Source organism: Opisthocomus hoazin, chromosome 3 (assembly GCF_030867145.1).
Source record: "Opisthocomus hoazin isolate bOpiHoa1 chromosome 3, bOpiHoa1.hap1, whole genome shotgun sequence".
NCBI lineage: Eukaryota > Metazoa > Chordata > Aves > Opisthocomiformes > Opisthocomidae > Opisthocomus > Opisthocomus hoazin.
The window spans coordinates 102,088,205-102,376,562 of record NC_134416.1 but is presented as its reverse complement, the minus strand read 5'-3'; the positions used below and the strand labels follow the sequence as shown (position 1 = coordinate 102,376,562).

The 288,358-nt window shown below is 38.7% G+C and overlaps 1 protein-coding gene across 1 annotated transcript; it reads right to left on the bottom strand.

Moving 5' to 3' along the window:
• Window positions 1-68,009: 68,009 nt before the first annotated feature.
• On the bottom strand, window positions 68,010-256,826 carry LOC142360940 (uncharacterized). Its single transcript, XM_075417263.1, has 6 exons — window positions 256,550-256,826; window positions 255,635-255,896; window positions 254,992-255,243; window positions 84,178-85,220; window positions 82,262-84,066; window positions 68,010-68,072 (listed from the first exon to the last, which is right to left on the bottom strand). The coding sequence occupies exons 1-6, from the start codon at window positions 256,824-256,826 to the stop codon at window positions 68,010-68,012; spliced, it is 3,702 nt and encodes a 1,233-aa protein (XP_075273378.1).
• Between the last annotated feature and the right edge of the window lie 31,532 nt (window positions 256,827-288,358).

Genomic DNA, 288,358 nt, shown 5'->3' with positions numbered 1-288,358 from the left:
ATTGACACTGTCAAGAGCTGATCACCCTGACAGCTGTCTACAGTGAGATGACTGACGTGGTGGATGAGTGGAGAGCACTGGATGTTGTTTCTCTTGACTTTCATAAGGCTTTTGACATTGTCTCCCATAAAGTCCTAACACACAAAGTAATGAAATAAGGTCTAGATAAGTGAAGAGAGAGGTGGACTGAAAACAGGCTGAACTGCTGGGCTCAGAGGACTGTGATCAGCAGCAAAAAGTCCAGCTGAAGGCTAGTCTCTGGTGCAGCACCTGTCATGGTTTAGGCTGTCTGGATGCCAGGTGCCCACAAAAGTCACTCACCCTCCTCAACTGGACAGCAGAGAAAAAAATACGATGAAAGGCTTGTAGGTTAAGATAGGGACAGGGAGAGATCAAACACCAACTACCACCACAGGCAAAACAAACCTGACTCCAGGAAAATAGTTTAATTTATCACTAATCAAATCACAGCAGGATAATGAGAAAGGAAACCAAATCTCACCACCCCTTCCTTCTTCCTGGGCGCAGCTTCACTCCCATATTCTCCACCTCCTCCCCCGTAAGCAGCGTATGGGGACAGGGAATGGGAGTTGTTGTCAATTCACCACACGTTGTCTCTGTGACTCCTTCCTCCTCACTTTCCCTGCCCCAGTCTGAGGTCCCACCCGTGGGACACAGTTGTCCATGAACTTCTCCAATGCGAGTCCTTCACACTGGCTGCAGTTCTTCATGAACTGCTCCAGCATGATTCCTTCCCATGGGGTGCAGTCCCTCAGGTACAGACTGCTCCAGCATGGGTCACAAGTCTGCCAGCAAAGCTGCTCCAGCGTGGGTTCCTCTCTCTTCACCAGTCCACAGGTACTGCCAGGAGCCTGCTCCAGCACAGGCTTCCTTTGGGGTCTCAGTGTCCTTCAGGTACATCCACCTGCTTCAGTGTGCGGTCCTCCAGAGGCTGCAGGTGGATGTCTGCTCCATCCCGGAACTCCATGGGCTGCAGGGGGACAGCCTGCCTCACCAAGGTCTTCCCGCAAGCTGCAGGAGAATCTCTGCTCCAGCACGTCGGTCACCTCCTCCCCTTCCCTCTTCGCTGACCTGGGTGTCTGCAGAGTTATTTCTCTCACATATTCTCACTCCTCTCTCCTGGATGCTGTTCCACAATAGGGTTTTTTCCCCTGCTTCTTAAATATGTTAACACAGTGCTACCATGATTGCTGACTAGCTCAGCCTTGGCCAGTGGTGGGCCTGTCTAGGAGCCAGCTGGCATTGGCTCTGTCGGACACAGGGGAAGCTTCTAGCAGCTTGTCACAGAAGTCACCCATCTAGCGTTCCCCTCTACAAAAACCTTGCCATGCAAACCCAATACAGTACCACAGAGGGCAACACTGACGCCCATACTGTTTAACATCTTCATTAACAACCTGAACAATGGGACAGAGCACACCCACAGCAGTAGTGTAAATAATGCAAAACTGGGAAGGGTGGATGATAGACCAGATGGATTTGATACCATTCAAAGGGACCTTGACAAGCTGTAGAAATGGGCTGAAAGGAATCTCATCTTGTTCAGCAAAGGGGAATGTCAAGTCCTGCACCTGGGGAGGAATAACCCAGGCACTGGTAAACGCTGGGGAATGACCAGCTGGAAATCACCTTGGCAGAGAGAGACCTGGGGTCCTAGTAGACAACAAACCGACTATGAGCTAGCAATGCACCCTTCTGGCAAAGAAAGCCAACAGCATCCTGGGCTGCATTGGGAAGAGTGTTGTCAGCCGATGAGGGGAGATGAATCTTCCCCCCTCCTTAGCCCTGATGAGACACATCTAGAGTACCGGATCTGGGCTCCCCAGTACAAGAGAGACATGGACTTACTGGAACAAGTCCAGCAAAGGACCACCAATAAGATTAAGCAAATCTGTCATATGAGAAGAGGCTGAGAAAGCTAGGACTGGACTAACTAGCCTGCAGAAAAGAAAGCTCAGGAGCATATTGTCAATGTGTGTAAACATATGAAGGGAGGACCAAAGAAAATGGAGACAGGTCATTTTCACTGGTGCCCAATGACAGGAGAAGAGGCAATGTGCACTGACTGAAAGACAGGAAATTGCATTTACACATATGATTTTTTTTTTTTTTAACATGAGCGTGATCAAACGCTAGAATAGGTTGCCTAGAGAGTGTGTAGTGTCTCTGTCTTTGGAGATATTAAAATCTGAACTAGACACAGTTCTTGGTAGCTTGCTTTATCTGGCCCTGCTTTGATCAGGGGGCAGTTGGACCTGATGACCACCAGAGGTGCTTTCCAGCCTCAGCAATTCTGGGATTCTGAGATAGGTGAAATAGATGTTTATTCAGAAAAGCAAATAATTATTATTCAACAGCAAGTATTTAAATTGATAAACATCAAATAATCCTCAAAATATATTCCTGATAAATGGGAAAGCTGAAATAGAGGAAGAATATTACATTATTTAAGATTCAGGTAAGTAGTTGATGGACACGTAGAATCTATAAGGCATCTTTTTTTGCGTGCTTTTCCAAAGAATGTCCATATTCCTGCACTGGAGATAGATACTGGCTTTCTATTCAACTGTTCAGACAGAAGAATAGAATTGCTAAAATTGTTGTATCTAAAAAAGTTTATTTATTCCACTATATTTAGAAGTTTGCTGCGTACCACTGACCTGACTAGTTTATTTCTGCCTTACTTGTCATTTTCTGCCTGAAGGTTTCACATCTAGGTTATGCCAAACACGAATTGAAAACTTTATGTGCCCAGGCTCTAACTGAAGAGGCATAAATCTCTAGAAAGAGATAAAAGAAGTGATGGCAGGCACCCAGTTGTAGGATCTCATTAAATAATAATAAAAGGAAAATAATTTTCATTTATCTAAGTGACAGTTGATAAACTAGTTGCTGTTTATCAGTCCTCTGAAATACTTTTCTTGATTATTTTATTTGTTTTATCATGTTTAGACTTTCATCAGGTAATAAGAGAGATGCCTGAATTCTGGTAACATCAATTAACAATCTTCCAGAATTTCTCTTTAAAAACAAACTCAATACTATTTCTTGTAGAAAATAATTTACCACTTAGTTTTACACCTAACATTAGTATAAGTAAAAGTTCTCGTCTCTTAAGCAGAACCGAAATGCAAGTAGTGTCAAGAGAGAGACTGGCATTATGCAAACTTCTCTCACACATAGGTACTGTCTGTATTGACTAAACATGTTTATGAATGAGGAAAAGCATGCAATACCTTTGCAGTGTGAGCAGAGCAATTACTATTGTCCTTGCTTTTCAGGAGTAGCTGCAGCTTCCTGAGATGCAGAGACCAAAACTGTATGTAGAACTCAAGATGTGGGCATGCTAAGTTTTTATGTAATGGCAAAATGATGCCATCTGTTCTCAATGCCTGCTACAGTGAGGACTGACATCTTGTTGCCAGGACTGTTAGAAACACTGAGTGAAAGACTATGTCTCTTCTAAAGCTGTAAGCATCAACAATAACCTGAACATCTGCATCAGGGGATTTAATGAGACTGGGCACCTACACCAGCTTTCTTATGTTCTCCCTAAGAGTGCTACCCGCTGGGGATCTGGAAAGTGAAAGAAACATCTAAAACTTGAAGGCCATCAGCTTACTTGTTTTACTGCCCCTTTTGTTGCACCTTATATCACCTTCAGTTAGAATAGGATTTCACCTGGATCACAGCCCTTCTTGTTCTCAAGGTTTCAGGAACTCTTTCAAGTAAGAAAATCTTCAGTATAAACAACATCTGCACCCTTACTGACATTAATGTCATCTTAAGTTCCATAGCCTTGCCTTGAAATCATTGGTGATGGGATGTGTAGTCTGGCAACTAAAAAAAAAAAAAAAGGCAAAAAAAAAAAGCTCTATTCTTAATGAAGCTTTTCTGTAGTAATTAGATAGCTAAAGCTCATAGACTGATATAGCCAAAACTGGAATAACAGCAAATTCTTGATTCCAAATATAAGATGTATTCCACTTTTGACCTTAAAAAAAGTTGAGTTCAACAGGGAGCCAAGTTTCTTGAATTGCTCTTCCTGAAAACCAGATTCAGTATCTGCTCTGCCAGTCTAATTTTGTACATATGCAACACTGCAACACAAAGAGTGAGACCTGAAAATCTTTGCTAACTTACAATCTGGTGAGGCTTTCCATTTTAATTTTCTGCCTGTTGCTCATGTATTATACATAATAAAATTCCAAGTGCTAATTAACTCATCCCAACACCTATTTTTTTCCAAGAAATTTGTATACCTTTATAAAGTCCATGTTCTTAACTACCTGTGGATAATTCCTGTAACTTGTAACACTTTCTTCTTCGCAACAGCTCTGAACATTTCTTTTGAAATTTATTCCACATATCCAGCCCGAGTGCCCGTGGTGTCCTGCTCCCTGCTGAGAGCTGTTGTCTCTCCACCTCAGTTTCTAAGATCAAAGTCCCAAAGTTCTATAGCTTATTGGGAAGCTTGACTTGTATATACATATGTTTCTCTGTGAAACTTCAACTTCTTCCTCTCCTAAAAGAATTTCCAGTGTCACTTCCCCACCTGTTACTTCCATTCAGGAGCTAAGAGATTATTTCATTTTGTCAGTCCTCTGTTCTGCAGCCAACAGGGATTCAATGAAATAGTGAGTCCATTGGGACAACTTTCCTATCTATGTCATGGCCTATTCTGGCATAGTCTGTTGCCTAATTCTTGTTATAGAAGTAGTTTCTGTTTAGATTAAGGTCTTCAATATTAAAATAAAAACTGTTCTCTAGTAACACAAATGAAGATTAAATGCTGTAGTTTGCAAGCCAAATCACAGAGTTGTTCAGTGGGAGGAAGGTGAGTGGGAAGAGGGTGAGTCAAAAAGGTTTCAAGTGAGAATCACCTGATTCACTCTGCAAGTATCAGCTTCAGAGGGAAGATTTTCAGCCTCCCATTTGTTAATTGCTGTAATCACTTTGTCCCTGCAGTCTCATGCACTTCCACCTCTCCTGTTGACTTCAGGTTTCTTATGTTAGTATACTATAAATACTCTGCCATATACAATTTGAAATATTTAGAAATACTTACTAAGGTACGATTTTCTCAGTGGGACAATGATTGGTAGTGGCCACAGCTCATTCCCATTGGATCTGCTATGTATTAACACCCACATGTAAAGACCATTAATCATTAGTAAGTGACAGTTATCTTCTACTAACCATGCAACAGTGAGCAAGCTTTATAATTGCATCAGCTTCACATAGTGAAGGTATTGCTGCTGCCACTGAAGTGGCTGCTAAACCGAAGAGCATCACTCTCTTACTCATTACACCATTCCCTGAACACAGTAGATGTCAAAACTTTGTCCCTGTCAGATCTTTGCTTTGGATTCTGCTGCCCATGCCAGTGCAGCTGCTACCTTGACTCATGTGTATCTTTTCATGGCACTTGCAGCAAATGACCCCATGCCTTACAGCTACATGGAGCAGGGTATTGTGATCACCACTCAAAATACCACTGCCAGTATGCATCATGATTTCCCTGGTCTTCACATGGCCATCTGGGAATTTTGGCTTTCACGGCTGTGGCAGCCATTCCCAGCAGAGACATCTGCTCCTGGGATCCCTGATGTGTTCCCATATAAAGACATGGATGCCAGTATGCTCTGCCTCACTGTCCCTGCCAGGAAAGCAGCTCTAGGTTCCCTGCAGTACTTAGACTGAACTTGCAGCCCACTTCTGCCAGTATAGCAACTAGGGAAATCTTGGCAATCACTGTCAACAGTCTTTGTTCATAAGTCTTCCTGTTTTCTCAATCCGTTCTCACTTGGGCCCTCAATTAGGAAAAGAATGGGTTTGGACAGCCCTACCCACATCTTGTGCATAGACCCGTCAAATATTCCTCCTAGACCACCAGATGATTAGCTCTATATCACTTCTGGAAACATGTTGCTAAGGCTTATTTAATCCTCAGAAGATCAGCTCAAGGTGCTTTGAAATTGCAATAGTTGAAATAAACATAAAATATGACTGATATCAGCAAATAAAAATGGACTGATAAAAAACCTCTATAAAAACACTGGCAATTAACCCTGCATATCTCTGCTTTCATTTAAGGTATGTTTTCAAGGATTCACACCTCTAACACTGTCAGTCTTTTCTGCTAAATGCTTTGGAAACAATCCAAAGGAGGGTTGTGAATAGTGGATTTACTGACATTTATCTTAAACAGTAACTACTTGGCCATTTCAAATTGCATTCTACAAGAAAGATCTTAAGCTTATTGCTGGAATACTAATTTTTTTTCCATTATTTTGCATATAGCAAAAAAACAGAAGGTGGGATAGCTGGTGTGTCAGTGTCTGTGAGCTGAACAACATAAAAGGTGAGTAATGCAGCATACTGTAGATCTTTTCCACAGAAGAAATTTTGAGATATGTTACACACTTCACTTACTGAAATGGACTTAAGACACTGCATACCAAACACCATCTCATCCTTTCTGTCCTTCTGTAAGAGAATATTTTTATGCTTCAGCATGTGCATAATTTCTTCTGGTGCTAATCACTGAGTTGATGAGATTTACAGACCAATTTCTTCCTCTGCTTCTCCTTTATTGTATTCATACTTGCACACATAGATATTTTGTCACTATAAAAGAACAGGTGAGAAGAAGGTGGTTGGTTTATGAAAGGCTGGAAAATATTGTAGATTATTGTCAATGTCTTTATTTAATGTTTAAACATCTGAATCCCTAATGCCATTGGACTAAAAAAAAAAAAAAAAGTCAAATTTTCAGAAGTCCTTGGCACAGCTGATTTCTATGGAAATTAATTGGATTGTAATCACTGAGTACTTTGGAAGTGAATTCATTTTTATTTAGAAGCTTCCCTGTACAATTAAAGCCCACATTTGCACTTCAAAGTTTTTGACCACCTTATGTATTTAGCTAGGCAATGTCACAGCAGATGACCTCAGCACCTAATCAAATAAGATAATTTTACTAATACACTTGATAATTAAAAGCATAAACACTATTAACACCTACAATATAGATGCTATTTTCACCACCATAGATGTATTTTTGTCCAAGGAAACCTAGGAGATACGTTGATTCACATCTGTAACATTGTCAAGGCTAAGGTGAGTAGTGCTTCCAAAAAGGGAGGATATTGTCTTAGAAATCTGTGTATAGTCAATCCACATAAAATGATTTCATTAAACTAAAAATATTTAGTTATTGCAGCAATAAATACTCATTTTTTAAAATATCAAATAGACACAAAAGAAAACATGTTCCAATAGAGTATTAACTGTGTGTGTGGGGGGGAGGTGTTTTTAATGTTTCTTTTATTCTGTCGGAAAACTTTTTGCAAACTAGAGCACTTCTTTAAAACCCAGATGGGATTTTGGTATTTTGGGTAAATCTGGTGCACTTTGGTGCATACCATGTTGAAAGTGGTCAATATTTGTTCTGATATTAAGTGTATTAGTTTTATTTACTAAAGGCATAGAAGAAAAAATGGCAGCCCCTGTGTGGGAGATCTATTTGCAGCTTGTAGATTACCCCAGCAGCACTGTCAGTTCAGTCAATGCACAAAAGAGATAGAGGAGACAGCTAGTGATTCTCTCAGAAGCATCAGCTCCCATGTTTTGTTTTGTTTGGTTTGGTTTGGTTTTTTTCCAGTGGAAAATACTCGTGTATATAATGAACCTGCCATATAAACAGCAACTTATTTTCTCCTTCTGCAGATTCTTTTTTCTATAATTAGATTTGGTACTGGAAAACATAAGGGAACTGAGAGTCCTGTATATTAGAATAAGTATTAAGCTAAAAAACATGTTAAGAAGCTCAAATTCAGGGCTTAAGATGGAAGCAGAAAAAAGCACAAATGGACTCAGGATGATGAATTTGTATTTCTTAGGAGAAGCACTGCTAATCCTTCAGCTATTCTTTAAACCCATGCATTAAGACCTGAGCAAGTATCTTAAAAAATATCCGAAAGCATACTTTACTTCTGTCTGCAGAGAAATCCTACGTAGAATCAGCATCCATCAAAAATGCCTAAAAATATTCTTCTTTTTGCTGTGACTTTAGAAGTATATGACAAGATATATTGAGCTATGAGAGGAATTCTCGTATTTGCCATTCCTAGAATCATAGCATTATAGAATCATAGGTTGGAAAAGACCTCTAAGATCATCAAGTCCAACCATCTGCCCAACAACACCATTCCCAATAAACCATATCCTGAAGTGTCACATCTACACGATTTTTAAACACCTCCAGGGATGGGGACTCCACCACCTCCCTGGGCAGACTATTCCAATGCCTGACCACTCCTTCAGTAAAGAAATTTTTCCTAATATCTAATCTCAGCCTCCCCTGATGCAACTTGAGGCCATTTCCTCTCATCCTATCACTAGTTACATGGGAGAAGAGACCAACACCTGCCTCACTACAACCTCCTTTTAGGTAGTTGTAGAGAGCAATAAGGTTCCCCCTCAGCCTCCTCTTCTCCAGACTGAACAGCCCCAGTTCCTTCAGTCGCTCCTTATAAGATTTGTTCTCTAGACCCCTCACCAGCCTCGTTGCCCTTCTCTGGACATGCTCCAGCACCTCAATGTCCTTCTTGTAGTGAGGGGCCCAAAACTGAACACAGTGCTCCAGGTGTGGCCTCACCAGTGCCAAGCACAGGGGCACGATCACCTCCCTACTCCTGCTGGCCACACTGTTCCTGATACAAGCCAAGATGCCGTTGGCCTTCTTGGCCACCTGGGCACACTGCTGGCTCATGTTCAGCCAGCTGTCGAGCAACACCACAAGGTCCTTTTCCTCTGGGCAGCTTTCCAGCCGCTCCTCCCCAAACCTGTAGCATTGCATGGGATTGTTGTGACCCAAGTGCAGGACCTGGTATGTGGCCTTGTTGAACCTCATACAGTTGGTCTCGGCCCATCAATCCAGTCTGTCTAGATCCCTCTGCAGAGCCCTCCTACCCTCAAGCAGATCGACACTCCCATGCAGCTTGGTGTCATCTGCAAACTTACTGAGGGAGCACTCAATGCTCTCATCCAGATCACCTGTCTCTCTGCTGCTTTGTTAATGTTATGTTCAAGCACTTGATTTTTAAAGATATTTTAAAACCAATAATCAAATTTTCTGTTGGCATTTGGCATAGTATTTTGCTAAGACTACATAAATCTCTTCTGCATCGTTATCTAAAACCGGAGAACTATATACTGAAATCTGTATTTGAAATAAGTGGGTTTGCTTCTTGTTTTTAATTTGTGTATGATGTACTTTGGCTTTGATAATCTTTCAGTGCTTTTATGTCAGCTAATACTAAGTGAATTTATAGGATAAGATCAGTCATATGATCATACAAGAAATGCAAATATTTTTATTAGGAACTGCTAACTCCTCAGTGCTGTACAAATGTACACACAGATACAGCTACATTTCAAGCACTGATAGCTGCTAATGGCTTAATTTAGTTGTAAGCTGAAAATCAAGTACCAGATGACTACAGTAAGTAGCGTGCAGAGAGTTACCTGCCATGTTTGCCATATATTGCCGAGGAACAGGATCACAAAAGGATATTTTTATTGCAGCTCCTTCTAAATTTATGTACTCAGTGTAAATCATTAACACATTAACGCATTTGTTATACTTGGAGAATACTACGAGTACAGGCTGTTGTTAACTTCTGCAAGTGAATGCATCTCTATAGTACTACATTCTGTATACATATTTATGTTCACTATCTGGACTTACCTTCCCACTGAAAAGATCTGTATTTACTGAAATGAATGGAGGGATCCTTTGTGGCGTCACTTGGCATTAGATTAGACTCTAAAATAGGCAGACAAATATCCCGTAATATTTTTTATTCTTTATGCCTTTTTCTATGCTAGTAAGACTATAGGAATCGTATAAGATCTTTGTTTCAAAGAAGACACCTGGTATGTTTGTGAACCTAGAAGCCTTGTGGGGGTAGTTTTTAGTTCATTTGTGCTTTCTTGACAGCATTTAAGATCATCTAGCTGGGGTTACACTAAAGGTCTGTCGAGTCCAGTTTTCTGTCTCCAACAGTAGCCAAAAGCAGATGCCTGAAGAGTATAAGACAGGAAAAGAGTATTATTAATATTCTTTCAACAGTCACCTTCTCTCAGTTCAGGAACCTCCTGAGTCAGGTATGCTGTCTATAATAATCCATGATGGATTTTCTTTCAGGCAATTGCCGTGTTTGGGCCCATATAAAATCTTAGCATCCATGATATCCTTTGCTAATAAGTTCTACAGAATGTTTACCCCATCAATGAAGTACCATTCAGTTTTGGTTTGAACAGGTTTATTTCATGCCTCCTAATTCTTGTAGAGAAAAGAGTGAAGGTGACATTTATACACCTTACCCATGCCTCTCATAAGATTATACACCTCCATTATGTCTTCTTCAGTCTTTACAAGCTGAAGAGGCTGGGTTACAGAATCATTTTTCATACAGAAGTAATTTCAAACTTCTCATTATGCTTATTGCCCATATTGGAATGCTTTGTTTTGTCTAGAACAGCACACATTAGCCAATATGAGTGACATATGAATTTATACACAAGCAGAACATTTTTCTCTACTCCTTTTATACTGATTTTTAATATTTAGCCTATTACTCTGTTACTGAACACTGAGATAGCATTGTTCATAGAATCACAGAATCATAGAATGGTTTAGGTTGGAAAGGACCTTATAGTTCATCTAGTTCCGACCACCCTGCCATGCGCAGGGACACCTTCCACTAAACCAGGTTACTCAAAGCCCCATTCAACCTGGCCTTGAACGCTTACGGGGATGGGGCATCCACAGCTTCTCTGGTCAACCTCTCCCAGTGCCTCACCATCCTCATAGCAAAGCATTCCTTACAGCTAATCTAAATTTACCCCCTTTTAGTCTAAAACCATTACCCTTTGTTCTATCACTACATGCCCTTGTGCAAAGTCACTCTCTTGCTTTCAGCACTAGTAGTTGAAGTATTTATGAAAGATTCAACCTTCTGCTCGCAAATGTCAGGTAAGAACCAATCATTCCATACAGGAAATTTCCGATGTTTTCTCCCGTATTTCCTTAGTTTTATATTAATTTACATAGGATTTCATCTGCTGTTCTGTTACCCTGTCAATAATTTCAAAAATGCCTTCAGTAATTCTTTAAAATTCTCCCTGAACAACTCAATATAATCAGGAAAATGTGTCATCTCATTATTCACTCCCATTCCAGATGACTTCTGGGGTCATTCAGTCACTGAACTGTACAAATTCCAACATAAGTCACTGAAGAGTTTAACAGGTAAAAGCTCTTCTTTGTGAAAAAATAATAATTTCCTCTAACCTTCTGTTTCCATTATTTAAAACCACAACTCATTCACAAAGATCTCCCCTCTTACACCACTACCACTTTTATTTAAACATTTGTTAGCAGAATTTAGAAAATCTTTTGGAAATAGAAATAAAGTTTACTCACATTTTGGATGGCCCAAATAATTCCAAGGAAAGATTTTTATTTTAAGAACAGTAACACTTCTCTAATACATCATATGGATTCAGGTGACCATCAATTTTAAGTTTTATTATAGTTCCTATTACCTTTCTGGCTATGGATATCAGGTTTACAGACCTGTATCAGGCTTACAGACCATATCTCTTTTGGAACACTTTCAAAAAATCAACATCACATTTCTTGACACACTATCCTCAGGTTCCAATGCAATTTTAAGTTAATCAGTGCTACTAATTCACTTCTTTCGTTTCTGAGTTCTGAGATTCCTGGGAGAACACTGTTTGGTTCTACCAGCCTATTACAGTTCATCTTGCATAGCTTCAGAACATTTTCAAACTCAAAGTATCTCCTCTAACGAGTCTCTTACAAAAAAAATAATAACGTTGAAATCTTACTTTCTCCTGCAATGTGTAAAAAATCTGTTCAAACAGAACTGATGTCACTCCTATGTTGTGGTCTCTTTTGCTGTGAGTGGTGGGGTTTGTTGTTTGTTTTACTGTTATGCCTTGATCCCCCTAGAAGACTTCTTGCTCCTACTTGTGCAGGAATACAGTGGGCTGACCTCAGTCAGATGCCAAACCACCACCCATCCATTCTCCAATTCTTCCTCCTCAGCAGGACAGAGGATAAAATTAGATTAAAACACTCGTGGGTTGAGACATGGCAGGGAGATGACATACCAATAACCATCCTGGGCAAAATGGACTCGACTTGGCTTGGGGAAAATTAGTTTAATTTATTGCAAATTAAAATAGAGTTGTGTAGTGAGAAACAAGACAAAATTAAAATAGCAACATCCCATGCCTCCTCCTTTTATTTAAACCAGGCTTAACTTCATTCCTTCACTCCCAGCTCCACGACCTTCTTCCCTGAACAGCACAGGGGAATGGGGAATGGGGGGGCTGTAGTCAGTCCACAACAGCTCCTTTATGCCACTCGTGCCTCCTCACATTTTTCTGTGCTCCAGCATGGGGCCTTCCCATGGTCTGCATGGAAGTACCTGCTCCACCGTGATCCCTCCAGGGGCTGCAGAGAAATGCTTGCTCCTCCACGGAGCTCAGGGAAGAATTCTTGGAGAAATTGGTGTTTCAAATAAATTAAAACTAAAATTTTCCTCTTAATTTGGAAAAGATTTTATTTAAATAAATCAAGTATATTTTTGAAATTTCCTTAGTAAATGCTTTCTTCATTCCACTGTCAAGATTTAAAGCAGGGTGTCAATAAACTGTGACAGATGCTCTCTGTTAACCCCCAGCCTCCCACCAGAGGAAGGGAAAAAGGAGAAAAAGGGAGCAAGTTACAAACTGAATATTAAAACAGCTTTACTAATAACACTAATAATATTAATAATACGAGAAATAATGCAATATATAAAAAACCTATACGGGGTTTTTCAGAGTTGGGTGCCGGGCACTGATGTCCCACCAGCAGCTGCCAGGCAGCACCAGGACATCCCAGACTGGCCTCGGTAGCAGACAGGAACTGGACTCAGGAATGCACGTAGTGAAATCTGGATTAGGATCACAGAGAGGACAACGAGCAGGGTCCTCTTCAGAAGGCAGCCATGGATGAAGAGAGTGAGACTCTCATGATCCCTCAGCTTTCAGCTGAGTATGATGTGCATGGCATGGAATACCTTGTAGGTCAATACCAGGTCACCTGTCCTGTCTGCCCCTCCCTGCAAGTATGACCCCTTCCAACTACTCACTTGCAGGACCTAAGAGATCTGTCGATGACCTTGGCTGCTATAGTAATGAACAGAGGCTGTTTTCTGCGTTCCTTTCCTACCATTAGCTCAGTGTAACTATAAACTTACTGAGGTAGCACTCAATCCCCCCATCCAGATCATTGATAAAGATGTTAAACAAGACCGGACCCAAAACGGAGCCCTGGGAACACCACTTGTGACCGGCCGTCAGTTGGATTCAGCTCCATTCACCACCACTCTCTGCGTTCAGCCGTTCAGCCAGTTCTTTATCCAGCAGAGAGTACACTCATCCAAAGCATGGGCAGCTAGTTTCTCCAGGAGGGTGTTGTGGGGAACAGTGTCAAAGGCCTTTCTACAGTCCAGACAGACAACTTCCGCAGCCTTTCCCTCATCGACTAGGTGGGCCACCTGGTCATAGCAGGAGATAAGGTTTCTCAAGCAGGACCTACCTTTCATGAACCCATGCTGGCTGGGCCTGATCCCCTGGTTGTCCTTCACATGCCCGGTGAGCACACTCAAGATGAACTGCTCCATAACCTTCCCTGGCACTGAGGTCAGGCTGGCAGGCCTGTAGTTCCCAGGATCCTCCTTCCAGCCCTTCTTGTAGATGGGTATTACACTGGTGATCCTCCAGTCATCTGGGATCTCCCCTGTTTGCCAGGACTGCTGACAGATAATGGAGAGTGGATTGGTCAGCTGCTCCACCAGTTCCCTCAGCACTCTTGGGTGGATCCCATCAGGCCCTATAGACTTATAGGTGTCCAGGTAGAATAGCAGATTGCTAACTGCTGCTTCCTGGATTATGAGAGTTTTATTCTGCTCTCCTTCCCTATCTTCCAGCACTGGCAGCTGACTACCCTGAGAATAACCAGTCTGACTATTAAAGAGTCAGGCGAAGAAGGCATTAAGCACCTCAGCCTGTTCCTCATCCTTGTTGGCAATGTCCCCCCCCACGTGCAATAAGACATGGAGATTCTCCTTGGCCCTCTTTTTGTTGTTAAGGTATTTATAAAAACATTTTTTGTTGTCCCTTACAACAGTGGCCAGCCTGAGATCTAGCTGGGCTTTTGCCGTTCTAATTTCCTCTCTGCATGATCTAATGAGACCTCTGTACTCCTCTTGAGTCGCCTGCCCTTTCTTCCATAGGGGGTAGACCCTTCCTTTTTTCCTGAGTCCTAGCAAGAGCTCCTCCTAGCAAGAGCTCCCTGTTTAGCCATGTTTGTTGTCTTCCCCATTGGTTCGTCTTGCGCATATGGGAGTAGCCTGCTCGTGTGCCTTTAAGACTACCTCCTTGAAGAATGTCCAGCCTGCCTGGACCCCTTTGCCCTTCAAGAATCCTTCCCAAGGGATCCTCTCAACTAACGTCCTGAACAGGCCAAAGTCTGCCCTCCGAAAGTCAATGGTGGTGGTTTTGCTGGCCCCCCTCTTTATCTCACCAAGAACTGAGAATTCTATCATTTCATGGTTACTAAGCCCAAGACGGCCTCCAACCACCACATCTCCCACTAGTCCTTCTCTGTTAGTTAACAGCAGGTCTAGTGAGGCACCTCCCCTAGCAGACTCACTTACCAGGTGTGTCAGAAAGTTATCTTCCACACACTCCAGGAACCTCCTAGACTGTGTATGCCTTGCTTTGTATATTCCTTTTGTCAATATTATTGTTATTATCCTCTTTCTTTGCGGTTTTGTTAAACTGTCTATACCCCAATCCATGAGTTTGGCCCTTTTCTTCTGATTTTCCTCCCCATCCCACTGGGAAGGAAGAGTGAGTGAGCGGTGGTGTATTTCTTTGTTGCTGGCTGGGGCTAAACCATGACAAGATAGCAGACTTCATGCTTCTCAGGTGTCAGACAAACTGCCCCCAACTCTGGCACGTTAGGTGATTCTTCTTGGTCTGCAAAGGACGTGTAACAACATAGAACTATTTCAGGCCACCATATAAGTTTGGAAATGTTGAGCAACATTGTTAAATGACTTCACATTGTTGCCATAAAAAGCTTAATGTCTCCCAGTTTCTTATCTAACCTGGTGATAGTGATTTAACTCAACCTTCAAGGAAATCTATTAACTAATATTCAGACTAAGTGGTTAGACTCTGTCTCACTAACCACTTGGCTGAATACCTTCAGTACAGCATCCATAATAAGCATTTGGACTACGTGGATCACCCTGATTTAATTTAGTGACTACTTGCTTGAAACATTAATAGAATAGCCACTGTTTTCACTTTGGCCCACTAAGGCAAATTTCTGCTTTTCTCAAGTGAATAGAATGAGTTCTATGTTAGATATGTAAGGCTGAGGTGTAATCTTGACCCATGTCTGTTGGATACCTAACATATGACTTTTCATACTATATCATATACTTGACTTACTTAACCACAGCTAATGTCTAGTGACTAGTTCCCTTCAGACTTCAATCATCACTGGACCCAGGTGCTTACTGTGACTAAGACAGAACCATATTAAAAAATAATTTTTGTTTTTAATGGTGAGTCCATAAAAATTTTTATTTTGTTTTTCCTCTGATTTTATTTCCTCTACTGTTTGTAGAGGAAAATAACCCGCTCCCTTCATCTATACATTTCTGTATGTGCATATCTTCAAATATGATTACTCTAGCAAAATGGACTTAAAGATGCTATTTCCATACTTTGGACCCTACTGCTATAGAACAATTTTTCACTCATATCACTCTGCAGGTATCAATTATTCTTATAAATTCTTTTCAAATCTAGACCATTCTCTCATCTTATCTCTTTAGAGTAAAACAGTGAATGTAACTAACTAGCATAATATCTTGTTACAAACATAATACTGTCATTGAACGAAGACAAATCACAATTGGAATTGGTGATATATTTCAGTTGTGGCCTATTTTTGTGACTACAAAGTGGTAAATTTAAACCTTCCACTCAAAAGTTCAAGTGTTTCAAAGAGCTGTGTAAAGTTCACACAGCATCAAATGCAGTGGAAAAGGAAAGACTTTGTGTTTCTGAAAAAGTACTAAATTTTTTAACTCTGTGATTCCATTTTCTCAGATATAACGATCTCCTATTTCCAAACACAAGAATTCTTCAGAATGGAAGACACTAATATTTAAATTCTAATTATTATGCAGGGGTTTATTCCTCTTTCAAAACCAAATCATTTCTGCTTTCACGTTTCTGGACAGCATCTGTTAGGTTTTCTTTTTTTTCCAAAACCAGATGAAAACTAAATTCATCTAAACTTTTGAGATAGTAGTCTCAGCAGGAAAAATTACAAAAGAAATAATAAAATAATTAGAAGATGGTGACTGAAAATCTCAAGTATATTTCCAAGTTTATGTCCTTTCAAAAGCAACACATTCCTCCAGCTACAGAGCAGACAAAGAACCTCTGACTTGTGATCATTTACAGAGGTACTGGCATAATTTTCATTTAGCACAATGTGCACTGAACACTTGCAGAATAGTGTGACTTACATGCAAGACAGACTTGGACAAATATTTGTGCAAGATATTCGTACACACATTCAAAGAATTTATAGTCTTTTCATACACATATCACGAGGAGGAAAAAAGAACCTCTACATTTTTTTTTTACTAATTGACTGAGTATTAATTACTTGCTAAATCCCAGTGTTTTTCCACTCTGTATCTTAAAACGCAAGACAACTTTAATGACTGATAATACTTCACTTCAGCGTAGCAATTTAAGAGTGTAAAACTCTTCAGAGTCAGCCAAGGCAAGAGGAAATAATTCGATGTGCCATAATGCTAGCTACCACGTATCATCAGCTGTTCCGCTGGTAGCAAACCACTAGACACGAACATCAAGGGCAGTCTGTGTTTAAAAAGAGCCAGCTGGAGGCAACTTCACTGTTTTACCATTGTTAACTTTCATTGAAATTGGGACATTCTGTTCTCACTGTTTCTAAAAGATGTCAAAATGAACAGCATAGAAGTAACTGAATAAACCATAAGAGCTGAAGTAGTTCCTTCATTTACTAGCTTTATACCTAAAAATAACTTGATAAGAAAAACACTGGTCACAGACTGTATTTGTATGAAAAATGTAGACTATTATTGCTGAACAGAGTTTAAAGTTGTTAGAATCGGTTCATAAATTAAATCCTGAACACTATGTCGCACTTGTGCCACTGATGATGTGCAATTCTTTCTCTTTTGTGAGTCACACATGTTTCTATCTTCAGATTTTTGTGTGTTTACTATGTTGGAGAATTAAATGGGAAAGGATTTGCAAAAGGTGTTCTTAGCACTGATGTTGATGTTTTTTTGGTTACAGTATGTTCTACATTTCTGCAATTTGTCCCTGTCACAACTGTGCTGGGACTGTTCTTTTTTAAAGGAAAGCAAGCTTTAATCTGCATGATTTCCACGACTGCCATTAAATAGATACTGTGAGTTATGTACTTTGTCCTTCGCATGGCACAGGAGTTGCAAGCTGGTAACAGGAAGTCTGTCTTTGCTTTCATTGGCAAAGATAGTGTAGATCAGTGTTCATGCTGTAATCTGGCAGAACTTGTATTTCTGTTTATTGATACAGTTAGGTGGTGAACGGGCTCAGTTAAGCCTACAGCACCACAATGGTTACAACTTGTTTTGCTTGGCTGGAAACAATTTTTATCATTTTATGTATTTGTTATAAAGAGCCCTACAGCAATGGGAATGTAGTGGGAGAACTGCTTGCTAGTACACCTTGCCTTTGGCCAATGTTGATCTTACACAGTCAGAGAGCTACTGGGCACAAGGTAGAAGTGTAAGGCTTGCTGGCCACTCAGAACTGTGGACTTTGGGAAGCGTGGAAAGCTGCAGAGGATGATTGTCTCTATTTTTTCCCAGAAGAAGGAAAGCATTGGCTTCATAATAGTAAAGAATTTGTCTGAAGAAAATCTTCCAGATTTTGCTCTCATATCTAGAGTATTAAAATTACTTTCTTATGTGTGAATATTTAATCTTCAGACAAGTGAAGAAGGAAATATGTCAAAGTTCTTGAACACTATTTTAAAATATCTATTGTTAGTTTTACTGTTAGTTACTGTAAAATTAAAAGTGTGACCTAAGGTTTTGTCTTAGGTTAGTAGTTTACTTCTACTATAACAGTCTGCCATAAAACAAACCTTTTATTAAGTTTACAGAGAAAGGTAAAAAAGTTGTTATATCACTTGAAGCTTGATTAATTAAGACTTTCAATGCATGTTTTCTTGTATCTCCTATTTTTTTAGTCTCGTAGACACTTTTACAGGAGGAAATATATTTCCAATCTTAGACAATAGAAAAAAAAAGTGGTTTTTTTGGAGAAAGTCAAATAGATTTCTTCTGTTCTTGTTGGTGATGGAGTTTAATCTTGTTGCCTTCAAGAAAAATAAAACATTTTTGCACAAAGGAGAATAAAATACAAGAATGAAATTAAAGAAATTACAGCTTCTGTTTCTGATATTTTCTTACTTGCAGCTAGCTTCTGGAAAACTACAGGCATGTCAGTTGCTCACTAATTTTTATAAAGCTCCATCTGTTTAAGGCTCTTGCTTTTATCTCCTCTTTCTGCTCACAGACTCATGCCTATATTGCATGAGTGGAATTGTCCTTGCTAGTTAATTAGTGCTTATGTTTCACAGGACACAAATAAGTAATTGCATTTTTTTAAAGTAGAAAAAAGTAAGTAAGATGGAGGAAGGAAAACAGCAATATGTTTTAAGAGCTACTGGTTTAGTCATAGTGTAAATGCTGTGATGATCTTGATACAGGAGTTGATGTTATGGTAAAGGAGTTACCTTTCCATATGCAGTTTGCCTTGTTTCAGAATCAGGAAAACAAACAGTATGATACAGGACTGGTAAGCTTCATATCCCAGGGTCTGCAAGGAAGAGGGAGACCAACATGATGGAGGCTCGCTCCACCTGCCTGATCTACTTAGCTCCCTGTCACCAAGAGATGCAGAAAGTTGTAACAATCACTCTCTTTAACATGAATCAAAATCTACTCTCCATAAGTCTTAGGAGACGTTTTCTCATATCTCTGGGGTTCTTTGATTTTCACAGTTGCTTTGTTAACATCATCAATCTGTAACAAATTTTTACCTTTAATTATCCCTTATTCTGCATCATAGGTAAAACAGTACCTGAAAAAGTGAGAATTTATGCTTTTGCCTTACAATTTCCATGTAAGCATATGCTTATCACCTATGGGAATAATCAAGTCATATATCAAAATGTGATAGCTATTTGGACGGTAAAGTTCCATTAATACATTGATTTACATATGTGCACATAAATACATTGATCTACTCTTCAGCAGTCTAATAGAGTTCCTATACTGAACACCAGATAAGCTTTGGACATATTAATTTTTTGTTAGCTACACAAGAAAACAGAGGTCCATTCTCTTCATGAGTTGTATCATCAGTCACGATCTGCTAACCTGTAAGAATAAGTCAATCCCTTACATTCATTTCTCAAGTAATGTATTTGACTAGTAGCAGAATACATGTATTAGCTGCTGCTAAAGGTCTTCTCAACCAAAATCTGAAGTATGTAGGTCAAAGGGAGATCTGCACACCTGAAATTCCTCTGCTGAAATGTCCTTTGTGGAAAGTAATGCATTATAAAACATTATTTATTCTGTGAGAAAGAAAACAAATTGCCTGTGTGTTAGATGACCATTAAGAAATAAAAATTTGTATATTTCAGCTAGTAATAAATATTCAGCTTTGAGTTATTTTTTTTAATTAATTTGATCTTTTCTTACTTGTTCTGGTATTTCTTATGTAAGTAGAATTGTTCAGAAGTTGATTTTTCCTCTTTGGTCTTACAAAATCACTCAAATTTTTTTCAGTTTAACAACAGTCATTTAGATTGCAAGACATTTGTTCAGCTCACTTAAATGTTCCTGGATTTCCAGTGATCGATCCTCTTCTTTTATGACTTTTGCTATGTACAAAATATTATATGTATTTAAAGATACATTAATGTGCTTTTCAGAAACAAATTTTAAATCATCCTGCTCGTAGTTCAGGCTTTCAGAACTTTGCTGTAGGAGTTCTGTATCTAAATCCATCGGTATGCCCTAAAAGCTAGTCTGCATATGACAAGGGAGACAAAGCTAAAAAAACCCAAAAGATGCAGCTCTTTCCTGCTGGGAAACTATGGGCAAAGTTTTATTGGCTAGAATCTAACCATATGTCTCCGAATAATGATTAGTGCGCTGATACTTTGTCTATGCTGAAAAGAAGAAATAAAGAACTAAATAAAAGGGACCTGTTCCACTCTTCTAGCTACAGCATAAGATGTCATGGTTAGTTATGGTTTATAATGAGGTCACAGATAGCAGAAGAAATGACAGACTACAGTGAATGACAGCAAATGAAAACCTCTCCTAGCTGTAGAATACTAATACCATTAATCCTTAACAAAGCAAATATATATGCAGGATCCAGTTGGTGGGCGGGGGAGGGGGGGGGGAGGCTACAGGAAAACAATAAGAGCAAAAGAAACACTGAATTTAGACACACGTAAACTTCATATAACTATTTTGCGTATTCCAATAGGTTTCTATGATATATGTAAAACATACATTTTGAAATATTCTTCTCCTGATTGTGTGCCTAACTCATGAAGTCTTTCACTTTCTTCTTTCCAGTACACTGATATGTGCATTATTCATCATCCAGCTTTCTCAAACATACATTCTCCGGTAAAGGTAAGGATTCAGAAGGAAACTGGAAATAGCCCAGTACTTCTGGAGGACATTGGGTCATTCCAAAACACTAAACTTACATTGTGACTGCCCATGTTATTCTCCACCGGGTACTGCTTTGAAAAGAAATAACAATTTTAAATTCTGCTACCAGCAGTTTTTTATAGATGATTAAACAATGGGTGAAACATGTTCTTGTTTGAATAACCCCATAATCCTTTAAAAGTGATGTCTGGCTTTAAAGATTTGAATGAGTAAATCACTCTTGAATAGGCATGACTGGGGGAACATTTTTTTCTGTTCTCTGTTCCAAGTCTAATTTCTAGGAAAAATAAATGGGTCCACAAAGAACATCATATATATAGAGATATATCTAATTAAAATGGAAGAGGCTGTGCAATAAGAAAAAAAACAGTATTAAACTGTCAGTGATGGATTAAGGAATAATTCATCAGAATTTTTAAAAAGTCTTTGAAAACAACACTTGTTCCTCTTTCCTGTAACTATCAAAAGCAATCTATTCATATGAAAGAGTTTTCTAACAATACGTGCAATTAAGAGCCAGAATGCAGAAATTGTTTGGTTTCTGATCAAGGAAACCTCATGGTGACTATTTGAAACCTTATTAATGAAAACTAGATTCAAGGAAGATGAGATTTTTCCTACATAAAAGCCATACTTAAAAAGCCTTGGCCCTAAACTCAGTTAAACATGGTTAGGGAAGAAGATGGCAAAGCAAACAGCAATAGATCTGTGGAAAGATCGATTCAATGGGGAGAAGTACTAAAAGAGGTAGCAACTCTAAGTAAAGTGGAAATGCACCTACATATTTGAAAAGTCTTTTGGAACGTTTCATATCAGCAGTACCATATGCACTGAAAACAGTGTTCTAAAATGTAATAGACATGTCAGCTGCTACAAAGTATTCAGGTAAATGTAAATTTAAAACATGACTAAGGATCTAAAATACAAATATATGAAATTCTTCATCATGTGGAAGTGAACTCAATTTATCATCAGAACTTCCTCAAGAACGTACCCTCGGGGCACAAAAATGTTCAGTGCTTGTGAACTTTCATGGGTCTTGGTAGGTGTGCATTGTATTTAAATTTAGCAACTTGCTGAAACAAAAGGCAGTGTTTATTCATTCTGGATTTTTTTTAGAAAACAAATGGAATAAAGTACTTTGTTCATTTTTTCTTCATTCAACTTCAAAGGCAGAATACAGAGCTGATACAAACTGAAAGGACTAATAGAAAGCTATTAGTGTTAGCAGCACTTTGTATTAACATACGAAAGTTCACAACTGATACTTTACTTCATGATAACATGTTCCATAAATTGTTCTTCTTAAGATCATTCACGTTAGAATTACAATTCTGTGCAGAAAACAAATATGTAACAAAAATGCATGGAAAACAATGGCTGTTGGCATAGGTAAAGTGGATATAAGAACAGTGTCCATGACCCCAGTACATGATTTATCTGTGCCAGAGTTCTGGAAAGTGGGCAGGCGGCGGTGGAGGCTGCTGGTGTGAGAGCAGTTGTTGCTCACATCCTCCCATCTGCCAGACAGCAGGAGCAAGAGCAAGCAGTTGAGCTCATTGCAGCTCCCCTGTGGCTTTGTGCTCCTGCTCCAGCCCTTCTCAGCTTCTCACCTATGGAGCTGCACAATTTAATTTTTTCTGTGTTGCCAAGAGGTCTTGAGCCAGCTCTGGGAATCTTTCTCAGTAACTTGAAAGAAAAAAATATTGAAGCAGCAAAGCTGCTGATCACTGTAAAAGCTCCTGCTTTCTGTTCGTCTTGGTTATATTAAACTGTACGGTTTCTGTATGAGGTTTCCACATTTATATTTTCTGCACAGGAGCACACAAGCACATCCTTTCCTAACTTATGTTGCAGAAGTTGTATGAAAGGTAGACAGAAGAAATATTGAACGTTTCTGGGATTCTCCAGACGCAAAGAAGTGTTGCTATTTCATGTTGCAAACTTTGCCATCAAATCTGGGGTCCTTACAGCTTTAGTAATGCAGACCTTCGGATGATCACTGAGAGGCCTCTTTGGCTGATGTTGGTAAATAACAGATGATCTAAATCACATCAGATCTATCTCTTGACCCTCTGTCCATCACTGTTTAAATAAATAAATGTTTCTTATTGCTTACTAATAAGCTTCTCACTCTCATTCAGAAGTCAGATTATCTCAGCAGCCACAAGGGGAGCGTGTGAGTCCTCGTAGATGGCTTGCTTAAAATCAAAAAGGTCATGCAATACAGCTTTATCAGCAGCTATTCAGTTTGTCTAGTTAACAAATTAAGAAGTTTTGGATATTTCTGAGCTTTTCTAGCCAAGTTACCCAAACTGTCACACGTAACATAGCTACTACAGGAAAAACATTAGTACACTCTAGACCCCTCTCCTCTTTCTTCCTCTATGCTGCCATCTGCAGGAGTAAAACCAATCTAAACAAATAAATAAATACTACAAAATTAAATTTGGATTTACTTGATGTAGAAGTAGAGACGAGGGAATGGACAAATATTTTCAACTATTTTCACTTATGAAATAGTTGGATATTCTGATGTCCACCATAGATATCTGTGCCAAAGTAAGGCTAGGCAGAGGACCAGCTCCCTCAAAGGAGTTAACAGTCTTATCTGCCAGGACAACCTGGGAAACAGATGAAGAGCTGAGATGAGAATGGAGGACAAGCAAAATCATACACATGGGAACCTGATAGACAGGTGTTGCAGTTTGGCCGTGACCAGCAACAAAGGGCCACACGATCCTTCTATCGCCCCTCACCCTACTGGGGTGGGAAGAAGAGTGGAGAAAGAAACGCAAAAACTCATGGGTCTAGAAAAGGGCAGTTTAACAGAAACAGCAAATGAAGTGAACAGTAACAACAGTAATACTGATAAGAAGAATATACAAAACAAACAGCGAAATGGACAGAGCAACCCTCACCGCCCAATGCCCCATGCGCTCCCGAGCTGCTATTGACTTCCCCCCAGCCAGCTCCCCACCCCCCCCAGAACCCAGCATGATGGCACATGGTACCGAATACCCTGTTCTGTTTGGCCAGTTTGTGTTAGCCAGCCCAGCTGTGTCCCCTCCTGGCTTCTTGTGAAAGTTCACCCTGTCCTGGCTGAACCCAGGACAACAGGTAAGACACCAGTGAGGTTTATGACAATAATAAGGGATTAACATGGAACTAGTGGTCCACTGGAGGCCAGCTTGGGCTCCATCATCGTCCTGGCAACAAGGAAGAACCAATTAATACTCCTGAAATTCTTTCTTCCCAGCCTTCCTTTAGCCACTTTATGCAGTACTTTTACTTCCTTATTCTGTGAAGTTTTACAAGAAGCCACCTCCCATCCAGCAGCTTCAACTCACCTTCTGTTGTCTTTTAGTAAGGAGGAGAAGAGGAACTCATTGTGGATATGGAAAAATCCAGAACTGGGAAATGAGAAAAATAAGGGAAAACAAGAGCTACGGAGGTATAAACTAATCTGCTTAGTTTATACAACTGGAGAATTTACAATTATGTTTTTTCTTGCAGTAAAAGCACATTTCCACAATGAAAATCATGTTTGCATGCATTTCCTGCACTCATGAGGCTGTGGTAAAAGGTCAGCCAATAAATATTTGAAATATGTAGGTGAATTGTAAGAAGTCCGGAGGAAAACAATGGGATTGATCAGACATTTAGAAAATGTAAGGAATATGAAAACTAATGTAGACTATTTAGAGGAGAAGATGGAAGGGAAATGTTAAATCTCCAAATACATAAAAGATAGCTGTAAAGCAAAAAAGTATCTTCTCTTCTCAACACTCACTGTGATAGAATAATGGATTTGAAATGGAACAATGCAGAATTAGTCTAGGCAGCAGGAAAAAAAGTCTAATGCTAAAGGTAATGACACACTTTGATGGAATACCTAGAAAGCCTATAGTATCTCTGTCACGTGAAAATTTTAAAACAAGTGAGAAAAACCTGTTATGAAGGTTGATAGCGTAATTGGATCTGCACTGGAACAGACTACATAGACCACAGCCTCTCATGATCACTTCCTGTTCTGCATTTCTACGACTTACAAGTGAATTAAAAATAGGGTTAATTTTCTCTGTGTATGTATCAAGATTTGGATATACAGCTACCCAGATTCTCTAAAGAATATAATCCCATGTATTTTATTTGGTAGGTTTCTTTTTGGCTGGTTGGTTCCTGATTTGGTTTCATTTTTTGTTTTCCTCTGATACATTTTATAACAACTGGGTGGAAACTTCTACAAATTTAAAAAAGATAGAGAATGAGGACAGTAAAAAATTTACACCTTGTAACTTTCCTTCTCTAATTTCTAAATTTCATAATCTATAGAAAAATTACACAAGAGCAGATTTACAGAGTTTTAAAAGAGAAATATCAATAAAAATCATAGATAGTCTGTCTAAAATGCACTATTCAGTTTTATCTTATTCAAAAGTCACAACAAAAAAAATAATATGTTTTTTGTGTAGGGAAGAAATGTGTATTTCTACAAAGTCTATTTTTTTCCAACAGTTTCTCCATCTCACTTTCTTTTTCCTAGACTGAAATGAAAGTGACTATGAAATATCTCTGTTAATGGGGTACTAAATTTACAAATTTTAGTCTACAACTTATTCAATTCATTAACACATACTTTATTCTTAGTTGGAGTCCTAGTGTTTTGAGTAAAACTTTGTAACATTCAGAAATATCAATCCCATTTCAGAACTATTTATCAGATATGTGGATCAATCACAGAAGGTTTCCAGTAGGCCTGTTTACCCTTAAGAACATATTTCCTTCCTCGTGCCACTTGGTTAAGCATAACATTTTTCTAATTTCATGTAAAACGTACGAGAATAGACGTTCTTGGTTGTAGGCTATTGCTGTAGTGGGTGATTGACTCATCCCAGTATGATAATTCTTATCTTCTCTCATATGTTATTTCCTGGAACAAAACATTAACATTGTTAGAGTCCTGGTACATTTTTAAAGAGTTCTCAACTCAGTTTTGTCAACACAGGAAATTAGCTGCAGACCTTATGTCATTTGCTAAAATCTGACAGCCTGGACCTTGGCCTTGGCGGAGCACCAAATAAAATACAATGTGTTGGTATCAATATTTCAGATGACAATGAATAGAAAAAAATAGTGTGATTGCTGTAATTTCACATCTGCACAAAGAAATGCTTTTCAGTGACAGATCATTTTCAAACAATAGCTCATTTGGATATGCTGGTTGTAAGACAGAAAAGATAAATGAACTTACAGAAGCAAAACAATAGAGTCAGTTGCTCTGTGACATGTCTCAATGGGGGTATTCATCAGCAGCTCTTCAGCTCGATTTGTATGGTAGCTTTAAATCAAGTCTAAATGTAGACAGGTCTTAGCAGTACTCCTCAACCAAATATTCCCGAGCTTTGGGCAATTTCAAAACACCAAATTATGTGTTACAACTCAAGTCCTTGTCTCATCAGCTTTAAACTACTTTTAGATAATTTTCCAGCCTTCTTTACTCCCATGCAGCTACAGCTCAGAATTATATTAAAATCGTCTTGGAATTTCATTTGAGATTTTTTTTTTTTATTTCAGAGACAGGTTCCTACTCTTGAAGCAACTTTAAAAGGTGCATACAACGTAAATTGCCATGGGAGGGTTTCTTCTGTCCCAGCCTGCAGATTGACTGGCATCATGAGGAACAGACAGACAAATAGCAAGGTGCTGATTATCAGGTGTTCACTTTTCAAGTGATTGAACAAGACTGGATTGGTGAAAAATTTAGTCTGATGTTGAGTTTGAGGCATGTCTTTTTGAATTAATGAATAAATGAGACATTGCACTTTTCCTTAGAATAAGGAAAGGTTTTCACATTTACCTCAACAATTTTTTTACTTCATAAATAAGAAAATAAATTCTTAATTCTTCCCTTAAAGATTTCTTTTATAGGGTACTGACATTGTCTAATACGCAATACAATAATTAGGTGCACACAGTACTTAAAAAGGTATTTATCTCCTTAGGTCAGTCCTAATTCCACTGAACTTTACATCCTTTTTATTTCTGTATTGGATCCAGCCAAATATCACAGAATTATTTGCACTACCAAGAGACATAGACTACAGTCATATCTGAAGCAGATTTAGTAAACACTTTGATTGGTAAATAATAAAAGCACTAAACCATGTCAGGAATAAAACAAAACAAAAAATAAAAAATAGATAAAATGTGTATCACAGAAGAAAGGATTTAAAGAAAGATAAGCTGTTGAAAAAGAACCCTGCAGGTTTTTTGGGTTTTGTGTTTGTTTGGTTGTTTTTTTTAAATAAAGCTATCTAAAAGTGACTTATTCTGAGGATACAGGAAGAAGTGTTTGAAAAGACAAAGGAATGTTCTGCATTACAGAGCAGACAGCTTATTTAGTTAGGTTCTCAGAGCAGGAAAATGTATAGGTATTCCTTAAAACTACTTTATGAAATGCTTGAGCCAGTTTATTGATTTGATAAGTCAGGAGGGAAGGGAACTAACAGTAGGAAAAAAAAGTTTAAGGGAGTCAGTAATTAAGACTGTGGGCAAAAGGTCTACAGCCACAGCCACTTCTGGCCTGAGTTTTGTTTCTGTTAGGACTTTAAGTCCTACAAGTGACAGACTCTTGCTCTATAGCTGATTACTTTGGTAATCTGGCTGTGTTAGGAACTGATAGACAAACATTTGAGAACAAAAGAAAGCAAATCAGTGGCAGAACTGAAACTAGTGGGAATTTTTCAAAAAGTCTCAAACACCTCCATCAGTGCCTTGTGTTGCACATTTTGTCATGCTGATGTTCTTATCTTCAGTTCACAGCAGGAGGAGTCAGCTTTGTAACTTGCTGAGGTTTCTGTTGCTTCTATTGCTATTGGCTACTGTGTTCTGTACATTGGGCTTTTAAAATTGTTGAAGGCTAAGCTGGTTCATACAGCTGCCCTTTGTTACAAAATAGATTATTTGTTCATAGAGATAGTCTTTGAATTAAACTTCATCATACTGCCTTCTTATATTTTATATCCGATGGTAAAAGGAAATTTTTTATGTGCCGTGCTACTATACTGTCCTTGACCCTATGTATACTGTAACTATGCTATGTCATGACCTAGAAGATTGATGAAAACAAAAGTTTTTAGAGTTTTCTCTGAGGAATAGAGCAACATAATTTAAACCAAAATGAAATATGATTTGAACACAATGTGTTCTTCACTGGTTACAGGAGTTCACCTACAGAATGTTTTTCAAAGTAGGTAAGTCAAATGTGACCAGGTGATGGGACAGTGGAACTAATGAAGTCTTATTCCAGATGCTTTCTTTTTCCCTGAAGCCTTACCTACTATATTCCAGTAGAAAGGGTATATAACCAAGTTCTCCTTATGAAACACTGCAGGCAAGAAAGAAACTGTGACTAGTCACTTCCTAGCAAAGTACTGAATGTCTGAGTTCCTCCTGCCTTTTCCTCACTGGCAGCATCTTCATCCTCTATCCAGTGTCTCATTTTGAAGAAATATGAGACTTCTTACCAACTCCTGTGAAACTGGCCAGTGTGCTTAACAGTTTAGAATGTTATGAAGACTAGACTGTTGGCAATAAGATAAATGGACAGCACAATCATCCCAACAATCAAGTCTTTGAAATGTGTGCATAGCAGTAGCACAAGATACTTTCCTATTCTCAGCCCCTAGAATAAACACATTATCTCCAAAGGAACTGACTGGATGCCTCATATTTGTATAAGTGTGTGTGTATGTATAAATATATATATACATAACTATACATACACTGGAGGGACAACATGCAAACATTTTGTGGAGATTTTTTTCTTTTCCCTGTGTTCAAGTTGAAAGAAGAGAAAAGCTACACAATTTCTAGAAAAGCACTTTCTCACCCTTCCCATCCCCCGTGAAGAAAGATTACTTTTAAAAGACAGAGACAGAGAAGATGTGTCAAGTGAATGGCTCACATTGCTGTCATTACAGATTTGTACATTTTCTATTGCTTTGTGTCATCTAATAGATGCTTTTTACCTCAACTATAAGTTAATTAACCTTTGATGGTACAATATCAAACACAAGGCAATGGTACACAGAAATTTACTTACTATGTGTGTTTGCCTGCAATACTAACTAATAGAATAATTTTCAGTTCATTCTTTTCATCCTGTTGGTGAAAAATAAGTTCAGACATCCTGGCAGAGATACAGGCATATGATCTATATAACTTAAAGAGGGATGAATGCTCAGTATTACAGTAGCAGAATAAATAATTATTTTATAGGAACCAATGCCAAAGAAATTTGCCAGTTGGCAGGATCTGAGGGTCTGAAGTACCTGCTATTAAATTTACCACACAGGAGTTTTTCATTTTACTTCTCTGAAAGGTACAACTAGACAGCAACTACTTACACAGAAACACACAAAAAAACCAACTAGTTCAATAAAAATAGTAGCTATACTAATAAAGAATAACTTAGAAGAAGTCTGATAATGTTCTGTAGACTTTAAAAATTCTCAACAAATTATTCTAATGTGAACATTGTTAGTGATTGTGGTATACATCACCAGAATTTCTTCCCATCGCTTTCATATTTTAAGACATAGAATTCATTTTTTTTAATTGACTTTTGTTTTTGCTAAGAAGACTGCAGCTGAAAAGGAAATAGGTTAAAAGTCTTAAATATAAAAAAGGTTCATTGATAATATAGATAAAATTATTGTATTTATATTTCCTGTTATTTTGTAATGTTGTTGATCCCACAGTTTCTTCTAAGCCATCTTTCATTATGGTTTTTTTCTCCCCAATTTCATAAAATACCAGCTCAGTTTACCTTCAACTGGCTTGATAGAGCTAGATTAATTTTGTCACCTAACTAATGTAGCAGAAGTTGGCTTGGATTGCTGCCCAGTGTAGGGTCTCTCCCTGATCCATCAAAAATGGGAATCGGATTAAAGGAGGGAGTCTGTTTTACCGAGTGAAAACTATGGAGTACAGAGCTTTTAGTTTATCATCTTCTGAATTCAGATGAAAGTCTCTAATTAGCTGAAATCACAATTAACCCAATCTAAGTAAGTGAATAAACAATTATGCAGTTTTATGATGGTGGATCTGTATGGAGGAACAGTAGTGTAGATATCAATGCGGAGAGTTTAAATCAGCTTTTATCTTGCCATCATAATGTTAGCTAAGCTGTTAAAGTCATTTCCTCATGTTAGATGAGAAGGTACTTTGGATCATGCCAGGCTACACTGGGTGCCGTTTGACTTTCTGACGCTTACTGCAGTTACAGCAAACAGTGCTTCTCGGTAAGGTTGAGCATAATGAGCAAACAAAAGATTTTCCAGAACAATATATTAAATATAGGACAATACAGCTTGATTATGTAAAAGAATATTATATCTTTATCTCAAAACACTGTATTTGATTAAAAAAAAAACTATTTGATAAGGTTAGAGGGAAGTATCATATCGTCATTTTTTAAATGTAGTGTGTAGTTTGACTTTTACATTGGACAATAGGCATGAAGTGATTCATCTCATTATAACTTTCTGAGGCTGGTCCAAGTATAAACGTCCCTGAGAAGGCGGCAAAAAATATAGCCTATAATCTCTTGTGTCCTCTCATAATACCACCTGAATTTGGGAGCTGAACCAACATTCTCAAAAGTACCAAAAATGTATAATAATCCTAGCCCAGCTGACTTTCATAAAAATTCAATAGAAAATTCAATCCTTAAATATTTCAGAATCTTCTGATTTAAAGAATCACATTTTAATAAGAGATAATGCAAGTAATGAACAGGAAATAGTACCAATGTTTATGAAGAGTCTGGAGGGTGCTTTAAAGCTCAGCTGAAATATGTTCTTTTTTTCGATTTTGTTGTTAATCTAGTTTGCCAAGAAATGCCAGGGAACATTTTTCTCTTAGAGTGTTTCAACTCTGTTGTCACTTAAAACAATGCTGTAACGATTAATAAGTGCATTTGAATTCACTGTTTGTATATTTCTAGTAATATTTTAATAGGCTATTTTTCACTCTTCGTGAGAGAATGTCAGTTTTTAAAGTGTTTGGATTTTATGCAAGGCTTTTGCTTAAAGAAGTGCTTAGTGGAGTTACATCTCTTACAATGAATTTTTCATACTGGTAGCATTTTGCTTCATTTGTAAATGAATCTGATGAAGCAAAGCTAGCTGCAAAAGCGTAATCTTAATGTGTCATAAAGGAAAGCAGAACTATTACTTTATGTCTACCCTATCCTTCTGATAGAGAGGATTGTAAGAAATGTGAAACTACAACAAAAAGGCCTTAATATTCTCTAGTTTTTAGTAGTCTTTAGTACTGTAACTTGTATTTCTGCATGCATAGTGATCTAACAATATAACTGTTACACTAATCCCTGTTTTCTCATTAAGGAATGTAGTGAAAGGACATGGGCACAAGCTATCACTTAGTCGTTAGACAAAATAATTAAGTGAAACAAAAGTGGTCTTGATTTTCAGCAAATAATTGGGATAATTGTGGGATAAAAGAGACTCCTAAATAACTCTACTCCAGACAGCTCAGCCTTGGGAGGGCAAATGCGCTAAGCTACAGAGATAAGGAGGCACCAAGAGAGCAACAAGACTGGAGCAAAACAACCTGAAGGACATGATATACGTAATGCTAGAACTGAGTTTGCGCAGAAAAAAAATGTCAATCAGTGAACAGCGTGATGAAGAGGATGGGCCTTCATCTTGGGACCCCCGAAGACCACCCAAAGATACTAGCAGACATGCGTGAAAGATATTTACATATGCTAATTAGTTCCTAGAAATATAATGAATAATTACCTGTGTGATTGTATTTAACCTGAAGCAACAGGGTGTCTGGCGCGCACGTTTGGAGGAGAAATCCCCCGTGTGCCCGGCACCGCAATAAAGAATACCTGCTTAACAGTATACATTGTACTGTTAGGTTTTTCTTACCGGATCTGCGAATCACTTCTTCCATTCCCCAAATTGCAAAAGTTAGACTAATAGGGCCTATTTATTAAATCTGAAAGCATCATTATGTAAATATGTTGGATATCTATTACAAAAGCATTTACCACACAATATTACGGAGACAGGAATGGTTTTTGTAATGCTATTACTTCTACATACTGAAAGCCAGCAAGGGTTCAGCCGGTTAGACACTATTTTGACTAAAAAAATTATGTGATATTAAGAAATTGATGGTAGATGTACAACTGTTGCAGGCTTTTAACAATACTACTAGTCTAGGAGAAAAATTCAGATTACAGCTTTCAGAAGTTCCTTTTTAATCCAAATCTGGGCAGATAAGAGGTATAAAAAGAAATATGCAGACACTGGCTCAGTTGTTCAAACACTTAAGAAATAATGATATTACTGGAAAACGCTATAGTAAAGACTGTTGTAAATGTTTGTATTGTCAAAGTCAAAAGCCAGAGGAAAGAGGAGGTGGCTTGCATAAACGAGGTACAGATGACAGGTACAGTTTTGTTATGTCAAAAAAATTAAGATCATGTGAAAAGGCAAGATTACACAGCTACTTCATAACGGCCCACCTTTTATCTGTAGACAAAAAATATCAAGTTTATGGGAAACTAAATTAACTGGACAATAGTTTGCTACTGCAGGTCAGCAGTTTAAATTTTCTTACATCAATAATAGAGGACATTTACAGATTTTGCTTTATTTTGTGTCTGAAACTGTTCAAATTGAAAGACAAACTCCAAAACTGTTGCAATATTATCTGTAAGAACTGATTTTAAAGGATGCAGCAAATTATGTTGCATTACTCTAAGCACCTGTCTAGAAACAGTGAACAAACTTCAACAAAATGAGCATTTTGTTTGTGTTTGTACAGGTAGATATACAGATAGTGACACAAATATCGGTTCAGAAAAGAGCAAATTGAGATGTGGCCAAGCAAATAAGAACACTTCTGGATTGCCTTTATCCACATTTCTAACACACATATACTTCTGAACACCCAATGAGAGGAATACCAGCTGTTTTGCCATATTATAATTTTAGGTTACCCACTTACAAGTAAATAATAAAGCAGGAACTATATGCATAAGCGTATTTTTCTTAATAATATTAACCTTTTTTTTTAATTTTAGTTAAGGCTATTTGGTTTGTGCATTGTTAGAAAACCTGTATCTTTGACAAGATCATTCTCAGGACAATGCGAAGGATAACTTAGTTAGAAGTTCTGATTTTTCACATTTCTTCAGATCTTCTCATTGCAGACTTAAAGGACTGTTCATTACTTGAACTAGGTGATGGTTTCCGTTAAAATACTGCCAATATTCACCGGGATGGTCCAGCTGTGTAATTAACATTTTACTGAAGAGTTCCTCAGTACAGAATTCCTTTCTGTGATATTCAGTAAACATTAAAATCCAACAGAAACATCACACGTTTGAGACATACTATACATTAAATAATCAGCTCACTTGGGCATGTAAGTTCAGACACTCTTGAAGCTCAAGAGTATTTCTGTAGTTAATTGCCATGATCTCTGCAGGGAGGATATTTTTGAAAAGCAGGACTAAATGACACACAGTTGTTCTTGAAACCAAGGAAAAATATTATTACATACTACAAGAAAAGTTTATCGGACAGTCATGTAATTTTTGGAATTTATTAGAAGGCACATATCAGACATTCTATTCAATATCCATTCTATTTAGAAAATTAGTCTGCTTTTTGTCAAAGGAAGGATTTGAGTGCATGAAACAGTATTCACAAAGGACAAACATGGAGATAATACTGTTCTGATATTTTTGATCTTTAAAAGCAAGAGACACATTCATTTTTATAGTGTGTAATAACTCTAAGCCATATTCTGCTAGAATCTCTCCAGGGTCACCAGCTCCGCTACAGACATCTACTTTAGGGCCAACATAAGTCCAAGCAAGTTTCTGAATTTTTCTTACCTTAACAGTTTAAATGACAGAGTGTTAGACACCACAACTGCTCCCTGTAGAGAAGGACATAGGGCTTTGTGCATCCTAGCTCTCCCAGCTGGCAAGTACAGCCTCTTTGTTCAAGAGAAAGCAGACTTTTACCTATTCCCTGCAGATATGGGGATCTCTGCAAGCTCCCAGCAAGTGCTCTACACCACATTTTTTCTTGTGGCTGAGTCCAATTTACAAAATAATAATCACTGTGTTTTTATAGATGTATACATCCATGTTGCCTGTTTTCTAGTTTTTAGTCTTGTTTGGCTGCAAGTGAAGCATAAATCTTGTGTCAAGATTTCTTGGATTGAAAATTTGTCTTTTTTTAAGATGAAATGACTCAGAAAGTTGTTAGACATTTTAAACAAAATAGCAGAAAGGGGTTGTTTTAAAATAGGTATAACTTAATAGCCTGATCATTGGCCTTCAAAGCATTTACAAATTTTTCATTGTTACTTCGTGGCAATTTAAAAATATTTATGCTGTAAAGAATAAAGAAAGAACAAACATTTTATCATGTAGCAGGAGTCTGCTTGTAACCTTCACTATGCAGCTGCTTTTCATCAAAGTATTTTTGATGACCTGTAACTCCAAAAACAGCTTGACAGATTTAAATTCATAATTTGCAGGAAATACACACATGTACGTGCCACTCTGCAACAAATCCATTACTACTGAACAGACTATAATCTACATAAACCATACAAACCTTCATGCTAGGATTAGCTCTTGATAATCCCTTCTTTACTTCTCTCCACTGTCTTTCCCTTCCCTGCTGTACCAAGCATAAATGACTTGCTTTCATATTCTAATTCCTTAAGACCTATCTCTGACCAACCTTTCATCTCTTATATGATATCAAGATATTAACCCCCACCTACAGTTTTGCTAGCAGTTCCTGTACGTGTATTTGGTGACACATAACTATTTTTCAACAAACACGTTCCTCCCATTTCCCAAACCACTTTGTGGGAATGGACAATACATTATTTTCATTCTGACCCTCCATAGCTGCAAAATTACTAAATTATCTTTCTTCAAATCCCTTAAATCCATTCTATGCTTTACAACCCATAATGGGTAGGTGAAACAGGTGTTGTGACTCAGGTGTACCCCTCACATAATTTCACCCATCTTGGATATTTCTAATTCTACTTCATCTATTACTATAGTACATAGCTATATCATTTTTCCTGACAGATCTCATTCTCCGTACTTGATTGTTGAAGGGCTAGTTCTCATTAGAACTGGTCAGGATAATTTATCCCTTTAATGTTTTCAGAGTGCTAAGATTCTAATATGGCACATTTGGGAAAATTCCAAGTATCCTGAGTTTCATCATAGTGTCTAATGCCAGAATGAGTACTTGGAGTCTTATGCTGGATTCTTAAACAGTGACATGTCATTCCAGAGGCTCTGACAGACATCTTTGACAAAAGTATTTTACTGACATGGAGAAATTCCATCTTCGAATATGAGTTACATATTGAATTCATTTATTTTCTTCCTGAAAGTCTAAAGCTACACTTTTAGTTTGCAGCTGGCAGCCGAAAGAAATTAGGGATGTTGGTTTATTCTGACCACAGACTCTGAAGCGTGATAACTACCCACATCTGTGTTTGTATTTAGCAACAGGCCTTTTCATTTACACCTCCTTACCTGATACCCCATCTTTATTGAAATCCTAGTGTTATGCCTCTAAACATAAACAAGATAGTTTAATCCATTTTCCTGAAATTAGGTATAAAATTATATGTAATAGAAAATAAATGTATCTAATCCAAGTGGAACCGGTGCTGTCTTCTATTTTGACTCCTACTAGCATTTTTGAAATCAAATGTAATCTTTATGTTGTCATTCTCCCCTTCTTTCTATGGAGAAAACTATTTTCTGAATCCTAACCAATCACTGTGGTGGATGTTTGCCTGTTTTCACTAGACAAAAGACATGCAGACGTATATCAGTCAGGCATGATACAGACTTTACATCAAGCTGACATGTCATGCCAGTTTAGCCCTTTACAACATTAAAAAAGTGACAACTTCTGTCTCTCCAGTAGAAGGCAATCATGTAATTTCTCAGTAACATGTGTCATTGAAGTATAAATTAGCTATGCTTTTCCTAGCTGAAAATAAGTGAAAATCTGTTCAGTCTTCCTGTGATATGGGTGCTGTCTATTATGGGGCTAGTAGAAAAGGTTAGAAACACAGTCTTCCATTTTTTCAGACTCATGCCTTTTGTCAACTTCAATTTCCATGAACGAGCAAGAAGATGAAATGGTAAAATGGTGCTTCACAGCAAAAGTTTGAAGCAATAAAAAGTTATGTTCAACTGGGAATCTTGCCATCAATCCATACTTTTCAGTGTGGAGAAAAATAATTATGCTGAGCTGGCTTTTATCTGAGGCACAAAATTAAAGTCATAAGCGTGTTTTATATTTATAGTGTTTATCATTTAGATGGATTTTAAAAGTAGAATGATAATGGTGAATAAAAGGTGTAATTAGCCTTTCCCTGGGAGTTACATACGAGTGACAACACATATAAATCCCCTGTGATTTTGTTTGTGCAATCTGATAACATATAAGATGGACAGCGATAAATAGCTGATAAGGGATAGACTGCTAATTTCTTCAATCACTCTATCTGTTTCCTGGGTCTGACTGTTGGTCTACACACTTAGACCAGTATGGAGCATTACATATATATTTGAATGGAGGAGGTATTTTTCAATCACGTAATACAGGAGGGGGAATAAATGTACTAGTACCTGCATGTATATAAACAAAGCAGATTTTCCTTTGCATATCATGGTGCTTCCCAAGAGAGTGTTCTTCTGCGAAAACTGGACTGATTTGGGGAGCAGCTATGAAGAGATGGCTGGACACAAATTAATATCGTGAGGCAGTCCAGTACCATTCCGGAAGTAAATAATATTTTTCTTTATTTTTCTGAAATGCTGCCAGAAAGATTACTAAATTTTTAGGCTTTTCCTCACTGGACCACCAGTAATATCGAAATGCTTAATTCTAAACTAATTCTCAAGCTTGTCAATTTTACTGGAGTCTTGCATTGTCCTTGATTAGCATTGCAATTATGTTACCACGTCCCAAAGCCATATTTTCCATCTCATTAACATTTCATTACCAAGTGTTCATCTACCCTGCAAATCATAGAATCATAGACAGTTTTGGGTTGGAAGGGATCCCTAGAGGTCATCTAGTCCAACCCCTCCCACAGTGATCAAGGACACCACTAACTAGATCAGGTTGCTCAGAGCCCTGTCCAACATGGTCTTGAATGTTTCCAGGGATGGGGCCTCCACTACGTCTCTGGGCAACCCGTTCCAGTGTTTCACAACACTCACTGTAAAGAATTTCTTCCTTATATCTAGCCTAAACCTACCCTGTCTTAGTTTAAAACCATTACCCCTCGTCCTGTCACTGTTGTCTCTACTAAAAAGATTGTCCCCCATCTTTCCTATAGGCTCCCTTTAAGTACTGAAAGGCTCCAATCAGGTCTCCCCGCAGCCTTCTCTTCTCCCGGCTGAACAAGCCCAGCTCTCTCAGCCTCTCCTCATAGGAGAGGTGCTCCAGCCCTCAGATCATTTCTGTAGCCCTCCTTTGGACCCACTCCAACAGTTCCATGTCCTTCTTGTCCTGAGGGCTCCAGAGCTGAATGCAGTACTCCAGGTGAGGTCTCACCAGAGCAGAGTAGAGGGGCAGAATGACCTCTCTCGACCTGCTGGCCACACTTCTCCTGATGCAGCCCAGGACACGGTTGGCCCTCTGGGCTGCCAGCGCACATTGCTGGCTCATGTCCAGCCTTTCGTCTATCAGTACCCCCAAGTCCCTCTCAGCAGGGCTGCTCTCGATCCTTTCCTCCCTCAGCCTGTATTGATAGAGGGGATTACCCCGACCCGGGTGTAGGACCTTGCACTTGGCCATGTTGAACCTCTCCAGCTTGTCCAGGTCCCTCTAGATGGCATCCCGTCCTTCTGGTGTCTCGACCGTACCACTCAGCTTGGTGTCATCTGCAAACTTGCTGAGGGCACACTCGATGTTGCTGTCCATGTCATTGATAAATATATTGAACAGCACTGGTCCCAGTATGGACCCCTGAGGGACTCCACTCGTCGCTGGTCTCCATCTGGACATTGAGCCGTTGACCACTACACTTTGACTGCGACCATCCAACCAATTCCTTATCCACCGAACGGTCCACCCATCAAATCCATGGCTCTCCAATTTAGAGAGAAGGATGTTGTGGGGGACCGTGTCAAAGGCTTCACAAATATTCAGATAGATGACATCCATAGGTTTTCCCTTGTCCACCCTTGTTGTTACACCATCATAGAAAGCCACTAGGTTGGTGAGGCAGGACTTGCCCTTGGTGAAGCCATGCTGGCTGTCTCAAATCACCTCCCTAGCCTCCATGTGCCTTAACATATCTTCTAGGAGGATCTGTTCCATGATCTTCCCAGGCACAGAGGTGAGGCTGACAGGTCGGTAGTTCCCAGGGTCTTCCTTTCTACCCTTTTTGAAAAGGGGCACAATGTTTCCCTTTTTCTAGTCACTGGGAATTTCCCCTGACTGCCATGACTTTTCAAATATCATGGAGAGTGGCTTGGCAACTACGTCAGCCAGTTCCCTCAGGACTCTGGTATGCATCTCATCAGGTCCCATGGACTTCTGTACATTTGGGTTCTGCAGGAGGTCCCGAACCTGGTCTTCACTTACAGCTGGAGGGATTTTACCCTCCTGGTCTCCTTTATGCCATTCATCAACTCAGGAGGGGTGAGGAGAGAGGTTGCCAGTGAAGACTGAGGCAAAAAAGTTGTTGAGTACCTCAGCTTTCTCCTTATCTGCTGTTGCCAGTTCGCCGGTCTCGCTCATGAGCAGGGGTACGCTTTCTTTGACTATCTTTTTCCGGCTGACATACCTGTCGAAGCCCTTCTTGTTATTTTTCACATCCCTTACCAAGTTCAGCTCCAGCTGTGCCTTGGCCTTCCTGACCCCATCCCTACACAACCGGGCAGCTTCCCTATACTCTTCCCAGGAAGCCAGTCCCTGCTTCCACTGCCTGTGCAGTTCCCTCTTCTTCCTTAATTTGACCAGCATCTCTTGCCTCAGCCATGCCGGTCTCTTCCCTTCTCTGCCCGACTTCTTACACTTGGGGATCGAGAGCTCTTGCGCTCTGTGGAATATATCCTTAAAGACCTGCCAGCTCTGTTCTGTTCCCCTGTCCCTGAGGACCGTTTCCCAGGGAGTTCTTCTGACTATCTCCTTGAAGAGCTGGAATTTTGCCCTCCTAAAATTTAGGGTCCTGACTATGCTCTTCGTTATTCCCATTTCCCTCTGTAGCGTTAGTTCCACCAGCGCGTGGTCACTGCAGCCCAGGCTACCTCCGATCTTGACATCCCCAACGAGCTCACTCGCATTGGTGACCACCAGGTCTAGTATCGCATCCCCTCGGTAGGGGTGCTTATTACCTGGCTTAAGAAGTTGTCTTCAATGCATTCTAGGAACCTGATGGATTGCCTACAGCTTGCCGTGTTGCTTTTCCAGCAGATGTCGGGGTGGTTGAAGTCCCCCAGTAGGACGAGAGCCTGCGAGCGCGAAGCCTCCCGGAGTTGGAGGAAGAACGCTTCGTCTATCAGCTCCTCTTGATCTGGCGGCCTGTAGTAGACACCAGCCACTAGGTTCCCTTTGTTGCCTCTCTCTCCGATTCTTACCCATAAGCTTTCGACCTGCTCGTGGCTATTCTTCAGTGACAGCTCTTCACTCTGTAGTGTTTTCTTGATGTAAAGGGCAACGCTCCCACCCCTCCTTCCTCGCCTGTCCCTTCTGAATAGCCTGTAGCCATCAAGAGCCACATTCCAGTCGTGGGATTCATCCCACCAAGTTTCTGTGATGGCAATCAGGTCATAGCTTTCCAGCAGCACGACTGCTTCCAACTCCTCCTGTTTGTTTCCCATGCTGCGTGCGTTTGTATAGAGGGATTTCATCTGAGCTGTCGGCCTTGTTACCTTCATAGCAGAGCACTCCTTTTTTCCCTTGAGGTGCTTCATGGGTATTTTCTTGTTGGCTCCTGATACCTCAGGCGCCTCCAACTCCCCTCAGCAAGACTTCCACATTGCTGCAGTGTCCCTCACCTGCTGCTGGGCAACGGGTTGAGGGCTCCTACTAGCCCCCCATCCCTCTAACCATTGTATATCCTCCCCTAGCCTGTCGCTGGCAAGCCTGATAGGTTCCCCTTCCCCCTTCACCTCTAGTTTAAAGCCCTGTCAATGAGCCCCGCAAACTTTTGGGCAAAGATCCTCTTCCCTCTTTGAGAAAGCTGGTCCCCATTTGATGCAAGCAAGCTTGGTGCTGTGTATGTCGTTCCGTGGTCAAATAACCCAAAGTTGTGGCGGTGACACCAGTCACGGAGCCATGTGTTGATAGACTGAGTCTGCCTATGTCGCTCAACGTCTCTGCCCAACACTGGAAGGAGCGATGAAAAGATAACCTGTGCTCCAGATTCCTGTACTGATCGTCCTAGGGCTTTGAATTCTTTTTTAATTGCCTTCGGGCTACTTACTGCAACTTCGTCCGCACCCACATGGAAGAGCAGTAGAGGATAATAGTCTGAGGGTCGGACCAGTCTAGGAAGTTTCCTAGCAATGTCCTTGACCCGTGTTCCCGGGAGGCAACAGACTTCCCTGAGAGGAGGGTCTGCCCGGCATATCGGACCCTCTGTTCCCCTCAGCTGGGAGTCTCCTACAACTATGACTCTTCTCTTCTTCCTTGTGGAGCTGATAGTAATACGAGAGGGATGTCCTTCTGATCTTTGTGCCTCCTCCGATGTGGATGGGTCAACCCCTGCACCATCCATCACCTTCATCCATCCATTGCATATTTCCTTAAACATCTACACTGACTCTCATACACCATCTAGTTTTTTACACATGCATGCTACATATACAGAACTGGAACTTAAGTGAATTAAGTTTCAGTGATCCAAGTTCACACTTAGTAACATGCATAAATCCAGAATATTTAAGATCTTTTAGTTTGCACAATTTTTTAATCTCTTCTGCTATGAAAACTTGGTTTAAAATTTCTCCTCATAACAACCCACACATTATGGTTATTTTAATTGTGTAAACTTGTACCAGATGTAAGCTTGATTTCTGACCATACAACACTAATTTATGTTGTTCATAGTAGTTCTAAACTACATGTTATTCTTACCTATTTAATTTTCTTGGTTAAAAGACTTTAGTCACCGATCTGTAATGTCTGCATGTAGAAAGCATAAAAATGTGTTGATGTCTTTCTTATTTAATCATGTAAATATAAATGTTCTGGCCAGGTATTCTTTTAATTGTAGGCTCTCTTTTAATGTGTTATCTTGACATGCTTACTTCATGCAATACATAAGACTGCACAGAGTGTGACTGAACTAACTTTAAAATTTCTATGCCACACCACTTGAGAGATATAGATCCTCATTTGTCAAGATTAACGAGTTTACCAAACGAGATTCACAGCTTTATTTTTTAGTTACAGTACTTCAAAAATAGTTCCTTCTATTTAGCTGAAAATTATCTCAAAGCTTTCTAAAAGGAAAGTGTTTCATGAATATTCATTGAGAAGCATGAAAATTTGAAGTTGGGAGCAGTGTATAGACAAAGTTTTTTAAAACATTCAGTGGCAGAACTGTCCACATTGCACTTGAGTAGGCAATTGCTTATTGATGAAAATTAATCTGAAAAAATATTAATTTGACAAGGTTCAGAACTGAAAATTCTCAGTGAATGAAAAGATGGGTCTAAAATGCACATTGAAAAGGCTTATCACCACTCATGAAAACTCATGAGAATCCTTGAAAACAACAGGGTGAGGAAAAGTGGCATAGAAAGCCTCTGAAGGATAACCTGAATGTCAGCTTTGATCAAAGTCAACAAACTTGTTCGTTCACCCCTTTTCTGCTATGACTCAAAAATATTGAAAGGGCCTTGGGACAATATATTTTGTGGAAGAAGGAGTAAAATGGTAATACAAAGTGTGGACATTTATCACCTAACATTGCTTGAAAATTAACTATATTATAGATAGTTTATGAGTAGAAAATGTCAGCTTGCATACTGTTATGAAGTTTTTGCTAGACTTTTGATATTTTATCAAAATCTGAGTTTTGATGTGTTTACAGAAAAAAATGGAAAAAAAAAAAAATTGGAAGCTGACATGACCTTAGGCCTTCGCACACGAAGCATACCTGTGCTGACCGCTTGAGATGACTTTTCTATTGGAAATAAAGAAAGTAAACCTTACAGTGCTGACCTGTAAAGTGAAAATCCACTGAGAGAGTTAGGAGGGTTTGTTTATATGTTTTTAAAGATGGAAATAATAGTTTTGCTTTCAGAAGAAGAAGACAACAATCCTGTTTCCTAAAGAAGATGATATTTCTATCAGTAAAGTAGATCTCTTTTATTTGCATTGATACAAATTGATGCAATGAAATCTGTTTTCCACTGGGTGATTGTTCCTACAAGCTCATAAAGCTAAATAATTATAAAAAGGAGTCTAATACATTTTAAAATGACCTTATGTCTGTAGCAAGCTGTTGATAAAGGGAGAGAAGACTCAGTGATCCTGTAGGTTTCTTTCTGTCACGTCTTGACAAAAGCCATGACGCAGATTGGGTCAGATCTGGAAACTGATTCTGTATCTCCTGAGACTTACCCCAGGACTTTTCTGCTCGATCACTTGTAGTAGCTGGGAACCAAATCCTAAATTCTTTGAGTTCCTGCATGACTGGATTTAGAGGAATGCTGAAATATACTCATTGTTTCTGACATTAGCTCCATGCTTTCAATGGGATTACAGACCACTGCACAGCAAAAAGTGGTCGAAAGTTTTGCTTTAGGCTTACTGGCAAAATATTATCACAGATTTCTCAAGGAAAAAAAATAAAGAAGAATTAAAATGTCATGAACTCCAGTCCCTTCTGTGTTAAAAATAATGACTTTTATTAGTAACTTGTAAGCAATATGTTGATGATAAAGGCCAAGCTCACAATAACTGTGCATTTCAGCAGCTCTTTATGCAATTATTACAAAGAGTTATCTGCATAACTCATATCCCGACATGATTTTCAGGGCAAGGTAGACAACTTTGCTGGCTGTGTTGTAGGTCAGTATGAGAGCAGTGTGTCTTAACACTCTTTGCACTGCTCCTGGTTTATGAGAGAATGAAAGATGCAGTGTGTAGAACAGCAGGCTCAGAGTCTTCCTTTATCATTAAATCCAAAGTCAATGCTTGGGTTAAATTTCTTCTGAGATTCTCACCCTTGCTATCTGCCTAAATTGTGTTGCAGCTGTGACCATGCCTGACCATGGGCCATGTCACCCCCCCCCATTCACGGCCTCAGCCACCCGGTAACCACATCACCTGGCCATTGTCCACCATGTCCCCACCAGGACCAGCCCTGACCTTGACCCTGTTCAACTCACTGAGACACAGGGGGACTACGCCCCTCTGAGGATGGGATCATTGTACTCAGAATACTAGAATTGCCCATATGTATAAATATTTGTTTATTTATTTATTTTGAAGCATCATTAATATGTCTGTACTCTGGCCAGATAGGAGCACTACAATCAGTGTTCTATCACGTAGGTCTAATGTATCAGATACCCTGCATGAAATCCTCTTAAAAAAAGTTATTTTAAGTAGTTTTCTCACTCCTATGCTGCCATGATAAATGGGAAAGCAGAAGAAGGATGTTATTCTGCAGTGTTTTATGTAAATTCATGACTTTTTCTGGCTTCTACATCCTGTCATCCTTGCACTGCACTTGGGTTCACAGGCCTGCATCTGTCCTGGCATTATTTATGAAGTCAATTGTCAGAGAAATTAGTAAAAAAGTTGGTTAGAATATGTTCAAGCACTGTAGAAAGCTATTACTCTGGGGATGGCATCATGCAATGTCAATGAATTTGATATGAAATGAGTATGTTCTTTCACAGTGGCAACTTCAATAATTCAACAAAATAAGCATTTTCTTACTGTACATGGTACAGTTGCATTAAACCAAGTAATCAATCGTTGGCTATTTAAAGTGACTGATGTATTAAATCACTTCTGTGGGAGCATTCAGCATGAACGGATTTTTAAAGATACTAAATAGTTGTTGCTCCTCAAGTTTTCTCCTGGTCCTTTTTCCCTGCATTTCTCATCCTCAACCTGACTTTCAGCCTCAAAAATAGCCAAGGACAGACATGCTTACCTTCCCCAGATCTTTTGGAGAGCCCAGAAGGAAGGAGTTTCATCATTGTGTGTACCTATGTGCACACACACACATGGACAGGCTCCATGAATTCTCATCTGACAGCCTGATTTTCAGAAACTGCCACTCACCCAGCCGCTCTCATCAACTGTAGGACAGGTGGCCCACTCTGCCCCCCGACCATGGTAAGGGAAAAAAGAGGAAAAGGGAGAGAGCTACAAAATGAATATTAAAACAGCTTTACTCATAACACTAATAATAATGATGATAATAATAATAATAGAAATAAAATATACAAAGCCGATACTGAGTTTCCCAGAGTTGGGTGCCGGGCACTGGCGTCCCACTAGCAGCTGCCAGGCAGCACCAGGCAGTCCCAGACTGGCCTCGGCAGCAGGCAGGAACTGGACTCAGGGATGCACGGATTGGAATCTGGATCGGGATCACAGGTAGAACAATGAGCAGGGTCCTCTTCAGAAGGTGGCCATGGAAAAAGAGAGCGAGACCCTTGTGATCCCTCAGCTTTAAACTGAGTATGACATGCATGACATGGAATACCTTGTTGGCCAGTATTGGGTCACCTGTCCTGTCCACTGCTCCCCGCAAGTACAACCCCTTCTGAGTCCTCACTTGGGGGACTGAAGAGATCTGTTGGTTATCTTGGCTGCTATGGTGATAATTAGAAACAGGGGCCTTTTTCTGCATTCCTTACCGTTAGCTCAGTGTAACTACAAACATTAGGTGTTACCACTTTGGAGTGGACAGTGTCTGTAAAATATGCAACCAGCTTCAGAAAAATGGAGTTACTGAGAAGAACTTTGCTGTAAGGAAGATTCACTAAAAGAGAATTGGTTCTGTTTTAACCAAAAGTAGGACAGTCAGACTCTCAACTAAAGAATTATGCATGCTTTTACATTGCTGTCCAAGACATTGACAATACGCTAGGGTTTTCTTATGACCCTGTTTGGTCACTTCATAACCCTACATTGTAGCTTTGAAATCTTGTATCAAAGGATACAAAATTTCATACAAAGCTTCAATTAAAAGCAGACTGCATATGGCCAGAACTACTGTAACTACACTCAGAGATAAAAGAGAAAGAAATCAAACACCAGGTCTCCCACAGTCTTGTGCTCCAGAGGGATTTTATATGTGGAACCCAGAGCTTTATTTTTACATACCATGAGCTTACATTTGATTGCAATAGTTTGAATGTCAAAGACATTCATAAAGAAGGGAGCATGGCATTTGGTTTGATTTGTTTCAGTTTCATGCTGAACACTGAATGGATGAGGTCTGTGTATGTGAAAAATAGTGTAGGCTTCCCCATCCTCCAGTCCAAAGCAAAAGGGGATGATAAAACACAACAAAGCAAAATGAGCAAACATGGAATGTCAGTATCAATTCCACATGAATAATGAACTAAGAGAAAGTTACTTAGGAGAAAAAAAACTTCCTGAGTCCAGTAGTTTTGGACATACAACTTTCCTCATGTGTTCTGCTTATGTTGTAAAATGCGTTTTTTACATGTTCATATATTATTTCTCATGGTCAAGAAACTTAAGGAAAGTAATAATGTTCAAAGAAGTAAAATAAAGCAAATTTCTATCCTTATCTTTAAGATTTTATATCCTTGAAATTCTTCTCCTCTTGGTAAATTTGTACATAGATTAATGATTCTAATGAAAAACTTTTACTTTCCTTTTTGTTAACTTTTCATTTTACTTTTTTTACAACATTTTTATATAAACATGGGAGAAATTTAATACTCTAGTTTTTAAAAATTGTCATCAGCAATCTAAAAATTGCTTCCCTTAACAATTTTACAAAAGAAATATATTTGCTATACATTATGTGGTGTAACACCAAAGAGATGCTTGTATTCACTGTCTTGTCATGTGAATACTTTCACTTCATGATACTTGCAGTGTTGAGGTGTCACAATTGTACTTGGGTTTGCAGAAAAGACCATATAATATCATGCTACATGAAGCTAAACTGTTTTTTTCAGGGATTTGTCAACCATATTTACTTGGTACTCTATGTTTATTTAGACTGAAACTAGATTTTGATGATCACAGCCCATAATTTATCTGGATTTTCTGGCATAAAAAGCCACAGACTTGAGATAAAAAATGAAAGAAGTAAGGCCTATGCTTATATCCCAATACTGAGGCAGTCAATTTATAGAGCATCTTTAGGTTTAACAGTGTGGATGGGGACCATATATAATAATTATGCTTGTCGTAACATGCTTGCTTGCTGATCTGTTCCTGGTTCTGACAAGCCTGCCATTCTAGCTCATAAACATTGTTTGTCTCCTTGTTTTTTCCATAATTGTTTTAAAGTTTTTATTTGTGATTTGGCAAGCAAGAACTAAATATCTGGTATGATAAATTGTCCTGGGATCAGCTGGGATAGGGTTAATTTTCACAAGTAGCTGATTGGGCTAACCCAAACCAGCCAATCAAATGGAATATTCTGTAACATGTGATGTCATGCTCGTTATTTAAGTAGGGAGCTGGCTGAATCATGAGGGAGAATTTACGTCACAATTTGCATTACACCTTCGTCTTTATTAAATTCTACTGTGCCCAGATACTGCAGAAACTATGAACAGTGGCTGACAACTCTATGTGTCTCCCATTCTACAACATTTGGAAGTTTTGTGTGAGATTTCAGGACAAAATCAAAGGTTTAAGCAAGTTTCTTTGCCACTAGCTGATTTAATGCAGATGGAGCCTCAACAGAAAACTTGGGCTGGAAATTAAAAATACAAGTAATGTTTTAAAGGAGAAATAAAAAGCAAACTCAGGGTGTTAAAACTTCCACTGGATGTGCAGGAACAACACTCTGTTTTAGGTCAGTCTCAACATGTTAAATAAACAAGGAACTTATGTCTACTTGCTGTCTTGACTACTTCTTTATCAGGACTTTAATGAGCAAAAGCTTTAGTGGATCTCTCTCTTTTGCTAGTTCCAAGTCAGGCAATTCTCAAAAGTTATTTCTTTCTAAATGAAATGTTTAACTACACAAAAGAATAAGATTTTTAAAACAAATAGGTCTATACCTAGAGTAGTTATTAGAGGATAAGTGTTTGTACTTATCTAGAAGAAAATGTCAACTTGTCAATTACTAGGTGGAAGACATTATAACAGTTCATTCATCTGTACAAGAACATAATATAGGCAAATGTCAAGATAATCTATATTCCTCCCTAGGAAAAACATTTAGTCCTTCAGCCAGAGACTTAGATTTCTTACAAAAGATAAACAATGTACTTCAGAATCATTTTCTGAAGAGAATGGGCTCCAAAGCAAACCTTGAAGAGGATCTTCACTGATTTTAGGAAAGGAGAAAAAGACAAATGACAGTTTATTCCTCCCACTTTTAAATGCACACAGAGAAAATGTGAATTTTACCAAAATGAAGAAACAGACTCACAACCAAATCTCTTCTACAAACAATCTGTCAATTAAAAACACATTAGCCAGAAACTCCGCCATGTCTGGGAAAAAAAAAGGAACAATTTCTTTGCATTCCTCAATAGTTATACGTTGCTCATTCTATGATTATGTTAGTTTGCTAATTAATGATTTTTCTGCTGGAATGAAGCCTTCCATTGCTTTTCAGCATTCCAATATTATTTCCATGGCCAAGGCAGCTCTAGAGCATGTTATTCTCACTTGAATTAATTGAAGAAGTCATCACAGAACAACATGAATGGTGTTGTGTCAGAAGACATAAGAGATTAATTTTAAATTAGCAGGTAAGGAGCTGATCACATGGGATAATTTCTCACTGTGCGTGGTTTGCTTCTTGTTATTTTTTGCCTTTTCTTCCTGCTATAGCTACTAGTTATAAACCTGCACTAGGACTATAAAATTTTAGCAAGAACTACATTAGACCAGTGAAGTCAGAAATCATTGAAATTGTAAGAACATTATGCTGAGCTATTGTACTAATGTGTTCATACCCTCTAATACTTCTTGACTGGCAAAGAATTGAATATGCCTGAAAATAATAATTGCTTATCCTCACTTTTTACACAATCAAGAAGAATTGGGCCCAATACGTTAAAAATTCCCCCCTCCCCCTATTCTATCTTTTGAACTACTGAAAACACAATTTGTTTGGAAGAGAGATAAGATCTGAAGTTAAATTTCTGTAACTTCTTGTGGAGTCCTGGCTGGACGAGAGGGGACATAGTTTGGTGCGTTGAGCAACCCAGGTTCCGATCTGAAAGTGAGCCTTGGGAGCGGCTGACACGGAACCCTGCTGGGAAGGCAGAGCGATGAGCTCGGGACACTGGAGCAGGGGGAACGTCACCGTTTCCTGCCACACTGTCACTTCCTTCCTGCCACGCTGTTGTTTCCTGCCACGGTACTGTTTTCACATTGAGATGCAGCTCTGCACCAATCACAACGAGTTGCAGTAGTTTTGCCTATATATTGATTGGGGGTTTAACCATTCAGATGCTGTAATAGTTTTGCCATATAAAACCTTGTTTTTGCTGACTAATAAAGGTGAACGATCATACTCATATTGGGGTCACATCGTTACAACGGATCCGTAACCCACGTCAACAACTTCTGATTTAAACTGAAGAAAGAGCGAAATTGTTCACAAGAAGACCACCATTTCAGCATATACTGACCTGTGCAGTATGGTTTATTTGACACAGCATGCTAAAACAAGTTGAATGTGTGTCACACGGTGTTCTTTGCTCACAGAACAAAGGGTGGGGAAAGAAGGCGATAGTTTCTCACAGCTGAAGAAATTGTGGATAAGCCCCTTGCTGACATTCGAGGACCCAGCCCTCCAGATTCAAACCCAGAAAGTTTTGCTGTTGGCATCAGTGCAAATTGTATTGACCTCACATGAAGCAATAATGTAACAGGCCAGAAAAAGATATCCAAATATATTGTGAGATTATAGTGGAGTAAAGACTCTGTTCATATATACAATTTTTTAATCTTAATAGTTTTATTGAATTTATACATTTTATAACTGGCAAAGTAAATGCAGGTCTTCTTTCTATTACTTTCCATCCCGCAAAATAATTCAGTTTATAAACTTATCCATTGGCATTTTACTTTGTTTGCCTACTTAAAGAACTAGAAAGGTCTGCATAAATACTGACAGAATCCAGTTACTGTCTCTACTAAATGTAAGAATTTGCATAAAGTCTTCAGAGACACGAATAGAACAAGACTGAAAACTGTGATAAAAACTTTAAATCTTAAACCCATATTTGGTGAGAACAATTTCAAATAAACATCCCAAGGAGTATTTTATTAATAAAACCCACAATTGCCTTAGAACTCACTCTGGAATATGAGATATAATAAAAAATACACAAATACAAAATAATGAATAGATGTGCCTATGCCATCGCTGTGTTAACTTAGTGTTTCAATTTTATAGAACTTTTTCTTCCAGACTTTCTCTCCTCTGATCAGCAACTCTTTTATACAAAGCTTAAAAATTAGCTAAAGTTCTCCAGATCAGGAACCTTGACTTTTTTCTCTCTGTGAAGCGCCTTACAAAACTATGGCTTCTGAAAAATAAAAAGAGCCTAACACTGACTCTTGCATTCTTGTTTATTGAGTTATATTTTCCTAGATATATTGTTGCTTCACATGAGCATAACAAAAACAATAAAAAGCCGGTATTCTGAGAGTAAACAAATTAGCATCCTATTTTTTTTCCTAATGCTCCAAATATATTCCTGTTTGAGTTTAACTGGTTTCTTAAAAAGAATAATACTAAATTTTACTGTTGTACAGGAAAAAATGTTTCTTTATATAAATTTAGTTTGATGAATGAAAACTTTTTGGGGCTCATATATTTTTAATTGACAGAAAAGCAAAATCCAGATATTCCTAATGTCATTGGCTTGAAAGCTGGCTAATAGCATTTTAACTACTATGTTATAAGCCCGTGAAAATGGTCATGCTGACAAAACATAAGCCAGAGCAGTTTAACTAACGTTGCTTTCTAATATTTTTATCCACTTAATAATTATTGCCATGCGTGTATTTTTCTATTTATTTTTCTATATTTTTTTGTTTATTTGGAGATATGAATTGCTAATTTTGGTGGATAAAAAACTAGTGGAACGTAGAAGGTGATTAAATAATGCAAATATTCAGCATTTTTATTAGGGTGCTAAATACAATAAACAACAGTCCAGCTTTCTTTGATCTGTGTCTGCAGAGGAGACAGTAAAAAAAATTCTGTCAGTATTTTGGTTTTCCTATATGGATCTCTAAGGAATCAAATCATACAATAAAAGTCTGAAACTTCACCTAGTAGAATAATATGCTTCTGCCACCTCTTATTAATAAGACAAAATTTAAACTATAATTTGTGTATACTCTTGAACCTTTTCATGTATAGTCATCCTGTTGTACTCAAGATTTCTTGTTTTCCAAGTGCTTCTCGGTATATTTCCTTTGCCAAATAAAAAAAGACTCTGACTTAATAAACAAAGAATATTGGAGAAGACTGTAACATGCTGTCAAGGAATGGAAATTCCTTTTTATTAATATATTATCTGTAGCTTTCTTTTATGAGTAAATATTGTATTATACATGTACAGTAAGCAAACTTTGTGTTTCATTGTAAACTTCCAAATGCACAGATAAGGGCTTCAGATAATAAAGGTGTTAGATACTCTTGTCATTACATCGCTAATATTATGCAAGATTTAATAGTTATTTAATATTTATATTTGATATAAACTACTAAATTATTATTATTATTATTATATACTATGCAATTGGGAAGTTAGTCTTAAGGGCTTTTTTTTTTCCTTAGAATGAATCATGAATATGTGGAGTAGGAATGCAGCCATAAATTACTTAGTACAATGAGATCCTAACCCTTGACCAGAATTCTTGGGCTTTTGATAACGGAGGTGGCCGATAGAAATTGTTATGAAAAATTTTAAGCATTAACACTGTTACTATTCTTTTTGATATGAACATGCCTTTTTTAAACCTTAGTACATTACTATAAATAGTGTTATCTTAACACTAGTTTCTTAATTTCAGTGTTACACAACACATTTTTACTTGTGAATTTAAATGAATATTGCATTGGTGAATGGAAAAAAAGCTATGAAGCACAATATATTTGGAGTCATATCCTATACTGTAAGTGATTTACTTTCCGATAAGGTCACTTACAACTCCAGTATCTTCAGGGCATGTAGTATCACGCTTACAATATACAGCATCTTGTTGCAGTAGGGGGATGGAAGGCAAAGGAATTTTTCTGGCCTTAAAAGTTATGTTTTTGTCTTGTGAAAATATATCTGCACTGTGGGAGATTTTTTGCTTTGAGTGATAAGGTCAAGTGACTAATATAAGTAAGCAGTGAAACAGAAGATACAAGTTGGATTAAAGAATCATATGTCACTTCACTGGTCTACGTCAATGTCCCTAACCTATCTTGTTGCTGCATAAACACTCCAGCCTGTTCTGTGACCTCTCCAGAATACCTACCCTACAAATAGTGCACAATATGAATAAATGAGAACTCCATGCCTCACATACTACCTGCTTTTTTTCCAACCACTTTTTCGAACAACTCCATACAGTCTGTCAAGAAGGCCCATAAAACAAGCCTGCTCTTCACTTGAGACATCGATTTCAATCAATTGTGTCTAAGGCTCAGAGGTTTTTCTTCCTAAGATCACAAAGGTATGGCCCTCTCAAACTGTTCACATATTTCTCCAAAATATTCTCTCACATTTTGCCACCTTTTTCTTTGTCCATGCCAAATGCAGTCTTTCCTATTTGTAATGTGCTGCAAATAGGATTTTCCAATCCCGTCTCTTTGACCAAGTGAGTCCTGTTCACACGATGCAATTGGATCTGCATTCCCTTTACTTCCTGCTTAAACTGTGTCTTTAATAGTAAAGTCAATCAGAGAAAAAAGTGCCATTCTAATTAATATCAGCCCTTTCTTGCATCTTATGTCTTTCTGTCCATTTTCACCTTTGATCTGCATTTAAGTTGTAAGGCCTTAAATGTAATCATGAACCTAAATTTTTTCTATCTTACTAAGCTTCTAGCAAAACATGGCTTAATATCTGGGCTGAGACCAATCATGCTTTTAGAATTCCACAAAGACTTAAGAGCTTGATTTGTGACAAAACAAACAAGATAAAACAAAAGACATATCATACAGACCTAAGTTGACAGGAAAATGTTTCCATTTACTTCTTTCAGTGGGAAGCCTATGACACAGTGATTAACAGTTTTCTGTTAGCTTAGTAGAAGGGACAGATAATCAAACCACTGGTAAGATATAAATGATTCACACATTTGGAAGTGAAACAGCTTTGTTCTCTTCAGTTTTCTTTTCCATTATTTAGAATCAGCAACAATGTGGCTGAGAGACCCTACAAACTGTTTATTCAGCAATTTAATTGCGTGTGGATACTCCCTAGAAATACACAGAGTAGCAGTTCTTTTTTTAGAAATGCCTTTCATATGCGTTGTTCAGATGTTGAAGGCTGGATCAAAACACCCACGCAATGCAGCCCAGCTACATTTGCAAGAAAACATTCTTTGCCACATTAAGACTACAGTCTGTGGATCAGTCTAGTTTTAGAGAAAAAAGTTGATCTTTATTCAATGCTCTTCATTTAATACAAAATGACTTCTAACTACTGACCGTGTATCAGTTTAATTTTGGAAGTCTTTGATTGTTTTCAAAACTGCATCAGTATAGTTGGAAAAATAAATCATATGAAATGCTGATGACTTTTGTGCTAAAGCAAAGCTGACAGTGCAAAAAGTGACAAAAAAAGATTAATGTTTTGACATTTTTGGACATCATTGTCTGTTAGTTTTGAAGCTACCCAATGAAGTGTTGTAAATAGCATGATCTGTGTCTGTGAGATTCATCTTTGGTGGGGATTTGATCTCCAGTTATGTGAACAGAAGTTTTCCCACTGAAATATCCAGGAAGATTCCCATCTATAAAGAAATTTAGAGCAGCCTTCCTCTCTTGGGCACAAAATTATTATTTTGTTATTGTTACACTTACTGTTCTTCACTTAATGTGACTGTGTTCTGCAACTGTGAGCAAGCTTTAAAAATCATTCCTTTGCAGCCAACTGTACTTTTCTCATCATTCTGTAGTGATTTTACTGAATTCATGTCTGCAAAAAGAATTCACTGCTTGTTCTTGGAGAGCTGATGTTAAATCTCAGTAAAACTTGAAGTATCTTTGTTACCTGAGGTAAGAAATTAGATCAGAGTACAAGTTCGACTGCATTCAAAAACGCAACCATTATAAATGATGTAATTTTCAAAGCCACTTGTGGATTCTGGCCATCTGCACTCCTTTCACATTAATATGTGGAATTTGGTGCTCATGTTCACCTTTCTTTTTAAAGCTGTAAGGCTGCTTAAATAATTCACAATATGATACATATCTGTAGCTAGGGATCAGAAAACTCACTGCAAAGACTTCTTTCCTATGCACAGGGTGTGACATGCTTCTGCTTTTAGGTCTGAAATCTAGAACTGAAAAAGCAGGTAAAGCTTTACTAATTTCCAGTCTGAAAAGCTTCAGTGTACCTAGATTTTGTTTAACTGGGGAAGTCAGGAACCTGGCCAGGGATCTGAGCACTATGGTTAATTTTCAGATTTTGGTGATGTTTTAAACTACTCCTTTGTTTTGAGCTATGCTTATATATGCTGTATATTCTAAACTACAGTCTATGTGAGTAACTTGTTTTCAAACAGGGTATCACATGCTAGACTATCTGCCACAAGCCAAAACTTCTCATTCATATTAGGGAAATCCAACAGATATGGAACTGCATGATATTTAGCTTTTCTTGGGTTAACTACTATGGTTTTTACATGTAACATGGTGGTTATTTTTTCCCATCAGTACAGATATTGATAGAAACTTTCCACAACTTTTGACAGGGTTTGAAATTAAGTCTTCATTCATCCTTTTACAGAAACAGCTTTTTTTTTTTTTTTTTAAACAGTTAGATCATTTAGTTCATTTGGTTATAGTTTCATTTATGTTGGGTTTGGGTTTCTTTTTTACCATAATGTCATCTGTGAAACTATTTTATGCTTATGCCAAAAGGAAATCCATAATGTTGTCTTGCTCTGAAACTCTTTGACTGCATTTAGTTGAATTTTGAGGCAAAAGCTTGAACAGTTTTGCGACTTAAAAAGATGATGCTAACTCACCAGGTATAAATCCTAGTAAGCACTCTTCATCTGAGCATTTCTTCTAGTTAAATTGTAAATCACAGACTGTGAATATCTCCCATTAGATTCTCAGTTGCTCAAAGGCCACCCATTAGCAACAGAGCCAGCATAAAATGCTATATTTCTTGCTACATAAAAGAAATAAACTACCAAGTTATTTTTTAACTAACAGGGGTATTCAGAGTGGTGATCCTGTAAGGCATGTGCTAAGAGAATGTGAAATTCAGGTCTCTAGAACTATGGTTTTGCAGTTTTTTTCACAGTTATCATTAATTTTACTTGCCTTTGATACCGTAGAATCACTGAAGTTGACATCAAAGCCATCTTTCTTGTCCCCTAAGGAGAATATACCAAAGACAGGGTATCATAGTAAAAGGCAATAAGCACAGGATCAGCGACATATTCACTGAGACTGTGGAAATATTCTATATAAATACATGTCTAAAAGAAAATACAGGCAATTAAATGAATTATGCATTTGAACATACACTTCCTTCACGAAAATAAATATGCTATTGATAACTTTCAGCTGTAGTTAGAATATCTATGATATTTTAAATCACCTGTTCACAGACCTTCCTGCTGTAAATATTCTCCCTTTGTATTGATAACTGCAGTTCTATAAGTTCTTCAGTCTTTGATGTTATTTTTCCTTTTAACTGATAGAAAGTTAGAATGGAAGCTCTATTTATCAGGAAGCTTGACATTTGATATCTACTTCTAATTTCTTTTGGAACGAACCTTGAAAATTTCAGAATTTTCCAGAAAATGAAAAAGAAATTTAAAATATCTTGAACAGTTAATGTTTCATTTTAATTTTACATTTATCATAGTATAATATATACCAACTAAAAGTCAAAATGCTGGGTCATTCTGAGACCTAATATCAACTCATTTAATTCCAAAAATCATAATTTTTTTTTTTTTCTGTGAAACAACTCAGTACAATTAGTACAGTTTTCAGTGAGACTGCATTGACTATTTTTCTCCCTAAAAGGTGTACAGAAGTATAGTGTGGATTAGACTCTATATATACTATGTATTGCTCTTATTTCTTAGGTATAAAACATTTCAGTAACAGAAATAAATATTATGTAGTAGCACTTAGCAGTATTTCTGGATCATCAAATACTAGTTGAGTGATACCTAAAAGTACTTGCTTTTCTTATAAAGAACTAACCTCAAAGTAAGTCAAAATGCATTTGCACAGGCTATGTATACGTTGTATCTTTATTGGTCAGGCAGTTGGACTAGATGAACTTTGTATGTCCCTTCCAACTGAAATCTATTCTATTCTATTCTATTCTATTCTATTCTATTCTATTCTATTCTATTCTATTCTATTCTCTCTATTTTATTCTAAACAGCTAAGTTTTTTTTTTTACTGCGTCTTACTCCAGAACAAAAATTAGTCTTATGGGGACACATTTAGATGTAAAGCCAAGTTTACTCATCATTTTGGTTCATTATTGGCTTGTGTATGCAAGGTTTTAGGGTGGCTGAATGTTGAAATATGTACTGATCGTATTGGATTGCATATGTAAGAGACAAAGGGCTGCTCTGTTCTTACACTCTTACAAATATACTAGCAACCACAGTCAAAGATAGGACACTAAGGTAGATTAACTCAGCATTTCTAATTTTTAGCTTTGTTCCAGTTCCATTAGGCTTGCAAAAGATGTCCAAGTGGCACTGAAGCCTGATTGAATTATAGGCTGTAAAAATTTATTTGGCAGTCAACAATGAAATGGAAGACTGATATTAAGGTATTATAAGGTGTGGTTTTCCTTCTGCGGGATAGCAGGGGAGAACTGCAAACATGGAGAACAGCAGCAGAAAGATAATAAATGAAGGCATTTGTGCTTATTACTGCTGTGAAACAAGGGCCAGGGATAGAATTAAACAAGAGCAAAAGCATTTGTCTTCACAGATGATTATTTTTAAGACATCTGGAAAAAGACCATTGTCATTTCTGTTCAATTTTATCAGTGATTTCTGTGGTTAAAAAAAAAAGTTATATAATACATTTGGAACTTTTTCTTAGATAATAAAATAGGAACTTCTATTTTTTTAATATGAAGGCTGATTTCTGCCAGTCATTATTTCTAGCAACACTAGTAGAAGCTGCTTATCTTTCCCCCTTCAAAGTAGTTCTTGATGTGTCCTAAATGAATGTTCTGAATGACCTCTATGAATGACATGAAAATAAATGTATCTAACATTTGATTAGTCTTCCTCTTATGTATTTAGTCTTTATTTGATTAAGTAATTCCTGGATATCTTATAATTTTGTACACACTGGAGAAAAAAACCCTTTCAATATTTTTCCTGTGTTGATGGATTTTGAAATGTACTTCTGAGTAGCAAAATTTTTCTTTATGGTACTTGATGACTCTTCAACGTCCTTGACTTACTGCTCGCTAGCATGTTTAAATTCATCAATGCCATATTACACCTTCAGGAATGCAGTAATATTGCCTTTAGCTTGATTTTTAACCAGGAGAAGTTTTCTATTTCTCATATCTCTTTATAGTTTTTTTATAGGATTAGAGCTATGTTAAATTGTTTAGATGCAGTACTCATCAAAGGGATAAGTGAGATTTTTACATAGTTATTCAGACAACTACCTCTCAAAGAAAATCTGTTGATAGCACTCAGTTTTGATTCACCATCAGCTGAGTGTTACCTTTTAATGTCAAATGTTAGGATAATGAGTCAGGAAAAAAATAAAAAAAAATCTTTCACTAAAAGAATGAAGTATTAAAAAAATGGAAGAAGAAAACTAGATGCATATTGGCATCAATTTCAGTTCACTGATGTTTAACTTGGTTATCCATGTAATTGATTCTTAGGAATCACAAATTGTATTAAAATAACCACGTGCTTACCTCTTCTCTTATTTGCTACCAATAATTAAGACTCACTGAGTGTGGAAAAACATATGTGATAAAATTTGTTGCAACTATTAATTATAATATTGGGAGATCATTGAGATCTATATGCTTTCATTTATGTGCACAACTCATCTTGTTTACAGAATACACTTGTTTCTTTGAGAACTTGGCTATATTACCAGTAGAAATGAAGGCACATACCTTCATGTGCTTTTAAATTCTGCATGTGAAAGTATTTCAAGTGCTGCAATTGGATCATACTGACTTGAAAGTCACTTTCCCCTCCAGAAAATGCCTCTAGAGTTACAACATATTATGTCAGCAAAGTTAATCACCATATTGTAATTAAATTGGTAGGGAGATTTTTAAATCAATTAAACCAAATGCATTATAAATAGATACCAAGCTCATAGCAGTAGTTTATTTTTCACAGCAGCTTTGTTACAAGTTCACAAATGTCCACTTTCTTTTTTCTTGGCACCCTAGTTATGAACAAATCTCCTAGGAAGTTTATGATTTAGAATCTCCAAAACTCTGTCCCCACTGTTCAAAGATGAAGTTACAGACCAAAGAAAAATCATTCCTTCAGCAAGGCTTTCACTGGAGAATACTGTATTACCATCTCGAGAGGCCTAGAGGCAGAGTGGGAAAGAACTTTCTTTCCAGTAGGAAACTTGATGAGACAGACTGCTCTTTTCTGCCTCTCAGCAAAGCTGAATGTAGAGGGTAAGTTTTCTAACCCTTCCTTTTATTTTCTGTCCATTATTCTCTCACAGAAAGTCTGAAATATTGCCAAGGGAATGGAAAGAGGGACCAAGGTGTATTAGTCCTGCAGTGAGTTCTTTGCCCTTTAAGGTACACAGAGGAGTGTCCCTTATGCTTGTTTTGATTTTGTCATAATTAATTTTAAATTCCTCACTGCACACTGGCCCATTCCAGCCAAGGGTATCCAATGCAGGCTCTCACCCAAGGGTAGTGTCCAGACTTCCTTCCATCTCAGTTCGAACGGAAGCAGCAACTCCCCTGTCCTTAATAAACACTCCATGTGCCAGATGCTTACGAAGAAGTGGACCCATGGACTCTCAAAGCATTTTTCAAATAAAATGGTGATGGCATATGCCTTCTCCTTGGTGAAATATTACAAAAGATTTCGTGTAGGTAGAGAAGGCAAATTCTCAGTCCCAGGCTGTGTGGAGAAGTAAAGGCAGAGTTAGTATATGGAAAAAGCAGGCAGCCACAGACAAAAGGTGTGCAATATACCAGTGGGTTGTTCAGGGATCTCATGCACAATGACATCCTACTTGTGAGTACCAAATAGTCTCACACAGGACCAATGCTCAGCCAATTAGGTGGATATTTTGAGTATGAGGACGAGCAATATTTTAGGCAACTAAGGAAATTTTTGGGCAAAAAACGTGACATACATACCAAATAAAATAAACTGATATCACTCAATTGAGTTTCTTTTTCAGGCTATTTTGCATACTGCTATTAATGCCCTGCAGTTGTATAACACTAATCTGCGCTGGTGACAGAAGAGGAAGAAGAAAACACAAACATGGACATCAGGGGGCACTAGTAAAAGTGAAGTAAGATTCTGTTTAGGGTTCATCCAGTAGAAAGAAGCTGAAGCTCTCTTTTTTTTATACTCTCTTTCCTTTTTTCCTTTCTTTCCATTTCTTCAAGGAAGCTATTAGTTTATCTAATACAACTGAGTAAATGTAAGAAGTGCTGTAGGTCGTTTCAAAGAGGAAGAAAAAATAAAATCAATTCTAGGGGAGGAAGAAAGAAAAACACTATAATGGATTGTATTCAATATATTCCACAGGCAAATATTATGACAAATATGTACATTCTGTTACTTTTCATTTACCATATCACTTAAGAAATTTTGCTTTAATCGTGTTACAGCAGGAAGAAAGAACTACCCTTTATTACAAAAAAACCTGCCACATGGACCAAATATAGACCTATAATTTTAATTGTTAAGAAACTGCCGTTTAAAAATACCAAAGAAAGAAAGTAATATCTGAAAGAATGTTTTAAATTCTACAAAAAGTGGATGGACATATAAAATACATTAATACTAGAACTGTACTGGTTTTTGTTCATCTTGCTTCTGGACTATCACTGAAGTACGTTAACAATCAACTGAGAAAATAAGCTTTTTCAATGCACTTCTTTATCTACCTTGATGTTAAGGGTTTTTCTACAAGGCCTTTAAAGCCTTTAGTGTTTTCTTTTGGGAGAACAAACAGCTGTCAGCTGTAGGGAAGATAAGTTCTCCTAGCAGTTATTTTGTCTCTCCCAAGTGGTCTACTGGTTGGAGGTCTTTAAGTTTTTTGTTCTCTAGAGACTTAGCTTTAAAGTGAAAAAAGATGACATTTAGCTGAAATAAAAACTGATATCAACTTTTAGATGAATAAGTAATAATAGAGATGTAATATTAATGGTGTTTATCCATTTTTCTGATTTTGTCTTCCTGATACTTTGCTAAGCAAAAAAAGGAGGGGAAAAAGAAGAAAAAAGTTAAACTTGGAACTGATGTATGTGAGTTTTGCAGTTGCAATAGTTTACAAGCAGGCTGGTTTATTCCAGAAACCCATATTAAATTACCTTATCAGAATAGCTTATTACTTTCATTTGTTCTTTGGTGTGTAAAGTGGGCCTAACAAAACACCTTTACCTGGATTTAACCTGAAGGGAGAAAGACTTTTCAGGATCTGTCAACACTCAGCTATAGGAAACAGATCACAGACAGAGCAGGAAACAATGTTCAGCCTTGACTTACATTCTACAGGAAGGAGATTGTGCTTCTATATGGATTCAGACCAGTAGTCCTTTATATTACATCAGTGCGCCCCAACCCACATTTCATTTAAAGTAAGACAGTGTAATTAGTCTAAATCTATCTTCCCATCCCACTCAGCGGGTAAAGGGGAAGGTGAATGTATTAATTCTCTGCACAGTACTGAGAGTCATAACAATGACCAAGAGGCTTGACCAAAAACAAAGCTTTACTTGGAATGGCAGTGGAATTACAAAAGATGATAGCTTTGTGACTTCATAACGTTACTTTTAGCTCAGTGGGATTGGAAATGGTTATTGACTTGGCAAAAGGTCTCAACAACACAATGTCTGATTTCACAAAACCACAGAATATAGCAGGCTGACAAACTTATACCAACATTACCCTTATGTGCCTAAAAAGTCAGAGCTAGAGAAAGAGAGGAAAGAAAGAGAAGAAATAAGAGAAAAGATATCACCACCCTTGGATCTAGTGGCGGTCTCTGAGCTGGTGGTTGGGGTCCTCCAGTGGCGGGCGCATGCCTGGTGGTCAGGGTCCTCTTCATGGTGGGTGCATGCAGCAAGGGGCTAGGCTCCTCTCCTGTTATACCCTTCATGCGTCTGTCTCATAGCTTCCCAAGAGCTCTAGAAATTGAGTCGGGGGGGGGGGGGGGGGGGGGGGGGCTGTTTCTTGGTGGTCTCACAGTCCCCTCCGCGAAGGCAAGTGCTCAGCTTCCCTGCCTAAGTGACATAGGTGGGTTTTGCAAGCAGACACCCTGCCTCCCCAGGGTTTTGCTCTTCTTCCACACTTGTCAAGATGAGGAAATTCCCAAAGCACAATGCCTGATTTAGCAGCTTGCTTAATTCGAGCATCTTTATCAGTTTCTCAAGACAGGTGTTTGAGACAATTGCCTATCCCGGCCTGGGGATGTTTGTGACAACTGCCCACTCCCGACCTGGGGCTGTACGCTATCAGTTGTTGGAAAACAGCAATTTAACTCTTCATAGTCACTTGCTCCTGCGATATGGTAATCCAAGTGATTTTGATTGTATGATGGGATGTTTTCACCTTTTCAAGTATGAGGATACTTGTCCTAGACTAGGTTCTAATCTTGATCACGCTTGTACAAGCACAGAAGTAGCTTCATAGGAGCTTGTAATTTATAATGTGGTAACTGAGACACAGTCTTCTCTAGTGTCCTTTGTTGTGTGTGTTTATCAACATCCTTGTCAGTGTCAATTACAGTTTCACTGTTGCCTGTCTCATTCTTTTTTTTCAGGTAGTCTAATATTGACTCCTGATCTCTTGGCTCAGATCCCATCTCGATTAAGCCTTGTCCAGTTGAGTGCAACAGGCTTGTACCTCTTTCTGGCAGACATTCAAACACCTCATTAGTTTTCTGAAGATGTATTCTGCTCCTATTAAAATACTTTTATACCTTGTAGTCATGGTATTTTGTGATCTGGGTATGGCTTCCTTCTCATGTATAAATTATATTTTATTTCCTAGACAAACAATTACTTCCAGAAATGGTATTTTATTTCCTTAATAAATTAGTCTATGAACATTTCTTTTGATAATATGAGACTCCTTTGTTGGTCTGCTCTTTATTGGAGCAATGACTTTGCATTTGATTAGCAGCTTGGCAGGAGAGAACAGATATTTTATCTCCTGTATATGGAAAACCACTAAAAATAAATATGGAGGGAGGCAGTGATACTGCTGGTTTGTGGAAGGCACTTTTTTACTTCTGCTTTTAAAGTTTACCATATTTTAAATATTTTTACACTTGCCACTTTGCAGCGTCCTTCTATTTCTCACCTATATGACAGCGTAAAGTGGTTATTCTCATGATTTCTTCTCATTGCCATTGCTTCTCAAAGTCCTTGTATCTTCAGCTTCATTCTCTGCTTTCCTATCGGTGTCTTGACAGGAAATTGGCTAACCAGTTGTTGCATTTTTAACAAACAATTAATTTCCCATGGTCACATGTAATATCAGTGATAGAAAGAAGAAAGAAGACAGGTCTTGCTTTTCTAACATTAGCTGGGGTCAAATACAATTATGTTTCTGGCACATGCTAGGTAACGTCATCATTGAGCCCATCAAGCTTGCATCTAGCAAAATGTCAAAGAAGCTCCACCTCCTCCACTCCACCCTGCAGTTCTGTTCATGGCACGATTATTTTATGCAATGTTGTAGTTCCACTCTCTGATACTGCTTTTTGTTTTGAGGGTAAACAGTATGGAAGACTTTCTGCTTTCTAAGCACCCCTGAAGTACACTAGTTTTCACTTCATTTTTCATAGACATAAGTGTTATAGCTTTGTCTGGTTTTACTAAAACTCCTTCTGTCAGGCCTGGCTTGTCCCGACATGGGCAATACTGATTTTATGCAGTGCTGTTATACTATGGATCCAAGGCTGAACCTGTTGGTTTGTTTTTGGTTTTTTTTTTTTCCTGCAACAGTTTGGGTTTTTTTTTGTATATACATATCATGTGATTTCCACCAAATTAATGAAAGTAAATAATCTTTCAGTAAAGTATAATTGGGTGGGATTCTTTTCCAGATTCAGCATTAAGTATAATTGCAATTTGCTGTGATCATGACATTCAGCATTAAATGAGGGTATCACAAAAGTTTCTGTGCTCAGTTGTTGTGCTAGGTCTGGTTTATCCATTGCATTAATGATATTGATCCTGATGTACAATTCACTCATTGGTGGTTAATAACTTCACTGGTAAATCAATGAACCACTTTGACCATGATTTGGTTTACACTACATGAACTGGGCAGTTTTTCACTGTAGGATTTCACTACAGAAAGCTCCCAGATTTGAGTACGAAGTCTTCATGAGTACCATTTCTTTCTTTTGTTCTACTTTTTACATATTGAATTTTGGCTAGTTCTTCTCTTTAGAATTTCATTCAGTTCTCTATAGCATCTCTCAATATCTTGAACCAAAGAATTCAATTAGACATTATTCAAATACAGAATGTAAACCGTATGTGAGTAAATATAAAATGAACAAACCCTCATGTATTTGTCCTCCTTTTCAAAGAAGCCAAGTTTTCTTATTTAGCAGTCGATCTAATTCTGTGATAATGAAGGGTTTAAATTACTGTCTATTCTACACAAAATAATGTGGTCACCTGGCTAAGTGTAATAACAATTTAGTGTGCATACACATGGTAGAATTTTGTGCACACTTTGAGAACTACATATTAACTAAAATATAAAAAAAAAAAAAACAAACTTGGGGAAAAGCCAGCAAAACACAAGTATGATATCCAGGCAGAATCCATTACTGGAGGTGGCGATAAAAGCTGTGTTCCCACCTTTGGCTGGGACTGGTCAGTGAAGCCGTGAGGCCGATCAGTGTTGCCAGATCTTGATGTTGCAGGAGATGGTGAGACTAGTAGTCACAGTGTTACATGGTTTCTTTCCACTTTGGTTGTCTCCAATATTTGACTTTTACTTTGCATGTCTCATTGATGTTATCAAAAGAGATGAAGGATTTTAATTTTATCATTATTTTATCTCTCATTTAGACCTCCTTCTCTATGGATTTGTTTTGATCTATTGATTTCCAATTCTATTCTCCTTTGCTAGTAACAACGGATCATAATGCAGTTCTTTGTGATGCCAGTGCATTTTTTTCTACAAAAGAATCCAGTCTTTTCATCCTTCATTTCAGAAATGAGTTTATACAAAATAATGAAATTCACCAAAGTCTTAAAAGTACAGGCCATGATTCAAATGGTTCCGAAGCATCTTAGACACATTTCATAACGTTACCCACAGTAACGAAGTTAGAAGGGATCTGCCATATACTAAGCATATTTGTCTGACACTATTTTAATTGGTTAAGATTAATGGACACAATCCTGTATTAAAAAAAGGGAAGAGTAATGGAATAAAGGGCAATATATAAAGAGTATTGCTACCTGGTGGTGAATGGTCTAATGACATTTGTTTTGTATTTACAAAGAAAGATTTTGCTTATGTGTTCTTTTTTTTTTTCCTGTTTTGTGATTAAATCATACTCAGAAAAGATCCAACCTTTAATATTATTCATGACCTAGCTCCCCTATCTGACTGCTAGGTGACGTATGAGTACATTTAATAAAGTAAAGAAAATGATTTCAGAGCGATTGTCCATTAATGTTCCAAACATCTTAAGAATTGGGTAATGCCAGTTGACAACAAGGCCCAGATCTGTAAAGTTAGATCTTCTGTCTGCTAACTTGGTATTTTGTAAAATTTGATGTAATTTCTCCTACTTTTCTCTCCTAGTCACCTAATATGATATTTGCAAATGGCTAAATGACTTTGAAGTAATTAAAATGTAAATTAAGAGAAGCACTATCTCTGACAGGAAGAACTAGAGAGCTACTCCATAAGTGGATTGGTTTTGTCTTCAGAGCTGTAATTTTTTAGAACCTGTACCAGTCAGCTTTTCTGGACAGAATAAGTTTTGCGATAAGCAAAAGCACTAAACATATAAATGTGATAGAAGTCAGTTAGGGAAATAAATTCAGGAAGTTCATTCATTTATAATCCAGATGTATCAACTTCTGTATTAAAATGATAATTTACAGAATTTGCAGTTTGGTAATTTCATGTTTTAAGTGAGTCATATTTCAATTAGTCTGAAGTCAGTCTAACAAACTGTAACAAAATTTCTGCCAAGTTGAAAAGTGATTATAGAATAGCTATAGTGGATTGCTTATCTCTTTAAAAACGATTACATATAAGGACACATACAAATTATTATTAAAATAACTATCAAGATGCCTGCTGCAAACACTAAATGTCCTATAATACTTAGAAGGTTTTAGGTTATGCCTGTATGAGACAGTGGCACAAAAGGAGTGGATCTGTAGGGTGCAATGGTTGTCATTAAAGAGCTCATGCTTGCGATTTATCTGTTTTGGGAGGGTTTACAACAGACCAGATAGTATGGTTCAGTGGGATTCCTCCCATTAGTAAGCTGAGTGCAGGAACCATGATCCTAAGTCGTATCTTCTGGGAAAGTAGAGGGGATCAGGAGATTCACTGCAAAACCACATTGAGATCTGAGCTAGAGCACTCCTGCAGCAGCACCCTGGAGGTCTCCATAACCCCATGAGTACATGAGCATTTTACTAGGCAGTTAATCAAGTTTCTAGGGCCTAGAGACCCTCTATTCAGGATTTCCCTAGCAGATATTTCTCAAGCTATATTGGCAAACCCACAAGTACTGTCAGGAAACACAGAATGATGCTGGAGATCCCTGAAAGGCCTCATGGGCCCTGTCAGACACCACTCAAAAATATAAAAGATCTTATCCAGCATACAAGACTCTACTGTCTTCATATGCTTTTGAAAAATCTTCTTGATTTTGTAGCTATCATTTGGAGTTTTGAGAGTGATGGCATTGAAAATACTGCCAACTTATTAATAGTGTTCATTCTAATGCTCCATCTTCAGCTATGCAAGACTCCCATGAGTCAGCTATTCTTTATAAAAGGTTTGCTGGCATGTTCTTGTTGTTACTGCAAGTGGATGCTAGTAGAATTATCTATATATCTGTTAGACTTGTGTATAAGGATCTTTCTAATTTGGAAATTCAGGGGGTTTAGAATAATTTTAATGGAAATAAAATGTAGTGACACTTAACTGGTTCTATCCACATTTACAAGAGTTTTTCAAAATTAATGCTTTCAAATATGTCATAACTGTGCTAATATAAAAGTTAAACGTTCCTTATGATTAATATGAAATTTTTAGCAATCAAATAACTGCTCTGTTTGTGATTAAACTATAATTTAGATATTTATGTGTCCTTTCTTATCTGACAATTACAGAATTTATGTTTGGATAGATAATCTACACAGCTCAAATTAATGAGTATTATTAAAAAACTAAGAGAAAATGACTGCAACATTGCATATGTTGTTTTTTTCTCATGAAAGCATTACAGGAATTAGTTATATTTCTGTAATCTGAGACCTGAAAGACACTTTTCATCCAATTGTTTCTTGTCTAGTTTAGGACAAATCAATCAACTGTAGCAATGAATATCAGTCTAATAAAATATGTTTGTGCATATGAGTGTGTGTGTAAGTAAACTTTTTCACCCTAGAAATAATAACAAATGTTCAAAATACAGCTATTGCCAGCAGTTATTATTCATTAGCCTAAAGTATGAAGTTCTCAAAAAAATTATGCATGTACTCAGCTCTGCATTGTTTTTCTTACACCAGATCATGACAGAATTTAAAATAACTAAAGGCATTTTTCTGAAATCACTGTCTGGGAGGTGAGGTGAGAGTATGGGCAGTGCACATATAAGAAGTTAGCAGATATTTCCAGGTTTCCTTTCACAACATAATAATAGTAACTTATACCAGGCAGAAGGAGTTTTAATTGATCATCTTTCAAGCTGCAGTACATGGAGTTGTTTGGATTAATGTTAGCAAATGTAGAGAGCTTAATGCACGGTTTCAGCACATGCGATGACTTTCTGTTTTATCAACATGCCAGACTGGAGCTTAAAGCATATTTGGCATATTTACATATTCATATTACACTGTTGCTGTGCAGATTCTGAAATGTCACATTGGGACTACATGGTGCTGAAAAGCAAAAGCAAGTTAGCATTATGGTTGTTCAGAATCTCCAATATTTTTCCAATTGTTTTTGTTTATAGATGACTTCTTAAGCCAATAGTTTGCACAATAACTAATCAAACTAATTTATTGCCTGCTCAGAATGTAGCATTTTAGTTAGAGCGTTTTAGTTTCAGGTCTGTATTTCCAATACATAAAATAGATTGTAGCACAATTTGTAAGTACTTGTTTCTGCACGCAGTTCAAGTTGGCAGAATTACAGATGAATACTCTAAGGAGAAAAGAAAAATGACTTAGTTTCAGTGCTTGGAGTTTGAAGATCTTCCTTCCAGTAGAGATACTGAAACCACAGATATCTGAATGGCATGACGCTTATTGCACAGATCAAGCCTTTATCTAAATCAACCATATTCATTCTAGTTCATTTATAAAAATGGCAGCCTCTCTGTATTGTCGTGGAGTCCCCATTATTTTCCAAGGAAGTTGGCTATTGCAGGATCCGTGTTGTATTTAGAGTTGTTGCTCACTGACTAGGGAATGTTGTGAATTATTTAAATAATGTGTAAATGCCATTCTTTGATTTGTTTTCAGTGAGCGTCTAGTGAAATGTATTATTGCTGTGCCTATGCTTATTTAAAAGCACAGAGAAAAAACACGCACATACGTACATGTACGCCTATTTATGGCTGGAGAGATGTATATATCCACTTCATGGACTGTTTCAAGAAAAAAAATTGAAAAGCCACAAGATTGGTATAGTATCTTACCTTCAATCAAAGAACGACATTAATTTGAATTGCAATAGGCAAGATTCCTTCATCCTGAGAAGTGTAGTGCATGGGAAAGCAACATGGTCTCTTGCCCTGTTAAAGCCAGACTTCTTCTGCTCAGAGGAAGCAATGGCCCTAGACTCTGGATAGTCTCTCTTTCACTCTGTCAAACAGCTTACTAATTCCTTCTTTGTGTAAAGCATGCAAGAAGAATATGTTCCATGGATACCTTCTTACTGCTGAATGAAACACAAAGGTAGGCACAAATGTCATGAGTATTGATTAATCTGCACTGGAGTGGACAAACATAATCCTCTAGCTCTCTCAGTAAGCGCATAATTTTTATAACATTAAACCTACCATTATATATCCTTGGTTTATTATGTAATTTAATGTGAACACTTCTTGGAAGAATGAATATGTAGTTATCATTTTAAAGTATTAATTGCAGAGGTACCGAATGCCTTTATTTAAGTCTACAACTCCTGCTTTTATTTCTTTCAACTATAAAATATTAAGAGCAGAAAATGTTACTGTTAATCCTCTTCTGACTTTATGCCAGAATTTATGTGAGAGTGAATGCAATTAATCAAATTTTTTCATTACTTTTCCTGAAAAAATGTGCACTGGCATGAACAAGTAACAGCTCTGACTTGATAAAATAATACTTTAAACTAAGTTTATAAAACTATAAAATAATGATTCAGAATTTTTAAAAATCTATCAAGTGTCTTTAATTTTCATGATTCTGTAGCTTTCTTCTTAATATAGCATTAGAGTAGCTGTCAGTTTAAGAAAGGTAAATGTAGATGTCTGATTAATTCGTGTTTATATTTTGACCACGTCATGTTACATCAGACCAGAATAACATAACACAAAGTGACAAAAATGCAACTTTGACTGAAACTATGCAATTCACAGTCAGAAGTATGAACTTTCGGAACAAAAATCAAATGACTTGAAAGTTTATCATTCCCTTCCTCTTCCTTCTCTTCTTAAATGTAAATATAAGTGTGCTGGCGCTATTTGGAAAAGCTGTCATGGAAGAACCCAGTGCCCCTGCACAAAGAGGCTGGACAGAAGGAGAACAACAAGGGAAAATATAGGACATTACATTGTCATTTGTCAAAACACACCTTGCTCACTTTGTATACTGAAAATGGCTTCCTAAAGAAGATTATACTAAGACTAGCTAAGCTTGTCTTTTGGTTTGATACTTCTGGTGATTTTCAAACTGTAGAGTTTGATAGCAATGACCATCTGTGGCATTCAAAGCTCATTAGTTTTATTGTGGTTGTAAGGATGTACCAATGACTTACTGAATGTGACTGTAGCCCCTCAGGAAGATTGGGTTTTCAATTGTATTTAGACATCTGAAGTTGTGCCCTGATTAATTCCACATTACAGAGGCAAGTAAGTTTGGAATAGTCAGGTTATTGAATCTATCATCAATGCACAGAACTAGCAGCTCCTAGGTACCAAGTTGTCCCAAGTCGTGATCTGGGTACAGCTCTTTACCTAGCAAGAAGTAGATGGATCCCATAGTGGTGAGACTCCTTATCTGGTGACCTCGGGTAAGCACCTGGAGTTAAGCAAATAGATCCAGATCTGCCTGCACCCTTTGGCATTTAAACACTGCTGAACCAGTTCCAGGACTAGTTTCTGTTGTTCAGAAAAAAAAGGCTGACATGTACATGCCAAAACCAGGATTCTCCCATTTTTCTGGAATGGTTTGTAGCCACCTCCAACTCTTTCCTTCTTGTTGTCGGTTCCTATCCTCATGTATCATTAAATCTGACATATAAGCAGAAGTGTATGTATGTATATGTATGCTTTCCTATCCTCAACTTGCTGCAGTCCAGAAGGTTGACACTAAAATAGACTACGGAGAATTGTTTTGTTTGGAGATGAGAAAGAGCAGAAACCTCATAGTAATGGATGCCTTTTTACCAGCACACAGAGTAAAGCTATATGAGGTGACTGTTCTGTGGTATATGAAATAATGTATACGCCATAGTGTTATTCTGGAGGTCTTTTCTCAATGGCAACAATTATGGTCATCCAAGGTAAGTATTTTATCCTGTGATATCCACAGCCTGTACCCATAACTGAAACAGGCATGTTCGCTCCCTCAATTGCGTTTTATAACAAATGACAATACACAGTATGTGTTTCGCAGATTAAACTATTGATTTAGTAATGGTCTGTTCTTAATTCTGATGTGTAGCACTTGCAAAAAGACACTCAGTAGTTTCTAGGTCATTTATTCTTTAAACTGGGTTTCAGATCTGCAGCCATTTCTTTTGACTATAGTGGGAGTTATAAAGCAATTCTGTTTATTGCTTTGAAAATACAGGGGCAGATGTCATGCAGCAGGGAGCAAACAAAGCTGTCACTGCCCTAAGGAGATTTCGTCAAAGCTGTAGTGATGGTGACAAATTTAAATATCCAAAGAAACTGGCACAGTCCTTTATTTCTGACACCAATTTGACAAATTTGACTGTTTCACCTTTGTTCACCTATACCCTTCCCTAACAAGTTTTTAATCACAGAATCACAGAATGTTAGGGGTTGGAAGGAACCTCTGTGGGTCATCTAGTCCAACCCCCCTGCCGAAGCAGGGTCACCTACAGCAGGCTGCACAGGACCTTGTCCAGGTGGGTCTTGAGTATCTCCAGAGAAGGACAATCCACAACATCCCTGGGCAGCCTGTTCCAGTGCTCCGTCACCCTCAGAGTGAAGAAATTCTTCCTCATGTTCAGATGGAACTTGCTATGTTTCCCTTTCACCTAATCCAGGTTTTGTCTTAAATGTTACATTATTTACTATTGATGTACTTGTAAAAAGCTTTTAACTTTTATAACAAACCCGACTTTACTGCTGAGACTTGCTTTGGTTTTGTTTTTTTTTCAATGAAAAAAGTCAAAAGAAATGTAGAGGTGATACTTGTGGATGACTAGCGGATATGTTATACATTTATAGTGGCTCTGATGACTGGTGATATTAGATGTTAACATTTACCATATTACTATCTAGTAACTGAGCAGAAGACTTAGTAATGTATATATTTGCCAACACAATGAACTGTGTCATTTCATGTAGCAGGTAGACCCAACGGTCTGACGGAGCATGAGGTAAAGAGTAAAACTGCAAATAGTGAGTTTGCAAATCAACCTTAACTACATACTCAGATTATTCTGTCATGGAATATTTGTGAGACTGATGAAGTTGAACATCTATGACTACTTCAGTCATCTCTTATTTTCTTCCTTTTGCAGTATAGATAACATTAGGTTTAATTTTGAAAACAATCAATTCTAAAAAAATATCCATTGTAAGATATATATATGTATATATACATAGTGACAAAATACAATTAATAGTGTCTGTTGTTGAGTAGCCTGTGATATTTTCTGCTAATAGTCTGAGTCTGGGTGAGATGCCTGCCTTGACACTATGCCTTGTTTACTGTCAGGAACATGTTATTACTTCCCGGAGAGCAACTGAGCATAGTCAGCTGAACAAGGCGGTTGCTGGATAAGCAGCATGGGAGAGGCTAAAGAAGATACCCAAAAAAGCAGCAAAAATTGCTATGATCCCTCTGATAACAAGCAAGAAGCAGATGTGTAGGTAGGAGTCAAAGGCGGTAGTGAGAAAAATACTCATCACAGGCACCAGGTCCTAAGTTCTAAACAGAGAGGAGAGAGCCAGTCCTGTACAGACAGAAAGGACCAGGGAGGTTTCTTTAAGAAACTTTTTTTTCTTATATTTTAATTATCCACTTTAACAGGGCTGCTCCACTTAAAAAAACCTACAGTTTTGATTCTTTTACTAAAGCCTGTCTTCAGATTTCGTAAGCTTTTCATGCAGCTGATATTATATTCACTCTAAGCAAAACAGCAATTTTCGACCTACCTACAAGCTCTGGCTGACTCAAGATCTCACCACTGTGGGAAACCATGTAACTTGGGAGAGAACAGCACTGTCTCATGACCCTGAAGGACCAGCGCATCCTGTGCCTCCCTTCTCTGTTCTCAGGAGATAAGCTGTTTTCACACATCCAGCTGCAAATTATCCTGGAAAACAGCAACCGTGAACTGGCATTCGCAAAGCCACGAATCCAAAGCTGATTGGCTTTAGTAACTATTGTATTAGTGTATAAGGTATTCACTTGAGCAACAAAATGATTCTGATCGAGCACAAGATTGGGGTCTGTGAAGTCATTCGCCACACACCACAGGTGCATTTAACACTTTTTCTGATTCAGAAATAGACTTAAAAAATGCACTTCGGCATGCTTTCCTGACTTATAAATATGATATGGTTTTATAAATATAGACTAGCCTCACCAAGTTATGATGACCTGCCTTAGTTTAAATAAAAATTAAAGTGCATTTGGAAGTGTTTCGAATAGTTATTCATGAAAAAATACAACTGATACTCTGACTTTGTGTCAAACTGTCCTGAAGAGATGAAAATTTGAAAATCAAAATATTTAACTCCAAATGAAATAATTTCATTTTCATTTCAAAGAAAGAGTTCAAGACTATATTTACACATATTAAAAAATAACGCAAAACTGATAGTTTGTTTCAGATTGATCAGTTGCTTGATTTCAAATGCTGTGAGATTTTGGGTTTGGGCCACTGAACTTCAAAGTCAGTTTCTCAGCTGTAAGGAGTAGATATCGGTATTTTTATATAAGCATAGATCTACTTGGAAGTAGATCTTATTTAAGTCTGCTGGAAGTTAGATTTGTCTTGAAAAACCATGTCTCAGAAACAATGGCCTCTGGAATGCCTAGTTAAACATTAGATTTTTGCAATTTTCCATTTTGCCAGAATCAAAAATATTTCTGGAATGAGAATTCTTGCTCTTGCTTTTTGTGACACAGTGAAAGATATGCAAGGAAAGAAGTAAAGAAGATTGTGCTGAAATCCTGACTCCAGACATGAAAAACTTAAAATTATGTAGTAATCCAGTAAAGTTTACGCTATGCAATGGTACTATTTTGTCCTTGTGTTGGTTTCGGCTGCCGCCGGCAACAAAAGTGCCACGCGGCCGCCCCTCCCCCCGCCGGCGTGCGGAGGAGAATGAAAAAGAAAACAGGCAGAAACTGGTGGGTCGGGATAAGGGTAGTTTAACAGAACAGCAAACAGAGGGAACAGCAACAATAACGGTACAGATAAGGAGAAAACACAACAACGAACCGCACGACCCAGACAGCCGCTCTCCCGAACAGGACCGGCGCCGCGCCCCCCCCAAGCCGCGAGTCCGTTTCTGCCGCGCCGCCCCCCCCACCGGAACCCAGCGTGACGTCACATGGTATGGAATACTGGGTTCTGTTTGGCCAGGTAGGGTCAGCCCCCATCCCCCCGGCTGTGCCCCTTCCTGGAGTCCGGTGAAAATTAACCCTGTCCTGGCCAAACCCAGGACATTATCTACCCCTTATTCCATATCATCTACGTCATGCACAGGTCCCCCATTGTCCAGTTGATCACCACCACTTCTCCTGTCTCTAGATATCATTCCCTCAGTCTATGGATCATCACTCTAAAGTGTCCATTGAGTTCATTTAATCCATGACTTCGGGCTCCATCTGTCGTAATGGTCTTCCGTGGCAGGAGAGGTGATGTGTGGTGATGGGCGGTCACTTGCTGCATCCGGAGCTCACGGCTGATGTATCTGGTGCGGCCCGTGCCCACAGTCTGCAGGAGATGTTGATCTTGATGAAGCTGCTGGATGCCAGTTGTTGAAAACCAGGTCCAGTTCCATCATCGCTGTGCTCTGCTAGGTTTTCATCGAAAAAGTCCATCCTTCTTTAATCTGGACAATTCTTACTATGCTACTACTGGTACAAAATATAACAATTATAACAGTGATAACAGACAGTGACAGGGTTATTTAACAATTAACTTTATACAATTTATTTATGGACAATTCTCACCCAAAATTAAATCCCCATGAGGTACACATCGGACTTCCCCATCCTTCCGCTTTACACACCAGGTATACCCAGGTCCTTGAGCAAAAGCAATCCCCCGGACGGGCTTGCCTTTGCCCGAGGCAGGACTAACCCAAACTGTCTTCCCTAACATGTTCCGCATGTGCACTACAGGGACTTTATCCCCTTCCACGGGGCGCTGAGGTTTTGACTGGGCAGGACCAGCCCGGTTGGTGCACCCTCTGGTGTTAACCAACCAGGTGGCCTTTGCTAAATGGGTATCCCAATTTTTGAAAATCCCATCCCCCATTGCCCTCAAAGTGGTTTTTAGCAGACCATTGTAACGTTCGATCTTTCCCGAGGCTGGTGCATGGTAGGGGATGTGATACACCCACTCGATACCGTGTTCTTTGGCCCAGGTGTCTACGAGGCTGTTGCGAAAATGAGTCCCGTTGTCTGACTCGATTCTTTCGGGAGTGCCATGTCGCCATAGGACTTGTTTTTCCAGGCCCAGGATGGTATTCCGGGCGGTGGCATGGGGCACAGGGTAGGTTTCCAGCCATCTGGTGGTGGCCTCCACCATTGTGAGTACATAGCACTTGCCTTGGCGGGTTTGTGGCAGTGTGATGTAGTCAATCTGCTAAGCCTCCCCATATTTATATTTTAGCCATCGTCCTCCATACCACTGAGGCTTTACCCGCATGGCTTGCTTGATTGCAGCGCATGTTTCACATTCATGGATAACCTGTGCGATGGTATCCATGGTCAAGTCCACCCCTCGGTCACAAGCCCATCGGTATGTCGCGTCTCTTCCTTGGTGGCCTGAGGTGTCATGGGCCCACCGAGCTATAAAGAGTTCACCCTTATATTGCCAGTCCAGATCCACCTGAGCCACTTCAATCTTAGCAGCCTGATCTACCTGGTGGTTGTTTTGATGTTCTTCAGTGGCCCGACTCTTAGGGACGTGGGCGTCCACATGACGGACTTTTACAGCCAACTGCTCCAGCCGGGCAGCAATATCTTGCCACAATGGGGCAGCCCAGATAGGTTTGCCTCTGCGCTGCCAGTTGTTCTTCTTCCATTGCTGCAGCCACCCCCACAAGGCATTGGCCACCATCCAAGAGTCGGTGTAAAGATAGAGCACTGGCCAATTCTCTCGACTGGCAATGTCTAAAGCCAGCTGGATGGCTTTCACCTCTGCAAACTGGCTGGACTCAACTTCTCCCTCGGCAGTTTCCGTGACTTGTCGTGTAGGGCTCCATACAGCAGCCTTCCACCTCCGCTGCTTCTCCACAATGCAACAGGATCCATCCGTGAACAGGGCATACTGTTTCTTATCTTCTGGCAGCTGGTTATACTGTGGGGCCTCTTCAGCACGTGTCACCTCCTCCTCTGGCGATGCTCCAAAATCTTTGCCTTCTGGCCAGTCCATGATTACCTCCAGAATTCCTGGGCGACTGGGGTTTCCCATTCGGGCGCGCTGGGTGATCAGAGTGACCCACTTACTCCACGTAGCTTCAGTGGCATGATGCGTAGAGGGGACTCTTTCTATGAACATCCAGCCCAGGACCGGCAATCGTGGTGCTAGGAGGAGCTGTGCTTCAGTGCCGACCACTTCTGAGGCAGCTCGAACGCCTTCATATGCTGCCAGAATCTCTTTTTCAGTGGGAGTATAGCGGGCCTCGGATCCTTTGTATCCCCGGCTCCGGAACCCCAGGGGTCGACCTCGAGTCTCCCCTGGTGCTTTCTGCCAGAGACTCCAGGTTGGGCCACTCTCCCCGGCTGCGGTGTAGAGCACGTTTTTACCATCTTGCCCTGACCGGACTGGACCAAGGGCTACGGCATGATCTATCTCCCGTTTAATCTGTTCAAATGCCTGTCGTTGCTCAGGGCCCCATTCAAAATCATTCTTCTTCCGGGTCTTCTACGTGGTACAGAGGACTCACAATTTGGCTGTAATTTGGGATGCGCATCCTCCAAAAACCCACAACACCCAGGAAGGCCTGTGCTTCCTTTTTGCTGGTTGGTGGAGACATAGCTGCTATTTTGTTGATGACATCCATTGGGATTTGACGGCGCCCATCCTGCCATTTTATTCCCAAAAACTGGATCTCTTGCGCAGGTCCCTTGACTTTACTTCGCTTAATGGCGAAACCGGCTTTCAGAAGGATCTGAACTATTTTCTCCCCTTTCTCAAAAACCTCCTCCGCTGTGTCGCCCCATATAATGATGTCGTCGATGTACTGCAGATGTTCTGGAGCTTCACCTTTTTCCAGTGCAGTCTGGATTAGTCCATGGCAAATGGTGGGACTGTGTTTCCACCCCTGGGGCAGTCGATTCCAGGTGTACTGGATGCCCCTCCAGGTGAAAGCAAACTGTGGCCTGCACTCTGCTGCCAAAGGGATGGAGAAGAATGCATTAGCGATGTCAATTGTAGCGTACCACTTGGTTGCCTTTGACTCCAGCTGATATTGAAGTTCTAACATGTCTGGCACGGCAGCACTCAGCGGTGGTGTGACTTCATTCAGGCCACAGTAGTCTATTGTCAGTCTCCACTCTCCAGTAGATTTTCTCACTGGCCATATGGGACTATTAAAGGGTGAGCGAGTTTTGCTGATCACTCCCTGACTCTCCAGCTGACGGATCAGCTGATGAATGGGGAAAAGGGAGTCTCGGTTAGTACGATACTGTCGGCGGTGCACCGTTGTGGTCGCGATTGGCACCTGTTGTTCTTCAACCCTCAGCAACCCCACAACGGAAGGATCCTCCGAGAGACCAGGCAAAATGGACAGCTGTTTAATTTCTTCCGTCTCCACAGCAGCTATGCCAAAAGCCCACCGATACCCCTTTGGGTCCTTGAAATAGCTTCTCCTAAGATAGTCTATCCCAAGGATGCACGGAGCCTCGGGGCCAGTTACAATGGGGTGCTTCTGCCAGTCCTGCCCAGTGAGGCTCACTTCAGCCTCCAGTACACTCAGCTACTGGGACCCCCCTGTCACTCCTGAAATGCAAATGGACTCTGACCCTTTGAACTCTGATGGCATTAAAGTACACTGTGCACCAGTGTCCACTAGAGCTTTATACTCTTGTGGATCTGACGTGCCAGGCCACCGAATCCACACCGTCCAATAAACACGGTTGTCCCTTTCCTCCACCTGGCTGGAGGCAGGGCCCCTCTAATCCTCATCAGAGAATTTGCTGCTCACCTGCTGTAAAAATGACTTGGAGGTCCCCTCCAGAGGATCAGAATCAAGGTCAAACTGTCTACCTGGTCTGGAGAGCTGGCTTCTGGAAACTGGAGCGGCATTTTTCCTAACAGAATCCCCTTTTGTGATTGTTTTACCTCGCAACTCACGTACTCATGCCTCTAGACTTGAGGTGGGTTTTCCATCCCACTTCCTCATGTCCTCTCCGTGGTCACGCAGGTAAAACCACAGGGTGCCCCGGGGTGTATAGCCTCTGTATTCCCTCTCCTGAGCAGAGAAACGCTTGCCCCTAATAGCTGAGACACTGGCCCGTACAGGTGGGGAGTAGGACATGTTCTCTTTGATTTGCCGCACCTCTCGGGCCAGTTTCTCCACAGCTGAGACAAGGGAGGAAGAGAGACTTTCCTCATATTGCCGGAGTCTGAAAGCCACCTCATCCACTGTTGGTGCCTCCTTACCCTTCCAGTTTACAACTGCCAGTGAGTTGGCATATGAGGAGGGTGCGCTCCGCACAAACTTCCTCCACATAGATGCTGTGCACTGGACTTCATCTGGGTCTGTGGGTAACTGGTCATCATCTGGTTCATTATAAACCAGCTCCCGCACAGCTAATTCCCTCAAGTACTGAATACCCTTTTCCATATTGGTCCACTTGCCAGGATAACATACAAAATCGTCACTGAAGGGGTATCTCTCCCTCACCCCTGAGAGAAGTCTCCTCCAGAGGCTGAGGACTTGTTCCTTTTTTCCAATGGCCTTGTCAATGCCCCCATCCCTGGCCAGGGATCCCAGCCGCTTGGCTTCCTTGCCCTCTAATTCCAAGCTGCTGGCCCCATTATCCCAGCACCGCAGCAGCCAGGTGACAATGTGCTCGCCTGGGTGGCGGCTGAAATCTTTCCGCATGTCTCGCAGCTCGCCCAGGGACAGGGACCGGGTGATGATCTCTGTCTCTGTCTCCCGCGATGACCCTGGCTCATCGTCATCCCTCCCGGAGCGATCTGCTCTCTTTGCGTCTTTCTTTAGTTTTACAGGGGCGACTACTACTGGCACAGGTTGGTCATTGGGCTCAGCTGCGCTGCCTGCAGCTGGAGCTGGAGCTGCAGCAGCTGCTGTGCCTGCCAGGGAAACCGAGGCAGACCCTGCAGCTGTGACAGCGGCGGTGCCAGTCTGGGGGGCTGTGACTGCCTGCTGGGCTGGAGGGGCTGCAGGGCCGGCTGGGGGGGCAGCGCCAGTCGCAATGCCTGCCGCTTCACTTCCCCCTCTTTCCCCTTTAAAGCACTGAACAGTGTTGAACAGGGCTCGGTAGGCATGGGCCAGACCCCAGCACATTGTGGTGATCTGTGTCTCTCTGGAGCTCCCAGGGTGGCAGCACACTTTTTTCAGATATTTTACCAGATTGTCCGGATTCTGTATTTGTTCAGGGGTGAGTTTAAAACACACCGCAGGTGCCCACTGCTCTAGACATCTGCCCGTGCTGTACCACACACCCAGCCACTCACAGCTATCCGGCCCCAGGGCAGGTCTCTGCAGGATGTTCTTAACGACTTGCTTAACCCTAAACAAAACCCAGAACCCATTCAGGAGGCATAACAAAAGGAGAGTGCTGCCCTGAGCATCCCACAGGTACTCGAAATTCTCAAAAGGTGTTAGGACCAGCCTGAGGGAGAGAGGGGGGGCGAAAGAGTGGGGAAAGGTATCCCCTTCGGTTTTCCCCACAGACTGGGTTTGATTATTAACAAAATCTAAGACATAGGATCCGAGGTACGGAAATGACCGCAGTGCCACATGCAAATACAAGACTAACTTCATGCACAGTGATGTTATCGTATCATAAGTCGATATCGTACAGTACAGCAAAATCATCATCTTAATCCTTTTTCCAGTGATTGATGCCGTGAAAAGCCGGAATTGAAGACTCAATAGTCGGCAGACTATTAAGCAGGTATTCTTTATTGCGGCGCCGGGCACACGGGGGATCTCTCCTCCAAACGTGTGCACCGAAGAGACACAGTTACTAGGTATTTATGCTATGTTAACATACATATTAATTACATTTCCAAGAAATGTTTATCATAGTAATGCCTTTTCCGAGAATTCATTAATATATGGTAATGTCCGTCACACATGTTTGTTTGGCGTCTCTCAGCAGGGGTCTTCAGATTATCCTGCAGCCTCCTTATCTCTGTAGTTTGCATACCTGTTCTCCCAAGGCCCAGGCGCCTAAAGGGATTATTCAGGAGTCCCTTGTTTTGCAACCATCTGAATTATTCACAAAGATCCAAGACTTGTTTCGACCACCTGAAGTGATAACATCCCCCACATGTTACATTTGTTACATTTACAGTTATCAATCCCTCCTCTTCTTTTTGAGGATTTGTAGCTAGAAAGCTATGAATCCTCACTATTCTATTTTGTAGGTATTATTTTCAAATTCCTTTAGCCTTTCACGCCAAGGTTCTGGGAAAAGTATTTTCCAGTTTCTATTTGGTGCCTAATCTTGTTCCTTTTCCAGTCACTGTATGTCTCAACTGAGCCCTGACAACACCAAAGGAAACATTTGAGAGACATGCAAACAAGTATTCCCAAAACCACCAGTGTGATCATTCCCATGAATAATTGTTTCAACCATTCTAAATTGGGGAGCCAAGAGGTTAATTTATCCCATAAGTCTCGAAATCCCAAGGAAGTATCATCCAAAGATACTTCATGGAATACTCGTGTTTTCTCCCAGAGTGTGTTCAAATCTGCTTCTATCTGTCTGTCTTTATTGATATATGCACAGCAACTGGTATTGATGATCATACACACTCCCCCTTCTTTGGCAGTCAATAAGTCTAATGCCATTCGGTTCTGTAGCACAACTTTACTAAGGGATGATATTTCTGTCTGTAAATTTTCCATAGTATTTATTGTTAGATTTTCCATCTTTTCTAAAACCGTGGAAATGTTTATTATGGCTTTTTCCAGTTCGCTTACTCCTAGCCATGGTAAGAACCATCTGACAAAGCTATGAAACTTTGTTCCCCTACTTACAAGTGGGTTGTCTTCCCGTTTGGCTCGTCTCCATGATGTTCTTAATATGCCTTTAGGTATTTGGGACTGATTATATATTCGGTCCTGGCTGACTAGATGTCCTATGGTACACATTCCCTTCCAACCCGCAGGGAGCTGCTTTCTGCTAATGCCATCACCACATAGCCACCAATACCCGTCGGGTAATTTACAGGGCCCATCAGTGGCTGTGAGATTAGCTCCGTAAAATGTTCCGTGGTTTACCCAGCCAATTGGTACATTCCTAAAATAATCCCAGTTCGAGGAGCTATAGGTTTCTAATTGGGTTCTGTTACAAAAATCTATATATATCGCGCCTGTCCCTTTCAAATCCCAAGTTCCTACTTCTACTGTAGTTTTGTTGATCCAATAATCATTCCACCCATCCCTGCAAGTACAATTTTTGTGTGTATGGAAGGGGGGTCGGCACGAACAAGTGTTGGATCTTGCTTTCCATAGGCAGCTATTATTGCTGACCAGTATCTGGGTGTTGTTATCTAATATCTGTAGGTCAAATCTTGGTCCAGTTATGTAGTTCGAGTTGTCGTGATCGCAGTATCCTCCGTCGTGTCTTCTCCAAAACTCGGGCCAAGTATTATTATCACAATTCCAATGAGTGGATCCTACCCCGTATAAAGGGAGTCTCATGTCACCTTTTGGTAAGGCAGTACAAATCCAACAATCCTGAGCTCCCGTGGCATTCGCTATCATCTGAATTGCATTGTAATATAAGTTCTCTCTCCAAGCGTTTACTAATAAGCCTAGGTTTAACAAAGTTACCGCCGCAATCGTAGTTTCAAACCGCCAGCCTTTTCGACCATCCATCCTGGTTTAGGAGCCTTCTTCACTCGGGAATAATGGATCCAGGCCGGTTGTTCTTTAATCTTGATTGCAGTGAAGGTAGTCAGCAATACCTGGTAAGGTCCATTCCACTTCTCTCTCAGTGGATCACCTGAAAAATTCTTAACATAAACCCAATCTCCAGGGCTAAATGGGTGGATCGAGTGATCTAACCCTTTAGCCCTGGTACCCAAAACATTTTTACTAATCCTTTCTAATTGTTTTCCTAAGGATATAACATAATTCTGTAGATACTGATTTCCCAACTGGTTCAAATCTTCCCCCTGATATTTAGCCAGATATGGTCTCCCATATAGTATCTCAAAAGGGCTCAAATTTTCTTTGGCCCTAGGCTTTACACGTATCCGAAGTAGTGCAATAGGTAATGCTTGGTACCAATATAGATTCGCTTCTTGGCATATTTTTGCTATCTGTTGTTTTATCATGTGGTTCATCTTTTCTACTTGCCCACTGGCTTGTGGTCTGTAGGGCGTATGTAACTGCCAATTGATTCCTAACAGTTTGCTGACCTGTTGCACTACTTCTGCACAAAAATGCGTCCCCCTATCTGAGGAGATAATTGTCGGTACCCCAAATCGAGGTATTATTTCATTTAATAATATCTTAGTTACTTCCCTTGCTTTATTTGTTCTACAAGGGAATGCTTCTGGCCAACCTGAAAAGGTATCCGTAAGTACTAATAAGTACTTGTACCCTCCTTTCCTTGGAAGTTCAGAGAAATCAATTTGCCAATGGTCACCAGGTATACTTCCCTTCCCAATACTTCCTAATTGTACCCGGTTACCTGTATTTGGGTTATTTTTTAAACATGTTTCACACTGTTGGGTTACTTGTCGGACTGTAGTATACAAATTTTTCCCTATTAATTTCTGATTTAAAAATTTGTACAGGGAGTCCGCTCCCCAGTGTGTCCTATTGTGTTCTTCTTTAACCACCCCCCATATCTGTTTAGCAGGGATTATAATTCTGCCATCACTTAAGTAGGCCCACCCCTGGGATGGAACTTGGCCCCCTAATCCCTCTATTAACTCTGCATCAGCTTTAGAATACTCAACATTTTCTTGGTCACTCAGGTTTCTATCTCTATTATCTGGAATTAAGGCCAAAATCCCTTGCATTCTCTCTGCTGCCTGTTTAGCTTCATAGTCAGCCAACCTGTTACCTCTTTCCTGGTCAGTGTTACCCTTCAGGTGTCCTTGGCAGTGCATGATGGCAACTTTTGCTGGTAGATGAACAGCTTCTAATAGTCGAAGAATTTCCTCAGCATATTTAATCTGCTTCCCTTGCGCAGTTAGTAGTCCTCGCTCCTTCCAAATTGCCCCATGAGCATGGACAACTCCAAAAGCATATTTGGAATCTGTCCATATATTTATCTTTTTTCCTTTTGCTAACTCCAGAGCCCTAGTTAGGGCAATAATTTCAGCCTTTTGAGCTGATGTTCCAGCAGGTAATGACTGAGACTCAACTACTTCATCTGTTGTTGTCACTGCATACCCGGCCTTTCGAATACCTTGTCGGACAAAGCTGCTTCCATCTGTGAACCAGGAGTCCTGTGCATCCTCCAGGGGTTCCTCTTTCAGATCTGGTCTGCTGGAGTACACAGTCTCTATGGTTTCTAAACAATCATGTACCAATGGTTCAGAGATTGACCCGCTGAGAAAAGAAGCTGGGTTTGTAATATTAGTTACTACAATATCAATATCATCTGATTCAATCAGAATGGCCTGGTATTGTAGAAATCGGGATGGGGAAAACCAGTGGTTCCCTTTTTGTTCCAGTACAGCTGATACTGTGTGTGAGACCAGCACTGTGATCTTTTGGCCCAAGGTAAATTTTCGGGCTTCCTGAATATTCAAGACCACCGCCGCCACAGCTCGTAGACATCCTGGCCATCCTTTGCTTACTTCATCCAGTTGTTTAGAAAAGTAGGCCACAGATCTTTTGTAGGGTCCCAGCCGTTGAGCTAGGACCCCCAGAGCTATGCCTTGTCTCTCATAAGAAAACAGCCAGTAGGGTTTGGTAACATCAGGCAGGCCCAGAGCTGGGGCCTTCATCAGTTCCTTCTTAAGTGTCTTAAATGCATTTTGAGCTTCTTTGGACCAGATCAGTCGGGTGGGGTTGTTTTTCAAAAGTTCATATAAAGGTCTCACTATTATTCCGTAATTATAAATCCACAATCGGCACCAACCTGTCATTCCCAGAAAGGTCCTGAGCTCTTTTACCGTCTGAGGGAGGGGAGTCCTGCAGATTGCTTCTTTTCGTTCTGTTCCTAGTTCTCTCTGTCCTCCAGACAGCTCGTATCCAAGGTAGGTTACCCGTTGCTGCACCATCTGAGCTTTCTGTTGAGAGACTCGATACCCATTTAGTCCCAAAAAGTTTAACAAACTGACAGTCCACTGTATACAGTCAGGTTTTGTTTCAGTTGCTATTAATAAATCATCTACATACTGTAAAAGGGTTCCATCTCTGGAGGGCGGGTTCCATGCTTCAAGTTCTCGTGCTAGTTGATTTCCAAAGATCGTTGGGCTATTCTTAAAACCTTGGGGTAACACTGTCCAGGTAAGCTGGGTTTTTCTACCCGTGGTAGGGCTTTCCCACTCAAATGCAAATAAATTCTGACTTTCTTTGGCTAAAGGCAGACAGAAGAATGCATCCTTTAAATCTAACACCGTAAACCATACTTTATTATCTTGTAATTTAGTAAGTAAAGTATAGGGATTAGCTACCACAGGGTGTATGTCCTTAACAATCTTATTCACTTCTCTTAAATCCTGTACTACCCGGTAAGTTCCATCTGGTTTTTTCACTGGTAATATAGGAGTACTGTATTCTGACTCACACTCCACTAGTAGTCCATACTGTAAAAAGTTATTAATTGGTCCTTCTATTCCTTTTTGATCCTCTAATTTCAAGGGATATTGCTTTTGTCGTATTGGTTTTGCCCCTTCCTTGAGTTCTACTGTTATGGGAACTACATGCCTTGCTCGGCCTGGGATACCCGTGGCCCATACTTCTGGATATACCTGATTAGTAATTTCTTCATTCTCTGGTGTGGATGTGACAGAAGTTCCAGGGTCCATTAGGGCTAAGCTTAGTATTTCAATTAATTGATTTTCTTTCACCTTTAATTCCATGATTCCTTGTCTAAAAATTATTTCTGCTTCCAATCGTTCCAATAGGTCTCTACCTAACAGTGGCTTTGGGGAATTTGGTAAGTATAAAAATTGATGTATACCAACCTGTTTCCCTAATTTGAAAGTGAGGGGTCTTAGAAAGAAAGCTTTTTCTTGTTGGCCAGTAGCTCCCACTACAGTTACAAAGTCGCTACTTACAGGTATTAATTCTTGATTTAAGACAGAGAAAGAGGCACCTGTGTCTACCAAAAACTCTACTTCTTTCTCCTGTCCCCCTAGCCTGATTTTAACCAGTGGATCCGCTAGGGTGGAGTCCCCAGGTCCCCATCAGTTAACCCCTGCCTCGGCTATCAAAGTTCTAGTAAGTTTTGGGCATTCATTCTTCCAGTGTCCCTCCTTTCGACAATACATACACTGATTCCTTCCCACTACATTCCCCAGTCTCCCTCTATTTCCCAAGGATCTTCCCCTTCCTCGTCCTCTAAATTCCCTTCTGTCTGTCATTCCTTTCTCTTCTAAGGCTGCCACCGTTGCCGTTGCCATTTTTCTGGTTAATTTTCCTCTATCCACATCCTCCCGATTCCTAAAAACTCTCCATGCTTCCTCAAGTAGTTTTTCTAAGTTTCTTATTTCTGGTTCTCTTAGTTTCTGTAACTTCTTTCTTATATCTGTAGATGATTGTCCCAGGAACAGAGAGACAAGCTGTTGCTGTCCCACATCTGAGGAGGGATCTAGGGTAGTGTATTTTCTCATAGCATTTCTCAATTGATCCAAAAATTCGGTAGGTGTTTCCTTTTGCCCTTGCTTGACAGCATATAATGCTGACCAGTTTACAGCTTTTGGAATCGCATTTTCCAACCCCATTTTTATCCAATCTCGATATCTTTTTAACATTCTATAGTCCCTCTCATCATTGGGGTCCCAATGCGGGTTATTCAGGGGAATGTAATTATCTACATTCCCTTGTAAGGCTCCTCCATTAATTTGGGCTTGTACATGAGTTTGCGCAGTTTTTAATACCAGCTGCTTTTCTGTCTCAGTCATCTCCCCCAGAATCAAATCTACATCTGCCCAATCAGGATCCTGGTTTTTTACTATTAATTCAAATCGTTTTGCCACTCGAGAGGGGTCATTTCGGTATCCCTCAGCTATCTCTTTCCAAGCATCTAGATCAGCAGTGGTAAAGGGAACCTTTACTTTAGCTGGGCCACCCGCCCCCATTACCTCCCGCAATGGGGCCAGGAGTTGTGGAGCCTTCTGAGTCTTACTCCGAGTCCGTGTGGTAATCGGAGTAAATTTATTTGTTTCTCCTTCCTCCTCACTACTACTATCTGTTCTGGATAGTAATGATGGAAGTGGAGGAGGCAAGTTTTGTAATGGAGGGGATAGTTCCAAATCTTCAAACTGATCGTCTGCCTCCTCTTTTTCTTTTCTAGCACTTGTCACTTTTAAACACCTTTGTCCGATACTACATGCTGAGCAGCACCTCTTAATTTTCTCCTGTTCCTTCCTTCCATTTCTCTTTTCCTTTTCTAAGCATAAGACTAGAGGGTCCTGTGGTGGGATGTTAATACCACAATTCTTCTGCCACTCCGGATGATTTCGCAAAGTAAAAAACATATCTGCATACATAACCTCATCCCATTTTTCTTCTTTCCGTAGAAACAACATTAACTGTAATATAGTATTATAATTCAAAGATCCATTAAAGGGCCATTTTTCATCATCTTCTAGTTTATACAGGGGCCACCACTGGTTACAGTATTTGATCAGTGTTTTCTTATTCACACTCCCACCTGGTGGTCCCCCTATATCCTTCCAATGTGCTAGGATACATCCTAAGGGGCTTTTCTTTAAAATATCACTGCTTTGCTGTCCCCCCATTTTACTTTACTGATTCTGTACTTCTGTTATCTTTGTCTTAAAATTCTAAACTGTTGTCCCCTTCTGTCCCGCTTTGACCACGTTCCGCACAATTAATATTCTGGTCACATAAAAAAAGAGGTTCGCCGTACAAGGTTCTTAACAAGCCAGTATCCGAGATATCCGATATCCAAGTTCAATACCAACAAATCCGTATCACCAGAAGTACAACTTAAGCAGGTTTCCTAAGTGTACCAATACCAAAAGCACGTTATTACAGAAGTGCAAAACACAACCCGTGCCTGCACCAACGCACCAATACAACAATACCAAAAGCACGTTATCACAGAAGTGCAAAACACAACCCGTGCTTGCACCAACGCACCAATACAACAATACCAAAAGCACGTTATTACAGAAGTGCAAAACACAACCCGTGCTTGCACCAACGCACCAAGACTACAATACCAAAAGCACGTTATTACAGAAGTGCAAAACACAACCCGTGCTTGCACCAACGCACCAAGACGTACACCCTCAGGCACTAGTAGCCTGGTGTACAGCGCTCAGCGTAGGACGTCTCCTACGACTTATGAGAACTCTCCAAATGACCGGTCTCACATACCAAAACAGAGAAAGAAAGAAAAAAAAGAATACCTTTACTCCTTTAGATGGTCCTTGTCTGCTCCCGCAGTGATCCGTGTGAGGCGAGGAGTCCCTCCGGGAAATCCCGGGGGTACCCTAGGGAGTCCTGTTCTCAGCGGGTCCTGCAGCCGAGCAGAGCGGGTCCCATCTGGGGTGCCAGAAATGATGCCGTGAAAAGCCGGAATTGAAGACTCAATAGTCGGCAGACTATTAAGCAGGTATTCTTTATTGCGGCGCCGGGCACACGGGGGATCTCTCCTCCAAACGTGTGCACCGAAGAGACACAGTTACTAGGTATTTATGCTATGTTAACATACATATTAATTACATTTCCAAGAAATGTTTATCATAGTAATGCCTTTTCCGAGAATTCATTAATATATGGTAATGTCCGTCACACATGTTTGTTTGGCGTCTCTCAGCAGGGGTCTTCAGATTATCCTGCAGCCTCCTTATCTCTGTAGTTTGCATACCTGTTCTCCCAAGGCCCAGGCGCCTAAAGGGATTATTCAGGAGTCCCTTGTTTTGCAACCATCTGAATTATTCACAAAGATCCAAGACTTGTTTCGACCACCTGAAGTGATAACATCCCCCACATGTTACATTTGTTACATTTACAGTTATCAGATGATGAACAGCATGGCAGTAAACACATACTGCAAATAAGTGTTCAAAAACCACAGCCATCTGATCAAAGTCAGCAACATTTTTACCGGCGACTATTTAACTAACACAGAAAAGTGCCTATAACAAAATTTAACAAAATCTAAGAAAGCAGTTTTAACACCCGCTGCTCAGCCCTGCCGTTATCCCTGCCCCACGCTTGGGCGCCAAATAATGTCTTGGTTTCGGCTGCCGCCGGCAACAAAAGCGCCACGCGGCCGCCCCTCCCCCCGCCGGCGTGCGGAGGAGAATGAAAAAGAAAACAGGCAGCAATCGGTGGGTCCGGATAAGGGCAGTTTAACAGAACAGCAAACAGAGGGAACAGCAACAACAACGGTACAGAGAAGGAGAAAACACAACAACGAACCGCACGACCCAGACAGCCGCTCTCCCGAACAGGACCGGCGCTGCGCCCCCCCCAAGCCGCGAGTCCGTTTCTGCCGCACCACCCCCCCCACCGGAACCCAGCGTGACGTCACATGGTATGGAATACCGGGTTCTGTTTGGCCAGGTAGGGTCAACCCCCATCCCCCCGGCTGTGCCCCTTCCTGGAGTCCGGTGAAAATGAACCCTGTCCTGGCCAAACCCAGGACAGTCCTGAATATGGTTGGGAGGATTTGACCAGCAGGTTACCGTCCACCTGCCTGTAAAACACAGAAGTGACTGTACTTCTATGAACAAATATATACCATCTCACCAAGATTCTTGCCCACAAAAGATCTTAATGACTTCAAAGTTTCATACAATTAAGATATCTTAATGATAGCGCACAGCCTTGCAACAATTTAGAAAATGGATGCTCTCTATGAATGATACATAAAGAAATTAATGGTGGGTTCTGGATTGCTACAGAAGGTACGAATAAGCGTATTGATGCCAAAACCATTGCTCTCTATTTACACAGTATACCCGAGGACATCTGCCCACAGCAGAAACATGCAAAATTAAAGGGGCTGAGGATGGTTTCAGTCACAGTAAAATAGTTCTAGCTACCAGACAGCATTTTTAATGTGTGACTTGATATGAAAAGCAGCACTCAAATTTTCAACTCACTGCAAGTCAAGTGACATACTGCATGAAATAAATATGAAACTGAGATGAAAAGTATATTTAACTTTATGTAGGCATGTATGGCTCATTTGAATGCTTTCACAATTTTCATGTGATTTCTTTGAAAAAGCTATGAAACAGAGTGTACCAGGGAAAACCTTCTTCGAATAAAGTAACTGATGGATAGAAACTGACAACCAGATACTAAAACAAAACTTTTAAATTTAGTTAATCAGAAAAATAATAAAAAGTCTTTACTTAGGCAAGCAAGTTAGTTTCCCTAGTGCTACTATAAATGATAAATAACATAAGTTTACTAATCTTACGTAGCAAAGATATGACTGAACAAAGCTATTATTGTCTGAAGCTTTTTTCCCCTAACATTTCTGTAACATCAATGTGACTTTATCCAGGAAACTCCAGTAGTACAATTTACCTTCAGCTAACAAATGGACACAGCATCTTGAACACTTTACATATTAAAACCAACTCTGTATGATATTTCTCTTACCTAAATGAACATAAAAGAATATCTTTACACTGAAATCATTTTTTTATGTAATATACTTTAATGCTTCCCTTGAAAATTGCCTTCAGGTTACAGTCAAAGCACTGCTGTGCTTGCAATTTGTTTTGACCATGACATATATATACAACATACAGTGTTCTCACCACCCTATGCTCAGCTTGCTCCTGAGTAGCAAAAGCCTCTCCTTCATACAGCTCTCCACTTAAATACTGAGCCTGACATCACATGGTATGGAATATCCCGTTTGATTGGCTGTTTGGGTCAGCCCAACCAGCTTGTTGTGAAAATTATGTCTATCCCAGCTGAACCCAGGACATTATCCACCCCTTATTCTATACCATCTATATCATGCCCCAGGTCTACACTTTACTAAGACTTCTTTTGATTTTATGCATGTATAGACATATACACACACACAAATATAATTTCCTTAGTTTACAGACCATCCCTCTAAAATGTCTGTACCCCATGAGGTACACGTTGGACTTCCCCGTCATTTTGCATCACCCACCAGGTGCACTCAGGTCCTTGAGCAAAAGCAATCCCACAAACAGGTTTACATTTGACCGAGGCAGGACTAACCCAGACTGTCTCCCCTAACATGTTCCGCATGTGCACTACAGGGACTTTATCCCCTTCTACAGGGCGCTGAGGTTTTGATTGGGCAGGGTCAGCCCGGTTGGTGGATCCTCTGGTGTTAACCATCCAGGTGGCCTTTGTTAAATGAGTATCCCAATTTTTGAAAGTCCGAACCCACTTCGCTCTGAGAGTGGTTTTTAGCAGCCCATTGTACAGTTCGATTTTTCCAGAGGCTGGTGCATGGTAGGGGATGTGATAGATCCACTCCATACCTTGTTCTTTTGCCCAAGTGACTATGGGGCTGTTACGAAAATGAGTCCCGTTGTCTGACTCAATGCTTTCAGGAGTGCCATGTCACCATAGGACTTGCTTTCCAAGGCCCAGGATCATATTCCAGGCAGTGGCATGGGGCAGGTGGCGTCATGGGGCACAGGGTAGGTTTCCAGCCATCCGGTGGTGGCCTCCACTGTTGTGAGCACATAGCACTTGCCTTGGCGGGTTTGTGGCAGTGTGATATAGTCAATATGCCAAGCCTCCCCTTATTTATATTTTTGCTATCGTCCTCCATACCACTGAGGATTTACCCGCTTGGCTTTCTTGATTGCAGCACGTGTTTCACATTCATGGATAACCTGTGCAATGGTGTCCATGGTCAAATCCAGTCCTCGGTCACGAGCCCATCTGTATGTCGCGTCTCTTGCTTGATGGCCTAAGGTGTCCATGGGCCCACCAAGCTATAAATAGTTCACCCTTAATGTTGCCAGTCCAAATCCACCTGAGCTACTTCAGTCTTGCAGCCTGATCCACCTGCTGGTTGTTTTGATGTTCCTCAGTGGCCCAGCCCTTTGGGACGTGGGCGTCCATGTGGCAAACTTTTACAACCAACTGCTTTAGCTGGGCAGCAATATCTTGCCACAATGGGGCAGCCCAGATGGTTTTGCCTCTGAGCTGCCAGTTGTTCTTCCACTGCTGCAGCCACCTCCACAAGGCATTGGCCACCATCCCTGAGTCATTGGAAAGACAGAGCACTGGCCAATTCTCTCGACTGGTAATGTCTAAAGCCATCTGGATGGTTTTCACCTCTGCAAACTGGCTTGACTCACCTTCTCCCTCTGCAGTTTCCGCAACTTGTCGTGTAGGGCTCCATACAGCAGCCTTCCACCTCCGCTGCTTCCCCACAATGTGACAGGACCCATCCGTGAACTGGGCATACTGATTTTCATTTTCTGGCAGCTCACTATACAGTGGGGCCTCTTCAACATGTGTCACCTCCTCCTCTGGCGATACTCCAAAGTCTTTGCCTTGTGGCCAGTCCATGATTACCTCCAGAATTCCTGGGCGACTGGGGTTTCCCATTCAGGCCTGCTGTGTGATCAGTGTGACCCATTTACTCCATGTAGCATCAGTGGCATGATGCAGAGAAAGGATCCTTTCTTTGAACATCCAGCCCAGGACCGTGGTGCTAGGAGGAGCTGAGCTTCAGTGCTGACCACTTCTGAAGCAGCTTGAACGCCTTCATAAGCTGCCAGAATCAGGTTTTCAGTGGGAGTATAGCAGGCCTCGGATCCTTTGTATCCCCGGCTCCAAAACCCCAGGGGTCGACCTCGAGTCTCCCCTGGTGCTTTCTGCCAGAGACTCCAGGTTAGACCATTCTCCCTGGCTGCGGTGTAGAGCATATTTTTAATATGTTGTCCTCACCAGACTGGACCAAGGGCTACAGCATGATCTATCTCCCGTTTAATTTGTTCAAATGCTCAGGGCCCCATTCAAAATCATTCTTCTTCCGGGTCACGTGACAGAGAGAGCTTACAATCTGGGTGTTATTTGGAATGTGCATCCTCCAAAAAAACACAACACCCAAGAAGGCCTGTGCTTCCTTTTTGCTGGTTGGTGGAGACATAGCTGCTATTTTGTTGATGACATCCATTGGGATTTGATAGCACCCATCCTGCCATTTTCTCCCTAAAATCTGGATCTCTTGTGCAGGTCCCTTGACTTCACTTCATTTAATGGTGAAACCAGCTTTCAGAAGGATCTGAACTCTTTTCTTCCGTTTCTCAAAAACGTCCTCTGCTCTGTCACCCCATATAATGATGTCATCGATGTACTGCAGATGTTCTGGAGCTTCACCCTTCTCCAGTACTGTGTGGATTAGTCCATGGCAAATGGTGGGACTGTGTTTCCACCCCTGGGGCAGTCGATTCCAGGTGTACTGGATGCCCCTCCAGATGAAAGCAAACTGTGACCTGCACTCTTCTGCCAAAGGAATAAAAAAAAATGCAGTGGCAATGTCAATTGTAGCATATCACTTGGCTGCCTTGGACTCCAGTTCATACTGCAGCTCTAATATGTCTGGTACAGCAACACTCATTGGTACCGTCACTTATTCAGGCCGCAACAGTCTACTGGTAACCTCCATCCTCCATCAGACTTTTGCACTGGCTACATGGGGCTATTAAAAGGTGAGTGAGTCTTGCTGATTACTCCTTGGCTTTCCAGTTGATGAATCAACTCATGAATGGGGATCAGGGAGTCTCGTTTTGTGTGACATTGCCACGGGTGCACTGTCCTGGTAGCACCTGGCACCTGCTGTTCTTCAGTTCACAGCAATCCCACAACAAAGGGATCTTCTGAGTGGCCAGGCATGGTAGAGAGCTCTTTGACTTTCTCTGTGTTTACAGTGGCCACACCAAACATCCCTCAGTACCCCTTTGGGTCCTTGAAGTACAATCTCCTGAGGTAATCTATGCCAAGAATACAAGGGGCCTCTGGGCCAGTCACAATGGGGTGCTTTTCCATCTTGTCCCTTGTCAAGGTCACCTCAGCCTCCAGTTCAGACAATTCTTGGCATCCCTCTGTCACTCCAGAGATCCAGACGGGTTCTGTGCCCCTATACCTTAATGGTATCAGCTCTGTGCACCAGTATCTACAAAAGCCTTATACTTCTGCGGGTCTGATGTGCCAGGCCATCGAACCCACGCAGTCCAGTACACCCGCTCATCCCTTTCCTCCTCCTGGCCGAAGGAATATTTAGTTTTTCTGAATCAAGCAAAGCTCTGGGAATAGCTTCCTAGATAAAAGTAACAACTGAGAACTTGCCTAAAATTAGGAAGAATTAAATGAAGCTCCACAACAAATTCTTCATCAAGAATTTGTTAGTCCATGTAGATAAAGAGTCATCTCATCTACTCACTGTTAGGAATACTTGAACAAGCAAAATTTTCTGCAATCATTGCAATTTTATGGTTTGAACATGGTATCACTTAGATCAAGAGCTCAGAAATATTCAGAAATTAATTTTACATTGAAGTGGCAATGAGATCTTTCCATTCTACTAGAAATTTTTTTTTTTTTTTTTTAAAAAGTAAAAGACAGAACTCTTTGTGCTTCATGGCACAGGCTCACCCTCAGCTGATGATTAGGAAGTGAGTCAGTTAATGCACAATCAGCTGTAGAGACAATTCTTGCTACTTCCATCAAAGTGAGTAGGCCTAATTTCTGGTGGAAATAAAATGCTGAACTAGAGAGATTCATGGTCTGCTCTTTCATGGCACCCTTGTATTTCATAAAAGCCCTTTTCCGTTCAGTTTTGAGATGGAATTTTAAAGGGTCATTTCTTAACTCTGTCTGCAAATGTATAAGGGCACTTGAACCAGCTGAGCTCCAACTCCATCCAGAAGCAGTAAACCTTAATATAGGCTTTTAAAATAATTAATAGTCTGAGTAAGTTCATTATCATTAAAGATCTATTTTAGCTACACATATTAATATTCTGGTTTTGTTGCAGAGCTATTTAGATACTGTCATTCATTGATAATAAGTCATTTATTCCTCATTAACTGTTAGGATGGATGTAGATATTCATTACAGCAAGACAACAGACTCATTTAACTGCACACAGTACTTGGCTATACACACGAACATTGGAATGCAAATTTCATTCTATATAAGTCTTATCTTGGTTGTTATTCTCACCATGGGATAAGGTATCTTATAACAATCTGCTGTTATTTTTTTTCTTTTTTAGTATCTGTCTTAAACAGTAAGAAAGAACACAATAAAGACTAATGATCATCTCAGTTTGGGTAAATAGCGACAAAAGAAATAAAGGCTTCCTCACGTAAACTGCTGTAGAGTTTTAAAAATGTTCTTTGAATGATGTGTCTGTGCTTTATAGTTGTACCAAAATTAGTAAAATCTTAAAATAGGTGAGATTCAAATTTAAAGAATGTGAGATCTTAACAAATACTCATTACTCTGATCATGGACACAAGCTTTTACTTTCTCATGAAATACAGATATTTTATGTCCCAGATACAGAAATCAAAGGTCAATTTTTCCCTGTCAAATGGAAATATAAGTATATTCTCTGTCATCCTTTGCTCTGTACTGTCTGTGTGTATTTGTGATTTTTTTTTCCTTTTTCTTTTCAGTTTTACCTTTTACATTTGTAGAAAGCCTTTGTGTGTATATGCAGAAATACTGTAATCATCTTTCAATTATTATTAAATACCACACCACTGCAATGCTCAGGGCATTGTACAAGGCTTCTAGTAATGTAAGCACATTACAGCTTTGAGATAAATTGAGGCCTTGTATGATAGCTGGGTCAGGTGTACTGCACTATATCTCACGAAAGGAACTATGACTCAGTAACACAACTACACTTGTTGTCTCAAACAATAGAAGATAACTTTGTGTTGTTTTTCCCTGGCCCTACTCAAGGCTTCCCCACTGAAAATATATATGCAAATATTTTGCAACACACAGGTTCTTTCCCAGAGGGTGTACATAGGATCTTTTCTGCACATTCGGTGATGTTCACCCTCTCTGAAGGCAAATAGCTGTCTTTTTACAAGCTAAACCAGAGGCTCTACATATTCCTTACTGAAGTACAAAGAATAAGTAATGGAGCAGTCCAGAGCAGTTTAAAAACTGGGAGGAAAACAGAGTTAGGGTTTAAAGAAGAAAAATAGCTCCATCAAGTCAGTTATCCCAGTTCTGCTGTTCAGCTGGTAGGAAGACAAATTATCAGTTGCCTAGAGCAATAGTTCTTCCTTCCCACTCTGGATGGAGAAAGTTGCGTTAGTCTTTGTCAGCAATTAACACTTCACACAAAGAAATACAGGCTTTCAGTGTGGGTAAAGTCCTTTTATACTTCTTTCTGCATACTGAGGTGTGCACATTGTATCTGGCATCCTGTTGCATATCCAGATGGTGTGATGTCTGTATGTGATGTAAATATACAGGAAAGTTGCAAAACTCAGAGTTGTTTGGCAATCAAAATTTATCTTTTCTTTGACATATGGGGTTTATCAAGGACGGGCTATCTAGCTTTTAAAGGCAAAATATCCAAAGAAACATTCTGAAAAGCAGGCTTTTTCTTAGAGAGCTGTGTGGTCAAAACACAATTTTACACTGCAGAATAACTCTGTGGGAAAACTTTCAACTAGCCTTACTGAAAACTTTTAAGTATAGAGGACACAAGACATAGAGTACCTTGCATGACAAAACTGTTCAAAGTTCTACAAAAAAAAGCCAGTGCATAATATGGTGTGTACAGGCAGTAAATCTAAAGGCTCCAACGGCTGTTTATTTCTTCCAGCTGAAACCAGTTTTCCTTAGAACATGCTCGAAAAAGTAAATTTTATTAAAAATCCTTTCCATACACATTTGAACTTTATATTGTCTTCCATTTCCTTTCAAGTCCTTAAAAGATCTTGTTTTCTAACAGCAAAACATATTTTAGAAATTCTGTTAGTGCAGAAAAAATGTCAAATTAATGCATCTGTGAAGGTAATAAAAGATTTTGAATATTTTAAAATCAGCAATTAGAGTGCAAGAAGAAGGCATAACCGTAATTTGACATGGAATCGATGATCTGAACATTTTTTATTATATGTCATGCTTCCAGATTTATGAAAATTTATGTTTTATTGGTTGAATTCTCTTGATCATTTAGATCTTAAAAAATCCTCTAAAGTTGCATCTAATTTTTAAAAAAGCTAGTACTACAAAAGTAGTTTAATAAGTGTACTACAAAATTTAATTTCTTGTTATTCCATGAATGTCTCAAAAAATATAGGAAATTCTGTGTTTCATTATCATAGTGAGCCTTACGGAATTTTGCAACAAAGCAAGTGATATTTATATTTTTCTTTAAAGTGTACATTTTAATTGGTAAAAAGTCATGGCTGATTCATAACTGAGGCATAATTGTTGACAACATTCTTCAAATATTCTGATTCACATTAGAAATTGAAGACATATGCTGTGGGAGAAGATGCCTTAAGAATGAAAATATTATTGATTCAGACAGATGGCAATTTTTTTAACAAGGAAAAAGAGAGACAAGAATATGACAACTGAATAGAAGTTAAAAACTATTAAACCTGACAAAGATTGTATGGGGCAAGAAGGGGATGAATTTCTAAATAACTGTTAAAAATAATAATTTATAGAAGAAAAGTTTTCTTTCCATGATGATCTTCATCACCAAAAACATTTACATTTTTTTTTAAATGCATAACTAGTATGAAATAGACACTGTTTAGAAAAAAAGTCCCTGAAATTCATTCAAAGTTTAGCTCTTTTTAGATTGCACATCAGTATTGCCTCATGTTATTGGATTCTTTATTCAGAAATATTCACTCAAGGCCAAACAGCGTAGCCTGGATTCACACAAGTGAATACGTAAACATGAAAGTTCTTCTGTTACAGCCAATAAATTTAATTCCTTATTTATAGTTTGGCAACACCATGTGGGATTCTCTGTTCCTTTCCATTTCCAGAGAGTGACTTTAAATCTTTGGCCATTATTTCACTTCATCCACATTTTTTTCTCAGCTGGTAAGTGTTCTTATTTTATTTCTTTATAAAGATTGTATGTGTGTACTTGATTAGGTAGAGTTAAATCTGATGCTATGAATCAACATCTCTTTTTAAATAATTCCATTTCGAAAGCTTAAAATAAAAATTATCTTGAAACGTGAAATATTAAAAATACAACCATTTAAAGAAGTCTACACCTAAATACCAGATTCTAAGCAGAATTTATAAATGAAACTGCTTAATCAGTGTTAGATAATCTCATATAAAAGATGATGTAGAAGTATGAGATGTAAAACATGAGATGTGTAGAAGTACAGTAAATACTCTGACTTGTGGTGATAAAACAGCATGATTTGTATGAAGACTACTTTGAGCATATCAGTCATTTTATTTTCTTTGAATCATGATAAGATTCTCTCTGCTGACAAGATGTTATGGTTTAGCCTGGATGAATGTCAGGTGCCCAGCAAATCTGCTCTGTCACTCCCCCTCCTCAACTGGACAGGGCAGAAAACCTGTGATGAAAGGCTTATGGGTCACAACAGGCACAGGAAGAGATCACTCACTGATTACTGTCATGGACAAAACATTCAACTTGGAGGGGGGGAAGTTTAATTTATCACCAATCATATCAGAGTAAGATAATGAGAAATAAAACCTCATCTTAAAAACACCTTCCCCCCATCCCTCCCTTTTTCCTGGGCCAAACTTTATTGCGGATTTTCTACCTCCTCCCCCTCGAGTGGTGCAAGGGGATGGTGAATGGGGGTTGCAGTCAGTTCATCACACATTGGCTGTGCCACTCCTTCCTCCTCAGGGGAAGGACTCCTCACACTCTTTCCCTCCTCCAATGTGAGGTCCCTCTCATGGGAGGCAGTTCTCCACAAAATTCTCCAACACAAGTCCTTCCCTTGGACTGCAGTTCTTTACAAACTACTGCAGTGTGGGTCCCTTCCATGGGGTGCAGTCCTTCAGGAACCGGCTGCTCCAGTGTGGGTCCCTCATAGGGTCACAAGTCCCGCCAGCAAACTTGCTCTGGCGTGGGCTCCTCTCTCAATGGGTCCACAGGTCCCAGCAGGAGCCTGCTCCAGCACGGGCTCCCCACAGGGTCACAGCCTCCTTCGGGCATCCACCTGCTCCGGCTTGGGGTCCTCCACAGGCTTCAGGTGTCAATCTGCTCCACCGTGGACTTCCATGGACTGAAGGGGGGCAGCCTGCCTCACCACGGTCCTCATTAAGGGCTGCAGGAGAAAATCTCTGCTCAGGTGCCTGGAGCACCTCCTCCCCCTCCTTCTTTACTGACCTTGGTGTCTGCAGAGCTGTTTCTTTCACGTAGTCTCAATCCTCTCTTGACTACTGTCCCACAGCAAGTTTTCCCCTTCTTAAATGTGAAAGAGGTGATACCTCTGTTGCTGATTGGCTTGGCCTTGGCCATCTTAGAGCCGGCTGGCATTGCCTCTGTCAGACATGAGGGAAGCTTCTAGCAGCTTCTCACAGGAGCCACAACCTTATAGACACCCACTATCAAAACCTTGCCATGCAAATCCACAACACAAGAAAAAATACTCTTGGATCAAGCGTTAAAGAACATAATTTATTCATGTCCATGCAGGTTTGAAATTCTTCATCTTTAATCTACATTGAACCTTCAGAAAGCCTTTAAAAATCAAATTGCATTTAGGAGAGGCTCTTTCAGCCCTCAGGATAAAAAACTCAAATATTCCAGAATAATACAATGTTTTCTTAGAACAGTAATGCCAATCCAGCCTTCTAAACAGGTTGTTCCAATTAGTTCACTGAAGTTTATATCAGGCTTTATTTTTCTAGAGTGAACACTTTCTAGGATATTTACTAAATAGCTATCAATACTTGGTGTTATCTTTATCAGGTGAGTGTCATTAAAACAACAGAGAGAGAGAAAATTGTAAGATATTTATTGTAAGTAATTCTACCTCCTGCCTAGCACCAAGCAAAATTTCATTGAAGGTGTCTGCTGGGTGACACTGCTACTTTACTGTTTATTGACCAAAAACCATTTTTAATAATTCTTATAACAGAAATAAAACATGTGTACCCTGTTGTGGCATACTCTTGGGAATTTAGGATAAATCCATACAACAGTGCTGGCTGTCAGTTCAACTTTTACTTAATGTTTTCCGTATACCATACTTTGGAGAGCTTAAATTTGAAACAGACAATTCTCCTCATGTAGCATTTTGTAAAACAATGTTATAACCCAATCCTTGTGAACAAATTACGCTTCTTACTTTTTACAGGAAGGGCTGAATATGCAGATGGATTATCCAGGCTTACAAGGATACCGGTATCAGAGAAGAGTAAAACTAAGAAAGTCGTGATGTCTGCTTTGTTATTCAGTGCCCTTTTTCATAACAGAGTCTCATTTTAGATGGTGTGGTAACAACACCCGATCTAGCATGCAGAAGTAACCTAAATCCTAGGTCATCTAAAAAATATTATATGTATCACCACTTTTATTGGTGATTACGAAAGATAGCTATATGCATTATCTCTTTGTCAACCATAAATTAGTCAGAATTCAGTGTGAAAAATAGCATCTATAGTCCCTGAAAGAAAAATGAAAACTATGTAAGGAAATCACTAAGAAACAAGGAAACTTCTGAGAAACTTCTCTGTGATCTTCAGAAGTTTTTATGTGAGAGAGAATAAGAGGCATCTATTTATACTACTTTAGTGAAACTTTGCATTTTATGTATTCTTTAGTATGTAACAGCCCTATACCAGAATCATTCTGTAACAGATTCTTATTCCAAAAACAATGATGTTCTTGTTTCACTGAAGTTGTCAAAGGATCCCTGAGTACAATATAGACAGGATTTCAGAACACTTGATAGGACTTTCTCATATTACAGAAAAGTCTTTTTGCAGGAGTAGAACATGTTTTTGTGGTGTGGTCAAAGTTTTCCTTTTCTTTGTTACTAGGATAATGTTAAAACTCCATCCCTCAGGACTGGTACTTTTGTTATTGCAAGCATAATGCCTTCTGATCCAATTGCGAGTTCCAACTGTATGAAGACTGAAGGACGTCAGTCTTCCACATCAATCCCAAATTTTAGTTAGATAAAACTATGTGCTTAGACTTAAGCACAGACTTAAACTCTTTGTTTGATTGGGATCTCTGTCAGTATCTCGGCAGGAGCTCAACAAATACAGCCAAAAGCAATTAAAACCATAAGGGCTTTTTTAAGGTAATAACTATACCTATGATTTCACTGAATGTACAGTCAAGCCCAATAACTAATAGATAAGTTTAATTCGGGAAAAACTGAGAATATAGAAACAAATTTATATGGTCTTTTAGGCAGCAATGGTAGATGAAGCCTTGTCTTACTTGCATTTAAAAAGACTCCTAGACTCCTTCATGTTACTAGAGCAGCTTTAAGTTGGAAAATCTCTTTAAAATATTGCAAATAAATAGGTTTTATATTATTGTAAATAGATCGAAGGAAAAAATCTATGATATTTAAACTGTCACTTTTTAAATTGTGACTTAAAAAATGCTATCTAGAAAAAAGTAAATCACAGAATCACAGAATCACAGAATCACAGAATGGTAGGGGTTGGAAGGGACCTCTGTGGGTCATCTAGTCCAACAAGCCTGCTGAAGCAGGTTTGCCTACAGCAGGCTGCACAGGACCTTGTCCAGGTGGGTCTTGAATATCTCCAGAGAAGGAGACTCCACAACCTCCCTGGGCAGCCTGTTCCAGTGCTCCCTCACCCTCAGAGGGAAGACGTTCTTCCTCAGGTTCAGCTGGAACTTCCTGTGCCTCAGTTTGTGCCCATTGCCCCTTGTCCTGTCGCTGGGCACCACTGAAAAGAGCTTGGCCCCATCCTCCTGACACCCACCCTTCAGATATTTGTAAGTATATATTAGGTCCCCTCTCAGCCTTCTCTTCTTCAGGCTGAACAAGACCAGCTCCCTCAGCCTTTCCTCATAGGAGAGATGCTCCTGTCCCCTCATCATCCTCGTAGACCTCCTCTGGACTCTCTCCAGTAGCTCCTCATCTTTCTTGAAGTGGGGAGCCCAGAACTGGATGCAGTACTCCAGATGGGGCCTCACTAGGGCTGAGTAGAGGGGAAGGAGAACCTCCCTCGACCTGCTGGCCACACTCCTCTTGATGCGTCCCAGGATCTCATTAGCTTTCTTGGCAGCCAGGGCACACTGCTGGCTCATGGTTAACCTGTCGACCACCAGGACACCCAGGTCCCTCTCCGCAGAGCTGCTCTCCAGCAGGTCCACCCCAAACCTGTACTGGTGCATGGGGTTGTTCCTCCCCAGGTGCAGGACCCTGCACTTGCCCTTGTTGATCTTCATCAGGTTCCTCTGCACCCAGCTCTCCAGCCTGTCCAGGTCACGCTGAATGGCAGCACAGCCTTCTGGTGTATCTACCACACCTCCCAGTTTGCTGTCGTCAGCAAACTTGCTGAGGGTACGTTCTAACTCTTCATCCAGGTCGTTGATGAAGAAGTTAAACAAGACTGGGCCCAGTACTGACCCCTGGGGGACACCACTATTTACCGGCCTCCAACTAGACTCAGCACTGCTGATGATAACCCTCTGAGTTCTGCCATTCAGCCAGTTCTCAATCCACCTCACTGACCACTCATTCAGCCCACACTTCCTGAGCTTAAAATAATCGTGTAAGAAATTTATTTTTCTTCCACCCTCCAAAGACACTCGACAGAACACTTTTCTAATTTTGAAATTAATTCACTTAAGTTTTCACTATTTTAATATTGCTATAGATTTGCTATTTCTTTATCAGAGGTAAAATTAAAAATGACACATATGCTGGAGTAATTTAATAGATTACTCAAGGTTCCTGAAACCTGGAATCTCATTCCAGATAGTTTGATTTCATGGACTTGTTCAGTCTGCCTAATGAAACCTGGAATCTCATTCCAGATAGTTTGATTTCATGGACTTGTTCAGTCTGCCTAATTTATGTACTATTTGATTGTTTTTATCCTTGCCATTAGCACTATTTACAGCTATCTTCAAAAACACTGTTTTAAATGCTGGAGTACTTGTACTACAAAAGTTAATGAAAAGAAAAAAAAAAAGATCAAATTTACAATTGATACTTTCATCCCATGAGTAAAAAAGATGTTTGCGAAAGACCTTTGCTTCTTTAGGTAAACACAGTAAAGTTTTTGTAGAAATCAGTCACTTACAGGAATGAAACATGACGGGAGTATTTAAACTGCAAGGAAGAAAAAAACAAGACTAACATCAGGTACCTAACAGGACGAAGAAGTATATAATCTACTTTTGTTTGAATAATGCTAGCTGAGTTACTGTGTGTCATGATTACATATATGACAGGTTTGATCTTAATTTTAAAAAAATCATAAGCAGGAGGCATTACATTTACTGAAATGTAATAATCTTTCTTCCTTTTCTAAAGGTAGTAAATATATACACATGTCAAATGGATAAACCAATACATTCTACATAAAGATTGATAGCTAAATAATTTATGGAAAATAGAAAATAATCCCTTTGTTCTCATTATTTTTTGAGTCTTTCATTACCATTATGGTTTAACTTTCATGAAAGCTTCCAGTTAAAGCAATGAACATGAAAGTCTGCCCCCACTAGAGACAATGACAAAAGCGCAACGGGCTTTGGCAAAACATGGATTTTCCCTTTCTGGGTCCCTAAAAAAGTGACTATTTAAATGTAATCATAGGAAAAAAATCTCAGTTACATTGAATTCCTCCATTGTAACCACTCCTGTCATCTCTTCTTACCTGGGGTCTGAACTATCAAAATATATTGTAACAGTCCCTTTCTTTTCACTACTCTGCCTTCGTTTATCCTTGTAAACACTGTGGAAATTTGTATTTTACAATTTTAAAAGTGAGTTTGAAATGCATTTTATGTTTTAGTAAGCCTTATGTTACTGAGCTTCAGCTCTGCCCTCACAGTTTTATGTCACCAGCAGGATTCCAGTGTAAAGAAGATAAATTAACTGTCCTACACAAAGAAGTGGATTCTCTACTTTGACTGTGTTATGCAGTTACTTGATCGTGCCTTTCAAATGCACTATTTAAATAATAAATTCTTAAATAAGAATGCTTTTTAAATGCTGTATGTCACTTCTATGATAATTACAGTAATATTGTTGGCACTCAGAAGGCTGTAAATATTTTTAACAGTGTGCTAAAGTGTTTTGACATGGTATTTATCAAACCAAGGAAAACAGAAAGAAAAAATCAGATGTGCTACTGTGAACTGAAAGATAAAAAAAATAATACAGTGGCACTCATTCATAACATTTATATACCTGTTCTACACTCAACTATGGCTAGAATTTCACTATAGTACCAAAAATATTTAATCCTTTAGTTTTCAGCCTTCCCTCTTTACCACAGACTATTACAGGTGAAGTAACCACAAGCTCACTGGTTTATTTGAAAGCAGGACTAAGTAAATTCTGTTTGCTGGTACTCATTGCATATTCGTCATTGCACCAGGTATCTGAAAAAGTAGGAGGTAATCATGTGAGTAAAATGTTCAACCCATGAGACAGAAAGCATTTCACCAACAGCATGTTGTTGCAGGTTGCATGTTTAGCACAGGTTTTGAGGGGGATGGAAATCTTTCAGAAAGATATTGGCCTAGTCTACTTCAGTTATTCAACCAGTATAACTGCTGGCTTGGGATGTGTTATTTCAACACATTATCTATTGAAGATATATTTTGCAATTATATAAATAAATATTAACTCAGTAGTTTTCCTTTCTTTTTTGTTTCATTCCAACAGCAATAGTCTATAGGGTTTTTTTACCTGGTTTTACGTATGAGTGTTTCTGGCAGGGAACGAAACTAAAATGTACATAAGCATTTTTGGAGTTGCATGGTAACAGCAAAGATCATCATATCATCTGAATCCATTACCAGAATGTAGCAACAAGTACATAATTTTTTTTCTACCCAAAATGTTATTTATTCACATTTTTTCATTATTTACTTTCTTTTCATCAGTTATTATAGACCTTGAATGCCATTACTTTCATACAGAGACCTGCGTAAAGCTCTTCTAAAATAGTAGTGTCGTATGGTCAAGGGAAACTTCTTACCCTATACCAAAGTTTTATATTTTCTAATAACCTAGATCATAAGAATATACTTCAGAAGGTAACACGCTTTATTTATTTTCTTAGAATATTCATGTAGCCTGTGGTTCCTGCTTTTGAAGGCTGAGCTGGGAATATATGCACTGATTGTGAGGCTAAACCTAAGAATAAATTTGCAGAAATTTCCTTAGATTCAGCGTTTTGACATGGAGAGGTTCTTAGTGAGAGCCAAGCTCAAAATCTGTGATGAAAAATATAGCTATTTTTAAGAAAGTTTTTTAAAAGGCATATTTTATATTCCAGTTGCATAACAAGTAAATAGTTAATGAAAACACATTTGGAAAATAAATTTAATACATTTTTAGACTGACAACTCAGCAATATGCATTAATCAAGCTGAATGACAATATAAGTGCCATGCCAAGAATCCTATAATTAAGGTGATCTTTCATAGAATCTTGGAATTAAAGCGAAAGCTGACAGCCTCTCTCTGAAGGAAATGGTAATGGAGATACATCTGACCAGGCTTTAATTGTGGAGGGATGCAGTACTCTATTTTCTTAATGATTAACAGTTTTTTTGACAAAAATAAAAGAAACCATATAAAAACGCAGTATAATTAGGTAGAGTAAGGGAAACATAAAGCAAACTTCAGCCCAAATTTTTTTCCAGTGATTAGCTCAGGCTAATAGTGTAATGTATTCCCACAAACCACATTATCAATACTCATGCAAACAGAATTTTCAGAAAAATCAGCAGCTCTAAACTTTAAGAATCAAATAAACTTTTAGAATCTCAACAAATTGGTGGAGATTTAGCTTGCTTTGCCCCACTAAATAACCATTTCAGTGCAGTCAGTTGTAATAATGCTTACTGCTTACATACAGACATTTGAAAATTACTGTTACAAAAATATGTTGAACATAAGGCATTAAAAATTGCCTGATGAATAAAGTCTTTCAGACACTGTAAATGTTGTGTTGCCTTCTGTTTGGTCATACTATATTGCAGTACTTGACTGACAACTCAAGTTGTTGCTTTTTATTATATGTATTACCTTAATACTTAGAAGTCTATTAGAGGCCAGGATCCTTATGCACAAATGTGAGCCAAGAAGACAATCCTCATCCAAAGAATTTTCAAACTAAATAAAAGACGAGACGACAGATGGAGTGAGACAGATGGTTAGAGGCTGAGGGTGGTAAAATAAAGCCCAGAGATGATATTAGGCAGTGGTTTATGAGTTTAACGATTGTCAGATGCTTTTGAACACTATCCCACATGAATCAGCTCTGTGGCAATGGATCTTATACTCTTCTGAATGAACAAAGATTATTGAAATAAATTAAACTCCACATACCTCTCAGTGATGGTTCAGAGCTTTGCAGCTAAGGGGAACAACAACAACAAATTTCCTGTGGCCGCTGGTGCACTTTGAGCTCTTGTGAAATATTCTTGCTCACAAATGGAAACTCTGTGTTGTTTGTCTTGTACTGTGTCTTGACATGACCTACTTTTCACAGTGACAAACATTCATGGAGATAATGATTCCCTGATTCCCACGTCTATTGACAAGTATAATTAAGAATCTTCTTCTGGTGCTGAAGAGAAAACAAGTATTAATTCAGATACTGACACATGGAGTTCATACAATGTCAAAAAGCTTAATATGACTGTGTCATTGTTGAAAAGGAGGAAATGGATCTCTTCTACTTTTTCTCTTCCAGACTACTACCATAGGCTTGAGTTGCTTCATTTGAAATCAGTATCTAGAACTGAAGCCCGACAAACCAGAAAGCCTGTGGCAATTCCAGTGGCACATGGTTCTGGGGAAAGTCAGTCAACAACAGGGAAAACCAAGTAAGATATTGTGGTGGGTTGAACCTGGCTAAATGTGAGATGCCCACTAAGCTGCTCTATCACTCCCTTTCCTCAGGAGGACAGGGTGGGAGAAAACAAGATGGAAAGGAACTCATGGGTCATGATAAAGGCAGTTTAATAAAGCAAAAGCAAAGGCCATGTGCTGAAGCAAAGGAAAACAAAAGACCTATTCTCTACTTCATCAGCAGGTGATGTCTTGTTACTTGCTGGGAAGTAGGGCTTCAGTAGGCATAGCGGTTGCTCCAGAAGACAAAAATCATGATAATGAATACCTCGGCACTTCTCCTCTTTTCTCGTAGCTTTTTCTGCTGAATAGACTTTATGTAGTATGGAATATCCTTTTGGTAATTTTGTGTCAGCTGTCCTGGTGATGTCCCCTCCCAACATCTTGCCCACCCCCAGACTACTGGCCTTTGGGGTAAGGGGTGGGAGGAGTGTAGGAGAAACAGGCTTAGTGTTGTGGAAGCATTGATCAGCAGTAGCCACAACAGTGGTGTATTGTCAACACCTTTCTAGCTACCAATAGAGAGTACGACACTATGAGGGTTGCTATGGGGAAAATTATCCCCATCTCAGCAAGACCCAATACAGATAGAAATAACCGCATTTAAGAAAAAGTTTAGGAAAAAATTTTTCACCATCAGGACAGTCAAAACAGCTACGCAGAGTGCAGTTGTGCAACTTGACCCTGTTTTGAGCAGAAGGTTAGACTAGAGATGTCCTTCTGACCTGAATTATCCTACGAAACAAATGCATCTTAATTCGGAGCTGAGAACTCATTGTTAGAGGAAGGAGCGATAAACCATGATCAGTACAGAACAGTAGGTGGGCCAGCATATTTTCCTGCCTCATGATTTTGAGCCCATAATTCAAGAGAAAAGTTTTTGAAAAGTTTCTCTAATATGGACTTTCACTAAGACAATGGAAGTGTCTATCATGGGAGTACTATAGTTGCAATATTGACCTTGCAAACAAAACAAGAACCGTTACTAACTTTGAGACCACCCATGGGAGATATGGTATGGGAAAGACAGTAAACCAAGGCTCTGTCGACACTGAAAGGGTCTATAGCTACAATGTAAGAGAGAAGTCCAATACATTACAGGATGTCTGCTGTGCCCAGAAATGAAACGTAAAATAAGAGACAATTATTTGAAAAATTATAGACTTTAATATGAAGTTTCTGAAATCACTTCTGTTAGATGGGAAAAACTATATCAAACTACAGGTGGAAGACAACAAGGACTACAAGAGGTGAAAGACTACAGAAAATAGTGGGCTTGACCTCAGTAATTAAAAGTAAAAATTAAAACATAATGGGTCCAATGTAAGATTCTTGCATTGAGGAAAACTTTTTAAGCCAGGTCATTGACATCCCTACCCAAGGGGATGCCATAGTGGGCCTGTTGGCCATCAATGCAAGTGAGCTCATTAGTGACATCAAGATTGGAGGCAGCCTGGGCTGCAGTGATCATGCATTGGTGGAGGTCACAGTCCAGATGGATATGGGAAAGGCGAGGAGTATAGTCAGGACCCTAAATTTTAGGAAAGCCAAATTCCAGCACTTCAAGGAGTCAGTCAGTAGGACACCCTGGGAAACAGTCCTCAGGGACAGGGGAACAGAACAGTACTGGCAGAACATTTTTTTTTTTTTATGCTTTCCATAGAGCGCAGGAGCTCTCAGTCCCCGGGTGTAAGAAGTTAGGCAAGGAAGAGAAGAGACCAGCATGGCTGAGTTGAGACCTGCTGGTCAAACTAAAGAGCAAGAGGGAACTGCAGAGGTAGTGGAAGCAGGGACAGGCATCCTGGGAAGAGTACAGGGATTCTGCCCCGTTGTGTAGGGATGAAGTCAGGAGGGTAAAGGCACAGCTGGAGCTGAAATTGGCAAGGGATGCTAAGAAGAACAAGAAGGGCTTCTATAGGTATGTCAGCCAGAAAAAGGAAGGTTAAAGAAGGCATACCCCCTCTGATGAACAGGAATGGCAACCTTGTATCAACAGACAAGGAGAAGGCTGAAGTACTCAACAATATTTTTGCCTCATTCTTGACTGGCAGCCTCTCTCCTCACCCCTCCCAAGTCAATGGACTGCAAGATGGGGACCAGAGGGGCAAAGCCCTTCCCACTGTAAGGGAAGATCAGGTTCGTGACCACCTGAGGAACTTGAACATACATACCTCTATGGGACCTGAGGAGATGCATCCCAGAGTCCTGAGGGAATTGGCTGATGTAGTTGCCAAGCCACTCTCCCACATATTTCAAAAGTCATGGCGGTCAGGCAAAGTCCCTGGTGACTGGAAGAAGGGAAACATTGTGCCCATTTTTAAAAAGGGTAGAAAGGAGGACCTTGAGAACTACCGACCTGTCAGCTTCTCTTCTATGCCTGGGAAGATCAGGCAACAGATCCTCCCAGAAGTGGTGCTAAGGCACATGGAGGACAGGGATGTGATTTGAGACAGCCAGCATGGCTTCACCAAGGGCAAATCCTGCCTGACCAACATAGTAGCTTTCTGTGATGGAGTGACTGCATCAGTGGACAAGGGAAGAGCAATGGATGTGATCTAGATGGACTTCTGTGAAGCCTTTGGCACAGTCCCTCACAACGTCCTTCTCTCTAAATTGGAGAGATTTGGATTTGATGGATGGACTGTTCAATGGATAAGGAATTGGTTGGAAGCTCGCAGCCAGAGGGTCAATGACTCGATGTCCAGATGGATGCCAGTGACAAGCGGTGTCCCTCAGGGGCTCGTACTGGGAGTAGTGCTGTTTAACATTTTCATCAATGACATAGACAGAGAGAATGAGTGCACCCTCAGCAAGTTTTCAGATGACATCAAGTTGAATGGTGCAGTTGACACACCAGAATGACAGGATGCCATCCAGAGGGCCCAGGACAAGCTCAAGAAGCGGGCCTGTGTGAACGTCATGAGGTTCAACAAGGCCAAGTGCAAGATCCTGCACATGGGTCAGGGCAACCCCCGCTATCAATACAGACTGGGGGATGAGGGGAATGAGAGCAGCACTGCCGAGAAGGACTTGGGGGTACTGGTGGATGAAAAGCTGGACATGAGCAACCAACGCGAGCTCGCAGCCCAGAAGGCCAGCCATATCCTGGGCTGCATGAAGAAAAGCATGGCCAGCAGGTTGAGGGAGGTAATTCTGCCCCTCTACTCTGCTCTAGGGAGACCTCACTTGGAGTACTGAATCCAGCTCTGGAGTCCTGAGCTCAAGAAGGACATGGACCAATAATCCAAGGGCTGGAGCACCTCTCCTAGGAGGAAAGGCTGAGAGACTTGGGGCTGTTCAGCCTGGAGAAGAAAAGGCTGCGGGGAGACCTTGTTGCAGCCTTCCAGTACCTGAAGGGGCATATAGTAAAGATGGGGAAAATAATTTTAGCAAGGCCTGTTGTGATAGGACAAGGAGTAATGGCTTTAAACTAAGGGAGGGTAGATTTAGACTGGACATAAGGAAGAAATTATTTACAGTGAGGGTGGTGAAACACAGGAACAGATTGTCCAGAGAGGCAGTGGAGGCCCTGTCCCTGGAAACATTCAAGGCCAGGTTGGACGGGGCTCCGAGCAACCTGGTCTAGTTGAACATATCCCTGCTCACTGCAGGGGGGCTGGGCTAGATGACATCTAAAGGCCCCTTCCAACTCAAAGCATTTTATGATTCTATGATTCTATGATTCTGAGTTTGCATTACATTCTGGTCTGCAGACTTTCTGTTCCTTTCAATACACCGTAGTTGCTTGGAATGATTAGTAAAACAAACTCTGACCAGAAATAAAAGATCTACAGGACTAAAGGCTGCATACTTCTGTAAAAATTAGTTGCTCCCCATAAAAACCTCAAAATGCAAATTGCAGTTTTCACACTTAATATTATTGCCCAAAAGAATCCAAAGCGGAATTAACATCACAAATGTAAATTTGCTTCAGTTTGTTGTTTTTTTTATTGTATTCTCAATTTGTTTCTTGTGTCTACATTTTTCTTGGCTTTCTTTTGGGAATACAGAAAATTTGCTTCATTAGACTGCATTAGATTTTAGCTTTTTTTCCTTCTCTTTTATCTAGTTTCATAACTTTATCAAAAAAGGGCAAAAGAAAAGAAAAAATAAACCAATGGAACTATAATTCAGGTCCTCTCCTTGGTCATTCTGTCGGTGTATGTGCTCAAAGTATGAGCACAAAATAATACAAGATTTTGAAGTTCAAAAAAAGTTTCTTACATAAAATTGAAATAATTTTAAAAATACAAATATTTAAATTTATTTTTTAAATTTGATATTTTAAATCCAGCATTTTCCACCCAGATGAAAAAAAAAAAATTCTTCAGTAATCTTCTTGGATTCCAAACATTCAATCTGTGTTAGAAGAAAATAATTGTCATGTAATCCTTCCTGTATGGTATAATCCTTCTTATATGAATACCGCTTTTTTCTGCCTAAATTAGAGTGTGTTCAAGGAAGCTAAAGACATCTCAACGTGATAAAAAGACTTAAAGTATTGCAAAGCTATATAGACACCCTTTCTTGTTACATACTTAATTATCTTTTTTTGTTTTTAAAAAAAGTTTAATTTATATATATATTCAGGATTTAGTAACTGCATGTTGTAGTCTGGATCAAGTGAATAACATTTGCATAGTATCTTTGCAAAACGAAAGAAGTGGATAATGGTTCATTTTTCCTTAGGCACTAATTGGTGCCTAGAATCAATAACTTAGCATATTTGTAGGGGGTGATAGGTTTTTTTTTCTCCATGTTTTTTTATCCTTCTGGAATTATCGGTATAGTTCATGACAGCTTTCTGAAGAAGCATTTTTCCTATGTCAAAGAAATTTTATAGGTATCAGACCACATATGAAGACTAGTGTTTTCTTGAGTGTGAGGAACATGTGAATGTGTGTAGGTATTTTAGGATTTTTTTCCACATCTTATTTCACTATCTAGTATTTGAAAGGCTTCAGATTAATTGATTTTTTTGATAGCCTGACCAACTCTTAAAATAAGGCTGCTAAGCCAAATGTTTCATTTTTCAACATCTGCATTTAGGCCTTTAGAATCGGGAAAAATAATTTATTTTTCTATTTGGTCTGTTAAACTATATTCTCAGTGATAATGATATAGCACAGGTATTACTTTTCTCTGACGTATAAGAAAGCTATCTATATATGTTTTAATAAATTTTGAGACAAATTATAGGTGAACAAATTGAGCTTCAGGTGTATTTGTAATTCTCAAAGCTCCTGAAATGGCACAAAGTGAGGAAAGCTAACAGTCCTCATTATTAAGTCAGGCTTTGTTACATTAAATTTTCTCAGGTAATTAGCAGCAGTTTTATAAATAACATAAGGGAAAGAGTTTCTACAAAGAGTCCAAAGGGTATACTCCCTGCTGTCTTAAAATTACTCTGGAGAACTTACTACTTGGTGGACTTTCTATTTTTTTAAATCTCATTTGATGTCTGATTTTTTTGTTCAGTTCCCTTATGCTGTTTTAGGTTATTCTCCTCAGAAAGCAAGTTTTGATCAATTTAATTATGAATTCATTTGTAAACATACAGCAAAATAGTTTACTGTTAGATTTTTCAGTTATGCTCTTTGAAAAAGTACCGTTACTGTTCACTTTTTTTCCTTCTTGCCAGGAAGTATGGTGTCTTTAAAATGTATTTATTACAGTCCAATTATGGCAGGCTTCGGAACAATGATACTCCCTCTTCATCATAAAATACCCTCTTTAGTTTATTTTTTCCCACATGAGCACGCTGCTGAACCTGCATTCTCTCTTTACACACTACAATCTCATCATCTCAGAAACAAATGTGTAAATTTGCAATATAAATAAGAAATTAATAGAAGCAGGAAAGGAAAACAAATTACTATGTTCTGAGCAATTTTAGATTATCAAATCCCAGTGAAGATTAGATGAATCTCCTCTCTTCCCACTTGCAAAAATACCTCTCATTCTTTTTAGTAAAGCTGGGAATAACTGCTGTTATTTTTCATTATTCCTATCTCGTAACTAGAATAAAAGTAGCACAATGTCATATAATTGACAAAGTGTCTGAGGCCTATGCAGTTGCTCATAAAGATTATACAGCCCACTGCAAATGTTTCATTACATAAATTTATTTTTTTTCCTATCAAGAAAAAAACTGGCTAGAAAGCTCATGGACAATATTGAAAATACTAGGTTAGGTGAAACAGTAGTAAAAAGAAATAGAGTAGAACAGTGATAAAAATATTTCAAACAATTCACTGAAGGCCTGTATGAAGTTTGAACCTCCTTTATAAATCCAGGGAACAATCCTTTTCTGAATTTATAAGAATCTGAAATGAAGACTTTTTTAGTTTCCTTAATTGGAATGTAGTTGTTTATTTTTAATGAAGATTTCCTTGACCTACATTATTCTGAGGAAGTAGAAGAAATTTTATTTTAATAATTCTTGAAGATGTGGGCTCAGAAATGCCGAAAGAAGATCAGGTATTCATTGAGTGGTTACTTGGGAAGGAATAAAGAGATGAGAACAGAGAATCCAGCTGATGATTGTTGTTTCTTCCTATGCGGTTAAGCAGTCTTACCTCTCAGTGTCTTCAGTCGGTGTCAAGAATATTCTGCGTTTTTTAATGCCCAGTTCATCAACTGGAAAGCATGAAAACATTCTTCCTTTGTCTTTTGCTCTACACACGTGTTAAAAATTAAACTCCATCACTTCTGTATTGTCATTAAAATACATTTTTACCAGTACTTGAGCTTTTGGCAGATAACAAATTATATAATATCAAACCCATATCAAATCTTCAAGCATTTTTTAAGATGTATTAAAGGAAGATGGAGCACAGCTTTCTGAAACAATGATACTGTGTCAGCCATAGAAACATGTGGAAAACATTTATACTGATACAAGCTTAACCTTCACAGAACAAAGTCTCCAGATAACACATTACAATAAATAAGGAAGAAGGCTAAATTGCAATTCGGTCTTCTTGTATAAAAATTGAACTTTTCCTAGTTACAGTATTCAACTTAATTGAAGTATCGTTGAAGAATTCTTTTCAGAAGGGAGCTGTTATCCCTATGAAATGAAAATATTTATGAGGAACAGCTTGACAACTGAATAGTTCCTTCCTTTGTGATGATAATTATTCTTATAAAGAAGCCACAAATAGCAAAGGGCTGTATCCAGTTTCAGGCAGAAAACATGTCAAACATGACTTTCAGATGGGCAAACATTTTTCATCCAATCTGCTAAAACCATATATTTTCATTGTAAAGATCATTACCTCTCTGAGGCCAGACTCACAAAGGTGCTAAAAGATGTTAAAAGTAGCCTCAGCAGCTTTGGAACATAACTTTGCCTGTACAGATTTATAAATTTCAACCACATGGCTATGCAAATCCGCATGTAGGTTTGGTATATTTTAATTAAATGTATCAATGTCAAAAAATATCTTGAATCACAGGATTTTCAAACTTCAGTTATAACAAAAAAACCCTACAAACCTACTGTGCTTGTGTGAACTTCTCTGTGTTTGAATAGTTCTCATTGTGGTTACAGCTCATTTTTGCACAGAGAACTTGCTTAAGCACGTGCTTAGTTATACAATGATTTCAGGCCAAAATTAGCCAGGAGTCTGAAGTTTAGCACATGCTTAAGTGCTTTAATTTCAAGATCATTTTTTTATTTGCAATGGTACTGCTGACATAAGTCCAGAAAAAGGGAAAGAAGACTGGAATTAATTTTATTTTTATGTACATTTCTATAAAATCTGTACAGTCTTCAGAGCTTTTATACAGTAAATATTACTTTATCAGCAGTATTAGAAGTGTTGTAATTCTAGATCTAAAAGCTTCTCTCATAGTCTCATGCTAACTATCTGATTCTATAGATTAATATTAATAGTTTTTAATTTCACTGCTATAACACCCATGGCTGAACTTTATTGACCTTCAAATGGCTCCAAAGGGCTTCCAAATTAAGTACAGGGCAAAAGACAACAAGATGGATATAAGCAAATACACAGAATTAAAGGAAATGAGCTAATATTGTCAGTGTGCTAAGCAGTAGACTTAACACAACAGCATGATAATGACTGTCAAGTGCTTTTTTCATGTTGCTGGGTTTTTTTGGGAGGCATCATGCTCAGAGGCAGCAAAGACTACTAGCTTATATTTGATGTGACAGAAGAAAAGGAATCTGAAAAGTGAGAAAAAATAAAAGCTGATGTCAAAATGGGAACAAGCTACAAGAACAAACTGTGCAGCAGCATTCTGGATACTCTTGAGCAGTACAAAGGACACCAAGTCAAAATTTATGACTAATCCATGTCTTTAATGAAGCAGTGTATATCATCAGTGACAAAGGGAATGGGAATAGAGAACAATCTCCCTATCCTATCTTTATCAAAAAGTAAGCTAAAGAAAACCAACCAAAAAAAAAACCAACCCGAACTCAAAAAATAAAGCAGTTCATGAGATGATGGCCACATGATCTTACACAGGTGTTAAAACAAGAGTGTCCTCCTATTCTTCCATGTAGTGCTGTAGGTCAAATGCCATCACTCAGAGGAGTCAGGGAAACTTCCGTGTCATAGATGCAAAGAATATTTAATAATATGTCTTCAATCAGTTTCTAAAGTTTGGGGCAAACAAGAAATTCATAAATCTTTTGGGAATACCTGGAACAGATCTGAATTCCACAGCACTCTTGGCCAAGCAGGGACCACCATGACACTCTCCTCATGAATAACTGCATCATGCCTGACACTTGCAGTCTTCCAAAGGACCGTTGCTCCTACAGGAATAAATGAGTCAATATTGCATTTATCAAAGCCAAAATGAAGTATGATAAAAAAGGACTGTTGTAATGGGTCAGCTGGATTTGTCTGCATGCTTAAACAGTTAGAGAAAACAGCCATAGAAAAGATTAAAAATAATAGTGAATGAAAAAAAAGCCCTTCTCCCTTTTAGTTTTGATTAAAATTGTTATTTTTACTTTATAACACAAATTTCAGAGCTCTTGAGGTTAAAGGTCTCTTTACTGGCAAGACAAGACACCTACAGTGCCTTGTCTTCACTAGTTTATCTTGACCTGTGAAGATCTTTTGTAGGTTGTGAAGGAAGTAATCACCTTGAATAGCCAAAAAAAGCTTTTGGCTTGTTAGGCTTGTTAAGCAAGTTTAGTTTTTGGTGATGCTTTCTGTGATAAGTGAGGATGAACAGTCATTCACACTGAACTAGCTGTGGTCATCAACATCTTCAACACAGGTTACTGAGACCAGATGTGTGATGAGTACTTACCAATACTCAATTGCAGTAATCTGTAATTTCTCAGCACAGGCAAGGCAAGAAGGAGAGGAGAGGAGAGGAGAGGAGAGGAACTAGAATCAAGCATGCAAAGTAAATATGATAATTTCTCAGAACATATATTTTTTTTCAATAGTAATCATGAAAAGCATTCTAGGTAACTTAACAAGTTGCCCATTTTAGTATTGAAGCATGCAAAATAGCACAACATAGATACATTTTTATATGTCTCAAGGAAATTATAAGTGAGCAACAATTTCTGTACTTATAGCTAATTTTAAGAACAGCTAAAGCAAAAAACAGCAGCCTAAATCTTAAGTGCTTAATACAATTTTTACAAAAAAATAGAAAAACATATTTCCTTATTAAGTTTTTCCTGCTGCTTTGATAAAGTACACATGAGAAAATTGATTTATTTAAAAAAAAACTTTAAAATCTATTTCATTAGTATAGCCATTATTGAAGCTCTCAATTTGGGATTTTGATTTTTTTTTTTCCTATACTTGATAGGAATTCATAAATCATGAATTTAATGTAAAATAAAAGGGATTAACACATCAGAGTGAATTCTGCCCACCTATTTAATATATTTGTTTTTATTCAGAAATATTTAAACTCAAGAGCCTGCATTATTTGTTAGCTGATTTATACTCTGAGGAGTACACAGCTCACCATTTAACAGATGATAGTGCTAGAAAATAATCCCACTTAAACTCTTTTTAATAACACAGACTTGGCTTTCCATTTTGACCTCTTTTGCCTCTGGGATCTTCAGCACACCACTACTGAGTATATGTGACCCACTGAATCTCATCTTTTAATGATCCTTAAAGAGATTATAAAGCCTCTAAAATACAAAGTGTAAAAGTATTCATTAATTTACCCAATTGATTATTCTAGTTAAATTCAGTGAAATTGTTTATAATAGACAGTAAGATAAAAGTACACAGTAGTTGATGTCCATTCCGTGAAGTGTCCAATTTTAATAGCCATGTATTCTATCTTATTTCCCATTGAATAATCAGTAGCAGTCCCTGACTTCTCCACTGAACTACAAAAGGACATGTGTCAGATTGTTCAGCTTCTGTTGGTTCCCCCCTCCTCTTCTGAAGATCTTCCAAAAAGCAGACAAGATCAATTTATTATTTATCCTTTTAGCCTTTTTGAATTTATTTGTCTGTAGTTGTATTTTAGTTCAATATTAAATTGAATTGTTTTTCATCTTGTCTTCATATATATGTATTCAATATAAATTTATCAATTTTCTTTCCATCAGCTCATTTGTCTTCTGTTTTCTAACTCTGATGCCACCCCCTAACAGCAAACAAACACATGAGAAAGCTGAAAGAGGGAATATTCTGAATTAAGGAACCATACTCCCCTTGTAATTATTTCTTTCTAAGGTACTGGAAGTGAGATATCATCCTTCCACCTCTGCAGTGGAGGTTTGTTTGTTCTCTGTTACAGGACTTTGTGTAGTCTTTGGATCCTTCAAGTTATTCACATCTGAAAAAAAGTTGCTGTTATTCCAGGAGAAAATTTTGTAAAACCAATCTCATATTTGTATTACTCATTCAATTCTTTTTTGCAAGTGCATTTTTTTCTCTGTTCCATGGTTAGATTAGCACTTTGCAGTCTTTTACATTTCTTTGATTAAGTTTGGGAAGGAGGTATAGTAACTATGAGTGTAAGCGGATCATTTTTTTCTTTCTTCTAAACTCTTTCAGCTTACTCGTACTACTGGAAAATATTACAAAACCATCTTTGCTTATCACTGTCCCTGATGTATCACTTTCTCTTATGCTATTGTAGAATATTTTTAAAGGTCTTCAGAATTTTTTCCTTTTGGTCACTGGTAAATAAAACTGTATCTACAATGCAATACAGCTGTATCTGCAAATATGCAGACAAAAATAATGAGAAGCAGTCCCTTTGTCAGCACTTCATTACCTCTATTTACTTCAATTAATTTTTGCCTGTCTATACTAGACATCAAACAAACAAATAAACAAAACTCCAGACCTTTCAGATAAACTTGAAAAATTATCTAGCCCAAGCTGAAGGTAAAATTAAATACACTTCAATCATTCCTGAGATAAAGCTGTCTAACCTGCCTTTCAAAAACTCAAAGAAAGGGGATTCCATAAATTCCTGAGCAAAATAATCCAAAGATTCATTGCATATACTACAAGAAAGATTTTCCTAATTTCTAACCAGAATTTATCTCATTTGTGAAGCTTTTCTGAATTGCAGTTCAGTGTGAGGACCAGTTCCTAAAACTTCTACAAAGTTGTCTTTCCTAAATTTGAAAAGACTCAAGGATATTTTCATATTATAGGAGTAATATGAAGGAAAGAAAGGAGGGAAGGAGAGAGGTAAGGCAGAAATTAAGATAATCTCACAGACGTAGTCAAGATTCTTGCTGCTTGATACCTCCTGAAAAGGAACCTTTGCCTCACCATCATTTTAAAAAAATCCCTTCACTTTTATTTCAAAATTATAAAACTGATGTCTTCATACTCTTGCAGGATCAAAAACACTACATAAAAATCTCACAAACATCATTGCATCTATCATTATAATATCCTGGAGCTATATACTCATTCTTACCCTTGTATTCCAGAGGCAAAGAACTCTGGCACACCCAGAGGGAGTATGCGGCACTTAGAAATTGACCGCGGATCTTCTATGACCCAGATGAAAACCTTGCCCACAAGCTTACTATCACTCCCTCTCAGCTTCTTTCATCTTGAGAACCTCCATTAGTAGTAATAAAACGTGCCTGATTAAAGCCTAATGAAGTATCAACTACATCCTTAGGCGGTGGTGTTCTTCAAGCATGACAACGTTGCCAATAGAAAGGTAGTATGCTGGTTTTCTTTTATCTCATAGCTAATAGATAATAGGTCACAGACCAACCTTCTGCTTTCATAGTATCATTGCCCCCTTCCCTTTCAAAAGTATAATTTCAGTTATCTCTTTAAAAATATCATTAGTTATTCTACTTCTTTGGTCTGTTTGTTCTGGGTTTTTGTTTCATTTTTTCAGTTTTGCCTCTGCTCAATTAAATATGTTCAACATTTCTAAACAGTCTAAGCCATGCCTCACTCTTTTCACTGAATGACTGACATCTTTTGTGTGTATTCATCTTCTGTCTCTCCCACTCTGTGTTTTAAACTGTAAATTATTTTCTTGAGGATGACTGTATGTTCCTTTGCTGAGAAACTCCTGTCTGCTTTATCTGGTAGCTCTTATCTTGACCAACTTATGTGCAAATAAAGGATGTCCTGTATTGACAAATGCAAAGAGCTTTGTATCTGCAGGCCACAGGTTTTCCACTGCAAGCAAAGGGATTTTCTTCTTTCCTCTGCATCCCATCTGGAAACCAGAACAAATTAGTTATCAAGGCAGTAAGTTTGCTACATGTTCCATTCAAAACAGGTCTCATCCTCTCTATTATTCACTGCTCTTTCCAAGCGTTTATCAGTTAAATTGCAGTAACTTTTATGGACGCTTTTGACAGACTTCTATAACACAGTTCACTTATTATCCATCTTGTTATTGATCGATACAGGGATAGAAGAGACAGTCTTTTATAATCACATGTGTTCTTTTTCTCTTAAGATTTTTCCCAAGCACAGCAGGAGTGGCTTTTACTGGAAAAGCTTTCAGAAATAAAGCAGAAAAATTGCTATCTTCTCCAGTTCAGCAGTCTGGGGTATTTTTTTCTTCTCAGCGTATTGTTTGCTTTTGTCTTCCCTTATCTAAAAAACTGATAAATAGCAAGCATCTTGAAACACTGCTGGTCTATACAGAAAGAAAGTAAGGAATCATGTGAAATGGATGGCGAATTTCTTCGGCTATAAAGAACTGGGTAAATGATGTGTACAGCAGTATCTTCACCCCCCACTTATAATAATTTACAATCATAATAACTACAAACATGTTAATTAAATATAATTAATTTTAAATGTCTTAATTTACTATAATCATCTTTTTAAATTAAAACATAATTAAAATATTATAATAACATTTTTCTTGAAAAAAAAGTTCATCAGTTTACATAGACCTTTAAGCAACAATCCACAGTGAAACATGCCATGAAAGTTCAGATTGTTGGTTCCAGGTTAATCAGAATAATTTTCATTGCAGACGCTCTCCAGAAATTTTGAGAACATCTTATTTCTTTCATGAATTTCCCTTAGAGTTGATTATACAAAACAATAATACGGTTATTCTTTGTAGACATATGGCAGGATTGTTTTCCCAAAAGTGGGATCATTTACCCAGTGCGCGATACGCCAAAATATAGACAGAGCAGAGATATTGTCTTTATTGCATATTTGCGCAGATATGGCTCCTAGGTGATAATTCCACAAACCTAGCACACCATGTAGCAGAGTCAAAATCAAAAGGACTATATACTCTTACAAAAACAAAGAAATTACTTACTACATTCTGATTGATTCATCGTGTTATACACTCGTCTTAAAGATATATTCTTTATTTAACTATGCATGCTCTCAAGCTGAGAGAGGTGCAGTCTTTCTGGTTCTGAGCTGGGCTGACGGTTGTGATCTCCCCCTGCCACCTTTACCTTTTTCCCAGTTACCCTAGATTTTTGTTAACTTCATGCTTCTTTGGCAATCATCCACCTTTTGGCACCTTCTGGGCAGGGTATTCTACTTTTACCAGTCTGCTAGCCCCCTTTCAAGGGCATGATTGTTAGTAAGGCATGCGTTCTTTATTATAAAGTAGTCAGGCCTAAATTAAACAATGCCACTACGACCTAAGCATTTCTGCCCTATATCACTACAACCTAAGCATTACTACAGACTAAACATTTCCGCCCTATATCAGGATTAGGATGAAGACAATAGAGGGAGAAAAATATTTCATTATCAAAATTTACTGTAAAGCTAAAAATTGCTAGTAACACCAATACATTAACAATGGACAAACATTGGCCTCTTTGGAATCTACTTTGGTCTGACAGAGCTGTGTAATGTTCTCACAGTGTGAAATTTATTTATGATTTTAAGAACATGAAAAGAAGCTCCTGTTAAATACTTCATTTCATGAATTTTTACTTTAAAGGTCATTTGTTACATCAAAAAATGACATGAATAAATGCAACTGCTAAAGTAGTTATTAAAATATTAAGATTTTGCTATTGTTCTGTTATTTTATTATTTTAAATGTCCTTTTATATGAAGAATAAAATCAAAATTATTTTATAATATGCAAAATGTCTTCAATTTTCAAAATAGATTTCTGAATAACTACCGAACTTTATGCAATTCTGCTGAACAGATATAAAGTAACATCTCTAATCTTCCAAGTTGCACTCAAGATTTTGTTAAATCCTTTAAGTCCTTTGGCATTTTATTTCACAATAGCAATTCATTCTAAATCCTGTGCACTTATGTCTAAAAATGGTCACCTACACTTTAACACACCATGATCCAGCATCCAACTTTAAACCCTTAATCCTTTTAGCCTACAAATTCAATAAGGTATTAAAATACTTTCCTACATGAAAACAAACAAGCAGATTATGGACCTTCTTATAAGACTCTTCCTTATAAGAAAGTGCTGTTTGACGTAAGCAAATATTTTTTTGAAACTTAGTACTAATAAATAGAAGAAGATTGAGAGTAATAGAGCTTTCCAGACTTTCTAACTCTGGAGAAGCATTCCTATTGATATGTAAGACTTGGCGACTCCAGGCTTCCAGGCTCTTTGCAAAGAATGGAAAAGTTCTAAGCATTCTGTACTAAGAAAGAACTCTCAAGACACCAAGGTTCCCTTGTTCTACAGGAGGAGATATTCTTGCCTAAATAAGAACGTGTTCACCTGCCTTTAACTGGCGACAGGCTTCTGAAGAATGCAACGATCAGTTGTTACATCTAATTCACCAAAACTAGAAAAAAAAACGCCAAAAAATCTCACCACAAAAAAATACATAGATATGTTATCATTGTTCTGTAATACGCTTTAAAGGTAACTTACTTTTTATTTATCTAGCTTTTGTTATGAATCAAAGTGAAAACTTTCTTGAAATCTCACTGAAAGGAAACATCAGGCTGCTCAGAGTAATTCAGCCCAAGTTTGCTATTATCAGTTTACACGCTTGAAATATATTTGGCTGATAGAAAGACCTGTTTGCAGTATTTATAAGAATAGTACATGCATCTTCCAAAACAATGAGACAAAAATATAGACACTTTTTTTGCTGATACTTTTACGGTGACATACTTTTATAGAATAAAGAAACAGATGAGTAGATTAGCTTTCACTTCGCCAGGCAAATCTAATTCTTGGTGTCTACTGTAAACTACATTAGCAATATTGATTGATAACTAATTACAAAAACAACCTACTAAATAACATGTACTATAAGCATCTAAAATGGCTAAGTAAACTGATTAACTGAACATTAGCTGTTTTATCGCTTGGTCCTCACACTGCAGGAACTGTTTCATCAGTAACTTATCAATGACTTCAGAACATAAAGTACAACCATAAACTGACTATATAATGATATCTTTGAAAATTTTTGGTCATTGCTTTTGACGATTCAAATTCATTTTCCTAACAGAGATGAGATGTAAGGCATTCACCCAAATTGTGTTGAAATAAATGGAAAAATTCCTTTCAACATCAGTAGACTGGATCAGGCCCTTGTAGAATAAGAACAGAAAGAAACGAAACCGGATAACATATATGAGAGGATTAGTTGAGTGCCAATAGAAAAATGTGCAGCATAAAATACATTTTCAGATGTGCCTGAATGCACTGGAAGTATAATATCTGAAACCATGCACAGACCAGCAACACCATTGTGCGAGGTTTGCAGTAAGATATGCAGCTAGACATTTCTGAGACACTTGGTTTGAATATTCACTTTAAAAAATCATGTTAAAAATAACTGTAGTGTTTTTTAAATCTACATCAGCCTATATAATTTTTCTTCGATTTTTTACTATGTAGATTGGGGTATCACCTAATAGCTGGTCTTTGTTTTCTTCCTTTTATTTTCCTTTTTAAAATCTTTTCTCATCTCATTTGCTTTTTATTTGAGTAGGTTACATGTCACTTATTTTGAGTCACTTGACCAAGTCATTAGCTCCCTTAGTGGTCAATAAAGACATTGGTTTCCACAGGAGAATATAAATCTATGATAGAACGTAATGAGTCATTATCCTTCCTCCACCAATTTACAGACACCTTGAGAAACTAGATTAGACTAGACTATTAGGGCCCAAGTTTTCCTTTCCTCCATTTTACCAGTTGGAGGAAGGGGATCAGCTAGAAACAGGTGCATTATGGGTATCAACTCTTGGCTTCTTGACTGGTGCCGTTATGAGGGTTGTGGTTTTTATAACAATGGGACTTTCTTCAATGACTATAACCTGTTACAGAGGGATGGGACCCACCTGTCTAGAAAAGGCAAGTGGATCTTTGGCAGCAGGCTGGCCAACCTGGTGTGGAGGGCTTTAACCTGAAGGACTCGGGGGGTGGGGGACAAAGTCACAATGCTCAAGCCATCCCATCTGGCTGGGGATTAAGTGTGGCCAATCAGAGCAGGGACAAATGTTCCACAGCTGTGTCCCAAGCTGAGAAGCAAAAGACTAACAACTTTAAGGGTGGGCATGGTCACAGCAGATCCTCTTGCACCCCTCCAGGGAAACCAGCATGCTTGAGTTCATCCCTGAAATGTCAGTGCACCAATGCATGCAGCATGGGCAATAAGCGGGAAGAATTAGAGATCTGTGTGCGGTTGCAGGGCCACAATCTCATTATAATTACAGAGACACGGTGGGACAGCTCACATGACTGGAATGCTGTCATAGATGGGTACACACTCTTTAGGAAAGATAGGTCAACAAGGCCAGGTGGTGGAGTTGCTCTCTATGTGAGGGAGCAGCTGGAATGTATTGAGCTCTGCCTGGGAGCGGATGAAAAACAAACTGAGATCTTATGGGTTAGAATTAAGAGACAGCCTCATATGGGTGATGTTACAGTGGGTGTGTACTACAGGCCATCTGACCAGGAGGAGGGAATCAGTGAGGCCTTCTACAGACAGCTGAAAGCAGCCTCAGAGTCACATGCCCTGGTTCTTGTGGGGCACTTGGTGGGAAGACCACATAGCCAGGCACACGCAGTCCTGGAGGCTCCTGTAGAGCATCAATGATAACTTTCTGATGCAAGTGCTGGAGGAGCAGATGAGGAGAGGCATTCTGCTGGACCTTGTACTAATGAACAAAGAGGGACTGGTTGAGGATGTGAAGGCTGGGGGCAGCCTCAGCTGCAGTGACCATGAAATGGTGAACTTCAGTATCCTGGGTGGCGGAAGAAGAGAGATAAGTAGGATCACAGTCTTGGACTTCAGGAGAGCTAACTTTGCCGTCTTCAAGGAGCTACTTGGAGGAATGCTGTGGGTCAGGGCTTTCGAAGGCAGGGGGGTCCAAAGTGCTAGTCGCTGTTTAAACATCACTTCCTCCATGCTCAGGGTAGGTGCATCCGCCTGAGTAAGAAATATAGAAAAGGAGGTAGGAGACCCGCATAGATGAGCAAGGAGCTTCTAGCGGAGCTCAGGTGGAAAAGAAAGTTCCATGGAATGTGGAAGGAGGGACAGGCCACTTGGAGGAGTACAGGAATGTTGTCAAAGCATGCAGCAATGAAACGAGGAAGGTTAAAGTCCACCTGGAATTGAATGTGGCAAGGGATGTCAAGGACAACAAGAAAAGCTTCTTCAAGTACAACAGCAGCAAATGGAAGGCTAGTGAAAATGTGGGGCCACTGCTGAACGAGGTGGGTGTCCTGGTGAAGGAGGATGCAGAGAAGGCAGAGTTACTGAATGCCTTCTTTGCTTCTGTTTTCACTGCTGAGGCCGGCCGTCAGGAATCTTAGCCTCTGGAGGTAAGAGAGGAAGCCTGCAGAAAGGACGACCATACCTTGGTCGAGGAGGACTGTGTGAGATCGCTTAAGCAGTATGGACTCCCACAAATCCATGGGCCCCAATGGAATGCACCCACAAGTACTGAGGGAGCTGGCAGATGTCATTACTGAGACACTCTCCATCATCTTTGAAAGGTCCTGGAGGACAGGAGAGGTGCCCGAGGACTGGAAAAAAGCCAGTGTCACTCCAGTCTTCAAAAAGGGCAAGAAGGAGGATCCAGCAAACTACAGGCTGTTCAGCCTCACCTCCATCCCTGGAAAGGTGATGGAGCAGCTCATTCTGGATCTCATCATCAAGCAAGTGGAGGAAAAGAAGGTTATCAGGAGTAGCAAACATGGATTCACCAAGGGGAAATCATGCTTGACCAATCTGATAGCTTTCTATGATGATATGATTGGCTGGGTAGATGAGGGGAGAGCAGTGGATGTTGTCTACTTTGACTTCAGCAAGGCTTCTGACACTGTCTCCCATAACATTCTCATAGGGAAGCTGAGGAAGTGTGGGCTGGATGAGTGGTCAGTGAGGTGGATTGAGAACTGGCTGAATGGCAGAACTCAGAGGGCTGTCATCAGCAGTGCTGAGTCTAGATGGAGGGATGTAGCTAGTGGTGTCCCCCAGGGGTCAGTGCTGGGCCCAGTCTTATTCAACTTCTTCATCAATGACCTGGATGAAGGGACAGAGTGTACCCTCAGCAAGTTTGCTGATAACACCAAACTGGGAGGAGTGGCTGATACACCAGAAGGCTGTGCTGCCATTCGGCAAGACCTGGACAGGCTGGAGAGTTGGGGAAGGAGGAACCTGATGAAGTTCAACAAGGGCAAGTGCAGGGTCCTGCCCCTGGGGAGGAAGAACCCAATGCACCAGTACAGGTTTGGGGCTGACCTGCTGGAGAGCAACTCTGCAGAGAGGGACCTGGGTGTCCTGGTGGATGACAGGTTGACCATGAGCCAGCAGTGTGCCCTGGTTGCCAAGAAGGCCAATGGGAACCTGGGGTGCATTAAGAGGAGTGTGGCCAGCAGGTCGAGGGAGGTTCTCCTTCCCCTCTACTCAGCCCTAGTGAGGCCGCATCTGGAGTACTCTGTCCAGTTCTGGCTCCCCACTTCAAGAAATATGAGGAACTACTGGAGAGAGTCCAGCGGAGGGCTACGAGGATGATGAGGGGACTGAAGCATCTCTCCTATGAAGAAAAGCTGAGATTTCTGGGCTTATTTAGCCTGAAGAAGAGAAGGCTGCAAGGGGACCTTATAAATTCTTACAAATCCCTGAAGGGTGGGTGTCAGGAGGATGGGGCCAGACTCTTTTCAGTGGTGCCTAGTGACAGGACAAGGGGTAATGGGCACAAAGGGAAGCACAGGAAGTTCCGTCTGAACATGAGGAAGAACTTCTTCACTTTGAGGGTGACGGAGCACTGGAACAGGCTGCCCAGAGAGGCTGTGGATTCTCATTCTCTGGAGATATTCAAGACCCACCTGGACAAGGTCCTGTGCAACCTGCTCTAGGTGACCGTGCTTTGGCAGGGGGGTTGGACTAGATGATCCACAGAGGTCCCTTCCAATGCCTACCATTCTGTGATTCTGTGATTAGTTTTCACATGGTTGAAGTCAGATAACATAAGCCCACTGTAGACACCTTGGTGAACAGGTGTTGTCTTACATAGCTTAATAATATAAGCATCCCTGTTAATTACTGACACAGCTCCTTTACACAAGCATGTGGCTCGTCTGCAGCACAAAATTCTGCCATATATTCCTTCTGTGGATGGTCTTTTTTTATAGATATGTACAATCAGCCTGTTGTCTAGTAACACCTTTAAAACTTCATGTCATTTTGCATTTCATCATAACTCCACACCCACTGTTCTTATTTCACCTGTACACAAAAGCCTATCTAGTTTTGAACCCATCTTTCTGAGTTGTCATTTTTCTTTATTGCTAAGCATAGGAAAAAATATTAACTCTGTGTAATACTCTGACAATTTCATGCATTTTAAACTATATTTAAGAGGACATATTCTTGAAGTTAAGTATATTGTATCAGTTAAATTTCATTGTATGTTATTCTTGAATTGACAAAGTGCATAATCTTATATTATTAATGCACTAAGCTCTTTTAGTGCTTATTCTTTAACAATGATCAGTTTTGATTTGTAGGGTTTTGAGATTTGGTAAAGACAGCATCCACAATTCCATTATGAAAAATCATTTAAGGCATTACAACAGCAAAGGTTTTGTGATGAATTTCAGAACTGAATTGTTATGACTGTTATAATGAGACAGTGGCTGACATTATCAGAGCAGAAAAACAAAAAATCCGAGTGCTGTCTATATCGGATTCTAGAATATAATTTCTTAAAATAGTGGATTTATTTTATTGTACAAGACTATAATCACAAGGTGATTTAAATGGAATCTAACAGGAAACTTGCATGTTAAGAAAACTATTGTCCACTTTTAAATAGAAAAAAATTAAAGTTTTGATTCCAGACAGATTACGGTTTCATAATAAAGAGAGTAAGATAGCTGAGAACCATCTTGTCTCCAGAGGCACAATTTCTGTGCGTGCGAAGAAGTTAGGGTGAAAGGAAAATCCAGCTACTCCATTATATGTCCTGAATCACAATGAAGCACAGTCAATGCTGGCATTCAAACAACTATTCATGTGCCAGCCAGTGTTTTTCTGGTCCCAGTAGCAGGCCACCAGTATGTTGGAGGGGTTGGGGGATGGATAAAACATGGCAACACATGACACCCCGCAAATATTTCAGAAGGTTTTATTTACTTCAATTTATTTTGAATTTGGTTCTGGTGGTTTGTACAAGCTTAAGTACCTTTTTCCTCTCCATTCCATGACAGATTCTCTGGTCCTTTAGTTTGGTATCTCTGAGAGAATGAGGCAAGGCAGAGAGGTTGCTTGAAAAGAACTTTGTTGATATGATGGCAAAGCACAATGTAATCAATCATGATAAAGAAATGTGTACGTGCTATGTAACAAAGCACGGCGGAGGCTTAATGAATGGTAGTCTTGCTTTGCTGTGTTTTGCTGAAGAGAACCATTTGATGAATTCTGTTTCTATTAGTTAGGACTTCTTAAATTGTAGATAGCTCAGCTCAGTACAGTACAATTACCGTCTTTCCTTTCTTTTTGATGTACCCATGAATTCTCAATCCTTGTATGTTAGTTAGTTGTTCAGAGCCAAGGGAACATCTTTTCCCTTTATTAAACCAGTTTAAAAAGAATTTTGACTTGCCTAATTAGCTTCCTTAGAACTGCTAATAACCACACATCCTCCACTGTGAACCATGTAATTATTGTGACATTAATTCTCTCCCTGGGATACTTTATTCTTGATGTGAACATTTCTCTGTTTTGATTGCTGGCTAGTGACTTTACTACTGGAGAGTAATGAGCATCATAAGACATGTTTAACTATTCCTCAGGATCTTCAGTGTCCATCCATATGAAGCAAAGATTGCATCCATAAGTAGTAACAGCATGCTGGTTACTAGTGATAAAGCTTTAAAATAAAATAGAAAAAAAATTCATTAAAGCTTTTGAACTTATTGTAAAGCTGTGCAACTGTTTTCATGTATCTCTGTATCAGCTTATCAATCCATCACATCCATACCTCAGCAAGTTTGCAAAGTGAGAACAAAATAATGAAAGAAAATACTCTGAATTTAACAGCCAGAAATACTACATATTTCTTAAAGAACACAAAGTCCTTATAATTCCCTCTACTTTAAGCCATGTTGTGCCTCCCAGTCTACAAAGACCAGTGTAATTTAGCTTTTGTGGGGTAAGTCAGAATGGCTGCAAACGTCCATAAGCTCTTTCTCCATAGTTGGGCACTAGATAGACCATTCCTCTTTCTCTGTCAGACACACTGCTGCGACACTCGAAGCAGGGTTGAAAGAAACCCTACAATGCTTCTACATTGTTAACTATCCTATAAAGGTATTTACACTGAAAAGAGAGACCTAACTTTTAGACGTACAATACTGAAAAATAGACCTTAATAGATTGAAAAGTCTGAACCAGTTTGTAGATATAGAAGGATTTTTGAGAACATCAATTTGAAAATTCCCTAAATGTAATAGCAAAAGTTAGTAAACAGTAAAATCAGCAGGAACATGGGCATTTCTGCCCTTGGCAACTCTGTGCTATCTAGGTTTGAGGAACAGCTTCTTTCTGGCTGGTGGAAAGAAAGCCTGTTACTTAATTCTCTCACATTTTCTAAACAGTTAAGCTACTTATGTGCCATAATGACTCTGATATCTGTATGACATCTGTGATGCTACCTTTTAGTACTTCATGAGTTTTTGGTTTTCTTCTAAGTTGTGGTTATTGTTGCTTGCTTCATTTATTTCTCAGTCTGTTTTGCATTTCAACAAACAAACAAATTTCAACAAAAAAACAGAGACAAGCTTCAAAAAAAACTTAGAACGAGTAAGATAGTTCTGAAGAGTTTAACCACCACCTGTCATCTCCCTTTATTAATTACTTTACTGATTAATTTAGGTGGTACATAAGGATTCCTAAAATGTTATTGTCATTAGCTGTTTCACGTAAGAAAATGGAGTTACATATTGTCAGGTCTCTGAAGGCACTACCAGCCCTTGCTGGCCCTGTCCAGCCTCCACTGGGATATCCCCCCATCCCTGCACTTGGACCCAGGAGCCCCGTTTTAGCTCAGACAAGGGCCCTCAGTCCCTTGACCCATAAAAGTGCTGGTCTGCAACCCTGTCCCCAGAACAGACCTCAGGCTCACGTTTGTAGCCATGTCTCCAGGCCCATTCCTATCCCCTGCTCCTGCTGCTGGATGGATTCTAACATCGGCTTGTAGCTTGCCTGCCCTGGACTGTCAACAGACCCTGCTACAGCACCTAGCTCTTCCCCCTATGGTCAGATCCTGAGGGATGGTGCCCATTGGTGAGAGCACTGCCAAGCCTGGGATCACCCTTGGCTCGCAGCTCCCAGTCCCTTAGGGAGCAGCTGGCCCTTGCTGCACCCTAACACATATCTGAACAAATGTGAGTGACATCCCTTGTCAGTGGCTCCAGGGCTCAAATTTTATTTGCAAATGGGTTCTGAAAGAGCACCATAGCCGCCTCAGTGTGACAGAGAGCTATTTCTTTTACTGAAGACTTCATATTAGACTGTAACTCTTAATATCCAGAGAGCATTAGTTCAGTAATCATTATTACTCATTATTATTAAGTCATCAAAAATTTGCAAATTTCTGCATACAGTACAAGTGGTGCAGTAGTGTTTTTTCCATAAATGACCACAACAAATCTGAATTTATTTCAGTATTAACTACCACTACTTCCATACACATATGATGAGAATTTTTTTTTTTTTTTACTGATAAGGCATGTTATACAAATTTATATTGCCTGCATCCGGCTTGTTACACAAATTTATACTGCCTGCATCCACCTTGTTAAAATCTAATTTACACTTTCTGCCTCAAGAGAATAAGAAACAGTGTCTGTGTGTTCCATTGTATATCCCTGAGAAACAATTCACTTTTGAACTCTGAATTTTTTCATGGTAAATTGGTTCTGTGATAGAAAAATAAACACATTTGTTTTCATGAATTGCTGTAGGGAAAAAAAAATCATCATTTCTTTCTAGACAAATAAGCTATAATGGAACTAGTATCTGTATTAGAAGTTGCAATTTTGTATTTACATAACAATACATGGATATTTTTTTTAAATTTTAACCACTCATTTGCCATCAAATCCATGTCACGAGCATCCACTTCTGTTAAATAACATCTGAATAATCGGAATCATATAAAATAATAGTTTTGATATAGCAACACAATGGTGTGAGGGGAGGGAGGAAATCCAGCAACACATAAGCAAAATTCCTGCTCCAAATGGAAGTTCAAGGTACCTTCCTTTAATCTTTTCATCCTCTATTCTAAATACATTTTCATTACCCAAACTGCTGTAAAGTTTGTTTTGTTTTGTTTTCTTTCATTTGTAATGACTTACTTCTCCATCTACAGTCACTATTCGTGAATATCCTTCTGTGAAGGTTCAGTTTACACAAACACAAACCACATTGTATCAACTTCCCACTTGCCTTCTGTCATTCAGGAAAAGTTGTCTTGACCCTTCACTGCTGGTGGTTTATCACTAGCTTTTTTAATTTAAAGAAGGGGGCACTTCCATATTTATATTTACATAGATGTAATATCTTCACATCCTTGCCCGTTTGTAAGGCTGTTGTCCCAAAAAATTGGGGTTCGTTTACGCAGTGTGCAGTATGCCAATATACAAACAGAGCAGAGGTATTTTATTACATATTTGCACAAATATGACTGTCTGTTCCAAGAAAGCATACCTCATTCACAGATCAGCATGTAAATTAGTAAGCATGCTGAGCTGTCCTGGTGTTTCCCTGCCTCAGGAGAACCCCCTGTGCGTTGAGATCTGATGCTCCGGTGTATTAAATTCTTACAGCTGTATTAAAGTAATACAGCATTTTAGTTTAAGACAATACTATAAAGAAGATTTCTTTAAGAAGATTGGACCAGATGAATCTGCTTAACTATTCAGTGTGTCATAGCAAGAATTATTTTTACTGAAAATGCTATAGATACAGCAAGTTAGATGTTGCACCTGTGCTGTTTATTGAGGTTTTTCAATTGATGTTTCATCTGTATCTGTTTTTTAAGGCTTTTAAATGAAAGATCTTAATTTAGTCTCACAACTTTTTGGGCTAAATGTATCTAAAAAAGAACAGACTACCTTCCAGACTAAATTAGAGACAGAGCAGAGCCTTTGAAATAATTAAAAGAGATGGAGATGGCCTTCCTGTTTCTTAATAATGAAGAAAATGCATGAAAGTTAAATAAAGTGTGCTTTTGGACGGCTTTAGTATAGGGTAGGATCATGGAGTTTTATTTAGTCGGTTCTCCTATCAGCCTGTATTTGTGTGATGCTTCAATACTCCACATGATACTATCCTTTAAAAATGTTACTCATTTATGCCTTTCCTTCTGGTCCTTTTTTAACAAGCAACAAGAAAGCAATGGAGATGTAACATTATGCTGCAACTATTGTTAAAGTAACATGAATAAACATAACTAAACATTAAAAAAGCAATCAGGCTGCTGGCTCTTGTCAAGAATGGTCCACCTGTTTTATTATATAGACAATAGTTCAATGGCTTGTGGCAGATGAGGGGGTTAAAGGCATCTCTTTCCTCATGTGTCGATCAAAAAAACTCAGTACCCCAGCAGGTGGATGGGGAGCAGGTTAAAAATTAGGGCGAATGAAAACATTCCTCTCTGAGTCTCCCCAAAATTAGCAGTCAGCCTTAGCCGGTTGGTTAAATATGTGTAAAGGAATCATGTTATGGTGGTGCCTCCCTCGGAGGGGAGGAGTAGGATTCCTAATGGAGCCTAGCAACCTCCCGTCACTCCCAGCAGTGCTCACCCTCCCTGCCCCTCCGGCCCAGCCGTACTCCACTGCCACTCTGCTGAGGACCCTCTGCCTTACTCCAGACCCGGCCACCAAGGGCAGCGGCCTCCCGGTGGCCATTGCCAGCGGCCAGTGGCCGTGAGGCGCCTGACGTCATGAGGGCCGACTCGGGCTTGGCCAATGTCATCACCTTTCCTCCTCCTGCAACCAAAAGCCCTTTCTTGGCTGCCGTGGTGAGCAATCTGACACACACCAAACCCACGCCACGGGCTCCCCATTCCCTCTACAAAGGGGAATAAATGCCCACATGGGATGGAACATGCTCGAGGACACACACATTCTTGCATGCCCCACCAACAGAGTTTCTGAAATTGCGGATGTCTGAACACATTGCTATGTCCTCACGGTGTGAGTTTACATAGCTCTACAGCGGGAGTACAGGGCACCTTGGTTAAAGTTGAAATTTTTTTTTCTTTACATCATCTGTGTAATTTATGAGTTACAGAGTCATTGTCTGAAGTCAGAATTAATCATAAACAAATAGCTGGTATATATTTATTATCACAGTGGTGTGTGAATAGTAGGTTTTACTTAAGTATGGTGTGGTTTTCTTCGTTATACAAAAAATAGTTTTGCCAAAATGTTTTTTTTGCATTTATGGATTTTTTTCCATTGATTGTTTTCATTTATATATTGGGGTAATTTAAGACTAAAACCAGTGCTTGAAGTGAAAAGTCAGTGTTTTACCTTTGACAATGACAACAAGAAATATTTCCCTCTTTATATTCTTTCTTTTTTCCAGAGGATTTTGCAATATTTAACCCAAGTTAAGAAGTATTTTTGATGACAGAAACCAATGTTTTATCAAATATACTTTACTTATGGGAAAAAAAAACCCTCAGGTTAGCATATGTAGATGTTTGTCACCACTCCTGCTTAAGCAGAAAGACTATTGAAGGCATCAGTTTAAGTACAGGTGTTTTTATCACTTCAAGACCATAACCCAACCAAGTTTGATCCCACAACACACTGATCCCAAGACTGGATCCAAAAAACATTATCACTCCCACCCTGCAAAATGGAAGAAGCACAAGAAGTCTGAGGGCGGGCATATATTGTTGTGTATTATAACCATGAAAATAATGGTTTTACTGAACTATATAGAAATACACTTCTTATGTATACTGCGTTTATAAGCAAGGACCTAGCTGCTTATAATCAGGCAACAGGCCTGGAAAACAGACATCTAAGGCTCTATTTGACAGATGGTTTAGGGTGACCCTTTCTTTTTCTTACAGATATTGCCGGGGGAGGAGAAGGAAAGAACTACCTAGTTGTTCTGTGTAAGAGTTTGAAAATTGACCACAGAACAAACCACAGGAACTTAACAGTACACATATTTATTATTACTATTCTTTTTCCTTGAAGCTCCTTCAGGATACAAGAAAAAAGCTAATAAAAATAATTACATTTATTTTGCATCTGTTTCTATTTGAAGTTCCTACTCGTAGTCAGGAATGGCTGAAATGGCAGCAAAATATCCACTGTGAACAGCAGTTAAGGTTTGAAGTTGGTATTCAACCAGAATTCATATTCACATTTTGTAATGTCAGACTCTTACCAGTAGTTCTCACAGTGATTACTGATGACAAAGTAGCACCCAGCAACACAGAGTGACATTGGGAACCCATCTCATTAGGATCTGTACAAACATATACAAGAGAGTTCCTGCTCCAAATTATTTGTAGTATAGATAGGCAAGATGGAGTATGTGGAACATGAAGTAAGATAAAACAAAACGTAAAAGAAATTAAGTAATTCCCAAAGGCTACACAGCTATCATGGAGCTGAAAATAGCCCTTGATCCACTGTACACCTAGACCTTTTGTGGCACAAATTTCATTAGATTATTCCCCTATGGAAAGTTGTCTTTCAAAGCCTGGCTGCTTCTGACTGAGAATTGAAACTACGAAGTTAAAGATTTACCTGGTCTATGCTTCCAGAGCGTACAAAGACTCACGCTGGAAAAAAGCTATTATCGCAGCCCCGGGAAGAGGAAGGCTGGTGGCAGGCATCAAAATTTGCATCATAGATAAGAAGCAGCAAAGATTACTTACTTAGAATTATGCTTCATTTGCATGTAATGATGACATGTATCACGTCCCCTGACAATGGAGGTATTTTCCTGTGTTTTTACCATTCATACTGGTACGTCATGTGCAAAAGAAGTAACATTTCAGAGATAAAGGACTGATATCAAACATGGGCACTCATATTTTTTAGGTGGCCCAACCAAATATATCATTATAGTTTGGATTTTATCCTAGTTTATACTTACGACCATACTTAAAACTAAGGATATCTCATCCTTGAAGGCCCATTTTCTTACCATTTAATTTTCTTTTACTTCCCCTTAACTGACTGGGGGTAGGGGGTGTTCTGATTCTCTGTAATTTTCTTATTCTCTTTTAAGCTTTTTGTTCTATTGAATCTTGAAAAACAGACATTTTTCTCTTCCCCCCCCCCCCCCCCCCCGTCCTCCTTAAATGTTTTTTAAGCATCAGAGCTGACATGTCCCCACTTTGCCTCCTGCATAATACTGCAGCTCATTGTATTTTTCTTTGGAAAGGTGGGTCAAATATAGCTCACTCTTCACATGGTTTATTCCAATTACCTTTGCTTTTCATTTCCACACTGTTGCCCATTGTTACAAGGACCTCCTCATACTCTGTTGTTAAAATGCTTTGGGGAGGTCTATCAATATCCCCATTGTGGCTGCAAGACTTTTTAGAAGAAAACCTACTGGTGAGACATCTATTTTTCTGTATGTACTCAAGTGAACTCTTCTTGCTAAATACAGGCATTAAAGCCAGATGAGTCGCACCTCATCCTGAAATGACCACCTGCTCTATTGTTTTTTTCATCAGCCTAGTCAGTAAATGTTTTAGCTGCATATATTCTTTCTTACAGGGCATGTTATATTTTGGAGATGTCTTTTTTCACTGTGTTTGATTTTCTGTACTACCCACTCCAGCCTGAAAGAGATTCATCAATGGCATTGTCTCTACAAGGGTTGCTTAATCATCTCTCAGTTTTAAACTCTAATAGTCTGTTCTCCAGACAGACACACACTCTTGATCTTTCTTTATCTTTTGCAATCCACTTTTCCTGGAGAGCTTCTCTCCCTTGAATTCTACTATGTCATTTATGTCCTGTTTTGATGGTAATTGCTTTGATTACATCTTCTGGGTATCCTCTTCCCATTCACCTTCTCTCATGGTGCTGACTGAAGGGTTTTGTCCCTATTAGAATTTTCTGTGCCAACAAGTCTCTATTATACTTAGTTCTCACCATCTAGTCTGCCCTGTATCCCCTTTCTCCCTGCCTATGATATATCGTCAAGGAAATCCTACTGCTAGTCTGTTCTTTCGTCTTGAATCTTTCTTCCAAAATCTTCTTCTTCAACACTTCTCTATCATCTCATAAAACTAACCAGTCAACATATCATTCACCTAACAATCTTGAGGTTATTTTTGTGCTTTCTGCTTTTCTTTCCCTAAGCCTTCCTGGATCTCATTATTTCATTCTTAGTAAGGTTTTGAAATCCCATTTCTTACATCAATTTCACACTATAAAACCCCTGGAACACGCATTGGTCTTTCTCACATGATCTGACCATTTTCTGTTCTGACTATACCACTCCTCCAGGCCATCTAATGTGTACAAGAGATGAAAATAGTTCTAACCTGTTGCTCAGCCATGTAAGCCTCTAATCCGGTTCTGAAGTCTTTTCACTCACTCCTGCTTTTTAGCATAAAATTCATATTTATTGAGCTCTATATACTTAATTTTTCTAATTTATATAATTAAGCATGTATAACAGGTATGACAGAAATCTGCACATTCCAGTAGAATTAATGGTCTGCTGGGAAGTCCTTAGCAGGAAGTACACAGCAGAGCATTCCTGAAGAGATTGGTACCCATGTCAGGATGGGTGTGAGCTCATGATTATGTTCATAGACACAACAGCTCAGCGTTGTCAGAACTCTGCACAGATTTCCAATGAAATATTAACAGAGTATTTGTTCTTGCTATTTTTTAAGTAATATCTTTATCTGATATTATATTTAATACCTGCTCCATATTCTCAGAATAGAAGTCTCAGTTAGATTTAACTATTCCATATTGAAGATTATAGCCTTGACAAGATTTTAGTTAATTTTAATGTTCTTCAGGATATTATTCTGGAGTATGAGACTGTCTATCTGAAATGTTGCTGCCTTCTTACAGGAGTTTACAGCCTCCTTCATTTCCTATAGATTTGAGGGACATAGACAGATTTGTAGGCAGATGTATATACATATTTTAAATCTCTGTTTGTGGGTAACCTTCTTATACTGGATACGGAGCAGGAAAAAAAGAGGTACTTGTCAGTGGAAAGAATATCTGATGGATTCAGTAGCTAATAAGGAAGACAAAGTATATACATACATAAATTAAGTCTGAGAACAGATGGATAGATCTAAAAGAAACACCTTTTTTATGAAAGAGGGGAAAAACATCCTAGAACAATAAACCCCACGTATTCTACTGGGATGTGGGAAATGTTCTTTTTCAATAATAGATTTGGTATTGTATCAGTAGCAGAATCTATGATAACTTACAGTGAGAGAGACAGGTTTAGAAAAATCTTTGTATATTCATATGCTGAGGTGCTGAATTTCTTGAGCATGGGTTTTATTTTTTTGTTTGGTTGGTTTTGTCTGTGCTTTTTTTTAAACTCTATTTAGTAGCTACCGGTGCTGACCAGAATACATTAAGGTTCAAAACAAAGCATATGGAACACAGGGATCTTGGAAAAGACTAAACTGCAGAGGAAGTTTCTTAAAAAAAAAAAAAATTAAAACACTAAGACTGAATTACTAGTAACGAGATTATAATCAGTGAAAATCACAAAAGGGGATTATGCAAAAAACAAATACATATAGTATAGTTAAGAAACAGCTGTTTGATTTTTTTTTTTTTTAATGTTACATTGTTTATTTCACTGAAATACCCAGATTATGGTGTTTTGTTTTTTTTTTAATCATCGTACATCCATTAAGACTGGGATAAACAATAGCTATCTGGCAACATTTCTCATTCTGAAGGGTTCTGAAAAGTGAAGACCTCAACCATCATGAAGACAGACACAGCTTAAAACAGAAAAAAGATATGGCTTCCAAATGAAATTTCAGAGGCTGTTACTAAGGAGAAAGAAAATAACAAAACTGTTTAGAATTTGTCCAATACACTCAACAGTACTGCTCCTTTCAAGATGGTCAGTGTGTTTTAGTCATGAGCAATGTATCTTATTGGCCCAAAGGGACTAAAGAGATGGTTCATTGCTAGTTGTCAGCATATTCTTACTGTGACAAAATTTTTCTTACCAGATATAATCAACCCAAGCAGCAACGCTCTCTCTGCTTCACAGCTCCAATATCATGGTGCTCCTGTCTCCTTTCCCATCATGTTGCCATGGCTGTCACTGATTCAGTAGAACTCCAGAATCAGAACTGTCACAGAAACACAAATATAAAACCATATTGTCAAACTGCCAAACATTTCACTGCAATGATATTTTCTTGTTAAAGCCAGCCTGATTTTAAGTGTCCTAATCAACAGAACATTTTCTACTTCCCATAGGGAAGATACAGAAAAATTTTAGAAGCGTTCCCCGTACACAGATTTTTTTTCTTTAGTACAGTCCTCATGTAGTGCCTCAGAGGCAGTTATACTGATTGTTGAATCTCCAACTGGTCTTTCATAACTAGCTAATTTTGTAAAGGTGCTGTGGGTTAGCCTGCAGCTAAGCACCACAGAGTCCTCCAGATCCCAGCAGACTGGAGGAGAGAATAGAAAGAGTCAAAGTAAGAAGACTCATGGGTTGAGACAAAGATAGTTTAATAAGCAAAGGAAAGAGGAAAAAGACTGAAAAAAAACCCCAAACCAAAAGGAAGTTATGAAAAGGCAATCATTCACCATCTCCCAGCCAGTCTCTGAGCAATGGCTACCTTTCCCCCCTCAAAAAAAACACCCTGCCTCTTTTCATTTTTAAGCATGATGCTACATAGCATGGGATATCCTTTCAGAGACCTTGAGTCAGCTGTCCTGGTTGTGTCCCCTCCCAAACTCTTGCTCACCTTCAGTGTGCTCACTGGGGAGGCAAAGTTGGAAAAAGAAAGGCCTGCATGCTATGCAAACATCGTTCAGCAATAGCTAAAACATTGTGTTATCAACATTGTTTTAGTCACAAATGCAAAACTAACTCTATTCCAGCCAGACTCAGTACAAGAGATCACCCAAACAAGTAGCCCCTTATCCTACCTTAAGCTAAAGAATAAAGGATAATCAGTAAGTGCAGTCTTATTTAATAAGATTTCAGGTACACTGGTCAAGAAAATGACTCCAGCAAATAATGGAGAAATACGGAACTTGTTGTATATATGTTTATTCTAGGTGTTTATTGCCCTGAGGGATGCCTAGGACAAGCTGGGACCATCAGAGTTCAGGGAAGAGTGTAATCTCTCTACAACAGGGTGACAAAAAATTATTCAGCCTTATCTCACTGGAGAATTCTCTAGCAGCTTTAAGGCTACTTTAAACCACAAGAGTAACACAAACTAGATTTAATGTAGCCACTAGTAATGACTAAAATCTCCAAAGAATTTCATCTTTTCTGCATTTTGGAAAAGGAAAAGCTTTAGACTCCAGGAAGATATTTTAGCAGTACTTGTAAATGACTATAGTCATGCTATGAGGACATTGAGAAGCCTTAGCTGTGACACCACAGGTAAATGTTATAGTATTACAATCAATAGTTCAGTGTGTAGGGCACAACCATTTCAATTTTATAAGCCTGTATCCTACAAGTACCTTTAAATCAGTTCAGCATTTTACAGGAAGCAGTGTTCCAGTTTTAGTACCAAATCAGTGTTTATATAGGTTGCATTTACAGGGTACCACAGCCCTTGAATTCTTTACAAACTGAAGTTTATGTACTGAAGCAAATGTCTGGGAGAACTCCAGGGTATAAGACTTATGGACATATAGCTAGGTTCTACAAACAGATAAAGAGCGAGCTGTGTGTCTGGCTGAGGTTAGGATATCTTGGGAAGAATATGGTGGCTTAATTTTCTTATTTTTAAAAAATCTGGAGTCAAAAGTAGTATCGAGACTCAATGTTTGGCATCAAACAGTAGATCCGTAGAGTTAGGCCAGTTGTGACATACATCATTGCAGTGCCTAACTTTCATACTCCTGAAACAAAACAGAGTCCAGACTGAATGCATAATTTTCCTGTATTGAATGGAAAATGCTAAGGCAGTAACCACCTAATTAAGTCACTAAGTTAGGCTTCTTCTATATTGTCAAGTGCAAGAGACAGGCTTCTCTGAAAAACAGTAAAGAAAACGAGGATACTTCGGAGCTCTGAATCATTCTCTGAAGGAGTTAGCTTTCTGCACTGAGCGTGTATCATTTACACTAAGTCCAATTCCACAGTGAAGTGATGTAAACACTCTCATTTGATCAGTTCAGACAAGGATTCATAACAGGACTACACTAAATTAGCTAATGGGATGTCTATAAAAGGTTTTAGCTTAAATATTGCTGCTCTTGAGGTATGATTCCCAGAACTTTGAATGCATCCCTGTCAGAGAAGGACTCTGTGTTGACTCCCTTGGCTGAAGTTACATGCCTAAATGTTTCTTCTCAAAAACTGAACAACAGTTATTTGAGGCAACAACCTGACTGTTAGAGCACTCACAACACGGAACACTTGAGTTTAAAGCAATTGTCAACATGAAACAAAATTACATGTCTCATGTCAGAGAAGTGCCCTAATGAACTGGCTGTTGGCTGTTCTGGGGTACTTTTCTAGGTGAAGCTATACCACTTTGCAAAAAGATTTAAAAGGATTCACAGGCACCTGTTTTTCCTACTTAAAAACAATTAGTAAGGAAGCAATAGTATCTATGCACTTCACTTAGTTCTCCCCGTAACATCAACATCGTATTGGATCTGGCTTCATACAAATACGATGAATAGTGTCTTGATGCTGTGAAAAGCTGGAATTGGAGACTCAACAGTCAGAAGGCTATTAAGCAGGCATTCTTTATTACAGCTCCAGGCACACGAGGGTTCTCTCCTCCAAACATGTGCACCAAACATGCTTTTCATTCCAGGTTAAATACAACCAGAATATACATATTCATTATATTTCAGAGAAATGCTTAGCATATTCATGTTTTTTTTCCAATAACTAATTAACACATGTTAATGTCTTTCACGCACGTCTGTTAGCGTCCCTGAGTGGTCGTCGGGAGTCTTCAGGTGAAGGCTCGTACTCCCCATCACACTGTCCGCTGGTTGACCTTTGTTTCTGTGCAAACTCAGTTCCAAGATCATGTATACCGTATCCTTGCAGGTTGTTTTGCTCTGGTCTTGTTGCCCTCTTGGTGCCTCTTTATCTCTGTAGCTTGGTGCATCTGCCATCCCAAGGCCAAGCTGTCTAAATAACATTATTTAGGAGTCTCTTTATGTTAGAGCTTTCCTGTCCCCCCCCCCCCCCCCCAAACAACAAGTCAAGTTTGTCTAAGTAGCGTTATTTAGGAGCCTCTTTAGCTCATAGCTTTTCTGTCTTCTGAAAACAGCAAAGATCTACTTTAGTTTGATTACAATCACTCTAGTAAGTGGAAATTTTACATTTACGGGTATCAGTCTTAACGGCTCTTTTTTGCATATCTTTCACTGTAGACAGCCTTTCATGTGAGCATTTTAGAAATGATTCCACATGCATGCTTTGGCATTCCTTTGCCTATGGTCATATCAGCAGAACCAAATCCAACTTCCAGGATTTCTGATATGCGGATTAACTGATTCACTATTGCCCTTTTCTGGGGTGCAAATGAATAGTATTGTCTACTCCTGCCAGTCAAAGCTGAGACACAGTCCATTCAGCTGGTAGTGACAGCCCTCAAACCACAGGCCTGCACCTGCTCTGATTCTTAACTTAAAGGATGCCTCTGTTTCAGCTCATTTTTTTTCACAGTTTTGCCTTAGAGAGCTGCAGCTTCAATGCAGTCATTGTTTCCATCATTAACTGCTTGAATAATTCATTACTTAGCAGAAAACATCCCTTTTTGCTTTCTGTTTATTCCATTGTTTGTCCATTTCAAAATAAAGAAGTCAATGAGTAATACAGTGATTACTTTGAAAAAGACTTTTCTTAGCCAAGAAAAAATATTTGGCACAAGAAGTAAGGAACTAAGAGAGAAGAAATTTTGTCTTTTTGGTATTGCACATACACCCTGAAGTAATGTATTTCAAAGTAACTGCTTTGACTACAAATAAACGTAGTGACCTGTAACTGTGAGCTGATTATTTAGTGCATAACTATAATAATAATTAGTCTGTAATTAATTTGTGAATAACTATGTCATAATTTCTTTATAAAAACAGATACAGACATCTTCTAAGCTTGGGAAGCTGAAGGCACAGGTTACTATCAGGGCTAGAATTGTCACAAAGATAAACTGTGTTCCTAACTTGCACTAGTAAACAGCAGGGAAGTAATAGAGGACATCATAATTCAGTTCAGCATCTGCTTCATCTGCTTCCTATGAGTTATGAATCATACACTATGGGAATCTTTCAGTATCTAATCAAATATGTATGGGGTATTTCCTAAATCTGTCGTTATATTATTCCAAGGTTTCCAAATACTAATCTGGAGCAACCTTTACTGCTTCATGTACTTTGATTTCTTTTCAGTTTAAGCATTTTTGGTAATAGATTTAAATGATAGGAACTCCAATAGCTCAGTAATGCATCTGAAATTATGGATAATAGGATAATTGGCAAGATCAAGCTGCTGTTAAGGCATAAGATAAGACAAGATAATAAATCCTTTTTTATACGGTAGTAAAATACACTGACAGTTTTTAATTATTTTCAGTATGGAGCAGCACTGGAAATTAATCAGCTAGTGTAGCTTCCTAAATCTTTCTAGAAGCTTGTTAGCAACAGTTTGTGTAGGTTAAAAAGATACAAAAGCTTCTTTTACATGCCTCTCCAGAATAGGAAAAATGTTAAGAAGTGAAAAAAATTAAAGTATGGTTTCTGTAAATAATGACAATGAATGAAGAACCTGCAACATAGTTGTATAATGTATGCAACCTAGTAGTAAAAACAAATAGAAATTCAGAGTGAATCATGATGAATGAGTAAAAATAAATTGAGCCAATATGGCCAACTTCTAGTTAGCATGGTGGTATGCAAGGAGAGGACCCGCAGTGCGTAAAGGCTACCTATCAATCTATGAGGCTAATCTGCTGTTCTGAGGATAAAGATACTGAGGCTAAAATACAGGGATCATAGAATAAGATTCTGATTCTTGGTGAAGTTGGTATGGCTTTTACAATTGATTTCAGAGGGCCCAGGATTTCATCCAACGTGTTTGCAAGTAGGCACCTGTATTAATAAATGTAAATATATTCACACAAGAGAACACGTAAGAAGCTTTATGCAAGGTGGTAAAAAGGATATTGTTAATACTAATATATTAGCAGTCCTTGGGCAATGAAAACTAAGATTAACCATGGGAATGAGTTGAGAGAATTGGGGTCCAGCACATTTTTGGAAAATTCATTTTAATAGAGTTCTCATATTACTAATGCAAGTAGAAGTGTCAAACAGAGTTTTTAATAGAATTTCTGCATAAATTATGCTTGTTTGATACTCATAAATATCTCTTTCTCTCCACAGATAAGCGGGAATTTCTTCTTTATAGAACCCTGGAGCATAAAACTACTGAAAGTGGTGGCAAAGTAAGCCAAAAATTGGTGAAAAATACTTTCAAGAAGAGGTTTGGTTTCAAGGCACTGGAAACTTCCATGCCATTAATTGCACATAATGTGGAATTTTTCATTTTATAGTTTACAAATGTGTTTTGAAAGGACATCAAACTGTACAGCCTTTCCTGTGTTTTGAAGTCACATTTTCAAAGTGACCCAAGTAATTCATCCTCAAGGGCATGGGTTATCAAATTTGCTATACCCGCTTGGCACTATCAAACAGACTGTATTAGACCATAATTTCATTTGGAGTTTGGAAAAACTGCATTATTCATGCATAATAGAGGAAATAACAGGTGTATTAAGATAATTTTTTTAAAATTCCTATAGCATTATTGACAAGAAAAAACAATAAAAAAGGAAAAACATTACTTCAATACATATTTGTAGAAGTGCAGGTAAGCGTGTACTTTAATAGATATATATATATGTATAAGAACACAATCCTTTTAAAAACATTATTCTTAGCCTAATGATTTAAAAAATAGTATCTTTTTCTACAACTTTTTAACAGTTTTTTGCCTGTTTGCAGTCTGCTGCAGAACACATATAATTGTTTCCTACAAAGGAACATTTACTGCCATGTCTGAAGTTTTAAATACCTCAGGAAAAAGGCTACTTCATTTTACAACTCTGTCCATGCTTTGTATAAAGGACTGTCATAGCTAGGCCCCTGATACCTATTGCAATTGAAATAAAAGATGAGGCAGAATAATAATGAACTTGCTAACACATTGATGCTAGCAATACTATAAGATCTGTGGTTAAAGTTATAATTCTGATAACCATTATTCAGATGAACTACAAATCCTAAGATCATCCCTACTGACTCCCTTTCTACTAGTGCTCTTAAAAAGCTACTGTAGTGAGACACACTATCACTGCTGCTGCTGTCTGGTTCTGCCCTGGCACACTGTAATTTCATTTTTAACATGCTATTCCTACTTACCTCAGAGCACTTACCAAACCACGGAAGTACTGCATGAAAAATAAAATATTGTGTATGGAACAGGAGAGACACAAGGTACTCAAAGGGGAAAAGAAAGAATTAGAATTTTGTCTACTGGACATTAAGAGACTCTGCATCTTTCTTCTTTTATTATGACTTGCTTGGTAAAGCTGGGGATAATTTCCTATGCCTTTCATAAGCATCCATCTCTCTTCCTGGCTTCCTTTGGCGGATCTACTAAAACACGAATTTCTTTTGTGCGGGGACTGTCTGATACAGTCATTGGACCGTGCCTGGGCACTTTGATGCCACTGCTTAAACAGATTCCCGGGCTCTGCAGTGAAACAAAAACTGAGGGGTAACAGCACTGCCATCAGGACATGTCAACAATGTATTTTTAAGGTCTCATACAAGGAGTAGGTTATGAAAGGTATTTGGTCAAGGAAACACAGCTCATTACCATCTTTCCATTGCCAGCAACTTGTCACTGGTGTGGGGTTTTGGGATATGTCGAGGCGTGGCTCAACCTGGGCTGGTCTTAATTATGGTAAAAATTTCTTTCTAGGGTCTAGGCAAGCATCAGGTAGCCTGCTTTGTCCCTCAGCTCTGACAAAACCAGCCTTGGTCATTGCTGCATAACAAACTGTATCCCTTTCTGTTCCAAACAGTTACTAGGGCCAGTGAGAAGTGTAACTTTAAAAAATAATAGCTAGTGGGTGAGCACTGTCAAACTTCAGATGGGAACTAATGGGGAAAAAAAACGCAAGCCCAAAACAAAACAGGCAGCAGATCTTTAAGATAATATGTAAAGAGAACTCCGTGGGGACCCAAGGCTGAGGAGAAAGATCTCGGCCAGTGCCTGTTGGTGTCAGCTGACAGGAAGCTGGGTCGGGCTTCTGCAGGTGCCACCCTACCCTGCACTCAGGAGCCACCTCTGAGGTCCCCTGCCCCACAACACCAGCCTGGCCCAGACACTGCTCTGGCCTCTGCTGCATCATTGCTTCTCCTGAACATGTGGGTGCTGCTAGGCGGCATTAATAATACACTTGTTTTGTAAGTGGTATTAGTGACCTAAGAGCCACTGATGTAAAAAACAGGTGGCTGCAAATAGCATGAAGGGGCATCCATGAGGCCAACGACAGTGACAGAGCTACAAAATAATTAAAAACAAATCAAGTCTTGGTCCTTGGTGGATAACTGGGATAGCTGTAGGGTAAGAGATGCCTAAATAATTCTACTCCAGACCGCTCGGCCTTAGGAGGGCAGATGCACCAAGCTACAAAGATAAAGAGGCACCAAGAGGGCAACAAGACCAGAGCAAAACAACCTGAAAGGATACGGTATACATGATCTTAGAACTGAGTTTGCACAGAAACAAAGGTCAACCAGCGGACACTGTGATGAGGAGTACGAGCCTTCATCTGAAGACCCCCGACGACCACTCAGGGACGCTAACAGACGTGCATGAAAGACATTAACATGTGTTAATTAGTTATTGGAAAAAAACATGAATATGCTAAGCATTTCTCTGAAATATAATGAATATGTATATTCTGGTTGTATTTAACCTGGAATGAAAAGCATGTTTGGCGCACATGTTTGGAGGAGAGAACCCTCGTGTGCCTGGAGCTGTAATAAAGGATACGTGCTTAACAGTATACATTCTACTGTTAGGTTATTACCGGATCTTTTAATCAATGGGCACCTCAGATGGGACCTACTATGTTCAGCTGTGGGACCCGGTAAGAACAGGACCCTCTTGGGCGCCCTTGAGAGTTTCTTCCCGAAGGGGCTCCTCGCCTTATGTGGATCATCACGGGTATAGACAAGGACCATACAGGTAGGAAAGCTCTGCAAAGGGATATGGACAGACTGGATCGATGGGCCAAGACCAACTGTATGAGGTTCAACAAGGCCAAATGCCGGGTCCTGCACTTCAGTCACAACAACCCCATGCAATGCTACAGACTTGGGGAGGAGTGGCTGGAAAGCTGCCCAGAAGAAAAGGACCTTGGGGTGTTGGTCGACAGCTGGCTGAACATGAGCCAGCAGTGTGCCCAGGTGGCCAAGAAGGCCAATGGCATTCTGGCTTGTCTCAGGAATAGTGTGGCCAGCTGGAGTAGTGAAGTGATCGTGCCCCTGTACTCAGCACTGGTGAGGCCACACCCGCAGTACTGTGTTCAGTTTTGGGCCCCTCACTACAAGAAGGACATTGAGTTGCTGGAGCATGTCCAGAGAAGGGCAATGAGGCTGGTGAGGGGTCTAGAGAACAAGTCTTATGAGGAGTGAATGAAGGAACTGGGGCTGTTTAGTCTGGAGGAGGCTGAGGGGGGACCTTATTGCTCTCTACAACTACCTGAAAGGAGGTTGTAGTGAGGCAGTCGTTGGTCTTTTCTCCCAGGTAACTAGCAGTAGGACAAGAGGAAGTGGCCTCAGGTTGTATCAGGGAAGGTTTAGATTGGGTATTAGGAAAAATTTCTTTACTGAAAGAGTGGTCAGGCATTGGAATAGTCTGCCCAGGGAAGTGGTTGAGTCACCGTTCCTGGAGGTGTTAAAAAAATGTGTAGATGTGGCACTTCAGGATATGGTTTAGTAGGCATGGTGTTGCTGGGCGGATGGTTGGACCTGATGATCTTAGAGGTCTTTTCCAACCTATGATTCTATGATTCTAAAGGTATTCTTTTACTACTAGTGGGATTGACCAAAGATTAGGGACTCCCATAAATCGTAATCCGATTACATGGGGAGAGTATACCAGGCTGCTGCTGCTCTGTCTTGTTCCTTTCGCTTGCTTGCTTTCTTCGCTTCAGAATAAAGGAAACTGTATTGGAGAAAAGAAAAAGTCCAACTGATTTCTTTGCAGCAACCTTCCCCCACCCCTCCCCCGCACTAGAGCGGCGGCAGTGCCCCAGGGAATGGTGCAGCTCTGCTTTCCCCAAGGACCGGGATCCTCCTTCAGTACCCACTGCCCTGCTTACAGTCTTTGGGGCAAATATGCTCCTTTCATCCATGCTAATACGGAGATTTTTTGATGCAGGAAGAGAGAAAGCTCCAATGCAAATGGCATAACAACCCCTTCCATTTCTTACATGATTATGTGTTTGGGACCAAAATGTTTTGCAGGAGGAAAAAGTGTCAAAATTGTAAACAAAAGCTGTTTTCCCACTGACTCTCTGTACAAATTATTATGCTAAAGTTCTTGCTTCTTATTTTCTACTTAATTTCTGCACGAATAAAGGATACTCTGCATGCATTCTCAGGAGTATTTTAGAGAAAGTCAGCTTGATAATATCTAATGCAGTGGATTTCTAGGAGTGCCACATTAGATAGAGCAACAGTAATTTCATATTAAAAATTAATTTACTTCTGTTTGACTTAAAACTCAGGGTAAATATAGTCTCAGATTTTTTTCTTGAGGCACAACAAAGTTAAATCACTACTGAACAAATCTGGTGTGATCCAACTTACCCCCTTCCCCTTATGTTAGCCCAGAATTTGAGTTGTTAGTCAATGCTCAGATGATTTTCAATGATGAGCACCATCTCTCTTTTTTTTTTCTTTCATTACAGCTGAAAGCTCATTTTCAGCTTTATTTTAGGATGCACAAAATGAAAACAGAACAATAAGAAGACTTAGAGGATTATCATAACTGCAGAAAACAGTACGCTTTTTTTGTTGGTTATTAATCAAATAGTGACGAAATGCAAGAGTAACAGGTAGGGGAAGCACTTTTAGCTACAATGTAGTGATCTTCAGTTTCCTGGACATGGAAGTCTGATGTCCTTTCAGCCAAGCTAGCTTATCCCTCTGCACTTGCAGTGCCTGTTCTTGAAAGCCACTGGTCTGCTACAGGTCCAGCACAGACAGATGTGTCAGCTGCCCTCAGGTCTTTGAAAGATCATGAAACACTAGTCACAAGTCAGGAAAATTAACTCCATCTTTGGGTTTCATTCAGCAAAGAAGAACAAGTGAATCAGCATTATTGAATTCCTCTTAAAGTGTGTGGTGTAGCATGAGATCACACATGTGGTAAGATCCTTAAGGAAAGTGATTATAACCAAGACAGAAAAAATTAATCATAATTGTATAAGAAGGTTCTGCCATGTAGTTTACATGGACATCTACATCTCTTTTGTTAGTCAATAATATTTGCCAGTTTCAAAGTTATCTAAGCTTTTAAATACCAACCACTCATTTACATCTCACTTTTACAAAACGAAAACTATGCAACAGTTTATTACACAGTACTAAATCACATTACCCTTCACAAACTGTTTTAACCATTCTATATAGAGCTAGGTGTGTGTCACGGTTTAAAGCAGGGCATCAATAAACTGAGTGACAGACACTCTCTGTTAACCCCCACCCTCCCACCAGAGAAGGGAAAAGGAGAGAAACTTACAAATTGAATATAAAAAGTTTTACTAATTACACTAATAATGTTAATAATATTAATACTAAAACAAATAATACAAAATATACAAAACCGATACTGAGTTTCCTGGAGTTGGGTGCCGGGCGCTGGCATCCCACCAGCAGCTGCCAGGCAGCACCAGGCAGTCCCAGACTGGCCTCGGCAGCAGGCAGGAACTGGACTCAGGGATGCACAGATCGGAATCTGGATCAGGATCGCAGGTAGAATAACAAGCAGGGTCCTGTTCAGCAGGCGGCCATGGACGAAGAGAGCGAGACCCGTGTGAGCCCCCAGTTTTAAAGTGAGTGTGACGTGCATGGCATGGAATACCTCGCTGGTCAGTATCGGGTCACCTGTCCTGTCCACTGCTCCCTGCAAGTGCGACCCTTTCCGACTCCTCACTTGGGGGACCTAAGAGCTCTGTCAGTGACCTTGGCTGCTATAGTAATAATTATAAACAGGGGCCTTTTTCTGCATTCCTTTCCTACCGTTAGCTCAGTGTAAATATAAACGTTAGGCGTTCTCAGTTTTGGAGCGGACAGTGTCTGTAAAATACCCAGCCAGCTTCAGAAAAACGCAGTTACTTAGAAGAATGTAGCTGTAAGGAGGATTCACTAAAAGAGAATCGGTTCTGTTTTAACCAAAACCAGGACAGTGTAGTATAGATTTTGATATTCCTATTGACTTCCGAAGAAGTACTTCATTCTTTGCCACAGTTGCTACCATCTTGTCATTGTTGTAAATGTGTAAAGTTCTGTATTTCCAACGCACACACAGTCATTACCTTTGCAAGTTGCATCACTAAGTCCCTTATGAGGTAATAAGCTGCAACTGCCTCCTGTGAGAGGTTGCATGTGATATATAAATGCAAAAACTAATTACACAGGTATAGCAGTCTGAGCTCACAGCAGGCCTTCGTTCATGCAAACTTTTGTCTTCAGGTTTCATTACCCTACTCTTCCTTTTGTTTCAGTTTTCATGAGTTTTTTTAGGCATTCAGATCACTTATCTTTTCCCTATTGAAGTTCTGACTAAATTCAGAAACTGAAATATCTTGTTACATTCAGGTGGTGTTGGTTAATGTTTAGTAGATTCTGATCTCAAATTCAGAGGTAAAAATGGAATTGTTCTGGATTATCTATTCTTGTCAATCAGCTTTTAAATATCCTGCCTCTTTTCCCAAGAAGGCACTCCATATTTGTTGAAAACACCTGCAAAAGCAACTCCCATGGGGAAACCTATAGCTTTTTATCCTGGTCCCATGATGTGGCACCCAATTTAAGCCCCCCACGGGGCTCTCCCCACTTTGCCTACAGCCCAGACCCCTGTATCATCCCCGAGGGGCTGTGAACCCCTGCTTCAGCTCCCAACATCATCTTGCCTTTGGCTTTACAGAGCCCAGCCCACTCACTGACCCACATCCTGGCTTTTCTTTTCAAAGTCATACCTAGCAAAGTGCAATGCCACCAAACTTGGACTGGAAAGCCTCCCTCCCTCCACACGGACACCGCAGGGCCACCAGACTCCTACCACAAGACCTCCTCTGTACTACTGCAATGTCACCAAACCCCTATCTGGACTGCAGACAGGAGTTTGAGGACAACAAACCCATGATCCTTGAGCTTCCACATGGTAGCCCTTAGGTCAAACACACAACTGCCTCACCACTGCATGAACTGCAACGGTTGTTGCAAAGGTAAAGTAGCATGTACAATCCAATTTGGTTGGCATGAGCTACAGCCAAGCAGGGTAGGAAAGTTGCTACAGGTGTGTCCCTGGGTTCAGCTGGGATAGTGACAATTTTCACAAGAAGCTGGTAGGGGCACAGCCAGGATGGCTGCCCCAAACTAGCCAAACAAATGGGGCATTCAATACTACATGACATCATGCTCCGGACTTCAGTGGGAGAGCTGGCCAGGGAAGGATAATTGCTGCTTGGGAGCACAGTGGGTATCAGGCAGTGAGAAAGATCACACTGTGTATTCCCTTGCTATGTACTTTTTTTTAATCAGTATTATTGTAGTTATTATTAACTTCCTTTGCTGTTCTATTAAACTGTCTTTACCCCAACCCATGAATTTGATCTTTTTCTTCTGATTCTCCTCCCCACCCCACTGGGGGCAAGGAGCAATACAGCAACCATGTGGTTCTTTGTTGCGGGCTGGGGCTAAACCATGACCATGTGGAACACAGCCTGAAAATGCATTTTATTATATATTTTATTATATATTATATACCCCTCAGTAACTCTTTAGGCTCACTCTTGTCTTGCAGTTCCACACAATGCCTCTTTCTTCCCCACCGGCTGCTGCCAAGGAAGGAGGACACAGAATGGGCAAACGTCAACTCCTCCATCTGAAGGACAGAGGCACAAGGACAACCCCTGAAAGGGAGCTCCCCACACCACTGCTGGCCACTGGCTGAACCCCTACCCAATGTCCCCCTGCCCCCAACAAAAGCCTCCTTAGCACAGCTGTGCTCACCAATGTGATGGGCAGCGGAGCTCCAACTCGTGCTGAAGAGGAGCTCAGAGGCAGACACCCTGGGCAAATACAGCCAGGCATGCAAAGCAGCAGCCACAGAGGCTGCACCCTGGATGATGGAGGGCTCAAGCCACTGCCTGGACTGAAAAGCGCCTGGGACTCCAGGGTACTGGGCGGGCCCCAAGTTACAGGGCAGCCCCAGTGGCAAAGGCCTAGGGAGGCTCCTTCTTCCTCTCCCGTGTGGGGACACCCTGACCTGCACCCCTCTAATGAGGTAGTCACCTCACACAAACTGCCAGCTGAGCACAAACGCTCTGAGATGCACAGCGTGATTACAGGCAGGTCCACATCCAGGGAGCCAAAGAGCTCAACCTTCCCACAGCAGCAGGGACAACTCTCAGCAGTCACGCAGTGGGGAGCAGCACGGCCAGAGGCACCCCAGCCCCGATGACAGGGAGGGCATGCCCAGCCTGACCCCACACCTCTGAAAGGGGGGGGCCAGAGATACTTGCCTGATTACAGGGGATGCCTCCAAGCACCTCTTGCAGAGCAAGACAGTCCAGGCCAGGGACATGCAGGGCCCTGCCTACAGGCTGCTCCCCTGCCTCTTGCTCTGCACTCCCAGCGAACACCACAGGAGCAGGAGGCTCTGGCCTACACCCCAGCTACAGGCTGGCCCTCATGGGTGAAGCACAGCACCACACCACCAGCTCCCTTCAGGAGCCCTCGGAGTCACCTCGACCCCAGCTGCGGAGAGGTCACACCAGCCAAAACCAGTGCCAAAGGTGGGACTGTGCCCTCCCTCCAGCACAGCACTTCCTCAGCCTGACATCACCTCTCTCCCCTCTAAATTAGTTCAGCTTTCCCCTCCTCTCAAATTCTGAGGACTGGGTGGTTTAGGACTCATTTGGTGTATTTATGTTTTACAAAAATCTGAAAAATTAATTATTTGTTTTTGGGATACAAAAGCTGACACAATTTTCTGTCTTGCTGCATTTTCATGTTTGCATAAAAGAAAGCAGCTAGGGCTGCAAATTCCAAACGAAATTTTTGATATATTTACATAGAAAAAGAAAAAAGATAAATTTCAGAAGAAGATAGGATCAATATCTTTGAAGTTGGGGAACTTTTCAGTTCATGCCATATGCATTAGCTCTTGCCTATGTTTTTGCTGCAGCCTGGAGATAAACAGTTTCATGTGTAAGTGCTTTACCTTTTTATTGCCTTTGATGGCTGAGACTTTCTAAGCTAAGTCTGTTCATTTAAGGCTCTTTGTTGAGATAATTTTAATGAAGTGTATCTTAACTGTTGAACATTTATGGTTTTAAAGATACGTAAAGATAAGAAAAGCTGAATGCCCTTCTGATATAGAACTCTAAACATTACTTTTTTTTCAGATGGATTCCCAAGCTTCGATATACATTTTTGGTACGCCAAGATGAAAAACTGCTTATGACAGTGCAGATTCCTCAGTACAGAAAATTTAAAGAATCAAGTAATAACATTCAGCTGTGAATTTTCTTTAATCAGTTACCTCTTCTGTTAAGGAGAAGTAGAAACTTCTATCTAGTCCTAGTGCCTGAGGTAAGGAATTTAAATGCATTTTGTAGATATCTAGTGTTGTGGTTTATCTGTTGTATTGCCATGATTGATTAGTCTTGACTGTATAGTTCAGTGATTGCTGGTTAATTACATATCATTAGTAAATCAATAAACGACATTGATTCTCATTTGGTTTAAACCACATGAACAGAGCGGTGTTTTCGCTATGGCACCCTAAGATCCACAATCGTTGAATTAGGGTAGCTGCCTATTCTGTTTAGCACTTTTTAATGGACCTGTTGTGCGTCAATTTGTCTTTTAGTTTTTAAACCTGATAGTACTACCTGCTTCTACTGTTTCCTGTGGCAACCAGTTGCTAATCCAAAGCTACTCACTACTTTAAGAAAAACTTGCTGTTATCTATTTTAAACCAATTGCTTAGTACTTTTATTGAGATTTGGTAATAGTTCTGCACTCTCTTTTTCCATTGCACTTATAATTTCGTCAGCCTCAGTCTCCCCTCAGGCTTCTCATTCACAGATTGAAGAGTCTGAACCTTTTCAATGTCTCTCCATAAGGCAACTGCTCTGTCCCTTTCTTTGTTTTAATTGCCCTTCTGTACCTTCTCCTTCCCCACTCACTGTTTCATTAAACACACACCCAAAATACAGGTGAGTATAAAATAAAAGTTTCAGTTGAAAAGTATATTTCATGCTGCAATTTATGCAATGAATCAACAGACATGGAAAGAATCTTTCACTTGTGTATGAGAAAAGCGCTCGTTCTCCTCTTGTTTGAGTTAATAAACACTAAGTGAGTACTGGCAAGAGAACGAGAGGATTCAAGGGAAAAAAAGGCTGGAACAGCTAGTTATGAATGGAAACTGAGAGGTATGCAGGATGATAAAACTCCCTAATCACAGTTTTTGAGTTAACGTCCATAGCTGATTGTGTAACAACAGAGGCAGGAAGAAAGAGGTATACGTTTTGTATGTAGTCATTGTGGAAAATATTCTCACCTTATCTCTTACAAGTTTCAAAACTTTGTTGTTTGTGTTAGAAGTTGTAAATAGATATGTTTATTTGTTTTGCAATAACCTAATTTGAATGACATATTATTTCATGAAGACTAGCTAACAAAAGGTATCTTTGGGGATCTTGATCCTTAAAAATCAGGATTGTAGCATGTGTCGTCAGATACAACCTATTTTTCCAGCATCTTGAAGGTGTGAGTCTGTGTATCAGTGAGCAGGCCTATTTAAAAACTTCAAGCAAAGAACAGGCATGGAATGATGAATAGCAGCTAGGAAAGTTCTCTGGTATGATACAAAGTAGTAAGGAAGATATTTCAGCTTCAAGAATCATGCCAGAAAGTGTAAAAAAGCTCTTTTAACTGAATTAAAAGCACCATTTTTGCTCAATGCAAAATTTATCCAGTCTGAGAGGAATAATCCAAATCACTGGAAGGTGTTTCTTCTCATCATTGTAGTTTCCTGTAGATGAGGTAGTACTGGATGAGCAACAGTATCAACATCAGGGATCAAAATGGATGTTTTTCCTTCATCAGTGAACAACAAACAGAACAAAAAATAAAAATCAGCCCTACTTCCATGCTTTGGACTGGAGCCTGACTGAGAGAATTTTGATATGCTTACCACTAAGAGTTGTTTCTGGAGATTGCCTCTGTAAGTAGATACTGAAATTTCTTGATTACTGGATGGTAATTCCAAACACAGTTCTCTGCCCATCATTTATTTTATTTGGGTAGCCTATGGCATGTTGTAACATGAGTAACAGTCTTTTGTTTTAAGATGAAGAACAGGATTCCTAGGTGGTTCTGCTCTCTTTTAATATATGAAGCCAATATTCATAGGCATTCCAGACCCATGTGTGGTTTGAAAAAGCTGTGTTTTTTTCTTGGCTTTTCCTTGGCTTGTTTGTTTATTTATTTATTCATGGAAACAATCAAGGCTATCTCAGCTGTTTAGGAAAACTTAAAAGAAGAGCGGTATGTTCTGCATACTGAAAGTTTCTGTGGCATTGAACTGAGGAGATGAAGGATAAGTTCTATAGCGATTTATTATAAGACCTTGCCAACTCCATTTTGGCAGGTTGTCAGAAGTAGTTAGATAACATTACAAGCCCAAACGCAATTACAGAAGGAAAGATGTAAAAAAGCAATTCTCTTTCCTTTGCCAGTGCTGTTGACTTTCAGCCAAACATTCTTCCTTTCACCTTTATCACAGAAGTATCACAGCCCCACTCCTGATCACGGTCTTAAGATTGCTTTTCTCCAGCAGAAGTCGCTTCTCTTTTGTATTTGTCTGAGGATGTGTCACTAACTCTGCAACAAGTTTGTCATTTGGAAAATCTTTGAAGATATAATTCTGCTGTATCTGAGACAGCAGGCACAGACTCTTAGGGCTTCTGAATAAAAGATAAAGAGCCTGAAATATTATTTAGGCTTGAGTTAAAGACTATGTTAAACAAAAAAGAAATTCTAATGAATCAAATAGTTTTAAGGCCACAGTGGTCAAATTATTGATTTTTTTTAATGTATATGTAGTGGATTTGCCTAATTAAATCCTGGCTTAATTAAATAGTGGGATATATTTTTCTGTTTGGGACACTACTGAACTAAGTTTTAGAAAGGATTTGAGCTCAGTTAAGTATAGAATGTCTGACATCTGATAATGCCCTTAAAATTCCCGAGCTTATTTAGATTTTACTGCTGGCAACCAGACTTGTGATGACTGCCAAAAGAAAATCTTAGGATCTTCAGAAATTGAGTAGCTGGTTTCAGAAAGTTCAGTGTATTTTATCCTTAGAAAAGCTAACAAGGTTAAAAGTAATAAAAAGAATAGTATTGAATTATCTGGCCTCCTTTCATTAAACTAACTGATTTTATGCTAATGACTATAAAGTCATCTTTCCTTACATAATTTGCTCCAGCTATACTTTTAATTTCAGTTTTAGTTAATATGATTGCAAAGTATGTGAGTAGATTAAAATGAATGTACTGAAAAGTACTTAATCAGTTCTGTCTTTTTTTCCCCCAAAAGAGAACTGTCATTTTACTAAGGTACATATTCTATCTTGTTGATTATTTGTTGATTTTAAACTTGGCTGGATATTTTCTGCACAGTGATAGACTGACAACTTCAAAGATTTCACTTTTCTAGTACATTTTTGTCACTAAGTATTCATATACACTTCCTGATTTATTGAACGTCAAAGGTTAGTATTCATTTCTTCAAGATCACTTTTTATGAAAGCATGTCCTGTGAAAATGTGTGTACTGTAGCCAAAAATACTTTGCACTTTTATCATAATTACAGTGATTTCTCTTGCAATGACATCAAACTGCTTTACACACATGAATTAAAGTTTACAAAACCTTTGTAGAGCAGCTATGAATTGTTATACATATATTTAAAGTGAATACTCTGAAGGACAAAGATTCTAAGTGATTTATTAAGTTCAGGCAAGGTATCAACACAAATGACAATTGAATCTTCACCCTGACTTAATTAGTAGATCATAGTCCTTGAGTTTTCTTTAACAGTATGAAATACAATTCTGTTCTGAAAAGTGACTCCGTAAAAATAAGTGCCATTTTTATGAATCATTGATTCTATGAATATTCGTGCAAAAAAATCTTGCTGTGTCAAGAATTTGCTTGCTGGCATTGCAAATAACTTTTACAAAGCTGCCTCTAAAATGAAGGAAGTAAAATGACCCTTCTTCACAATTAATACCATGTTTAGCAATGCCTTTTGTCAAGAGGACCATTTAAATGGGATGCAATGTAATTCAGGTCCAGGTACTTACTGCTGGGCAGAGCTTTCAAGCTATTTTGCTAGGTCAGCTGAAACACATTATATCAAATTCAAGAGGTAATAAGATACAATAACCAAAATCTGTAAAAAAAAAAAAAAGCACCTTCTCTTAAAGCCAAAGATTAACTGCATCTGTTATAAACCAAATAGCCAATGTGCCCTTCACAGGAGATCATCTGTCAAACTCCTTAATATCTAATTGTTCCTCTAATCCTTACAAATTCAATCCACTACCCAGATCAAATGTATCTGTGTTTGCTGCTGGGTCTCTCTGAAGAGATGGGCTAGTTTGATGCCTCTGAGACTTTTGAGGAGGAGACTTCAGAAAGGAGGAAGTTTACCAGCTGCTAAGTTTTTATTGCTACAGGAGAGGAAAGATGGGCATTTTACTGCTAGGTCACATATTTATTCATGCTGTGTTGTGTAGGTATGTTACAAATAGGTCTTGGTTTATGCTGTCAGTCTGTCTTCCTTTGCAGCAATACAGAATGCCATGCCTAAAACTGTCCTCTCTTGGGGTAGAGGAGTTTGCCAGCAGAACATTCTTCTATGAATCTGCAGTCTGACTAAGTCATAGGGGAGTCTTTGAAATCTTATTTTTTGAATAATCCTTTTCACTATGAGAAATACATGCACAAAATCACATCTCTTTGAACCCATTAGCACTTACAAATCTCTTTTTTAAAAAACGGTATCTCTATTATTTCAGACAGAATGTTTACCACAAGAGATAATAGTACTAGAGACCCCATGAAATGGAGTACAGTTACTCTGAATCATTATCAGTATTATTTCAGTATGTGAAGCTGTAACCTCACATCTGGAAAGGGATAATTAGTTCCTTATTATTACATAAATTCTTAGCAGCAATTATCCATGCTTCCCTTTAACATTTTTTCTTGTTTTGATTGGCAATGGGAATATGATAGCAGATGAATATTACTTTATTTACATAAATACACTGAATGAATAAAGTGCTTGAGTATATTTAGTCATGCTAGGAAATGTCTCAATTTTTCTTATAAAGAATAATGGCTTTTGCTTGTTATTCACATTTTGCATTATTTCCTGGCTCACATCTGCCTGTGATTAAGCATTGCAAATACAGCAGCATCTCCTGTATTCAGCAAAAGATGAATTAAATCTTTTTTAACATACTTGTAAGCAATTTAAAATCAGTGTAAATGTTGTTCTGGAGATATGTGAAAAAAGCTCCACAGTAGTGTGGACCAGCCCTCAAGAAATCAGAAGAAACAAAGTGCAACTCCTCTTCCTTAAAAACAACAACAACAACAACAACAACAAAAAACACAAACTAAAAAAGCTATCTATCCAACCACGAAATAGGATACATATCTCTGCACTGGATAATATGCCACCATTGCCCCATGTATGGACATCTCATAGATACGCTTTTAACAGATCTGGTTAAATAACAGGGTTGAAGGAAAAACGTAGGTTGCAGCATGAGAAATTCCAATTAGATATAATGAAAAACTTCCACTCTGAAGGTGGTCAAACACGGGAGCAGGGACCAGAGAGCTTGTGCAGTCTCCGTGTTTCAAGTCATTGAGATCTGACTGAACACAGCCCTGAGCAACCAGTGTTTGGGCTAAAAGATCTCCAGAGCTCCCTTCCAACCTCACAGTTTTGTGACTGTGTGATTCTGTTTACATATGTGGGCATACTTCTTGTTCTGTGTTTAGGGTACTTGTGTCCTTGGGTAATGTTTTATTCTCTGGAAAAGAAACATTCAGCCACCTAGGCTGGACAATTCTCATGCTTAATTCTGTGGAACTTTCATCTGAAGGTGAAGAAAGATAAACATTATGGAAAATGTCCGGCTGCTTTTACTGAAAGCCAAAGATACTTACCCATGACTACTGTCTTGAAAGACACATTGTAATAAAGATGTAAAGTCATCCACATGCCTTGAATTGTATGTGTTCTAATAATATAAAAGGAACAGTGAGGGAATTATACTAAAACATGATAATGAAATTTTCCTTGTGTTAGCAATAGTGAATGTATTTGTTCTTGTTATCACTATGTACTTGGAACAAGATAAGTCTAGCTGATGGATAAACCTCTGTGGTAAGTTTTCAAGAGCTAACTTTGCCTACTAATGTAAATGTCATGTCATCACTAATGGAGGTTTTTACAAAATCCACATTTTGATATTTAAACTGAAAGTATGGGCCCTATATATTGTGCATTACTTGGCTACCTAGAATCTTACAAAATGGGCAAATACAAAATTAAAATAGAGGGAGAGGGAAGGGCTGATTTAGAACTTTCAGAGGCGAAGAATTGATATTGATCACACCTGAAGTTTAAGTGGACTTGAATAAATTTATAAAACTTTGAGTCTAGCCTAGTAAACTATTCTTGGATTATAAACTGCTATCAACTTCTGATTTCAATTTGGCCTTTTCATAGGTTATTTGTGGAGACTCAAGACCAAGAATTCTTTCTGAGAAACATTGTCTTGATCATCTCTCTGTTGATAGTTGGAAAGAGCAGTGGAGTTCACTAAGGAAAAGTAGCTGGAGTAATTTCTTACTGTCTTAAGAGATCAAGAAAGTGGTATTAACAACTGTCTTCCTGTTGCCTCAGGATAAGAAAATGACCAAGCAAGTGTTTATTCTTCTGAGTTTGCAGAGGAGAAACATGGAATGGTGATACCAGGGTATACCGAATGTTACCAGCATCCTCTGTTGTGTTTTCACTTGTTGGTTTTTGCAAGGGGTCCCATGCTGATGATACCTGAACAGTATTTCAACATATCTGTGCTCTTAAAAAAATAACTGGGGGCAGCTGTGTATGTATTTGTGTCTTCTTTCCATACCAAAGTTCTTAATTACCTTTTTGGTCCTAATGTGAGGTTTTTCAGTGACTGCGTTTTAAACCTTTGTGAAATAGATACGAACAGTGAAGAAACAACAGCATATACAACAATGACACCACAGAGAACTGTGGCATTAGTTATATGCAAATACTGTAAGCTTTAAATACCTCTGAGATTCATTCTCAACACACTTGAATTTTTGAAATGTCATGCTTTTTTTAGGTTATAAATCGTATTTCTAATTAGTTTACAGGCAACTCTACGTAATGTCTAATTAGCTCCCTTCCCTCTTGCATGCGCCTACTATCCTTGCATGGCGGAAGAGTCACAAGATGACTAAGCCATGTTTCAGAATGCCAATTCCATTTAAATGTACACTTTAAAAAAAGGAAAAAGCAGATTAAATTCAGCCTTGCAAAGGGGCATAATTCTTTTGTGAACCGAGCGCTTTGCTTTACAGAAATAGCAGTAAAAAATAATTGGCTGTTGGACAGCTTAGGGATGTTCATATAAATATATTAAAAGAAATATTTGTCACTTGTGAACTTTTACATCTTCTAAGATAGAAGCATGGTGTAAGTCATGTTCAGCGCATTCAGAAGTATGTCTTTGGTCTTTGTCAGACTGCCATCTCTTGCATTCAACTCATCCTTTTCTCAAAGTCCCAGTACAAAACAGCGTGTATCAGATGGCCCTCAGATAAAGATAAGAAACCTTCTCACACTGCAGGACACAGAAGGGAAGTTTAACTGTTTAATGTATTCCACTTTTTTATTCTTGAACAGAACAAGACTTTCCATTTTTACACATTGATTTTATAGACTGTGTATGAATAGCTTCTTTTAATGGCATTTCCCATGAGTTGCAGCCTACATTTTCAAAAATGAGAAGTGGGTTTGGGTTCTTTTGTTTCTGGAAACCTAATTTTGAGGTGTATCTGAAAGAGCCTGATTTTTAAGAAATGATTTAGCATTTGCCTGCTAAAAATCAGAATGCTTTAAACAGTCTCCAGAAGGACAGGATAGTTCCAGGTCAATTTTTAGAATTGTAAAGGTAAGGTGGGTAGGAACAATCAGTCCTCACTCGTGCTGTCAAAGATAGGTAGTTGTCTGGCACTATAAAAATAAAAATTATAAATCCTTGCTACACTAGAAGTAATGAAAATCCACAAGGACAACTGGCTGCAGGACAAGAGGGAAAATCTATCTGTTAAAAATATTAATTATTAATATTTTATTAGCTATTATATGTTCTATTGTTTTGAATAATAATTATTCAATTACTTATTTTAATTCCTCTTACCAATGGAAAATTTTATATATTCATTGGAAAATGCAAAATTTGCATCCCACCCATCTTGCTTCTTCATATTGCTGCCCACCAGCATGATATTTGGATACCATTTCCAGAATAAATAACTTCAAAGTCCATTTTAAGATTCCTCATCTCTGGAAAAACACTGGATGGAAATCATGTTTACTGTAATTTTCTGCAAGTTGTTTTGAGCATGACGAAGGGTCGCCATATAGAGCATCATCCTGGTAATGAAAAGTGCAAAGGCAAAGGTCTTGCACCACTTAACTTAGGTTTTACTTTGCGTAAATGCACAACAACAACAACAAATATATATACAATTCTAAGTATTTTAATGCAATGCATTTTTGAAAAGTATGAGCAACACAAGAAAATCCCAAAGAATTGCTTAGCGATATTGTGGCACCCTACGTACAAAACTGCTTCCACAAAAATGTGGAAATTTTTTTCTGAAAATCATAGAATCATAGAATGCTTTGGGTTGAAAGGGGCCTTTAAAGGTCATCTAGTCCAAACCCTGTGCAATGAGCAGGGACATCTTCAGCTAGACCAGGTTTCTCAGAGCCCTGTCCAACATGACCTTGAACACTTCCAGAGATAGGACATCCACCGTCTCTCTGGGCTACCTGTTCCAGTGTTTCACCACCCTCATTGTAAAAAAATTTATTCCTTATATCCAGTCTAAATCTACCCTCCCTTAGTTTAAAAACATTACTCCTTGTCCTGTCGCTACAGGCCTTACGAAAATGTTTGTCCCGATCTTTCTTAGAAGTCCCCTTCAAGTAGTGAAAGGCTGCAATAAGATATTTCCAGACCCTTCTCTTCTGCAGGCTGAACAACCGCAACTGTCTCAGCCTGCCCTCACAGGAGAGGTGTTCCATCCCTCTGATCATTTTTGTGGCCCTTCTCTAGGTCCACTCTACCAGGTTTATGTCTTTTCTGTACTGAGGGCTCCAGAGCTAGGATTCAGTACTCCAGGTGGGGTCTCACCTGAGTAGAGGGGCAGAATCGCCTCCCTCTACCTGCTGGTCACGCTTGTCTTGATGCCGCCCAGGATATGGTTGGCTTTCTGGGCTGCGAGCGCACATTGTTGGCTCATGTCCAGCTGTTCACCCACCAGTACCCCCAAGTCCTTCTCCACAAGAAAATCTTGGAAGTGGAGGTTAAAGCATCCTTGTATGTCTGGAACATTCGCATTATTAATGAGAGCAGAATCTGGCCCAAGAATGGAAATAAGGAAGATGAAATTTTAGCTTTTCAGTACTACCTGAAGAAGCCTGTCAGAATATGACAGAGTCTGCTAGGCATTAATAAGTATAAATTGCTTAACCGAACAGAGGAAATTGTGAGAAAGATTTGAAAGATTACTGTAAAGATTTTTATATTTCAGGAGAAATCAGCTGATGCTATAACAGTAGAGTACATTAACAGACTTGAGAAGTAAAATGACAGAACCAAGTAATTTTGAACAGTGATAGGGTATTTTGTTGTTCTAATATTGTTTAATTTCATATTAAATCAACGATTAATGTTTGATGAATGCTATATGCCAAACTGATATGAAATTCAGGAAAGGTGGTGGAGTGGGAAAAAGTCAGATGAACTGAGAAATGAGATTATGTCCTTCTTGCCACTAGACCTATTTAAAGTCAGTCATGCTACCAGGACTTACGTCACCTGAACATCTGGCCCATCAAGTAAGGTTATTTATTTTCTTCCCTAAGAAGAGAGAAAATATGTACTATGATTCTTCAGGAAATGACTTTAATTATAAATGAGCATGCTAAAAGAAAAAATGTTTTCTTTACTCCTGACACAGGAGCATTATGGCCTTGCTTTGATCAAGAGTTGAATAAAACAACGTAATGATACATTAATAACAGGATAATGTAAACAAAAGCTGAGTGTGATGGGCCTTTGTACAGAGCAAGAAGTGACAGAACTATGCCTGAAACTGCTGGAAAGGTACACTGTGATAAAGATTTGACTGTATGTGATATGACTATTTAACCCCTCCAGGAACAAAGACTGGGGAAAATGTTGTTGCTTGGACATCCAATGGTCTCAAGCGGCAGAGTCCTCAAGATGGAAAAGTTACATGTTGGTGCTGAGCTGCTGCCCTGAACCAGACATGGAGACTGCCCTGAGTGAATGCTATGTTCCTGTGTCTGAACTATGCTGGTCACTGCAATGGTAACTGGGACAGCTCTCGCTTAATTGTGTGTGTGTGCATAAGCGTAAGCTTCTCCTGACACTGCCTCACTCTTATGTGGTCTGCTCAGTAAGTTGAACTTAGCAGTGTCAATGGTTTTGGTGTTTCTTTTTTCCCCCATGACAAGTTCTTATAATAATGGGCACTTAGCAGGTGTCAAATAACAGCAGAGAAGTCAGGCTGTGGGGATGGACTTTTCCAATATACTTTTTATTTTTGTTCTTTAATTTCAAAGTCCTTGCTGCTGGCCTGCTGGACTATTTGACCGTGATGGTTTTTTTGACTTCATATAAAGTCAAGCCTTGAAAGAACTATTGTTAGAGTATGGACATAACACTGTATAACCAGTCAGAAAACTGTTTGCCGTGTTTTCACTCCTGCTGAGTGCTAAGAACATCACACAAAGTGATAAGCATCCTCAGCTTCCAATGAATTTAGCAAAATTAAGAGCACTCAATCCTCTGGAGACCTTCTCAGAATCTTTAAATAACAGAGCTCTCAATAAAATTTTTACTGCTAAAAGTATTATTTGCTACTTGTTGTTCTCATGATGCATCTTTGGCTTAACCACATGCTAAACAAATGGCTGGTTTAATGAAATGTATATTAAGAGACAAGTTCAGAATATGATATTACAGTACCAGATATAATAGGTGTAACAGACACTAAAAGTAGTTTGCAGGAATGTAGATCCTGTGCTTGGGAAATAGTGACACTTAGATTTATTACTGACTTTCTAAAATGTATAATGTAATAAAGGCACACATGGCACACATCAGTAGCTCTGTTTGGTGCAGTAAAGATAAGTAGTCCTTTGGGATCTGCATATTCCCCCAAAGATTCTGGGTTGTCTCATGGATATGTCAGAAGTGTAAGAAGCATATCCACTATGTTGCTTCTATCCTGACTGTTTTTTCCTCTCTTTTTTAGGACTTTTTTCAGTACCTGAAAACCAAAAACATCTCAAGATTTTATAATCCTTAAACTTTACACTACTTTAAAAAGTCAGAAAAAGGGATTTGAGGGTTTGTATTTGTATTTCGCTTAGCTTTCTTGTCCTTCAGGGTACATTTTCAGTGAAATTCCAAAGCTTTTTTCTATGACTTGAAGAAATTCAAGCATAATTTTTAATATGCAAACTGGGATTTTCATGTGGACTTTGAATTCTTGCCTCAGGATCTTCCAGAAAAACAGCAGCTATCACGAGACATGTTTAAAATCTTACCAACTGACATAACTAGACTTCTAAGGACATGTTCACAGAATAGAGTAGAGTAGACAGGATAACTCTGAAGCTGGCAGGAACCATGCTAGTTCCGGAACCACAGATAATGTAAGTGATAACATTTTTGTACTTGTCTGACTTCCTGTCAGCACACCTACTGATTCTGGGACTAGAAATGGTACTGTATCAAACTGCACCCGCTCAAATCTCTCTGTGCACAGTGACAAATGGGTAAACTTAGCTGTGTATAAATTATGCACTAAACTACAATCTATTACCATAGAATAGATATCTGAGAAAAAGAAGTGACTTTCCTTCTAGCTTGGTGGGAGCTAGTATTTAAGCTTCCATTTCCTATCTCTGAAAGTCTTTCCATCTTGAAGACCTGGAAGCAGATCTTCAAAATAGATATTTGCCTCTTCTGCAAAATTTTTTGTAAGAAACCAGATAGCTGGCTTTGGTGGAATGATTTCAGTTGCCTGGTAACTGCCGCTTGGGTTTTTATGTACGTAAAAAGTGAGAAATTGACACTATTTTTAAGAATTTTTAAAAAATGTCATCTTAACCAGGCAATATTCAGTTTTCTACTACTGGGCTTCATATTATTCCAAGCTAGGATAAGTAATAAAGATTTTCACTGGTAAACTGAAACCTTGCAAAAATTATTTTTTTTTTTCAATGGAATCATTCTGTTACGGTTTAACAACCTCAGCTAAGTCTGGTATTAATCGTATAGTGCTTCTGCTCAAATAAGGGATTTATCTTATTAATGTTTTTTACGCAAAGCATAGAAATAACCATGTCCTAGTTGACCACCCTTGGACTTGCAAGAAAGCTTCAGATAATCATGAGTTGGTTTCATGTAATGAGATATTGAAAATAAGGAAATAGGATTGCTGATTATTTCCACTTTAGCTTTGGAACGTCTAGATAACCAGGAGTTACGGGGTTTGGGGGTTTTAGTTTGTTGCCCCTAACACATGACTTAGAATACTGTCTATTGCAATATTTTGCAAAAAAAATCCCACAGGCTTACTCTGATTGTAGTCTAGGTTGAAAGGTACCTTCATGAAAAGTAGTTAGCACAGCAGCAAGCAGAAATTAATAAATGTGAATGAGAGGCTGGCTTAACACTGGGTTCAGTGCATCATGAACTGTACTGTACAGCTTCCAGCTAATCCTGTGCATGGAATGATCAAGATAAAATCTGTGTGCCAAATAGAATTCAAGCAATACTGAAATGGTTTTATGTAACCAAATGATGAAGTTCATATCGTATATGTGTAATGTTGGTGCTTAGAATAGGGAGGGAGGGAGCAAAAGTTAATGAAACTTAAATCTTGTGTTTGATTTGCAGGGGATACTTGTGTTAAGACCTATATATAATACTGGGTTTCTGTAATTGAAAAAGAAGTATGAATATTGCATCATAATAGCATATTATGTTATTTAGGCATTTGAATTGTCTTTTGTTCATAGCATTTTTTATACATCTGAATCTTGTGAGGCTAAAATATGTATTAAATTAATAAGTTGAAATTTCCGTACTATTTAAGTTTTAAAGGGTCCCAATTTGCATACATTTTGTATGTACTTCCCACCAAATTTAAAATTACTAAGTCAGAAAAACAAACAGAATTACTTGGTATTCTCAAAGATGCAGCACCTGTCTCTTCTGATGTGCTTTCTCAAAATTGCAGCTTTCTGATAATGCAACACTTTTATGCTACTTTCCACAGACATGAAGATAAAGGTAATAGATTATCAAGGTTAAAGACCCAAGAGTACTGAAAATGGCTGTTTCTTAATGAAAAGTTGCCATGCGCTTAGACACGCTGACACGCAAAAGTGAGTGGTCATCTTCTGGAACTATCTTAGCATTTTGTAAGACTTTTTTTTTGGTTTATTTTTTCCCAAGAATGAGACATAACATGAACTCTTCTGGTTTACATTTTAGATAGAGATCTTGAGTTTCCCAATGGATTAATAGTGATCTTTTTACAGTTTAATGAGAGAAGTCAATTTTAATGAATTTGTAATTCAGTTCAAATTGATTCCTTTTAAAAATCAATTAGAAATGATAAAACAGAGAAGAAAAAGTAAATATAGATATGTAACTTGTAGATGATCATTATTGTATTTATGGGGAAACTTATGTTGAATTTCCTTAATGTACTTTAAAACATTAATACCCCTTCTACTATAACTAGTGCTACTTACCTATTATGTAAATAAAGTGAGGTAGATAGATTTATTTTTTTTTTGTTATCGTTGCCATCAGCAAAATCAGGGCAAAAACCATCCCAGTTAGAATACTATAATATGTTTGTTCCACCAGCTCAATATAATTGATCATAAACTATAAGAAGAGTGAAAGTCATAGAAAGGTCTGAGAGGAACAGACTAAAAAGGAGAGGCCCATGGGAGACAAAGCCTAAGGAGGTTTGTATCTCCTTTGATAGCAGCAATAGAAGAATTTCAGGACCTTGCCTAGAGCAAATTCGCATGGGACCTTTCCCTTTTGATCATGAATATTAAGTCATTATTATTTTCTTCCTGAATGATTAAGTGCAGGGGCCCACTCATGTTTGAAAAATTCTTCATGACAGAGAATTTAGCAAAAATAAGAAGAACTATGGTGTTTTCGAGTTCCTCTTAAAGGTTGCTTTTTTTATTTTGTTATGTGGTAAACAATAACAATAAAAAGGCTGTTTAATTTAGATCTAGCTTTGAAATTATGAATATTTTATTTTATCCTCGAGTTAACTGTTCTGTACTTCAAGGTGATTCTTACACAAATGACCCAGACAGTAATCCGCTTCCCTGTGCCTCTTAGACATCTGATAAAAGCATATATTAAATTGAATTACTTCATGAATATAAAGTGACAAGAAATGATTCTTCATAAAGACAGCCAAAGGGAACATAGTCATTTTGCCTCATCCAGATCTGATATGCAATACAAGAAAACAAAGCTGTCTTGTTTCTGCATAATCTTTAAAATGTTGAAACACAGATAGAATGTGTTCCCTACTTCTTGGTTGTACTGTCCTAATTCTCATAGTGAAGAGATGGCACACAGTCCTTTCACATTTCAGATTAAAACAAACACCAAAGGCGTAGGTTTAGAATGTCCATTACAAATTAAGCTAACATGCCACAAAAAGTGTTGGACTTCCCCTGTACCTGAGAAAGATGTAGTTCAAAGCTGAAAATCTAGAAGATTTAAGTAACTAAAGAGGACTTGCTTCCACTGAATTTCTTTGGATTTTCTTATATGTAGGAATGACATCCTTCCAGAATATTAAAATATGTTTTATACTTTGGTTTATAGTGATGTTAATTTGACACCAATACTAATTTCATTGATTTGATTTTATATTTGAATTTGTCATATTTACTTTTCTCATTCACTTCCTGTTTTCTTGCAAGCTGGAAATACAGGTTCCTGGCCTATAAGAAAAATTGCATAGCTGTCTTCAGCGCCTTCTACTAAGTGTACACATCTTCTAAGCTTTCCCTACAAGTGAATGTACAATTTGTTGTTTTTCACCTTTAGCTACATCTTTCCTTTTTATAATCCTTAATTTAGGAAATACATAGGCACATGGTGTATTGATACTGACCTGATGTTATCTTCATTAACAGTTTTCAACCTTCTAATGAGTTATAAGATGAAGAAACACGTATGTGTTAAAGCTTCCTCATTTCACAACCTAGTTGTAGTATTTCCGATCCCCGTGTTCACAGTACAGGAGTATTTCAAATGTCTGTGTTCCTTAATATGTAGCGTTCAAGATGATTTGGATTTATAAGTAACTTACTGTATTCGTTTACCCTAATTAGTATAATATATTATTTTCTCTGGCATTACCTAGGCTCTGCAGGGACAATCTTTGAGCTTGACATATTACAAAGGGAAGAGGCTTTTTTTCTTTTTTCTCCATCTTTGACCTACATTTAAACAGTGCTGTGAGCAGTGTTGTAGTTAAAATCTTCTCACAGAAGCTCTTCGAATAGCCTATGTATTTACCCATCCTTCTGAGGAGGCAAGAGAAGCAGTGAGTCATAATAATGCATAGAACTTGTCACAGCCACCTTTCATTTGTCTGCTACTGAAAAATGTGTTCCATCCACATTTACTTCAATATTTATTAGATAGTGTGAAAGAATACCTCCTTCGGAACCACAGTAAATGATCAGATAAGTACATCTTTGCTGTATTTTCATGTCGCTGATTCCAGGCCATCATGCTTGCTTTTCGCCCAGGGGAGTAGGACCAGCATACACCATGAAGAGATAAGTTTTTACCAATGAATCTTCTAAGGATTAATGAAAAAGGGATAGCGATTTCTGATGCACTGATTTTTGGGAAGAATAATTCTGAATCTGGAGAATAAAAATGTGTGACAGAAGGTGTTGCAAAGGTTGAGAGTGAGAGACGTGGCAGTAATAGTAGGGAAATCTAAGGGCTTTGAAGTGACCATTGCTTTTAGTGTAGTAGATTCAAAGTTAATATAAAAGGTGCAGCCAAACTATTTTCAATAATACTGCCATGTGTTGATTTGTGCCTTCCTTAAAAATTACCTTTCGGTAACCTTATGTATTTTAAATGTTTGACTGTGAATATGATTTGCTGTCTTTTCAGACTTTTAGATGGGTGAACTTAATCTTATAGAATTTTTTCAACAACTCTAACCAACTTTTCCATTATAAATTTTCTCCTGATCTTTGATTTTTACAAATTTGTTCATTATTCAGTATTATTTGATAATTAGGTTACATACACATTCCAGCCATGTTTTTTGCTAGCTGAGTTAGGTAGCATTTTAAGTTAATTTAATACTTGCTTTTCTGTTCTTGCTGTCTTCTTTTTCCATACCTTAAACAAAAAGCCACCAAAAGAACTTTCCATATAGCTCTTCAATTGTAAAATTTTCTTGGGTATAAAAATTCTTACGAAGTAAAGATCTGCTGCTTTCTGCTTCTTCTTTTACCTCCTGCTCATTACATTTCCCAGTCATGCATTATTTCTCAAGCAGTTGGATTTCAGTAGACCCAGTGATGAACTAACTTAATCTGAAATGTGAGTATACCAGTCACTGATTGTAAATCCTAATCTCACACTGAATTAATTTGCATTTTGATATATCTTTCCATGCACTTCAGACTACATTTAGAGTCATTTTTTCCTGCAGTTTTTCTTTTGATATCTAGTTAATCAATTTTCAGAAGATTATTCAGTCTCCATACAAAGGCGACTAAAACAAAACCTGTTATCCTCCAAGATTTAACTTGTATATTAGACTGAATGTTGGTGCTAATGTCCCTCTCTTGACTCAAAAACTATTGTGACCTTGCCTTAGTTTTCTGACCTGCAGTCATCTGACTGAGGTCACTTCAAAAATATTTCTTAGGATTTCTTCTAGAAACTAGGCAGTGCTGCAATCTTACGGTCTGCCTTTCTCCGAGAAATTTTTGATGTATTTATCAATTTGCGCCAAATTTACAGAGGATTAAAGATCATGAAGATAATTAAAATCCAGCAAGTTTCATGAGATCAGCAATTACCAGTTTTGTGTGGCCAGCTGTTAAGTCTATCCACATGTGCACACTTGCTGGCTAGCAGGAGCACACGCAGCCTGCACGCAGCCACAGCACATGCTGTCAGTTGTCCATCTGGGGCAGCTGTGGAGTAAGCTACTGGAAAGGAACTGAAAGATTTACAGGGGTGTGAGAGCTAAAGACATAGAAAGATGCTTGTAAGGCAGCTAAAAACATGAAGGACACAATATTACAGAACTATTGCATTGCAATGCATTGTGCTATGAAGTCATTCTATACGAGCATCCTGTATTTTGCAAATATAGATTCTGCTTACACAAAAAGAATATCCTGAGACAGAAAAGTAACTGATTTATTAGGGTAATTAGGGCTAAGGGTTTTTTTATGGTTTTATCTTAATATTATTTTTACTTTCTAAAAGTGCTAGTAGCCTTAAAGGAAATAACTACAGTAGTTTTATCTTACCAGACCCCACAAAAGATCTCTGAACTATTCACTGACTGTGTCAGTGAAATTTTTATTATAAAATTACTACTTTTGGTCCATCAGATCTTCACAGATGAAGCTGGTGAACTATTTAGCCCTTTTATTCTTACAAATGATATGTAAACAGCTTCAGATTGATATTATTTTGCAATTGTTGACTGAAGACTAGATACAAACATATGGTAGGCTAGAAGTTGTTTGATGTGTTCACTTTGAAGTTGTCTTCGACTATCTGAAGTTCATTATTGACAGGCTGTGACAGACCCTCACCATTCCATGTGGTCTCACCATTCTCTGATTAAAAGACTGCAGCTTTACTAGGAAAGAACATTTGAAGCTCAGATATCATATCAATATTTGTATGTAAACTCAGGTATTTCCCTAAGGAGCTGGCACATCACAATTTTTGGTTTGAACAAAAATCTATTTTCATTAATGTTCATGGACAAGAGCACATAAGAATTTTGCAGACCACTTATGCTATTATAGTTGTAATAGGTCTAAAGATGTAATGAAAAAAACCCAGGGAAATACAATTTATTTTATTATTAATAAATTACATGGTTTATACAATTAATGGGAAAAAGCATAAAGGCTGTGGGCATGATATTGTTTTCTGTGTTTTCTCCAATTACATGGGCTGATCTAAAATCAGATTATTACCATTCACATCCATCCTATCTTTCATAAATGTGGGGGTTTTTTTCCTTAGTCCTGGTGTTGCTCTTACTCTTTTTGCTTTGATGAAATTCAATCTTTCATAAAGAAACTGCAAAATTAGACATATAATTGCTTACAGTTTAGTTCTAATTTAATCTCTGTTATTTCATTCATGCTAAGGGGTTTAATCTCTGTTAAAAACACACTAAGTGTCACCAAATTTAGTTCTTTAATTTCCAAATAAATTTGCTTTCTGTGCCTTTTTCCCCAAGCATTTTCCCTGGTTCTTGGGATTTTTTTTACTGAAGCTCATAAAACCTTCCCAGCTTTACCTTCACAGAGCATGCTAACCTGTTTTAAAGTCAAAGGTCCTAGATTCAGTGTGTAAATCTATGTTCACAACTAATCAAGCAGACCTCAGCCTGACTCAGGATCATCCCCAAAAATATGAAGTCAAAAGAGAGGCTGTTTCTCAGCCTTGCTCAAATTACAATTATTTAAGCTTTTTGAAAAATTTCATTGACCGTTTAATATTCTAGAAAAAAAGTCAGCTGTGCTCAAGGTGGTTTTCATTTATAACCAGAGAAATAGAAGGCTAACTTTTGATAATTCATTTCCTATTACTACTGTTGACTGTTTACTTGCTGTCATGAGTCAAGGTGGATATATGGGGATCTGATTTTCACTTTTCATCCAATGTGAACCATATTCTGTTATATTGTCTACCATCTAGGCCACCACAGAGTACAGGCTGAGAATTCCTGATTTAAGCTATATTCAGAGCAACATTTTTTGTGGTGTGACTCTGCTATGAAACTTGGCTCAGTATGGCAGAGTCTATGTATCCATCACATTTGTTCTTCAAGGGCCATCAGACAGCTTACTATACCAGAGCAGACAACTTACTGTACCAGAGAAGACAGCATAGAAAACTTCCTAAAAGAGCCGTGATATTGCTTACATAAAAGGGTAGTTTGTATTGCTTGAACGCAATCTGAAATGATGCCATCCACAGCAGGAATGTCTGCGACAAGGTCTTTATGCAGGGTTGTGTTTGAGGTCATACTTTGGACTTGGCTAGCTTAGTTAAGTGCAGATGAAGATCTGAAGCATCATTTGGCTTTATCCTGACTTTTCAAATGAACTTTTTTCCCTTTAATCCCATACATTATTTCAAGCAATGCAGTTGAGACTATGCCACTCACAGAAGACAGAAAACTTGCAGCTAAACTGTAATCAGTCTGAAAAGATCTGAGGATAGCTGCTGCGGTCTGATGAGGAAGAGGTTAGTTGCATGGAGTTTATGATTTGCAACAAGTTGAAATTACTGGTTTTCACTCTGTAAATTTCTTTCTTTGTTTTATAAATGGCTACAAAGTTGGCCAGGAAGCTGCTCTGGCAGCTGAAAGATAGGAAACAAACACACATTTAAAACTTCTGCAAATTCCTCAAATTATTTATCCAGGCCAAACATTTTAGTAGCTGGCTGTTTCTAAAGAAATATACATGGCATAAAGAGTGTTCAGAGCTCTTGTTTGCAAAGTACATCATCGTAAATAGATTGAGAATTTGTGTGCCTAGACTAAGAAAAGGAATGATGACTTCTATCTGCTGTACTAAATGTGTTCTGCTGGTCTCACACCTAAGTCTGATGACTTCTAATTTAGAGAGATGGAGGAAATCTTTGCTTTACATTACTTCAGTTTTTGGTTTGAGCACATGTTTGTTATGTTGTGAGATGCCCATCCTGCAAGTAAATAAGGTTTATACAGAGTGACCTCAGGTAGGAATGCGTAGATACTGATGTGTTGTGTGAAGAACAAACAGTAGAGTCTGAGTACAAACACAAACCTTCAATTTGGTTCAAAAATTAAAGCAAGAGAAGTGGATCTTTTATAGAAGACAATCTTTTGAAGAAACACCCAAAACAAAGACCAGAGTGCAGTTTGTAACAGCCATAATCTTCCTGATGTACAGTTATGATAACAGTAACCCTTTTGTTTTGCCAATGCTAATGATCCTTAACTTTGCCTTAGGATGTCCAACGCACCTGTTGGTCTTTAATTGCAAGCAAAATTATCAGTGTCTTTGTAAGGCATTGCTTTGGTGTTAAAGAAAATATTGTTTTGGTCATAGAGTCACATTTTTATAGATTTGTGAAGTGTATGGCAAAGATACGGTGTTTATCAGTGGTCGTAGGAAAATACATGAAGAATCAAGTTCAGAGGGTAAAAGGCTTTGTGAGTCTTAACTATTTCTTACAAAAGTTCTCTCTTCAGTATTTGAGAATGTTTAATACCCTCAATGTTAACTTCTTTTGGCTGTGAAAACAGTAAAGTATTATTGACATGTAATGTTCCCTTATGAAAATTTCTGGTTTATAAAAAATGCAAATAGATTTAAAAAAACAATTTATTGCAATGCATTCAAAAAAACATACTATAAGTCAATATTTAGACTGATTGGGTTTGCTTTAGTTTTGGAGTTGAGTTTTCAAAGTTTATCTAAATCTAGCCAAATCAACCAAGGCTGGTGAGAGACTACCAGTTTGCACAGGTGAAAATGGGTTTGATTATACGCTAATTTATTGAGAGCCAAGGGCACAACACCAAACTGCAAAACCAGATGCTCGTCTCTTTTCTCTATGTGAGAGAGAAGGAAAAAAGGAAAACAGAAAAGCCATGAACCATGGAAGACTTCTGTGGTTTTACGATGTGGAGTTAAAAGCAAACGTGAAATAAAAGAAACTGGAGTTGGTTGCAAATTTATGGAAACCAATGTTCCTTTTTAGAAAAAAAAAGTTTATATATAGTGTATTTAAGTATGTATAGTTTACCTATACAGTTCATCTACAATAGAGGCTCCTGAACATTTTCTTCTTATTGTGTATTTTTTGTGCCTATGCACTCCAATTCCAGCAAGTGAGATCCCCTCCAGCAAAATTCCTTTCCTTTCTCATCCCTCCCCTTTTCTTGATCTCTGGTGGCTCTTGAATCTATTATGGCACTCTGTATGAAACAAGCGTATGTCAGTTCACACTCTTTCATCTTCTGTTTTAATTAAATTCACTTGTTTTTTTAGTGGCAGCATAAAAATATCTGTCGCAGTTTATTAAAATCTTGCATTATGAATATTTATTTTAGATACAAGCTTTCAGTATATTTCAGCTAATAAACTGCCTTCCAGTAAAGTGTGGAAGTGGGAGGGAAAGGGAGAAAAATAAAATAAAAAGGAGAAAGACTTCTTTTACAAAAGAGATGCAGACCATTTAGACCTGCAATGTTGTATAAATTTAAAGCATAACATTGAATGTATTGCAGGCTATATCTGGACTTTTTTTTGGGGACGGAAGTTTATTAGTGAGCATCTTAAATATAATTCAAACTGTGTGCAGATAAATGTTTCAGAAGTGATATATTTACCTTTACTGATAGCATTGACTTTCTTATTTTAACAACACCTTTTAATTAATTGTTCTTTTTTTTTATGGTGTTCATGACCTCTTCTCTGTTATTTTGTCCTACAGGTAATAGCAAAAGTGCAGTTCACCATTTCCAAGTATGGCTTTCAAACAGAATTGGAAAGATATTTAAATTACTTGAAAAACTGTTTTTCTGTTGAAGATCTATCTCCTTTCATCCATTCAAGAATCTTGACCTGGTTTTCAAAAATAGCTGTGTCCAGTTGTTATTTAAAATTCATTGTAGCCAAAATTAATCTCTTGCTCTTCTCTTTCAAAATGTTTCACTAATTCATTTTCCATCTTAGGCAGCCACATCACTGTTCAAATTACTTCACTGATGTCAAGCTTAAACTCATGCTGTCTCTAGGGGGACACTTCCACTGGGTTTCTCTCAAACATTGTCAGTCCAACCATGCACGCAGTGAAAACATTTGTGCAAGCTTTTATTATTGCCTACATTAACTATGACAACCTCTGTTCTCTAGCCTTGCTTACAGCAGCCTCGCTCCTTTGAAGTCATTGCAGGATATTGCTGGTAGAGTCATCTTGAACTCATTTACTAGGCATTGTATTGACCCTACTTATGCTCCTTCAGCATTTTAAATCTTTGCTTCTTTTCTGTTTTCCTCTTGTGTCTTTCCGATAGTTCAGTCCAATAATCATTGTAAAATCTAATCAGACATAAATGTGGTGTTCTTCATTTCTCCTTTCAAGTCACTTTTGCTAAGGTTATGATGAAAACTGAGAAACCATTCAAGTACTCATTTCACTGTAGTGAATAAATATTAACATATATCTAAGTCTTTTTCCCAGCTTTTTTTTTCCCTTCCCAAAATTACAATGAAAAAAATACAGTCAATAAAATACTGCTCCTGTACTATATTGCATTTTTTTCATTTGTTTTCATTTATGAAGACATTAGGATTTCTAATAGACTATTATCAGTGTAGATATAGCCTTAGTTCTTGCAGGAAATGTGATGAAATTATTGTGTGGAGGTATATGTTGCTGGCATCCCAAGTCGGTCAAAAATCTGAGTTTTCCCAGACCTTTTCTGTGTAGACAGCTCTCCAAAAGCTTAAAGTTTAAAAAAATGTAAATGAAAAACTTTTCAGAACTTTCAAACAAAGAAAGCTTCAAGTGATTGGTCAGATAGAACCGAAGTAATAAGAATTCATAAAACATCCTCCCACTGTGGTCGTGCAGGAAGATTCCAATTTCCAAGTCTGGTTTTTTATCAAGTAGGTGGCTCTGAGTTGGAGCAAACTCTGCCAGGTCCCTTTTGGCCTCTGCAGAGTTTCTCCTTCTTTCATTTCTGTGGCCTGCCTCAGAGATGGGAGTCAGTAGTACCACTGATACACAAGATGAGAAGTCACAGGTGCCTTGAGTCTGTTTGTTCCCTGATGCCTTTCCCAGCGCTACTGGTGTGGATGCCTTTGCTGTGACTCTTGCTTGGCTGCTCCCAGAGAAGAGGCAATTGGTTCCCTCTGCAGGAGTGCTCCATCTAGCACAGATATCTTTGCAAAGGAATATGGACGTAATGTACACAAACATCATAACATACAAACTGAGAATGAGATACCATCCATTGCACATTCAATTAACTGTCTTGGACTTTTTGGAGAAATAGAATTAATTTGAGGATACAAAATCAAATCAGTTGACTGATAACTAGAGGGAAGTTGTATCAGACCTGTATTTGGCAAAACAAAGGCAGGTTTGATACTTTCATTTTGAATTGACTGCAAGTTCTTCCACTATCCAGCCAAGTATCATGGCTCTGTCTATAAGCAATGAAGCCTGACTCAACCCATCCTGAACTAATTTATCGCTCCTGTTTCAGGCAACAATGTCTGGAGGTGCCTCTCTTTTTTCCCTGATTGCAGAAAGAAGACAGTTTAGGCACCTAACTTCTAGAATGCCATCCTTGTGGCTTAGGGTTGTGTTATGGGTTTGCGTGGCAAGGTTTTGTTAGCAGGGGGGCTACAGGGTTTGCTGGCAGGGCTTGTGAGCCCGTGGGGGACCCACGCTGGAGCAGCCTGTTCCTGAAGGACTGCACCCCGTGGGAAGGATCCATGCTGGGGCAGTTCATGAAGAGCTGCAGCCCATGGGAAGGGCCCAAGTTGGAGAAGTTTGTGGAGAACTGTCTCCTGTGAGAGGGACCTTATACTGGAGCAGGGGAAGAGTGTGAGGAGTCCTCCCCCTGAGGAGGAAGGAGCGGCAGAGACAACATGTGATGAACTGACCATAATCCCCATTCCCTGTACCCCTGCACCGCTCGGGGAGGGAAGGAGGTAAAGAAATGGGAGTGAAGTTGAGCCCAGGAAGAAGGGAGTGGTGGGGGGGAAGGTGTTTTAAGATCTGGTTTTATTTCTCACTATCCTACCCTGATTTGATTGGTGATGAATTAAACTCCCATTTCTCCCCGAGTTCACTCTGTTTTGTCCATGACGGCAATTGATGAGTGATCTCTCCCTGTCCTTGTCTCGACCCACGAGCCTTTCATCATATTTCCTGTCCCCTGTGCAGCTGAGAAGGGGGAACGATAGAGCGGTTTTGGTGGGCACCTGGCATTTATCCAGGCCAAACCAAAACAGGTTAGTTGTACTGTTCAGTTTAAACTTCTTCAGAAGACTCTAAGTGTTTTGACCTGAAGTTTAAGTTCAAGGTCTAAAAGCTTCAAAAGTTCAAGACTTCATTTCAAAATCAGTTTCATTTTATTTTTAAATGATGAAATGTGACAAAATCAGGAAACAAACCAGCACGACCTGCCACTTTATAAGATGAAAAATCTGTTTCTTCTAGCAGAAATGTTTGGGTAAACATCGAAATGTTTTCTATCAGTGGAATTTCCTAGAACACAGAAATCCTTTACTTGCCAAGCTTCAATGGCAAAAAATAAACATTGAGAATTCCCACAAACACAGCACCTTCCACCACCTGCATTCAGTAACAACAGAAAAGGGCATGGTACAATAATTCTAAGCATGATTGGAAGAATATCTAGAGTGTTGAAGGGCAACATATCTGGATCTGTATTTGGAATACATATATGGATAGATACAGTACAGTGGGATTGTCTTTTATATAACATATATAATAAAATGGGAATAGCTTTTATATTTATGTATTTATTCATAAAGTGTGTATATATTGTATTTATTTTATCTGGTCATACTCAGAAAAAGGATGGTTTTAATACAAAGGAAGATGAGAAAGGGAAGATGGATAATACTGAAATATTTTTTTACAAATCAGTGACATTATTATCCACCATGGAAAACAGTGATGATGGGGTCTGGATATGCTTGGAGATAGTAAAGTCCTAGATGCAAGATCCTTAGTAACTAATTTGTAACACCCATGGCGAACTAGAAGAAGTATTCCATTTGGCAGATTTGCCATGTAATTGTAATGTTACTAAACCAAGATTTTTTCTTAATTTGTAATCTACTACTAAAGTTTGGATTTCAAGAAAAAGCTGATCATTTGTTTAGTTCTAGTCAGTTAATATGGTTGTATGTTAAGTAAGACCACTGCTATTTTATTTTTCTTAATAATACTCTTATATTCTCCATTTTTCTCACCTCCTAATGATGCATTTTCAAGACATTTTGCCCATTTTAGAACCCATTCATCAAGACTTTGCCCAATTTAAGCAATTTTGGCTATGCAATCCTTTTTTTTAAATTTGATTTGATATTTACTTCAAAATATTAAAATATAAACTGTAAAAAATTTCCAAGGAAGAATCTTTGCCAAATTTTACCCGTTTTCCAAACGCTTAGCTGATTTTTTAGTAGTTTGCAGAAATGAGAGGGAAAGGAGCAAGACGTTTAATATTACAAAGTTAAATAAAATTATGAAGAATTCATTATCTTCACTGACCACCAGAAAGCTGGTCTAGATGGACATCATCTGTGAGGAACTTAATAAGAAGTAGGCATCAGTTGACTTCAGTCAGCTTCACCTTGTGTGGTTCAGATTATACTTGCATTCTAAATTTTCTGGGCTGATACTTAATTTTTGTCTTCTGCTAAAAGTTGCTATTCTAGGTCTCCTTCCTTCTGTTGGCATATCTTTTGTTGCAGCTAGCAGCATATATTCATATGTCTTTCATCTGGTGTCTGCCCTTACAAATATATACAAATCTTGCTGCAGCATAATTCTGAAAACCAGCCATGTTTAAGAAGGCAAAAATGTACATAAGGGAGTGCTGTGAACCAAACATTGAAATCCTTTTCCCATCACAGTTAATTAAAATTTTGATAAAAAGGTGGGATGGCTTTGGGAATCAGTAAAGGAATATGTATGTTTTCCTTTCTAAGTCAGTAATTCAAATCTGCCAAACTTGATGGAGATCTGTAACTCCATCAAGCTTTTGCTGTAAGCAAAAAGTTGCTTTGTTCACAGTGTGATTCAAGTTAACAGTAGGCACGAGTCCACATGGCAAAACTGTTACAGAGAATCTGAACTACTCAGCACTCATACTGGCAAAGCCTTTGTCAGAGTAGGCATAAAGAATGGGTGCAAATGTAAGTGCAGCACATTTCCTTCTTTTGGCTAGCCTGTCTAGCCTAATACCCAATTAACTTTAGTGCCCATTTAATAGCATTTTGTATCTTGGTGGGAGACTTCAGTCTCCAGTTCTGTCAAGGCACATATTCGAGTGGTAAATTAACAGATATACTCAGCAAAATTACAATTGGCTTTATCCCTTCAGTCAATTAGTAATTATGCACTCCTAGGTAGTACAATGGATTTTAAAGTTACAGTAAAGTGGTGTTGTTTCAGTCAACCCACAGAATTGTCCTTGTTTATACTTTCCCATCAGGCCTGAATTTATTGTCAAGGGGAAAAACTGTGTGGACAGTACTACAGGGCAGATCTGTGGAGCTGGTCAGACAGAATATTCTGGCAATGATTTTTTCTCTCAGATTATGTTAATTCACTATAGTAAAAGTTATTTGCAGACATGTCACTGTCATTGATTTCATATTTGGGAATTTCTGGTCAAAAAAGACTGCTTCATCAGTTAGATGAGCAGGATACTCAACTGTACTGATTATCAGGTTAGGCAGAGTCAGAAACTGGTAGGTCTTACCTCTGAAGTTCGTTCCCCAAGTCTGACCTGGAAAAGCATTCTCTTCTGAGCATGTCTTCCCCACAATCAATATGGTGGCTAAAACCTCAGTGTTTTTCACTAAGAAAATAATGTTATTCCCCAGGTATGAGGGAATTTAGGTTAATTTTTCTATATTACTATAATTCAAAGGCCTGGAAAATAACTTCTCTGCCCATGTTTTGATTGTTTTGAGGTAAGACATTACATGAATATATGTCTCAGATCTCTTTGGCATGATTCAATATGATTATTGAGAAACAAAACTACGTGTCAAAACTTTTCAATGCTTTTCCAACTGTATTCCTCATTCTGGTAAACCTATATGATTTCTGTACTAAATATAAACAACAGCCTTCTTGCCACAGTGCTAAACTTACCCAAATCTTATTTGCTCCTGCACGTGCAGATGATTGGCTCAAAGTGTTGGGAGATAATACAAGACAGACTTACTCTAATTTCCATATAGGAGGAAAAGCAAGGATACACTTCTATGCTCTTTTAATCAGTAGTAAAAGGCCTTTCTTCACATCACTGAAATAACATAGCATGATACGCTAGCTCAGGAATGTAGAAAGGACTCAGCTTCCCATAGGTGTGCTGCAGTTAACAGTATGTACTGAAACACCATCACTTATAAATTTATCATGGGGCAGCGGTGTGATACTGCTGTTTCCCCCTCCTGTCCTATTTTTGTCACTAATTCAAGGATCTTCTATTAGAACTCATATCTGTGACAAAGGAGAGAAAAATACCTCCTTTTAGCAGAATTTGAGCTAAAGAAGCAATGGGTTGAGGTACATGGTGTAAGAAATACTGAAGCCTTTACAGTAATTGAACCCCTAGTGACCTCTTTAGAATAAGGAAGAGAAAAACAAAGTCAGTTATCCAGTCTGTAGGAAGAAGAAAAAAAGGGGGCATCAGAGAAGCCCTTAACATATATGTTTTATTCATGTAGCCATGGCCACAGCTTTTAGTCATGATTAATGCATGCCACTGATGCATCACTTCTAACATTTGTTTTTATTTAAAGAAACTAAGTAGGAAGTATTAAAAGCCTCTCAGTTCAGGTTTTCAGTTAAAAAAAAAGAAGAGAAAGTGAAAGTTAAAAGCAAATTGGTCACAGACAGCATAAAAATGAGGCCAATGTTGTGATGCATTACAAAAGGGAGATCATAGGCAAGAGCTACAAAGCACCAGGAAAAACACTGCCAAGGTACCAGCATTGTGGGGCTTTTGTAAACACTGTTGAATAGTTAAAGAGGATATTCATATTAGTGTTTTCTTCCAGTTTAAAGCAAATTGAGGAAAGCAGTCTTGAATTATCTTAGAGATGTGTTGTATGGAGGAGAGTCTTGCATTTTTTTTTTTATCAGTGAGGGAATAATGTGAAGAATTAAAATACTATGCACTGAAAAGTGACATAGTGGTATTCTCTCCTTAAAGGGCTGAAGGGATAAAATCAAAAGCACAGCACTTTAAAAAGAAAACATAATAAAATTGTGAAACTGTGGTCAAAGCTGTCAAATGAAAGTGTATGAAGGATATTATTAGATGAGTTTTCTTGCGCCTGTTTCTTCCTCCCTGCCAGGTAATGCTATATGATATTTCAAAAATATTAAATAATTAAATCCTTGCATAGGGCAATGAGAATTTTTTTCATATAAGTACATGAAGTACAGAGTTAGGTGACAGTATACTGATAATTGGGGCATTTAGGAATTTTAAATTATGTGTGCAGAGGCAAAGCAGCAAGAAGGCAAGCTTGCAGATCTTTGTTTATATTTGTTGCCTCATGCATGTGGCAGCTGAGTGCAAAATCTTGATTTAGTTGTGTTTCACATCTTCTTTGGTATGATGTAGTATTCAAAAATGTTGACTAAGGAGAGAGGCGTTGGGATTTTTTAACTATTTTTAGACCTTGTTGTAACAATAATGCTAAAAGAAAGACTTTATGAGATAGGGTAGAAAAGCATTTCTGCTTCTCTCTCAGGGTCCTCTTGGTGGTCAGCACTGAATGTTAATGGGAATTTTGTATCTTCATGTGAGCCTTTTGAGGGAGGGGAAGGGTACTCTTACAAGGAATAGGCAAGGGAACAAAATTGGCTTAAGTAAAGAATTTACCCCATCATCCGTAGTTTCATTTCTAAAGAGGTATATTCAGTAATGCTAGTTGAAGTCATGCAGTACAAGTCACTTTAGGGAGGTAATGATTCCTTAAACAGGGGTAAATATATACCAGTTAAGGAGAGTATAAATTGATAAGGGCTGCTGGATAGATCATTGTTAAAAGGTGAAATTACTAGCCTATGATAATTCTAAGCCAGAGAATTCCTGCTCTTTCTTGCAAAGTTCATGTCAAAAGATATAAAGTATTTTCCAAATATTGCACATGATCTTAAATGTTTTGAGATGCTGACATGCAAATTTTAAATGCTGTGTTCCAACAACTTTTTAGGAAGTCATACAGTACATTGGTTAATATCTAGACTATTGGTAGTCTCCTCCATCATTAAATTTATTCTAACACTGGATTAAACACATTTGTGTCCTTTGGGCATACAAATGCACACTAAAAGTACAGTAGCATATGAGGCTTCTGGATATAAGCTGCGTTTGATGCTGTTGCCCTTATTGAAATGACTGTCTCTTTAAAGGGATTGCAAGAAAGATGACCAGAAGCGGTTAATAATAATAAGGAAATATTTTGAAACTCAGTTGATTATAGTGAAAGCTGCTAAGGATATTTCTGTGAGACCTTCAAGGAATATTTGTGGTGAAAAGTAATGTCTTATGCTTGCGTAAAGACACATAGAAAACCATCTGATGGTATGAAATAGAGTGAAAACAATCAAAACTTGAAGGAAAAAAAAAGAACATTTGAAGTAAAAAAGCCAAAGACAAAAAGCCAAAAAAAATAGGGGAAAAAATATAGAGAAAACTAGAAAAGTAGGAGAATTAAATTGCTGGAAAACCCAAGAGGCTAGTTAGAATACCAAGCAAATTACCACAAGTGGGGTTCTAGTCAGAGAATTAAATTTACAGGAATAAGGCTCAAAAACTGAAGGTGATTCCTGTCAAGTAAGTTCAACATGAAGAAAACATCTTCATGCTTAAAATTAGGGGTACCCAATGGTGCTTAAAATAACAACAAAAAAAAGGACTCAAAGGAAATTTTGTGGTCTTATGAACAATAAGTATTCTACAGATCTATGTGCAAAACTAAGCTCTAGGCATAGCTATGGGAAAAAGATGATATTTTTGCACAGACTTTCTTTGTGCAGATCTGATATTATATCATGATACTGTTTGACTGGGATGTCACAAAGAAAGGAGATCACAGGAATAATAAATAAAAAAAAAAAACCCTGGGTGAAATGAGAGATGATTCAGTTGACTTCTTTAAAATACATATAACTCCTATTGACAGAGGTTTGGTGGGATGGGGAGGAGACTTCTCTGTTTTTGCCTAGGGAAAGAATACTTTCATCAATTAGAAAGGAAGGGGATTGCATGCTGGCTAACACCATAGGCAAATAAGAGATGGCTAAGTCATCCTAACTTTAAATATGATTCTCAAGTGGGATTTCTGTTGTGATATGACTAAATATGTCACTTTGCTCCTGGTGTTCTTTTTTTTTGAGAAATAAAAGATGCAACAAGTTGGAAAACTAGCAAGTTGGAAAACTGGATGCTCTATTTAGACAGCCAAAGTGAGGATTTCTGTTAAGACATGAAACTGATTGGCATATCTGAAAGAGAGGTAGTAAAGCATTCATAATTGCTTCTATAATACTTTGTGCTAGGCAGTTTGCCTTTTTTTTACCTAAGTGATCAACTTCTTTGCTCTGCTCTTCTTTTCATTTGTTGTTCCCCTACTCTGTGTTTCCCTTCTGCTTTATTTTTCTCCCATGGTTTTTTTTCTTTTCCTCTTTTCCTCTACATTTCTTACAGAAGACTCCATCTGCCTGCATATTGTTGTCCTTTATGCAGTCTCTTCAGTTGTTTCCTCCCTCATCTTCTCTTTCCATGACCTACCTAGCTGCAGGCAGCTTGACCTTACAGGATGCAGCATTTTATTTTTTTTTAATTTATTTATTAGTAAGCTCACAAGGGAAAGACTGATATATTACTATAGTTCATCGTGCAGAAAGAAAGTGTTAACCATTGTTATACCTCAAATGAAAAGTCTGCACTGAAGCCAAACCATTTCCCCTCAAAGCAGTTATACAATGGGATAGCACTGGCTGTTCCTAATTCAGTACTGGCCCTGAGCCTTTCTTGAGAACAAATACTTTGAATTAGATTCTAGCTGCCAGTTTTTAAGCTCAAAATCAATGCAGACCTTCTCTGATTGGGAGAAATAAGGCTCCTTCTGCTTTGGTCCATGCTATCTTGTGCTGTGAAACCTGGATTTTCTGCAGCTGAATGAGAGATAGACCCTCCTGTAAGTAACTCTTTCTGCACAAAGAAGGATAAACAGAAAAAAACGTATTATCTGTGTTAAGTGGTAGAGCTACTTTTGCTTTGGATGCTCCATGATTGAAGGAGTATTCCAAACACCTGCAGTGAGGAGAGGGATTTGAGGATTCATACAGCACTATCCTTGTCTTTGCCGTAGTCACTGCCATGAACTTCTTGCTCTTTAAGAGCAGACAGTTCTTGAAGACTGAATCTCAACACCACAGCAGGGAGTTCATGTCCTCACTGCGTACCTGATAGCTTATATGCATGCTGACTCTGCTGCCAATGAACTTTATCCTCTCACAAAGGTGAGCTTTGCCCCTCGCTGTTTCTTACTCCTTTGAGGAAAATGCAGGAGTTTGTGTCCCTGAGCAGTAATGATTTTTAAATACTTCTCTTCAGCCCACATACATGAAGATAAAAATCCTAAATAACTATTTATAACTACCTGAAGACTTACGGGTCTATACCAGTTATTAAAATCAAATGCATAATTGTTATTCTTGTGGGGGAATATTCACAGAGCAAGAGTCATTTAAAATGGGCACAGAAACCAATTACATTCGTTGAGGGGATAAAATCCAGATCAAATTTAACAGGATATAGGCAGTCAATGGTGGCCTTTTGATACATAAAATAATTGAGGATTAAGATAAAAGTTATGGTCTCCCATTATCTATAATTGGTCATTTACGGTTTTTCAAAAAAATGAAGGGACTTCTTCAACTGTCACAGTGGTTGCAAGCATAAAATAACCAGTCAATGTAACTGCAATGTCCCTGAAATTAACCCTTCCTTTCACTCTGAATTTATACTTTTCTGAGTTGTGCATAAACAGCTCCCTCCATCATTCCAGCAAATTGCTCTAAGAACCTTTAACAGTCTGCCTCTGTGGAGAGAGAACATTAAAAATTCACAGTCATGTTGCTAACTTAAAAAAAACCCCAAACTTGGTTATCTTATACTTTTAACTACAGCTGAGTGTTTGCCTTAGTTCGTGGCTTTCATAAACCTTGATTTTAAGATTTTGATAAAGAACAGTATCTTGAGGTTAGAAATATCTTCAACCTGAACTCCTCTCATTTTGGCTGTTGGAAGTGGGATTTCTGAAGCGAATTTTCAAAGGGAGGTGTTCAGAAAAGACTTCTCACAGATACATTAGAGAGAAAAATCTACTGGACCCTTCCTTCCTTCCATCTTCCCTACTCCATTACCTCCTTTCCTTAGTTTCTCCCTTCCTTTCTTCAATAATCTGAAAAAAATAAAATACACTATTGAGTAAAAGTAGACCTCGGATGGACCTAAGAGCTTTTGAAGTCTCATTTTTCTTAACTTTATTTGTTTGCATGTAGGTGTCCTCATCTGTTTAAGGGAGGGACTTTACTTTTGATCTTGTTCATCCAACTAACTTGCAAGAGGCTTTATTTTCCACTTCAGGGGGGATTTTTTTTTTCTTTTTTTTAACACTGGCCTTTGGATTGTTTGAAATGGTAGGCTGAAACCAAGACAGAGAAACATGTTTGTCACATCTTCCGAAGAAATTAGAAAGCTGCTGTTTGTGTGTGACTTAGAGAATACCAGCAGATTGTCAGTAAGGTATGTGTTCATGCAGTTAATCAATAGATCCTTCTCTCTTGAAGCATTTATTAGCCATTAAAAGTGACTTTAACAGTAAGTATTATAAAAAGAGATTGCACCTGTGCAATATTGCAGGACATAATTTATTGAGTGTCCTCAGGTTATATTATTAAAAGTAAATATGAGAATCAAGTGTAGATCAGTCAGCTACTGTGGGAAAAAAGAGAGAGAAGAAAAAAAGAGCTACAGAGAGTTCAGGAGAAGGAATGTTAATGAGGTGTTTTGATGTTTTGGAGCTACAGACTTTCAACTACAGTCATTCAGTTTCCCTTTCTTCCTTTCCCTTGTGGCTTCTGGCATTGCTCAACATAGGGATACCCATCTGGCTCTGCACTCTTCTCTGTGGTACAATTAATGTTGTTTTTGCATGCACACCTTCTTTGTCTCAAAATCACTAGGGAGAAAGAATGCTAGAGCTATTCTTTCTATGATATTTAATACAATAGTCTTCTTCACAGAATTTATTTTGCAAGTAATTATTTTCCCTATACATCATTAGATTCCAATTAGCTCCAGTGCCCACTTTGCAAAATGTTATGTTGCCTTTTTGTTGTGGCAAACCTAGATTAATCCCAAGAAGAATGCTCTTGGAACAGGCACTGATGCAGTGTGAAATATTTTAATGGCAAGATTCACAGATTTTATTTCATATTCATGAACTTTTCTTCTTCTCTGTGTATTTGTATAAGTGATGAGGTCATTCTGCCCCTCTATTCTGCTCTGGTGAGACCCCACCTGGAGTGCTGCATCCAACTCTGGAGCATTCAGTACTGGAAAGACATGGACCTATTAGAGTGGATCCAGAGGAGGGCCACAAAAATGATCAGAGGATCAGCTGGATCCAGGTTCAGCAGGAACCCCTCTCCTGTAAGGAAAAGTTGAGAGAGTTGGGGTTGTTCAGCCTGCAGAAGGGAAGGCTCCAGAGACACCATATTGAGGTATTTCAGCACTTAAAAGGGGCATAGAAGAAAGGTGGAGATAAACATTTTGGTAGGGCCTGTAGAGATAGGACAAGGAGCAATGGTTTTAAACTAAAAGAGGGTACATTTAGAGTGGATATAAGGAAGAAATTTTTTTACAATGAGGGTGGTGAAACACTGGAACAGGTTACTCAGAGAAGTGGTAGATGCCCCATCCCTGGAAACATTCAATGTCAGTTTGGATTGGGCTCTGAGCAACCTGGTCTAATTGAAGATGCCTCTGCTCGCTGCAGGGGGGTTGAACTAGATGACCTTTAGAGGTCGCGGCCAACCCAGACTATTCTATGATTCTATATAACAGTTCATGAGACAGTTGTAGATTTGAACATAGGACCAGCAAAACAGGCATCTGAAAACCATGAACAGAAGTGGTACTGCAAGGTAATATGGGGCAGTGGGATATTTTTTTTTGTTCAAACTTCTACTGGAACACAGACATTAAAAACCTGTCTGTACATTAAATCATCACTGTGATACATAGTCTTTGCAGAGCAGGAGAAAGAGTAAAACTCTCTCGTCTCCCTGTTTGTTTTCCTTGTTCTCTCCCAGTCATGATAAGACCAAGGCTGAGAATCTGGGGCAGAGGACGAAGGAAAAGTTTCATGTTTTCTTCCTCAGATGTGTTCTCAGAATATCTTTCTCCTTTACAAGTCTGAGAAGGAAATGGTACTTGCATTGCATAGCAGGGCATCATCTGCTAATCCAGTGTGCTAGCTCATGCAGATTACTCACTCCTCCAACATAAACTGAAACTCCTGCAGTTCCTTTCTTGTCCTTCTTAGGTAGGGTGATGTTACATTTCTCCTTGTGGTTTCGAAATTCAGACTTTGAGTCCTATCACTTTGCTGTTCGTCAATTAGCAATTCTGTTTCTTTTATCGGGAGAATATTGAATCATTATTTTTTCCTCTATTTGTTTGCACATCTGGGTAATCACCATAGCAACTGATGTATGCCAGGTGTCTGCTCAAAAAGATCTCTATCCTCTCAGTCTCTCTCACTAAATTCTTTACATTAATTGCCAAGCAGATATTAAATCAAACCTGGGACTGAATAAAAGATGAAAAAGGTGGACTCCTTATTACAAACATTGTAGGCAATTTTAATGTAACATAAAATAGATATCAAATGTATAAATCACTTAAGTGCTGGAGCTATAAATTAATATGCAAAATAATAGAAGTGCAAAATTTAAACTGAGAAGAGGACAAACTTGCACTTTGGAAAAAGTCCTACTAGTCTTACTTGCCTAAGGTCTCTTTCTCCCTGCAGTGAAACAAAATTTTTATTCCCTTTTTAGTTCTTCTAAAGGAACATTAAGGTTGCACAGCTAACAATTCAAATATCAGGCAAATAACATAAAAAGGTTTTAAAACCTAATTAACTCTGTCTTTTTGCATGCAAATTATGTACTTGTATACGCACTGAATTTTAAACATATGATTATATATTTTTATGATTTTTAGTCTGAACTTCAGATATGCACAGCCTTGCTTTGCTTTATACTTCTATATGTGCAAACTAATTCTATATATGGTATTAAAATTCTGATGAATTTTAATTATGCTAGATTTTAGCCAGCACTTTTCATACTGGCTAGACTTTTCATACATGACCAGGCTCACAGCACAGAAGGCCAACCATATCCTGGGCTGCATCAAAAGAAGTGTGGCCAGCAGGTTGAGGGAGGTGATCCTGCCCCTCTACTCCACTCTGGTGAGACCCCACCTAGAGTACTGAATCCAGCTCTGGAGCCCTCAGCATAAGAAGGACACGGACCTGTTGGAACAGGTCCAGAGGAAAGCAACAAAGATGATCCGAGGGCTGGAGAACCTGTCGTTGAGGAAAGGCTGAGAGAATCGGAGCTGTTCAGCCTGGAGAAGAGAAGGCTGTGGGGAGACCTTATAGCAGCCTTTCAGTACTTAAACAGGGCCTATAGGAAAGATAGGGACAATCTTTTAAGCAAGGTCTGTTGCGATAAGATAAGGAGTAATGGCTTTAAACTAAGGGAGGGTAGATTTAGACTAGATATAAGGATGTAATTTTTTACGATGAGGGTGGTAAAACACTTTAACGGGTTGCCCAGAGAGGCAGTAGAGGCCCCATCCCTGAAAACATTCAGGGTCGGTTTGGACAGGGCTCTGTGTAACCTGGTCTAGTTAGCGATATCCCTGCTCATTGCAGGGGAGTTGGGCTAGATGACCTCTAAAGGTCCCTTCCAACCCAAGGCATTCTATGATTCTATGATCTTAAATTCTTATTTTTTGGCATAGCGATTTGGTCATATTTATTGAGGAAAAACACTACTCTGCATTTACTGCAACATAAAAGTATCCATATTGGTAGATATCACACAGTAGCTGTATCATGCCATCCTGATTTCTGTCCTTCTTTCCATTTCTGTACAGACATAGCTTTAGTAACTTCAATGATATACCCACTATAGTAGACGACTTAGTATGTTTTCCAAAAATATTTCTATGAATTAAGGATACTCTTACAACAGAAAGCCTAAAGCGTGCATGATGTTAATCTAAGATCAACCAAATAATTGCTAGTGTTGCATACTGAACCCAAGCATCTTTTTCATGCTAACCATTATTTTTTCTTTTACTTGATTTCTGAGAGTACCTCAGGATCTTTGATGTCACCAAAGCATATGTCTTTCAAAACTAGAACCTGGTACCTGCCTATTTTTTAAAACTTCTAATATTAGTGTATCGAAGTGAAATTTACTTTCATTTAGTCTCATGATACAAAGGTAGATTTTGGAAAATTATTTTTGGTACTCAAAAGGGTTCAGATTTTCTTCCCTTCACTGCTCCCTACCAACATCAGAGAGTGTGTTTTACCTCACTTCAGTGCAATAAGGACTTGGCCGAAACATAAGTTAGTTTAAATTAAGGGACATGCCTGATCATAGTCCTGTGTTTAGGGAGCATTTCTCGGGCTAGTGAGGCAAACTGTCTCCGTCTGAACATCCATTGTCCATGTCCACTCAGTCACCACAAGTTCCATTTTTAAATAAAATTTGTAATTGATTTAACTATCTGAAAGAGAATGGTGGGAAGAAGAACGGTGGGAAGAGGTACAGAAAATACACTCACAAGTTCATTGACAGACTGCTAAGGGTGAAAATATACTGTATTTAGCACAACCATTGTGTCAGATATGGCTCAAAAAACCCAGCAATTTCATGAATTTGTGGATTTGGTCCAGAAACTTGAGAACTGCCATAATAAGCAAAGCCCTTAATCCATGTCACCACCACACAGTGGCAGCCAGAAAGCAAACAATGACACATAGGCATGGCTATTTGTATGTACATTGCTGTTTAAGGTTAGCTCTCTGCCTAGGGAGGAAAGGGAGATGGTGAAAGGGGATGAATTAATCATTAGACTGTGGTTTTTGGTGTCTTGTAGAGAGATAATCCACTGATCTAAAGCGTTCTCTATAATTCAGCTTCTGCAAGTCCCATTTGTCCTTTCTTTGTTACCTTTACTAGTGCCTACCATACAGCTTCAAAATGGTTAATAGCAAAAAAAGCAAAAGAATAAAGATTTTAATAATGGAATTTTCCCAGAATGCAGATTCTCAAGCATAGAGGTAGCTCAGATGAACCTACATTTGTACCGTTGCCACTCTCGATTGCATTGTCCACATAGCTTTTAGTTGGCCTTTGCCCAATATGTGTAATGAAAGAAGACTGCATTTTCCTTCTATATTAACACTAAAACTGAACAGTATTGCTCATATATGCAACATAGGCCATGCATAAAATAACCTAATGCACTATAAATTTCCTAGATGTAATTTAAAGCATAAAGAAGTGTACAATAAAATTTTAATGAAATTCAAAACATTAAGCAGACTCAGAATAGACCTCAACATTCAACCTAGCTGTTTTCTTCTAGTACAGCAGGGGAAATAATAAATTTTATACTTTTTTAGCTTTCATTCTTTATCTCCTTGAGTAAATGCAGGACTGCTGTACAGGATCTGTATGCAAAACTAATTATTACCTTTCTGAAGCAAAATATGAATATCCCCCAAAGCTGCTATTGTGTAAAACGGATCATCTAGCGTCTAACAAATAGCCTTGAGGGCCTTCATAATTACTGAAAGGGATATTAGAACTGACAGATTTCAGGTGTATGCTACAGAAGAAAAAGGAAATATTGTAGGCTTGTTTAACAATTTCTCATTTAAATTTACACATTTGACAAATCCGACAACTACTGTGTTACAAGAAAGATCTGGGTTTGTTACCGTTCAAATGAAGATGGATGGTTCAAGCTAGTCTGTTTTCTTTATTAACAGGAGGGTACCTGACATCCTGCGGAGAGAGACTTGTAAGTCTTTAAGCAACACAGAGCTACTCCTTAAGAGGCTTCCAATGTATTTATTGAGACATATTTCTAACTAATAGTTGCAGTAATGCTAAAGTGAAACAGCCTAGTATTTTAAGAATTATTTTAATGGTAGTAAGCATAAAAAGTTTATTCTAGCTCACAAAATTTCTGGAATTTCATTGGAATAAAAAAATTGTACTTATAAATATAAAGCATACCAGGCTGAGTTATTTAATTTCTTGTGCAACCATTACAGCACTACCTCTACCTACTGCTTATTAAAAAAAAAATATAGTTGCCATATTTTATCTTCAATATTTCATTTTGCATTATTGCCAGAACAGCTTGCTAGATGAACTCTAGCTTCTCTGCAGTAAGATTTACAGTAACCACTGGACTAGTGATTATTTCAGCCAGTTTTCAAAACATTTTATTTTATGGTTTTGGCTTTCAGCAACAACCAGATTTCCCCCCTCTCTCCTGTTTCGAGAAATGTCCTAGGGACTGACAATCTATTACTCTAAACCAGTTATTTCTTTAATATTTCTTACCCTCCTAAAATCAGATCAAATCTGTTTCTTAAATGTAGCAGAAGTCAAAATATGTAAAGGCAAATTCACAGCTTAAAGTCAATTGAGCTGTAACCATGTACAACCACTGAGGATATAACCTCTATAGTGTACTTAGCCCTGATTCAGCTCTCTTTGGAAGATTGCAGGTCTGACCTCAGGGAGTCACTCAGCTTCTAAGGTTCACATCTGTGAAGCGGAGACTATGGGGACATGGAGATATATAGAGATGGCAAAAGTAATGACCATATGAATTTATGACATATTCCCTATTCCACAGGTGCTGGTCAGACATACTTTCTGTGAATCGTAGAATACCGGGTTGGAAGGGACCTCATGGATCATCTGGTCCAACCTTTCTTGGCAAAAACACGGTCTAGGCAAGATTGGTCGCCACTCCATCTAGCCAGATCTTAAAAGTGTTCAGTGTTGGGGAATCCACAAGTTCCCTGGAGAGATTATTCCAATGGCTGATTGTTCACATCATGAAAAATTTTGCTCTTGTGTTCAGTTAGAATCTTCCCAGGATTAATTTGTACCCATTACGCCTCATCTCTTCCATGTGACTCCTTGTAAAAAGGGAGTCTCCATCTTCTTTGTAGCCCCTCTTTAAATACTGGAACATGATGATAAGGTCTCCCCTAAGCCTTCTTCTCTCAAGGCTGAACAAACCCAGTTTTCTCAGCCTTTCCTCATATGGTAGGCTTCCCAGTCCTTTGATTATCTCTGTGGCCCTTCTCTGGACTCTCTCCCACCTGTCCATGTCTTTTTTGTATAGCAGGGACCAAAACTGAACACAGTATTTCAGGTGGGGTCTGACCAGCACTGAGTAGAGTGGGTTAATGACTTTACCTCTGCTGGTGATGCCTTTGTTGATGCAACCCAGCAGCCTGTTGGCTTTCTTTGCCACAGCACCACGCTGTTCACTCTTATTGAGCCTTTTTGTCCACCAGGACCCCCAAGGCCCTTTCCACAGAGCTGCTCTCCAGCTGGGTAGATCCCAGCCTGTGACATAGTCCTGGATTATGTTTTCTCAGGTGCAAGACCTTACATTTGTTTTTGTTGAACTTCATAAGGTTATTGTTAACCCATTCTTGCAACCTATCCAGGTCTTCCAGCAGGGTGGCTCTCCCTTCTGAAGTGCCCACTTCCCCAGTCAGTTTTGTTTCATCGACAAACTTCGTCAGGGTATACTTGATCCCATCATCCAGATCACTTACGAAAATATTAAACAGCATTGCACCCAATATCAATCCCTGGGGAACCCCACTTGTGACACGTTGCCAGTCTGAAAAGGAGCTATTTACCACCACCCTCTGGGTGTGGCCTGTCAGCCAATTCCCCATCCACCACACAGACCACTTGTCTAGACCATAATGCATCAGTTTCTGTAGGACAAGTCTGTGACAAACTGTACTGAAAGCCTTAGACAAAACAAGGTAGACAATGATCACTGCTTGTCCCACATCAACCAAGCAGGTTACTTTGTGGTAGAAGGTGATCAGGTTTGTCAAGCATCATTTGTGCTTTGTGAGTCCATGCTGGCTTTTCCCAATCACACGCTTCATTTTACTTGTGATAGCCCCCAGGAGGATTCATTCTGTGGCTTTCTCAGTGACTGATGGGCCTATAATTTCCTTGATCCTACTTTAAGACTTCCTTGTAGATGGGGATGACATTAGCCTTCTTCCAGTCTTCTGGGATGACCCCCAATCTCCATGACTTCTGAAACACTGTGGAGAGTGGCCTCACAATGACATCAGACAGCTTTCTTAAGACACTTGGGTGGATGTTAACAGAGCCTATCAATTTGCAGAAATCAAGCTCCTGTAACAGTTCACATACCAACTTTTCCTTCACTGATGGTGGGTCTGTGTTTGCATCAACCTGGATTTTTGTTCCCAAGGCCTGGGGCCTAAAAATGCCGGTAAAGATAGAGGTGAAGAACCTAGATGAGCTCGAGAAAAGGGTCTGTGTGAAACTCATGAGGTTCAACAAGGCCAAGTGCAAGGTCCTGCACATGGGTCAGGGCAACCCCCAGTATCAATACAGACTGCGGGATGAAGGGATTGAGAGCAGCCCTGCCAAGAAGGACTTGGGGGTACTGGTGGATGAAAAGCTTGACATGAGCCACCAATGTGCGCTCACAGCCCAGAAGGCCAACTGTATCCTGGGTTGCATTAAGAGAAGCATGGCCAGGATAGTGAGGGAGGTGATTCTGCCACTGTACTCCACTCTGGTGAGACCCCATCTGGAGTCCTGTGTCCAGCTCTGGAGCCCCCAGCACAAGAAGGATATGGAGCTGTTGGAGCGGGTCCAGAGGAGGGCCACAAAAGTGATCAGAGGGCTGGAGAACCTCTGCCATGAAGAAAGGCTGAGAGAGATGGGGCTGTTCAGCCTGGAGAAGAGAAGGCTGCAGGGACACCTTATAGCAGCCTTTCAGTACCTGAAGAGGGCCTACAGGAAAGACGGGGAAAATATTCAGCAGGGTTTATTACGATAGGACAAGGAGCAATGGCTTTAAGCTAAGAGGATACATTTAGATTAGATATAAGGAAGACATTTTTTACGATGGGAGTGGTGAAACACTGGAACAGATTGCCCAGAGAAGTAGTGGAGGCCCCATCCCTGGAAACATCCAACGCCAGGTTGGACGGCGCTCTGAGCAACCTTATCTAGTTGAAGATATACCTGCTCACTGTAGAGGGTTTGGGCTAGATGACCTCTGAAGGTCCTTTCAAACCCAAAGCATTCTATGATTCTATGATTCTGTGAAGAAATTGTTGAGAACCTCTGCCTTTCCAGTGTTGTTTGTGACAAATTCACCTCGTGTGTTCAACAGTGGGACAATATTTTCCTTCTGTTTCTGCTTGTTGTTTATGTACCTGAAGAACGATTTCTTGTAGTTTTTGACATCTCTGGCAAATTTCAATTTGAGCTGAACTTTTGCTTTTCTAACTCATTTCTGCATGCATCGCAATGTTGGAGAAAGACTTCTTACCAAGGTGTCCTGGGTTTGGCCAGAACAGGGTTAATTTTCACTGGAATCCAGGAAGGGGCACAGCCGGGGGGTGGGGGCTGACCCCACCTGGCCAAACAGAGCCCGGTATTCCATACCATGTGACGTCACGCTGGGTTCCGATGGGGGGGGAGCGGCGCGGCGGGAACGCACTCGCGGCTTGGGCGGGTGCAGCGCCGGTCCGGTTTCGGGAGAGCGGCTGTTGTACGGTTCGTGGTTGTGTTTTCTCCTTATTTGTATCGTTGTTGTTCCTGTTTTCCCTCTGTTTGCTGTTCTGTTAAACTGCCCTTATCCCGACCCACCAGTTTCTGCCTCTTTCTTTCCATTCTCCTCCGCACGCCGGCGGGGGGAGGGGCGGCCGCGTGGCGCTTTTGTTGCCGGCGGCAGCCGAAACCAAAACATTAAAATTGGCGCCCAACGTGGGGCACGGATAACGGCAGGGCTGAGCAGCGGGTGTTAAAACTGCTTTCTTACATTTTGTTAAATTTTGTTATACGCATTTTTCTGTGTTAAAATACTCGCCGGTAAAAATGTTTCTGTCTTTCATCAGATGGCTGTGGTTTTTGAATCCGTACTTGCTGTACTTGTTCCCTGTGGTGCTGTTCATCATCGCGGGGAAAAGGATCAGGATTATGATTTTGCTATACTGTATGATGTCGACTTATGACATGATAACGTCAATGTGCATGAAATTAGGCTTGTGTTTGCATGCGGCACTGCGGTCATTTCCGTACCTCGGGTCCTATGTCTTAGATTTTGTTAGTAATCAAACCCAATCTGTGGGGAAAACCGAAGGGGATACCTTCCCCCACTCTTTCGCCCCCCCTCTCTCCCTCAGGCTGGTCCTAACGGCTTTTGAGAATTTCGAGTACCCGTGGGATGCTCAGGCCAGCACTCTCCTTTTGTTATGCCTCCTGAATGGGTTTCAGCTTTTGTTTAGGGTTAAGCAAGTCGTTAAGAACATCGTGCAGAGACCTGCCCCGGGGCCGGATAGCTGTGAGTGGCTGGGTGTGTGGGACAGCATGGGCAAGTACCTAGGGCAGTGGACACCCCCGATGTTTTTTAAAACTCACCCCTGAGCAAGTACAGAATCCGGACAAACTAGTAAAATATCTGCAAAAAGTGTGCTGCCACCCTGGGAACTCCAGAGAGACACAGATCACAGCAACGTGCTGGGGTCTGGCCCACGCCTACCGAGCCCTGTTCAACACTGTTCAGTGCCCTAAAGGGGAAAGAGGGGGAAACGAAGCAGCAGGCACTGCGACTGGCGCTGCCCCCCCAGCCGGCCCTGCAGCCCCTCCAGCCCAGCAGGCAGTCACAACCCCCCCGACTGGCACCGCCGCTGCCACAGCTGCAGGGTCTGCCTCGGTTTCCCTGGCAGGCACAGCAGCTGCTCCAGCCCCAGCTCCAGCTGCAGGCAGCGTGGCTGAGCCCAGTGACCAACCTGTGCCCGTAGCAGTCGCCCCTGTAAAACTAAAGAAAGACGCAAAGAGAGCAGATCGCTCCGGGAGGGATGACGATGAGCCAGGGTCATCGCGGGAGACAGAGACAGAGATCATCACCCGGTCCCTGTCCCTGGGCGAGCTGCGAGACATGCGGAAAGATTTCAGCCGCCACCCAGGCGAGCACATTGCCACCTGGCTGCTGCGGTGCTGGGATAACGGGGCTAGCAGCTTGGAATTAGAGGGCAAGGAAGCCAAGCAGCTGGGATCCCTGGCCAGGGATGGGGGCATTGACAAGGCCATTGGGAAAAAGGAACAAGTCCTCAGCCTCTGGAGGAGACTTCTGTCAGGCGTGAGGGAGAGATACCCCTTCAGTGACGATTTTGTATGCTATCCTGGCAAGTGGACCAATATGGAAAGGGGTATTCAGTACTTGAGGGAATTAGCTGTGCGGGAGCTGGTTTACTGTGACACAGACGATGAGCAGGTACCCACAGACCCAGATGAACTCCAGTGCTCACAATCCATGTGGAGGAAGTTTGTGCGGAGTGCACCCTCCTCGCATGCCAACTCACTGGCAGTTGTAAACTGGAAAGGTAAAGACGTACCAACAGTGGACGAGGTGGCTGTCAGACTCTGCCAATATGAGGAAAGTCTCTCTTCCTCCCTTGTCTCAGCTGTAAATAAATTGTCCCAGAAGGTCCAGCGACTCGAACAGAGTATGTCCTACTCCCCACCTGTACGGGCCAGTGTCTCAGCTATTAGGGGCAAGCGTTTCTCTGCTCAGGAGAGGGAATACAGAGGCTATACACCCCGGGGCACCCTGTGGTTTTACCTGCGTGACCACGGAGAGGACATGAGGAAGTGGGATGGAAAACCCACCTCAAGTCTAGAGGCCCGAGTACGTGAGTTGCGAGGTAAAACAATCACAAAAGGGGACTCTGTTAGGAAAAATGCCGCTCCAGTTTCCAAAAGCCAGCTCTCCAGACCAGGTAGACAGTTTGACCTTGATTCCGATCCTCTGGAGGGGACCTCCAAGTCATTCTTACAGCAGGTGAGCAGCAAATTCTCTGACGAGGATTAGAGGGGCCCTGCCTCCAGCCAGGTGGAGGAAAGGGACAACCGTGTCTATTGGACGGTGTGGATTCGGTGGCCTGGCACGTCAGATCCACAAGAGTATAAAGCTCTAGTGGACACTGGTGCACAGTGTACTTTAATGCCATCAGAGTTCAAAGGGTCAGAGTCCATTTGCATTTTGGGAGTGACAGGGGGGTCCCAAGAGCTGAGTCTACTGGAGGCTGAAGTGAGCCTCACTGGGCAGGACTGGCAGAAGCACCCCATTGTAACTGGCCCCGAGGCTCCGTGCATCCTTGGGATAGACTATCTTAGGAGAGGCTATTTCAAGGACCCAAAGGGGTATCGGTGGGCTTTTGGCAGAGCTGCTGTGGAGACGGAAGAAATTAAACAGCTGTCCATTTTGCCTGGTCTCTCGGAGGATCCTTCCGTTGTGGGGTTGCTGAGGGTTGAAGAACAACAGGTGCCAATCGCGACCACAACGGTGCACCGGCGACAGTATCGTACCAACCGAGACTCCCTTCTCCCCATTCATCAGCTGATCCGCCAGCTGGAGAGTCAAGGAGTGATCACCAAAACTCGCTCACCCTTTAATAGTCCCATATGGCCAGTAAGAAAATCTACTGGAGAGTGGAGACTGACAATAGACTACCGTGGCCTGAATGAAGTCACACCACCGCTGAGTGCTGCCGTGCCAGACATGCTAGAACTTCAGTATCAGCTGGAGTCAAAGGCAGCCAAGTGGTATGCTACAATTGACATCGCTAATGCATTCTTCTCCATCCCTTTGGCAGCAGAGTGCAGGCCACAGTTTGCTTTCACTTGGAGGGGCATCCAGTACACCTGGAATCGACTGCCCCAGGGATGGAAACACAGTCCCACCATTTGCCATGGACTAATCCAGACTGCACTGGAAAAGGGTGAAGCCCCAGAACATCTGCAGTACATCGATGACATCATTATATGGGGCGACACAGCGGAGGAGGTTTTCGAGAAAGGGGAGAAAATAGTTCAGATCCTTCTGAAAGCCGGTTTCGCCATTAAGCGAAGTAAAGTCAAGGGACCTGCGCAAGAGATCCAGTTTTTGGGAATAAAATGGCAGGATGGGCGCCGTCAAATCCCAATGGATGTCATCAACAAAATAGCAGCTATGTCTCCACCAACCAGCAAAAAGGAAGCACAGGCCTTCCTGGGTGTTGTGGGTTTTTGGAGGATGCACATCCCAAATTACAGCCAGATTGTAAGTCCTCTGTACCACGTGACCCGGAAGAAGAATGATTTTGAATGGGGCCCTGAGCAACGACAGGCATTTGAACAGATTAAACGGGAGATAGTTCATGCCGTAGCCCTTGGTCCAGTCCGGTCAGGGCAAGATGTTAAAAACGTGCTCTACACCGCAGCCGGGGAGAATGGCCCAACCTGGAGTCTCTGGCAGAAAGCATCAGGGGAGACTCGAGGTCGACCCCTGGGGTTCTGGAGCCGGGGATACAAAGGATCCGAGGCCCGCTATACTCCCACTGAAAAAGAGATTCTGGCAGCATATGAAGGCGTTCGAGCTGCTTCAGAAGTGGTCGGCACTGAAGCACAGCTCCTCCTAGCTCCACGATTGCCGGTCCTGGGCTGGATGTTCAAAGAGAGGGTCCCTTCTACGCATCATGCCACCGATGCTACGTGGAGTAAGTGGGTCGCTCTGATCACCCAGCGCGCCCGAATGGGAAACCCCAGTCGCCCAGGAATTCTGGAGGTCATCATGGACTGGCCAGAAGGCAAAGATTTTGGAGCATCGCCAGAGGAGGAGGTGACACGTGCTGAAGAGGCCCCACTGTATAACCAGCTGCCAGAAGATAAGAAAGAGTATGCCCTGTTCACGGATGGGTCCTGTCGCATTGTGGGGAAGCAGCGGAGGTGGAAGGCTGCTGTATGGAGCCCTACACGACAAGTCGCGGAAACTGCTGAGGGAGAAGGTGAGTCCAGCCAGTTTGCAGAGGTGAAAGCCATCCAGCTGGCTTTAGACATTGCCAGTCGAGAGAAGTGGCCAGTGCTCTATCTTTACACCGACTCTTGGATGGTGGCCAATGCCTTGTGGGGGTGGCTGCAGCAATGGAAGAAGAACAACTGGCAGCGCAGAGGCAAACCTATCTGGGCTGCCCCATTGTGGCAAGATATTGCTGCCCGGCTAGAGCAGTTGGCTGTAAAAGTCCGTCACGTGGACGCCCACGTCCCTAAGAGTCGGGCCACTGAACAACATCAAAACAACCACCAGGTAGATCAGGCTGCTAAGATTGAAGTGGCTCAGGTGGATCTGGACTGGCAACATAAGGGTGAACTCTTTATAGCTCGGTGGGCCCATGACACCTCGGGCCACCAAGGAAGAGACGCGACATACAGATGGGCTCGTGACCGAGGGGTGGACTTGACCATGGACACTGTTGCACAGGTTATCCATGAATGTGAGACATGCGCTGCAATCAAGCAAGCCAAGCGGGTAAAGCCTCAGTGGTATGGAGGACGATGGCTAAAATATAAATATGGGGAGGCTTGGCAGATTGACTACATCACACTGCCACAAACCCGCCAAGGCAAGCGCTATGTACTCACAATGGTGGAGGCCACCACCGGATGGCTGGAAACCTACCCTGTGCCCCATGCCACCGCCCGGAATACCATCCTGGGCCTGGAAAAACAAGTCCTGTGGCGACATGGCACTCCCGAAAGAATCGAGTCGGACAACGGGACTCACTTTCGCAACAGCCTCATAGACACCTGGGCCAAAGAACACGGCATTGAGTGGGTGTATCATATCCCCTACCATGCACCAGCCTCGGGAAAGATTGAACGTTACAATGGGCTGCTAAAAACCACTTTGAGGGCAATGGGGGGTGGGACTTTCAAAAATTGGGATACCCATTTAGCAAAGGCCACCTGGTTGGTTAACACCAGAGGGTCCACCAACCGGGCTGGTCCTGCCCAGTCAAAACCTCAGCGCCCAGTAGAAGGGGATAAAGTCCCTGTAGTGCACATGCGGAACATGTTAGGGAAGACAGTTTGGGTCAGTCCTGCCTCGGGCAAAGGCAAGCCCGTCCGCGGGATTGCTTTTGCTCAAGGACCTGGGTGTACCTGGTGGGTAATGCGGAAGGATGGGGAAGTCCGATGTGTACCTCATGGGGATTTAATTTTGGGCGAGAATAGTCCATAAATAAATTGTATAAAGTTAGTTGTTAAATAACCCTGTCACTGTCTGTTATCACTGTTATAATTGTTATATTTTGTACCAGTAGTAGCATAGTAAGAATCGTCCAGATTAAAGAAGGATGGACTTTTTCGATGAAAACCTAGCAGAGCACAGCGATGATGGAACTGGACCTGGTTTTCAACAACTGGCATCCAGCAACCTCATCAAGATCAACATCTCCTGCAGACTGTGGGCACGGGCCGCACCAGATACATCAGCCGTGAGCTCCGGATACAGCAAGTGACCGCCCATCACCACACATCACCTCCCCTGCCACGGAAGACCATAACGACAGATGGAGCCTGAAGTCATGGATTAAATGAACTCAATGGACACTTTAGAGTGATGATCCATAGACTAAAGGAATGATATCTGGAGACAAGAGAAGTGGTGGTGATCAACTGGACAATGGGGGACCTGGGCATGACGTAGATGGTATGGAATAAGGGGTGGATAATGTCCTGGGTTTGGCCAGAACAGGGTTAATTTTCACCGGAATCCAGGAAGGGGCACAGCCGGGGGGTGGGGGCTGACCCCACCTGGCCAAACAGAGCCCGGTATTCCATACCATGTGACGTCACGCTGGGTTCCGATGGGGGGGGAGCGGCGCGGCGGGAACGCACTCGCGGCTTGGGCGGGTGCAGCGCCGGTCCGGTTTCGGGAGAGCGGCTGTTGTACGGTTCGTGGTTGTGTTTTCTCCTTATTTGTATCGCTGTTGTTCCTGTTTTCCCTCTGTTTGCTGTTCTGTTAAACTGCCCTTATCCCGACCCACCAGTTTCTGCCTCTTTCTTTCCATTCTCCTCCGCACGCCGGCGGGGGGAGGGGCGGCCGCGTGGCGCTTTTGTTGCCGGCGGCAGCCGAAACCAAAACACAAGGCCTGTAGTAACTGGACAAGAGGCAACAGTTTAAAACTAAAAGAAGATAGATTTAGACTGAACATAAGGAAGAAATTTTTTACAGTGTGAGTGGTGAGACACTGGAATAGGTTGCCCAGAGTTGTGCATCATGGGAAGTGTTCAAGGTCAAGTTGGACAATGCTTTGAACAACCTGATCTACTGAAAGATGTCCCTGCCCATGGCAGGGTGTTTGGACAAGATAATCTTTGAAGGTCCCTTCCAACACAAAACATTTTATGATTCTGTGATACTATGATTATATGCTTCTATTAAATAAAATTAATGAAAAGGAAGCATTTCTTACGTCTATTATTATAAATTAATTTAAGAAATAAAATAATAACAAAAGTGATCCCAAAACTAAACCCCATGTATGCCTGCTGTGAAACAAACCTACCTATACCTAATACACAAAACAAATTGAATACAATTCTTCTGTGTTTGAAAAATGTCCTTGTTCTGTAAAGGTTAGTACTTTGCACAGGATGCACACAAGAATGAGCTGCTTTCTTTGCAGTCAACCTTATCGTAGAACAAAGTCCACAGAAAAAAGACTGAGAGTTCTTTGAGTTCTTTTTGAGACTTCTTCCAAAACCTTTCACCCGCTCCAAGGGGGCCTCAGACAGTAACACAGGTGAGAAGCTCTGTGGGTCAAGACAGCATGGAGAGTGTCAGAATAAGTGAGTGAAAAGTCAAGGAGATCTCAGACTTCAGATATGGTATTTGGAAGAAAAATATATCAACGTTTTTTGATATATCACCCCCAAACCCAAGAAAATCACACACACCATTGGTAGCAGTTAGGACTATTTTTTCTTGATTTTTCTGTTTATCTTCAGCTTTTTTTTCACTACAAAGTACTATTCTCATTTTCCAGAGCTGCACAAAATGTGACCAGTAATGTGTTCTGCAATGATTGCTTTCACCTTGTAATTTAAAGAGTTGATCAGCACAGTTTATTGTTGCTGATAACTCAAGCAACAACCTATTCCTTTCCTGTTATTGAGCTATCTACGTCAGTGCTGTCATTGTTCTCCTCTCGTTTAAAAAGAAAATACCCAGATATTAAGCACCTATGTCTTTCAGAGGACAGCATTTTCACAATCTGTTCTTTTCCTTCTTTGTTTAGTGACTCAGCCTCTTTTTGTTATTCGTTGCAGTTTTCTTTATTTTTCTCCTCCCCAGAAAACTGTTGGTTTTCAGTCTTATACATACACACAGGGATAAATGTAATACATCTTACTTTCTGTATAGTCTTTTGCTGTCACAGTTAACGGGCAAGGAAAGAGCTGCACCTTCCAGACCACTTCTTCCTCACCAGCTCAAGTTGGAGAACAACTCAGCAAGAAAAGTAGAAGCTACACAGTCGTGGTTCCTCTCTTTCCCACCACATGCTAGCTATTGCAGCTGAACTGGAAGTGGAGGGAGGATAATCTGTATGGCTGGATGAAGTAGCCAGGGTTTGTTCACACCAGCAAAACATGAGGAGAAAAGTGTTCTGGGTCAGAACTGAACCTCCACGAAGGTTTGATGCAGTGCCACCATATGGGACTCTACCTGGTTTAGTTCTTGGTTCTCTCAGTATCTTATTCATTTGGCTCATGGGTGCACAGCACTTCACACATCACTGCAGGTTTCCTTCAAGTGGTAGCTGCCCCATCATTCCCCCTCACCCTGGGGGACTTCTGAGCCCCATACAAGAAGGCACAGCAGAGCCCCAGTCCCACAGGGAAGCTGTGAAGATCTGCACCTCTTGGGGCTGTAAGTAAGGATCACTGCTTGATGACATGTGGCAGGATGAGATGTCTCCAAATATGAGAACTCCTTATTTATTTTTTGTAAGGTTACGTGTTTTCTCTGTCCGGCTCACTTGACTACTTATTTATTTATACTTTTAAATAAATTATACGTTCTTGTTTGTTTTTCTTTTGACAGGGAAGAACTGTTTAAACTGAAACTTAAACAGTTTGCATCTCTAATAGAAAATTTCTTTTCACTTTTGACTGTCTCCCTCAGAATAAATTTGCCTTTTTGTCTCATGATTAGATGCATCGTTTCAAAAGCTCTTTCATTATTGTGCTAAATACTTCCCCTTGGTTATTCTTATTTTATATTTGAGACACTTTTCACATACTTCTGATAAAAACAAATTTATATTACTTTTTCAACCTTTTTTTCTTTGCTTCTTAAAGAATCACCTGGCTAAATAATACTTTCAAAGACATGTCCTGTCTCAGTTAACAGTTCTGGAATATCACAGAGTGCTGGGAGCTCATTGCTAGTGCAGTCGGGCTGCCACATTGATTTAATTGCCTCAGGAAACAACATCATGAAGAAAAGGTGCTTTCTTCAAATTACAATTGATGCTGAGACTTTAACACCGCTAAATTTACCAATTGCAGTTCAACAGAGGTAAAGAAAGTTGACTAAAGAAAAATATATCGTCACGATGTTTGCTTTGTAGGCTGAGCCACAGCTGCATTTCATTGCAGGCAGTCACTGATGCCAGTGTAAATTGGAATAATCCTTAAACTATTACATAGGATATAATGAATGGCCATGTAGAGAACATTACTGGGATTAAGACAGTGCTGTGATGATATTTTAACCACAGCTGCAGAACAAACTTGACTTGTGTGCTGAAGAGTTCAGTTATAGTTGAGGAGGGGTGGGGAAGAATTGTCAAATATTAATACAATGCTGCAATGAACTGATGAACTGAACAGTTGATTTGTTTGTCACAGTTGCTTTATGTTTCTCTAAAAAGAAGGAGTAGTTTGAGTATAATTAATTCTGTGGCACATCGATGTCTTCCTTTGCATCCAGCTGATCATGCTGGGAGGGAATAGCACGTATCCTGGAGGGCGTGAAACAAAGAGTTGAAGGGTAGAGTTGGCAGTTGTTTGAAATGAGGCTGAGATCATCAAGCTACAGAGATGGCTGAAAGTAAAACACCGTAAGAGTTTGCAAGGGATTTTCTGTGTTTTAGAGAGACACAGTTAACTGAGACTAAGCCTAAGAGCAGGAGCCTGCTTTGCATGGTTGCAATAGGAAAAAAAGTACAAAATCTTCTTGTTTCTGTTCTGACCCAGCTATTTTGAAGATTCTTAAAAAGCTAATTTGTCTTTAATGTAAGCAAACCTTTTGTTGTTTTTTTTCTTTGGGGTGCAGACGGTGTGGAAGATTTCTGGGTTTGGGAATTTATGGTAAGATAAAGGCTGAGTCAGCTCTAGCTCAATGATCTGGCGAGTAAGGCCCTGGTACAGATTGCAAAACTGTAATTAAAAATACTCAAACATAGCAAATATTCTCCAGAAAGAAAACAAGAGTTTTAAATATTTTGCAATTTTCTTTCTCTTAGCTATTCCCTGCCCAGTTTGTTCACATGAGGCTTTGTTTCCCTATATAATTCCTCAAGGCATTGAGGATTCTGTAGGAAATAGATTTATTTGAACAAACTCCGCAGTCATTAACTAATCATACTGCTGTGGTGTTGTAACTCAGGAGCAAAAAAAGCAGAAGAGTAAAACCCACTAAGTTCAAGTTACATGGTCAAATAGGCTTATGCAGAGTCATATATTTTCTTGCTGAAACTTAATCTAAAAGTCCTATGTATAATTTCAGCCAATTTCAGGTAATCTATCACGACCCCTACAATGCCTTTTTCAGTGGGATACTGAATGTGTAAGATGAATATTCAGTCTTCCTAAACAACCAATAACGCAGACCAGAAAGGATGGGAGTTACATGGAAAATAGCTAAAAATATGCCTTCTACTGTTTTACTTCCTTTCCTTATCCTCAGCATCAGATCTGGAAGACAGTCAGATCTGACAGTGTATGTCTACATAGTGTTTGTGTTGTTAAGCATGCTAAAAGAAACCAAGGATATGCTTTTCTTTTTCTGTTTCTTACCTTCAAAGAACTTCCTTCACACTGTAATAACAAACAGTCAAATATAAACAGAAAGGTAGATTATCAAATAGTTATTTAGATGTACATATTGTGACCGACCCCACAGAATACTTTCTCTACCTATATTTCAGATCAAAGGTGTGTATTAAGAACAGGATTTTAAACAACATTTTTCTTACAAGTCTGGGAGACTTAAGACAAAGTGAAGTGCACATGCAATTCTTCATTTCCCTTGCTGTGTCTAGCCATCAGGTTGCTCATGATCTTAGCAGATGTTTCTGCTTTTGGCTGCAAGACAACTTAATGAACCAGGTTTTTCTCTCCTTCCTTTTCGTTCTCTGAGGAGCAAATGCATTCATGAGCAAAATGTTTCCTATACTTTGGAAATCAATTTTGCATGTTTCACTCAATGTTTCCAGTGCAGTTATACAGCAGAATTTGTAGTCTCACTACATTATTTACGAAAATACTTAAATAATTTAAAAAATGTAAGGCTTGGAATGGTACAACCAATAAGAGGACCCAGTTTCTGTGATGTTAATTGCAAGATAAGTCTTCGTCAAAGCTGTTATATGTTGTATCCTATTCTCTGCTATGCAGAGCAGAATAAAGCTGGGTCCTGGAACTGTAGCAGTAATTTTTAAGCTGTGTTGGAAGTAGCTCACATCAGCAAGACAAAAACTAGAATAAAGAATCAAGAATCTATCATTTGTGGCCTGAGTCTCCTCAGATGATGTAAAAATATCTGTAGTTGTTTTGACTTCAGTGAAGGTTCACCTACTTACATAAGTTAAGGAGCAAACTTTTGCTGTAACTGGAGGCAACAGAAATGCCATTAGTACCAAATATTGAGGTGATAACCGAAAATGATCCTCTGACTTGTCCTTGTTCATTTTAAAAGGCGATGGGGAAAAAAACCCTTTATATCTTTTGAACACCATATACAGATGTTCTGATAAAACATTTAAAAAAATAGTAGGGAAATTTTTAGATTATTAAATAGTTTAACCCAGTAGCTGGCAACTACGCACTGGACAGCTATTTGCTTACCCTTCCCCTTCCCCCCACAGCGGCATGGGGAAGAGAAATGGACAAAAGAGAAGAATCATGGGTTGAGATAAAGACATTTTAATATGGCAACAAATGAAATGTTAATGCTAATACTAATAATTATAATAATAAAAAAATAATAATAATGAATATGCAAAGCAAACTATATATGATACAATTTTTCTCATCACACAACGACTGATCCACAGCCAATCCCTGAGCAGAGAGATCACAGACCTCCAAAGATTTCCACAAATTTCATGAAAATCCTGAAAAAAAAGCCTAACTCTCAGAAAAGTTCTAACTCCCGGACAAGCGAGAATTCAAACTCCTGAAAAAATGAAAAGCTGATAGCTCCCTGTCCCCTGGCCCACCCCATTCATAAACTGAGCGTGACATTTATGGTATGGAATATTTCTATTGGCCAGCTTGGCTGTCTGCTCATTACCTGCATTTGAAAAACAGGAAAAAGTCCTTGATTTACAGCAACAACTGAAAAGCACCAGTGTTATCAACAATTTTCTGGTACTAAATCAGCAGCTACACACAGCACCTACTGGGAGGAAAATTAACTCTATCCCAGCTGAAACAAGGACAAATAGCCACAATATTTTAATTAAAAGACAGTGATTTCATAAAATCATAGAATCATAAAATCATGGATTGGTTTTGGTTGGAACTTAAAGATCATCTAGTTCCAACCTCCATGCCATGGTCAGGGACACCTTCCACTAGACCAGGTTGCTCAAAACCCCATCCAACCTGGCCTTGAACACTTCCAGGAAGGAGGCATCCACATCTTCTCTGGGCAACCTGTTCCGGTACCTCACCGCTGTCATACTAAAGAATTTCTTTCTTATATCTGATCTAAATCTACCCTCTTTCAGTTTAAAGTCATTACTCCTTGTCCTATCACTAGGACACCCTTTTAAAAAGTCCCTCTCCGGCTTTTTTGTAGGTCTCCTTCAGGTACTGGAAGGTTGCAACAAGGTCTCCCCGGAGCCTTCTCTTCTCCAGGCTGAACAAGCCCAACTCTCTCAACATTTTGTCTCAGGAGAGGTGTTCCATTCCTCTGATCATTTTTGTGGCCCTCCTCTGGACCTGCTCCAACAGCTCCATGTCTTTCCTGTGCTGAGGGCTCCAGAGCTGATGCAGTACTCCAGGTGAGGGCTCACCAGAGCAGAGTAGAGGGGCAGAATCAACACTCTCGACCTGTTGGCCATGCTTCTCTTAATGCAGCCCAGGATATGGTTGGCCTTCTGGGCTGCGAGTGTACATTGTCAGGTCACATTGAGCTTCTCATCGATCAGTACCCCCAAGTCCTTCTCCTCAGGGCTAATCTCAATCCATTCTCTGCCCAGCCTGTACCTGTTCTTGGGACTGCCTCGACCCATATGCAAGGATCTTGCACTTGGCCTTGTTGAACTTCATGAGGTTCGCATGGACACATCTCTTGAGCCTGTACAGGTCCTTTGCTCAATAGGTTTTCCATAAGATTTCAAAACTCAAATCCCAATTAAATTAATAAGGGTTATATATAACTTTTCTTTTGGTACTTTCTGATGAGCCCAGTACTCACCTTTCTCCACCATTACGTACTTAAAGCCGTTTAAAATCTGGTTCAAGATGCTATCCAACAAAGCACAGTTTTGTCACTGACAGTGAAATGTAAAATACATGAATTTGGACATGGTTCTGGTTGAGGTAAACAAGTCTGTTTACATAAAATGGCCAGAATATGTACTAAAAAATTCTTGTTTCTGGTCTGGCATAAGTACTGGCAGTGCTGATGTCTCAAGAGAAAAACTACCTGCCTGATGGAAGGGTCTATAATACTTTAAAAACTTGTTAAGTGAAGTGAGTCCAATGCAGAATTGATTTTAACTCTTGGCAGATTAAAATAATTCTGAATGTTACACAATTTGCAGAGTACACAAGCCACATGCAGTTGGGAGGATGCCGCGTAATTGCTGCAGAATCCCATGTGGACATGCACCATGCTTACTGTGTCCAGTTGAGAAAGAAAAGTGGTGAGGCAACCCAGTGACCTCTACCTGGAAAGTTTGTGTCTGGCAGTAACCAGGACTGGAATGAGGGCCTTCGACTGCCCTGATTGATCTTATTGCAAAGAATGAAAGATGCTCCTTTTGTTTTTTCCAAGACACTTGCTGAATGGGTATGTTTTTTCATTCTGGTGAGGAATTTTGAATTTGTTACTAAATTTGCCCATCTGATAGATAGTCTGATAAGTTACATGAAGGATTCCTTTTAACTTTATTCAGGAGTCAATGAAAGTCTATGAGAAGTATAAGCTACTGCTTCTGTTGCTATTGGTAACAACACAATTAGAAGCATTCACTACACTTATTAGAGTAACCACACATGCAGTCATTGTAAGTACTGTATTTTTTCATCAATAGCAATATCCACAGTGTAATTCAAAACCACTGCAGATTATGATAATTTGATATTCAAACTGAGGGATTCTTCTCACAGTATATTAATGATATTGGCTTTGTACCTAAAATTTTACACCAATTCCAGGGAAAAATAGCTAATCTGCAAAATACTTTGAATCTCTGCCAATTCAAAATAGGCTCAGCATGTACTTTTATTAGCATTCAGTATTTAGTTTCCAAATTTTAATTTAGCCAGTATTCCTGCTCTGCTTGTTTGGCCAAATTCTTTTTGCTTTCCTGATGTCTTTCTGCAGCTTTTGTAAAATATTTCATATTCCCCTTTATAATTTCAATAATATTGTTGACAATTCATATTACTCGTTTTTTCTACTAAAAAGGCTGCCATTTCTTACAATGTGTTTGAGATCCTGAGATGTGTTGAGATTTTGATTAAAAACATTCTTTAATTCATTTATGTTAGATATGGTTAATGTCTTACTTTTCAGCCAGAAATTACTCCTAACCTATATCACTTTTCAGAGTGCATGACGGAGGATTAAAAGTGTAGATAAAGAGAATAATCTAGTGTCTAAATGCTTGGTAACAGATTGATTCATACAATGGAAAAGTAACATTTTAAATTTTGTGGTTGATTTTTTTAAAATATATTTAAATCACCCTCAGTCATTTTGAGTACAGCAGGACCTTTGGATTGGCAGAAGCAGAGTTATACTATGTCAGACACTGTACAAACTCAGATTACGAGAAAATCCTTGCTGCAAAAGCTTCCATTCCAATTCTGTTATTCTTGGAAGTTTTTCACGATCAACTGTAAGTACAGTCTGAGGACATAAACACATTGTTGTATGCTACCATTAATGATTTTATGACAGCAATAGGTGTACCAGACATTGTTTGACTCCACAGAAAGCACACAGATTATTACCCAAATCTGTGTAGTTTTAGTGAGTGATTAGGCAAGTAATGCTGCAGCAGTGGTGGTGAAAAGAAAGAAGTTTGATGCATGCAAGCGCTTACATTAAATGAAAACTAAAAACTTAAGATATGTCTATGGACAGAAATGTAGGTGTTTTTTTTTAAGAAGGGTGTTTCAAGATTATCAATATTCTACAATGCAGCAGGAGTTGATGCTTAGAGTCCAAAACTTGTAAGGAAAGGATGCAATAAGCAGAAAAAATATGAGACTTCTGAGAGAAAGGTGTGAAAGGCAGAGTTTTAAAGGAATATCTAAGCATTACTGGCAGAGTTTCAAGGGGATGTGTTTGTTAATGAATACACATAAATCTGGCATGGCTGCAGCATTAAATACACTCATCTGTTATCTTTGGTTCTCAAAGAGAAGGAACAAGGCCTGAAAAAAGTACAAGATTTTGGTAATGATTTACATGCAACTGGTTGAAACTGAGATCAGTATAAAACAGACCCAAGAGGCAGACGTAGTTTATGAAGTAAGAAGAATAATGATTCAGATAATTAGGAGAATTATATTTGTTCCTCTTTCTCTAAAGTAGCAGATGCCAGCTGTTGGAGGTTGAATATTAAACTTGGTGCCCCCGTGGTATGATCCAGCACAAAGGAACGTCAGCTGTAATATCATGAAACAATGTTTTTCAGAATATAAACATGTTTCTTATTCAATAATTTGCTAGACTTTTACTAAAGCTAGAGGGAGATTACTGGGTCCCAGCTGGGTCAGGCTTCCTTTAAGTTTTAGAAAAGCTAAACCAAAATGCATAAGGCTCTTTTTCCCCTGAAAGAAATTTTCCTTCCACAAGGAATTTTGTCACTTACCGTTCTTCTTGCAAACTAAAATGTTTTCAAAATTCTAGAATTTCTTCCAGAATGGAAATTCAGCATTTTAACCACTGTTCATTCACTTTGTAATGTACAAAGCTTAACTGGGTGATGAAGACATTTTTAAAATCCAGTCAATAATAAATGCCTGCTATTTTCAATTCTCCTTTGATAAGACCAGTTGCCTAGAGATAGAATACCTTTTCACTTCTAGTAGAAAGATTACCACACTGAGCAAAAACAAAATATTAACTTAATTAGGTGTTCAGGGATATCTGAGACACAAGCAAATATTATATGTTCTGAAAACAGAACTTGACATATTATCATGGGCTTTCATAAGTAACTGTCTTTTTTAATTAATGTATGATTTTCAGGCTGAGAACTTAATCAAAGGCACTTAATTTCTGTATTATTTATATATGTGCATATACACAGTGTGTGTGTAATGTGTCTTTCTTCCTAAGGGTAGTTATCTGTCCTGAATTAGATATATGTACGCACACATGCACATATTATTCATGTATATGCGTTGTCCATTTACCATGCTCCGGTTAGCAATGGGAGACAGCTTCAATTTCAAAGTGCCATAATTAAGCACTGGCCTGAGTTCTGCCCCAAAATCTGGGAAAACTAGACCAAACCGATTGCTCAGTGACCTTTCCTGCCTCCACACAAACAGTGAATCAAGAAACAAAGACCCTATTGTTAAGGGAGAAATGAAAAGATAAGAGAGGGAAGGAGGAACGTAGGATGTAATAATATCTGTTTTCCCAAATTACATGAATTTAATGTATTCTTTCTTCTTTTCTCATGAGAAAACTGTTGAGTAGCTAGATTGTGTCTTCCTCTTGCAGCAGGTCTCAACTCCCTGCTTGTCAGTGGCAATCCTGGGCACCTCCTGCCTCCTCTGTCCTCTGTGCTGTAGCCAAGCTTCAGCCTGTCCCATGCTGACCTCCCCATTCCTTCCTGCTGGTTGGAAGCCAGGCACTTTTCAGTGACATTTTTAGCTTCTTAAAGAATATCACAGAATACTGGACCCCACACAGTCTGCTATCTACAGATTGCACTAGTGGCATTTTCTTTACCTAGGACTTCAGTGTCCTAAATCTGCAGGCTGACCCATTTGATTAGGATGAAAGTTTGCCCCAAAGTCTCTTTCACTCAAATCCCTTTCTTTGCATCAAATGTCAAGAGAGTTTTGGGTTTCCTTCTACATTTTTTTCAGGATGACCTATTGTTCTTTCCTAGTTCTTAGGCCACCTGGCTTACATATACTCATCTTTGAATTATTGATATGAGGAAATTAAACATTTGGAAGAGTAAGACCTGAAAGTCTGGTATGCTATGATAAAAAATGGTTGGATATTCTATTTTAGAAATGTTCTTCTCAGTTTTTCTCTGTAGCCCTTGTAGAGCCCCACATCAAAATGAACAATTGTTTCATCCATCTCGAGAGACAGAGACACTCAAATTAAGCAAACTACTGAATCGGGCATTGTGCTTTGGGAACTTCCTCATTTTGGTGAGGGACTGGGGCAGACAAGCAGAATCCTGTGGAGGCAGTGTGCCGGCTTGCCACCTCTTTCCCTCTGAGATGTCATGTAGGCAGGGGGGGATGGTGAGATCACCAAGACCCCTCCTCTACACCCACTAAGCACAGCAGTACCCCTCCCCTGAGGAGGAATGAAGTTTTGAAGACAATCTCTGAATTGTTGTTAAATAGCAGCCAGTGTTCCAAGCTAAGGAACATCTAAAGGTTACAACTTGCTAGACCAAGGACATACATCTGCTGTGAGACTGTGAAACAAGGAGTTGGAAAGAACAACAGGGACTCTGGTGTCCTCAGATGATGCACGACCAGAAAAGGACAAAATGAGTAGGAGTCTTCCTCCCCAAATGACCACCAGAGACCCCCTGGGACCCTTGCGCAGGCACAGATGACTTTGCTGTCTCAGCACAATCCCTGTGCAAGCACAGACGACCCTACTTGCGTAACATAATGAATATATATTAGATAGGTGGAATAATTGTACAAGTTAGATGGAGCTTTTGTAACCTTTGTGTATAAATATGCAATGCGATTGTAGGCAGCTGTGCACCCAGCATCGGAAGACCCTGACCTCCAGCAGAGCCCCTCGCTGGATCCAAGCGTGGTGATATATTTTCTCTTTTCTTTCTTTTTATTTTCCTTTCTTTCTCTATCTCTGAATTTCTAGGCACATAAGGGCAATGTTGGTGTAAGTTTGTCAATCTGCTATATTTTATGGTTTTGTAAAACTGGACATTATGTTGTTGCAGGTTTTGCCAAGTCAATATTCATTCTAACTCCACAGCGCTAAAAGTAAAATTATGAAGTTGCAAAGTTACCGTCTTTTGTAATCTCACTGAATTCCAAATAAAGCTTTGCTCTTTTTTTTTTTTTTTAATCAAGCCTCTTCAGCCATTGTCGTGACTGTTAGATACCATGCAGAGAATCAAAAAAGACCACCTCTCCCTTCACTCACTAAGTGGGACAGGACAGACATCTGTAAAAATTAATATGTGTACCTCTCCTAATGATTTTAGTGTGCTTTTCACATCTGCTAGCATATACTATGATCCCAAATGTTAGGGAGTTACTGAATCTCATAGCCTGGTAGAGGTGAGGCTGCTGCAACTCCCTGCCCCAGGTTCAAGCAGTAGCAAAGCCCAGGAAGGATTCACTATAGGCACACATTCAAACACAAGCATATACCACATATACATATACATACACATCTGGACACACAGATCAGACATATATATGTGTCACAGATACAGTCAGCACTCACACTAGCTCAAATGGAACCACTGGCCTCATCCTACTCCCCTCAATGGCTGGTTATGAGGAAGGTCCAGTAGTGGGAAAGACACATGCACAAGCATGTGCACATGTCCATGTGCATGCATAGTGTGGACCTTTCCCGCAGGTGGGCTCAGACACTCAGCCTGCCCGTTGGCTGCCCCTGGATCTGAATCTTCCCAGTTGCTGGCACCTGGACAAATAAGCTCCTGAGGTCACAGCCTCCCTTTAGCTGCTGATACAGACTCCTCACACTCACTTGCACACCCACACTCACTCCAGTTGCTGGCATTCAGACCCCATAAACATATATGAGTTAGAAATGGCATTTAATAAGAGGGAAGGGAAGACTGGATTGACTGCCTAGTATGGCTAGACATGTACTGACCAGCCACCTGTTTACATGTGACCAGCTCCTTTCATCCTCTTATCCCTCTATTTTTCCATGCTGATTCCTCCCCAAACCACCTTGATCCTTCCCTTTTCCCACTTATGGTTCTTCCCCTAAACATCCTATCATGTTCTGTGCAACCGCAAAAAGCTCTTCCCCTGCATCCCATAATGTGCCCCATACTCCTGGGCAGTGATCTCCCTCAATTGGAAAGCTGATCTTCAGAGCCACTACACTGGCTCATGGTGTCTTACCTTGACACAGGGGCTGAGACTCTTCTGGGACAGCTGTGGGAAAACCTAGAGTTCATTTCTCAGAGAGGTTATTGGCGTTCCCCTGCCTGGCTCTATGCCTCTCTGCTCCTTCGTGTGTGTGAGTACAAGACTTTAGTCACGTAACCTAATACATCTCTTTTTCTGCTGCTACATTACATCTTTTGTTTGGAAACTTTTCAGACAGCGAAAACAGAGGAAGACATTTGAAGTGGTCTTACTTCTGGCTGTTAGCCTTACATTAGCAAGGCATGTGAAAGGGCCTGAGAAGGAGACTAGAAACACATGTCAAAAGGAAAGTAGGATATGTCAAAAGAAAAAAGAAACACGAATTATTGTGTTTATATAAATAAACATCATTTTTAATGGCAAATTTTGGCATTGTTCATTATAAAGCAAAAAGTTCCAGGAGCAACATTTGAAGGCATACTAAAACTAAGATGAAGGTTGATGTACTTAGAGAGTGTCAGTGGCTTAGCAGAGTTCACCAGATGATGAAATATTCTCCACTGGGCTCAGGAATGACAGTCTGGTGGGTAAAGGTCAGTTCTGAATAAGTAGTTAAGGAAAGCTAATTTGCAGTGTTATGATTAATCCTCCAAAACCATTATGACATTCCACTGCTGTCATTCTGTTAGTTCTCTCTTATAGTACAATTTAGCAAATCTCTAATGAAAAAGTTACACAACATTTATGATAGGCTTTCAAACTTTGAAAAGATTTCCGAGACTGCTTTGGAGAAATTCTGTGGCAACTTGATCCACTTGCTTGTTGCTTGCTTTATTGTTCTCTTGGTACTGCTCCTATGGCAGATATTCTTCCATAATGTTAACCACCATAATGGATGTTTCAGGGTGCATACTTGGCAAGGCTTCTTGACTCAGCATTGTATTGTTACCCCAAAACATGCTAGTGAGCTAGCTCCTCTCAGCTAATGCTAAAGGGCATTAAGCTGAGGTTCAGCTGTTTTGCTGTCATTCTGTATCCCCTCAAATATCATTTGAATTAAATACTTATGTGATCTCCATGCAGTTTCCAATCCACTGATATTTGGAAGTATAGCATGGATCCAGATGTTAGAATAAAAGTATACAGCCAGACTGTTTTGTAGCCAAAGATGGCAAAAATTATTTTATAGCTACAGTGAACTGACTATATTCAGATGCAAAAATACTTCAGAAGTAGCTTTTATGTTTCAGTAGTAAAACAGAAGGAAGCTAGGGCATTTGCCCATGACTCCAGACTTCCAAGTAATGGCACTGTTTTTAAGCATTACTAACTACGCCAGCTGTCTTCAATCCCCTGTCCTTGGGGAACAATGAAAATCCCATTTTGTCTGTTCCTTGCTGCAGTGTTCCAGAAGTCAGCCCTTTGCAATTCTTTCACCTGCTGTGAGGAAAAGGGTGTCAAGAGCTTGAAAGAGCATGGGAGAACACTTCTTTTGGAACTTTCTTATGTCTGATGGCAATCTGAATTTCTGTTTCCCATTTGTTTTTTAATCTGCTGTGACTTCTCCATTTCACACTACTTAGAATTTCAGAGAGAATGGCTATTTGTCATTTAGATACTTCTGGTTTTTCCTCTTCCATTTTGGTAATTTATTTTCACTATCAGAGTAGGGCATGGACTGCTGTGTACGATTGCAGGTTTTTTCAGATGTAAAAGTAATGAAATGGTTGTACTGTGTGTGCAAGGCATTCTGGACATTTGCTTTTGTTGGTGAATTGTTTAGATGCGTTCTGACCTGATTCAGACATAGTATGTAATCTTTTGTTTTATCTAAAGAAATGCATATGTGCATGAAATTATATACATACATGCATATCTATTTAACTCAGAAGATATTAAAATCCTTTTAGAATGAAAGCTGAAAAAAATTTCAACATAAATTTGGTTATTCCTTTCACATTCATATCTGATAGAAGCAAATGCTAAGTTGGTTCTGTTGGAGATACAAAAGAATCACAGTTTGAATATCAGACTAACTTTTTTTTTTATTTGGTTAATATTTTCACTTATCAGAGACTCATTAAGCTGAGAAAAGTATAAATTCAAAGCTGCTTTGGAGTATTATCTGAACAATTGATTTTGGTTTTTCACTGGAAATCATTGCTTTATTCCTTGAAGCTAGAAGTGACCAAGCTATGAACATGTAAAATCAGAGGCAAAATTCAAGAATAATGTTTATATTCTTGTCCATGTGAGTAAAAAGGGAAAAATGCTTTCTTTTTAATCCAAACTTCTATTTCCACTTGATTTACTATTGTGACATGATGAACCTAATATAGTGCTTGGTGTCATCACTACCTTGAAAGGTAGCCTTTTCTTTCTTTCACACCACCAAAGTAATACATACGGGACATTTTTATAGGTCAGAATAGAGGTTTTCTTCTAGAATAAAAACTGATATGTCACCTGGATAGGACATACATCCTGTATTTTATGTTCTATCAAGACATGAAATCTTAAAAATGCTCTACGAAACAGATCTTGGAAAGTCAGTATGTATCTGAATGTAAGTAAAAGCCATTGGCCTATTATATCACTATTAGTACTGAATACTAACACCTTTGAAATTAAACAGACCTCCACAGATTCTTGACATCAACATAAAATGGCGTTTGAGAAATGACACAGAAGGTTTTTGATGTAATTACTATAATACCTATATCACCTCTATTAATGACTACGCAAATGTGTTCCACAACAACAAGAATAACAGACCTAGCTTTAACAAGAACAAAAATTCTTTCTGGCTTTGCTTTCTATATGCCTGTCAATCTTTCCAAGTGCCCATATTATATTAATATACAAAAAGTCTGGACATCATATTTTTTGCTAGTACAAATACAGGCGTGCAACAATCCTTTGATTTTACAAAAGCTGCATCAGTTTATAGAGAGAGAGATTTTCACTCTCAGAATCTCATAAAAACGAACATCAGCTTCAATGTTGTAGCAAGCCTTCTGGCAACAAGTCAAATAGAATCTACCTGTACTTCTACAGTTCAGAGAAAAGTACACTTGTTTTCTGTAATATTTGATAACATCTAACTTGAAGTCAGCTAACTTAATATCCATTCTTTGTGAAATTCTAACAGTTGATTTTGTTTAATCTTAAATAGAAATCAATGCATTTTTTTAAAAATCATTTTGGTGAACAAGAACAAGGGAATAAATTATCTTGTATTCAGATATTTTGTATAATGTGCTGTTATTTGTTTGGATAAATACCAGCTTGGTTTGTATTATTCTGATCTAACGTTACTGTTGGTTGTTTTTTCTTTCCTGATACATTGGTCAAATATATTAAATATGGCCTGTTGGTGTATTAGTATGTTAAAATCAGTAAACCTCCCTAGTATGTAAATTTAAAATAAGAGGCTTTTATTTCTTATTTTGTATTCTATCTTGGTGAAGTGAAATGTTGTTTCCTAATTTCATGACAATTTTGCCAAAATTGATGAAAAGTTTTTATATTAATACAAAATTGTATTTTTAAAACTGTGATGCTGAGAATTTTTTCACTCAGTTTTAATTTTTTCTACTAAGAGCTGTTGGCTTTTCAACAATCCAGAACTCCCAGGCTGTTTTGCCCAAGATGTAATTACAGATATTTTTTCTCTGTATCTAAAATGTTGTTTAGGACTTCGAAACCCTGTTTAACTTTTTCAAAATCTGTTTACTTACCTATATCAAAGTTATTGATTCTAAAAAAAAAGCATTAAAACTTAAATTATGAGAAAAACTAGTAAGACTGAGGCTCTAATTTAAACTCCTCTTCTTATATTTTGCAAAATCAAAATATTTTAATGAAGTCTATCCAAACATGTTAGATTTATGCCACTATTTCCAATTTGACAGGAAAAAAAAAAAGCTTAACTATTTCTGATATACTCTTGTAGTCAGAGCAAGCTTAGAGTAGCTATGTGTGCGATGAGAACAATGTTTTGAATGATGATGTACATTTTTTGACCAGGAATTGCTGTCTGTCAAACAACGTCTTTACAACTGCTTTGAACACAGAGGCCAATACTGAAGCAGTCTAAAAAACCCACACACTACTCTCCCGCAGGAATTTATTGTCAAAGTGGTAAGGTAGGAACAGCGAGGAATAGGGAGATCTACCCTCTTCAGTTCTGGGGACCAAATATCCTCATGTATCGTGGAGCACTTATGACCCTGCTCAGTGTAGTGTGGTCAGGTTATGGCAGCCCAGCTGTGCGGCTATATACCTTCCCTTTTTTCTCATTCATTTTTCCAGTCCCAAATCTTTTAAACATGACAAGTGCTGCTCTGGGATGCTGGATAGAAAGCTTGCACTACTGCTGCCTGTATCAGTCCTATGCTGATCAACTGGCAACTTTTTTCCAGGGGCAGATGTAATCAGAATTGATAGAACAGAAAAAAAGGAAAATTTATGTTATGAACTTTGACATTATACCAGGTATTAATGCAAAAGAATGTACAAATTCATACTCTTTTTAAAGATAAAGGTGTTCTGTTTCTAGGGTTCTTATTTTTTGTTGCGGTTTGCTTTGTTTATTTTTTCTGTACGAGTGGTACTGCAAAACCATCAGCAGTGTCACCCCCCACCTCACTTCCACACGAAGATGTGAATTACTGGTTGTATTGACTAAGGAATGAAGGAAAAGACAGGGGAAAAGAGTGGTGACATAGGAGGCCATGTTGCCACATATTCAGAGAGGGTGAGGTTTCTGCTGTGAGAGGCCAGAGCACTCAAGTTAACCTTTGCTCTTTGAACCAGTCCCTGAAAGTGTTGCTGTCCCTATGGATTATGTAGGGATTCTTGGTAACTAGCCACCTGACCTAAGCAGCAACACTAAATCAATGGTATTTCTGATGGAGGAAGGGGAGCTATTTTTCACAGGTAGGGAAGGTGTTGAGGGCAAGAAGGGGGAGATGGTAGTGGCATGTTATTTCACTGGCATAACTTCAGCATCTATGTGTGGACCTTTGTGTCCTTAGCAAGGACAGGAAGTCATACCAAGAACTACAAAGGACAGGGAGGACTCATTGAAACTTACACAATGCAGTTTCAACTTCCCTTAGCTTTTTTTTTTCCATATTGTGTGTAAGTCTTAGAAATGAGAAGGTCGAGGAAGGAAGGATGGGCTCTATAGACAGCTAAAAGTTCCAGGTCCTTAACAGAAACATGTTAAGCTGATGTTGCTTAGCTGAGGAAAGAGACGTTGGAGGCCCAGAGATAATAGAGGTAGATTAGTATCAGATATATTACTGCCGATATTAGTACCATTGGCTCATTCCGCTTTTGGGTGTTGAATTCTTGCCCCTTCCTAGAATGGAGGTGAGGCCAACTTTGTGCCTCTGTCTGACAAAAGTCTAGCATACATGACTGGTGAGACTGGTGTTGTTCTCACCAAAAAATTCACTTATTTTTCTTCCTTTTGGGAAAGGTAGCTCCTAGTGTAAGGCTTCTGACACGTAGTTCACTATTAATGTCCAGATTAACCATTGAAATAGCTTTCTGACTGGGCTCTGTGTGCTAGGAATGAATTAGAGTTTTTCCCACAGGAGATGACTCAGCCCTCATCCGATCCATGAGTGGTCCCATGCAGAGGACTATCTGTGACTGTGTTACATGATGCAGGAATGCAGGAGCAGGTGTGACATCCTTCACAGTGCTAAGCAGAAGGTCGTTTTTCCCTCATCAGTGAATACAGGCCTGTAAGTGCAATATTCCTGCAATACTGGTGCCCCAGACTGGCTTATTTGTAGCAGTTGAGTCTGCCTTGAGATTTTTGTACATGACTTCTAGGATCATGAAGATTTGCTATTTCTACCCTTCTCTTGATCCGATTTGACTCTTGACTGGATGAGTATGAGGGATAGAGAAAATCTGTTAGATATTCTCCATAATACAAGGATTTATCATTTTGTGTAAGATATCAAGCTGGATAGCTGAATAGCTGGGTCTGGAGATGTATGCTTCATACTATCAACTGCTGAAGTAGAAATTAAGACAATTTTAAACTAGAGCAGGGCTTAGAAAACCAGTAACTATCTAGGTATTTAAAGAAGTCATTGAAGATAGAAGCATAGTATTTTGGGCTTCAGGTTATGATCAGTTAAACTGACTTCTGTGACCAAAGGCAGTAAAAACAGAAGTTGCCAGTTCAAAAATTGAGATGTAAAACATAACAACTTGGGACTAGTTTTATTTTTAAACAGTTGTTGATATAATATGCTGACTTCTTTGACCAAATAATTTATCAGTCATAATGACTTCATTTTTTTAATCTATTAACTTTTAGATAGCCTAATAAATTTTAAATCTACCACGTCCTTTACTGTTTCTTCACTATAAACTAGTTCTATGCCAGAAGAAGAAGCCTCTATGTCCTTGAAAATAAGCATCTAGTCCGGCAATGCAGTAGATGCACTAATTAATATAATCAAAACTGCAAGCCATTACTGCAAGCTTGAAACAGACAATTTAATGGGCTGAGTATTATGCAGTTTCTAATGAAAGTTGACCCTTTTGGTTAATCAGAATTCATAGTAATACAGCACTGTCTAAGTGTTGCATAAAATTCTTTACCTGAAGCTTGCAAATATACTGTGATTAAAAGAGGAGGGGAGAGGAAAGAAAGAAAAGAGCCCTCACAATAATAAAAAAGCCCTCATAAAAGTCTATCATATGCATTTATTCTGATTGGTTATGTAATAATATTTAATATGCTCTAGAGAATAAACTGTTTCTAAAAGAATAAGGAAATCCACAATTGCAAAGACATGTGTGGTATTATAAGTGCTGCAAGTCATTAGTTCCTGGCTTATTAGACCAAATATAATTCTTCCACTTAGACTTCAACTAAACAGTTATTAGTTAAGCAAAGTGCCCTAACAGTACTTCATATGCAAGGTGTAATGTCATGCCAAAGGTATAACTGGTGAGACATTCACATAAAGGATTCAATACTGATTTTTATTTTAACTACATTCAGTCATTTTTCATTTCAATTGTCAAATATACTGAATGTTAAGAGAAGGCATGATAGCCTGCATTTGTAAAAGCAGTGGCATAAATATTGCTAGAAAGATCAAAACAGGGAGGTAATCTTAAAAATGTAGGAGGTTGACCCCAAAATCATTAAGATGGAAAAAATAGTGAAGAGACTGAATCTGTGTTCCACTGAGGTGAAAGGAGGTGTTACCAAACATCTGAATTCACACAAGATTGCTTACCGGGCCAATCTTAATTGCTTTACTACTTATATACCTTTATTTAACTCTGGATTCTATCAGATTTATATTTTTTATATTTTCTCTCAACTATGTGTGTTGACAATTTGGGGTTGTTTGTTCCTAAGAAGGAAAAGGCAAAAATGTCCTAGTGAAAAACATTTTCTATTTTCAGATGAGAAAAGAAATTAAAATAAAGGCAGCTCATTATGTCCTTATCATAATAAGAAATTCTGTGCTTAAAGAAAATTGCAATAATACATGGGACAGATGCCTGATTTTATAAGTACAATCTTGGCTGAATTTACTTGTGAATAATGTCATTGGTACACTGGTTCATATGTGGTCCGCACTTCACAATATTTACTTACCACAATTTTCATTAACAGAAGAGGTAACTTTGAAAAAAAAAGTCATAATTATACCTCATTTCAGGATTAAACAATCCTTACTTCTAACGAACTTGATAAGTGAAAACTACCACTGTGCCTATATGTAATGAGTACGTATACAAATAGTCACTGACAGCCTGTGAGCAAGTGCCCTCCAGCAATTTCTTAAATGTAACTAATTATTTTGAAATATCTACTTATTTGTATTTTAAGAATATAAAACATTTTTAGAAGAAAAAACTCAGTGCAGTTTATTGCTGCTACTTCTGAAATAATGCACAGCATTTACCAATGTAACTGCAGTACTGAAACAATAGTGATGCCTCTTTAGTATTCTTTCTTTGGGATTTTGAGGTTCAACTTCTATTTCATTCTTAATATTGGGAGGGAGAATGAGGGATACAAATAAAGAACCGGCTCCTGATTTTCAGGGGTTTATAATTTGATTACAAGTAGCATTTACATTTCTGTGAGTTATTTTCTTAATGAATAAAAATGTTTCAAAATTATTTACATTTACTGGAAATAAATTGAAATTCTGAAAACTGCTGATTGAAGGCTGTGCCATGAGCAGTCAATATCCAGTGTAAGTAGAATTTACAAATATTCTAGTCTTCTAATGCACTGCTATTGGAGGCAGGGGTCTAATAGGTTTAATCCCTTTGATAACAATTGGATTTGCAAAGGGTGTTAAGACCATGAGATCAGAAAAATTGAATTATTAAACACTAGTGTTTAGAAGTGTCACAGTCAAATGCTTCATCTTATATTTCAGATAATGCTCATCAAATTTGTGCCAAAGAAGTCTTCACAATTCATGCCTTCTGGTTGATTTAATCTTTCGTGTGATTTCTATAGGGCAAAACAAAATGCAGGAGGACAAATTCTCCTCACATTTACTCCACTGGAAATGAAACATCTCTGTTCCTTTAATGGAGTTCACTGAAATTAACTTTGTGTGAGCAGACAGACTTTGACTTCTTTGCCTTTCTGCAATTCAGAAACTACTGTTAGTCTGGTAAGAAAGCTGTTGGGTAGGAAAACAGTCTGTTAGTTTGTGCAGAAACTGCAGAGAGCTTCCATAACATCATATAGTTCCTGGAGGCTTATAATTGGCATGCGACTCACAGTAATTGTTAGTTCTCTGCTCCTGTCTTCTGTTTCATAAAGCTACTCAAGTAGCTGTATAGACAAAAGACAAATACGTGAGCGTAGCAGGGATTATAACTTAGCATTGCTATTTTAGGTTAGCTTGCTTCAATGTCTTTTCATGAAGGAAAGCCCCCATTTCAATTTTTAATTGTGTTTTAATGTACTTTATTCCTATAAGTAGAATGTTTAGAAGAAATGCCATATGAACTCTTTAAAATGCTTTTGGAATACACTGCTAGAACAGAAGACCTGAGAAACGGCACTTCTCTAGGTAACGGACTCTCCAACAAATTGACTGATTCTCTGGGCTCCAGCCTCCCTATTTCCCAGCCATATAAATCCAGTAACTGTTGGCCCTTCCACTTTGAGAATCTGATTAAGAGGACTCTGGAACAGTCCTTTAATACAAAATTGAATGTAATTACCAGGGTGAAAAAAAATAAAACAACCCACAACACATTACCAAGGAAAGTAAGTCATCACAGCCAGACATATTGCTATATATTTCCTTATCTCAGCATAATTTCAATGTCTCTGTTTCAGTTCTACCTACAAATAGAGGAAAACAGCTTAATTGTTCTTACTCATGAGTCTTTTCATAGATTCACTATCAGAGTTTGCCTACCAGAACTCCAAGCATCCTTCAGCTAACTAGTTGGAGGCAGCTAGAGATATCCCAAACCAGAAAGATTACTGTTATTTCCTAAGGAAGCTGGTCAATGTTTAGTTAATTTAACATGGTATTATTCCTTAACAGTTCTCTTTGACTTAACTCCCAGCAGTAATGCAGGATAAAATTCTAAGGAATGCAGAGGCAGATAACTAAAATACACACACGTACATGTTTGAGACACACATTCAAACATATTTTCCATTCTCCACAGCAAGAAATGAAAGTACTTTTTTACTCCAGAATACATATTTGTGGTGCCTTTTTGTCAGCACTTGGTGAGATAAAGCAATCAGTGCCTGAACCAGAAATGATAGCAATAGTACAGTGACAGAAATTGCATTTTAAGGAAATGGATATGTTTTCTCAAATCTGCAAAGCAAAATAGACCCTCATGCTCTCACTTAAGCAATGCAAAGTGAAGGGGAACAAAGCCACATTCTTACAAGATAAGAGTTCAATAGTAAACTAGTTTGCTGCTTTGTTAAGTACATCACTTCATCTCTCCCTGCCCAGTTCTCTTAGATGTATGTAGGGATTATGAACTACTGAATCTATTCTGACTAGTGTGAAATAACAAAGTAAATGATTTTTTCAGAAAAGCCTTTTCCTTCCTGAACTTTCTTTATGTGAGAAAGAACTGTTAGCCTAGTCAATTAAAAAAGGATTAAATTCTGCCACTGTATGAATGCAATAAGAATTCTGTAATTAAGACCAGTTGGCCCAAATGTCTAAACACTGTGGAGAAATTCTCAGATGGAAAATGCACTCTGGAATACAGATATTTTTAAAATATGAATCAATATTATTAGTCAGTACAACAGTAAAAAGTGCTTAGAGAATTACGGAGAAGCTGCAGATCCAAAATACACAAATTTATGGCTCAAAGTGAAGGAAGTCAATACACAGACTGAGTTTCTGTGTTAGCTCTAGAGAAGCTACACTGTTTCCTTGCACCTTATTCATTGGCTCAAGAAGTCAATTCTATTCCTAAGCTCTGCTACATGAAATAGGAATTTCTCTGAACAGTTTGAATTTTTCCAGAACTTCAAGTTTGCTGTAGGCTGTTTTCGTCTGTGACACATGTTTAATTCCTATACAGTAGCATTAAAATCAAGACAGGTATAGCTAGAACTGGAAATTGTGAGATCTAATCACCAGGTACATTTTCCATTCAGATCCTTTATTATTGTTATCCCATGCTTTCTTCTAGTTTTGCTGACATAATTTCGTATACTGATACTTCTTTTCCTGGCTCAATTTATTACAGTCTGCCTTTGTGAGAGGGTTTTGGTTTGTTTGTTTGTTTCCATGTGTGTTTTTGCTTTAGATTGCCAGAGACACTCATAGAAAAAGACTGTGGGGACCTTTATAAAGCATCCCTTTTCTAACACACTCATCTTGAAAATGATTGAACTATCAAGCAGAATACTCACCAGTATAAAATAAACGGATATACTATTGTCCATTCTCTGTCAGCTCATCACATCAAGCTGTTCTGTGTATACAAAATGATGAGTGCCTGGTGGTTTTTAAGTATACATCTATCGGTATCAACTTATTTTAAAAAAATATATCGTGAGAACATAATTGGATCTAAATTTATTATGTAACTGGAAGTTTTTTTCTTCATGAGGTGGGGGCAGGGGAAATGCTTAGAAAGTGTGCTGTGAAATGTCTCAATTGCAACTAAAATTCTTATGAAGACATATAAATAAAGCATACTGGTTTTGGTATTCTATTATGTCAAGGAAAAAAATTACTGTTGATCTCCAAGGACTAGATTATGTTTCATGTATTATGCTTGTTGTTTAATTATTGTATTTAATTAAGGTTTTTTTTCTTATTCTGTAGTCCCAAATATTTTCTGCTTACAATAGATTTTAAATATTTTTATTAAATTAAAATAAGGTTTTAAGGTAATCTGAAAGGAGCGAGATTAGTAGACACTACATCTAGTGTTGAAGAGGTGAGATTAGCAATTTTTTAAGAAGATGTCAGATGAAAACTGCCTATAGTTTTGTATTCATCTGACATACAGAAATTTCTTAACTTCCATATTTCTTCCAAACAACTTTGAACTTCTCAGGGTTGTACAAAAATGCTGAAAACTGATGTCTAAAAATGCTCAAAATTTTGAACAAAAAAGAACTTACAACAGACTTTTTATAAATTTCAAGTAGGCTTTTTTCTTTTTTCTCTTTCATTTTATGATTTGAAATCATTACTTCTTTATGGTGAGTGTATGCTACTGTCATCATATTTACTAATCATCAGACAGGGAAAACATAGTATTGAATTATGATCTAATGTGTCACAGGGGCCTTTTCACATGTCCTGTTCTGCATTTTGTGTGAATTTGACTAAATGAGGGGTCTTTTTTGGTGGTGATGGTGGTGGTGATGATAATGGTGTTTTTTTAAACACTGTATTCCGAGTAATTATGTTCAAGCATATTTTTAAATATCTCTTCAGATTATGAAGGAGCATGCCACTAATTCTTTGCGATTTGCATGGAAATTATCATTGACAGAGCATAGATCTCCCATTAATAGAATCTACACTTACATTACTTACAAATAAGCTGCCTTTAACCCTGTCAAGCTGTCTGTCAATGCGCTTTCTGAAAATCGAGAGAGGTTTCTTAGCTTGGTAGTCTGAGAAAAGTTCAAAAAGAGGGAAGAAAACAAGAAAATGAAAGAAATAAAGCTACTAAAATTAATGGCAAAGTCCTCATGCTTTATGGAGACTTTATTCTCAGAACATTAATATGTAAACTTCATTAAATGAAGATTTTATGTACTTAATGGTATTGTACATCAAACTGAAAAATTGCTTGAGTTCAGATTAAAAGCAATATAGGCTTGAACATGAAACTAGTAGATCATTCTGCACAACACTGAACCTTTTAAAACTTGCAAGAATATTTGATGCTATGGCACTTCTAAAAAATTTTAGCCTAAATAATTTTTTAATCTGTGTATGTCAGTAGCTAATCACTATACATGTATTTCTGAGACCTTTATTTACATTAACAAAAAAAAAAAATCTACAGAGTATCTGTCCTGGGTTTGGCCAGGACAGGGTTAATTTTCACCAGAAGCCAGGAGGGGACACAGCCAGTCGGGCTGACCCAAACTGGTCAAACAGAACAGGGTATTCGAAACCATGTGCTGTCATGCTGGGTTCCAGGGGTAAAAGGTAAAAATTATGGGTTGAGATAAAGACAGATTAATAGGACAACAAAGAAATACTACTACTACTACTACTACTATTACTACTACTACTACTACTCCTTCTACTACTTCTACTTCTACTGATAATAATGAATATGCAAAACAAACTATATACAATACAAATTTCTCACCACTTGATGAGTTGCAGTCAGTCCCTGAGCAGTGATCGTGGAACCTGGAAACTGGATTTTGTGAATTTTGCAAAACTGAAAAAGACCAAACTCCCAGAGAAGTTCGAACTTCTGGACAAGAAAGGATTTGAACTCATGGAAAAGAGACAAAAGAGAGTCCTGCCTCCCCGGCCAATCCCCATAATAAACTGAGCGTGACAACTAATGTACAGAATATTTCCATTGGCCAGCTCAGGCTAGCTGTCCAGCTATGCTCCCTCCCAGCACCTGCACACCTGCTCATTGCCTGAATATCACAAACTGCAGAAAGTCCTGGATTTCTTAACAACAATTGAAAACATCAGTGTTTTCAACATTCCTCTTGTACTAAATCCAAAACACAGCACCTGCTGGGAAGAAAATTAACCCTATCCCAGCTGAAACCAGGACATATAGTACTGTGAGTATGTATTAGACAAACTCCAGTACACCAAGCAAAAGTTTTAGTTCATGGCTTGAACCAATGGCAAAGCCTAGTGAGTGTACACTAGGGAAAGCCTATGCAAAGGTATAATTGCACAAACTCTCAAAAGACATCGTAGAGATATTTTTTAAGGCTACAATTTTTGAAGACATGCTATTTGTAGAATATTAAACTAGAGAAGACCTTGGGTTTAATAATGAGCACAAACCATACATCCTTTTATTTTGGAACAGGAGACTGCATCTAGGTTTACTCCTAGATTTTGCCAATAAAGTTAATTTTATGATGTGCAGAACTATGATCCGGAACCTGAAGCCCAAAAGATCATTAGAACACTTTATCTGCAACTGGTATTCCAGATCTGAATGTTGCCATTTGAGTCCACCGTTAAAACTCAAAAATGAGAAATCAGACTGCATTTTTCTTAAACTATGAATTTCTGAAAAGTCTTAATTGCTCCATTTTTTGCCAATGATCACTTGTGTGGCTTTTAAAGAGAAGTTTCTATAACACGACTTCAATCCCGTAGTTTGATTCTAATTTAATTTCTTACAACTAGAAGACTCTAAGCAGTACAATTGATTCTCAATTTGGAGACAATAGTAAAAAGTGGGATTGCACAGCTTAAAGTGTACAGTGACTGAAATAAAGAGGGAAAAGATAAGACAGAGGAGAAATAATCGTAACTAACTAAATTGTAGCTATGGTTCTTATTTATGTTGAATTTATTTATCAGAAAGGAAGACACAAAAGCCAAAAAGAGAATCAAAACTATAACGTTATAAAATGAAAGCATATTGTTAATTAGTGAATATTGACTAAAGAAAGGATTAAAGTCAAATTGTGAGAAACAAGAAATCATCTTAGCAGAACTTTAGGGCAAAGAACGCTTAACTCCTAGCATGACTTCACAGGAGATTTGAAGATTATCTGCCTGTCCCTACAGCCACAAACATCCTTAGGAGAATGCTGTGGGGACCACCTGCCCCCTCGGGCCAGGAGCATCAGGGCAGGGTCTAGCAGCCAGGGTCTGTACATCCTGTACTTTATCAGGTATTTCTGACGGTGACTCATAAAGATCAAAGAGGCAAGTTTGTTTATAATTGCAGTCAGTGCCCAACTCTTTATGTGCTTGGAGGACATCAGGACCAGACCTTGAGCACTGAAGTTTTTACTTTGAGAAAGGCATTTGACTACAAACCGTATTGGCATCAAGCAGCCCTAAAGGTTGATTGCATGGCTCAGATTAAGTGACTGTTCATACTTTTGCTGAAACACAATAATTTCCTTTGGTAATTGCATTCAAGTGTATTTATACCTAGTTGCATTCAGAATATTTTTAGTCTTTAGTATGTTTTACTTTAAGATTGGAAAACAAATGTGCCGAACTGTGAAGTTGTTTTATGCATTGAAATTTGATAGTAACTTCTTGTTTCATTCTTTGCCTCATGTGCAATACACTTAATTGGTTCCTAACCAGTGAATTGCAATCACAGTTTATGGCTTAGCTAGCAGTCTTGAAAGGTTTCACCCAACTTCATTTGCAGCTTTCAGAACACATCATTACGTCATTGAATACCATGAGTAGACAAGGAGTGTGTCCTTTATTTTTACCGTTTGTTAGTGCTACAGTGTTGTAGTTGGGCCCAGGCCAGCAACAAAAGGGCCACGCGGCCGCTCTACCACCCTTCCCCTCACTGGGGGGCGGAGGAGAATGGAAAGAAAAAGGAAAAAGCTCGTGGGTCGTGGGTCAGGATAAGGACAGTTTAACAGAACAGCAAACAAAGGGAACAGTAACAACAACAATACCGATAAGGAGAATATACAACACAAACAGTGAAATGCACAGAGCAACTCTCACTGCCCCAGCGCTCCCGAGCCACGACTGATTTCCCTCCCCCCGCCCCCGCCCAGCTCACCCCCCTGGAACCCAGCATGGCGGCACATGGTACCGAATACCTGTTCTGTTTGGCCAGTTTGGGTCAGCCCGCCCGGCTGTGTCCCCTCCTGGATTCAGGTGAAAATTAACCCTGTCCTGGCTGAAGCCAGGACATGCAGTTGAGATACAGCAATCTACTTTCACTTCAAGGTTCACTCCGTCACTGCTAACAGATAGCCTGTCAGAGACCCCTGCATTTTCTTGCTTTTTTCCGTCAAAAAATCTTTAAAACTTGGTGCCAGGAGGCAGCAAGAGGAGCTTTGACATCATAGTGTTCCAGAGTGGAGCACTGAATAGCCGTATTTATGTCTTTTATTTCCTAGAGCTTGTGTTTAATAATCTTCATATCATTTCCTCATTTTGTGTTGTATGATAATAAAAGAAAAAGGTTTCTTTGGGGTGAATTTTACATACATGGAATAGATGACATGAACAGATAAATCCATAAACTAAGTGAATATATTTATAGTTTGATAAGTACGGCAAATTACACAGCCATTTAATTTTCATTACTGATATTCATATGCTTCCTTCTCTTTGATATACTTGATTTATTCTATTCTAGGGCCCACTAAAACAAACATTTTCAATTTTAAAATAGCAGCAAGATTGCAGCAAGTCTTTAATGTACCTCAGCAAGCAGTATTTTTCTTGTTGAAAATTTTAACTCTGTTTAGAAAAGCACTCAAGCATGTTAAGTCTCATCAGAATCTATTTTTGGTTCTGTTAGATAATGTGTACATTTCACATTACAGTCAATGGGACTTCAGCTTATGTTGAAATGTTTTCCCAAACTGGGGCTTCAGCAGGTCCATTTTTGACACATATACTAACGGACAGTAGATGAAAATAACAGATCTGGTCAGTGACACACTTTTAACTCTTCCTGAAGAAATTTCAGTTAAGGTTTTGAAGACTAAGCTTGTAGTCATCATATTTAATTGTATTTAATTGTATTTAATTATTTCTGCACAAGTGCTGATAAACTATTATATCCTAAGAAATACTGTTTCAGTAAGTTCTGCTGGAAGACTATGTTGTCCCATATTTCTTCTAAATGTGTCTGTCATTACTTGCAACAAATAGATCTCTCAGCTAATCATCAGGACAGTATCATGTTTCTGTGCAGGAAGGCAGGAGCTGGGCCTCTCAGCACTGCCCACACTTGCACGGAGAGATTCAACATGACTCTGAGCTTTGTGCTCCACAGGTGGAACTCTCTTTTCCTTCCTGACTGTTGCTTTATTTACCTTCCTCCTCCACTTCAGAAGAGTATTTATTGTTCTATGAAGAATAATAGTCTTTCATTTACAATACTACAAGGGAATATGGTGGGGATGGGGTAGGGGGTATTGTCAGTAGGACAGATTTTTTCGGTCATTCTGTTCCAGGGTTCTGTCAGTTTCATTGACATCCTTCAAGATATCAAGATCCTCTCTTTGCAATGCTGTGTGTGCAGTCAGAGTCACACTTCTGAGAGCCTCTAGCTGCTCAAACCTCATGCACCAGTACTCCTCCAAGTCCAACAGCAAAGTCTATAAACGATACCTTAAACTGTTAATTAAGTTATAATAGGCCTTGAATCTGACTGCTCTCCACAATTACACTATTCACCTTTGGCTCCACCGACCTGTCACTGTTCAGAGCAGGGAGGCAATAAACGGAGTGGCAGATGCTCTCTATTACCCCTGCCTTCCCAACCAGGGGAAGGGAAAAAGGAGGAAAAAGGGAGAGAGCCTTACAAATTTAATATTAAAACAGCTTTACTAACAATACTAATTACAAGACAAATAAAATATACAAAACTGATACTCAGTTTCCTGGAGTTGGGTGCTGGTGTCCTGCCAGGAGCTGCCAGGCAGCACCAGGCAGGCCCAGACTGGCCTTAGCAGCAGACAGGAACTGGACTCAGGGATGCACGGATCGGAATCTGGATCAGGATCGCAGGTAGAACAAGGAGCAGGGTCCTTTTCAGAAGGCAGCCATGGACGAAGAGAGCAAGACCCTCATGATTCCCCAGCTTTAAACTGAGTGTGACGTGCATGGCATGGAACAGCTCGTTGGTCAATATCGGGTCACCTGTCCTGTCCGTCCCTCCCTGCAAGTGCGACCCCTTCCGACTCCTCACGTGGGGGACATAAGAGGTCTATTGGCGACCTTGGCTGCCATATTAATAATTATAAACAGAGGCCTTCTTCTGCATTCCTTTCCTACCGTTAGCTCAGTGTAACTATAAACATTCGGTGTTACCAGCTTTGGAACGGACACTGTCTGTAAAATATGCAGCCAACTGCAGAAAAATGTAGTTACTGAGAAGAACTTAGCTGTAAGGAAAATTCACTAAAAGAGGATTGGTTCTGTTTTAACCAAAACTCAGATACGACCATATTGAATTCACCATAAAATTCAAACCATTTATTTCTTTTCCAGTTAGAAAACATAAACCGAAAAAGCTCTCTTAGAAGTTATCTGGACACAAATGTGAACAGATTTTGTCTCTGAATATTTTACCCATGATGAAAAAAAATGTAGCAGATGTTTTACAGTGAAATAAAGCTTCCTTTATTTATAAATAAATACAGCTACAGTTGCTGTTGTCCAATAAGCTTTTGTCAAATAGAAGCCTAGAATATGTGATATTTATTTTTAGATTTTCATAAAGGATATAGTATCCATTAGCAGATCAGTGTCATAACAAAGATCTGTCACTTTAAAAATCTATAGACTCCTCCCTAAATCTCTCACACATTAAAAAATGGACAATTTCTTCAATTAAATATAGGGGTTAGGGAAATCCCTATAAATGAGGGAAATCACTATAAATGAGCACTCAGTGCTCTACATAACTTTTGAGAGCAACTTTAACAAACTAGGAAACACTTTCATCTTCTCCATTCACATACTGTAGAATTACTCAACATTTCCTTAGATTAAATAGTAAGGTAAGAGCTTTAACACTTTGCATAATGGCAGTACCAATGACGTGATCATTCTACACAAATGTTTAGATAGAAGCATACTAACTGCTTCATTTAATCCCATCAATCTCATTTTTTCCATTTTACAACTAATAGTCTTTGTGCCAAAATAGTGTGTTCAAAGAATTAGCTGACAGCAGAAATTATCTGAAAAGTGTTTTTAAAACCATCTACAGTAGTTTTAAATATAAGATAGTAGTTGCAATATTTATACTAAACTAGCAGCCAAGTACTCTATACCAGAGAAATCACTCATATCACTGAGCATTGTCATAATCAGTCAGCTTTTGTTTTCAGAGGGACTGAATTTTCCATCTGACACTTTTTATTATAGCACTAAGTTTTTTTTCCTGGTAGCTTTTATAGCTGCTTCTGAGCTATACAATCAATTTGAATTTGAGTTGGCATGAAGGCTGCACATCCTGCCAGCAGCTTCCTGATGGGGATATCCTCTGTGTGGTATGGAGGAATCCCAACCACATGCTGAGTCAAAAGAGATTGTTTTTTCCTCTTTCTCCAGGGGCTCAGAAACAGGAACACTCTTAGTGCAGGGAAAGATAATGGCTGGGAAAAGGTGGAAAGCTTGCAGCGTAACTAATAGATGAACTAGGTTTAATCTCTCTCAAGCTAGAGCAGCAGAGAAAAGAGTCTACTTAGAACAGTAGTGTTGCTGCAGAATCAAGGATGGGTATCCTGGCAACTGCCTTGCTGAGGAACTAAGTGCTGAAGTATCCTTCTCCACACAAACTAGTACTGGTATGAAAATGACTGTCCCCTGCTAGACTGAAGAGACAAAGAGCATGCAATCCAAATACATCTACAGAAAGAAGCCTTGTGGTTTCAGTGTTCCAGAGAAAAGTAATATATGTGGTTGGATGACCCTGGCCAGCTGCCAGATCCCCACCCACCCAGCTGCTCTCCCACTCCTCCTCCTTAACAGAACAGAGGGAGAAAATAAGACGGAAAAGCTCATGGGTTGACAAAAAGAAAGGAATATCACTGACCAGTTACTGTGATGAGCAAAAAAGACTCAGAATCACAGAATGGTAGTGGTGAGAAGGGACCTTTCTGGATCATCTAGTCCAACCCCCCTGCCAAAGCACGGTCACCTACAGCAGGCTGCACAGGACCTTGTACAGGCAGGTTTTGAGTGTCCCCAGAGAAGGGGACTCCACAACCTCTCTGGGCAGCCTGTTCCAGTGCTCCGTCAGCCTCAGAGGGAAGAAGTTCTTCCTCATGTTCAGACGGAATATCCTGTGCTTCAGTTTGTGCCTGTTGCCCCTTGTCCTGTCGCTGGGCACTACTGAAAAGAGTTTGGCCCCATCCTCCTGACACCCACCCTTCAGATATTTATAAGCATTTATAAGCTGCCCTCTCAGCCTTCTCTTCTTCAGGCTGAACAAGCCCAGCTCCCTCAGCCTCTCCTCGTAGGAGAGATGCTCCACTCCCCTCATTATCTTCATAGCCCTCCTCTGGACTCTCTCCAGTAGCTCTTCATCTTTCTTGAAGTGGGGAGCCCAGAACTGGACACAGTACTCCAGATGGGGCCTCACTAGGGCAGAGCAGAGGGGGAGGAGAACCTCCTTCGACCTGCTGGCCACACTCTTCTTAATACACCCCAGGATAGAATTGGCCTTCTTGGCAGCCAGGGCACACTGCTGGCTCATGGTCAACCTGTCATCCACCAGGACTCCCAGGTCTCTCTCCACAGAGCTGCTCTCCAGCAGGTCAGCCCCAAGCCTGTACTGGTGCCTGGGGTTGTTCCTCCCCATGTGCAGGACCCTGCACTTGCCCTTGTTGAACTTCATCAGGTTTCTCTCTGTCCAACTCTCCAGCCTGCCCAGGTCTTGCTGAATGGCATCACAGCCTTCCAGTGTATAACTCAACTTTGGAAAATTAATATGATGTACTAAACACTTTAAATTAAAAACTTTTTTCATTAAATAATTTAAAAAAGCTTTGGGCCGTTCCTCACATACTTTCCCTCAGCCCCAGCTGCTGGGCAGCGCTTTGCCCTTTCTCCCCCCGGCTTTCCCCGAGGCGCCCGCCCGTGGCTGCGGGGCTGGGCCGGGCCCTGCGCTGGGGCTGCTGGAGCCAGCGGGAACCGGCTGGGGCCGGCCCAGGGCAGCCCAGACCGCCCCTCGCAGGGCCCGGCCCGGCAGCAACCTGCTACACCTGCACCCATACAGCATAACTTTGAATGGAAAAGGCGTCTAAAGAAGGGAGAAGTGTGATATTTCTAATCACTGGCACCTTCCAAAACAAAATCTTCCTTATTATGAACAAATCTGCTTTCCCCCACACAGCTTGCAGCTGCAGTTTAGCATAGGACAAGAGAAAGGAAAGAAGTTACTCAGATTATACAAGTGTTAACCAGTCTAAAAGAAATTACCCTCAAACTGAGAACGTATTTTCTTTCTAGTATGTAAGTTTTGTTAATACTGAGGTGGCAAACAGCTGGAGTGTTCAAAACACACTGGAAACTGAAAGGTGAGGAATTTTGATGCATGTCTAAGTTTGGAGAGCACAGAAGCCACGATACAATGAATGCCTGAGGGCACCTGCACCTGCCTGCCAAGTGTTTTAAATGTCGGGCAGAAGCTTCTACACAATATAGTGAGGAAAGAGATACTAGCTGTCAAGCAAGAAGGAGGCAGAGAAAGTTTTGTTTAACTCGTGTTGTTGGCATTGATTCAGAACTCAGCCCTTAACATATTGAGGCAAAGGTGAAATCTGTGTATGTTAAAGCACTGGGCCCTAAGAAAAGTTAAAGGTAGGTAATTTTCATTCAAACCCAAGTTTTTATCACTTTGTATATTCTTGAGGTTGTCCATGACTATTTTATCAGGATATGCTGAATAACAGAAAATAATCTATTGTCATAAATATCTTATAATATGTGGTCTGCAAAATAGAAAAAACTGAAAAAAATTGTTTGTTTGTTTTTCCTTTAGAGATGTCAAAGCAAAACAAATTCCAATATATCATTGGAAATTATGTCGTTTTCCTTCACAGGATTTTACTAATTCTGCAAGGTCATGCTTTTAAATAAAAAAAAGATATCACTCTTTGCAATACTCCTCCAAAACACACATTCTTATTAATGCACATGTTTAATGAGAACAAAAACAATTGCATCAACAAGTGTTTCTCCAAGATGTATTGAAAGCCTAAAAATATTTTATGGCCTTACCTCAAGCTATGACCTGTCACTGCCGTCTGTTCAACTCTTCTTTCTGAGGTCATTGTTGCTTAAAGGAATGCTTTACATTATGCTGGGAAAACAATTTAGTAAGTATAATCCAAGCTAGTATTTGATTTTGTACTGCTTAGAATTAATTCTCAATACACCTTTATTGTGACTCAATATTTCTTTTTGCAGTCCTCATTATCAGTATATATTTTGTGTTGATTTACCTATACAAGATCCTTTCCATGCTCTGAGATGAAAAGAAAATTTAAAGAAAATAGTTTCTGGTAGAGCAATTGAAAAGAAACAATTTATGAAATGACAAGGACCATTTGTAAAGTATCAGAAAGTGGCAAATGTGGGCCAATACTATTTTGAGTTTACAGGTAATTTCTACTAAAAATCAAATCAACACTAGGAAAAATAAAGTTTTTACGTAATATATTTATGACACAACTCTCCCTGTATGCCAAATCTTGTTGGAAGTAGGTATATGAACCTTAATTACAGGAGAAATCCTTGCAGGATACTAAAGGCTTATGTGAACAGAGATAGATTCACAAAAAGAAATCCCATGGTACATACTTGCTTCGTGGAAACCTGGTTGACACCAATTACTCAGCAGACATTCTGCCCGGAAAACTCTTTTCCTCTCTGAAACTGCAGATTCCCTGTAAAAGAAAAATAAGAATGGATGTTTGTTTAGCAGGAGACATTCTGCATGACAAACCAACCATCCACCTTGAATTAATTTTAAAATTTGCTTTTCCTTCTTTTTCTGGTCTTCAAATGTAGGTGAGAGCAAAATAAAGCATGACAAGATACTGTCTGGTTGATTTTAGTGCACTGTAAGGGGTGCAGTTGTCTGAAGTAACCTTTGTGTTTCACTGAACATTCATCAGTACCTGTATTTTAGGGAAAATTCATTAAAAAAAAAAAAAAAAAAAAAACCAACCCAAAAAACTTAACCAATCAGAGTGTGGTTCTTGACCTCAACAGGTTTATCTTTCAAAGCTGGGAATAACCCTCTTAGTGGTTCCTTTGCTTATTCCTGAACTGACATATGTAGATTCCGGCATCTGTCAATGAGCTGATCTGGAGATGGAAAGTAAACAGATGAACTGAAGTGCTGGAACTAATGAACACAGTAAGAATGCTGTTGCTGACTACTGTTTCAGAAAATAACAGAAATCTTCAAAACATGTCATATGCCACAAAGTTCTATGGAAAAATGACAGTGAAATACGTGTTACAATTTACAGTATCTCAGCTTGTTCAATATGTACAGCAGTGAATACAGTACTTCAAGAAAGTAATTTGAAGTTCAGTTATACCTTCAGAAGAGATTCAGATCCTCTTGAGTTTCTTTTGGCAGAAAATCATAGCCAAATATTTTTCAGATAAAAAAGTTTTTGCATCTTAAAAAATCCACCTGACACAGAGAACAAATACTGTACTTTCAATAAACATACAGACTTTTTACTTTTACTGCAAAGCAAAACAATTATCTTTCTCTCCTACATTTCAGAGCTGATGAGGTGCAGTCATGAAATATATGGTCATTACTTTAAAAACTAATCAGTGATGTAAAAGGTGATATGATCTAAGCTGATTGCAAATATGAAGGTGCCAAACTAATCTGTGGTGGAGAACTGATCCTCTTGCACAGGGGTAAGTTAACGTAAGAGGTTAGGTTCATTGATGAATGTTGTCTCAGAAATAAACCGAATTAAAATACGAAAAATTCAGTATACACTAACATGAGAATATAAGATAACTTAAAAGATACGCATGTAATATTTCTTTGATGATTTTCGAAAGAAAAATAACACCTCTTAATTATCACAGCTTATGTATTTTCTTTCTTCAAAAAGCACAAGTAAGAAAATGTTGCCCTAAAAATTATTGCTGAACCAAACCTCTATGGCTCACAAATTGTGATACACACTTACTGTTTCAAGCACTGATGAAGTTTTATCATTTTTTATTAATCATTGTGCACACAGAGTACTATGAATATTGAGAACATACTACATTACAAATAGATAAACTGCTCTGAAAATTACATTCCGGACCACAACTTCAAATTTGCAGATAGCTAAAACCCAACCTCTAAAGTAAAAAACTATTTGATCAAGTTGGAACAAGACCAAACTTCAGAAATATGTAACAGTTTTAATGTCAGCAAATATGAGAGGGTAATTATTTGAGCTAATATTTCTGAAGAAACTGGAACAAAAATGCTGATAAGAATCAGTCTTGTAAGTACATTTTCAGAACATATAATTTTTGGATGCAGATTAACAAAGCATTTACGATCATACTTCCTTTTCACCACATGCTTTGACTGGACATTCCCTGTAGCTCTGCAGAAGACACCTTATGAGCCATAAGTGCCTCTCTCAGCAGAATACGAAATTAGACAAAAACTTGCTGCCATTATATTTAGTGACTTTTAAGGCCAAAAATACAGTAAATCCAGGTGAGATAAAGTATCAGATTCAAAAACTCAGTTTAGCTGAAGTCTCAAAGCAACAGGTGAAAGGCACCTAAGCATCAGTCAACATGATTAAATTACTTTCAGGTAATTTTGTTACTGGGGAATAAAGATTTCAGATGTGGAGGAAACTTAGATACCATCCAAATAAATTATACAAAGATGAAATTGGAAGCAGGGAAAAAGAAAAAACATTTCTAGAAAAGTTTGAGTTTCTTTAGCGGAGGTATTCATACATGAAGGGTGAGTCTGAAGATCATATAGTGCCAGTATCCACCTTCAAATGGTGCTATTACTTGCCGTTTACTGCAGCATTGCAAGCCTTTGAGAAACTAGACTATTACACAGTATGAACACAGAACTGCTGCGGCCCCTAGCTATAAGTAAATACAGAGCTCTTGCAAAATATTTGTTTTTATATAGCTTTATACATATACACACAATCATTTGAGTATCAAACACTTTTGTTCCGCAGATGTATCCTGCGAGCTGGTGTTAGTCTGGTATTCCAAGATGTATCGGCATAGTACAGGTCTGCATACCAATCTTTTTCAACCAGTGTGCTCTGTGCGCACGTGCGTGGGCATACACACTGTAAACTTCTTTGGTATGTAATCACACATAGACTATGCATGTATCCAGCTAGTGTTTCCAAAATCTACATTAAAATTAGATTGTTACTCTAGTTCTGTAATGTGCATGAAAGTGAATTTGAAAGCAAACAATAAATAAATTCTATTTCTGTGATATTTTTTCTTGGTTTGTACATCTCATTGAACAGAAAGACTACACTTAAAGGAAGACAATCTCATTAATGTCACGTGCAAGTGGGACTTAGCACGTTGCCCTTAATCAGGCTAGATTCTTTAAAAGATTAGCATCCAGCAATATATAACTCTCATAAAAGTGAATGTCTAATTAAACAAAATAAAAAGGAAAAAGATGAAAGTGCTACATTATTTGTACATCAAAGTCTTCTATCATCCTTTGAAAAGAGACCATACTTCTCATACACTTTTTTCCTGCAGGTCTATCTTTCCTATTTTTATTAAATTTATACATCTGAATGGGAATCTATTTTAATAAAAGTATGCTTAGCAATGAGTACATTACTCATATTTTTTCTAAAATTAGTAATTGAAACAAATAAATGCTAAAAAAAATGTGTTTGATGGGGAGGTGGCTTCACTGGAATTCAAAAGGACATAGTTTGTATGTACATCTGGAAATATTTTATAGTCGTGGGACAGATACTTCATTCCACTAAGGTTTAAAACACACAAAATAAGTGGAATTTTATTTGATTAGGGGTTTTTTTGCTTGTTTGTTTTTTTCCCATACAAAAGGCAGATCTATGGAAACCTTTGCTAAGAGAAGGTGGTGGATGTGAGAAGTCTATACTGATTCTGGAGGGGATTGCACAAATACACAGAAGATACAAGGCATACAGAGTCCCTGGAATCTTTTTCTAAGTTTGGTGTCATGCACACCCCCCACCAAACATGAAGAACACAAGGACGATCACGAACTCTGTAGTCCAAGATTGTATATTACTGTTAGCAATTCACCTGTTTTGTCCTAGAACTCCTACAAAATCTGTTGTGTTGTCCAGGTGAATGCTACTGTACTGGGTTTGCATGGCAAGGTTTTGATAGTGGGGGGGCTACAGTGGTGGCTCCTGTGAGAGGCTGCTAGAGGCTTTTGCTATGTCCAATAGAGCCAATGCCAGCCGGTTCCAAGACAGACCCACCACTGACCAAGGCTGAGCCGATCAGCGACAGTGGTAGCACATCTGTGATAACATATTGAAGGGGGAAAAAAAAACCCTACTGCAGAACAGCAGCCAGGAGAGAGGAGTGAGAATATGTGAGAAACAACCCTGCAGACACCAAGGTCAGTGAAGAAGGAAGGGGAGGATTTGCTCCAGGCGCTGGAGCAGAGACTCATCTGCAGCCCAAGGTGGACTATGGTGGAGAAGATTGCAGCCCATGGAGGACCCCCACCAGAGCAGGTGGATGCACTCAGAGGAAGCTGTGACCCTGTGGGAAACCCATTCTGGAGCAGGCTCCTGGCAGGACCTGTGGACCTGCCAGGAGCCCGCTCCAGAGCGGGTTTGCTGGCAGTACTGTGACCCCATGGGGAAGCCGTGCTGGAGCAGTTGGTTGCTGAAGGCATGCACTCTGTGGAAGGGACCCAGGCTGGAGCAGTTCATGAAGAACTGCAGCCCATGGGAAGGACTCATGTTGGAGAAGTTAGTGGAGGACTGTCTCCCGTGGGAGGGACCCCATGCTGGACTAGGGGAAGAGTGTGAGGAGTCCTTCCCCTGAGGAGCAAGGAGCAGCAGAAATGGTGTGTGATGAACTGATCACAACCCCCATTCCCCATCTTCCTGAGCTGCTCAGGGAGGGAGGAGGTAGAGAAAATCAGGAGTGAAGCTGAGCCCAAGAGGAAGGGAGGGGTCAGGAGAAGGTGTTTTAAGATTTGAGTTTATTTCTCAGTACCCTACTCTGGTTTGATTGGTAATAAATAATTTCCCCAAGTCATGTCTGTTTTGCCTGTAATTGGTGAGTGATCTCTCCCTGTTCTTATCTCAACCCATGAGCCTTTCATTGTGTTGTCTCTCCCCTGTCCAGATGAAGAGGAGGAGTGACAGAGTGGCTTGGTGGGCACCTGGTGTCCAGCCAGGGTCAACCCAACACAGCCACCCAGTCTTAGTGGCTGAGTAGTGGTAATTCTACTTATTCATAACTCTTCCAAGTCTGTTACTTCAGATTCTTTGGTGAATCCCCTTCATGAAAAGGTTCTGGTATGGCAATCTTCCCACCTTTTTCATGGTGAATACGCATGTAAAGAAATAATTTACCTTTTCTGCAGTGTCATCATCCTTTCCAGGAATTCCTTTTATACCGTCTGTCCACAGACCTTACAGAATCTGGGGTGCTAATTTTTCCTCATGTCTCAGGAAGTTAGTATTAGTTTTTATTCCCTACCTTAGCTTTTCATCAAACTCTTTTTTGGTCTAACTACCTTTACATTTTTACCCAGGATATTTCACAATCATTTTCTTAGTTCAGATGCTTACTACTACTACTAACCTTTTGGTGTTTTTTTTTTAGCCATGCTGACCTCCTTTTATACATTCTCAGAGATTTCATAATAGGTGGTGTGAGCTGACACTGTGTTACCAGGACTGTCTTCTTCAGTAGTTTCTACACTGCCTGCAAGCATGTAATCCTCTGAAGCAGCTGTCCCCTTTAGCTTCCTTTTGACAGGAGTTCTCATTTTCACCTAGTTCTTCTTATTTAAGTTTAGCAGTGAAATCTTTGGCTTTTGATACTCCTGTACGGATGCTGAATATAAGTACTTTATGGTTGCTCCTACCAATGGTCCTTCCACAGTGAAATTTTGAACCAGATCCTGCACTTTAATGAGCCATATAAGGGGTTGCTTTTCTTCCTGTGGGCTTGCAAGCCAATTATTCTACTAAACAACTAGTAATATCATCCTAAAACATAATCCATAGTTCATGTTGTGATTTGGCCTTTGTCCCTAGAATAATTGAGCTCACTTATTTATTTCCTACTCTCTCTGACATCTCTCAGGATATAGCAGCCAGTCTCACCTCTTGTCGTGGTTTAACCCTGCAGCCAGCAACAATGTACTAGACAGCCACTCACTCCCCCGTCACCTTCTCCCCCACTGGGATGGGGAGCAGAGGGACAAAAAGTAAAACTCATAGATTGACCTAAAGACAGTTTAATAAGACAACAACGGAAATACTACTATTACTACTAATGAATATGCAAAACAACCTATATACCATACAATTTTCTCACCACCTGATGACCAAAGTCACAGTCAGTCCCTGAGCAGCAATTGCAGAACTCATGGATGTTGCGAATTTCACAAAATTCCTGAAAAAGACCAAACTCCCAGAGAAGTTCAAACTCCCAGGAAAGTGAGGATTCGAATTCACGGAAAAGAGAATTAAAAAAAAGGATTCCTTTCTCCTGGCCAGGCCCCATTTATAAACTAAACATGATGTCTACGGTATGGAATATTTCCATTGGCCAGCTTGGGCTAACTGCGCGGCTGTGCTCCCTCCCAGCTCCTGCATGCCTGCCCGTTAGCTGAACATGGGAGACTGGAAAAAGTCCTTGATTTCTTAGCAACAACTAAAAACATCAGCATTATCAACATTCTTCTGGTACTAAATTGAAAACACAACAGATGCTGGGAACAAAATTGACTCTATCCCCACTGAAACCAGAACACCTCTCTAGTTGTTTGGGTGGCAATACAGACAGACTGCCATACTCTTCTTGTGTATGCCTGGGATTTCAATTCGTGAAGATTCTGGTACTTGAAGTGCTAAGTTTGTTGATTTGGCTTAATTCTAAGAACTCTTAAATGTATACTTCTACTTCACCACCTGTACATTTTATGCTATAATTCCTATATATTTTGTAGCCTGAATTTATACTGTTCTATTATTATCATTTTCCTTTCATCAAGTTTCTGATTTCAGCATTGCCTTCTTTTAGGGCATAACATACATTCTCTTATTTTAGTTCTTAAGCTTTTAACATTTATATAAAAGCAGGTGTATCACACTTCCTGTCTCAAAAATATTTTCAAATGGCACTATTTTCCACTTCTTTATTTGATTATTTCTATCCTCTGACCCACCCTTCACCTGAAGATACAGAATTATAAATACTTTCTCTTTGAGACACCCTCCTCAGCTGTGTGTTTTCTGAATGTGCAATCCTCTTCACTAACAACAGCTTAAACAGGTTTCTTCTTTACTGAGAATGTCCCAGCTTCTGATGAAGCTGACACCTTCCTCTTTATACCACCTTTCCGCCAAGCATTAAAACCTTACCTCTGCCTTTCTTCTCAGTCCTGTTTGGAACTGTTGAATCATTTTTGAGAACAGTACTGTCAAAGCCTAGGGAGCTTAAAGAGTGGTAAGTCACATGGATATCATCTCCAGGTCTGATCCTTAGGTCTGGCCAGCTGTCCAATAGGTCAACTTTATAGATATCTAGGTTGTATTGATTGCCTCTCCATTGACTACACAGAGACCTTAGGTACATGTTGGTATGTGGACGCTTATATGTAGACAGCAAAAATTTAGATGTTTTAAACTTGAAATAAATCTAATTTTCAGATTCTCCCAGCTCCAGCTTCTCTGGAATATTTTTTCAATAAACAGTAGCTCTCCAAACAAGGAACAATTTATTTTTTTCCCCAATATCCATGCTGTCAGTATGACTTCTTCTGAAGGGATGACAACACAGACTTAGAGCAAGCAAACAAAAGGATACTGTGTGCCATGATTATAAAATTATGAAGATTCTGGAGAGTTTATCCTTATAAAAGATGAGAAAAAGGGCTTGCAAATACATTTTCATGATTGTAAGTGTTTTGCAAATTTTAGCTGGGAATGACACAAAGCATCATGCAGATTGTGACACAAGTGTAGCACAGGAGGTGTACCGCAAGTTACTATGAGAACTTATTACTTGATCAAAACCAGGAGCAGGATATAATTTTTTCCCCAAAATTTGAGAGATGGAAATTGTCCTTTAACAAGCAAATGCCAAATAATTTTATCCAAATCTAAATCACTTCCTTGCTAACGTCAAAAGCATTGCAGATTTATTCTATATATAAGACTTTGTCTTTATATTGACATGTTATGCTAAAGGATCCTGATATTATAACTGTAGATGATTTCCATAGGTACACGGAAGACGACAGTTGCAATGTATGTATGGATATACACGCACAACTAACTTTTTTTTTTTATAAAAGAATCATGTCACACATTTTGCTTTGACCAACCCTTTTAAAAGTAAAAATAGAACTGTATACAAAACCCACAATTCATATTGTAAATCTCCAATTAATTATTCAATTTAAAATTTCTATTTTAAAAAGTCTTGCAAAAATAATTCTCTTCCATTAGGCAAATATTACTTTCTATGTTTTCTATATAAGAGAATATTCTGAAGTAATGGCATGATACCTTGGATTAAGCAAAGGATTTTGTGCTACATAACACAGGTGGGGGTTAGCCCTCTCCCAAAAGTCCTGCATTCCCTGGAATTGAAAGCTTTGCTCTAACACTGGCTCACAGCAGTTATGCAAGAATGAGGCTGCATTGGAACACAGGACAGCTCAGAGATCATTCTGTAACACTGTAAAAGAATGCTGAAATGCACTTCTATACTCAATACAGCTTCATTAAGGTAAAAAACCCAAATGTTTATCCATTTGGAAATAGTGTGCTTTCTTTTAAATAATCTCATCACATAAGGTCATCAGATCACCTGCAATTTACCATACATAGAAGACAATTAAAATTAACTATTTAGAATGTTATGTGCTATGTGAACATACAATCCTCTTTCTTCCAGTAGACTCCCGCAACAAAATTATATATTTATTATAGAATACCATGTAATAAATGTGTATCACCAATACCAGTACCTTTTTCACACTTTGGAATTCACTGAACTTTTGAGCATTTGCATTAGTGCAGCATTTGTTTCTACAGAGGGTGAGAGGCCTGAAACGGAGATTAAATGGAACATCACTCATTTACTGCATACCCTTACATATAATCCAATTTATACCTGAAAAGATAACAGATAAACAAATGCTGAAGAAGCATTTGCCAAATGTTAGTACTACTTGGCTGTCCACTGGAAGTCACAAAAAAAGGTTACAGCAGATAGTACACTGTGTCCCTGTGAACAGCATAGAGTGAACTCTTGTCAATAGAAAGGAAATTTTTCAAAGTACATTTTATTTCTGGATTTTGGTAATATATTTCTTAATCACTTATGAAGAGGTTGCATCAAAAAGACTGGTTGTATTTTGTGGATACTCGGCAAGAATCAGGATCCAACTCCTATTGCTTTGAATGAAAGCCAGAGCTAAGAAAATGCTTAATCCCCACAGGTGATACTGTGAAGTATACAGCATCCTGGCTCAGTTACAGAAGGTCAGATTGCGCAACAGTTGACTTTTGGAGAAACAGAAGCAAAATCTTCAACTTTTTGTTTTATGAATCTAGATAATATTGCTATTGTCTATCCTAATTTGAAATAAATACATTTCAAACAAAACTAGGAAAAAAAGACAGCCAACTCCGGAGATCACACTATTTTTTTTTCTTTATTTGAGCTGCTTATGGAATGTTGCATTTACAAATTTTTCCTGCTAGCCTTGAGGTTCAAATTACATTTTTTCTACAGACTGACTCTTCCAAGTGATTCTAATGTACAGACTCAGTATGAAGAGGAAGGCTGTTGGGAGGAAAAAAACTGCTGCTGAGCTTTAAGCCAAAACACTTGGTGGTTCTAAACCAGCAGGGAAAGGAATTTGCTCTAGGTCTGTTAACAAATGTTACATTATGCTTTTTTAAATAATCCATTCCCTTCTATATTCATCTAGTCTTCTACTCATACAATTTTTCATGTGCCCTAAGGATATTTTAGGTCATGTGTATACTTTAGGAGAACGAACTTTATGTTGGACGAGATATTAAATAAAGTAAATAAGTCACTAGCTGTCCACATCACTTTGGAAGCAGCTCATTAAATTTAACTATTGGTTTGAATTATTGATTTCTTGCTTAGATTAACCAATTTCTCCATGATCAGTTGTAAAACTGATACATTATAATTAGAGGATGAGATAAGTAATGGAGATTGGCCTCATTAAATAATTATGTTTCTCAGTTTGAAAGATATTAAAGTAATGTGTTTCCCACCTAATGGGTGACAAAAGGCATAATTTATAATAATGTATTTCTCATTTGCAGTTGTTTCATTATGTGAAGAAGAATTATTTGCACATTCTCCCATGCGAGTGAAAGGAACAAATTCTCTTCTGTTTAATCAGAGTTTATCCAGATAATCTGTAACTGCAGAATGCAATAGAAAGTCTTCTGACAAAGTGTTGGAGTTTTAAGTTGGATTTATACATGTAAAACACATATAAAATATAAAAATCTATAGGCTATAAAATTATAATAGACATTCCTATGTTGATATATATCATCCTATAGAAATTTTATAGAGTTAGCAAAAAATTGACACCATTACAAACCCTGACAAAGTACCCAGATTTTATTCAAGACTTCAAAATTAAACCTGATATGAAATAGCATGTTGTCCCTAACATAGTACAGAATGTAGAACTTTGCATCAATTTTAAAAAAGGAACTTATGTAAAGAATTAGAGCAATAGAGAAGTCAAAACTTCCTTGATAAATTAGTTTATGGATGGAAAAGAAAGGAGTAAACAAGAGAAGGTGAGGAATTAAAGGAGAAACAGAAAAGAAAGGTATGCTTAATTTCTAAGTGTTGTTGCGTAAAGAAAAAGAAACAAAAAAACCAAAACAAAACCCAAACCAAAACTTTTCCCAAAAAAGTTTAAGCAAAATGGAACATTTTTAAGATTCTTTTTTCTTTTCCAAAAACTGCTCCAGTAGTACATTTTTACAACAATCAATTGTTCTTTTCCTTTTTGAGTTTGTTGAAGTATCTTGGAGTTCAGTTAGCTGGAATTAATAACTATGTTCTAGACCACTGAGATAACTTTTTTCACTCTTTTATGAAGAATACTCCTAATTCAAGCTCAACTTCTATATAAGAATAGAAGATCATTTCTAAGAAGGGTGTAACTTCTTGACCAAAGAAGCACATCATAAATGCAAGATGCATGATACAAACATAGACATATTAATGGATATGCAATATAATTAAGACAGGTTGTATAGTAAACCAATTTATGGTACTACAGTCTTCAATTTTTTACACTTCTGTAAGAAGACATTACATTCATATTTAAAATCTGAAAGCAGTTAATTGGAAAATAACAAATTAATTATCTTTAGAGAATTTACCCTGAGATCATGTGCCAAGCTTCTGATAATACCAATTCTTATTTCATATTTTTAATTATCAAAGCTATTGATTGTCTAGATTTATCTATTTTGCACATGCGTACAACAATGTAGGGTGACAGTATAAAGTACATGTGTTGTGCTAGATTTGAAAAAACGGAGGCTTCATTCAGTGTGGTAATGGATTCAGATCTGTTCTTTTACATGAGATAGAAGAGAAATACTGAAAAAACGGGATCTGCCTACAGGTGCTGAACACAAATTTTACTGCTTGTAAGGCCAAACACTAAAAAAGCCCCAAGGCACACACAGAAAGAGACATCAAGATTAACAAATCGATGTCCTGTATTAGCAATAGGACAGTGATTAAGGTTAGTAATAGTTCTTTATTTAGTGGACTAGTAAAGCTAGCACAAAAGAGCCTGGGAAGGACCTAAGTGTTGAATGCTTCTTTGGAATGCAAGTCTTCATTGCTCTTAAATAAAATAGTCAGTTTAAATTAGACGGTTAATGCAATTAATATTAAAAAAGGGCATTAACACAGAGACAGAGGATGAGATCTCAACTTTGATACAAAAAGAAAGGTCAGAGATTATTTATGAAAATTTTCAATATACGCAAGTAGTATCTAGCTTGGTCTTTCTTTATTCAAGGTTTATCTTACCCCATTGTAGTTGCATTATCGTGATTGTTATCTGAATATTTTCTGAAAGCAATCAATACAAAAACATCAAAGTTATCTTCATGAAAAAAAAGGGCAAGAGTTGTAAATCAGTCAAATTACCCTCAGCTCTCAGAGGAATACTGAAGTAAATTAAACCATTTGCATGTATCTGCAAGAAAGCAACAATTGCCATGAACTGAAAAGAACAAGTTGCATCCATTTTTTTTTTCTTTGCTCTGTTATGTGACAACGTACATTTTGAACAGAACAGAAGCAACAGCTAAAATATCTGGAATGTAATAAAATATTTACATTCTTTTGCATTCTATTTTTCTAAGCAAGCTAGGAAAACCATCTCCAGATTATTTCACTAAGAAGTGTCCGCATTGGTGGACAGAGTGAAATTGCCTGTTGTTCACTGTCCAAAGAAAAAGATACAGAGAACACGGTTTCACTAGCATCTGATCTGGATCAATCAGTAACGCTCTTAAAAACGACCCATTTGAAATAAACAGAAACTACATTTAGGAAGTCAAAACTTAATTTAGTGGTATTCCAAGGCTAGATTTGAATTGGCTAAGTCAGAGATTGTCAGTAGATGTGCATGCTTTCACAGGGACGCAAGTAGGGAGCAGTTCTGTGGTTATAACATCACTAGATAGATATGAGTCAATAGTGTCATCCTGTTATTAAATATATGTGTATGTATGTGTATATACGTATAAATGCATAAATAGGAAACAAAATCATTAGTCAATAGCTTTGGTTGAAATACTGTTATCATTTTTGTACACTGCAGCTCAAGAAACCAGCAACCTAATGAGTGCAGAAGGAAAAGATAAACAGAGATCTAGACATAGTGGCCTACAAGGGACTAAGAAATATTTAGTTTAAAAAGGAGAAGACGTGTTAAGGATAGAACAGCTGTGCTTGGATGCATAAAAGGCATCAAAGGAAATAATCCACAGTGAATGTGGATAAGTAAAAAGATAATGGGTCTGAGCTGCAAAAACGAGGACTTGGATTAGATATTAGGAGAAGTTTTCTAGTCATAACAGTAGTGAAACACTAGAATAGGTTGTCTGTGGAGACACCATAATTTACGATATTGCAAGAGTATATCTGTTAAAATTATTTAAGTATCATTCGTCCACCTTTGAGGTATGCAGAACAATATAGATGACTTCTTGATGTCTCTTTACAGGTTTATTCTAAGATAGTGGCAAACATGAATAAAATTTGTAATGATAATATAAGAGATAGAATCCACCTCACTACCAGCGCCATTCCTCTCTAATTTCTAGAAAGGATTCTCTCACAATTTTTTTTGCTCACTATTTCATATAAAGCCACCAAGGTGAAAAATTCTACTGTCATAAACTAGGTAGCTTGGTAGGCATTTTAAAGAAGAAACAACAAAACCATCAAAAACAAGCAGATAACCAGGAGAATTCTCCATCAAGGAGAATTATAGTATTAAATTTTTTATAACTGTAGTATGAGCTGAAAGCAAATCTAAACATCAGGTTAGTGTATTCAGGGCAAACACAAGTTTGGCTTAGCCTTTATACAGGAGAAGCAAAAGATGGACAAGCATAGTCCCGAACTAACGTCCTCCTTTCAGGAGCCTCTACCCTGCTGCTAAGTCAGGTGCCTGTAAACTACATTGCTATACATGAAACCTTAAAACAGAAGTTATTGATTCAGCCCTATCAGATTTAGAAAGGATAATTAGCTGAAATGCAGCTCTGAGAGAACGAGAGTACACGTTTTGAACTGGAGAAGCTTTCTCTGGAGAGATTCAGTGTGTAAACAATGTGGAACATCTCCTTGTGTTTCTCAGCATACCATTGGACTTTTGAAGACAGACTTACTGGACGTGCTCAGCTAGGTTGGACGTGCTGAGCTAGGTTGTCTGGGAAAGTTTGTCACCTGACTCTGTGTCGGCTCTGTCTGGAGGAAAAGGATGCTTCCACTAATGGCGTACAGCAGTCTGGAGGCCTGTCACTAAGCTCTGTATCAGGAAAAACTGTTCATGGATAGTTAGGTTGCAGAGTTCTTTTTAACTGAAATTTTAAGCATAACCATTTTAGAGGAAAAGCTACAGCTTTACCCAATATCAGAATGTGTGAACTACAACAAAACTAGGCTAGGAAAAGTCTAACATACAATATTTTTCTTGTAAATCCATGGAGAACTTTACTGAGGGTAGGAAGCTGGTCCATATCACAAAGTATAGAAAACATACCTTTCTTCCCTCTACAACATCTCATATGGAAATACTACAATCTCATCTGTAAGAACTTTCTGTAATTAATGCATAATATGTAACTAACTATTTCAAAGTAATTGATCACAAAAATACATTCTATCTAGAACATGATCTACTCAGTGATATGACATTACACGTAAAGAATAATAATCTTTTCTCTTTGTCATATTATTAAAGATAACTGTCTCTCAGAACTGGAAAGGAAGTTTCTCTTGGTGCCAAGCTGACAAGATATTGAATCTATCATGCTGAACTAGAGAGAATAAAGCATAACATTGCTTTAAATCTTAACTTCTACAGTTTTCTATTGAACACAGATAACAAAATAAGCTTTATTTCAAATCTTGAAACAGGAAAAAAAGTGGGCTGATTGCTTTTTAGAATAAAGTCATTACTGTGACAATGCAATGTAGAGAGAGGATTTTGGTGTATGTAAACAAAGTAGTAAACATCCACCATCTATCATAAGTCAACATCCAGCAACAAAATGTAGCTGCACTTTCTAGGTGATGACAAATAACATATGAAATCTTTTCTCATAAATGTACACTAAATTACCAAAATGTTGGGTTTAGGTAAGAACCATTTTTTGGAAAAAAGAAAAAAATATGAGTGAGAAGATTTTTTTTTTCCTAGTAAGTAAATTACTATTAAAAAATAAGTTAAAAATTGCTTCCTACAAAGTTTAAGAATTGTAATTGAGGACAGAGCTTGGCTTTATTTAATCACTGAAAAAAACCTGAACAAACTTGCAAAATGGAATTTAAAAATTATTAAATATGTAGCATGCAGATTTCACTCACATCTGTTTATTCATTTTCATCTTTTCCTCTAAACTCCATTATACTTTGAAGATAAAATGCACCCATCTATTTTAATATGAATGACTCAGTTCTTTGTAACAATTGCATGCAAACTGAAGCACATAAATTGCTAAGCATATTGGGAATTAAAGCACTATATTGTATGCAGTTAAAACCATTTTAGCTTCTACTTCTGCTATTGACTCTTCAAAAAATGTGCACTATTCATCAAGTAAAATTTTAAAAATTGATTGGAGCTGCCAAAATCACTGTCTATGGTATATGTTGATCTAATACCATATGCAGACAAAAAAGTAAAACCGAATTAATTTCAGATAGGAACAGATAATCAACTTCTACCATCACATTCCTACTTAGGAATACAGGTAACACTTTATAGTCTTATATAATTTTTAAGCAGAACTGCTAAGAAGCCATTTCATCCTTTTTGTCTTCCTTTTTGGCCGTTCAGAAATTAATTCCCACTTTAATCCTTTAATCGCTGGCCTTTGGTGTTGTCATACTAAAAACAGATCATGTCAAGCTGAGGATCTGACAATTACTGACTCTGGAAAAGCTTTGATTCAAATTAATTTTGTATCAAATACCAGACATCTTGTCTGAATGATAGCAGGTTTTAAACTGATCATTTGATTATACACGTTTTTTACTTTTTTTTTCCTTTCTAAAGCAGATTTTTAATTGTTGCTGCTGCACATAGTCAGTATAGAGAGTAATGTTGCTTCATGCTGCTGACATTGATATGACAATCACAGCAATTCCACATCACTCTGATGATTTGAATTGCTATTTAGAGATTAACCTTACAAAATAAAAATCAGACCAAGATGATACACTTTCTAAAAATTGCACGCCAAACCTTCTCTGAATACTGTATGCCCTTTTACTGTATATAGCACGTAACTTGAGAGCCTTCTAGGCGGAGTTGTTTACCAGTGTGAAAGCAAGAAGCTGATAAAATTAAGTGATCCTGTTAAGAAGTTATGACCAGGTGTTTAGAAGTTGATGTTTATAAGAAACGAGGTACAGAGCAGGCCATCTGCAGAGAACAATCCCAGCTGGAAAAATATTCTAACCAGAAGAGAGAATACCCATAGAATGTCCTTTGGGTTTTAGCTACAGCTCTTTCTTGTACACAGTTTCTGAAGTTTATAATCACCATCCTGGCATTCAAAAAGATGAAATATTTGAAATAATTTTGGTATGAGAATCGTCCTACAAATTTCTTGGTTCCTAATGAAAATTTTCTTTTTATAGAAGAAACACTCAACAGGAGACATTCATCCAGTTGTATCTCCTACCTGGTGGAGAATAACATCTTCCTTCTGCTTTCTAACGTAACTTGAGAGATCTATGCTAATCAAGTACTCCCTCCCCAAATGTTATTTTGCTGGAGGCCAAAACTGCAAAATGTCTATGAAATGGTTAGGTAGAAAATAGCTTTCTAGGCTTCGCAGTAGAGCTCCTAGTTCACATATTCTCATTTTCAGTTCCTCTGTCTCTCTCTATATATATGCATCTATATATGTCTGTATATTTACATATGTACTGAAGTGTATGTGCATATATGTATATATAAGTATACACTCAAGAATCTGCTGAGATACCTACATTGTAATGATAAAAAAAAAAATTGTTTAGGAAGTTATAAAGTCATCTGATTATCAGTAATGATTTCATAATCATATGAACATATAGCAGTTAACAGAAGCTGCTTTTGGTAAAACCTGTTAAGAGATAACCCTGAATTTTTCTCTCTGAACATAGGTGCAGAAAATCAATGTTGTGAGAAAGCTGAGACATAAATATAATAATTTCTGCATATTTTATATTTTGTGCCTTATGAACATTCGTAGCATATCTCAAATTTAAGCACCATGTACAAACAACAGGAACAAAGTTATTGCCATGTTAGATAAAATTCTATGCTCATCTAATTCAGTGGTTTGTTTCTGACAAATCAATCTGTTGATAACCTCTTATATTAATTTCTTTTAATAATAAGACAAAAGCAACACCTTATTTGATATCTTGAAGGACAGTTAATATCTCTTCCAAAAAAGCAATTAGTTATTTTGAATAGCCAATTAGTAAAAAATTAAAAAGATTTGCCTATATTTTTGATTTCAACTGCTTCTTTTAGATGAGTTCTACACTTTAATAATTGCACAATTATATGGGCAAATATATTTTCTATCAGTTTAGTATTTGAGCCTTTTTAGTTACGTTGAACTTCTTTGTCTCAAATATGCAGAAAAGCAGGTGTCTCATTTACCCTCATTGCTTAAGTGTTCAAAATTTCCCATAACATTTACGGTAAAACACCACATCATCTGAAGAAGCATAGATAGATAAAACTCTACAAAAACCCAGAACTAACAGCCAGCTAAAGTAGGCTTACGTCCCGTCCTGCTCAGCGGGAACAGCAGAAAGTAATCTTCTTAATTCTCTGGATGGTACTGAGAGTCATAACAATGACCAAGACACTTGACCAAAAATAAAGCTTTACTTAGAATGGCAGTGGAATTATAAACAATGATAGCTTTGGAACTTCATAACATTACTTTTAGCTCAGTGGGATTGGAAATGGATATTGACTTGGTAAAGGTTTCAACAACACAATGTCTGATTTCACAAAGCAGACTGACAAACTTATACCAACATTACCCTTATGTGCCAAAAAAGTCAGAGATAGAGAGAAAACCAAGAGAAGAAATAAGAGAAAAGATATCACCACCCTTGGATCTAGCAGTGGTCTCTGAGCTGGTGGTGGGTGCACACAGCAAGGGTCTGTCCCCCTCTCCTGTTACACTCTTCAGGTACCTGTATCATAGCTTCCTGAAAGGTCTCGAAAATGAGTCAGAGGGCATGAGGGGCTAGTCTTGGTAGTCCCACAGTCCTCACTCCTCATGGAAGGCAAGTGCTTAACTGCTTTGTCTATGTGACACAGGTGGGTTTCGCAAGCCAACACCCTGCCTCCGCAGGGTTTCACTCGTCCTCCACACTCCCTTATCAAGGTGAGGAGATTCCCAAAGCACAATGTCTGATTTAGGAGTTTGCTTAATTCGCCCATCTTTGTCTCGGTTTCTCAAGATGGATGTTTGAGACAATTACCCACCCCAGCCTGGAGATGTACAGCTTTTTTCCCAAGAAGGATGAGGGTTTGCCTGTTTGTTGCTTTCTGTCTTAACAGTCTCCCAGCTTTTCTCAATCTAAATTGTTGCCAGCTGTTAGCCATCTAATGGCTGGTCAGAAAAAGGTTTTTGTTTTGTTTTTTTATTTGTTCTCTTTTGTAGTGTGACTTTTGGGGGAAGTCCGGGCATGTAATTTGTAAGTTCATAAATCAATGCAAATTCATAAGTGATTTTCAGCATAGCAATGCTGATGTAATGTCCCTTTTAGATCAAGTGTAATATAAATCTGTTGAACTAACAACTGAGCAATTCATTTTTGATCATTTCAATAGCTTCAATAAAATACTTTTTCTTTCCCGCTTTGCATAACTTCTATGTCTATCACAGTCAGGATTTCTATCCTGTATTAAGTTTTGATATGCCATTTTTGACATATGTATATATGGAACTTTACGCTGATTCATGGACTGTGACTTGACTAATATCATATTTGCAGCTTAATTATAATGTTATCTGCTATTACATTAGTTGGTGAGTAATTTGGAAAAGAGAAGATGGTGATACTGAGAAACATCAATACACGTGACTTTTAAAGATGAAATACTTTACTCTCAAATATTAAAATCTACCTTTTAAAATGTTGCTTTAAAATTGCCTGCTGCAATTTTGGTGTTTAAACTTAGATTTCTTTGACTTGAGGTGGTGTGCTTCAATCAATACACAGAGCTATGTAAGCTGACATAGAAGTGAAAGGTAAAAAAAAAAAGAGAAAAAAAAATCCTGACTGGTAGGAGTAGTTTAGGCTAACTATGAACCAGAAGTGAAGCTTCATAAATATGGAGGATAAAGGAGGGACACTTGAATAGCAATGTACTGTATATCTTCAAGCTAAAAATATTGCTGTCAAAAGAAATCTCCGTTGTCTTTTGCCAAGGAGTACTCCTAGAAGGTATTCTAGCAATGAAAATAGCCATTATTGTACAAAGAACCATACAGAAACTGTTAATTATATATAAAAGAAAATTTTGTTGATCTATTTAGGCATGGTGTCAAGCTGAAATTCAAGTCTGGCAATCTGGAACCAATGGAGGTAACAGCTTACTGTTACCAGAAAGTGGCATAATAATTCACTCTCTAAAACTTAAGTCTGGGATTTTAGAAAGCAGGCGTTACTTATTGCAGTGCTGGACACACAGAATATAATTCTTCCTAATATGTGTGGCGAAAAGACCTAACTACTAAGCATTTACACTATGTTAACATACATATTCATTATATTTTTGAGAAATTCTTATCATATTCACAGTTTTTCAGGGAACTCTTTAGCATGTGTTAATGTCCTTCACACACATCTGTTGACACTTCCAGGTGGTCATCAGGGGTCTTCAGATGAAGCCTCGTACTCTTCTTCACAGTGTCCGCCAACTGACCATTGCTTCTGCGCAAACTCAGTTCTGGGATCACCATGTCCTTCAGGGTTAGTTTGCTGTGGTCTTGTGGTCAGCTTACAACTTTCTTATCTTTGTAGTTCTGCGCATCCGCTCTCCCAAGGCTGAACTGTCTAAAGTTTAAGGTTATTCAGGAACTTCTTATTTACAACTATCCTACCTATTCACAAAAATTTACTTTTGTTTGATTACATCTGTTATGCAATGATTCTAACGACTTGAATTGATAGCTTCTTATCTATATTCATGGGTATCATTACTAACAAAAGATTACCTTCTGGCTGGCTTATTGTCACTTGAAGTTGGAATAGTGAAAAGCAAACAATTTTAGGATTAATTCTTGTCAAAGTAACTAGAATTCACCAAACAATGGATGCTATCTAGTCCCACCTGACAGATAAAGAAAGCAGATACTGTACAGATGTTTTGATAATAAATCCAAAATCCTCCAAGGAATACAGGAGAGAGAAAGTAGGAGACACATGTCAGAGATGAAGCAGAACTCAAAATTCAAATCTATGGGCAACATCCAGAGCTGTTCATGCCGGGCCAATCACCATGAGCTGAGCTACAGTCAAGCATCTGGATAGAGGAGCAATTAAAAAGATGAAAATTTGAAAGAGTTTGGAAACCTAAGTTTGTACAAGGCAAAAAAGGGATTTCTGCAGGAAAAAAAAAAAAATAGGCTACCACACTTAAAGCTAACAGGACATATCATAACTGTGCATTAAAACACAGATATAAATGAAGACTTTTCTCAGGCTACATACTTGAGAACTTTTTTGAACATAGATCCTAGCTCTAGAGCTGCCCAGGAAAGTAGTATCAAGTCCATTTCTTTCAGCTTTATACAGTTAGAATTACATGTTTGCATTTTCTGTATCTATTTATGAGTACAAAATACAGTTCAAGAGTTCAATAATAAAAAATTAAGTTATTCAATCTCAGACCAAGTAACTTCATGCAGAAAAAGGCTGCAAAAAAATGTATTTTTCAGCAGAAATATTTGTACTAAAATTTTGATTACATTTAATATCGTGTGAACATGAATTCTTGCAAAAATATCTAACTAAATTGTCAATACAAGTTTTAAGTTACTACAAGTTGTGCTTTGAAACTGCAAATCCTACATTGCTTCCAATTCAGCTCTGATTATCCAAGTAGCATGTTCTCCTTGTTGACTTTTGTAGGCCAGAGAACAGTTTTTAAGAATACCAAGTTCTTACTGACCTCATTAATTGCTAAGCCATTTAGCAGTTATGCACCTCATCTTCATTTTATCTTAATATCCAATACATTGACAGAAAATAACCATTTTTGACTGAACTTAATACTGATGTGTTTGACTGAGCTTTTAATTAAATGGAGCTTAATTTGATGAGTATTGTGCTGCACCATGGGGTACTTGTATGCAGGTAGTTATGCAAGTCTGATTTGGTTTTTTATATTGTATTTTTATTGCAATAGCCCTGTTATTCACTCCTAGTAATGAACCAGTACAGACAGTAGAATATATGAGCTATGGCTGCACATAGACATGAAGCAGCAGAAACTGCTGTTAATCGGTGTGCCACAGAAGGTGGGAATCTTTTTCTCTTTAATTTACACCTGTTAAGGTAGCATTTATATAAGCTACTTCTATGCTATTGTCCCAATCTGATGTCAGGAGGGTTTTTGATGCGATCCCAGGGAACGAGATTAAGACGCAAACAGAGTCGTATGCCGTGTAACCTTGTAAACTGTATTTCAGTGGCGGGGACGGCAGCGGGGGGAGGACACGAGAAAGAAAAAAAAGAAAAAAAAAGGGGGTGAGAGAAAGAAAGCTACACAAAATAACACAAATAGGCCTTTTTCCCAAGTCGTGTACCTTTTCTCAGCATCTTTGAAACTACATGAATAGAACCCGATGGGCCGAATGGGCCTTTCTGGTGCCTTTTGCCACAAATGAATCAAGAGCCATGTCCGGGCAAACTCCCATTCGGTTTGGACTGGGTCCATCGGATGGATAAGTCCCAGGGCTTGGTAGGCATTTGCCTCAAACACTAACAGTCGTATCACCTTATCATGGACCTGGGTCCAGTCCCATTGGGCATTTTTCCGCAGTAAATCATACAAAGGTCTAGCAATAATTGAAAAATCAGGGATATGTTTTCTCCAGAACAAGAGTAGTCCTAATGCATGTTGTAGATTTTTCTTGGATTCTGGCATTTTAATTAAGTCGAGGGAGGGCAGAGTATCCGAGGGGGATACAAGTCATTCCCTCCCTCCACCAGATTCCCAAAAATTTCACTTCACTAGCAGGGACTTGTATCTTTTCGGGTGGAATCCTCAATCCTATGCGTTCTAAATGGGTAATAACGTCCCGCTGCGCCTCCCCAACCTCCTCTGTCTGACTCCCTCCCACAAGCACATCGTCTGGATACTGATAAATCTTTACCCCCGCTTGGATGGGGATCGTTTCTAATTCGTGCACTCGGGCGTGCTGAGCTGATTAGGAAGAGTGCCTATACCCCTGGGGGAGCCGCCTGGAATAGTCCTGCTGTCCCTCCCGGGTGAAAGCGAAACGGCTCTGATCTTCGGGTTGAAGGCGAACCATGAAGAACACATCCTTAACACCAGTAGCTGCCAGAATCGGGGGCGCGTGTTCCTGAACGGTGCTAATGAGCTCGGCAGCGTTAGGCACAGCAGCGGTTAACGGTCCCGTATTAACATTTAAACGGCGATAATCGACCGTTAACCGCCACTTTCCATTAGGTTTTCGCACCGGCCAGCCTGGGGAGTTGTAAAGCGAGTGGGTGGGAACCAGGACTGCCTGTTCCCGCAGCTCTGCCAGCACAGAGCTGCCTGCCCTGGCTCCCAACGGGAGCGGAGAGGGCTTCACATACGTTAAATTAGAAGGGGGGGAGGGCAGGCGCCGCTTGTAGCAGCCACACCTCCGCGCTGGGGGTTTGAGCCAACTGTCTAATTTGGGGGGCACCGAAGGACCACGAATTTCCCTGGGTATCACGCCACTGTTCACCCTTTAAACCATCCATGCCTAAAAGGTTCATTTTGGAAAGGTCCCACAGCTACCACGGTGTCCACGGGGTCTTCCTCTCCCGGTAGCCATAATGTCACCGGAGTCACGGGCACTGTCCGGGTTTTCCCCAAGGCGTTTAAAACTATCAGGTGTCTGGGCGGGCCTGAAATTCCACACCGTTCCGCCTCGACCCGGCTTAGCGCAGTAATTTGTGCTCCGCTGTCAATCAAAAAGGTTACTGGTCCCCTCTTTGGCTCTACTGCCACCGGAATCAATAAACCCCGTTTGTTATTGCAGGTGAGTTGCCTTACAAACATCCACCCCCCGCCTCCCCCCTCACCCTGGGGGACGGAGGCTTTAGTTTCTCACCATCTTCTTCACTATTTCCTTCCCCGCCCGGATTCACCAAGGGTGGGGCAGTAGGACCTGGCCCAAAAGCGATTTCTCGCCCTGACCATCTCTGCACAAGCTGTTCCAGCTTCTTGGGCGGGAGTCCATCCATCAGGTCCCGGGGAATTCCCTTTTGCAGCTCTAATTGCTAGAGCCCTTGCGGATTCAGGGGCTTTTCTTTCGCGGCCAGATCCAGGCTTCTCCCCGAGGAAAACTCCCTCGTTCTGCGGCTCGCACGGCTCTGGTTTCAACTCTTTGATTTGGCCGGCTAACAGCTCCATATCTCCTCCCATACTTAATCAGCTCTTGGCCTGTCTCCCCCCACGTCCACACTTTCCTCCCCGGCCGCCGACGGTCGGGTCCTCCCCCCCTCCAGGGCAGCCCAGCTCTCTCCTCGCTAGGGGTGTCTGGAATTCTCCCCTGCAGCTGGATCCCTATGGGTTTCAGGGAATCGGGAAGCTCGCGTATCAGGGGAGTCATTCTTCGGGGTCTGCCGTCCGGGTAAACGAACCCCAGGTTTTTGGGACAACATTATGATTCCCTGAAGAAATTGTCAACATCTTTAGCAATAAATAGAGGCCAAAATTTTACTACATTTTCCTGAGCTGTCCCCCTCTCTGTCCTTATCATTATTTGCTTTTCCAGAGGATCTGCCTGCTATCAAACTCTTAACTTTTACTAAAAAGGCTACAGTAAGCCTCAAATCATGTAATTGTTTCCAGGACCTTCCTATATAAAAAGGCAGAATAGCTTTTACTGAAATAGTAAGTGAAGAAGCAAAGTGGTGTTTGTCTACAAAGTTTGGCAGCACAGAAAATACTTTGTTGCCAAACATCATGTAAACAAACTGTACAAATGAAAACAAAACCTGCTGGTTTCCAGGCTACCTAAGCCTCTGAAAGCATTCAATGAACAACATGTTCACAAAGCTTCCAAAAGAGACTCCCATACACCTGGTATAATTAAAATTTTAACAAAAAGGCAAAGTTAAGGAAAATCTCAGGAGGTCTTCTAAACATGCTAGCTAAGTCACACACAAACAGGAGTAAATTCACCTGCATAATACCACAAATGAAAGCATGTGTAAACCATTTTAACACATAGATAATTGTAATTCACAGCTGAAATATTATCTACTCACATGTCTTCATCCATCATTTCCTTGTGTCTCTATATAAGTGTAAACAATCTATTAAATAATACATTCTTTCGTTGCGAAACAATGGAAGACTGGACCCCTGCAGCATCTAACAGAAGTGTAACAAACATTAGCTTTTTATTACTTTTTGTTCATCATACCATTTTTATTTTCTTTCTACAAGATGGAGTAATACTTGTGTATCTTACTCATTAGTCCCTACCTTCCATTCCTCAGTTATGAATTTCTAAAGTTCAGTATTTTCTTCAATTTATTATACTGTTATACTTCTCTTGCTTCAAATCCTTGCTTTGTTTCAATCCTGTTTTCTTTTATTCTTGCTCTTCTTTCACACAGATTTTTTCCCATGCCTCTCTACTTGTTCTTCTCTTGTCAAAGGCCTTTTGTTCCTCTGTGTGCTGGAATATTTATTTTTATTATTCTTGACAAGTTTAAATACTTGTCAGTAAGTACAGTCATCGTTATATTTTACTACTTGACCTATTGCTGCAAGCATATCTCCAGAATAGTGGAAATTGCACTGTTGTCATGTATGTTTTCTTCTGTAAAGAGAGAAGAATAACTTGTTCTGCATACTACTTGTCATACACTCCACCTGCAAATAACAGCTCCAGCTTGTGCCTATTAAGGGTGAGGCTGCTGCATGTAAGAATTTAAAAGTTCTGAAACAAAAGAATTAATGCAAATGCAGCTGGTACAGAGAATCGTCTTCCAAAGATAATAGACACCTTGTCACAACTTACAAACATTAGCCGGAGAAGAGCCAGTCACCATATCTAGACAGGACCTTAGATCAGCAGGTGGACAAGTGCATCATTGTGATCAAAAGATCATACTAAATATGTCCACTAACATGAATAAATGAACAAATAAATAAATAAATCTGTTTACTAGTGGATAAAACATTGATATTAAAAATAATTGACTCTGCAAATAGAGGGTGATGGATTAGAGTATTAAAAGTTAAAAACAGTCAAATAGGATGCAAAATAAATTGGGTAGGGCTTTTCAATGAGTAAGATCTATCACCTGTTATTTATGGTCAGACAATAGTAAGGCTCTGTCTGTAGATTCTTCCAGAAAAAACTTAATAGTTAGCCAAGCTGTTCTCTCACATGGTATAGTGAGATTTTTTTTTGTCACAGGAGTGAAATGAAATAAATTAGGGAGCTGATACCTCCTGTATCTTTGCTTGTATAGTTCAATACTCCATAATTCATTCTAAGCATGTCATAGTCCTGAAAAAAAATAAATATAACTGATTTTCTTCTCTGTCTTATAAAAAATGGAAGATTTTTTTTTCTATTTCCTTGAATTTCTTCAGTATAGTAATGAATAAAATAAGTCAGATTTCTCTTTCTGCTAGAAAAGACCTGAGCCGCATTTGTCAGATAATATTATATACAAATTTCTCTGTGTGTTTGTACTTAGGTGAATGTGTTTATTTTTGCATGACTATATTTAGTTTTGTCTTAAGGAAGAACTTTCAGGATATTACTGGAAGATATGTTCTTTGTACTCATTTTTTTTAAGGGATCAGAGAAACTTTCAAGATCACCCCAGTCATTTAACCAGTATCTTGAGTAAGTATTCAAAGTCTAGATGCTGGCATCAGCCATATAGAGTCAAATATTGCAACTATATTGAGTAGCAACTACTACGGCAAGTTTTTAAGTTTCTTTCTCAATTGTCTCTAAATGTATTAATTTCTTATGTCAATTGGTACATGCTGGGCCTAGCTGACAATAGTACTAGCATATTAGCCATATAGGATAAAAGAGTAGTTTAATTATAAGAACAGAGAAGCTCCTTGAGCATAAAGAATGTGTCAATCAATCACTGTGAAAGCTGTGATGGGGAGGAGAACCTCTGAGAGGGGCAGAATTTGACCTTAAGAGACAGCAACAGCAAGAGCCAGCTGTTGGGAGCCAAGTTAATTTGAACAGGTCAGTCAGGAATTGGATGGTCTCTACTGAATCCCTTAACCAACAGTGTCCACAGAGTAGAGAGAGAATCAGGAGACTTCCTAGGGATCTCACAGGCCCTGGTGCCCTGCGTGGCTCAAAATACTATGCCTGTCCACCCAACCTTCTTCCTGAACTATGCCATCTCTCTTGCAGGAAGTTAAACAATGCATAAAACTGCATACTTCTGTGATTAAAATGTTTTGGTGTCTGGGTTCATTTAGCCTCTGCACAATCATTTTGGACTTAAACCTTGACCGTGCTTTGAAGGGGTGTAATAATTTCCTTAATTTCATATCTAACTTATAAAAAGAAATAACTGGTAGTATCATTGACCAAAAATTACCAGTCAACATTATCTGGGACTTCTTCCTCGTTTTCATTGTGGAACGTGAGAAATCTTCAGGATGTTCTGAGACATTCAGACCATGCTCTCTGAAAACAAAGTAATAAGTTTAAGAAATGCCATAGTTGTTGTGGATGTAAAAATGACAGAAGATCTTGGAGAAAAAAAAAATGTAAAATTCCATGCAATGCTTTAATATAAAGCACAATTTAGAGGAGAATGGGCTATTCTTGCACCTTTCTTCACTCAATAGCATGGAGGCCAGGTTGTTTATACACTCTCTTTAGCTGCAATTATTGTTCTTTTTTCTAAATTATTTGTACCTCTTGTACAACGTCATAAAAAAAGGTTAAAGGATATTAGTCTGAAGGAAAAAGCTGACGTTTACAGCCAGTGCAAGTACCTTTAAGAAAGTAGTCTATGCTAAAATAGTGTGCTGTCTCATTATGAGAGAAAGGGGGGCACACCTGTTTAAGGTCAATTTACATTCAAAAATTGAAGAGTATAAAGGATCCTAAAGAAGATAAAAACTGCTCAGTTTTTAGGTTTTTTTTTGCTATGGATACCTGAAGTCTATAAGAAAACAGCACCTCTCCTTACCTGTGCCAGTCCTGCATGTGTAATTTTAATTAACACTTCAATCATCTCTCTCACAATTTTTCTCTCATTCCACTTATATTAAAGCACCTTAGTGCATTCATCCACTATTTTCTGTATTCTTTCTTCCATGTTATGAATGACCTGTAATGCTGACAGCATTGTTAATATTATAATAATGTTGAGCTAACAACACTGTTAATATTCTCATGGATAAAAAGCTGATATAATTGTTTATTGAAAAGATTAGCTTTTGGTATATTTGAATAATATCTTGGAATCAAATTTTTTTGGAAGCAGTGTGCTCACTATGTGTCCTGGTTTCAGCTGAGGTAGCGTTAATTTTCCTCCAAGTAGCTGCTATGTTTTGGATTTAGTATGAGAAGAATGTCGACAACGCTGTTGTTGTTGGTTATTGCCAAGAAATCAAGGACTTTCTCAGTTTCTTATATTCAGCTAATGAACAGGCATGCAGGAGCTGGGAGAGAGCACAGCCAGACAGATAGCCCAAGCTGGCCAATGGAAATGTTCCATACCATAAACGTCACACAAAGTGTATCAATGGGGGTTGGCTGGAGGGCGGGAATCTTTTTTTCCAGGACCTTGATATTTCACAGAATCACAGAATATTCGGGGTTGGAAGGGATCTCTGTGGATCATCTAGTCCAACCCCACTGCTGAAGCAGGGTCACCTAGAACAGATTGCACAGGACCTTGTCCAGGTGGTTTTTGAATATCTCCAGAGAAGGAGAATCCACAATCTCCCTGGGCAACCTGTTCCAGTAATCTGTCATGCTCAGAGTAAAGAAGTTCTTTCTCATGTTCAGATGGAACTTCCTATGCTTTAATTTGTGCCTGTGGCTTACTCATTCTTGTTCTGTAAACATCTATTTGTTTCCTTCCTTTTCAGAAGCTCCTGAAGGTCACTAGACCACTGATTTGTAAAAACTTTGCCTAGCTGAACTCTTCTCCCTCGTTAGAGCACAGCAGTAATACAAACAATGGCTTAAGCGATTCCAGCAGAAAGTAACTAATTTGAACTTACATCTGTTTTCTACACAAATAAGTGAAGTAAACTTGCAAAGCTACCAGAAAGAGGTACAACTAACAAGGGGGTAAAAATTTGTGTCTGCAGACAAAAAGGAAAATTTAGCATAATATAGAAAAAATTTAAGATATTTTCGTCATGTGTTGGAGGAAGCTTTTATTTGTTAAAAACCCCAACTGTACAGATAGCTATAGGGACACATCAATCATTTGATTCATTTTTTATTAATAATGTATTTGAGGATAAAACCTAAAATTTCAGTGTCAAAAACATGTCTGTCATTTATGTATTTCATACAGGAAAGCCAGTGAAATACAAGGAACTCCAGGAGGCTAACAGATCAGCGATGTGCATAGTAATTGTGCTGAAGTATTTTTCAAAACACTCAGAGCAGCTTTCTATTCATGCTATGCAGAGAAATTGAAACAGGTAAACAAATCAGCCAATTCACAATATCCTTGATCAGACAAAACTCTTTGAAAATTGAAAAGTGACTACTGTATTATTTGCTCAATAATCATTTATTAAAAAGCTACATTGGCCTGCTTCTCTGTGTGTCTCCTAGAATAAATACCACAATCAAGTGTGGTATGATGAATTTACAAATTTTTTATGTTGTATAGGATGTTCTACCTTCCCATTAGGATGTCAGAAATGAAGGGAAGACTAGAGTTTACTGTACCTAGTAGCATGGAAGAAAGTAAACTGCTCTCCACAGTATTTCCTAACAAGTGAAGAAAGACCAAAATAATATAAGAAAACAGCAAGTTCTATTAGACTGTTTCATCTTTCCTATGATTTCTGCTTTTCTTCACTAAGACAATTCATCCAGGATAACTTCAAATTAACTTTCAACTGAAACCCCTCTCACACTTTTCTCCTTCATAGTAATTTTCCTTTACCTTCTTCTTTTGATGTTTTCAGTTGAAACTTTCAAAATTCCTCCAAGACATTTCTCCATTCTCTAAATCCCCCCTTAAAAAAAAAATCAAAAATTAAGTTCTCTATTATTTACCGGCTACTAATAAGTAATAACTGTACCAAACTGGAGATGGTGTATCTGTTCTATAACATGTTAGCACTATGCTGAGAAGGTGATTGTGGTGCAATTAAGATTGCTTTGCTTTAATTTAGATAGTGAACATATATATAAAATCAATTAGAAAGGAAAAACATGTTTAGATACACTGCTGAGACCCTGATCGACAAGAAGAACTAGCGGAAGTTCAGATTTTTTTCTACAATAAATTTCTAAATTCTAAGAGAATTTCCATGATGTATCTGAATTTTCCCCATCTCTCCCCGCCCCAGAAAATGAAACAAAACAATAATAATAAAAACTCAGATCTTGGGAAAAAAAAATCAAGTTGTACCCCGCCGTTGCAAGACATCTCCCTGTCCTTCCCCACCAGACTCCTCCTGTTGAACGAAAGCTTCTTTTAAGCTTTTATAGGTCTACTGACTACTGCCACAATCGGGATAATGGAATTCTTGCAGGACAGTTAACTAGGTTTCACTGATCCTGCAAATTCTTCAGTATTTGTCGTGTGGGAAAATCACAAAATGGAGCTGCCCCAGGACTTGTCTGCCAAGCCAATGCTCCTCATCTGCCCATCAGGTGGAACTTCAGTAGCTGTTTATTGCAATGGACATTTCCCTAAATAAAGTTTCGTAGGAAAAAATATCAGGTAGCTGATCTGTTTGAAAAAATCATCAACCTGAGAAAAGCTCTCTACAGAGAGAAGAGAGTTGAGAAAATGATGCAATTTTTTCTGAGCATTTGAAGAATTTGTTACAGATAATTGGATTAATTGAGTTTAATGTCTAAGCAAGTTAATTCTGCCCATGCTATCATGGGGCAACAAAGTGCCTGTAGTTAATTGTGATTTGTATGCAGAACAGTTGTAATTTCAAAACCTTTGTTCTTTAATTTTTTAGTTCCAGTTACCTGAAGTTGGTCTATGTTAGGAAGCTGGCTATTTTGAATCATCTTACTTATCTTTTGAACTATCCTGAAAGAAAGAACCAGAGAAAAACTGTATGTAGCCTCTCAGGGAAGTACAGATGAGAAATAGAGTATTATGACCATTTCTTTGAGCGGACTTTACCAAGACAGTTTCATATCCATATCAGTCTGGATGATCAATTAAAACAAATGTAACATCATGTGACTATCTCCTGTTGGTCCCGAAAAATATCTGTAATTACTCATGAATTCAGAAATGGAGTTCTGTCTTTCAGATAATACTTTCACATGTTAACTATTCAGACAATGAAAAGTGTTCCTCAGTGGTGATCACGTTGGGGATTTAGTTTAACTCTCATGCCATTTCATTGGCCTTCTCTGATGCTCTATTTCAGTGTCTCAAGACCAGAATACTGTGTTAGGTGGGGATATGATGATGAATAATAGCTATTGAGGAAAGGTTAAGAAGTTTAGATTACTGGGTTAATCTGTAGGACTCAAAGCCATACAACCCCAGGGCTTGTTACTTCCTCTGTTCACTGAATTATATGGCACACTCACATTTGAAGACTGATACAGATAAAAAGTCTAAATTCAGTATAGAAATATTTGGGTTCTTCTTTACATTATAGATTTTTTTGGGGCGTGTTTTTCTTTCTTTATTTTGTATCATTGTGGATTTTTTTGGCATAATATACTACAAATGCATTGAATTTTTATTAGATATCTCACATAGACAATCAAAATGCAGACTGTGGTAGTATAACTTTATATTAAATGTAATCCAAAATAAACTTCAAATATCTTAGAAAATGTTTCTAAGCGTTCTGTCATACCCTGAATAAACTAATTGATTATACAATGTTACAAAAATCAGCCATTTCAAATTATTTTGGCCAAATGTGTAGAGGGATAGACAGGAAATAAACAAATACAGTTCAGTAAATTCTCTATTACAGAATCTTAAAGCCCTAATTTTTGCCAGAAGGCATTCTGGCAACATTTTGACAGCATCCTTACTAATAAAACTTTTGTTGTAAGATTCAATAGGTACCCATTAGAGAAATGTAAATTTCAATTAATTGATTCTATTTAGCCTGTTTCTTCTTTCATCTATAACAGTGTCCTTACTGTTTTTAAACAAAATTTATCATTTTCTACTGTTAACTGAAAAGAGGCTTATTTAAAGTTTAGATTTATTTTTTAACTTTTTTTTTTGTAAATGGGTGTCCATGTAGGAATCAAGTTTCTAATATTCTATCAATATCCTTATGTAATTCTTTATCCTCATCAAGTCAGTATGGTTGTACTAGTGTTGTTCTATTTATATTAATATTGTTTTAATTAAATATACCACTGATTCTACAACTCCTTTGGAAACACTACCCCAAATCCCCAAATAATTTTTATTGACAAAAATATTTTGTGTGCAGTGTTTTGTCAGTGAGAAAATGATCAAAGAAAGGAAAGATTAAAGAAACAGAAAAAAAGCTCACAGCTCTAAAAACCCTACATGTGAGGAGCAAAGGTTCTTTTTCTTGGTGCATGCTTTGTACTTCTTAGGAGTAGGTACCCACTTAAATTGGAATGACTGTCTCTAGATTGCTCATAGGTCAAAGATCCAAGACACTTTTGACAAAAACACAGAAAGTGAATCTCTTTTGTTCCCTTGTCCATCTCCCTGTCACCCATCCATATGAGCAAAGAAATGAAAGTGAAATATTTATTTACACTGAAATATTGTTGATATTTTCAAGGGTCTCATAAACAAAAATCTAAACTGTTTCAGGATGTGGACATTTTTTGTGTGTATGAAAAATTAGAAGAAAGTTTGGCTATGGAACGACAGCTGTTTTGAGAAAAACCTGCAAAATGTCTTTGAAAACTAGAATTTCCAAATAATTTTCTTTCAAAAAAGTTAATAGAAAGTCAAATGTTTTTGAGCATGACATTTTACATGAAGAAAGGAAGGGCCGTTCCTTTCATAATTCAGTAAATCAGTTTTCTAATCTCCAATAAATTTTCTTCAAATGTTTGCCACCAGAAAGACAAAACTGGTGGAAAAAATATCATCACGGGATCATTTTTTATAAGATACCAATCTAATGAAGATTGGGTTGTTGGCTAATTCAGGAAATCACAAAGTCAGATAATTTTCTTTTGTAAGACCCAGTTTGTGTCTTGATATACATGCACAAGTGTTGTTCCTCAATGGGTAAGATGCGCGTTTTGAAAGTTTCATTCTCAAACTGTTTCCTGAATTAAAATATTACACGTTATGTAAAAAAAATTAACAAAGTTTAAGTTTTGTATTGATCAGAAATTTAGTATAACTTTCCATTCAGTTGACAACTATATAGCATCACACATTTTCAAAATACGTTACATACTCTCCTGGTTTCACCTGGGATAGGGTTAATTTTCTTCCTAGTAGCTGCTGTGTTTGGAATTTAATAAGAGAAGAATGTTGATAAAACACTTATGGTTTTAGTTACTAAAAAATCAAGGACTTTTTTTTCAATATCCCATGTTCAGCTAATGAGGAACTGTACAAGATCTGGGAGGGACCATAGCCTGGTATCCCATCTGCATGGTCCTCGTTGCCAGCTGCTGGGTTAGGACGTACACAATACATGTTCCTGTAAGCATCTTAATCAGAAATAAAATTTATATATCACAACTGTGAAGCAGAAGCTTGTTTCTTATCTGAACCGCTACAGATTCATGCTCTGAGCTTTCAGTCTTGCCAGTACACTTTGTTTCAACAATGCAAAAACCCAAATCATAATTCAGAGAATATTGTACTTTCCAACAGTAGCTAAGTACAAGACTTGGCTGATTTTATCTTCAATGCTTCGTAGCCATACAAGCCTTGGTAAAATTAATAAAACAGTCTAACAAATTCAAGTAGCAGCATTTTCCACCTACTTTGCACTCATTGCATACACGTTTAAGGAATTATAAAGGTAGTGGGCTGTGAAGAATCTGGTTGTTAGCCTTTAAAATAAATATTTGTATCAATATAAATTAATCTGTAAAAATCACTTCTGAGGATATGGAAGTCATCTCATCTACCCAAGATGTGCTAATACTTAATGTGTAATAGGAAGTAGTGAAGCATCTATAATTAAGGAAAAGGTCAACGCTGTGTGAAAACTAAATTATCTTCAGTCTCTGGAATGGGAGTTAAAGCACAGAAAACATAGTGAAAGTTTCAAATCTGAGACATCATAACTGATTAATTTATGATAGGTACTGAAGCGACTACCAGTGAGTTCAGAATAAATAATTTCAGTAGTATAGGAAGAGCATCAGTAGTATACAAAGAGCATGGTTTGCATAGGCCTTAATGTAGGTAGGGACTAGATGCAGGTGGCTTCACTCATTTCAACATTAGGACACTTCACTGGTATCCTGGGAAAATTTAGGAACAGAGATTTTTAGACAGTTAATAATGAGATTTCATGTCTTTGTGCTACAGTCAGTGTTTTTGGACACATACACATCTGTGCTTGCAATATGTGCATGTAGCCAGTAGTGATAAATCCTTGACATGAGATTTAAAATGCCAGCCACGGAGTTGCCTTTTGACTCTGAAATCAACCTAAAAAAAAAAAGGTATTTTCCTTAAACCTGCAAAAAATGCACTGTATTTCATACTGCTACAGGGAATAAAATAAAGCTTTGGATCACACAACAAATCGTTTAATTTTGTAGACGAGGAAGCCTCATGAACATTTTGATCAGAAGACAATGTGATAAAACTTCTTATGGGAAGCTCACAAAGTGAACCCACCAAGAAAAATTCCTTCTTCTGAACAACTTCCCTTTCAATTCCATTGAATCTGAATCTCTGTTGAAATCTGCCCTGAAAAATATAATTTTTCAAATACAGACTGGCTTATTGCCACCTTCATGTAACATATACGTAGTACAAACTATTTTATCTCTGACCTATAGTCCTATGGCTTTAAAAAGAGACTGATTTTGTTGTTTAATTCTTATGCATCTTTGGTGCATATAAAGTACTCTCTTTGCAAGCAGCTGATAGTCTTGATAAAAATATTCACAGACCCTTCCAATGAAACAGGCAAGCAGTGGAAATGAATGTATAAATCTCTAAGGACTGGCTTTGCATTTTATCTGGTGACTGCTTAACTTCAAATTAACAGTCAGTCCCTGAAGTAACTCTCAGGAACCTATAAGTATGTTGATTACTGAAGTACAGGCATCTTCCTTCTGATTCAGTGATCTTTCTTTTCCACAATAACACAGCTGCAACAAGAGGAATTAGACATCTGACAAGCCTGACTAAGACAATATATTGGGCAGTTAGACATGTAGGTTGAAAAACTCCAGTGGAAAGGAAGTATTTAATCCAGATCTTAAACTTCATGGTAAAACCTAACCTCTGACCTACCAGACTAAGAAGTCATCAATAGCACCTTAAATCCTATTTTTTAAGGGAACTAAATGACACTTCTCTTTCCTTGAAAGGTTATAGTATTCAAATCAAAGCAAGGTATAATATAAATATATATAATCAAAAGCAGGTATAATTACAATTTAGTAAAGATTCTTCCTAAATGTGATTGCCTTTTCCACAGATTTTCCACAGAATCAAAGAACAGTGTTTAAACTGAATTTATCGCGTTTAGTTTTGTATGTCGATGGATATACAGCTAGATTAGTACACCCCTGAACTTCCCAGATACCTCACTATGTATTCCATTCATATGTAAAATCTGTAACTTGCATCAGTTTTGAATCCAGGAGACTCAGCTCTGAGAATTTTTCACCAGTACAAAGGCCTAGTTGTCATCTATATGCCAATATCCAAACCTGAAGAGCATTTATAGCTCAATTTCTACGCAGAAACATCCTCTAGTTGCGTGCTTCATGGGAAAATCAATCCAGAAGCTAAACGTATGTAAGCAAACTAGTCTATCAAGGCTACCAAACTTCTAGTGCAACCTTATCAATAACCTACCTGCCAACACTGCTTCCAGAAATTTATTTTACAGTGTGTCAGTAGATGTAAAACAAGACAAGCAAGACTTTTTTTCTCCTTACTTAGGAGAAAATCTCCGTGAAGTGAAAAATGAAAAGGTTACCCACTTCCAAAACCTTCATCATATGAACAGACCCAAAGGTCTCAGATGATGAATAGCTCATTATTTGATCTCATTACCCTAGCATGTACATCCACGGGGTGTCTGGAAGCTGAGAAGTTGCTGCCCACAAGCTTTACAGAGTGTCTGCTGGAGGTTAGCGTACTCTTCAATACATCTACATAGTTGAGGACCTATAACAATGTAGTATAAAAAACAACCGAGTAAAAAATTCACATAACTAATTGCTTGAAATGCCAGCAAAGAACCTGTGCTGTCAAAGGAGAACCTTTCCGTACTTAGCCAAAACCACACTTAGTGGCTAAGCTGTGTAGAGTGTACATACATATGCAACTGTGCAAGTTCCCTAGTTGAGAAGTACTTAGTATTATAAAAATGACCTGCCATGTAAATAGGGTCAGGACATAAACAAGATGATAGAAATGTAAATTTAACATGTGTGAAGGTGTAAAGCATGCTCAAGGCTGTATAACATGTCCCTGAACACAGCGCAATTGCAAACTTCAAATTTTGATTTCATAAGGTAGGTATATATTTAGGAATACAATTTAGCACTCAGACTGCTAAAAGCAAATGCATTCATCCTTCAGTTCTGTTCTGAGATATTATATGAGGGCAATTCCTACATCTTTTTTATTATTTTCATCTTTTCTTTTTTCTAAATGTCAGAGGACTCTCTCGTTTCTGTTCTCTTCTGCACACAAAATTTACTCTCAAGCTTCTCCTGTAACCAATTAACTCCTGTGATGTTTTTAAAACCAAATACACAGTACTATGAGACTCTTGTACCTATACATTCTTACTCCAGAACCCACACAGAGAATCAGTCCCTCCTAAACTTACCCTTACGTGTGTCAGAGATCCTTATATCTAGCCAAGCCTTGTGGATAACAGAAAAAAAAGGTATATCCATTCCTTAACATGAATGGCAGCACTCACTCATTGACATTAAGTGAATAATCAGTGACATCAGCATTATCAGGAAATACTTTAAATATCTGTAAGAAACATAATTCATTAAATCCTCATGTTATTGGACTAATAAAAACAGAAAAAAATATGTTATTTCAGGACTGCACATGCATGCATATACAGTTTGTGTAAGTAGTACACAATGAAGAAATAACATGCAAGATTCAGCTAAAATATATTTGTGGCCACTGCATTTTTGTATGGCAGCAAACAGCAAACATTTCCTGTTCAGTCTCTCTTGAATTGTAGTAAAAGGCCCTAACGATAATTAACAATTTTTTCTTTTAGCAAAATGACACTTATTTTCCGTGCACACAGAAAATTAGCATGTCGTGAATGTTGAATTATACTTTCAGTTACATAATGGTCCATTTTCTAACAACATAAAAATTCAGTAATTATTGCTAAACATCTATTCATTAAAGGAAAAATGTTTTTTCATTATAGGTTAAAAATGAAAAAAAATATATATGCCATTGGCTTCACTCTAGATTTACCAAGCTCTTTATTAACAAATGGCTTTACAACAGCAAAACAAAATATTCCCTGACACAATGCCATTGCATCCCACTTTGAAGTCACAATCTGTGTCAGAGTCGCAGAACTATGCACCCTTGCTGTACTGAAACAAAGCTATTTGTGCTCCTCTCTGTCTTCACAGCTCATTCAGAGCACTGCCTTGTCTTTTCTTATCCCAGTCACTCTGCTCATGCTTTAGCGAGTGGAACACTATCAAATTTGACATTGCTGCGGGCCCCTTAACAGAGCAGAACATCAGCAAGAAAATGATTGTATATGGTCTGTGAGTTGAATATATTCCTACAGGCTCAGTTCTGAAGTGAAATTATCATGTTTAACTCACTCTCTCCACCAACTCAAATGTAAGAGCTATTTTGAGTAGCTGGAGGGCTAGTTGAGAGCTCCTCTTGGAAAGCACCAGAGTACGTGTGCATACTCAGAAAAGTGTCAGGATTACTAACAATATAAACATCAGTTTTAAGAACGGAAATACAGTCTGCAGGAAAGAGTCTAGTGCTTGCTTTCACGGGAGATAAGTCACAAATATTATTAACTTGTATAGCAATTCACTTGAACCTATGAAGAATAAGATAGATTTTTTTTCCTTCTTTCAACAGAGAAAGTAGTCCAGAGTACATACATCTAAAAGATCAGCTGTTGTTGGACCTCTTGTTGGACACCAGCAAGTCCATCCCTTTCTTATCACAAAAGAATAATTAAGAACAATTTTGTCTGTCTCAGCTTTGCTTACTACCTGTTCTCTGCCCCTTTTTACTTTAAGCAGCACAACAGAATTACTCATTTCTTCAGCAAGGTTTTTTGGCAGTGTTTAAGCCACAGCATATGTGTCTTGCAAAACATTCATGAATTTACTTTGAGGTTGTCTAAAGAGAAGGGTGGTGATATTTGCCCCATTTTAGTGAATGGCATCTGAGAGTGGACATACTAAAACCCAGAGACAGGCAATATACAGACTGTTGCAGGCAAGAGAGTCTTCACTTGGGGAATTTTAATTTGTTTAATTCCTTCCAATTACCACAAAACTTTTGATCATCCATTCAGATATTAGGAAAAAGAAATCAATCAGTTCAATGAACAGTTAAGGAAACACCCTACCTACCCATTCCCCAGGTTCAATTTCAGGCAAGCACCTCTCCTCCCCCCTTCTGTATCTCAGCATCCCTGCACTCCTGCTGTGCATTACACTCAGTCCCTCCCAGCTCCTCCAGTGAGGCAACAGGCAGTGCAGGGGGCTGGGGTCCTGGGCGTGACAGCTTCTGTGTGCTGCTCCTTGCCTCTGCCTCCTTTTGCTATGTGCCAGCATGGGTAGCCCACAGGTGCAGTCCCTCCAGGATACCCCTGTCGCAGGGTGTGCTGCCTGTAGGCTCCTGTCCCTCAGAGCAGCACCTCCTCTGTCATGGAACACCTGCTCCCAGAGCATGCCACCAGGCACACCTCCAGCAATGTCCTCTGCTACCTCTCCTCTGTCTCCCACCACCTTCACAAATGCTGCTTTCTCTTAAATGGGCCTGCTCAGAGGTACCACACACCCCAGCTGCGGCTTTGGCAGGTGGTGGGTGATTCACAGCAGAACTGGTTGTGAGTGGCTGGGGATGGGTCCTGACCCCCTGTGACCCCAGGTCTGACACTGCTGGCCATGCCTAGTGCTTACACAAAGTACCCGGAGACCCATTTTTCCAGGTACTTTGCGCAAAACAGGAATCTGCACTAGAAGACCAACTACATCATCACTGAAACGGGAACTAAGACAACATGCAAATTTTAAGTCTAAGTGTTAGAGCTCAATATTTACAGGCAGGAAAACCTGAGTCACAGAGCCCAGGTCCCAAGGTCATGGATAATCGTATAAACTTTTTATTCACATCACAGTCTCAGAAAACTTTCTGAAAAACACATTTCCTCAAAATAAAATACCCATTGCAAAAAACATCTGTCATCTGAGTTGAAGCACTAGAGCATTGTAAGGACTCATAAAACTCATAAAAAGGAATTGCAACAAAATAAATGCTTTAAAATAATTTAATGTGTATGATTTAATTTAGGAGAAATTCCCTCACCGTTGGTTGTTAGGTGTTTGTATGCTACAGTGGTATAAGAGTAACATGAAAACAGAAAAGTACAAAAAATTACAGCAGGCAACTCAAAAGGATTATAAAACACTGCATTTTTCCCTTTTTCATCCCTGTAATAAACTTACAGTATTAAATGCAGAACAACTGGAAATTCCAGAGTCTAGAAAAATATTAAGCATTTGTTCTTCATCTAGAGTAAGAAGTTAAAATTGGTCTTCCTTATATTACTAACATTCACAGTTTCTGGCAGTCCTGATCCAGGAAACAGCAATTAGGCTTGCATTCACTTGACTTTGTTTTACCCATTTGTTTGTGCAATGAGGGAACTGGGGTCAGCTGGGCACAGAAAGAGAACCACATCACTTAGTGGTACAGGATCTCTTTTTTATTATTATTCTTACTAGCCAGGATGGCTAGAGCAGTGGTGAGCCATGCCTCATCTGCAAGACCTGCACACCTCCCAGTCCCACCGGCATTAGATGCCAATGGCCTCAGTAATCACATAGCCCCAGCCCAGCCTCCTAAGATCCCTCCACAGCTTTAGGAAATTAGGGATTTTCACATGGGATATCTATCACCCTGTGGTTTTCCCACTTCTGTTACGAGGGTGTGAAGTTAGCAGCTGTTATCTGGCAAGATTTGTCTATTGCTTCGTTGCCCTTCCAGCCCAGAATAGTTTAAACTGGTCTGTTACAGCTGGGCAGATGCCATCAAGATCTGAGCTCTTTCACATCAACCTTTCCCTGTGACAGCTTGTGCACCAATGTCTTCCCAAATTATAAAATCAAATAGGACAACTACTGGTGATGTTTCATCACTTTTTTGTGATAATGATCGTATTATGTCAAAGTTCTAATAAATTTCTACACCTGAATTTCCACACCTGAATTTAAGGTGCAGTTAAACTAAGTTTTCTAGTTAAACTAAGTTAAACTATGTTTTCTCAATAAACAGTTAGAAGTATTGACTGATAAAAAATATGGAAGTGTTTGCACAACCAAGCAGGAAGGAGAAAAAGTTAAAAATAATAAGGTTGAATATGACTTTATAAACCCAGGGAACAGGAACTAAAACACTGAACATATGCAGCTCTGCAAATAATAATGTATCATAAAAATGTCTTGCAGCATTATATGTTTCCTGAAACAGCAAATATACAATAGAAAAAATGTGTCAAAGGTAAGAAAATGATCAGATTTACAAGTTCCAAAATAAGTCCTTTCCTTTAGCTATACAATTAAATTCTGAAGTGTTAAAATGTAATAACAAACTACGTGAAGTACCATGCTGTAGTACGTCAGCTGATCGACAGTAACTCATAAAAAACCTCTGCTGCAAGGGCAGATGCGTCTCCTATATCCTGTCACTTCACAGTTGTCATGGGAAAAAGGAGGCACACAAAATTACTGTGGATCAGTTGATTCACAGTGACCACTTACTTTCTGGTTACATGGTCCTGTATTTAAGTCCTTAGCTGTCTGAGAAATTAAGGTTGAATGTGCCATTTTTTCTGTCCACTTAAGTAAGATTACAATGTAGTGTTTAATTCGAAAAACAGTTTTTACTTTTCAGTGAATAGAATAGCAAAATAATACAGATGTTAATCATTCAACCCTTTGCTTGTTATTTGGAATGTACTATAGAGGATCTATAGAGAGATTTATTCAAAATATGGTGTGTATGCTGTACTCTCATAACATCCTACTCTTAAAAGATAATAGCAAAAGAGTAAAAACAAAGAACTACGCATTAATGCAAATTTTCAGCTACCATAATCATCTCTGTCACAGTTCTTTATTTCATTCTTGTGAAATTTCTCCCCAAAACAATATCTTCCTCAAACATAAAATCATCTGAAATTATATTACAGCAAATTTCATCTCTTAATAGATATCATAAAAAAGGCAGTAAATTCCACAGCATTTAGCTGAAGTTAAAATATGAGATCTCATTCAGCATTTGCAAAAGTCCATCAAAAATATGTCTGAGACTTCATCAGAGGGTGTCCTTGGATCTGGACTGTGGATCCTGGAACAATGTCAAATAAGAGGCAGAAGCTAACAATAAATCTTGTAACAGTAAATTAGTATTGCTTAGCAGAAAAATTAGTCTGTGAAAGAACTTCAGTTATCACTTAGAACTGGCAACTAATTGTCTGCAGACTGTCTGCCCATTTACTGCTAGTACCAAACAGGCTGATGTACTGCATTTGGAATTTATTGACTGCTAAGAGGAGGATTCAGTTCCTTTACTTCCTTGCTTAATGCACTGAAGATCCACACCTCACAATTTCTATTGCATTCTTTCAAAGTACAAGTATTTCCAACATATCAGAGATCCAGCATGGTGATTTGAGGCTCCTTTATGTCTTCTTGGGATGAAATCTTCTCTGTTTGTGAGCTCTCAGATTTGACATAGGGACTCAATGAAATGGATAGCCACTCATTTCCAAGTTGTCTCCTCTAAGCCAGCTATGCCGTATGGTAGTGTTCACAGCATAATAAGCAATTCTAGATCAATGCATGTTAACAAAAACTGCAGCCTTTTTGAAAGGGTTAGTTTTTCTGTCTCAAGCACTAATTCTAGTATTGTTTCCTCCACTTTTTGAATGAATAATTAAACAGAGAGCAAAGCCTACGAAAGAACAAGCACAGATGTAGATTTATGCTTTCTCTTGCTAACCATAGTACTTCTTAAGTATATATGACAGCTATCTTTACTCTTGTGGTTTCTGGCAGGTAAGAAATTGCATACACAGCATTGACAGAGCGAACAAAAGCACCATACATTCCTCTTTAAAAGGAATCAACCCGTGCCAGAAAAGGAGGATCAAAATACAAAGCCTTAGACCCCATATTTGCTGTGCTTGAAATGTTAATTGCAGCCTATGTAGGTTAAAAATGAATAAATTTATCCTATCCAGGGAGACAGTTATGTTAGACGCTTGTTGGAAGCATTCTGCCAAGCTGGTTGCAAGGACACGCAGAGTACATTGCATGTACAGCAATGGTAGGATTCAGACAAACGCATATATGAAAAAAAAAATTTGAATTTCACACACTTTGCCTTCTGTTCTTCACGTACAATACTTTTCATTGAACAGGTGTGTTTGGATTATCCACCTAATTACAATGTCTCCAAGAGAACCAATTGAACCACATGATAGTGAATGGCAGCAAATTTTTATCTGGGACAAAATTAGCATAAAAGTTGCTTAAGAGAAGTGCACTTGCAGTGGGACAAGTGATTAAGTGGTCCTTAATTTGGTATGGAATCTTAGTGAAACTCTTAGATCTGATTTGATAACCAAGTTGTCAAATTAAGAAGGAAAGGGAGATGAACGAATATAGACGAAAGGCAATAAATCCATTTATTTCCATATATCCCTTCTAGAAAAAAAATCTTTTCAGAACCAGGAAATAAACATCGACAAACAGAAATCAACCCACTTTTTTAACTTTAAAAACTATTCAGATACCATATAGTGAGGTGAGATGCCTTTTGTTTGGAAATAGTATAGGTCGTCCAGTTGTGGGGATTAAAGTAGGCTGTAAAGCTATCAGTTTTAAAAAGGTTGTTGAAATGGGTAATAGTAGTGTAACAACACTACAAAGAGAGGAGAAGCTCTGTAAGCAAAACTCAGACAAAATTTTAATAAATTCTTTTCCTAATATAGGAAGGAGTCCTTGGCTTCTGTAAAAAAAAGCAGTTTTCTCCACAAGATAGATAGTTTCAAGCTTTATTAAATGAGTCCAGTTAACAGAGGGGAAAAAAAATTTGACATAATTTAGAGTGCTTTTTTCTGTTTTGTATTATTTAAAAAAAAAAAGAATCTTCATCCTTACAAACTTTGCCTAGCTTTAGAGTAACCTCACTGATCTCAAGTAAAGTGTGGAATAGGAAAATTAACCCAAAAGATCAGGCCCATCTTTTTCATATAATCTGATGTAGAAGTTATATTCCTGCTTTAGATATTAACAAATTCACAGTGTCATATCACCCCCCCCACGTCAGAAAATGCCTCCCACCCACCAAGACTTAATAAAATAAATCTAACTCAGCTGAAAGACCAAAGCTTCAGTGTGTCACAGGGAGAAAGAAGGAACAGCTAAAGACATTGCCAGTGCTGCTGGAAGGGAATGAAACAACCCACCTACTAAAAATATTTGAGAAAGGGGGAAGAAACAGAATGAATTGTGCTGTGCACTTCAACAGTGTATTCCTACCAGACACTGGAGAGATTTCTCAGTTACAGTCAGCACTCACCACAGTGCACTAATTATCCCATCCTGAGTTAGTAAATATTTGACTCATCTGAAGAAAAAAGAAATAAACAAGTAGAAAACAAATAAAAAACAGTCACACACCCACCCCCTCACCAAAAGTGAGATTATGCATTTTCAATAGCAAACATATATATTGTAGATGTAAAGAGGGAGGGACAACTGACTCTAGCAGGAATAAATTACAGTGATGTAAACATTAATACAGGTGATTTTCCTTGCAGCTACTGTTCATAGATTTCCTCAGATTTGCTGATAACAATTTTTTATACCTCTTAGTTATCTGCTACATGGACAATTACCTTCTGTCTTTCAACTATCTGTGGCTTAGAAATATCATGTTATTAAGAAGTCCTTTTTGTTATCTGCTTTAAATATGCCTTCAGCTGAAAGATTGCCGTCTCTGTGCGTATGGCAATGTGTGTGCATGCATGCGTACACACAGACCTTCACCTGCTCAAAAATTTCCTTTTTTAACATTACCACACTATTTTTCAGCGTTAAAGAATAATTTAGAAACACAGTTCTTATTGAAATACTTGAGATTCATGAACCTAGAGAAAGCTTAAAAGCTGATTTAATAAGACGTATGTGAGAAAAATAAGGAAATTAGCAATAGCCCCCAATATTCAATAGTATTTCAGCTGAGATATGGAGGGGGTTTTTTTATTTCTTTTTTAGGATTTAGGGGATACAAATACAATAACATGATAATCACTGAGAACTTATTTCATTTTTGCCCTAGTCCTTTGCATTATAATCAGAGAAATGAGTGTTTTGTTCTTTCTTTGGACAGCCAGTCTGCACTGTAAATCAGAGTAGAAGCTGCTTTAGTCTTTCATTTCTAGCTAGCAACAAACTCTCCTTATTTCCTTAAGCAAGCCCATCCTATTCCATTAGGTCATGTCTGAGAAACTGAACTAGTAAACATTTTTCAAGCAAATAGTATTGTACACAGAAGTATTTCAATTACATTGTATTTGAATGCAAAATAGCCTTGAATATAACCAGCATCTTGTTTCAAATCAAAGTAAGCTATAGTTTGGTCATTTTTTCAGAAAACTTCAGAAGATTTTTTAACTAAATAGATCGAATGGAGATTTTCTTCATTCTTCTTTAAACCAATTTTTTAATGGAAACATAATCCTTCTTTTTTTTTTTTCTTTCTGAAGAAGTTGCTGCAAACTTGATCATTTGTCTCTCTTTTCTTATTTATATTACCAACATGGTGATATGTAGCTCATTGTCTTAGTGACATTGATGAATTCATTTTGAATAAATTGCTAAGTAATGGAATGCTCCATTAAAAAGATCATGAAGGTACACTATATCTGTTACTATACTCATTACACCAAGCTCAATGAAGCACCAAATCAAATGTTAAGGCTATTATCTTCAAAGCACTTAGAGCACTAGGTTTCTTAAAATGTGACCTAAATCTCAGGGGGTTAAAACTGCTGGTATGTCTATAGTTTCTCATCTCTGCTGAAGTAGGAGATTTGTAGCTGTAGCAAGATCACCTCAGAAATCTAATACTAATCCTCCACTGTTCAATCCTTTGCTCTGTATAGGGAAAGTATATGGTAGGGCACACAAGATTTTAAATCTCATCTAGTTTATGTCTGCCTCATGAGGGAAGAAACAAAGAATAGCACAACTGATAATAAATACTGCCTATGTTCTTTAGTACATCAGAAAGTTTTTCAGAGGCAAGCAGTTAAGATGACTGTCTGAAAAATTAAAACCACAAAAAATGGGAAGAGTGAAGTCAGAGTGACACTTCTCCATTGTCTGTGAAGTTGCTGCGTGTCTGGGGAGTTTACAGAAAAAAGATTTAAGAATTACTTCAGAAATTATGAAAATTCCAGTGAGATAAAATGAACAGTATCTGTGAGAAACATCGACCTAGAATATACTAGCACGATCATAGGAGCTGACTGTAAAGTTAATAGACTTAGGTAACAGCGAAGAAAAGGCAAACAAGTGCAAAAATTTGATAAAAGACAAATTTTTCATTTATATGGCCAAACAACCAAAGTATCAAGGGAAATGAAGATTGGCACATTTCTTGAAGTTTTGAAATAAAGAATGGATACTTTTTAAAAAGGAATCATTACATTCACTGCAAGCCTTTGTCCTTGATATTCCAGGCAGTGTTAAGTACATAGGCAGACAAATGATGTAACTGGTGCCTCTGGTCTTAGCGTGGATGAGTCTTAGCTCTCATCCTTTCAGTCACCATTGTATCTTCTGACTGCCCCTAAGGTGTATGACAGAAAATTGTTAAGTCAGAGAAACAAATTCTTTTTGGTTCTTAAGCAAGCAGTGTAGGGCCGCAGATAAAGGTGAAAATATCCATGTGCTCTCCCAACCTATATTATTAAGAATACTATGCATCCACTTTTGAGCAAATAATTTTTTGCCATAGAGCACATGCCGCACTGAAATTTTAATAACAGGTGTCCATGAATACGGACTACCAATTTATATAAGGGATTATTAACATATTAAATTCAGAAGCTGTAATTTACAATATAGATTAAATCCTATGGCACAGAATATTTATTTTCTTTGCAAAAATATAGTAATATGTAGTAATATGTACTTAAAATTTCAAGCATCGTCCATTGTACATTTACATTATACAAGGGTTTATTTTTTGTTGTTTTAATGTCCTTGACTTTCTCTGTTTATTTTTTTACACTATGATTTATGCAGCATCTTTGCCAGAAGAAGTGCTGTGTAATTCCATTGAATTCTGAGCCTCATTATTAGTAATGGATTCATTTTCAGCTTTATGACTAAAACCAGTTCATTATCTGCAAAGGTAAAATTATCTATAGATCCTGAGGTAACTGATCCCTCTATATACTGAAAAGAACCTCGCTCACTCAAATTGGGAATGAAAAATCTGCTTCTCCTTCCCCATTCTTCCACGGAACAGTTACACGAAACAACTGTCATTTGCACAGATAATATGAAATATAAAAATAATAAGTGATAAAACAAGTTTCGTTACTCCCAATGACGTTATTCATTGCAGAAGAAGAATTTCTTAATGGCGTAGCTTGGCTAAATGCAATGGACACCATCTTACAGGACAAAAGAAAATGTCTTGAAACATCACTGGAAAGAAATACTATATTTATTAATGATTGCAGGAGTTCATGCTCACCATTTTTGTTCTTTCTTTTCTGTTAATCTCCTCTAAGAATACTTGATCCTTTTGCAGCACAGAGCGCAATTACAGATTTACAATAGTATTGCTATATACAGAGTACAACTGAAATCTATTTTTCACTCAAAGAGGGTGAGAGGAGGACTGGACAGAAGCATTCTGAACACTTTTGGTAAAGTATTTTGATTAATTTATTTAATATCTGAAGTGGAGAAAGAGGCATGCAAATAGATTTTATGGGTTTTTCTTTGGCTCACTGATGATGGTTTTGTTCTAGATCAATCATTCTTTCTAAGTGATTGATATCTGAGTACTTCTGAATGTGTATCGATATGTACATATATTAATTTAATTTATAAACATAATAAAATACCTATATCACTCCATAGACAGCATGGTAAGAAGTCAGATAAACAAGAAAATTTTATTCTTAACTTGCCTGAGCAATAGTATAAACCAGTGGAAAGTTTCACTTCATTATAAACAATTTTAAAAAATCTTAGAAATAGTTCTACTTTCAGGACTAAATCTACTAAGTAAAATTCATTTGTAGTTTACAGCTTCTCAGATGAGTGGTCTTCATGATCTTTTAATGTATATTTTTATTTGGTGATCCAAAATGAAAGAAAAAAAATTCTTTTTTTTTTTTCCCCCTGAAACTTGTATGGACCGACTTACAAAACAAAACCACCACATTCTTCTATAGTTTCCTCAGAAAGAACAAAAACAGTTAAAAATTATAGCATTGGCAACAGGACACTTTGATAATGTGCTTCAACTTGTTTCTTAGTATGATGGTGTTTAATTGATTTTCATGACTGTCTAAAATGACAGAATAGATTAACTTAGAAATAAATCCCCAAAGTCCTTGCTTTAGCCTTCGATTGCTTACACATGGGGACTTTTGGAACACACCATAATTTTCTGCCCCAGTAGCATGATTCCCTTTAAAGAAAGGAGACCTAGGAAGGTCTCCTTTTGAAAGTTGTTAACGGCAAGTCAGGACTTGGTTGAGTAAGAAACTGAGTTCTCAAACTCCAATACAATTAACAACTCAATGACTCATGAGCCCAGTTGCTGGACTATTCTACAGGCAATGACCTAAAAAAGTAGATAATAGTATATATAATCAAAGTGCATTGTGTTTATGTAGCAATGTTTTGGTAATGGGGCTGGTTGTAGGGTGCCTTCTGTGACAAGAGACCAAGGGCTATGCCCATGTCGAACACAGACAGTTCAAGCTGGCTCAAAAACTGACCCACTGCAGGACACATCTGAACTTCTCAGCCATTGGTAGAATGCCTCTGGGAAAGTGTATTTAACAAAGAGTAAAAAATGCTGTGCAGTAGTTGAGAGAGAGGAGTGAGGAAAAAAAAGGTGTGAGAAATAACCCCACAGACACAAACGTCAGTGAAGAAAGAGAGGGGAGGAGGTGCTGCAGACACCAGAGCAGAGATTTGCCTACAGCTGTGGAGAACATCACAGTGAGGCAAATTGTGCCCCTGCAGCCCATGGAGAGGACTGTAATGAAACACATAGTCCCTGCATCTTGTGGAAAGGACCCATGTTGGAGCAGTTCATGAAGGACTTCAGTCTCTGAGAGGGACACATGCTGGAGCAGGGGACAAGTGTGAGGAGGAAGGAGTGGCAGAAAGGAGTTGTTATGGACTGACCACAGTCCCCCATTCCCCATTCCTTGTACCGCTTGGGGGGAGGAAGTGAAGGAATCAAGAACGAAGAAGTGAAGATAATTCTGGTAATAATGGGGTTGTGTGTGCGTGAAGGTGTTTTAGTTATCTTTGTCTCTCACCTTCCAACTATACTTCTAATTGGCAATAAATTAAATTAATCTTCCCTTAGTTGAGTCTGTTTTGCCTGTGATGGTAACTAACCCACAGACTTTTACATCTTATTTTGTTCCCCCATCCTGTTGGGGGTAAGAGGGAGTAAGAGAGTGCCTGGGTGCGAGGTCTGGCAGCTGGCCAAGGTCAGCCCACCACACAATGCTAGAAATGAAAATCATTCCCCCTTGGTACAAAGCTTATGTTCAGCTTGGAGCCTCAGTAGTAGATCTTGGTGAAGAAACTGTGTCTTATGTGGGCTTACCTATGTCCTCTAAAATGTTTGGTATTTTAGCAATAATATGTATCAATTACCATTCCCGTTCCCCTCCTATTCTACGTGCTTGTCCATTTGGAACCATAACATCTCTCTGTCTACTTCTATTAAAACAACAAAAAAGTAAATTATATCAATAAATTCCAAAAAGAATAAGATCAGCCTCCATGAATATTGTTCGATATGAATGAAAAGCTTCTAAACACGTTTTCCTGTGGGTTTTCTTTTGAAACATTATTTAAAAGATTTTTTTAAAGTGTATTTTTAAAGTAGTTGAACAATTTTAGCTTACTTCTCATCATTGGTTATGAAAGGTTGCATTTGGTATTAAAGCATTATAAGATATAGCATAATCTGAGGTAATTTCAATACTAAAGGCATATCAGCCACACTCACAAGCAGCCTGTATCATTTGAAAACAATCACTGCCAGAATGTTCTTTTATTTTTTTCTGAGGAAATGAGGCCTTTTAAAAAGCCTACTTACAAACAGTAGTTCCAGTTATACTGAAATAATTAGCATTTTTGTAATCCATATTTATGTAACTTTCTCAAGAGAAAAGCACACACCTATCTTTTCAGAAGGAAAAGTCAGGTGCTTTTCTCCAGATAGAGAAAACATCTAAACAGTTCTTGAATAAATTTAAATCATTAAGAAACCAAGAAAATAGAACTTATTGACTGCAGTCTCATTACACATAAACAAATTACTTAAAAATAGTAAAAAGCATATATCTGAGGGCTTTTTTTCTTTCCTCTTCCCCAAGACACAGGGTGTGTACATTTCCCAATCAGTACAATTAGTGAGGCTGGCAATACTTCCAAAGACAATAGAGAGAGAACTGGGGACATAAAAAGCTATAAAAATACATAAGACAGGAATGAAGTAGATAAAGAAAAGCAGATAAAAGTGGAAAACAAGAATAAATATTGTGCAACTAGAAACTAGGAATGCAGGAAAAGAAGAGAGACAAGGAACGAAGCAAATGTAGAAAAACAAAAGTCTGAGGACAAGAGACTATTTACAGTTTGGAAGCATCTATTATATAATACTCAGTTCATTTCTGCCTATTTCTGAAGATATCAGTAAATTCCTTTAGCTTTGCTTCCTATAATAAATTTCTAGTTCCTAGAAACTCAGAAGAGAACCCTAACCACTCAGCCACAGTTACAAAATGGAAACAAAGATTATTCTGAGACATGTATTGTGTCATAAAGGAACTTTAAAAATTTTCACTTTCTGAGTCTTAAAGTTTTAGGATCTTCATTTCTTTTTCCTTTTAAAACATCAACAGAACAGCTTCATGAAAAAGTATATTCTTTTCTTTCAAAGAAAGTTCACATTCTTGTGTGTCTGCAGTATTTACATACAATTCTCTAAAGTGTCTATTAATGCCTGAGTGAAGCAGCAAAGAAGAAAGTAATATAAACTATGGCTAGAACATGACTGAAGAATACTCAAGTGTGATCATAATTTGTGAAGACAAGTAGTCAAAATAATGAAAATAAAAGCATGACAAAACATAAAGAAATTGAGATAAACTCCAGAGTAGTCCAAGCAAAGGAAAAATCACAAAGTTTTAAAATGTGAAGATGCAAATATTCTAATATTGAAGGGATTGATAAAATAAATAATTCAGAATTGCTAAAAATCTACATCAGCTTAAATGCTAGGGCAAATAAACACAGAGTTAGGACAACGTTTAGAACACAAGAATTGAAAATTGCATCTCACAGCTGAATTCCTGCAATACCAGTTGACGACTAGTGTTAAAACATCATTCATTTAATTCATCTGCAGATTAAAGGATTTCTTTTTTTTCCCAAAGAAATGCATACCTCAGCCATACACTTGTCCAAAGAGAAAAAAGTTTAAAATTTGTTTAACTTTAAAACAATAATCTAAGTTTGAATACATGAAAAATAAGTATCTATTTTCGTTTTCCGTGGAAGTCAGGAATTGGGATGACTATCAGCAGCTAATATATTTAAATTTTTTTTCTCTGATTAACAAGTGCAGACATTGTTCTTAAAATCACAGGTGTTGATACATTGCAATAATTTTAGTTCACGGTCTTCTCTAGAAAAGATTTTTTAATAGAAATGTGTTTCCCATGAAAAATTGTTGATCAAGCAACAGTCATTTTTGAGGTTTATACTGCATCTTTAGCAAGTATTAAAAACGTACCCTCATTTTCATATATTCAGTGAAGTTTTTCTCTTATTCATATACCCATTGATTTAGCATTGAAGAATTAGGATTATGCATACAGAAAGAAAATGCAAGTGAATTCCCCACATACACTTGAAATACACAGCAAAAACAACAGTGGTATTTTTGCAGGCTTTTTTTTTTTAAGGAATAAATGGCTGTTACATAACTGCAAATTTTAAGTCCATATAGGAAAATAAACTAAAAAGAAAAAAGAACCCTGCTAACAACAGATTAGTTGAAAGCACTGAGGTCATTAAAATCACTTTTGCAAAATATAATACTTTTGAATGTACTTTATTACTGGGGAAAAAAATATCAGTCTTTTGCCAAAATCTGTGGCCTGAATTATGTTTGCTATTTGTCTCTTTAACATCAGTGAATATTAAACAACCATTCAATTTATTCTGGAAAGCTCAGGACAAAGCACTAGTCCCATTTTCCTCAGAAACCTTTAAACAGCTGAAGGTACTTAACTTTCAATTTTTTCAGTAAACTTTAAAAAATACAAGAAAAAATTCTGTCTTTAACAGATATGGTCCTATTTCTGATGACTCATAGATGAAATATAAAATTTTCTCAGTTCATTTTATCTTACCAATGACTAATTTACTAGGATTTTTTCTTGTAAAAAGATGATACAGAAATAAAAATATAGTGCAACATTTATTTTACTTTATAAATGTGAAATTATAGCTAAGCAACAGTGTATGATGAAAACTAAAAAGATATTAAAATGTAGTTTTGTAAGTTAGTGTATATATAAAATATTAAGTATGTATTAGCTTTCCCTTGCATTGGTGCAAAGTATTGAAGATACATGCTACCTGTTAAAATACATTAAAAAGTACATTTTAATGAGCTTCAAAAGAAACCTCATGAAATTTTTCAAGTTCAATTCACAGTAAGTATGATTCTAATTAATTTCTCATGAGTAAAACTTAGTATGAGGAAGATTTTTATCTCAGAGCTTTTTTTTATATAAGCTTCCTTTTTTGTTCTCTATAACTTAAAACTTTAAGTAAATTCATATCTGAAATCATATCTTAAATATTTTAAGTATAGATAGTCAGAAATTTACAGGACAGAAAATTTGTACTAAAAGTCTTGAAAAAGAAATCAGTTATCCAAATCTCCACACTCAGACACTGCTTATAAATACTATCAGCACCAAAGCCTATTAAATATTTTGATCCGATATACAAAGAAAACACCTATAGAAGTCAAGCAATTACTGTCCTTGTGCTATTACATCTTAAGCTAAAGAATGTTCTTTGATATATTTAGTGCTTTATAAGATAGCATTTTGATAATTACACATTAACCTCTTCTATATTAATAACTCTCTATTTTTTTATCCTGCTTTTGGCAATGTCTAAATAGAAGTCATACCCACAATTGCACATTTTCTTAGCTATGTTCCTTGTAATAACATAGTCTCAGGAATCAGGAAGGAAAAAAAAAGGCCCACTCGGCTGAACTAATCTCAGATACTGAGAAATTGAACATTTTTTCCGTATCTTTTCCCCTCATATACGCTGAAGAACTTCTGAATATGCTAGACATTATCATGCTGCATTAAATGACACCAGTCCTTATTCATACTAGTTATTTTTTTATCTAACGGCCTTATTAGGTCTTAAATATTGGTGAGCATGAAGAACTCTAAAAGGAAAAAAAACCCAACCACCTGATTTTTTTGTGATTTTCTCCAGCAAACATGCAACACTGTGTATCCATAAAAATGCAATATGCTTTTTTACATAGAAGAGACTTCCCTGTTGTAATAAATGATTATTACAGTTAACATAAAACGGAGGTGTCATAAGTTAATTTGAGGGGTCATAATAGAACAGGAAGGAAAAAACCTTTCAATAGGTTTAAATAAAACTTAATATTGTTATTGAAAACTTGATTTTAATTTTACATTTAATTGCTGGTAAAATCTTTACTGTCTAAAAGGAAAAAAAACAACCTCCCACAATAAAATAAAAATAACCATAATGGGAAATGAGAAACAAAACCGAGTATCCCAAACAAGCTAGCTATAAGTATAGATTTGATTGAAATATTTATTTATAAAAAAGAAAATTTTCCTGTTTTCAAACCAGTCCTGCTACAGTGTCTTACACAGTAAAAGAATAATAAGCATGTAAGTCCTGAAATTAATGTCTGGGTCTTAATCCGTTGAAGACTGGAAGAGTAGATTTGCCTCTGTCTGTCTTTCTCTTCAAGCACAGCTTAATATTTTTTATAGTCTAGTTGGCTGGAGTTCCAGGCTCATCCTCAATGATGTTCTTTGCTATGTCCAGGCAACAGTCACCTCCCATTGTGGAGGGAGCAGGAAGGGAAAGGTTGACATCCTTATTAACGTGCATAAGATTTGAAAGTCATCTGTGCATCTCCAGGTAATTTTTATGAAATGCAGGGCTAGTCACTTTAATCAAATTTTACATAGGGATGTTTTTCACTGTATACTGTAAAGGAAGGAATTGAAGATTGTTTCAGGTACAACTGAAGGCAATGGAACTGAGGTATAAAATGTGTTGGAATTTAGGTTTAGAATTGAGATCTAAAACTTAGATCTCCTAAGTCCATGAGAAACTATTCCTATTTCTAAGGATAGTTCTGAAATAAACAGTCCTATAAAAATAGTACAGGAAGATTACTGTAAAAACCAAACAAAAACTTCTCCAAATCTGCTAGTGCTGAAAAAAGCCCTGACAGTCAGAAAATGGAAGTTAGATTGGCATAGTAACTGAAAATTTAGAGAGCAAACCATGGTCAGTCTTGTCCTGTGCTGTTCTAACCTGTAATGAAATCCAAAGCTGGACTGAGGTACATATCTAACTTTTAATCACATGGGCCCCATCTACAATTGGGACACTTATGGAAATGAAGAATTAAGAATCAGGTATGAATTAAAAAGTGAAAGACCCAATTTAGGCGCAATTTGTCAGAAACAATCTAAATATATGAAAATGAATTAATTTTGCATTTATTTAAGCATATGTTTGTAAAGGATTTGTGCTTATGTACCAGAACTAGAACAGCCACATTTCTCAGTGTTGTACACAAGGTAGTAAATCTTGCTGTGTGTTTATCTCTAACTCAATATTCTTACTCCATTTGACTTCAAGCAAAAATTAAAGGTATATTATTGTTTTAATAATTTTTTCATTATTTATCTCTACTACAACATTACAGATAGCATTACATTTATATTTCGCGTGAAATTTAAGGAATACAGAATATGCTTCTTGATTACCTCTTCAGGTAATCTTTACCTACCTCAGTAGGGGGACTCCTTCACTTCCTTCCCTTTCCAAATATATTTTAATTTCTCTTTTACTTGTCATTCCTCTCCCTCTCCTTCACTTCTTTTTCTCATTATTTCATTCTTACATGATCAATTTGCTTTTCATCTCCCCTTTTCTCCCCGCTTTCTGTTGAGCTTCATCAGTTCTTGTGGGTGCTGCACTCTGGATTCTCTTTTGTGCCACTAGCTTTGGTTTTCCAGTAAAAAGGTGAGTTAGATTGCCCGAGGTGAAAGACATGGTGTTTCAAAGGCTAAAGGTGAATGATAAAAAGAGAGTATGAAATTTAGTGGCTTTTCATGCACAAAAATTTCAGCACAGAACTCAACTTTTCAATTTTATATGCACAACACATAAGCTTGATCAAAAAACTCCAAAATTATTAGCAAGTCTCCTTCAGAAGGTTTCAGCAGCCACGGAACGGTTTCTCTTTTTAGCCTCAAGATGTAAAAAGCAAAGTTAGGTTTCTCTCTAATGAGAACAGGAGCTGTTGGATTAAACGATTAATTTACTACTTAAGCCTCACTGACATTTCTTCACTATGCATCTTCACAATCCTCTCTGTGAACTTAACATCACCTTCACAAGTTCCCCCTGGAGACCAGTATTATCATGATGGGAAGCAAGAAGTGAATACCAACAACAGATGAATTAAAGCTAAAATTCCCACTTGATCCAGCAAGTCCTAGCTACAACACAAACCAATTTGGTCAGCAATGCCTCAGCACTTTAGAACAGAGCACTGAAACACGATGCTGCTGAGCCTTTGGTTGTTGATTGCAGGTTTTAACACTTTTTAAATTAACTCAAGAAACAAACTTATAATTTATAGTGAAAACTATTTTCCCATTCCTTTTTTCTTATGCCTTGCCTAGAGGATAGAAACAAAAGAGATTATAAAAGGTACCAAAAAAGGATTAAA

Coding starts and splice junctions, on each gene's coding strand:
- LOC142360940 (XM_075417263.1), bottom strand. CDS start 256,826: ATGGGAGGAGATATGGAGCTGTTAGCCGGCCAAATCAAAGAGTTGAAA. Junction 85,221..254,991: donor TTCAAAGATGCTGAGAAAAG/GTACACGACTTG, acceptor TATCGGACAAAG/GTGTTTAAAAGTGACAAGTG. Junction 84,067..84,177: donor TGTAGTGGGAAGGAATCAGT/GTATGTATTGTC, acceptor ACTCCACCCTAG/CGGATCCACTGGTTAAAATC.